This window comes from Accipiter gentilis, chromosome 3 (genome assembly GCF_929443795.1).
Source record: "Accipiter gentilis chromosome 3, bAccGen1.1, whole genome shotgun sequence".
NCBI lineage: Eukaryota > Metazoa > Chordata > Aves > Accipitriformes > Accipitridae > Astur > Astur gentilis.
Genome location: NC_064882.1, coordinates 13,364,975 through 13,653,332, shown reverse-complemented (window position 1 = coordinate 13,653,332; position 288,358 = coordinate 13,364,975). Strand labels below are relative to the sequence as shown.

Here is a 288,358-nt window from a genome sequence, read left to right as displayed (position 1 = left end):
AAAATCCACTATTTCATTTGGGATTTGAAGTTTTGGTAGGTTTTTTTTTTAGTTAGTCAGTTTTATTCATAGGGTTTCTTTGCTTGCCTCTCCTGTCTGAAGCACTAGGCTAGGCACTTGAATGAAAAGCTCCTTTGAATGCGGGTTAGCTAGACTGACTGAGAGCATGGGCTGCATTTTCACTGTCATTGGCTTCTCTAGAAGCAGTACATTGAGTAAAATACTCCTATATTCAGTGTCTTTTACTGCCTTCCCACAACTCTCTCCTCTGTGCCCTCAAAGGCGACTCGCATTCTCCCAGCAAGGTTCAGACTTGCTGTGCTGTACCCAGCAAAATAAAAGATATGATCCCAAAGATATGGAGCAAAAGGTATGACCTCAAAGATATGGAACAAAAGATATGACCCCCAAAGTCCCAGCAACCCACAGGGTCAGGGTCACTCATGTCAGGAGAGGGTAACTAAAGTGTAGCTTCCAGTATTTCCTTTCTTCCATGGAGCTAACCCATGTGCTGAGCCTCCTGGTTGATTCTGCACCAAAGTTATGCCTACAGCTGTTTCTCTTAAAACACCGAAGTTCAGTAACTTCATAACATAAGAGTAACATGAGAGTCAGCAGGTCTGGTGCATTAGTTTTAAAACACTCAGCCTGAGCGAATGCATAGCAATGAAAAGCAACCATATAGAAAGAGGAAAGGCTGTTCATTTTAGGTTTTATTTGCCAGATAATATGGATTACACATTTTTCAAGCGTGAATGGGACTATCTGCTTTTGCAAGGGCTCACTAATCACAAAATTAGTGATCTGTAAAGAATTTCCACTGTAAGCACACCTGAATGAGCTTTGGTCCTCCTTCGCTTTTCTTTCTTGCATCAAAGAGGAGTAAGCACTAGCCTAAAACAGACTTCTTCCTGAGGTTTCAGTTCTGTATGCCATTGACTACCACTGAACCTAAACAAAGGAGAAAACGAGGTGCCTCAGCACCTTCCAGGATGCAAGTATTGACTATTTTTTTCTCTTTGCATGAGACAGGTATTTATAGCTGTTGCTCAGCCTGTCTTTTATTCTGCTTTTGTTTGGAAACTGTGTGTTAGGGTTATACCTTGGCCTAATATGCAGATAGGAATGTTTGTAAATTGTTGCTAAAAGAAACGAACATAGTACAGTATAAAAGCTCTGCTGTTAAAATGATGGCACTCTACTTCCTGGCAAAATAGTGGCTGTATCATAAAGGCTGCATAATGATTTTCAGTTTGCCTTAAGAATGCAGAACGTGACAACATGATAAGAACTGAGAGAAACTGGAATTTTCATTATAGCTTACAACATTCTTTCCAAGTCCTAACTTAGCTACTGGAAATGTTTGCAAATTGCACTGCCTTTAAATGCTGCTATTTAAATCAATAACTTTAAAATTGCCAACTTCCACAGAAAATGAATAGCATGCAACTAAACCAAGTAAGTACATTTTTATAACTTAAAAAGAGGTATAAGCTTGGGTTAAGGCTTGCCACTTGAAATGCTAAAAAGAATACCAACAATAATCAAAAAATAAAGCACAAAAAAGGACAGAATTTCTAAAGAAAGCTTTTTCTTGTGCAGTTTTCCTTCCTAAATACTATATATGGCAATACTTTTAAGAAAACTGCTGTCTTGTCTGATAACCACTACATTTGTGTTTGTAGCGGGATTTTTGTATACATTATCAACCTACTTTGTATTTAAGAGAAGCCCTTTTGAACTGAATTCTACTTAATAATATCTGTCAAGAGGTTTTAGTTGTGGGGAGACTGTGTTGTGAATACATATGGATGAATCCTTCTAATAGCTATTTTGATTAAATAAAATTGACATTTAATTTCTAAAATCTCCCATTTATTTACAGATTTTGGTTTTTACACTCAGACGGATTGTTCTTCTATCTGTTTACAGGCACTAAAGCTATCAGTGTGGTGAAAACTGCTGTGTTGGAGCTTCACTGAACATGGTTTTTTCTATTTTCATTTCTGTCAGCTGCAATATGAAACCATGAATCTTCTTCAGCTCTAAAAAATGTACAAGTTTTCATTCAACACTCATTCATCCCAGCAAAACAATGTTTTTCGGTTTTAGACAATTAGATCATTGCAACTCAGTAATATTGTACACCTCAGGAGTGACTTGTTTTTCTAAATTGCATTTGTTTCACATATTTATGAAACATTTCTGAGACTTCTGTAGTTTCATTGAGAAAAAAAAATAAAAATGGCACTTCTTGTGGTTTATCTTGTTCAGGCCTCTAGAAATCCTTGCCACCTCTGCAGCATGCAGAACTTGGTTCCACACAAGTTCATCTTGGAAGTAGAAGCAATTGCAAGGAAGAGTTTCTATTTTTTAACTTTCATTGTTGAAGTTTTCCATATCATAGAAAGGGGTTCTAAATATAGCCAATGAAAAGAGAAATTTATCTTCTTGTTCATTTCTATGTAGCCACTTTCAGTGGCTCTCAAAATATGCATGATTCCCACACAAAATGCAAACTGTTAGGAGAGACCATTTTGTGATTGCTTAATCACATGAATTAGACAAACATTTAGCTTGTATTAATTCTTCAAACAAGTTGCCATTAAAATTAAAACAGCAGCCTTCATTTTTTCAGGATTTTAAGCCTCCTTGTAGATTACCATTTGAAAACTACTGCTTCCAAAGGCCAATTAAAACTGCATTATTTCTGCATTTCACAGCAAAGACTAAAGATAATACTACAGCTAATGTAAAACTGCCTCTTAAGATCTCAAAAGATCCTTTAAAAGCAAAGACTCAGTGCCTAAACACATCTTCTCAAAAACTCTTCTGCCTTCTGGCAAAGAAATTTATATCTGTAGCAGTAAGGAGAGAATTGCATACATTGTACACCAGGTGACTTTTTTGAATACTTTCTTGTAATTTCATTTAAAGTCACATATCATTTTATGTACAAATCTTGATTTGGTTTTTGACGAAAAATAAAATCGTACTGCAGGTTTTCCAAAAGCACAGATTTTTTTTTGCGTTAAAAAAGAATAGAATAGCCTTGAAATTCAAGATATGTGTTAGCTGCCTCTCTCTTCAGATTTCTATTCATAAAACTTAAACTAAATTGTCATCTACAACTGGAAAATATAAAGGTCTAAAACGTATCTCCCAGGTCAATATTTGTCAAGTAACTTTAATATAGAATAGTTTTCTTCAAAATGATACGAGATCCACCTAAGTGTTAGGTGCAGTTCTCATTAGGTTAAGCAGTTATGCTCTGCTGATTTATCAGCCAACATCAGACAAAGAAATGCTGACACTAACTTTCTATTTGGTTGTCTTTTACTTCCTACCTCCAGTAACCTATTACAAATTCACAATGAAACAAACTGGTGGTGACACGTGGCACGCATCGCTGTGTGATGATTCATGACAACTCAACGGAAACAATTCACAGGCATAGCTCCTGGAATGGTTATCAAAGCTCCTACTGCGGACGCTATGGAGTACATAACAACCTTAAGGCTGTACAGCCATTCGCTGCGCAATGCAACCTACTGCAAATCACCCACAGGTTTGCTTTGTCTCCCAGCCCCTCTTTTCTGCCTGTGGCTCGGCCTTCCTCTCTGCACTGCTTCCACTCCTGACTCCAACCCTGCTCCCACTTGTCATGGTTCTTGCTTCTGCCACACGCCCACTGGGAAAGCTGGGCAAACAACACATCCAAATGGATTTTTTACTGATACTGTCAGGAGCTCTTTCATCCCAAAGGCTTGGAGACTTTGACATTCTGTATCCAAAAACACTGCTCAGCCAAACAGGTAGTATTTGCATTTCTCTTCAAGTTGATTCACAGGGGCAACATGATGGGTGTGAAATTTCCCTCTAAGAAAAAGCAATTTTAACTTCTATTACTTTTGAGTGCTATCAGTCATTTAAGAGGCCAAGAGCAAAGAATGGCATTAGCTAAGCTTAAGACCAGAGAAGATGGCAGAAAATTTCTCTCTCAGATATAAATTCAGAGTTGTTCAATTATTACAAAAGGAGGCTTTTTTCTTATATCACTTTTTTCTGTTAGTAGGTTTCTTCCTTTAGTTTTATACTCAGCATAGATGATTCAGAATTTCTGGCATGTGGGAAGTAATCAGGGTCTTAGAAATGTGTATGAATCTATCTCCAGTGAGACACTGTTGAGTGTCTCAGATGTTACCAGTCAGTTTTGGAAGCTTGACTCGCAAATACCCTAATATTCTATCAGAACTAATAACAGTTTGAAACGGGTTATTTTGCAATATGTGAACTGCAAAGTAGGGTACTAGCCTCAAAGTCTTTCTTTCCTCTTATTTCATCTGTCCCAATTCTGCTCTTACTGCCTTTTTTTTTTTTTTTTAATTTGCAAAATACATTTTCTTTATGTTCAAATTATTTTTTATTTGTCTGTTCCAATTTTCACCTTCCCTCGTTTCCCTCTTCACCATATCCCTCTTACCAGATACCTTCAGCCGGCTAACAGATAACACCACTTCTCCCTTCAGCATCACCTCTGCTACACTAAGATTGAGACACTTTCAAAGAAAGTAATGATCTTTTTGATCATTCTTGAGATGCACCTCATAATTCTTAGTTTTTCCTCTGAAGATTTCCTAGAGTTTTGACCAAACATTTGAATAATATAGACAAATATTAAATAATCACGTTAAATAATAATTAATCCCTTAACCATAGGCCGTCTCAAAAGCCATTGAGGTTTTCTTTGTCACCTGGGGTTAGCTGGTCAAATAGAAGTAACTGATTTTTTTTCTTAGCCAAGTGTTTAGAGTAGCCGTTTCTATCTTTGCCCTCCTCAAGCTAGTTCCTCTCAAAAGCTGGCGTTCAAAGCAGTGACCTGTGGGTGGCAAATACAGAATATTCTTCTGCAGAAGACTGGCTGTTCAGTAAGGAAGGCTTCAACCACTTAGCTATCCAGGGCTGCCCTGCTTCCTAACAGATCATACTGCCGATCTCAAGAGGTCACTGTTTTTCACCACCACACAGAGATCTACTGTCAAACTGGTATTTGCCAGCTAAACAAATTACCAAAGAGATAACAATAGAAACCTTGTTCACAAAACAAGTGGGAGGTTACAATTTGGTATAATCTTATTCCCTGACTGTATTATGTCGCAGGCATGTCACCTCCATATGCCAAACTGACTGTCCTCTGTTCAGGAGAAAACAATGATTTCAGGTGCCTGCACAGGGGTCTCAGGTCCCTCATGAGTGAACTACTCACAGAAAGCTTCTGCATGTTATGAAAGACCAATGCGCATCATTCACCAACAAACATTTCCTCCGGATAAGTAAGATTGCAGATGATATTTAGACCAGCAGACTTAATGATGGGTTATTTGTAAAGCACATAAACTGACAAGGCACTAATCAGAAAGTTAGGAAACTGAGATTCATATCGCTGCCCAAACTCAGTCACCTCACATGACTTGGACATGTTGCAAAGTCTTTCATTTTATATCTGAAAGATATATAGAAAAAGTGATGTTTCTACTTCATGTGAGAATTCAACAGATGAAGACATTAAGCTACGTGATGTTCTCACATACTGCAGTGCTTTGTAAACATCATAGCTCTCCATTGCCTTTAAGAAAGCTTGTATGTGACTTATGTGTTTTTGGTAAAAATGACATTCAATTGGATTTTTGCTTTCCTGAAGCATCCTTAACAATAGGTAAATATTCTTAGTGTCAGTGGCACTTGACTACTGTTTAGCTGCTTTTCTTCATAAAGCAACATTTTGAAAAGGCCTGGTTTCTATGCAATATTTCATAAACGTACATTTTACTAAAATATGTACTTTGCCAAATACATAATTTGCTGTGATTGCCTGAAAGTGTCTTCCTTCCTGACAATTATTCATTTTACTATATTCCTGATAGTTCTTTATTGGCTTATTATTTTTAAATATTATAGGCTTATACCTTTCTGATTTTTTTCATGCTTTGCATTTTTGAGGCAACATTGGTACTTCTCTGCCTTGGTTTCGGCTAAGATAGAGTTAATTGTCTTCCTAGTAGCTGGTACAGTGCTATGCTTTGGGTTCAGTATGAGAAGAATCTTGATAACACACTGATGTTTTCAGTTATTACTAAGCACAGTTCAGTCTAAAGTCAAGGATTTTTCAGCTTCTGATGCCCAGCCAGCGAGAAGGCTGGAGAGGCACAAGAAGTTGGGAGGGGACACAGCCAGGGCAGCTGACCCAAAGTGGCCAACAGGGTATTCCATACCATATTACATCATGCCCAGTATATAAGCTGGGGGGAGTTGGCCTGGGAGGGTTCACTGCTCAGGAACTAACTGGGCATCAGTCAGCGAGTGATGAGCAATTGAATTGTGCATCACTTGTATATTCCAGTCCTTTCATTATTACTATTATTATTGTCGGTTTATTATTGTTATTATTATCATTATTAGTTTCTTCTTCTCTGTTCTATTAAACTGTTTTTATCTCAAACCACAAGTTTTACTTCTTTTTTTTCCGACTCTCTCCCCCATCCCACTGGGTGTTGGGGGAGTGAGTGAGAGGCTGTGTGGTGCTTAGTTGCTGGCTGAGGTTAAAGCACAACATTCTCTAAGCTCAGAATTATTAATTACATTAATTATAGGACACACCATTAGACACTATAATAAATTTAATATATAGTTCCAGAGACCAACTGAAAAGTGGTGCTCACAGAAGTGTAAAAACAACATCACAGATAGTCCCTGTTCTCAATAGCTTTCATCTGACTGGTAAGATAAACATGAAAAAAGGAAGTAAGTATGATACACAAATAGACCAGCCAACACACTATTAATTTCATCTTGGTTCATATGTATATGTGCGTTGTTTTGTAAGAACTGAGGTTTGCTTAAGAGAAAATAACTTAAGTAGAAAGAAATGTGAATGAAGGGCAGTGGACAGAGAAGGCAGAGAGAAGTCACAGGTGTAGGAGGGCAGCAGGGTAGGACAAATTAGCAGTCACTCTATGACCAGCCAAAATAACAAAAAGCCCAGCCAATACTGATTCTCAGTGATTTGATACATTTCCACACAGGCATAGTACTATTTCATTTGATGTAGGAAATCCTCCATTCAGTCAAACAAAATCCTTTATGTACATATGCACTTTCCTTCTTGGCTTGATAGATTACACAAAACCCCTACAAGCTGGTGACAGAATACTTAAACAGCAGCAGCCTGGGAGCAGGGGTGTTAAAACTCTTCTCTATTACAAACAACATCGTGCCAAGCAATGTCAAGGGGATGTAGAACCGTTTTGGGACCTTGTGTAGCCTCTCAAGAAGTCTGTGTTTCACTCCATCCTTGGGCCTGGATTCGGTGCTTCTGTTTCACCCCACTTTCGGGTTAGGGTTGAACTCTGAGACCCCTCTCCTAATGAGTCTAACTGTTTAGGTAACATAAAAAGATGTTGCCCTTGGTAGCAAACTGGAGAAGCATGGGAGAATCTGAGAGATTTGTTCCATCTGTCCCATTCCCCATCACAGCAGAGTAGGTTTACTGGCAGTGAGCCATTACCTGGCCTTTGCCAATCCCAGATAAAACTGTGACTTAAAGACAGATGCATTTCCCTCTCTCAAATCCTGTATCAGCCTTTGGCTGGGCCCAAGCAGCTGGCTTTCTGACTTTAATACTACTTAAAAGACATCTGTTTTCTAAGGCTTATCTAGTTCAGTAGCAGTTTTGTTGGCTTTTTATTGATAGCAAGTAAAGCTCCTTGGGACACGTTGCATGAATGGTGTTGCGGAATAGCAATTTGTATTTGCAACTGCTGTTTACCTATGTGCAGAGATCAATACCTGTTGTATTTTACCCTCTTAATTCACAAAATATGGGTTTAGAATGTAATCTTTTACTGTCTACTCCTCATAACAAATCAATGTTCCTACATAATATCAGTCTCCTTAATTCAGACTTAAAATCTTTGGCTTTGTAGGCTTTTTTCCTCCAGTCAAATAGATAAAATGCTGAAGTTGCTCTATTAGGAGGATGTAACATGGATTGGAACAGCAATCCAGGCTTTTCTTTTGATGGTTTAAATATCTTTTTCTGTAATAAGCAAATCAAACACCATATACTCAATGGCAAGCTGGATTTAAATTCTAAAGCGATGACCCTAACTGATCCAATGGAAAATTTCCAACTATATCCAACTTTCAGGGGAAAACTAAACCTATTATCAAGGCACTAGAAAGTTAAGGTTAAGGCCTTCTTTAAAGCCTAGTGACATCCTAATAACTTATCTGAGCTTCAGATCAGAACATTGTTATACTTTGAAGTGATATCAAATCATCTATGATTTATGTAATTTATTTTTTTTTAAAGACTATTATAACTTAACTTCTTGGCTATCATATTTATTCATGGTATTTCCTGATTAAGTGTGTACTGCAAATGGGTGTGGAAAAATAAAACTTTTAAGGAGGGTGAGATAAGAAGAGGTAATAACAAAGGCCACTTCAGGATGGCTTTGGAAAATGGGTGATAACTTACTGAAATCCCTGCTACTGTGCTTCAGTAGGACCCAGACCCACGTGGCAGGCCAGTGTATGCCACTCCATGCCCATAATGGTGTTTGACTCAAAAAAATGTGATAAGAAAGTGAATTTATTGGCCACAGTTCTCTGTAAAGATGTTTGACAGCATAAATCAGAGTAAGTGCCTCTTGTGCTTGGTAGGCAGCCCCTGAGGCCACCTTTCCCAGGCTGTAGCTGACTCTGGGGCTGACCATCAGGTAAACATTTTCCCTCACAACTACAGCAATTCACACCTGCTATTAATAAAAGACAGACACCACAGACAGAGTTTATTACTAATTTTCTCTCTGTTTCTCCTAACCTAGCCTATTTTTATGCAGCTGGGATAACACTGAGATCCTCCAGTATCTTCCACAGCAAATTTGTAACTCCTAAAGAACAGAGGCCACAAATACAAACATGGGTCTGTGTTCCTGAAGTTAAACCACCAAGAGTCTGCGTTGATAAATAATTCCACTGATAGCAGCAGATATCCAAGTTACTTTGCTTAGTCTCTTTTGGGCACTTTGGGTGTAATTCCTCTCACCTAACTTCAGGCATTTAAAAATTAGCTGGCTAGGTTCCTTCCTTATGGAAGTGAGTAGAGGAACTGCACTTTGGAGGCATGAGTCTCTCTCCAATGACTAAAAAGATGACACTGAGTTTGACTACATGGTCACTCAACCAAATAAAATTATTTGAGATTAATGTCACTACTAGTATTTACTACTAGATTCTGCTATAACTACTAGATCACAAATATAGAATATACATATAAAGCTTACCCACTTGATGGATGGATTCTCCATAGCTGATTTGTGAAAAAAATAATGGCCCTGCAGAAAGCCAGTAAAAAGACCTCCTTGATTAAGTCAGCTTTCTCCGAGGAATTTTCTTGTTATAAAATTTATTTGAGCAGCATGATGTGATGTCTTTCCCAGAACGGCTTCTTCGTATAGTTGACACGGGGAAGTTTATAATAGAGAAGAAAATATTTCAAGACAGGTCAAGAAAACTGCAAAAATATATGCCCTCTGTGCATGTGTATGTTGTTTGCTTGGAACGTTTTTGGTTTGGTGGGTTTTTTTCACGAACAGGCATGGCTTGTTGAAAATGGCTGCAATTTTCTGAGCTTCATGATCCGTAAAATAACTGTATATAATTACATGGCAGAAGCAAAGTAAGGTTTCAGTTGATTTAATTTATTTATGTCTCTCTTAATCCTATTTCATCCATTCAGTTTTATCACCTTCCTGTCTCTGCTGCTGTCTGTTATCACTCCAGCCCTGAACCTCCCACTGTCTGGCTATAACTGCCGTAACCTTTTTATTTCTGGCACTTAGCTGATCCTATCCTAAAAGCCTTTTATCCCCCACTGAATGTAATCTGAACACTTAACTTTTATATAACTGTTCCTTTACTCCATTCTCTCCTTTTACAAGGAAATTGAACCTCTTGTGTTTTCCTCTTCACTTTTACTATATGTTTCTTATTTTCTGTGGACTGAAAGAGGCCTCAAGGCAGACAATAATTAGGAATCATATGTACCATTTCCAGTGTTTGCTTTAGATGTAATATTTATCTTATAACCAATATATTGACATTTATTCTTTGTTTTTTATTCACAGGTTTTTCTATCATCTCATGGAAATAGCCGGCTTCGTGACAGAATAGTAACTTGTCTTGTCGCTATACTGCCACAGAGGATTCAATATCAAGACCTTCTGGGAAGGAGCTGTCAGAGCAGGCTGAATCTGATGTCATGTACACTTTGACAGGTCACAGATTACTTCATTTAACCTGATAGAATCATGCTGCTAGATAGCAAGTTCAAAATGAGACTATGCTACAGCCTCCTGAATAGTCATGCTATATGCACATTGTCACAAAACCTTTCTCCTTTTCACTTACAAATCTTAGAATGCCATGGAGAAAAAAAGCAAGCACAGATACTGAACTATGTATTGTTAGTATGGTTAGGAAAGAATGGGGAAATAGAGAGTTGGCCATCTGTCCCCTACAAAGAATCAACCGAGCACAAAATAACAAAGAAAGAGTTAATATTTCTTGGTTTGTTATCATTTGGGGAAAATGTGATTTCATTTTTACAGTTCTAGGATTAGAAATAAGTGTAATTTAAAAAAGAAGTGACTCATGATTTCACATTAAACTTCAGAACACCTTCAGAAAACACAAGGCATTTTCTATGCATTTATTACACTGTTCCTCACTGAAATTCTCCCTCAGGAGTGTTCATTTTTGGAGGGAACACAGTTAAAATGATATTTACATAAAGCAAACAGAACTTTTCAGAGTTAGTTGGCAGGAATTATCCAACCATCCTGATGTAACTTAAGATGTTTGGAAAGTACTGAAATAAGTAATTCTAGATGTCTCCTTGGAAAGATTCAGAATCAGAAAATTATACACCTGAAGTTTTTAACCGGTGAAGCAGCCTTCCCTCTGGTTTTAGGGAATTCTTTTAATCTGTCTTCCCTTCCTCAATCTCATTCATTTGGTTCTGTGAGTCTTTTAGGTGTATTAGTTACAACTTACTTTTCCTCTTCAAAGCACTATACATTCTTTCCCATTTCCCTGGGCTCATTCTGGTACATTCTGGAAATGGAAATGGAAAAAGAATCTTTCTAAGGCAAGGTGGCATCTGACAAAGGGCAGCCTACAATGGCAGGACCAGGACAACAACGTTATTCAGAATAGTCAATTAACTCTCAAATGGGATAATTGCTAGATGTAATAAACTTAATAATCTCAAAACACGGATATTGCAAAGTAGGTAAAGATTAAGCTAAAAGATCCTATGGTGACTGTACTGGTTTTGCTGGGATAGAGTTCATTTTCTTCATAGTAGCTATGGGGCTATGTTTTGGATTTGTGCTGAAAACGGTGTTGGTAACACAGGGCTGTTTTCATTACCGCTGAGCAGCGCTTACACAGAGCCAAGGCCTTTTCTGCTTCTCCCACCACCCCACCAGCGAGGAGGCTGGGGGGGGGCACAAGAAGTTGGGAGGGGACACAGCTGGGACAGCTGGCCCCAACTGACCAAAGGGATGTTCCAGACCATATGACGTCATGCTCAGCGTATAAAGCTGGGGGAAGGAGAAGGAAGGGGGGACGTTTGGAGTGATGGCGTTTGTCTTCCCAAGTCACCGTTAGGCATGATGGAGCCCTGCTTTCCTGGAGATGGCTGAACACCTGCCTGCCAATGGGAAGCGGTGAATGAATTCTTTGGTTTGCTTTGCTTGCGTGTGTGGCTTTTGCTTTACCTATTAAACTGTCTTTATCTCAGCCCCTGAATTTTCTGACTTTTACCCTTCTGGTTCTCTCCCCCACCCCACTGGGGGAGGGGGGAGTGAGTGAGTTGCTGGGTGGTGCTTAGTTGCCGCCTGGGGTTAAACCACAACAGTGACTACTGGAGAAAATAAAGGTCAACTAGGTTCAGATGGTTCACTTGATAAGAACCTCACAAACATGGGGGTGTTGCTTTCAGCTCCAAGTAAGAGCAGAATATAGATAATCTGCATAAATAAATTGAGCAATACATTGATACGTGCAGTACAGATTCAGATTCCTATGTTAGTTTATGTTTCTAAAGCATGGGAAGCAGTTACTCTGAGGAAACTCAGTCAGTGAATTATGTAAATTTAACTGTATGTAATAGATATGAAGAAAGCATATCACACAAGGTGTTATTCGCATGAAGTCTCGATACCATAATACTGACTTTAAGATGTGAAGAAGAGTGTCTCGGGACACTTAGTCAAATATTTACACATTTTATACCAATTACCCATACATTTTAGGCACACATTCAAACACTCAACTACTTGATCATTATAATTATTTTACATTCCATATCTCTGAAAGACGCCAGATTCCTAATTGGAAGGAAGAAAATTATCTTGAGGCATGCTCTAACAAAACAATGAAAAATAACCTAGGAACAATGCCTTTTTTGTGCTGCCTACAATATCTCCCTGCTGTGTATACAAAAGCACAATAAGCTTTTAATCTGAACCAGAAGAAAAAACTTCCTGATACCTGGATACCTTAAAAGCCAAAGAGAAAACTTGCTGTGTAAAGTGGCTTTATATATAACTGAATCCACTTCTGTGTTTACTCTTATTCTACAACATAAACCAACACTCTGTCCTTCTGTGCAGTAATCTCCCTGAAAACAAACCAGCAAGGGGTCAAAAGCAGCAAAGGTATGAGGCACCTAGACTGCAACGTAGCTTGGAAATCAAGTCCAAACAGCGCTCAAAAAATCCTTACTGCACTGCCATCCAAACTACCAAGCTGACTCACATTTTAAAACCAAATTCCAGAGATGCCTACAATTGACATAGCTGAGTAGTTCACAATGCTTGGCTCACACCTTGCTTACCCAGCTAGATTAGGATCCAAAATTATGTCATTTCCTACATATGTTCTCCACGGAACTTGACTTGAGAGACATCATCAGAGCATATTTAATACACATTCAGCTTTCAAGTTCATCATCTCAAATGCAGCTGCAAGTAACTACAATCTTTTAAAACATGACCGTTCTTCATCATGAAGAGCTATGAAATTCTAACACAGTCCCTTCCTTAGCCAGTCTCAAAGGTGTGGGGTATTTTTTTCCTTTTTCTTTATATGAATATGACTAGAAAAGGAATAGGAAATTATGTAAAAAAAACCACCTAAGATGGAGTAATTTAGTGCCTAGGATAGTTTCTGAAGAGGCCTTCCTCCTTGAGTAGATTTTAGAAATTTTCCAGTCCTTTAAACAGTCAGTCTTTGCAGCCCCCAGATCATTCACTTTCTCAGTCTAGTGTCCAGACTACTGGGTTGCAGCACCATGTTCCATCTCAGGCCCATAATGTCCAGAAATTTTTTTAATAAGTGGTGTAGTTTGAATTCTTTAAGGCAATAAGACAATATTAAACCAAGATTTCTTTATTTCTAGGCCAAATGCTCTGACCATAAAACTGAAGTTCTTCAAACAACTGTATTCCTTTAAGAGTCAGGCACTTGTCTTCAGGAGAGGCGTCAGGTAGCTTGACTCTGGGACAGGATTAATAACTCAGTCACCCACCCAGTTGTTTAACACTCAGCAGCTACACACACAGCATGTTATTCTAAATGTCAATCTTACTTTACCCATGAATTGCCTGGGAACTTAGGTTTCTAATACAGAATTCTTGCCTGGGAAGGAGGCCATAAAAGTAATAGCACCAAGAAGTGCATTTATTTGAATTGGTCTTTTAATATTCATGACTTTGATCTTCTACTGTTTGCAAAATAATTTGCAATTCGCTTTCTTTGCTAGTATTAATTTAGTGTTATTTTCTTAGTAACTAATTCGTTTTCTTGGTGCTGTTCTGAGAAAGTTACATGCCTGACTTCCTGCAGCAGTAGAAGATTGTATGGGTCATCCACATTGTACACAAGTATTTTCAGCATTATTATAATCTTAGCAAGGCATTTCTTTTTTAAAAGAGGTTGTATATTGTCCCAGTGGTCACCCTAGAAAAAAAGAAGCTGTCTTACTTATAGTCTTCATCTGGAAACTGGCACATTCATTGTTCATTTGAATATAATTTATGTGACTTGTGGAAGTGGATATGTGCTATGTTGATAGCTCTGCAAATACAATTCTCCAGTGCAAAACTGGGGAAAAAAAAAAAAACACTCTAGTATAAACTACCTACACTTAATGCAGCTGGCAGCTGAAATGGATACAGTGGTAATGAATTCAGTGGCTCGAGATCTTTCAAGCCTCTGCTGTGTTATCACCACAAACAGGGTACCACAATCAAGAGCATGCAAAACCTATTCCCTCTGGACACAAGCATAAGGACCCCAGCCTTGTTGCAAACTGCCTTTTCCTCATTGATCTGGAGTTTCTCAACTCCATATAATTCCATGTGCAACCGGATACAAAAAATAATATTTTTTATCATAGTAATGATTAATTTGTTTATAGTAATATTTTTATCACTGCTGAAGCAGAGTGGAAGAGTTTTCCTATGCAAAAAGCTATTTCAGGCCTATTTCGTATTAGGCCTATCGCAGTAATCCAAACACCACCTAATTAGATATTTTTCATTACTTCTGTTTCCTATTGTTCAAGTTACTAAGATATCCTTTGCCATCAGCAAAAACTTGAAATCTTACTGACTTAGTGGCACTACAACCATAGCAGTGGGAGAATTGTGCCTCTATAGTTACCCATGCAATGTTTATTTACTTTATGGGTAAAGGGTATTTTGTTACTCTTGTCAGCCTTTCCCACTGGTGAGAACTAGACTGTATTCCATCTTCCACATCATCCTGTACAGAATAGCTGTTACAAGTTTCCCAAATTTTTCATTGCAATGTTTCTGCAACCTTCTGTCTCCCACTTCTGAATGAAAAGGCGACAAATCAGAAGGTGTCCTCCTAAAAAAAATGTGCTTCAAACAGTTTAGGGAAGGTGGGAGGGGAGTTGAAATGCTGAAAGAAAGGGACTGGAGCAACTGAAGCTGCTTTTGCATAGGAGATTTGAGCATCACTTGTTCCACAGAGCTGCAGCTGAAGTTTAAGTCAGTCTACATCAAAGCCAAGTTGTAAGTCAATACAATAGAAAATCTGTATCTGATGTGTAACTGTCCCACTCTCAATTCTGCTGACATTTTGTATCCCAGAAACTTTTCTGTGAGCTTTATGTGAACATTTTGCAGGATTAAAGGCCTTCTTGTTTCACAGTTTCAAAAAGCTCCACCCAAATGCATTTGAAATTCTTCAGTGTGTGGGAAAACCCCCGCCACAGTCTTGATCACTCTGAGTGATTCCAGGTTCTTCAGGGACCTATGGTCCCCTGCCTCAGACCTTAATTCTCCAGCTCAGCAAGGGAGAATCTGTTGCAAGCTCCACAGTTGTTTTTTCTGCTAAGAATGTGCATGTCTCCCATCCTTTTCTCTTCAACTGAAGCCAATCCATTCTTCAGCGTATTCCCCTGTGAATGAGTCACATTAATGATTCCCAGTTGTCCCTGGTCCAGATGCACATGAAACATATAGCAAAAAAAAGCACCAGTAGCAAAACTTTGCTCAATTTATACCCTAACTTGCAAAGCAGGAGCAATGTAATTGAACCAATCACAAAGTGGAAGTTTCAGACAGAATCACCAAATTATTGTACTGTGTAACTATAACATTATTTCTGCTTTTATTAGTGCCTGAATTGCTGAATAAAAACATTTTGAATGCATCGGATGATGTTCCTGAGGTCATTACAAGTAAAAATCTCTTTTTTCTGTTATATAGAGTGTGGCTCTCTACTGTTCATTTTACACTTCTTATGTGAAATAAGCACAAATCATACAGTAGAAACAGAATGTAAATTAAAAGGAAACCAATTTCCTTTAGTTTTTCTTCATTAGCATTTCACTTACTAGTAAAGAAGTTATTTCCTTCTTCTCTGACTTGGATTGCTTTTCAGTTTCTTTTCACAGTTTCTTTCTAAATTTTGAAAGAACCAGTTCAGATATCCTCACAATAAGTAATATTTCTGGATTTGTTTCTGTCTACATCATATGCTAGAGATATGGGAGACATACGGGGAGCCAAGTTCCTCTGGTTTTGCTATGTGCCATTTCACAAGGAGGCATATTGCTTCTATCAAGAGGTGCTTTGTCAAAACATGTTTTAAAGGACTAAATTATCTTCTCATTGCTCAACAGGTATAACAGGATTCAAATTTCTTTCCAGAAGTAAAAGGTGTTCTCACATAATACTCCTTGTCAGGAGCAAGAATTGCTCAGTGGAATAAAAGCTTTAGAAAAAAAAGCTTATTAATTAACATTACCATCTCAGGAACATAATACTATCATACCATCACCAATTAGATTTTCAGCAAATTGAAACTGATAAAGTAAATAGACTGTATGACAGTGATTAGCAAAGCACTGAGCAGAATTTAGTTACCGAGTATTATATATGTGAATAATTGAAGGTAAAACCTCAAAGACTTTTAATCAGAAAAAAGATTATGTCAAAGGTAAGTATGAGTAACATCTCTTCAGTGTATTTTGAGCAAGTGTGGAAAGAAATAATAATATTCATATATAGTGAAACTGTTACTGACAACAGATTAATAGAATGTTGTCACTGTTGGTTTTTTTTCTTTAAATAATCTAAATATAAATGTAATGTAGTAAAAATAAATATTGTTCTTTTATTAAAAAGAGACTTTTCCTTCAGAAAGTACAGTTAAGTTCTGCTAGTAATAAAACAGAATATTGCAAGCTATTGCATCATTAATCCCCGTATAACCATTTAAAGATTGTAGTCGTAATTGCTTTAGTAATGTTTTCCCATATTGTCTTAATGATTTACAATAGTTCCATTTTCCTGGAAGCTCCAATCTACCACTCAGGTAAAGAGGACTGCAGTTTATACAAAGAATGCAAAGACTGAACCTTGGCAAAACCCTCACATTCACTGCGTACTGCATAAAATACTAATTGTGCTTTATACCAGAATACTCTTTTCTAAGTTGTGTTTAGCAGCGGGATCCCTGAGCTAACCTCAAGTGGTCCATTCCCAGTCCTCCCCGACAGGCACTTAACGGGCATTCTTTTCAGAGATGAGGACAGACTGAGCCCCCATTTTGCACAGTCTGGGAACTTCTGTGCTCAGGGAAGTATTAGGGCTTCCAACCAGATGTTTCTGTCGAGCAATAATCAGAAAGTAGGAGGAGAAAATCCACGGGGCAATGGTTCTGCTCATTCATGAAGTGTGAAGGACAATGCTTCTAAAAGGACTTTTTCTTTTCTCCCAGACACAACTGAACAAGCTGCTGGTGCTGAGCAATCTAACAGAGATGAACAGAAAAAAAATGAATGCAAATATCCTTTAAAGTCTCCGTCTCTGCATTAAAATCCTATTTACTTCTCAGTTGTTCTCATGTAATGTGCCATCTGCAGAAAAGTTTGCCACCATTTCTTTCCCACTTCATTTATTTAGAATTCCTCCTGAACTGTAAAAACATGATTTATGGAAAGGGGGAAAAGGATTCCTTTCTTATTTCATACTACTCTTAGAGCTCATGCACCACTGTCTTGAAAACAGATACAGTGTAAGCAGCTGAATAGTATACCAGAGGAGTTTCGGTTCCTGTGAAACTGAACGACATTTGACCTCAGAGTTAATTTTTCCATATTTCCACTAATGTTACAGATAGAAGATACAGATGCAATTAAACTGAGGCTTGTGGTCTACATCATCAGCCATTTCAAGTTTTGTAAATGGTTTTTACTCTGCTGCTTTTGGTTTGTATTTCTCAAAGTCTGTTTTAAGGACGGTTTGGGTTTTTTCTGGGAGAAAAAAGACAATAAGAAAAGAAACCATTATTAGTGTCCTGGAAACCTGTTATTATTCCTCTTACTCACTTAAAATTCAGTGTAAAATTTTCAGGACATGTTACATATAGAAAAAATATTTATATGCACTGATAATTTCTTAGAAATAGATTAGGGTTAAGAAATAAATGAATGTATGGCTAAGAATAATGGTAGTACTGTAGAAAATACTGAGCAAGGGATAAGCTGAATTAAAGTGCTACTAGACCACATGGAGCCTGCATTTTTTACCTCTACAAACAGTAATTTCAGTGTTCAAAGTGTTTTGAGCGCAAACACCACAAGCAGTAATATCTAGCTTAAATTTCTTCATGGCACAGCTGGTTTCAGTGACACCTTCATTCCTAAGTCTTAAGAATAAAACGACAGCTGTAGGCGCCTTGCAAAGAATGCATGCTCCTCTGCCTTGTCCTGCAAGTTGCTTGGGAGATCGCAAAGCTCTGGAACAGCAATGCCAGTTTAAAGGGAAGTTATGACATTGTGGAGCAAGCACTGTAGGCTGTTTACAGCCCAACATTCTTCCTGGGTTTTACGCTGGAAGCCAGTGTAAAACTGCCATTGACTTCGATAAAAGCCATAAAAGCTTGTCTGCTAAAGACTGAAGTACAGTGTACTTGTTTAACCAGTTCAAATGACTCTCCCAATTTCCTGGGAGCACCAGATAAGACAATATTTAAACATGTTAAGATGGAAGACCTGATTCTCCACTGCCTTCCACTTGCATATTCGTAAAAACTTGAGTGCTGCTTCTGTTTTGCCAAGTCCTTCGCTTCAACCGAGATTTTGTCCTCTTAATGTTTTCAGCCTGGTGAGGCAACTGGCTATCTGCCAAGGTTGCTTGGATCACCTCACCTCTGAAGTTCACAGATCAACAGATTTGGTGGGAATATTAGTGAAGTTGTTAGGCTCATTTGTTAAACTTCTTTTAAACAGATGTCTATTAATTAGTAGCTTATAATACTAAATTAACATTGTTTATGCAAATATGTTTTTTAAGTAATTGATCCAGAGTGTCTTCAGGAATACTGCATTGAGAATGATGGAAATAAAACTGTCCCAATTGTAGGTTAGTTTATAAACTTCCTTCAGGGAGTCTTATCTTTCGTGGAAACTTAGAGCAAGAAGCTGACTTCCAGTTTTTCTCACCATCAAAAAAGTTTCTTTTTATTTCCAAAACAAAGCAAAATTAAATTAGATGCTTACAGACCTATTCAATGACATTCCCCCTTTTCCAATTCAAAAGCAGATTTGAACTTGGAATTTATTTTGAATAGCTATGTCACATCATACTCAAGGCATTGGCATTTCCAGTGTAAAAAATCATTTGGCATTTCTGAGTCATAACTGTTGGCTATTTTTTCTGGATTCTCTCTCTTTTGATTACCTGGCACACCAACATAAAGAATAGATTTTAGACTGTGAGTGAGTATACTGATACCAGGCATTAAGGTCTTACTGATATTAGCTGGCCATATCCTGAATTACACTTCAAAGTTTAACTAGTTTTACTTGAGAGGACAAAGTAAAAACTTCATTACAGGTTACCATTATGAACTGTTCTATGTAAAGTTGACTCTTGACTGCTATTTGGAACAGCTAGCCATTATATCGCCTGCAAAAAGCCTGACTAGCTACGGGAGTTTGGTAACGTGTTGTGACCTCTCCTGGCAAAATCCCTTTTCTCGTGGCTATTTTCCAGCACAGTCACAATAGTTGTAATTTCCCAATGGAAAAGGTTTTTCAGGCTTTGAGGAAACAGTATACCAAGCTTGGGAATGGATAAATATTATTTTGCAAGTAAATCAGAACCTGTGATTGCAGTATTTCCCTTAAGCAAAGAGGAATACATTTTCTCAGGGTAAGAAATAGAGTTAACACTGTAAGTACATGACATTCACCTGTTTCATATTTATTTTTCTAAATCCATTAGTGGTGTATCTAATGAATATGAACATGAATATGATTTCATTGAAGAACAGAAATTTTAGTTTTGGCTTCAACAGGAAGATACGTGGATATACAGACAAGTTTCCATGGAAAAACAGGTACTTAATATCAGTTAAGATCTAAGGTAGGATGTTTATTGAACTTAAACTTGCTGTAAGCAATGAATATATGGAGGGTAAGTGTCACTAGGAAAACAATTAACTCTATCCCAGCTGAAACCAGGACAGTAAGTTATCATAATTCATGGGATGCACAATAGCATGTTAATTTGTGGAAACAGGTTCAGTGTGTGTCCTCTATGACACTTAGGCCATATTGTCTCATACCTCAGATCTTGTATCTATCCAGGATCAGGTTTATTTCAGGCACAGCCACCAGCCCTGCTGCCCTGCTGCTTGCAGGCCATCTAAACTGGCTGTGGCAGCTGTGGATTGTCTGTGTCATACTACTGTGCTCCGTCCTGTGCAGCATTCATTCTTAATAATGCCAGGGAGTCATACTCTCTTTTTGTCTGTATGTAATCTTTTTTTTTTCCCCCCAAGACTTTTTTTTCTCTTGATTCTTCTCAGGAGATCACCACTTTCTAGTTCCTACACTGCACTTGCAGATATTGGTCTTAACCTGTGGGGTTTTTTTAAATAAAATCAATAATTGCTTGCTCACAGAAGTGTTTAAATAAAAAAGGTTCCAATACTTGTAAACACTTCTAGTGCAAGCGTACATGAACCCCAAGATACATCTTCTGCATGTCCTAGGTTATATAATCACTAGATTAACAACTACTCCTCTTTCTCTCCACATACATAAACCCCTGTACACAATATTCTAATGACATTTTCTCTATTTTCAAACCTGTATGTATGTATGGCAGGTAGCCTTAAGAAACTCATACAAACTGTTGTCAGATCAAATCTAGGGACTGAATCAAAACTGTCAGAGCTCAATGGAGAAACTACTCTTGACCATTGAATTAACTCTGCGTTTTGTCCTAATGGGTTTGAACCACTTCTACTGGCAGTGTAGGGAAAGAAAGATTCAGTGGAAGAAGGAGAAAAGTTTTCGAATGTAACTAATAAATTTATATAGAATGCCAGTTTCCTTTGGGAATAACTGACTTCTTACCCTGTCCTGCTTTTGCTCATGTATGTCTTGGATTTCCCTAGATTAAGTTAGGTGAAGTTTGGGGGCTGTGGGTGGAGGTAGATCAAACCTGCACTAGCCAACAAGCTGTAGTAACATTACTCTAATGTAAGCCATAGCTGCGTTACCATCCCTGGACATCCTGCAAGTAACATATGCTCCATTCACAAGCCTTCCTCCTTCAAGTGTTTTTTGGGAGACCCAAAAGGTCCTTTTGTTTACAAACTAGCCACCTAAATATTCATATGACTTTAAAGTTGGTTGTTGGCTCAGAACAATAAGAGTTTTCTCACAGAAATCCCAGAGAGTAATGTTTCGATAAAAAAGGTAAATTGTACCACTATCACTTCAAAAAGAAAAATAGTTGACCCTAAATCTTACTGCTAGAAAGATAACTATGGAGCAAAATATTCATACCTCTTCACTGATTATTCAACATGCTGTTAAAATCTAGGTTCATATATAGCATAGGTGAGCTTGATAGCAAAAAGGCAATTTATATTGTTCTCATTAAAGGGGCTGTGTAAAATGGGCATCATGATTTTAATATTAATAAAAAATTGTTACCACTTCTTGTTCTTTAAAGAAAGTGACAACATTATTTTAACAACATTCCTGTAAACAAGAATGGGAAAAGGTGTCTCTAAGAAATAGTAATTCTGGTTATTCTCTTTTTTACTTGGCACACAATTTCTCAGGAAAGTTGTTTAATTCAGTGGAATTCTATTAATGTAAGAGTACTGTGGAGAAAGATGCACACAGTTTCTTTCTAGTAGTGCTTCAATTCTTCCCTTTCATTCTTTCAGATTTCACTACCGAAATTACATAATTAACAACTCTATTTTGACTAAATTATCATGTCACATAAAGATGGGGGTAATATACAGTTTATATTCACCTATTCATTTACCTTTTCATATCAACATGGAAAAAAGATCTTTGTTTCCGTCTCTTCTAAACACTTTTCTCTCCTTTATCCAAGGTAATATTACTTATATTAGCATATTTCCCACAACTGCTCTTCAGTCAAGATTCATGGGTTTTGTCTCTGCCTAACCAATTCAAGGACTTTTCATCATCAAGGAACATTCCTAGCTACTATATGGATAAACAGACACAAATACACAATTAAATGCCCTTTGAAGAAGCAAGAAGCAGGAAAAATGATCTTCTTAATAAATATTTAGCATGAAACTGCAAGACTATGGTTATGGAAAGTACATCGTAATAGAGCAGAAATGACAAAAAAAAAGGCTATCAGGTCTTCTGCTGGGTTTTTTTCCAACATTTCCTTGATTTGTATCGGGATATTCATAGAATCACAGAATCATAGAATCATTTAGGTTGGAAAAGACCTTTAAGATCATCGAGTCCAACAATCAACCATCCCCACTAAACCATGTTCTGAAGTGCCTTGTCTACCCATTTTTTGAATACCTCCAGGAATGGTGACTCAACCACTTCCCTGGGCAGCCTGTTCCAATGCCTGACAACCCTTTCAGTAAAGAAATTTTTCCTAATATCCAGTCTAAACCTCCCCTGCCGCAACTTGAGGCCATTTCCTCTCGTCCTATCTCCAGCCACCTGACAGAAGAGACCGACACCCACCTCGCTACCACCTCCTTTCAGGTAGCTGTAGAGAGCGATAAGGTCTCCCCTCAGTCTCCTCTTCTCCAGACTAAACAGACCCAGTTCCCTCAGCCGCTCCTCACAAGACTTGTGCTCCAGGGCCCCTCACCAGCTTCGTTGCCCTTATTAAGTCATTTCTAGCTAAATTCTAGGTAACCAAGCATGCTAATGCTTGGCTTTTAGGCATATTCTGCTTAATGGAGAATTACGTGTGTGTCCACGAACAGAGCTGCATGATCCACCAAAGAATGAGATCCACAGTTACGAGTATGTTGATCTGGGGAGCCACCCGTAACTGCTTGTAGAAAGTGTTGAGGAAAAAGGTTGGGTGAAAACCTTCCCCCTTTCATGGATATAGTTAGATCTGGAGAGGCACATCTCTCTCACATGCAATACCACTGGCGAAGTTGGAGCCTGTGCACTAAAAATGCTCTACCGTCACCATTGGGTTTAATGCTTTTTAAGTCAGTCTCATAAACTACCGCCACATAGTGACACCCACAAATAAATATGACTGGGATTTTCTTACTAGAAACAAATAATTTTTAAGTACAAATAGAGAGAGAGAGAGAGAGGCTATGGAACCAACCAGAAACCTCTTGTAATGCAAGCCAATATGTCATTGACATTTCAGCCAGAAGTTATTTCAGACAATAGAGATAGGCTTGGGTGCATCTATAACATCGCTAAGGAAACCTCAGTTGTGGCATAACAACACACTCTCACATTGCCTGAATGCTTGTTGTCCTGAACTAGTACTCATAGTCAGAGGTGGGTTCATAGGGCAGAAGTCCACTACCTCTCAGGTAAATCCAATTCTACATGGCATAGATAAATGCATCTTCATTTCACAGCAACACCATTTCCTGCAGAAAAGAGCATTTAGTCTATTTACAAAATCTGAGCAAGACCAGGGAGTGAATGCATGAGATGTATGTATATAAAACTGTCAGACTGCTACTATTGACACAGTTGGATCATCTGAATGGTAACTATTCTGAATCTTAATAAAACAGGGGAGGGAGGGTTAGAAGAGAGAGAGAGACATAAAGGAATTTCTTTTCTTCTTTTCCCTCTTCTTTTTTTTTTTTTTTTTTTTTTTTTTTTTTATGCATATGTTCTTTTTGTATGAAAGAGAAACAGAAAGAGAAGAATGTGTAAAAACAGATGTGGAACTACAAAGCCTCCCCACAGACTCCTTGAGAAGGAAGATGTACATAAAGAGCAGTCTGTGTGGCCACTAAAGTACAAACTGATTCAGAAAGAGGATATGAAAAAATGTTACAGTAAACACATAATTTATCACAAAAGTTAAGATGTATATAACTATCCCAGAGTAGCAGGGAATTAGTCTTTCTTGCATGATTAAATACACAGCTAGTGTTTGCAAATATGAGGAAATCACTGCACAGCTAATCTAGAGCATGCAAAGTTTATCAGGAAAAATAGTACATTTTTTAGACAAATCTGATATAGCTGTGGCAGGGGGAGACAAGGTGATAGGCTAACTCATAGCTTCAATCTGTAGCAGCTACAACTACACTATTATGACATTGTTGATATAAATATGATCCTCCTTTCATGTGAGAATCTCATTCAATCCTTTACCACAGAATGATGTGTAGTTCTTAATATTGTCCAAGGAAAATTCCAGTGGCAGCTCAGCCTCATCGCTGTAATAGCAGTAGCCTCTCTAAATGACAAAGGCAGTTTCCTACCATAGTTCTGAGTCACCTTAAGGAAAATGCCTCCCTATCTTTTCTATAAAATTTTCAAGGGTTATAGATCTTTTTCTGATGAATTTACGGTCTGAACTGTTATATATTTTTTACTGTAGTCCTATTCTCACTTTCACAATTGCAGTCCAAAAAAAAGCCCTAAATGTCCAACGCTTTTACCAATTTTGAATTTTCTAGTGATGCTTTGATTAGTTACTGTTTCTCATACAGTGCTCCTTCTGCAATTTCACATTCCTTTTTTTTATTATTTATTTTTCTTATAGTTTGTAACACTGAAGGCTTTTATTGGTGAGGGACACAAAATATACACATGTATTGTATGGTAAGTGGAAAGTGTGATTTATGTCTTTGTTTTGACTGTTCATTTATTAACCATGTACTATCTATCATTGATTTTAATACAGTGAAGTTTTTTTGTAAAGAAGTTGTGCTTTTCACTTCATCTTCTGTTGCTGTGATGTCCTCGGTCCCTATCAGCTTCCTCAGTTTCTATTCACCCCAGCCTGTTTCAGTAAATGGCCCCAAAAGTCTTGGTTATTTTCTGGATTTCATAGGCCAACATTTCAGACTTACCTCTTCTTGACAGTGTATATGGCTGAAAGCAACTTCCCACTCACTCATACCATCTACCGCTCATCCCGTTACACAGTTCCTAAGTGTCATTATTATAGAAGCATGTGTTCTGAAACACATTTCGTGTTAAATTGTTTCATGACTTCTTTCAAATATGCATACATTCAACACAACTAAAATGCTGAGTTGGGTGGTCCCTACTGCTTTGTGGTAGAGGCAAGAGCAAAACATCATGTGTGATTTCAACACCGTTAAGTTGTTTAGTGATAATCCAGAAGTGATGTGGCTGAATCAGCATTATCTCCACTGTAAGTGGTTTCTGGTGTTAACTCTTCTGTTGCCTATCACCATGTACAGATCATAGACAGAGCAATTCCCTATCCTGTCGTCTCTTTTAACTGGCAATGCCTACACAAGTCTGTAGAGGCATTATATCAAGAATGGCAGCAGCATCTGTCCCTCAGGGAATACTTGTCTTTGCTTTTCCTCTAGATTTCAATGATACATAATAAAAATACAACAGAAATGATTAAGTGTGATAGCATCTTTGACTCAGACAGTCTTTATTTTCCGGACTAATTATACTAGAGAACTTCACTCAGACTACTCAGACTGCTTTAAAACTTCTCCAGCTGGGCATGTTCCTCATATACAGCATCAGATGATATTACTGTCTCCAAATCAGTTGGTACTATCATTCAAATAGCAGCTTCCTGATTCAAACCTAAAACTATAGCCGTCTTCTCATTAATTATAGTAACAGTTTGGAGGAGATTGCTGTTGCACATTACAGCAGTACATATGAATTAAAACATCAACAAAACACAGTTGTGTTTAGAGTTTGGTAGTAACAGACGGGTGTTCATGTGCAGCTATTTCCTAACAAATGGCTGAACTCTTTTCTGTTTTACATAACAGAATTGCATACTATTTAAGCCAGAGCTAAACTTCTCCAGAATTCCACCCAAGTATCTGAACTATTTGCAGCAAAGACCCAAAGTTAATTTTCACTCACTTATTCCCATATAGCTCTGCTGAAGCTAATAGTGTTGCATAGGTCCGACCAGAATTTGGCTTCAGTTTTCTGAGCACATCTGTTCATTTCATGACAGCCATTTGTGGGTTATGTCAGTTAGAGCCAGATGCTGATCCCTTTCTCAAAGCAACTTATTTTTTGAGTGATCCCACTGGTCCAAGCACCTTGTTTTTACTAAAGAACAACCAACCTACATGTGACAGTGACATGCCATAGGAAAATGATCTGTTACATTCTCTTTATCTGTTCCTTCCCTTTAGCCATCAAACACCCCGTTAGGTACAAACAGTGTTACTTGGCACTGGACAGGTGCTATTGAATCCTGAAGGAATGTACGACACAGTTTACCTCTATGGTAGGATAAACCCTGTTTATATTGCTAGATGCTCCTAAGTTATATGCTGGCAAGGCAAGCTTCACCATCTGCCAGGGAAACCTGGCAGAAATGGACAAATAGAAGATATTCTTAATCAGTATACCCCTTTATTTCTTCTCTTCTCTTCCCTCCCTCCATAGACTCATAGCCACTAAGCCAGCACCATCCACCTGTGCCAGTGACTGCAGGATTTCTGGCTCGGGAGGGGACACAGATGCCTTGAACCACTAAGCAACTACCCCTTGCCTATTTTTTATATGCTGAGGGCTCCATGCCTACGCACCTGGTTTGGGATAACACATTTTCATTCAGCTGTTGATGACTCTGAATCCAGTTGAGAAAACAGCTCATTTGAATTCTGCAGAGCTTGTTTGCTTCTGCATCTAATTTATTACCTGATCACCTCTAATTAGACCAGTTGCAATGGAAGGGTTGTTTTGTTCTATGCGGTTAACAATTATTTCCTCCCAGTCAGGACACAGGACCTTTCCTCATGGGGTGATCTGCAAGAAAATATTGAAGGTTTAGGTTTGTTCGCACGTCAGAAGGAAAAGGTTAATGTAGAAAACTTAAGAAACAACATTCAGGCTTTCTGCCACAGGAGGTTTCACAGTAGTCAAAAGATTTTAGGTTTATATTATTTTTTCTGGAATTGTTAGCACTTTTTATTCCCAGCATTTATTTTCCAAAATACCTGGTTTGCTGTTGTGATAATGTACTTCTTTCTTCTTTTTTTTCTGATCTTCTCCTATAATCATAGCCAAATTTGCCTACAGATTCATGGGCTTTGGACCCCCAAGATTTCTCCGTGAGAAACTGTTATATTTTGCTTTACAACAAAATTATAGGGAAAAAGGTACTAACATTTTACTTAAGAAGAACTATATGTGACAGACAAATGCACAGTGTTTGGGGCATTATCATCATTTTCTTAAAGCTATATGTTGTTTTTACAGGGACTGTTGCTGTTGTCATGGGTGGAGACCAATACCACTGAGGAAAGAATGCTGCTAGTTTAGAAATTTTTGTTTGAAACCATAAACAGAAAAGTGCACACAAGCAGGAGGCAAGATGAAGCGCTCTTTTTGGTTAAAAATAAAATAAAAGAAGAGTAGTAGGTGGTTGAGTTCCACTAAGTAATAATAATAATAATTACATTTAAAACACCTCTGTAGGCTACCAGCTTTGAAGTGTGTGGAAAGAAAAGTAATGACTGATAAGTGTTTGCGAGTGTTCAATTTGTAATGGCCAGAAGAGATAACTCAGCTCAGTTTGATACTAATTAAGGACTTATTATCTCTCTTTCAGCTCTGCGTCCAGTTGTACACTAAAATTATACATTTTGACATAATTTTTTTGCTACTTGTATCTTTGAGCATAACAAGTGAATGTCACTGTACCTCAGTAATTCAGGTATCATTATACAATTAACTGAAGAGTTTGCTTGCATAATTGTAAATCAGCTGTGTGGTTTTGAGTTGCATGTTGCACTTCTAACTGATTTGTAATATAGCCAAGATGAGAGACGGTGTCTCAGTTCTCTGCTCTTCTCCTATTAGCTCTGAAACAAAATTAGACTTATTAGAAACAGTAGAATGTCATTAGACAGCTTAATTAATCAAATTTACTTAAAGTATCTGAAACATTATTCATCTAGCAGATGTATTATGTGGATTAAAATGAATCTAATATCATAACTTCCAGCTTGTACCTCATACCTTTCTGTTAGTCTGGCTCAGCTTTGAATTGAAAGATTTGATTTAAACACACAGATTGAACTCAAGTCAGGTACAACATTTTCTCTAAACCAGCTGTCTTCTCACTGTCTCTGAGCAAAAGGATTCTTTTTCTGGGCTTGCTACCATAAGACTTCTTTAACTGTGTTTCACCTACCCTTGGAAGTTTAGTCTGAGGTCCAACGACCCACCTATCGGGCCTCTTTCCATCCCTGTTTTATTCTTCAGGATATAGCAGGATTTAAAACCGAACTCCCAACTCATAAATATGCAGAGCTACATTGAAGTTAATGGAACAACATTGACTTGCAGCAGCTGATGGCCTGGTCCTCTGTAAATAGGAAAGTCATTTCTCAGCATTTGTGTCTTGTGTGCTGTGCCTGGCCTGTCTCATGTGGCATCGTGTCCCCACAATCAGATCAGGGGGGCCCAGGATCAGCTCTTAGCCTTGCCTCAGACATAAGCCAACACCTGAGAGAAGGATCAGCCACATTCACCTTGCTACCAAATAGTGAACCTCATTCTCAGATCTTAGCGACAAACCTTTCCTGCCAAGGGTAGTTGTATAACCTGACAATGTGCATAATATATGTGAGTTTGTTGCTCAAATCACAGAATGAATGTGAGTAGATCCAGCTGTTGGTTCGAGCTGCTGGTACCTTCACCTGTGAAAGCCCCTGTTCTGTACCCAGTGCACTAGCAATGTTAGAAGCTGTCTCAAATGCAAGGAAAAGTGAGAGGTGAAGCTTGAATGTTTAAGGATCAGCATCAAAAAACTCCCACAAAGAGGCCTGCCCACAGCAGCAAGCGATCCATACTTGGGCAATGGTGTTACACACTGCTAAGGCTTCAGGGTGAGATCGTCTTTTATTCCAACACATTTCCCTCACCGTTCCAGACTAAATGCCAAGTCTTGAGAGAAGAGCAGGCAGGTGACGACATCATGTGTAGGTGATTATACAACTAGTGTACTCAAACTTGTGTCTGCTCACAAGTTTTGCACAGTAGCTAGGTAACGTGCACTGCATATCACCTCCGCCTCTACCTTTCTTGAAAGAGAAGTATTCTTTATAAATTATACTAGCTGCCACATGCTTTTGGTTCACATTAACTGATTTGTGAACCAACCAAGCAAGACACAGAGCTAGACCAGCATCAGCAGGAAACTGCTACTTACATTGAGGTATGGAGGTATGGCGTTGTCATGCTTTTAAGTTCCAGTCTTGAATTAAAAGCAACAAGAATTAGCCACAATAAAAAAAAACCCCACAACTATATTTTTAGCATATTCATGTTTGGATGCCACGTAACCTTACTACTTGACAATATGCCAGTACTGTTTCTTATGTCAGAAAGTTGTATGAGATTTTTTTTGCTTCTTACCTTTGCTTCTACTTATTTTCTCTTCAGTACTACCCTCTCCTTTCACTGGAACTGTTCCTTTGTTTCTTTCTTTAATGGATGAGGACACAAACTGCCATGTGGTAATTCATGGAGGATACTCTCCAAGCTGCTGAATTGTATTTATATGGTGCCTCTTTTTTTCTCACAAGTTTCAAGAGACCCTCATGGAGCTTTGCACAGAGAAGTTAAAATATGAGTTTCTTCCTCCTCTTCTTTCAAATTCCTGTAGAATTAGTTACACTTGTCCCTGCTATAAACCCAGGAAGAGGATTTCTGATAGGGCTGGGAGTGCTAGACAATTCTCCTAAACATTGTCTGGTTCTATTTTCCCCTTTTGAAATCAAATTAATTAGTGGCAAAACACTATTTTTTCCTGTCTTTGCTTTATCTTTTCAGAATTTCCCATTTAGAGTTCTTGAATCCTAGATAATGAAGCAGTAAATTTCAGTTTTAGAAAATGCTGTTTCTTTGGGAGGGGAATAAGTTGTTCTTCCTTGAATCCACAATAACTTGTGGGTGGCCCTGGATTCTCTCCAAGATCTGCTGAAGATGAGATAAAACAGCCTGACCATTGCGAGAGGAAGAAAATGGGTGAGAGGGAAACAAAAAAATTTAGATTTTCAGACATAATTGCATGAGGAAACTAGAGCTAAACTTTGCCACTGATCTCTTTTGATTCAGTAGCCCAAGATAGCAGATGTTCCCAACTCAGTATTTCTTCTCTGCTATAAGTCCTTCTTTAAATAAAACCGTGAAAAAAATAAAACATTTTAGCTATTATTCAGCATTTTTAACTTTCTTCATACAAATAGCCAGACTTATTTAACATTAGTTACTGTAATTTTGCTCCCAGTATGGAACAAGCCTGGTTTTGACTGCAAACTTTTGGTGCCTCACATTTAGATATTACAAAATCGACGTAGCTTAAGTCAAGCTCTCTTTTTATTTATCCGTTCTGCTTTCCACAGTGTGCCCAAAGTCAATGGAGGAGAAAAATATCTAGATAAATAGCTCTCACTTTGATCCATGTGTACTTTTGATGTCCTTACAGACAGAGTGTTTTTAAAATTAAAAATTGAACTTTTTCTATGCTGGCAGAATATTATGCAACAAGACTCTAAATACATCTAAACACCACATCTGCTAAAAAGTGAAAGAAAAGAAAAGGTGAAATCTGGCGTCATCGATGCCAACCGAAATGTTACTATTAATTTTAATGAAGCCAGGGTTTCTTTCAAAGATTAAAACATCGGATATGTGTTTCATTTTGATGTCTCCCAAAATATACTTCAGAACCACATATTGCTACTGCTTCTCAAAATTTCAAACCAAATAAAATTGGGGTATGGATATGTTTGAACAGGTACCTCATAATATTCAGGTGCTACAACAGATCTATTCATTCAAGAGGTCCTACTCAGTATTTTGAATAATCTCTGCGGCAAAATTCCACATTATGGGACAATTTCTATAACAAGAACGTACATCTGATGTCCTGGGCATATGTAATTTTAGGTCACTCAGATTGTGTCACACAGTTTACTCTTTCTGCACTCATCACACCCTTCTGCAGGGAGACTTGTACGGTCGCCCACCTCCTTGCAAGCCTACAGCAACCAGGCTACACTTCTCAGAGCCTGCATGTCATTTTGAGAGAGGCCCTTAACATTTACTAACCCTCCTGTCACAGCAAGCTGGCTGCCTGATCTGACTTGTCAAGAGCTAAAATGAGCACTGGGGAAAGCGATGTGGGGGGAGAGAAGGAAAATTAAGACTTAAAGGCCAAGTGGAACTTCATAGAAAACATAACCGCAGAAAGAGCTGGAAATGTAAATTAGTTCACAGTTCCTTACAACAGAGCTAGTACAAGTGTGATAAAAAGAATAAGCTTAAGATTGCTCTTGCCACTGATGAATATACTACAGTAACTCATTACTAACCACTGGACTCCCAAGTCCTGCAGAAATGATGGGCTCACAGGCAAACCTGGAGCCTTTGAGGAAAGTTTAAAGATGTCTGAATTAGACAAAACGTGTTTAAAATCTCATGCGGGCAGACCTCACCCCACTGAACACCGTTAGAAACCTAGGCATAAATTATTTCAACAAATGTCAGCTGTTGGAGACCATAGGGGATTTTTTTTTTTGCAGTATTTTTATGAAATATTAAGTGTCACTTAGTGTAACTGTGTGATCTTGCTTGCTCAACTGACTTCAAGGGATTAAATTCTGTTCAGGGACACTCTCTGGGATTGAGGAAAAGGCAGCCAATGGACTAACGTGCGGCACACTACCATGTCTAGGTTGGAAGGGTGAACTATCTGGGCTCAATGACATTTGAATAAATTTAACTGTGCAGGTCTGTAGATAAATCAATCTTATTCTGCCTTGCGGGCTGGTAGCCGGCATGTGAGGAAGGAACTTAATTACCTGAATAGGCTGACTAGAGGAACATAAGACAATGGTATATGTAAGAGTTATAAAATAAAGTGTCTTTTACGCTATGGGTGTTTGAACAGAAAAATAAAGGGATAGTCAACGTGTAGATGAGATTCTCTGGTTCTATGATTTAGGGGAGAAATAGTGTACCAGGCACAAAAGACTCCTCGAGGACTTTGACTCATTTCCTAAAAGCTGACCAATTTCCTGACAGACAAAACCATACTTAATGATATGTTTATTATTTTGGCTACAACTATTTTCTGTGCTATTTAAAGTAAAGGGTAGTTGTGGTTAAAGTCTCTTAGAAAATCTGAATGTCTCCTTTCAACTAACAGAAGCCTTGGAGAGTGCATTGTAAAGCCAGCACACCTAAACACTCTGGGAGAGCATATTCCTGAACAGTGGTGAAGCCCAGCTACCATCAGTAGTCCTGGGAATCCGGTGAGAAGTGAAATGTTGCAGACAGGGAGCCTACGTCCTGAGAGTTACCGCCTGCTCAAGAGAGCCTTAACAGCACATGGGTATAATATTTAAGGATCTCATGAGCATCTAGCCAGTGCTGTGGCATGACTAAAAATGCCTTTATTGTTTTATTAACCACCCCTATCTTTAATTTAATTCTTCCCATAGGGGCAACTGCCCTTACAAAATGCATTTGTGTATGTTTTCAAGCTGGATGTTAAAATACTAAAAAATCCAGAAGAAGCATCCATTCCCAGCTTCTAATGCTTTTACCTACTTCAATTTTGTAAGCACGTAGGGAATCCCTATAAACAAAACTTTCCTCAAAAATACATATCGTAAAAAAATGCATTTAGCTGAGATAGGTCACAGAGGACGTTCACCGATTGTGAAGTTCGGGTGCATTTTTTTATTCATATTTAATATTTCCTAAAGCTTTATAAGAATCCAAACTGTATTTTACTTCATGCTGAGATGGTGGCCATATTAAGCTTTTTATTCGGATACACTGCTCTTGCTGACACGTGTTACTAACCTGTGTGCTGGTGATAGAACTCAAGGGTTGTTTGTAATAGGAACTTTACTCCTATTGCTCTCTTAACAGTGTTGTACACCATAGCTATACTTTACATCCAATTTAACACATAATACTGTTGTACTGACTATTACAATTAATACTGCACTTCATCTTCATGGCATACCCCAAACATATCATACAGTGCAACACATAACTGACAGGTATGTAACTACACTCTCACATAACTCCACTATTAACTAAACCCCCCGTATTTAGAGGAAAGGCTTTTGTATTTAGTAAAAAGTTATCAGAAAGCTATTGGGTTTTACCTATAAATTAACTCACATACTTTTTTATTGATTTTTGTATTCATGACTGTGGTCAAGTTTTACTATATGCAGGTCAGAAGGCAGTTTGGTAAATATAGAAATGGTACATTTTGTACTCTTCCACTGCAACTATGCAAAAATATTATCAGGCAATTAATTTTTTCATTAAGCAGGCCCTAAATATTCTTCCATTTTCCACTATCAAGATATTATAATCTTTAGCAAGAGAAAGTAATTTCTTACTGGTGGTGCTCGCCTGTTTATATTTACCTTTTCTTTAATATTTTATTTTTCATTTTAAAAAATCACTTTGACCCTATTAGAGAAACAAGGACCATCTACCTATTGTTGCGTGGCAGTAAACACACACATGAACTGAATCCAAAGGTGGTTAGTGAATGAAAGAGGAATCTGGTGCCTTACTGTATACTCGCCTTGTTCCTAAGGCTGTGAAAGTTCCTTGCATCTGTACCTGCACACACAAGTGCAGACAGACGTGCACACACACGTGCAGACAGACATGCACGCACACATGCAGACATGCATGCACTCAAACCCCCATGTACGTATGCACATATCTAAACTCTGCGGTGCCATTGCTAGGTCACCCCACAATAAGCACTAATCCTAAAGGTAAATTCCAAGCATTGGTTGGAAGCAAGGTGTGCTTTTATGCACCTTAACATCCCAGATGTTAAGGCATGAAGGGATTATGATGTGCTACAAGACTTGCCACTTGTGTTAGCACCAGGACACAGACCAGGTCCCTGATCCTCCAGAGCACAATGCATCTGTCCCACAAACAAATCTGTCCTTTACCGTAATGGCCACTACTCTCTGGTGAGGTTATGGAAAGGATGGGTTGCTGGGAAGATCAGGCCTATTCAGGCGTCTCCTACAGGGACCACAACCAGTTTCAGTGGAAAGAAGTAGTTTTCCAAAACACTTTGGCTATGTACCAAGGTAATGGCAAAATACCAGAAATTTAATTCTGCTCTGACCCTTCTATAGCACACTTCACGACTGGCTGGCTGCTTCTTAAGAAAGGATGCTATGCATTTATGTAGCAGATGTCAGAGGCAGTGTTATCGCTGACAAAATAGCATTGCTAGAAAGATGATGAAACCATAAGTGAGTAAAAGAAAGGACCTCTTAAGGGTTGCCTCTTTCCCCAATCCAAGATGGAGGATTTTCGAGGCACACTGAATTTTAATTTTGTCCTTTGAGAATGTTTGGCTCTCCCAGATAAAATAATTTGTAAATTAATTAAAAATGCAATGGAGGGAAAAAGTACCAAACAAACAAAACACCCACAAAGAACCTGCACTTGTACATTGTTAGTCATTAATCTTTATTATCTCCTAAGATGCATGCATTCTGCTCTGGCTCTACAACATGACTAAACCCAGATGGCCAGAGTCTTCCCTACCTGCAGACAATGTACAGTGAGTGTAAAATAGCCATCAGCCACTTAGTTGTTACCCTTTTTTTCCTGCTTTCTCTGTTAGCACTGCACCACAGATTTTGATTTAATTAATGAAGTAAAAAATGTTATCATTATAAAAGGAAGTGAGTGATCAAAAATGTCAACACTCATATTTACTCATGTATCTTTCTGTATAGATCAGTGAATGACATCCAGATTTTTTTTTAACAGGAGATAATCTCTTTTGCAACATAGTTTCTCCTTTATTGAAACATTATACTGTATCTTGTTTGTTCTGTGTTAATATGTATATCAGCAGCTTTCATTTTGTAAGTTATTCTTGCACAAAGAACTGTGTTCAGGTCTGTTCTGTATTTGCGAGCTAATTTACACAAGCGCCACAGAAAAGCTTCCATTTGCCCTGAATCTAATGCATTGGTCAGAGTACATACTTTGGGGGGGACGGGGGGGTAGCCATATTTCTTCCAAAACGCATACCTTAAAGTCATCATGATTCCTAATTAGATGAAATATAACAAGACATATAATTACTTTCTTTGCATCTGTTCATACATACAGATTTCCTCATCAGTAGAGATTCCATTACTTGGCCTTTAAATGTGGAAGTTTTTTAATTAGCAATGAAATGCTCTTTTTACTTCACTTACTTTTAGTTGCTTTTTTTATATATACCACTATGCCTTTAGTTTTTTCCTATCTATGTCCTTTCCCTTGATTTTTGAAGCCTGTCATTTTCTGTGGTGGTTTCTAGAGATAAATATTCCCTCGGAAAAAGATTGCAAACATCGAAGCACCATATAGAAAAATTCAAAAATTACAGGTATTTCTCTGTGTCTGAAGTGATCTGTTGGGTTTCCTGCTTATAATGAATAAGAAGAGCACGTGTTCGATTACTGCACTCAGTGTGAAATAGGGCATATCTCAGACCACATATTCTTTATATTTAACCAAAACCTGACATTTTAAAAAAGAGATGATTCCTTAAAGGTTTTGTGTAGTAGACATGAGTTTCTTCACATTATTCCCCATTACTGACTTTTTTTAACTTCCCTTGAAACACCAGACTTAAATAGGAAGCTTTCAATGAAGTTTGTGCATTTTATTGCTCTCACATTCACTTGTGTACAATCACATTAACAGCTGAAAGAAGCATGAAAATCAACGGCATCCATGACTTCTGTGCCAGTTGTGAGAGCATTCTAGCTCAAGCTACAAGACATTTTAAAAAGCAAACAGATGCCCTCTTTCCTTTTATTCCTTCAGTGTTCCTCACAGTGTCTTCTATTAGGGGAGGAAATTGATTTTCTAGTTTCTTAGCTATTCCAAAATTAAAAGAATAACACTGGCACAGAACAAATGCAGAATGTCAACATTTTAAATTGAAAATTCAAAAAATTTCTATGGCACAAGCAAAGGATTGCCTGTTTTGATATGAAAGTATGGGTTTAGATTAAAAATTAATTTAACAGAAAAACTACTTAAATGAAAATTCCAATTATATAAATTAAAAAATGCCAAAACTTAGTTTGTAAATATTTTAGTGTATATATATATATATAAAAAGTGATGCTTAAATCAAGTGCCTTAGGGTTGCCAAATATGTATTTATTTGGACTTTTTTGGTCTCGATTATGTGATCTAACATATTCAACAAAGGTGCTGTAGCCCATTTAGATATTTCGGTCCCTCAGCTGTTTTCTTGCAAAATAAAATGGGTTACAGTATTACAACTCAGCCCATTTCTCCATCTCAGATCTTAGTTGAAAGTGTAAGTGAAGGAGGTATTGCACTAAAACACCTAAGTGCTAATCGCTGCAAGGCACTTACTAACTCATTTGGAAATGGTGCAAAGATTTCTGAGCAGGAAGCACAAAGCTGAATTTTATTGCCACAGTGATGAGGGCTTGGCTACCACCGAGTCAATTCCGTGTTGGAAGAGCAGAAGGGAGAAGAAGCAGATGAGAGAAGAACCCAGTAAAAAATAGTAGAAGAACCCAGCTACTCACTGCAGCAGCTGATGTTGATGATTCCTTCTAGAAGCTATGGTTTCTGCCATCATCTCCTAAGTGCCCAACGCAGGGCACCATGCCGTGCCATCGCCTGCCTCAGGAGCAGCATCAGCAGCCAGACGGGCTTTCCAGGACACTGCTGTAGACCACAGTCATTTTGTCGCTGCCAGCCCTGTCCCTTCACAGAAAACCACATGCCTTGTTTTTAGAGTTGGCTCAGCATTCATTTCTACTCCCTCTGCTTAGGAAGTGGGAATGTGTCACTGCAGGGCACGTAGACAGATAGAAAACATTAATTTCTTAAAATACAGCAGCTGTTTGCTTCCAAGCATAGGGCTCAGTCACCTTATAAACTCAACACTGTTTATAATTTCATGACAAATGATGCCTGCCTGTTGCAGCCCATGTCTGCTGAAGCTGATGGTTCAGTTGCCAGGATTTCAGTTCTCCATTCCCCAGCAAATGTGTTTGGCTCCGTATTTCCACCTTCACTTTTCAGTGTACATTTATATTTGTTCCCACCTGTGATGGAACTAGATTTCATTGCAAAGGGCAACGGCTTCCATAAAGTGGAAATATTTCTCAACATGATTAATTATCTGCTCACTCACAGGCCTTTTCCAGATGGCCTCCAATCTGCAAGATCACGAACAACTTTGTCTTGCAACGTTAAGTGTACTATAGCTAAGCAGGCAGTCTTCTTTCCCTGGCAATATCAGACTCAGATGCCTACTTTTCTGGCACATTTCCTTAATTGTTACATATTGGTACCTGCTACCCTAATGATGTATGTCAGGCACATGAAGCTGCAAGCTTCAGGGTATTTATCGCAGCAATTCTGAAATATTTTCTCTTGCCAACCTCTTAGAATTAGATCATGACAATTGCATTTATGTAAAGAGTAAAGCACATCTTCAGTCTTTACCGTTTTATTACTAACCATTCTCTCTCTGTTTTCTTCCTGCTGCAGATATTGCATTGATGCAGCAGAGACTGTTACATTTTCCTGATGTAGGCACATTCTATTTTTTTATAGGTTCATATGTTCAGACCTATGGATATGGACATTGCTGTGACCCATATGAGTTGTGACCCTTAGTATATCACAGTGATGATGTCCTCTTTTTTCAAAGATGGGATAAAGGGCCAGAGTATATAATCTAAATACAGAGTCCCTAATCAGGGAGAAAATTGACATTCCCATCCGATGAGATCCTCTAACCCAAAAATGGTTGCCAAATACATCTGTCCCTGTAAATATTTTCTATTTCTAGCACTCTTTGAACACTTGGAGGTATCAGAAATAATAAAGGTATGTGTTGGGCACAGATCCACGGGAAGCACTTGAAACCAATTCCTGTTGTCTACCAGCAAAACAAAGGGTCTTTTATTAAGAAGTGTATCTTTGGAAACATTTATTATTCACTGTGCATTCTTAAATATTTAGTTACACATACCCAAAAATTATATAAAGAGTTTAAAACAAGCAGAAAAACAAAACACCTTTCTCCTACTACACACAAACCAGCTGCTTCTCCATCTGGTGCATTCTGTCCGCTTCTTCATAGCTCCAACCATATTTGCCTGAGAGCTGACTTTACTGAGAGTCCTGAATAGCTCTATTTCTTGCTGAGGACTTTATGTATGGAGTTATCCCTTTATCTGCCTATGCTATACAATTTCTCTTATAAAAGATGACTTTGAACATATATGTTTGTTAGCTTAAGAGTATATTACTCTACTTTTTCCTATATGCAACAAACTCCAGCACTGTGATAAAAAACCAAACATTTCCCCCCACCCAAAACTCCCATAGGCAATGGAAATTGGTTTTGTCATTTTTACATAGTTTTATATGTTTTATAACTCCATATAAAAATCTGATTTGATGTAAATTTTGGGCTTGTTATAAAAAAATGAATGGATCAACCTGAAAACTGCAAGAAATGGTTAAAAGGCTGCGCAGTATTAGAGGGGTTGAGACGGAGATCGTTAAGTGGTTTCAGAGCCATGTTCCTGTGGCGGACACCACAGAGAATGAGGCACCTTGGACCCTGATGACCCACAAAAGCAGGACCCTGCTTCAGCTCCCGCCCTCCAGCATTACAGCCACAACCAGATACGAAGCTTTAACAGCTGCGGACACCCACAAGCAAGGCTTGCAAGGAGGAACTACACCAGCAGCACACAGCGGATACCGCAAAAAGAAACGACGGGTGCTCGTAGCGGGTGACTCTCTGTTACGGGTCACTGAGGCGCCCATCTGCCAGACTGACAGCGAGTCATGAGGGGTGTGCTGCCTTCTGGGAGCAAAGGTCTGAGATGCTGCTGAGGGGGTGCCACAACTTGTCAAGAGCACAGGCTACTATCCATTGCTACTCCTTCACGTGGGCACGAATGACACTGCAAGCCGGAACCTGGGCAGAATCAAGGAAGACTACAAAGCCCTGGGGGTGCAAGTGAAAAGTATTGGTGCCCAAGTTATCTTTTCTTCTGTTTTACTGCTTAGAGGAAAGTGTGTGGCCAGAAATAGACATATAATGCAAATTAACTTCTGGCTTCATGGCTGGTGCCATCGTAAGGGTTTTGGCTTTTATGACAACAAGACATTCTTCGATGACAATAGCCTATTAGGGAGGGATGGGATCCACCTGTCTAGAAGTGGCAAGGGAATCTTTGACAGCAGGCTGGCCAGCTTGATGAGGTAAGCCCTAAACTGAAGGACTTGAGGTCTGGGGTCCAAAGCAGCAACACTCACGCCATTGCAACCAACTGGGGAATGAGCCAGGCCAACCAGAGCTGCGACAAATATTCCTTAGCTGCCTCCCAGGATGAGAACCAGAAGACCAACCACCTCAAGTGTATGTATACCAATGCACACAGCCTGGGGAACCAACAGGAGGTACTGGAGCTCCGTACCCAGTCAGAAAGTTACGATATCACAGGAATAACTGAAACATGGTGGGACAACTCACATGACTGGAGGATTGTGATGGAAGGCTATAGGCTGTTTTGTAAACAAGACAGGCAGGGAAGAAGAGGAGGAGTTGCCCTCTATGCTAAGGAGAACCTTGACTGTATAGAAGTCAGCTACAGTGATTGTGGAAGCCCTATCAAACGCCTCTGGGTCAGAATGAGAGGGGTTGTCTCCAAGGGGGATCTTAACAGTACGCCTCTGCTACCGACCTCTAAACCAAGAAGTAAGGCCAACAAAGCAATATATGGGTCACTTAAGCAAGTTGACTCTTGTGGGTGACTTCAACTACCCAGACATTGTTTGGAAGAACAATATAGCAGCTCACCTGTCATCCATCAAGTTCCTGGAATGAGTAGCAGACTGCTTCCTCATACAAATGTTAAATGTGCCAACCAAGAGTGAGGCACTGCTGGAATTGCTACTCACAAACCAAGAAAACCTGCTTTGTAATATCTTGCTTAATGACAGCTTTGGCTGCAGCGTTCACAATATTGAGGCATTGGGGATCCTGGTGAGCACACTGAAGTTTATACTAAGACAAAGGTTTTAGAAGAGCAAACTGCAGCTCACTCAGGATCAGTTGGGAGGGTGTGGTGGGTTAACCCTGGCTGGACGCCAGGTGCCCACCAAAGCCGTTCTATCACTCCCCCTCCTCAGCTGGACAGGGGAGAGAAAGTATAACAAAGGGATTGTGAGTTGAGATAAGGACAGGGAGAGATCACTCACCAATTACCGTCACAGGCAAAACAGGCTCAGCTTGGGGAAAATTAACTCAATTTATTACAAATTAACCAGAGTAGCACAGTGAGAAATAAAACCAAATCTCAGAACACCTTCCCTCCACCCCTTCCTTCTTCCCAGGCACAACTTCACTCCCAGATTCTCTACCTAGCCCCCTCCAGCAGTGCAGGGGGACAGGGAATAGAGGTTGCGGTCAGTTCATCACATGTTATCTCTGCCACTTCATCCTTTCTGGGGGCAGGACTCATCACACTCTTCCCCTGCTCCAGCATGGAGTCCCTCCCACGGGAGACGGTCCTCCATGAACTTCTCCAGTGTGGGTCCTTCCCATAGGCTGTAGTTCTTCACAAACTGGTCCAGTATGGTTCCCTTCCATGGGCTGCAGTCCTTCAGGCACAGACTGCTCCAGTATGAGTCCCCCGTGGGGTCACAAGTCCTGCCAGAAAACCTGCTCCACTGTGGGCTCCTCTCTCCATGGGGCCACAGGTCCTGCCAGGAGCCTGCTCCAACGCGGGGTTCCCACAGGGTCACAGCCTCCTTCGGGCATCCACCTGCTCCAGCGTGGGGTCCTCCACGGGCTGCAGGTGGAGAACTGCTCCACCGTGGACCTCCATGGGCTGCAGAGGGACAACCTGCCTCACCAGGGTCTTCCCCACGGGCTGCAGGGGAATCTCTGCTCCAGCACCTGGAGCATCTCCTCCCCCTCCTTCTTCACTGACCTGGGGGTCTGCAGGGCTGTTTCTCTCACATATTCTCACTCCTCTCTCTGGCTGCAGTTTCTATTCCGTGGCAACTTTTTCCCCCTTCTTAAATATGTTATCACAGAGGCGCTACCACTATCACTGATGGGCTTGGCCTTGGCCGGTGGTGGGTCCGTCTTAGAGCCGGCTGGTATTGGCTCTGTCGGACACAGGGGAAGCTTCTAGCAGCTTCTCACTGAAGCCACACCTATAATGCCCCTGCTACCAAAACCTTGCCACACAAACCCAATACAGAAGGATTCCATGGGAACCTTCCACGGAGGATAAAAGAGCTAGCGAGTGCTGGGAGTTTTTCAAAAACACTCTCCTGGAGGCACAAAAACAGTTCATCCCCTTTAAAAGGGAAGGGAAGTAGGTGGAGCAAGAGACCCCCTTGGCTTAACTGCGAGCTTCTCAGTCTGCTCAAAACCAAAAGAGAAGCTTAGCAGAGATGGAAAAGCAGACAAATACCTGCTGAGAACTACAAGGGCATTGCCAGAGCATGCAGAGATGCAGTTAGAAAAGCAAAAGCTCAGCTCATATTGAAATTGGCCAGAGATGTCAAAAACTACAAGAAAGGGTTCTTCAGGTACGTAAACAACAAACAGAAACAGAAGGAAAATATTGGCCCACTGTTAAACAGGAGAGGTGAATTAGTCACCAACAACACTGAAAAGGCAGAGGTTCTCAACACTTTCTTCACCTCTGTCTTTAACAGCACTGTTGGGCTCCAGGCCTTGGGAAGAAAAACCCAGGCTGATGTAAACACAGACCCACCGTCAGTGAAGGAAGCATTGGTATGTGAACTATTACAGTAGCTTGACCCCTACAAATCAATGGGCCCCTACAATATCCACATGAGGGTGTTAAGAAAACTGGCTGACATCGTTGCGAGGCCACTCTCCGTAATATTTGAAAAGTCATGAACATCAAGCAACATCCCAGAAGACTGGAAGAAGGCTAATGTTACCCCCCCACCACCTACAACAAGGGCTTAAAGGAGGATCCAGGAAATTACAGGCCCATCAGTCTTACTTCAGTCCCTGGGAAAGTTATGGAACGAATCCTCCTGGGGGCTATCACAAGTCAAATGAAGCACGTGTCTGGGAGACACCAGCATGGACTCACCAAGGGCAAATCGTGCTTGACAAACCTCATCATCTTCTATGACAAAGCAACCTGCTCAATTGATGTGGGGCGAGCGGTGGACATTGTCTACCTGGATTTCTCCAAGGCTTTCAGTACAGTTTCCCACAGCCTCCTCCTAGAGAAACTGATGGGTTACGGATTAGGCAAGGGGTCTTTGTGGTGGGTGGGGAACTGGCTGACACGCCGCACCCAGGGGATGCTGGTAAATAGCTCCTTTTCAAACTGGCAACCTGTCACAAGCTGCGTCCCCAGGGACAGATATTGGGCCCAAAGCTGTTTAATATCTTCATAAGGGATCTGGATGATGGGATCAAGCGTACCGTGATGAAGTTTGGCGATGATACCAAACTGAATAGGGAAGTGGACATTTCAGAAGGGAGAGCCACCCCACAGGAAGACCTGGGTAGGCTGGAAGAGTGGGCTGGCAAGAACCTTATGAAGTTCAACAAAGACAACTGTAAGGTCTTGCACCTGGGAAAACATAATCCAGGAGTGCAGCACAGGCTGGGATCAACCTGGCTGGGGAGCAGCTCTGTGGAAAGGGACCTGGGGGTCCTGGTGGGCAACAAGCTCCATATGAGTGAACAGTGTGCTGCTGCGGCCATGAAACCCAACAGGATGCAGGTTGCAGCAACAAGGGCAACACCAGCAGAGAGAAAGGAGTCATTAGCCCACTCTACTCAGCGCTGGTCAGGCCACATCTGGAATACTGTGTTCAGTTTTGGTCCCTGCTACACAAGAAGGATGTGGACAGGCTGGAGAGGGTCCAGAGAAGGGCCACAAAGATGATGAAAGGCCTGGGAAGCCTGCCGTATGAGGAAAGGCTGAGAGAACTGGGCTTGTTCAACCTTGAGAAAACAAGGCTTAGGGGAGACCTTACCACCATGTAGCAATATTTAAAGGATGGCAACAAAGAAGATGGAGACTTCCTTTTTACAAGGAGTCACATGGAAAAGACAAGCGGTAATGGGTACAAGTTACCCCTGGGGACATTCTGATTGGACACAAGAGGAAAATTTTTCAAAATGAGAACAATCAGCCATTGAAATAATCTCCCCAGGGAAGTGGTAGATTCCCCAACATTGGACACTTAAGATTCAGCTGGTTGGGGTGCTGGGCCACCTTGTTTAGACTGTGCTTTTGCCAAGAAAGGCTGGACCAGATGATCCTTGAGGTCCCTTCCAGCCTGGTAGTCTATGATTCTGTGAAATATTTGCAGTCTTCCAAAACATTTAATTGGATGTGTTGTTGCAGTGGATCTGGGAACAACAGTCTGGTTCCCTTGGATAACCATCCTCTTCTCTACAACATGTTCCTGTTTGCTATAATGCATTATTATTATTATGAATTCCCATGCCACATCACCACTTTTCATCAAAAAGGGCACACTTCTATCGAGGGATATATGGTCAACTCAACCTCACCATCAGTAAAAAGGTTCCACTGTAACATTTTTCTACTAAACACTTTAAAGAAGCCTAAGAAATGTCACCTCAACATGGATGAATATTTGGCATGATTTTCCAAAGGACTATACAAACTAAAATTAATCAGAACTGTGAACATTGAGTAGATTTGAAAATGCAAGTTTTTAAGTAAATACCTTTAGAAAAAATATGACTTACCATTTAACCACATCTCCACTGTAATATACGCTGAAATAACTAAAACCATCTTGCAGTGATTTCAGCAGTCTGAGCTCTAATTGTTGACTGTGGATGTGCATGTAGCCATGCATAAGCATATCTGCACATTTGAATTCTTGAGTTTTAAAAAATATGTTTAAACCCAAACCAGTCTTTATATCACTGATGATGCTGAGTTTATTTTTCCATACATGCTTGGATTGGATTTATTGAAAGAAGGCAGACAGGATGTACTGTGATAATGTTAAGTCTTCCCTTCATTTCTGCAGCTTAAGAGCTTCACAAAGAAATATACTAAATCCAACTAAGGCTGAAGTGAATCCTCAAAAGGAAAACTTGAAAGAGAAAACACTCAGAAACCTCAGCAGCTAATTGCTGTGCAGATTCCACACAAGAAATAAAATGACATACAGGAAGATAAATCAATGAGTCATCCTGTAAAAATATGTATTGGTAGATTTTCGGTGGCAAACGAAACCCTCAGAGAATGGTTGGGATTATTTTAAGAAAGCAAAGTTTAGCACTGAGCATATATGTAGTTTTGTGTTTATGAATCTTTATTATACATGCAGATATATAGGTATCTAATGAGGTCAAGATGAAGAATATATAGATACACTATGAAAGTGCATAAAGTCCCCAGTATATATTTATTGTTGGAATTTGCATATATTAATTTCATTTCCAATATTCTTCATGTTTTTAGTGCCCATTATCTAGCATTTCATTTTCTCACGTAAAGTGTTTGTTAGGAATGTATATATACTTGCCCATACCAACAAGTTGGGTCCAGTGTCCAAGAAAAGTACACAGGAGTTAACAGAAGTTAAAAAACTTACGGTTTGTGGCATTTTGTTATTTTTCAATAAGAAACAAACTTCACATGAATCCTCCCATAATCCCCTCTGGATAGCTAGTAAAATCAACAATTTAACATCACTTCTGTTAGCTGTTTCTCTAACATTCCTTCTTTGACTTTCCACACAAACTGGCTGTGGGCTCTTCAACAGTGAGGGAGACAAGAAAACTGTCTCCATGGTTGGCTTAAATTTTGAAAAAGCACTGCCATATGAGCAGGATCATAAGAGAGAAAACTAAGGCAAATAGGTGAAGAAGAATACAATATATATTTGCTTCCTAGGACCTTGCTAGCCATATTTATAACACTGTATCGCCAAATATTCTCAGAAAGTTAACACAGGAAATGTATCTCAAAAATCCACCCAGAAGTTATTTCCTTCTCACTTATCAATGTAAATGATTTTTGCATCCCAGCTGAATTCTTTCTAATTCCATTACCTTTGTCTTCTGCAACTAAGTTAAACTTATTCTGTATGCATAGTTTTTACATTCATACTTCCTTTTCAAAACCCACCCTATTCTCCAAGGCTTGTCACAATATTTTGAGAAATAAAGAAGCACAGAAGACTAAAATAAATATTTGCTTTTGAATATGGTATGATTCTAAAATTCTAGTACCTGAAGGACGATAACCTGGTGAATGGGAAATCTGTTCTAAAAAGATATATTTACTTTATAGTTAGTAAAAAGTATATGAGGAATGTGTAATGAGTAACTGTAAAAAAAAAAAAAAAAAAAATGGCTAGTATTTTGTTACTTTCAAGGATGAAAATCAATGGATAGGCAAAGGAAGGGATTCAGAGTTAAGAAAACTATAATCTTTAGATTACTTATTTAATTTTGTCTAAATTCTCAAAACGCAAAACTGTTCCAAGAGATGGCTAGCTTGTCAGTGGTCCAAAGGGAATTAAGGGGTTTAGTTGCTTTATGGGTTTACCCATATCAGAGATGCCATTTTTTTGGCAGTAACATAAAAACATCAAAATTCAAATGATAAGGATTCTTGGGATAATGGAGGGAAGCTTGAAAACCTGCTGTTTCTATCTTTACATCAGATTTCAGGCTGTGACTCCCTTCCAAACTAACAGTCCAATATTGAAGTTTTTATATTTTAATTAATAAATTTTGGTTTATAGTTAATATAATTAATATTAGACATCAATATCTAGTCATGTCCCTCTTTCTAACAAGGTTAAGTCTCTGCAACATGCAATATTAAAGTCTTTTCTTAAATTGAGCTCCAGAGTTTAGTCTTTAATAACATGAAATCAGAATAAGGCCCTCAAGATTTGTTTGTGTTCCCATTAAACTGAATGATAATATCGAGATGGGAGCAGAGTCAGAGTTCAAGGCATCTTTCTCACTGCTTAGGAACTTGCTTTCTCTACTTTGGTGCTGCTGATGTCCTCAAAATGACAGACTTGTAACGCAGTGTGCAAAGGTGCAGTCCTTTCACAGAAGAGCCACAGTGGGGAATGTTCACAGGTCATAGTCCTTGATTGCATGTACTATTCATCAAGGGCGAATATTGCAAATACTTACCCTGGAGGGCAGGGGAAAACAGAAGGTTAGTGTGTATCTTAAACAGCCCAAGAGGTGAGCAATAAAATCTAATAGAAGATAGCTGTTCTGTACCTGATCTTCTCTTAACTACAATTATTTGGAAATTTTTCACTGTCTTGAACAGCACCAGCACTGGGCCCTGCAGTCTCTAAATAAACCTGCTGTAAAATACTTTCTATAATCTCTTTACAACTAGAGGGATCATACAAACATCAGATCTGAACATTTCACCCAAGTCGTTTTGGTCTGCTCTGCTACTGCACTAAAAGAGAGAGATTATTTTTCTATTCAGTCAATCTAAAACTCTAAAACTTGACTTGCTCTAGGTCACAGTGTTTAAAGGTGGAAGAGTATCTCACCATACAAATACACTTGACATTTTTAGGATCACACCCCAATGGAAACTAGGTATCATGGATTCTTCTAAGAGTTTTACATACTTGAGTTCAAAATCATCAGAATTTTTTTTTTTTTATATAATTGAAATGTGCATATGTAAAGAAGATTCACAGAATTGGGAAAAAAAAAAAAAGTACATGTAAATGCATCCACTGAAAGATTCATTCCCCAGCATAATGCATGTTCTTCAAATTGAAGAACTGCAGATCCAAAGTAAAAATTAACATCTATGAGGGACTCCCTGTAAAATGGCTGCTCTGGGCATAAACCTGATCCAAAATACATTCCATAATCTAGCTTCCATTAGTGAAGATCATTAGCAGGTTTTGTAAACACTAGCTGTAAGCATATTTATGAGGTCCTTTATTCCCTTTTATTGCTAAAGAAAAAAAAAAAAAAAAAAAAGATTTCATTAATGTATTCCATCAGTGAACAATTTTTTTAACAGTATGAAACTTCTTTTCAAAAGAAAATGTAAATATTGCAAAAGCTTTCGTTAAGTTAGGCAATAACTCCCTTTTTACAATGTTTCTTTTACTTAAAGCCAGGACCAAAATGCTTGTGGTCTTTACAAGTGCTTTCAACATTTCGCACTTAGCAAAATGGGGTGAGAATGTAAACAACCATATCTAAATTAGTATCCTGAACTTACTAGTTTGTATATTTTGCAAGTTTGTTTGAATTTGTTGCTTTGAACTAGAATGCTGTGATTTATATTGAAGAAACCTCTCAAAAAATATTCTTTGTGAAGTGATTCCAATATAGGAAAAAATACCACCCTCCCTTTCACGCTTGTCTTAGATACATTACAATAATCTGTACCTTCTCTTCTTTTCCAACTGATCTATAACCTTGAGGGAATTGTATTTCTGAAAAGCTAAAAGAAACATCCATACATCACCCATAGATCACAAAGTTCACATTGAATGTATATCAAATGATTAATTTCTTGCACTAGAAAATAGCACAGCTTCCTTATCATCCTGTTCCACCTTCTCCATTCCTGTTTCTTCTCCCACTGAGATATCTGCACAAGGTTAAAGAGACAAGGTCAAAAAGAACTAATCGGTAGCCAATCCTTTACTAAACAGTTACAAAACAATTAGTCTTATCCCCAGTTAATTCTGTAACATGGCCGTGATCTGCAGCTAGTGCAAATCAGTGTCACTTCACTAGAATACAATTAGACCAACTTCACACCATCAGAGAATACACTTTAGGATTAGTTTAGCTAATGCCAGAGCCAACAAAAAGCAATCCTTGATTCTTAAATCTGAGGTCAACTTAGGCAAGCAGTAAGTTATTTCTTGCTTTTGTTTGTTTATCATTCAGAGTGTTGTTGTTGTTTTATCTTTTATTAAGAAAGGAAAGATAAGTACATTAAGGTGTATCTTTCAACTCTTAAAACATTTTATAGGTCTATGTAGACAACTGATGCTATCTTCAAAGGCAATAATAAGAAAATGTACCCTGTAAATTGTATTTTATCCTCATAGTTTAAGGATTTTAGTATTATTTGTAATAGCTGCAGGGATTCATAATGCAGGTATATGAAAATTAGAATTTCTCCATATTTTGCAAACTTTTTATTATGCATGCTATAGGCAAGCTAGGAAAGATAAGTATGCCAGTGATTAGGAAGGGATACATTATTGCTACATTATAATGCACAAACAGGTTTTATGTTCTTCTGCATAATATTAGAAGCTCAAATTTATTGAGTCACAGCATCTTATCATCACTCAGCTTTTAAATTAAGGCAGAAATCATTGATTTATATCAGGCATAAAGAAGTTCCCTTGTCACATTACTTACTGATACATGGGGTATAATTCTGATAAAGTATGAGAGTATGCAATTGGGTCATTAAGAATTATTTGCATGCATTTAAAAAAAAAAAGCAAAATATATTCATTTTTACTGTTAACCTCTTCAAAGTGACATCCTCTTATTATCTGCTATTATCTGCTAAAAAACCATAAACATTCGACAAATCTGCTTGAACAATTTTTCACTTTATAGAGTTTAAAGATAAAATGCAAATGCAATGTACCTAAAAGTTAGAACTACATCTATGATAAAGGGATGCAATCATATCTTGCATTGTTAAATATCACAGGGTGAAGGAGATTATGATAGAGACTACTTTGACAGGTAAAAATTTATTCAGTTGTCTAGCTATTAAAAACTAGACATCTTAACCTATTTTCTAAAATTAGTGAGCAAATGCCCAGGTAGTAAGTTAAACAAATGGGTGAAAGTCTGTGGTTAATTCATTTTCTTCTTTTTGAGGTTGCAGATTGCACATGTGGGCAGTCTTTATTTGTTCCGATGAAGAAAGGTTGCAGATCATGCTTACTGTGCATATATACATTCTTGCTTACATTTCATATTTACTGGGATCCTCATATTCATGAAGAATAGTGAACATTTCCAGTGGTCCTGTAGTAAATAGCATCTGCAGTAAAAAGCACCATAGTCTGGTCCCCTATTTATAATCCCCCTTCAAACCCCACCCCCCCCCAACCCAACAGCCAAAGCAAAATAATTGTTCAATGGAAGCTCTTCAGCTTCCATGTACATTTCTTAAAAAATTTTAATCAAGATTCCTGAAAGTGAAGTTAATCGCTAGCCATTTCTATTCCAGAATTTTATCGAACTAAATGCTCATTTCTGCAAACTATTATTGATTAGGGCTGTTGAATTTAAAAACTGATCATTATTGTATTTCTCTGGTTCATTGGGAAAATTATGCAGAAAGCACAGATTTGAAATGATGATAAATCAGAGACCGATGACAATATAGGAAACGTTCTATACTGTGATATTTTAGGATATACTTAGGCAGCCAATTTTGTAAATGACAGCCCACCAAGGCTAAGATATTTCCACATCATAAATAAAAGCCTCCTAGAAAAAACAAAGAGCCCACTAAATGCCTATACTCTAGTTTTTAAATAAAATAAAAAATAAAAAAAATTAAAAAGAATAATAAAAAAAAACACCAAAACCAAAGCGATTTAGTATATGATTTTGATATTACATTTCCAAACCTTTGATTTGAGGCTTACTGGTCTTGTTCCAAATAACCCAGCTACCATATAGTTGTAAATGTCATATGAAATGGACTCAAGTTAACTTCTAAGAGTGGCTGAAATATGCTCTCTGCTTGACAAAAAAGTACGTGTGAAAAGAAACATATGTTTTGAAGATTGTTTTCTCTTAATGATTTGATTTGACATTGTGCTAGGTGCTTGCTATTATTTCTTACCTCAGTTGTCCACAATTTTCAGAAAGGAATTATCATCTCTGTCAGTTAATGTAGTGTAGTTCCCTAAGCATGTATGTGGACAATTTAATGAATATTCTGATGCTCACTATATCCTAATGGTGAAACTGAACAGAACAGAGGATTAATTAGATCAAATTATGCAAATATTGTAAAGAAATTGCTTGACAGTTACAGTACTAAGCTCTTTAAGTTATATTTTGGTCTTGTAAAACATTGTTCATACTATTTCAATTCACGAAAATATTATCTACAATTTCATTAAAAAATATCCATGTGTCTGTTATTCAGGTTGAAAAATGGCTGAAGTCCCTTAAATAATAGAACAATTTGAACAGAAGAAGACGACAACATCAGAAATGCTCAATCTGTAACAATTTCATTTGCTCTTCTATTTTCAAAGTCAGACTGGTTAGTTTATTCTACATGGGGAACAGTATTTAGACCATCTCAGCTGTCTCTACATGGAAGATGACGTGAGATGATTATGTGAGCTTTTCAGCTTTCCAGCAGACTGGCAATAACAAATAGCAGCAACAGTGGTAACATCTTAAAATGGCATATCTATTTCTGTAATCAAAATCTGATCATTGCTCATTTCAAAAAAAGCCCTCTTTTCTTAGGATTTCTTAGAGATGAGGGCTGAAGGAGAGAGAGGCACTATGTTATACTGAGGGAGAGAGAGAAAGGCACTATTTTATACCTCAGATTCTGGGTATTTCAGGTAAAATTGTCTTTTATTCTTTTCTTTTTCTTTTTTTTTTTTTTTTGTGGAAGTTAATTGCCATGGTGTATGGTCTTGAGTTATAATTAAGTATATGGGAAATCTTTTACAGAGCATCTTTTTAAGACTAAAAGACATTTGTATGCCACAATTGCTGACACAAAGTCTGGCTGAGTTTTGCTGTCTTTCCTCCTATAATCTGGACATTTTTCAAAGGAGCTGATGAGAAATTATAAAACTCAAAAGCTGAGTCTAAATCAGAATTACTGGCAAATGACCTGTTCATGTTACCTGACATTAAGATGAACATATGCAAAAAGATGCTGAGAAAAAAAACTTTTTTTCACTACAAGGCTAACTCCACTCTTTGTTAATAGTCCTGGAATCTGCCTGCCTTAGCTAATATACAGTGTCTGGATAATTTATTACCCAGAGTATGGATTTTACTATTGGGCCTGGTTTTGCTTTTACTCCACCACATTCATTTGGAGACACTGGTGGAAATCAAACCCTTATCTTTATAGGTATGTTCCAATGCTTCTTTAATAACAGTGTTCATTATTTTCAAATAACGCACTTGCAAAATTACAGCAACAGATCTAATTTTACTTAACACATTTCTGCTATTCAGAGAGAAATGATAGAATAAATCATTATTAAAATACTTGATTTAAAGCAAGCACTTTATTCCACTGTTCTATGCACCTGTTTAGACTGGTATCTTTTCTAAGTTTTATTGGAAACTCTTTCTAACCAGTTTTAAGCCTGCACTGGCACATTCAGCTAGAGGACCTCACAGTGAGGAAAAAAACAAAATGCAGCCAATGCACAGATGCTTTAAATTCTGATGCAGTTCAAACACATCTATGTATGTATTTCCTGTTTCAAAATGTTTTTACCTGCACTAAGCTTGTTTTCTGCCAGTGTTAAAGAAATTAATAGGACTCAGAGAGTTAAGTAAAATTCATGCCTTGAAGCCCAATTTAATTTCCTAAATTACACAGAATACTACCCTACTATTTCAAGAAATATCAGATGGTGTGTATGTTTATGTGGAGCAGATGTGATAGGAGAATTATTTTACTCCATTCTCAACACAGGTTAGACAAACCAAATTGGAATAGATATTCTTCTTAAACTGAGTTCATGACAAGATTTGTCATGGACAGTTAGGAAAATCTGTAGGCAGTATGGCTCACAGAAAATAATTGCTGAGATTACTCTAGGTTTTATTTATTTTTTGCATAATTTAAATATAATTTAGTCTATGTTATATTCATATGTAATAACAAGAATCCGAGTTGTATGAGGGTTTACTCAACAAGTCATTTGTAGTTACTCTTCATGTGGTGTATTCATCTGTCTAGGTGAACTGCTCATTCAAGATTTGTATCTGATAAAATATAGATTGGTAGTAGACAACCGTACCATATCTTTCACATAAATTATGTGATTCATCCTTGGTAACAGTGTGATGATAGCCAAAACTGATGACACTCTGAGGAACTACCACAGTTTTTGTCTTGCACAAAAAGTGTAAGTGAATGTAACAGATTTTGATCTTTCTCCAATTATTTTTACAGGTGTAGCTGTATCACTGTAGGTGATACAGTGTGTATAGAAGAGGAATCAAGAGATAATTTTAGCTATCTTCAGTGCGTTAAAAGTAATTTTAAGAGGAGTCTTGGGTCAATAATAACATAAGATTTTGTATTTTGTCCTGATGACAGAAGTAGCTGTCTTGAAAAAATGGGAAACATATTAAAAACAAAACAAAACAAAACAAAAAACAAACCCACTGTTTGCTTTATTTTAATGCCTGCCTAGCAGGTTAGGACATAAAAAGCAAGCATGGCAATTTTTTTTTCTCCCTGCTAGATACAATTGCAGATTTACAGAACTTCATGCTTTCCTTTTAGAGCTAACATTTCAACTCTGTCAATACAAAGAATTCTGAAAGCAATGAAAGAATTAAAAAGAGAGAGAGAGAGAGAGAGAGAGAAAGGAAGGTTGGACAGCTGTTATTTTTGGTTAAGGATATTATAGTTTATAAAGAAAGCTCCCAGAGAAGAATGCAATGTTTATGTGTGCATTCCTTACAGATGATAGCCATTTAAGAGAGGCTTTGTGGTTAACCCCTGTCAATGGGAATGTATGGATTCTGGTAGGAAGGAGAATTATATACTACCACCATTTGTAGGAAAGTTTTGTTTTTAAGTTATTGACTACATGGTTATGAAAAAAAGATGTTTGAGGAAAGTATAGTAGAGGAAAGTAGTGAAGTGAGGATTTGTCCTTGCTCCTCCTGAAATCAGTAGGTGAAATAAGCCCCTCTGATTTAATGAAGGAAAATCTAGTTCAGGAAATTTTATGCCAAATGTAGAGACCATTTTCTAATTTTATATACAACTTACAGCATTTTTACATAACAGGAAGTTAAGGATATTTTTTTAAATAATGAAATTCCATTAATTTTAAAAGTTTTACAGCAACTTCTCTAGGTCAGAAAGATACTTTGGTAAATATCAGACATTTTGACTATTATAATTCTGCTGGGGTTTACTTTGTATCAACAGCTTAATAAATAATTCTGTAATAGAAGCCAAATTAGAAACATATAGTTATTTAAAACTGTAGAATAATCACCACTGTCTCAAGTAAATCATAATATTTCAGAGAAAACTGTTCTCCTCCTCTATGTGATGGATCAACTTCCTTAAGAAAAAAAAAAATAAAAAAAAATCATAAACACTGAATGAATGACAGAATCATGGAAAGAACCCCCTTCTGCGTTTTCATCAAGATTTTACTTTGCAGCAGTCATATAGCCTTTCTGCCACTTTAATTAGAATGAACAAATATGGAAAACTGTGTAATGTATTCTACATGTTATTGCATGCTGACACACCTCCCCCAGAAGTCTGACCACATATCTAATCTTGATTAGATGTTAATAAGCTTTAAAGAGAAAGAAGCTGATATATGAAGTTTAATCTCTCCTCATGTCTTGAGAAGGACAATCAGGGCTAAATTTCAAAAAGACATTTTAAAAAAAACATGTAATAAAGTGTGATGTGTTAGAAACAGTGTTTCTGTTAGAAACATTTTTGCAGACAAAATTAACAAGTATACAAATAAATGTATGTTCAAATCCAAGTATTTTGTAGGAACAAAGAAGTTGTCCAGTTTTAATTGCATTTGATATTGCAGAACAGCAGAAATCACACATGAACAGAATTTCTAAAAAGCACATTCCTAAGGCAAAACTGAGATTCTGCATTTTGAAATTACTAGAATATCTCTGAAGAATCACCTAAACTTTTAGATTCTCATTAAGTAGTGTACCTTCTGAAAAGTTCCTAAGTTAATTGTCCCATCCTCATTGAAATCAATAGCAATCAGTGCTGGCTCTGTACAAAAGACTCAATCTTATTTAGGCAATTTTTCATGGCAATTTTTCATTCTTATGCACTTGCTTGTCTATTGGAATCCAGAGCTCTGCGCTAAGTGGATAAGTCTCTCAAGAAATGCATGGCAGCTTGCCCAAAAAAGAGTACGCATCTCCAGAAATACAGCTGTGATTCCTGCTCAGGTCTTCCTAGGCCAAAGGCATTTAAGCTCCACAGGCATAGAAGTTTGAACATTAGTATTTGCCAAGCACCTGAGGTTCTGTTTCTCGGTACACAGAAGAGCTCCGTTCCTGATGCTTCACTGCTCCCCACTTAATAGACATTAAACCCAACAAGGATCCATCTTCTAGGCACCTTATATCTTCAGCTTCTCAGTCTATTTGGCATAATTCAACACTTCCTATCACTTGTATATGAAATCAGGATTCATAGAAAACTTCTCCCCCTTACCCCCCCCCCCCCCCCCCCAATAACACTGCTTTTGCTAGCACATGAGTCAAGGTGCTTATTTAATAGCTTGGAGTTCCTCACTCAAGGCCTTTCTCCCTGAAGATGAAACCCTAACTGTTCTGTAATAGTGCTCAAACCCCAAGCTATTTAAAGAGAAACTGAGGAAAAAAAATTTATCTTTTTGAAGCTGTTTCACCAGGCAAAAAACATTTAAATTCTCCATCATGACAGAGGGGGAGAGAGGGATTGCAACTATGATATTATAACATAGATCATTTGTGAGATTCAAATTTTCCTCCTCTATCAGTTTGGGGAGCCGTATTACATCTGATTCTCAGAAGGTCTGTGTTTATGCCTTGTCCTTTGGGCAGTAAACTCCATCTCAGCTGCCATTTCACTCTGTGAATATCAAATTGGGCAATACAGAAGTTCAACCTTTTCAGTGAAAATGGGTAAGATCACTTGAGACATTCAGAAAACCATGAATTCAGGAGTTCTGTAGATGGTACATTTCTTTTTCTTCAGTGGTGAAGTTAGACATTCACAAACCCACACCACCAATTACTCTTCTTTCCCTCATGATAATACCATAGTTTGTGGTCAGACACTATGAACTGAATGACTAAAATAAATTGGGATTGAAAACCAAAGAACCTTTGTTACAGAGCATCAAGCTGGCTTTTAACCAGCTTTTAATGACTTTTAATCACTGAGAAAAGGTCTACAACTGTAGATTATGTCTACACTTATCCATACCACGTTGCTCGGAGATACCTAGTTAGTGCCAACCACAGCAGCTCCAAAACTGGAAGCAGTGTAGCTACCCTACGTACTTAGGTGAAGAAAAGGAGAGAAAATACAACACTGCACTCTGTCAAGCTCCCTTTCTGACAACCTGGAGCAAAGCTACACATCTCCAGGTCCCTAGCTTGGAGATCCATAGCACCTGGCTACGTGCGGCACTGTTTGCATGAAGTTAACCGAGACATCTTTGATACAGCACAGCATGATGTGGCATAGAAATACCCTGCTGTAAATCAGCAGAAGGGGAAGTGGCCAGCTGCTGGGCATGTCACTGCTGGTGTTCTGGATCATGTTGCACAATACATCTTTTCACTGTCAAGGATTACAGTAAGCTAAACTGACTAAATATGCAATGGGTTTCAATACAGGTAGTATTAGGAGGTATCTCTACATACAGCGTTGTTAGTCACAGGCCCAGATCCTCAGCTGTTGCAAGTGGCTATCAGCATTAACTTGGAGCTACCTTGATTTACACTTGTAGTGTGTTTGTTTTGGTTTTGGTTGGGGGCGGAGGGGGGTGTCTGTCTTTCCTATTCCTTTTCCATAATCTATGTTTTTAATATCTTTAGTCTGCCCATCTGCCCAACCTTCTTTTTATCTGTTCACCTATGTTTGGGCATTACATGCTACTGCAGGTTGTGAGATAACTTAAAATTTAAACCTTGAAAGGTAATGATCCCATTTTGCAAGACTTTGTTTAGGCCTCATCTAAAATCAGCAAAAGCAGAATATGTTAGATTGGAAAAAAGCCTTAATGAGGAGAGACTTAGTAATATACAGCTATATGAAAGGTTGGTTGGGGAAGTGAAGATACAAACCGAGAATGAACTCGCTTTCATTGCTGTATTCAAATATAAACTGTATGCATAAGCTAAAATGATGAACACAGACATGAAAGGGGAAGAAAAGGGGAAAGGATTAAAGTTTGTTGAGACAGAAAGAGATGTCTGAAAACTTTGCATACGACACTTATTATTTGTATTCTAAACATGTAAAATCACTATATTGTAGCAATTCCTCCTTAAATTAAATAGGAAAATGCTGAGAGACGGGAAGGACAAGCCCAGTGCACAATATTCATCAGTTACAAATTCAGCACTCCATTACGTGGTGTTGCTGCTCGAAACAAAAGAAATGTTTCAAACCCTTTCCACACTTTCTGAAAGGCTTTTAACTATATTATCGCCATCAGACAAATCATGTCTTTTCTTGCTAACTGGAAGATGCAACTTTATAACTGTATTAAAAAAGCTACTGTGAAACAATGATCCAAAGTAGTGTCTGAAAGCATTTGTTAGGACATTCTTTCATTCTGTGGTAGTACATGCTCAGGGCACAGTTCTTGACAGGGACAAATGGAAGATTGCATTTTGATGGCCAAAGATACCTACAAAAACAAGAGAGAAAAATTTGCGATGTCTTTTTGTTCAGTATATCACAGTCCTTTGTAGTGGGAAAGAGCAGCTTTTAAAAGAGTAAGAGGCAGGAGAGGGTGCGTACTCGTACAACCTACCCTCTTAGAAAGGGGAGGGGAACTATAGCAGTGAGTTTGAAAACTTAAAATTTAGCTAGAAAAGGATGAAGAAAATAAATTCTCTGTGTTTTGCCCCAGAGAAAGCAGCAGATGAAAAAGGAGATATGTGTCATTTTACACCTGACTAGCCATTAACCAGCTCTTAGTCCCTACAATTTTATTTACAGGTTAATCAGACTTACAAGAAGTCCTGGACTTCTTGCTTTTTGCTAACTTCTTCTGTAATCTATGTTGCTACAAAGAACAGACTCAGATTCTTGGATTGCTTCTCTTATTTAACTATACTTGTATTCAATTTTTAGGGAAGTGCCTCTATGGAAATCAAAAGAACATGCCTTATACCTTTCCATCATAATGCACTTTATTTACTGTAAGGAATTTCACTAGTGTTCACTCTCTGAACATAAAGAAATATACAAAGATTTGTATATCTACATATCTCTTCACGTAAATATACATATACATGGAGATATATTTATACAGTAAAAGATACGCATAAAGCACGTCTGGCAATCAAATATCAACTAGAAGAGGAAGAGATACAACTAAATGTAACAAAGCAGGTCATTCACTGTAATTCTCATACTGAGCAATAGCATGCTTTGTTTAACAGCTGAGAAATGGTGGAACTATACTGGAAAACAAAGACTATAGATTGAGCTGGGTGTTTCAAAGAGGGACAAAGATCATGGGCTAGTGAATGAGCATTCGTCCAAGTTTTGAAGGACCTGACCCATGCAGCTTCCCACAGGTCTCAGCATTGGAAAACGTGCCCCTTCAGGATGGCTTTTTAAGCAGCTCAGATGCTGAAGAATATGAAATAGCATGATGAAGAGGTGCTTCTCCAATATTCTTACTGTTCTGTGTTTTTTCTCTTCTGATCTCCCAGCCATTTTTGGGCATGGGGAAGCAGGTTCCCATTCAGACACACTGCAGGGAGACATTGTCTCTGAGGTGCTGCTACCACACACTGATCCCTTGCTTACTCACTGCAATTTGAGGTAGATCACTGTGGCAAATGTGGGGCATCTTGAGTACAGATAAAAAGAATGGAAGACGGTCCCAGATGATACACGGAATTTATAAAATTTCCATTAAATAAAAAATTTTTTTAAAAATCCCTAATGGAAAGCCAGATTGTCACACAGAGTTTAAACATCTGAACCTGATGAAAAAAGTAGAGAAAGGTCATCTAAAATCAGCTGAAACTAGGAAAAAAAAAAAAAAAAAAAAAAAACCAACAAAAAAACACCAAAAACCAACCAAAAAAAACCACCAAAACAAACACAAACAAACAAATAAGCAAACAAAAAAATCCCTCATCCAACCTTCTGTAAACAAGATCAGAGCAAGAGACTGTAAACTGTTGGGTTTATATACCTGAGCTACAAAGCAAGGGCCAAATTATCGGTATGTCGCTCCACGTGGAAATTAATTTTATTCTCCAGTTCAGCACAATTAAATCTTTGCCTTTAAGAAATCAGTGGAAGGAATTGGGAGTTATTTGCCTTTTTTTCCCCTCAGTGACATCTTTTCAGTAGCAGACAGGAATTTTCCCTCTGTTTTCAGTTTGTATAACATCATACTGTGCTTAAATAACCTACAGGGTGAAATTCAACCTGATGTAGCTTCAGTTCCTTCAGGAAAATACAGCTATATTTTCCTTAGCAAGTTACTCTTCACAGGTGTGATATAACATCTGAAATACAGCATTTTAAGGATCAGAGGAAATGTCACCCATGGAACACAGTGATGCTGAGAAATACAGAAGCCACAGCTCCTCACAGAGGAACAAAGTTTAAATAAAGATACAACAAACCCAACAATGCTGGTTCACAGTAAACTGAGAAAAGTCAAGCAAACATGATTGGGTCACGCTTCACTTACAGTCCTACAAACTACATCCAGTAAACATCCTTCGAACAATAATAACTTTAATCTACTTTCCTAAATACTCAATGTATGTATTTTCTTTAGGCAGAGGCATAAAAACAGAGGGCATGCTTTTGCTCTTGAGCTGTTTTTTTTTTTCTTTTCTGTCTATCTATACAGCTTCTATACAGCTTGGAAGCTCAGTTTCAAAATAAAAATTCAATTAAGGAGGAGTGATTAGTCAAATTTCTAGAAGGATTATGCCACTCCACATAGGTCCTCAAATACAGGCATATAGGGCACTCCTAGAAAGTAAAGTTGGGAATAAAATTAAAAGATTAAAAATAACAGAAGGTAACTTTAGGGGCTTCTTATCTTAAAACCAACTGTGCAAGCAGTAACTAATTGCTACAAATGGTGTTTCTTTCACAGCAAAGGATGTATCAGATGAATGTATCATGGTTTTGCTTCTATGTTATCCAATAATCAACCCTAACTGCTGCAATTGTATCCCTTATTCATAGATACAGTGTATGGATCTATAGCCTGAAAACCCTCGACATAAGCAGTATGCTGTCTGCAAGTCTGCTTGGTCAGTCTCCTCATGTTATTCACAGTAGTCACTTAGGTCACACAGTGCTTTTTTTGTCATCTTGCTGGATGACTTGAATTTTTTTAAACAGGAGGATAATAAAAAATGATAAGCAAGAACTAAGAGAAAATGCTGTTGTATCTACTAGCTATTTTGAATGTGAAAATCAGATATGCTTGAATGAATTTTGAAGACGTAATGTTACATGGATTTCAATTACACCCTTTTACCTGAGGAGAATGAACATATTGTCTAGTCTTTGGAAAATATTTATTCTTCCTTAGGATTAACCTATAGATAGAAAGTCTACAGATATTACTATTTGTACAAGGGAAGCATGACTAACATTTGTTTTTCCCTTCAGAAATCCTATACTTGGTAGAATCATGTTCTCGAGATACTGTGAAGTCTGTGCTGCTCAGTGACACTCTTCACCCTTAAAGATCTTCCCTCTAATTAAACTTTATATTAACAACTGAATGCAGACAGGTTTTCCTGCTTTCAATTATACGAAGTTAGTAATTCAATGGCTGTATGCACATTAATTTACCTAGAACTTAATGGAATTTGCTTACCCAGTTTCAATTGATACTCACATTCGCAGAGCTATGCTGAAACTCCATTCGCATTCCATATATTCTTGCCTGGTGAAAAAATAGTTGCACATGCATGTGATTGCCTCTTTGGATCCCTTTCAAAGCCTTCTTTAGGAATCTGAATACGCCCTTCTGTGGGAAAAACTGCAGAAACAAAAAAAGGAATGAAAAACTCTTTAAGACTGTCCTTCCTCCCAGAAGCTTCTCAGAACTTGATTGGGGGCTTCAGATACAAGGGATCCTAAAAGAGCAGGAAGGATCAAAGCCCCCAGCATCAAAACATTTTGGTTTCACCTTTCACTGCACCTCCTACTTACAGCCATTGGTGTAGAAACAGTAAAGCACAGAAAGGGAGGAGATGCAGCTCTGGGAAAAACTTTTAAATGGGAATTCCACCGTGGAGGGAGGCTGGCAGAAAGGTTATCTAAGTCATACTATTTTTCTGCTTTGATCCCTGCTGGGAAAATACACACCTTTCACTTTCTCAATGCCTGCCATCCCAGAGAAATTGCAGAGTATCTGAAGCTACAAAAAATTTGTGTGAACTGTATGTACATGCACACAAACACACTCAAACATACTGAGAGCAAAAATCAGCAGACACTTACAGTGATTCATTCACTGTGAAATCATACTCTGCCAAATCAATGAGTTACTGTTGTGTAACCGAAGGTAAATTTCACTCATCATGGGCGATTCATATCTATTGTGTTTGGCAGGCTTTTGTCAAAGAGTAATTGAACAAAATGATTGTATATTATGCATGAATAGTATTGTAAACATCACAGACTATAATGTGAAAGATATCTTTAAAATTTAAGTTTTGAGCCACGGCATTTTGGGCACAGTGAAAGAAGTCAAAGCATTTGGTGGTTACATGAAAACTTTCATTAGAAAAGTGGGTTTATTTTATGCTTCCTTTTATACCTAGATCAAAGCAGCTTGTGATGTGCCTCATGATTCTAAATAATATTATGTCTGTCCCCAAGGTTTTCACATATCCCAAGGGAATTGGCAATATACATCAATTGCCATATAGGTATAAAGTATAATAAATGGATCTTGGTGTACCAGCTATTATAAATCATAGCTCCTCGTGTTTTACTGATTGGTATGAGAGCATCTGTATTGACTTACAAATGATGCTCAGGGAAGTGCATACATGTTCTACCTGCTTATGAGCTGAATTACTGAAAAGCCCTTGGAAGATGAGTGCTTTTCACACCCTACGTAGCATAAATAACTATGAAGAGGTCAGACGCAGCACGCTTTAACCTCTTTCCTGATGCTTGAACTGTAGGTGTCTGTGTTTTCTGCATTTGGAAGGAATGAAGAAAAAACAAACAATTGTTCATACATTATTATTAATCATTTACAGTGAAGTAACTATCCCACATTTGTATGAGCTAAATCTATCCAATGTGCAATTAATTAGATGTGAGGATCAAAGCTGCTTGTTCCTTTTGATGTATTATTTTTGTAATATATTTTTAAATGTTCTGTCTTTTCTTTTTATGCCAGCAAAGAATAATAGAATGGCATGTGACATGTGAACATAGATGTTCACACTGAGTTAATACAATACATGCAGAGGTTGAAGCTAAACAAGAAATTTTGCACTAATTTATTCCTTATGTAATTTACAGAAAATTATGCTAAAGAAGATCATTCAGAAGGACATACATTTATTCTTATGGACTTAGTTCATGGATTAGGATTGCGAAGGCCATTTAAAGGACAAAGGTGCTCAGCATGAGAATTAAATAAACAGTTGGATATTCATGTAATCTCTGGGTTGTTTTTTTTTTGCCAGGGAACTTAAAACATCACAGCCTCATTGCTATCCCATCTTTTTAATATCAAGGCAAGGGCACATTGGTCCAAGTGGTTCTCATTATATGCTTGGAATATGATTACAGAAAATGCCTTCATGGCAGCTCTTGCTTTGCAGGCCTGGGGATGTGTTTGGAAGGGCAGACAGTCCTGGGACTCTGATTTAAGAATAATCTCTTTCTACCTTAGTTACTAAAATAAGAATGTAAGAATGGTCATAATGGGTCCACCTAGCTCAATATCATGTGCTCTAACCATGGCCAACAGAGATGCCTAGGGAAGAATATTCACATGAGGTAACAGCTCGACCCAGAGAGTTGTGATCAGTGGCACAAAGTCCAACTGGAGGCGAGTCAGTGTATACCCCAGAGGTTGGTATACGTGGGACCAACGCTGTTTGACACGTTCATCAATGACCCGGACACTCCTCAGGTGAGGAGAGACTGAGAGCTGGGACTGTTCTGCCTGGAGAAGAGAAGGCTCAGGGGGATCTTATCCATGTGTATAGATATCGTATGGCAGGGGAAGAAGATGAGGGAGCCTGACACTTCTCAGTGGCACCCAGTGACAGGACCAGAGGAAATGGGCAGAAATTAAACCACCTGAAATACCCTCTGAGCATAAGAAACACTTTTTTTCCTGTGAGGATCGTCAAACACTGGCATAGGCTGCCCAGAGAGGTCATGGAGTCTCCATCCTTGTAGATATTCAAAACACAAGTGGACACAGTCCTGGGTGACCAGCTGTAGCTGACACTGCCTGAGCAGGGGGGTTAGACTGGATGATCTCAAGTCCCCTTCAACCACTCAGAGGCTCACAGGATTCTGTGACAATAGGAACACCTAGGGAAGAATGCTAATATAAGGTAAGCACATAGAGATATTTCTCCAGAACACTCATCCAACACTTTGCCTTGGGAATTTCTTTCAGCCAGAAGTGGTGTTTTGATATTTAACAGAACAGTCATAAATTTTGTAGTCTCCCATAAAATTGGTCTCTCTTTCTTTCTTCTACCACTTGACCAATGACTAAATAGTTAACGCTCTGGAAAGGCACTAAATTCAATCTGTTTGCAGACTCACGAGAACCGCGGAATTATTTCAAACTAATATTTTGAATATTATCCCTGCAATCTGTAAATGTGTTTAGGGCCTAATGTCATTTACAGATGTGGATAGATGAGTTCAGTGGCAACTCACCATTTGCATTAACTTTTTGAAAGAGGTAAGTGCTTAACTTATTATGGCACTTCTGAAAACACCTATAAGCATTTTCTGTCACACAAATTACCTTTGGACACCAATTCCTAATATCTTTAGGTAATAACATGCTAGAAGGTAACACTAGGAAATTGTGTTTGCTTGCTGAGGTAGCCCAGTTTAGCTGCTACCTTTGCATATTTCCTTTTTAAGTTACATCATAAGTGGTACTTGATATTGCCCTAAATTTGTGTTGATAACAGTTAATCTACTAAATCTCTTCAGGTTCTTTTATAGTACGGCTAAACTTTATCAACCTGCAAGCTTGCAATTTTTTTTATGCAAATGTTCTTATTTCAAGAAAATTTTCATGGAATCTAAAAAATTCCATAGGGATTAATACAGAATAAGTCCTGAGTGGCCATATCTTCAGATAAAGGTCCTCAGATGGCTAATGAAAGTTGCTTTTTGCTCTCTATTCTTTGCTTTTTTTGAATGATGTCACTCTTTAAGTCTTCAGCCCCTGAACCATAAACTGTCAGTATGTAATTACATTGCAATAGCACATTACCTTCCTAAATGATCCAAGGATTAAGAGTAAAAACTTGATTTGAAGCCATTCACCAGGTTCCCTCTTATATAGCAGCTTTAGGAGCAGATGCAGTCACCACAGTTTCTAGTGTTCAGGATCAGGTATAGCAGCAGCAGTAACAGCTAAAGAAAGTATAGCAACATGCAGTTGGTTCTGATGTTGTCTCATCTAAAATATTAATTATTGTTGTTCTGACTTTATTGACCTATTTTTGATGCCTTAATATTTCACAACTAATAATTTAAAATATGGCCCTTGGCTGCTTGAATATCAATAGTACTCTGTGAGATTTTGTCATCAAAGTAATTTAAAAATGGGACTTGGACATGTTAATAAAAGCTCTCCTTTGTGTTTCTCTTCCTCGGGTATGAAATGAATATACTAAAACTTTCTAACCACAAAGGGTTATTATAAAAAGAAAGACATTGGAGTTGTGAAGTAAACAATGGTTATATGATAATGTAAGATGGTAGTTACATAGACTCTTAGCACTGGATTTTGAGATAGATCAATGATATATGTCAGTTCCATGCTAAAGTGACTTATCTTACACTAGAAGGGTAGCTTTGCTACATTTTTTACTTCTCTTCTGCAAAGGAAGTTGTATTGGTTTTGTTTGGCAAGGTTTTGGTAGCGGGGGGGGGTTACAGGGGTGGCTTCTGTAAGAAACTGCTGGAAGCTTCCCCTGTGTTCAAGAGAGAGCGAGCCCATATTAGCCGGCTCTGAGACGGACCCGCCGCCGGCCAAGGCCGAGCCAATCAGTGATAGTGGTAACGCCTCTGTGATAACATTTTTAAGAAGGAAAAAGTTGGGACGGAGAGAAACTGCCGCCGGAGTGAGGAGTGAGAACATGTAAGAGAAACAAGCCTGCGGACACCAAGGTCAGTGAAGAAGGAGGGGGAGGAGATGCTCCAGGCGCCGGAGCGAAGATTCCCCTGCAGCCCGTGGTGAAGACCCTGGTGAGGCAGGCTGTCCCCCTGCAGTCCAGGGAGGTCCACGGTGGAGCAGATCTCCACCTGTAGCCCGTGGAGGACCCCACGCCGGAGCAGGTGGGTTCCCGAAGGAGGCTGTGACCCCGTGGGAACCCCGCGCTGGAGCAGGTTCCTGGCAGGACCTGCGGATCTGTGGAGAGAGGAGCCCACGGAGCAGGCTTTCTGGCAGGACTTGTGACCCCGTGGGGGACCCGCGCTGGAGCAGTGTGCTCCTGAAGGACTGCACACCGTGGAATGGACCCATGCTGGAGCAGTTCGTGAAGAACTGCAGCCCGTGGGAATGGCCCACGTTGGAGGAGTTCGTGGAGGACTGTCTCCCGTGGGTGGGACCCCACGCTGGAGCAGGGGAAGAGTGTGATCAGCCCTCGTCCTGAGGAGGTGAAGCGGCAGAAAATAACGTGTGATGACCATAAACCCCATCCCTGTCCCCCTGTGCCGCTGGGGGGGCTTGGTGGTGAAATCCGGGAGGGTAGTTGTGCCCGGGAAGAACGGAGGGGTGGTGGGAAGGTGTTCTGAGATTTCGTTTTACTTCTCATTACCTTGCTCTGGTTGATTTGTAATAAATTGAGCATGTTTTGCAAATTGAGTCTGTTTTGCCCGTGACGGTAATAGTGAATGATCTCTCCTGTCCTTATCTCGACCCGCGAGCCTTTTGTTATATTTTCTCTCCCCTGTCCAGCTGAGGATGGGGGAGTGATAGAATGGCTTTGGTGGGCACCTGGTGTTCAGCCAGGGTCAACCCATCACAGAAGTGAAGGTAAAATGCCAATAGCATCCAATGGTATGCTACAGAACCGCATTTATTTTATCTAATTAGCCAATGAATTTAAAAGTTCAGTTCTTAAATCTTGCTATTTACAGTTAGATGAAGAAAATACCCAAAATGTGAGCTTTCCTTGCCCAGGTAACCTTCTTGTATCCTATATGTTCCCCCAAAACATTCAGGAGTCTTGTAACATGCTCAGGGAGTCAATTCATATGGATTCTGAGAGCAACGAAGAAGTGTGTTTCATGGCCATGGATGTAGAAAAAACAATGCCATGAGAGAGAATGAAATAAACCAACTGGAACTGGGCTTCTCAAGAAATTGAGAGTCTTCTTGTTCATATTGGTCACATCCAAAAAAAATGTTTCATTAAAGCAGATAGAATAGTTCAATCCAGATGGGATTAAAAGAATCAAATGAAAACTGCTTACACAGAGTAAAATATCAACTCATTAAGCCAATAGAAGTACCCAGGCTGACCAGTTAATTGTTACCAATAATTAGTTTTCTTCTAGGGCCACTGAGTGTCACAGTAATGGCAATGAATCCTTGTCCTTGTTTCCTGCATGTCCCCTAGCATGAACAAAAACATCTGTGTTCTGAAACCAGTTGCAAAGCTTTTCTCACCAGCACTTTGCTATTTTCTTCCTCTCAGTTCATCTCTCATAAGTCATTTCTACACCCTGATAATAGAAACATGGAGGAAATCATGGAGGGATCCTTTTTTAGCACTTTAGGATAGAGGATCATTTGCAAATTCTAGTTAACATGTTGTTACTTTTACAAACATTCTCATATTGCCCTCTGGAAACACACAATGCAGCACAACAGATCAACAATTATTTCAAAGGACAGCCATCCCTTAACATTCTTCAAATAAGTAGCTTAAGGACATAAATTGTTCAATTATTAAAATATCTAGTAAGCATCTTGATTTATTTGGACTCACTGGCCCACAATGTCAGCCCCTCCCATAGTTAAAATCCTTATGAAGCAACCCCAAAAGTCTCCTTTGTTTACAGTAATCCTGACAACAGTTAGTTTACTGACAGTGATGCTTACTCCTCTCCAGCTGACAAGCAGTCTCACTGCTTCTGAGTACTTCCTGTCACCAGTTTTTATCTGTCTGTTTTGGTTGTACACACACACACTATGAAATCTTTGGAGCAGGAATTTTTTATTATGTACACAGAATCCAAGAGCAATCTTCCCTGAAAGCATTAGCAGAGAATGTAGGCTCTATTTATAGCAATACTTGATAATAGCAACAATAATACACTTTAAAGATTTATGGGTCTTTGTTGAGTAGAAGTCATGAAATGCTATTGAACAGAAGAGGCAATAGTAAGATATGTTGTGAGCTTGACCATGAAACCAAGTGCATTTAATTAAAAGGTGAAGAAAGCAAATTCTTAATTTTCTGTAGTTTCTGTGGAAAAAAAAAAAAAAATAAAAAAGAGAAAATCAAATCAAGCAAGGTTGTTGGTTTGTTTTTTTTTTTTTGGGGGGGGGGGGGGGGGAGGATAAAAAAAATCCTGACACCTCCATTGTAAGGGGGACCATACCTGTGTGTGTCTTTCTACTCTTGTGCCTGTTTCAGAATATATACTAACTAGTGAAAGGGTCATTATGGTATTAAGAAGCCAAACAAAATGTTTATTTAATAGCAGAATGAAATGCACACATAAATAAACTATGGAAGTCTCACTTAGGCTAGACCATATTACACAGAGCAGCTTGAAGAAATATTTCAAGATCTTAACCAAAGGAAAAAAGCAGTTCAAAAAAGATCAGTCATTGGTTAACTGTGTTCCTTTTTAATGACTGCCTAATTCACAACTGGGGTTTGTGAATTCACTGAAGTTTTCCTTGGGGTTGTGTGTGACATTTTTCCTGAATTTACTTTAATCAAAAATCAGTATGGATCTTTCTACAGTTTAAGATTATGGCAAACATTTTTTTGATCTTGAATTTTGCTTAGGGTCCAATTCTGCAACAGTTGCTTATACTGGATTTTGCTTAAGGAAGCAGTTTTGTTCAGTTGTAGTTGCAGAATTTCTCCTTATGATTAACCAGGTATCTTCTAAAAAGAATAATTATTGTCTGTAGTAATCTGTGAATAGTCTGAGAAACTCAAGTCCTTGATGCACAGAGCAAACATGGAGGTATGGAAGTACAGGCTTCACCGTATTGCTATCACCCACTTATCTGCATTTTCAGCAAGAATGTTAGTCCTATGACAAAGTCTCCAGCAGTATTCCTTTTTATCTTCTGAAACTTTAAGTGTGTACAGCATCTTTTTTTGCATCCCAAACACACATCTACACAGAAGTAGATGAATTCACAAACAAATTTCTTACAGCCAGTGATGAACTACCAGAAGGTAACTACATTCAGTCTCCACTGAAATGGGTCAGCTTCAAGTCAGTGACCTGGCAGTGAAAAATCCATTCTCAGTCCCCTGAGCATCCATCATCTCAGATAGCCTTTTTACCCTGTAATTATTTATTTCCACTAAACTCTAAAGTACCCTGTGATGCTTGGCAAGATACAGGCAATTTAACTTTCATATTTGATATTTCATCAAAATGCAGAAACCTCTTTCATGGTCAGAGCTTTTATTCTTCTGTGCAGTGATCTTTGCAATTAGAACACAATTGGAGAAAATACAAAAGAAGAAATACAGTCTGCTGTGTGTGAAGATACTCTGGAAAAATATTTTAATTAGAACTGAAGGCAGCAGTCAGTGTTGCCAAATATTAAAAAAAGGACAAAATCTTCATAACATGTTTTACAAATACAGCTAACATAACACAATCTAGTAGTGTTCTGTTATAGCCACTGCAATTTAATTACGTAGAATCTTTTTTCAATGAGCCTACCTGATCGAAAACACCCATTTTCATCAGAAAGAAGGCCAGAAGTAAACAAAATCATTTTAATAGGTACTTTTATTTACACAATTAGATAGTTGTACAGTCCTTGTCACCATAGAGACTAAGCACTTAGTTTAACAATATATTTGACTGTTTAAATCAAGCAAGATGAGAAGAATTGTATACAGCAACACAGTTTCACATAATATAGTTTCTGCCTGCCGCCCCCAGTAATGAAATAGGGAGATAGCCAGAATATTTCAAGTAGTTGAGTAAAAAACTTATCTCCTGCTAGCTCAAACATAGTTACTTACTGAACATACAAACATATTCTATTGCTATGAAAGTAGCAAGTCTTTTTCAGTCTGCATTTTACTTTTATTCTGCAAAGGATTATGAGAGAGTTACGACAGTGACTTCATGAGATACAATCACTCAATTGCTTTTGATTCCCTGACATACTTCAATCCTGACAGGAAAGTACAGATGATAAATTCTTGCATTTATTTTATCTCATTTTCTTTGGGTCATAAATTAAAAATGTTAGTGTAAAAATTTTTCTATCTCAACACATCCTTTCCTTAGAATTGTTAATAAAAAAGGGAGTGATGGGCTTTACAGCAGACAAATGGTTAAAACATAGTCTGGATTCACTCCATCTGTGGGAAGAAAGTTTCAAACCCAAGACCTTCTGAAACAGAAAGAACTCTTATTTATATTGAGGAAACACTAGATAAGATATTCTGCTGATCTTGGGTAGATATTCAGCAAAAGTTCAAATGAAGGCTCAATGGAGTGCCCCATTCCTGAACACTTATGGTGGTAACAGTAATAGGAGAGAAAACTGAGCAGGGAGAAAAGTCAATAACTTGAGAGCAGAGAAGGAGTTATCATCAAAGCCAGGCTTCCGTCGTGTACTCAGATCATGATTCCTATCACAGTCATGGGACGGTAAGTACACAGAAAAGATGTGAGACAGACAGCATTAGCAGAAATATCCTTAAAACCTGTTAAAAAGGGAAAGAGGGGAGGGGAGGGGAAAGGAAGAGAGAAAATATAAATAAAATGCCAAGCAAGGAAAAGCAGGTTTAGGTATGATTTTTCTTTAAAATTATTTCATTTGATACAATGCCTTGGAAATGCCAAATGTCAAATTTAAAGCAATCTTTTTCTTCATTGTTCTATTTTGCTAGACTGCTCTTGACTAACTGAAATACCTTTTCCTGTGGGTATTTATTAATCAGTTTGTGTTGGGTAAAATATATGTGGAAGCACTCTTTATTCCAGTTTCTGGGCAGCGCTGTGATTTATTCAGAATATTGGAATGGGCCTGGTAGGGTCTTTGACTCAATAGCCTTGAACAATGTATCTAAAGTTCCATCCATAGGTCTGAAAAATTCCACCTGCGCAAGATGTATATAGATGAATGAATCAGCACAAGCATTTATTACTGGCTACATCTGCTTTCAAGGTACAAATAGATCAAACCACATTGGCTAGTTGAAAAATCTGCATGAAACGTGCAAAAATTGCCTAGTACAATGGGAAGTTTGAACATCTTAACTGAATGTCACCTCTGCAGCCCACATAGTGCCTTTTCTGAAAGTGAAAATATTTCCTTCTTTCTCCCTCGTGCATCATCTATTGAACTCTACCCAGTCTACCTCACCAATCTACTTTCTATTGCTTCTTCCTGCTCCCTCTGTAAGAGCTTCTTGGCAGATACATCTTTCTGTTTAGTTTGAACTAAAGCAAGGGTAAGCTTTTCTGGACTTAAACTAGTTAGAAGTTGAGCCTAGGTGGCATACAAGTTTTACTATACAGTTTCAGCTTTTGAGACACTAGCTTTATAAAGATTGTCAATATAAAATAATAATACAGTAGAATTTTATTTTAAGGGTAATTCATGCCCAAAGGTATGGTCTATAACTTACTGTAGGTAAGCAATGATGTTGCAATTATAAACGGAAAAGGACACAATATATTTCTTGTGACTGACACATTTATTTATGCTTATGATGTGAAAATGGGATATATTGATATTGATTCTCACTTAGTTCCTATTTTGATATATACTTTTCTTTTACAGACATTGACCATTATGTGTTCCCATTTATATGAGGAAATTTTTCCACACATTCAGAGTGATACAATATTGGTCTGAGTGAACACTTCCACAGTGTTCATTATTTGGCTAATTTACATAGTAATAACCCTATCTGATGTGCCATAACAGTACTGAAGATGGTATAGAGTACTAGAGATAGTATGGAGACTAGAGCTTAAATATGACATAGCTTTGTTATGGAGGATGGAATGTTATATTGGTCTTAGATGTTCTGTGAGGCTTTTAATGATTTAGTTATTTAAGATACAGAACTCTGGAAAAAAAAAAAAAAAAGAGTAAAGAAGGCAGCAAACCATGTTCTCTATGTTTATAATGAAAGAGAAACAGAAGGTTTTTAAGTGCTGCAAGAGTAAGAGAAAAAAACAGCTTGTCAAATCCTATTCAGTAATACAGAACACATGGGAGAATGACAACGAGTAGATAAGTTTTATGCCAAACATATATATTAATCCTTTTATTCAGAAATTTTGTTTTGGTCACAATTCCTTTGCATATACCAGAAAAAAACCCTCCACAGTTCTATGACAAGGATTGTGATGGAAACCCAGATCAGGTAGAGTGGATAGACCAAGACCTTTCTCTTACACTGAGCTTCCAAAAGGGATAGTAAATGACTTTCAAATACAGGAAAAGTAGATTTTATTAATTTTTAAAGTAGAAGACCTGACTTCTTAAATGGGGGAAAAAAAATCACAGTGACTAGGTAAGACAGAAAACAAATAAAAAGAGTTTGTAAACAGTTCTTTCCCTGCCCACTGTGCCCTTGTAGGAGAGGTTCTTGTTTCACATGCTGGATTCATTTCAGCTACATGAGTAACAGTTTGAGAAGTAAAGAACTGTCCCCTAGTACTCACAAAGACAGTTTTCTTTCCACCTTCCCCAGCAGATAGCTACGTATCAGCTCTGTTCCTTCCAGCAAACTGTCCTTAAAGCAGAGACTCTCATTTCCTTGCTATGACATTGTGCTTGCACGAGACAGCTAAAAGGAAAGGGCACTTCTTGTCATGCTGAGCACCTTCTGTTTGTTACTCGGGTATTCAGCCACTTGCAAGATCCAATAGGCATTCATTGAACTCAAATTCTTTTCATTGATTTAAGTTGGATTTTGATTAGTAATACAGACAAGAACACCATGCCAGCAAATGAAGAAAGAGGTTTTTTCACATATGTACTCCTGGATCAGGCAACTCAGTTCACAGTAGATAAGACATCATGTAGGATGGGAATGTCTAGTCACAAGAGTCCTCTCTTCCATTGGATGAAATAATATTCCCAAATATATTGAACTGCAGAAGCTGGACACATGTACACAAAGCTTAATCAGAAATGAATGCTAATATTAGTAAAATGGGATAAAACCATCAGTAAAGACCAGGAATCTTCTTGATGAAATCTAAGGGCTCCGATTCCACAGTAAAAGAGGATGTAGTATTTTACACACACAGGAGACCAAACCTTTATGAGGTCTATGGCATACAGACAAGCACTGAGTTCTCAATTCTTTATATTTGAAAATCCTAAACTTAGCTCTAAGTCTAGATTAATTGCAGCAGAATGACTAGGTATAGTATTCTATACTATGGAATAAAACATTAGGCCTTAGTGACAATGGAAAACAGCATCCTTTCTAACTATCAGCTTTTCAGCATTCTGAAGTCACCTAGGTTTTTAACTATTTGGATTTGCAAATCCTAAACCAAACCATAACCTAAGATTAATTAAAGCTGGAGGAATAAGCGATAACTCTTAAAGAAACATGAAGCTTATGACATTGTAGATGCCGGCTCAATTAAAATTTCTTTGAGCCCTACAGTACACATAAGGCAATTGGGTTCTAGGCTTATATGCTATATATATATAAATGCTATAGATTTATAAACTCTAAGTCTAAAATTAGTCTTTATAAAAGGACCAATGACCACAATAAAAGGAGCATCATGACCTAGTCCCAGTAGAGACCTATGCCTTGCCTTCTTTATGACCTGAAGAATTCTGAAGACATTCAGAGGATTAAATTCCAACATTAATCATCCTAGACTAAATTAAAACTGGCCTACCAACCCATGAACACTAGGCAAATCCATGGCTTACGCAGAGACCAACCTTATTCCTGATGTTTATTAATACCACAGTCGCTGGGGCTCTTTACTTTTCTCTACAGTTCTTCAAACCCTAACTCTAGCTTTAGGGCCAGTTTTAGAACCAAAAGGACCAGTACCTTACTACAAAACAGAACATAGTACTTTAACACCAGCCTTTCTTTTACTTCATTCAGCCCTACCTGTCACCTGAGCTCTTAAAACTTTAATTTTGTGAACTCACACCAGCTCCAGGATTAATGGAACCTGGACAACTAATTCCAGCTACTCAAAACCAAGGAAGTTCAGTTCCCAATTTATCACTATCTCTTAGCACTGTGATATATTAACATCATCTGAACTCCAACTTTTTTAGTTTTGAAAGCCCTAAGCTTCAAATTGCTAAATTTACAGTTGAAGAACCAGCTCAAGAAAACAGGAGATTTAGGACCAAGTGGACAGCAGATTTCTTTTACCTCTTTTTGTCCTACAGAGTGCCAAAGTCACGTTGGCTATGCACTGGGGAGTCTGAAAATCCTGTTCCTAACTCCAGTGTTAAATCTATTTTTCACAAAATCAAAATACCAGCCTACATAGCTTAAAAAAAAAATTTAAAAAAATAAACACCATTATAGTCTAGCTCTTTTCTGATCTTTCCAAACACTTTAATTGTCCTTTAATTATTTAAATCTAAATTCAAGTGTTCGTCATGTTATAGGCATGAGACTGTGAACTGATGCCGTTCTGCCTTGAACTCTGTGGATTTGAACTCGATAGTGCAGTCCAAGTACCACTCGGCAGGAAGATAACTATACCTAACAGAGGAGCAGATTTATCCTACCTTGCTGAGCCAAACAAGACAAAAGTCCCTGCAGATCTCCATACCATCTTCATTCCACCCTAAGGAATATTGAAGATAAGCGGGATTTTTCACTTTTGTTTGGGATGCGCTAGCACAAACCATTACCCTAATTTCAGTCCAAACCTTTGATGAAGATACCAGTACTGTCCATAGTGGTGCAGCTGGTTCTGTTGTGGTTTGCCAGTATGGCATAGAGTAGGATAAATGCCATAAAAGCAAGCTTAACTTATGTGATTATTTTTTTTTAATTGTTTGTTATGCGGACTTAAAGTAGTCTATTTGGCTAGCCCTCAGCCTGAGATAGATCGGTGAAGAAAAGTGTGATGTGGAAAAGTGCCTTGTTTCTGAAGTGAAGCTAAAATGCTTCTCAAAAGTTGACATACACAGAGGTAATCTGTAAGATCAAAATGTTGTAAATATGAGGCTGCCTAGCTCACTCCTGTTTAGAGAATGTATTTCTCATTCCTGCTGCTTGAAAAAAATTTAAAAATCACTCTTTTCCAGATCAGCTATCTCTGCCAGTTTGAAGGCTCAGAAAATAACTATTCAAATATTTGGGTGTCTTCCCCCCATAAGTACCTGAAGAACTAGTTCTACCCATAAACATAAAATAATCTTTTAAGTACATTTTCATTTTTTTCCTTTGTGGCATTGCTCCAGCTTTTCTTTACTGTTGCATATGTGTGTATTTCACACATACCCACAAATAGCTGTAGCTGGTGGATTTAATGATTGAGTCGCCTCAGTAAACTCCTCTTTAGGTTCACAGTGCGCACAATGGATTGTCAAGTAGCTGAGACTGTTTAGCATTTCATTAAACTGATGCTGATATATGACTATTATTTTGACATTGCTGCCTTGAAAGTCTTGAAAAGCACTGTGAAAGGGTACCTAATCAAATAGTCAGTGATATTTTACACAGTGAAAATTCTCTAGGGCAAAAGAAAGTCAATAAAAATAATTAAACTACGAAAAGTTAAATATTCTTGCTCAAATTCTGTCAGATAAAGAGATGCATGCAAAGGCAATCCTAAAGATTTTCAGGGGTTTTGCAAAAGTTTGGTTTAGGTAGGAAAACGCCAGCAGTCTCTCAAATGTCTCTCTCAAACAAATTGCCCCGTTTTCCCCTGTAAAAAGGGGGGTTGGGGGTGGGGGTGGAATTGAACTGCTGTGGTTCAACCCAAGTTCGCAGACAGTAGGCAAGAATAGCCAGAGAGGCAGAATTCTTTTGTATTCCCCAGGTCTGCATTTACAAGAGAGGAAGCAAGATAGAGTGCTAAAGGAGTATACATCCTTGACTGCAGGCCAGGGAGAGGATGATTACCGAGTTTGGGGGACTTGTGTTGTTTTGTTTTGCTTTCCAAAGGCTACAACTAATTGAGATGCTGGGGATTTCTCCTAAGACATTGGGGCCAGATGAGGAAAAGGAGAATGGCCAGAGCAGAGCTTCTACTAATCAGCCTCCTTCTTTCTGTATAAATGCGACGCGGATAAGGGTACAGGTTTTGTGCTAGCTTTTTGTACTCTAGAGAGTTTTATTCTTACTGTAAAACCAATGTCAGATCAGTTCATATTTAACTGCCGGAGAACTCGCTTGAAACTGCGCCTGACCCCATTACCGAGAAGATGTATTTGCCCTCTGCCACAGAGGCTCAATGTTTATGGGCCCTTGATTGCCCCCGAGTCACAGGCTGCTATTGTGTTCAGAAGTGCTTTTTTGAAGCTGCACTTGGTGTAGCAATTGCAACTGTTTCACCCTCATAGAGACCAAGCCGTAATTATCCTTGCCTTTGCCATCTCTGAGCCAGTGCAATTCAAAGTGCCGATTTCGATCTTTAAAGCTTTATGCAGCTGAAGTCCCTACGATTTGAAATTAACTTCTCTTTTCCAAAATGGGAGCTGAGAGATCAGTCCAAAGTACTTGAGATATCATTCCCCATGTGCATACCTGGGGCTGGTAGCAGGAAAATTTCTCTGGAGGGCACTTGACTTTGGTATTTACTTCCGATCTATTGACTTATCCAGTTGATCTATCCGCTCCTGTTTGTTAAATATATAGCAAACAAGTTGAGATCTATGAGGCCAGGTTTTGAGGTAGATTAGTGAGAAGACTGTTAGTGCCACAATGCCTTAGAGGGAGATGATGATGAAGATGATTATGTGGAATATAATTTCTGATTGTCTTACTATTTTATGACACAAGTTCTCTTACATAATGGCTTGCTGGTAGCCTGATACCGGATTTCTATTTCAGGTTTTGGGAAATAATTCCAAAGTTGAAGGATCCATGTTTCTCTTAAAAGCAAACTGTCTAATGCAGAGAACTATTTTTTTTTTATTGAGAGCTGAGCTAAAACTTGTTTCATCTTAGGTAGTTTCATAAGGACAAGGATATGTTAATAGATCACAGGGAGCACCGAACATATTTTGCTACAATGGTTATAAGACTGGAAGTTTTTCAGAGAAGTGCATGGTGCCCTAGGCACTGAAGTGTGATTTCAAGTATTCTCTTTCGTACCTTTCCTATAGGTTAGCAAAATGTAAGAGAATATATTAATTTTTTTTAGGATAACATATCAAAAAATACCCTGGGAAGATTAATCTTTAAATGTGACAGTCAACAATGATTATAACAGCTTTATTGACACTATTTCCAAGAACAAAAATCAAAGGGCAGAGAAAACGTGAAATAAAAATGGAATACTCAGTAACTATCAGAATGACTTTGTCAATATTGTTAATGATGTTAGAATTCTGGTTTAGAAGGTAAAACTATGTATATCAAGAAGACTTATGAATACACTTGCCTGGCCATCTTGGCTCCAACACTTTATCTGAAGTGCTAAGCACCATTACCCACCAATGGAGAGTGACGGCATATCCCTTTCTTCTTCGTCTAAAGTACTTAGTGTCAGCATAGCATGTGTATAGCAGGAAATCCAAATCAGAAGCCCCTGGTTTTTTGGTTATCTTTACCAGCTAATTTTGAGAGATCCTCCTGTGCCACTTATGGGAAGTTACTGCAATTAACCACACCACCACTGCATTTCTCCAGGCATTGAGAACTAAAGGTTAGACAAAAGTTTAAGCAATCTGCTGCTCTGCCCTTTCGTTACTTAATTCAGCAATCAACCACAAATGGCCATGAATCTGAAAGCTAGCAGATTTTGTACTCCAAAATTATGAAATATTTGCAACTGTACTGAGTAGAAGTGTGGTTTACATTTGTTTCTAGCCCTCAACTACAATGCCTTTAAAGTGTTCCCCTTTTAGCTCTTTTCTGGAATGCTCTTTTAAATGCAGTTTACTTTATGAAGATCACTTTGAAGCAGTTTTCACAGAAGGAAAGATCATTTGGCCCAGTGGCACTTGGATAAGGACCTGGTATAATTCCATTTAGGGTCTTCAAAAAGTAACTCTGACATGCTAAGTAAATCAATCAGCTGTGGCTGTTGTGGAAATCTACAAGACCGGAGAATTTTGACATTAAACTTTCCAGACAGGTTCATTCAAAGTGATCATTCCCAGGCGGAATTGGCTTGTATGCACTATTTGGAAATGTACTTAGTATTTATATACTGCAGTTCGTATCTGCTCGTTTGTATCTGCTCTTCCTAACACAGAACGCTTCACGCTCACTTGGCTGATAGATTTTAGTGGTATATCTTATAGGAAATAATGATCCAATGTCTTCAGAAGCCAATTTGACTTTTGGAGGAAGGCCATGACTTTAAGGTCCTTCGGGATAAATGGTGTCATGAAAGAATATTTTACCTTCTGAGAATCTCAGAGTGCTTTACAAATTTAGTGTTACACCATTTCTCTCAGGTAAATAACTTTTAAGCATTTTCTGTAGTTTTCCCAAAATTTTATAAACCCCACTATTCAGGACCTACTCAGGCCCCTGCTTTCAGCTGATCCCTGCCACTTGGCAGCGACACCTCTCCTGGACTTTGTCAAGGAGGAGCAATTGGTTTGGGCTTACATTGAATGAGGGAGAACCACAGTATAAATATGCCTTGCTTGGTTATGATTTATTATTTTTGAGAAGGAGCTGCCATTTTGCTTTTTTTTTTTTTTTTTTTTTTTTGGGGGGGGGGGGGGGGAACACCCCTTTCCTGTGCCTTGAAAAATACAGCTCCCCTGAAGAAAAGAAAAAGGGAAGGAAGAAAAGGGAAAAAGAAGAGGAAGAAGAAAAAGGATAAGAAACGGGGGGGGCGGGAAGGAAATGAGGAAAAAAAAAGAAAAACAGAAAGAGGAGAGGGAAAGGGAGAGGCAGAGGGAGAGCTATTCCAGTCTTAGCGTGGCGGGGGGAGAGTGGGAGATCCCCGTGCTCAGCCCACCAGGAGTCACCGCTTATTTTAGCGGCCGTGCCCCGCCGAGGAGGAGCCCTGCGGCGGGGGAAGCGGCGTCCCGCCGAGCCCAGCGGCGCTGCGGCGGCGGAGCCGGCGGGACCCCTGGCCGGCGGCGGCCGCGGAGAGTCACGGCGGAGGGGGGCCGGGGGGTTGCAGGGCCCCTCGCCTCGCCTCGCCTCGCCGGCGGGCGGGCGGCCGCGGCCCAGGTGCGCGGCGGCGGCCCCGCGCGGAGCCGCGGTGCGCGGAGCGGTGCGCGCTGCCGCTGCTGCCGCCGCGCTCCGCTGCAGCGGCGGGGAGGGGGGGTGGTGCTGCCGAGAGCACGGTCCGAGGGGGACGGACGGAGCGCGAAAGAAGGCAGAGGGAGAGGGAGGGAGGGAAGGAGGGAGGGAGGGAGGCGGGGGGAAGGAGGGAAGGAAGGAGGGAGGGAGGGAGGGAATCGGCGATCCGGCGCAGCTTCCCCACTCTCACTCTCCGCTGCTGCAACTCCTCAACTCTGCCCGTTCTTTGCCTGGACATGTCTTAAGAAAGTTGGATCTCTCCCTCCCTTTCGCCTTATTTTTTTTTCCTTTTTCTTCCTTTCTTCTCCCCCTCCCCGTCTATTTTTCCTGCCCACCCTCGTTCAAGTGTAAAGCAGCGGATGGGTCGGAGCCGACATGCCGCGCTGTGGCGATGGGGCCGGGCGCCGCGCTTGCTGCGCGCCGGGGCCGCGCTGAGCGCCGGGGCCGCGGCGGAGTTCACGCTTTAGAGGTGCGTGGGCACCGGGGCACTGCTCGCTTCTTCCCAAAAGGACAGAACAGAAAGGGGGGGAGGAAGCGCGCGGAGATGGACCGAGCTGGAGCGGACTTTGGGAGAAGAGCGCCGAGTCCAGCTGGTCTGGTGAGTTCTTTGTTTAATGAGTTTATTATCAGCGGGGTGCCCGGAGAGGTGATTTCGCATGAGCGGTTTCGGTGCTCTAGTTCGTTGCCTTGCTGAAAATACTCAGCTCTTCGCATAAACCAGTAGTTTATAACTGTGTAGGATACGTGCGTTTCTGTCTCCCTCTCTCTCTCTCTCTGCACATCGACTTTATCCAAAAAGCTAGGCGTACCTGGCGCTGAGGGCACCCCTGGCTATGCCGCCACCTTCACGCACACAGCGGCACGCAGGTTTCCCGACCCGAGCGCCCGCAGCCAGAGCCGGGCTCGGCGCCGCGGGCTACCGGCTCCGCTCCGCCGAGACCGGGCTGGCTGCCGGCGCCCTGCCCGGCCGCCCGTGCGCTGTGGCGCGGCGCCCCCTGCCCGGCCGCCGCGGAACTGCGGCCCCGCCGCCGCCGCCGCCGCGGGGCGGCCGGTGCCGGGGCACCGGGGGGCTGCCGGGGCGGCCCCGGGCGCTGCGGGGGAGTTGCACGGCGGAGCCTCCCGGCTGCGGGCTGGCGAACCGGAAAGCCGGCGCTTGCGAAAGGGGGGGGTCGGTTCCTTCCGATCCGCAGCCGCGGGCGCCCGAGGCTGTGGTTCCCGAAGGGCCCCCCCGCGCAGCCGGCGTTATTTATTGACGGGGCTGATCGAAGACGTGGCGGGGCTGACGCGTCCCCGCCGGCTTCTTGCCGCCCGCAGCCCAGCTTCGCCGTGAGCCCGCTGGGTCGGGATCCCCCAGGCGAACGTTCGATCGTTATTAAGCGTGATCACTTATTAATGAGCGGGGAATCCTCCGAGGACTTATTTCGGAGTATTAATCTTTAACGTTGGGCTGGCTGACGGCCACCCCTTCAGCATGACTCCTGCAGGGCGCTTCCCCGCCCGAGGTAGCCCGTACCCCCTCCCCGGGCCCGGGGGGGGGGGGGGGGGGGGTGGTCGTCGTCGTCGCCGCCGCCGCCGCCGGGCTTCCCCGGCTCCGCAGACGCTCCCCCCGCCGCTGCTTTTCCCGGCGCCGGGGCACGGCGCTACTCCTTAAAACGGTGGCGGGGAGCCGCGGTAGCCGTCGCTCCTTTTCGGCCTTTGCCGGGAGACCTCCCTCCGCGCGGCCGTTAAGCCGCGGCTCGCCCAGCCCAGCCCGGAGCCCGGGGCCGGGAGGCGCGAGGCCAAGCCCGGCCGGCGCGGCCCGGGGGCGGCAGCCCGGCCGCCCGCGCCCCCTCCCGCTCGCCGCACGGGGGAAGGGCCAGCGGCCGCCCAGGCGCTGCGGTCGCCGCAGGGCGGTCCTCGCTGCCACCGGCGCGAGTGGGGACGGCGGGGCTTGTCCCGGGTACCCGCTGCTCCTCGGACGGCAAAGCCCCGCCATCGAGGACCGGCTGTTCCCGTGGGCTCTGACGGTCTCGTCTCCATCCCCGTTAAGACGTCCCCCGGCAGCAGCCTTCTGAAGTTTCCGAGTGGCCTTTCCGAGGGACGACTTAGCCACACGCGAAGCCGCCCGCGTCCCCGGACCGGCACCCCGCTCCCTGCCGCCCCGGCCGGGCTGGAGCGGGGTGAGCGCGGCGGAGGTGAGGGGGGTCCCCCCCGCCCCGGCCCCGCCGGCGTCCCCGTGAGCGCCAGACCACCGGGAGAAACGGCTTGGGCTCTGGCTCGCCCTCCCCCCGCTCCCCCTCTCGTCCTTCCCCGGCGGGGCTAGGCCCTGGGCGGGGAGGCGGGCCGGGGTGCGGAGGCTGCTGCTGCTGCCGCCGCCGCCGCTCCCGCGTCCCGCGGAGCGCCGCGAAAACGAGTTCCGGAGGGGCGGCCGTCCAGCGCCGCGGAGGAATACGGCAGCGGGGGGGGGGGGGGGGGGGGGCGGAGAGGCACCGGTGAGGCGCTTCGGAGAGGCGCGCTGGGGCCCCGGGAAGAAAGGGGGAGCGGCGCGGCGGGCACCGTGCGGGGCTGGTCCCGGCCCGTGCCCCCGCCCCGCAGGTAGCGAGCCGCGGAGAGGAGAGGCGAGGTGAAGTGCGGGGCGGCGCGGCGTGGCCGAGCCAGCCGGGCGAGTTGGGAGAAGTTTTGGTGGCGAGGGCGGGCGGGCAGCGGCGGCGCGGGGAGGGGGCGGCCGGGTGGCGCGGGCCCCCTCGGGAAGTTGCGGCCCTGAGGGGAGGCCGGGAGCGCGGCGAGGCCGCCGGGAGGGGGTGGGTGGGCGGGCGAGCGGCCGCCTTGTGCCGCGGGGGCCCGCGGGAAGGGGCTGCGGAGCGGCGCCGGCCCCGGCCCCCTCCCCCATATCCCCCGCCCGCGGGGCCGGGCCGGGCCGGGCCGGCCGCGGTGGCCGCCGTGCTTCGGCGGGCCCGGGCGCCCCGCTGCCTCTCCCCGCGGCCGGGCTCCCCTGAGAGCCGGCAGTTTAGCCGGCAGAAGTTAGTTCAGGCGGCAGGTTGCTCGTGAGTTGCGTCGAGGAAAAGGGGTGGCGGTGATATTTTGCCCTGGAGGCAAGGTGTCTTCGGCTGCTTCCGATGGGCCACTGCAAACTTAATTCCCTGGTAAGCCGGCAGGGGCGATTCGCGGCGAGGAAGTACCTTGGGGTGACTTTCTTCCTTTGTTTGCACTTCCAACCCCGCGTCCCTCGTTGCGATCCTCGCCGGATTCTTCCGAAAGATAAAGGGCAGCGCCCGCCAGGACGCGGCGTTTAGCAGCGGCTCTGGGAGATCCCGGCTGAGCGCATCAGCCAGCTTCTGCTGCCTTTTTTTAATTCCTCTTTACGGCCGTTGAAGCAAAACAAAGCTCTGTGTGAAAGGTGCGCTGTTTAATCTCTTGGTGTCGGTAAGTAAGGGTGTGCCTTACAGCTGGTAACATCCCCTCGTTGGAAGCTTTTTCGGTTTGGAAACGCACTAGTAAATTAAAAAACGCTCCCTTCTAACAGCAGGTTTTCTTACGGTTTCAACTACTTGCGTGCAAGTTGTTCCTAGGGAGTTACGTGGGAAATACTACCTGTATTCTTTTACCACCTCTGCTGTCTTTCTGCAAAAGGAAAGAATGCTGTGTAATAGATGTGTATTTCCAATTTAGTTGTCTAGCCGTGTGGAAATACTCTGCTGTTCAGTGAGTAAAATACCTTACTTTAACGCTGAAAACTCTTTCATTTTTAAGTTTCTGTTTTGTTCTCTGTGAAATCCTAAAATCTTAGTTTTGGGAGACTGGAAGGAGAGCTTTAGTAGTCATCCCAGTAGTAGGATAGTCTCCTGGTTTTTGCAACTTAGCATGCGAAAGAACTTTATATGGCGAGGTTATCGCTGGTATCTGTGCAAGTAAGCAAACATAAAATCCCTTCAAACCCTCAAAGCTTTACACTTTTTACATTTTTTTTTAAAGTTTAAAACTGAGTTTAAGCTCACTAAAACTATTTTTGTCATCACAAACTTTAAGGTGCCATGTTAAATTTCAATCAAAGTCTTTCATTCACGGAGATTGGAGGTCTGCTTTTTGTTGCACAACTGGTGAGTAGTAGGTAACTGCTGTACAGATAAATAGTCGAAATTCTCTATGTGAAACTTTGTTTCACTCTGGATTCAGAATCTTGTGCATGCTGTTTGAATACAGCTGCTGCATTTTTCTTCTAACGGCAAAGATCTCAAAAGCATAAATCAAAGTATCTCATGAGATTAACTCATAATGTGGAGAATACAAGTGTAAAACTTATTGAACTTTAGTCACAAGTTGAAACTGTTATGTTAATCTCTGCGACAATGTACATTTTTTGAATAACTTACCAGCTTTACTAAAGTAATGTTACCATACGCTTTCATCATGTGTTAATTTTCTGAATACCAAAACAGACCCACACCCTCCCTTTCAGAAAAGCAAAATACACTGCTAAGCTTTTTTTATTGGAAATGTAAGCATGTTGGAACAGCTAAATCTGATTATTTTTTTTTCCCAATCAGACTACATAAATAATTACTTTTAAACATTTGAAAGAGTAGGTGTGACTACAGTTAGTGCAGCCCCCAAAGCCACACCATCTCTCGTAGACTTCTACAATGGGAACATTGTCATGACAGTTTAGTTACTGCAGTAATAACTTTTCACAGTGCATTTGTGTCAAACAGCATCAGTTGCCTATGCTGATCAAAACTGACTGACGGAGACATTTTAGTGTTAATAACTTAATATTACAAATCAAAGAAGCTGGTGCACGTATGGGAGGGAAACCCCTGCTACATTTTTTAAAAGTTAGCGAGAGATTTCAGTAGACAAGAGGTTCTTTAGTGCTGTTTCTACAATACTTTTAGTCCTCAAAATGCTCTCTGATGTGTCCCTAGAGCGGTGTAACAGGCCATGCTCACAAAGTCTTGTTCTGCTAATGTAAATCATGTAGCTTACGTCTTACAGTAGGTCCTTCTGGACTTAACTGGCAGATCTTGCGTGTAGAAAAGGGATAGCAATGGGACTGAGACTTTTGCTACTTTGCCTGTGTGGCCTGATTTAGGTTCTTTTTCTACCTGTGACTTTTATTTGATTGCTGGGGGAGTAAATCTCTCAATGTATGCTCCCCATTGATACATTATGTAGAATATAAGCTTGTTTTGTCTGGGTTTTGTTGGCTTGCTTGGCATTGAGATTGTAACTTACTAAATTCTGTACTTTATGCTTAAAACTTTCAAATCTCAAGCTATAAACTTCGAAGTCTAGATACTGTAAATATACTGCTAAGAGAAACAGCCTTTTATATGACTGCTGACTTATCCAAATCATATTCATTTCTAAGTTATCACTTTGAGGTCTGCTAGCCCCAAAATTTTGCTTGTTCTTGTACCTTTAATGTGAAGATAGTTCATATTTCTAAGTTGTGTTAGTATTTTTTCCCATATACAAATTATGTTAATGGTGTTGATGCGTTAATAACTTTGTTAACATTGTAACTAATGTATCCCAATGCTGAATGGGCGTATAAATAAAAATTACCTGGATATGCCTATAAATAAAAAATATCTGAATAGTAATTTCCAAATAGGAAATCAAAGTTTGTTTGAAAGTAGCTTTTCAGTATAAATACGGTGTGCACTTCTTATAAACCTAGGGCTATGATGTTTTGTTAAGCAAACGGTTGCCTTCTGTGTTGAAAATGGATGCAGAAAATCCTAAACTGGTCATATTCCAAAGATAATAAAAAATTTAGGAGTTCAAAGTGTAGCCTTTGGCTAAAATGTTTCTGAAATTCAGTCATTCTGGCTCACTGTAATGAGCCATCTGAGTTTATATCTAACACATTATCACTTTATCTTAACATTTTCATACTTTCCCTTAGTAGTTATCTGTCTTTACAACTGGCATTGTTTAATACTTTAGATATTTATCAAGATTATATTATGTTGATTTTTGGATAATCCTGGATCAACATTTTTTAGCTTCCAGTAGCTCTGTAAATTATGACAAGATGGAAAAAGTGTCATGTAACAGAAATGACTAACTTGTTAACCATGTTAGATAAAAACAGTTCAGTTGAGAGATGCTCTTAAGCTCTGGATTGTGACTCAGCAAACCTTAGAAGTTGCTCCTGAGGAATGGATTCTCTTACTGCTAGTCGTGTCATCGTGTGTAATAGGCTGCCAGTTGCCAGTTCTGAGCAGACTCCACTTGAAGTTATTACAGAAAAGTAGCAAAAAGTGCTTAAGGTATTATGGCACAGAAAAATATTTACAGTAGTAGTAAAACCTATGTGTTTGTTTAACTTCGAATTTTAATGGAGAGTTTGGATATCTTAATGCAGTCTAATGCATCATAGTGTGGTGCATGTTATGTCTAACGTGCCTGAGATGTGAGGTGCAAATGATAAAAGATACAGAGAGGTACAATGTGTTATGTAATAAATACACCACTTCAGACAGCTTGTTCCAAATGTAAGTCTATAGGCAGTGAGTTACGGGATGCCATAGAATCAGAGGTGAAGCTGGGTTTTGGACTTCAGCGTAAACTTAAAAAAAAAATAAATCCTATTGTAACAGAGGGAGAAAAGAGGGAAAGATCTGCTCATTAAGTAGTTTTTGATAACAGACAGCTTTGAAAATTCCAGCAAGATGGAGTAAAAAAAAACTGTTTCTGTTGATTACTTAAAAATGATGTAATAATTTCTTAACATGTCTATTAGGACAGTCTGATGGCACCTTTAATTGCTTGGAGTTTTGGAAGTATTGATATCAGTTACTTATTGCAGAGTTTTGGCTGGGTTTTTTTGTTGTTTTTTTGTTGAAAATGTTCATTTACTTGGCAGTATGTTAGAGGAATGAAGCCCTGGAGACCCAAGTGACTGTTTATTCCCAGGACAAATCATAGCCTGGGAAGAAAAGTAGATAGGGGAGGAATAGTATTGTTAACTCATTGAAATGGTGGCTGTTCCAACCTCACACACATTTGCCCTCCCAAACTTTCCTTCATCCAGTGTTAAGACCTTGTAAGTAGTGGTTCCAGCTAGTGACTTTCTTTTAAAAGCTCATACACTTTTTATTGTTTGCTCATTCACTTTTTATTGTTTGCTATGGTTATAGCTTTAATCATGTAACTTAATTGATAATTTGGAAGACATGCACTTTTTTTTATTCTTCCAGAAGGATACTAGCTAAATTTTCATTACTCCTTTCCAGTATTTCCTATAGTTTGTGTGGATCTGAGTCTTAAATTCTCTCTTCTCAAAATTATTGACTTATTAACAGCTGTGACTGAATTAGTTTCTTCTGAGGTTTTGGAATGAACTGCTGATACAAGTAGATTAATTTGCTCTAATGCTTTCTGGTGGGCAGAGGCAGTCCATGGAATTTCAGCCAATGCAATCTTTCACATATCTACTTGAGCAGATAAGAATTAGGGGAGGGAGAAATAACTGTAAGAGAAAATGTAAGTGGAGGATGGAGACAACATAATGTGATACCTTTTGAGCTGAGGTGAACAGAAGTAGTGTGACGATAGGCACTGAGGAGAGGCTGACAGCCAAAGATAGAGTGAGGACAAACTGGGGCTAAAATGTGGAAGGAAAAGGTCAGGAACAATGAAGGAAGGGTACAGTTAGGAGTTAGTATGAGTTGCATAACAGACTGGCCAGGGAAGCTAAGGGAGAGGTAAGGGAAAAATATTTAGGATAAATAGGGCAAGGTGGAAGAAAGGAGTGCGTATTACTTAAAGTAATCAAGTCAAAGCTAGATTGCTTTCTACTTGCTGCAAAGAAATTGTTCCCCCGAGATTTTGTTGAAATCTTGGGCTTGTTGAGGAAGCATTCTGAAGCTTTGATTTGTTATCCTGTTGGGAGTAAAGACTGTTGCTATAAACCCAGATGAAGAAGGTGGTCCCAAAGGTCTTGTCTTGTTCCTGAGGTTTCTGTCTGTCTTCCTACTGCAGTCTTGCCTGGACTTAGGCATTGGAAATGATAGGCTGACTTCTTCAAAAGGGAAAGCCAGTGAGGGTGTGTCTCCATGTCTGTCTTGCTGTTCTAGGCTCTTTCGCTGTCATTTCTGGAGTGTGTTGGAGAAACATGTCTTAATAGTTCCTCCAGTTACTTTGATAGATTCCTGTTCTCATAGCTTTTGATACTAATTTGTTTCAGATCTGTTCCGAGAGGGGAATAAAGGAATAGGTCTCATTCTTTATTGATTTTACAACTTAGTGATGCCTGATAAAAATGTTTTTTGTGATATGCACTACTTGTATAAGGGTACTCGGAGCTGGAGAGAATACAATACATACAGAATTATTCTCTGTTTATAATTTTTATAATTCTCGAAACAGGTGCTTATAGGATACTTTGAAGGATTCATGGTAATTCCAGGCCAACTCTTGCAGTTTACTTCCACATCATTGGACATCAGCTATTTTACAATCTAAGTGAAATGAGGGAAGAGAATTTTCTATTGAAAGACAACGTCACGTATGAAGTACAGGACTGGAGTGAATGTTCACTACTCCAGATTAGTTCGGATCTAGTTTGCTCACTTATAGCAGACAGCGCTGGCATGTTTCGTCTAACATGGTGCTCCGTGGAGTTGTTCATTTGAAGTTAACTCTGTGTGTTCTCCTTGGGTCATGGTAGTAATTCCTGCACTTTTGGTCTTGTGGATTCTTGGTATTTTTTAGGAGGTTTAATTTTTATTTTATTTTTATTACTGTAAATCACGTTGAAACTTTCTGCAAAAAGGGTATAACCTAAATGTGTAACTTCTAGTTTTCTTTCAAGTGTGAATTCTAAGCTAAACATCAAGGTTATTTGACTAATATCTGAACAGTCGTAAGTCTTAACACTTCTCTCTCTTGTTTCAGGGTTTCTTTGCAATTGCTGCCATGGGAAGATACTTGACTATGCTGTTGCTGCTGATGCTGCTGGTGCAGCATTTTGGAAACTGTGAAGGAAATCAAAGGCCACATCATGCTCCACCAATGCAATTTACACAAGTACAGTATAATGCCACTGTGTATGAGAATTCTGCAGCCAAGACTTACGTTGGGCATCCAGTGAAAATGGGCATTTACATTACAAATCCTTTATGGGACCTAAGATACAAAATTATTTCTGGTGACAATGAGAACTTGTTCAAAGCTGAAGAATATGTTCTTGGAAACTTTTGCTTTTTGAGAATACGGACCAAGGGAGGAAACACAGCTATCCTTAACAGAGAGGTAAAAGACCATTATATGCTGACTGTTAAAGCAGTTGAAAAAAATACAAACGCCGAAACACGCACGAAGGTCAGGATACAGGTACTGGATACAAATGACTTGCGGCCTTTGTTCTCTCCAACATCTTACAGTGTTTCTTTGCCTGAAAACACAGCAATAAGGACCAGCATCGCAAGAGTCAGTGCAACAGATGCAGATATAGGCACAAATGGAGAGTTCTACTATAGCTTTAAAGAAAGAACAGATGTGTTTGCTATACACCCAACTAGTGGAGTGGTAGTTCTAACTGGTAGACTTGACTACTCAGATACTAAGCGTTATGAGATGGAAATTCTTGCAGTGGACCGTGGGCTGAAGCTGTATGGTAGCAGTGGCATAAGCAGTATGGCAAAACTAACTGTTCATGTAGAGCAAGCAAACGAGTATGCCCCCGTTATTACAGCTGTTACATTGACTCCATCAGAATCGGACAAAGATCCAACTTATGCAATTGTAACTGTAGAGGACAATGATCAGGGTTCAAATGGGGAAATAGCATCATTAAATATTGTTGCAGGTGATCCTCTTCAACAGTTCAAAACAGTGAGGTCTGTTCCAGGAGGTAAAGAATACAGAATAAAAGCCATTGCTCACGTCGATTGGGAGAGCCACCCTTTTGGATACAACCTTACCCTTCAAGCTAAAGATAAAGGAAATCCCCCACAGTTTTCTTCTGTAAAAGTTATTCATGTGACATCACCACAATTTAAGTCTGGTCCTGTCAGATTTGAAAAAGAGATATATAGAGCTGAAATAAGTGAATTTGCCCCTCCAAACACACCTGTGATAATGGTGAAAGCTCTGCCTAGTTACCCACATTTAAAATACGTATTTAAAAATACACCGGGCAAAGGAAAATTCAATGTAAACATTCACACTGGTCTTATTACCACTTTAGAACCCATAAAAGCACAATATGCATCCCATTTTGAACTTGAAGTTGTGACAAGTGACAGAAGAGCTTCTGCAAAAGTATTAATTAAGGTACTAGGCATGAACAGCAATCCTCCTGAATTTACCCAGACATCCTATAAAGCCTCCTTCGATGAGAATGTGCCAATAGGTACGAGTGTCATGAGAGTAAGTGCAAAAGACCCTGATGAAGGAGAGAATGGTTATGTGACCTATAGCATTGCAAACCTAAATCCTTTGCCATTTGTGATTAACCATTTCAGTGGGATTATTAGTACCTCAGAAGACTTGGATTATGAATTGATGCCAAGGGTTTACAATTTAAGGATTCGAGCTTCTGATTGGGGTATACCATATCGTCGAGAAGTTGAAGTTCCTGTTACTATTGTTTTAAATAACCTGAATGACAATATACCTCTCTTTGAGAAAATAAATTGTGAGGGAACAATCCCCAGGGATCTTGGTGTGGGAGAACAAATAACAACTGTATCTGCTATTGATGCTGATGAGCTCCAGTTGGTGAGATATCAAATTGAATCTGGAAATGAACTGGATTTATTTAGCCTAAATCCAAATTCTGGAGTACTTTCACTCAAACAGTCACTAGTAGATGGCCTAGGTGCTAAAATGTCTTTTCACAGTTTGAAAATTACAGCTACAGATGGAGAAAACTTTGCAAAGCCATTGTATATCAACATAACTGTAGCTACTAGCCGCAAACCGGTCAACTTGCGATGTGAAGAAACTGGCGTTGCCAAAATGCTTGCAGAGAAACTCTTACAAGCAAATAAATTGCACAGTCGTGGAGAAGTTGAGGATGTTTCCTTTGACACTCACTCTGTGAATATGCATGCACCTCAGTTTAGAAGTACTCTCCCCAGTAGCATTGAGATAAGAGAAGACCAACCTGTGGGCTCCAGCATAATACTTATGAATGCTACTGATGTTGATACTGGCTTCAATGGAAAGCTAGTGTATGTCATTTCTGGAGGTAATGAAGATAGTAGTTTCATTGTTGATATGGAAAGAGGAGTGCTGAAAATTTTATCTCCCCTTGACAGAGAAGTAAAAGATAAATATACTCTAAATATTACTGTCTATGATCTTGGAATACCGCAGAAGTCTGCCTGGCACCTTTTAGATATAAAAATTTTGGATGCTAATGACAACTCACCAGAGTTCCTGCAAGACAGCTATTTTGTTGAAGTGAGTGAAAACAAAGAGCCAAACAGTGAAATAATTCAAATTGAAGCTACTGATAAGGATTTGGGGGCTAATGGAGAAGTGAAATATTCTCTTCTTACAGATACAGACAAGTTTACTATTAATGCTGTGACAGGAGTTGTGAAAGTTGTAGGGGTTCTGGATCGTGAAGAACAGCATGTCTATTTCTTGAAAATAGAGGCTAGGGACCAACCTATTGAAGAACCTCAATTATATTCAACAGTTATTTTGAAAGTGTCTGTAGAAGATGTTAATGACAATCCTCCTAAGTTTATTCCTTCAAATTATCATGTGAAAATTCGAGAAGATCTTCCTGAGGGAACTATTATTACGTGGCTGGAAGCCTATGATCCTGATTTAGGCCAGTCAAGTCAAGTAAGATACAGTCTTTTGGACAATGGAGATGGCACCTTTGATGTTGACAAACTAAGTGGAGCATTACGTATTGTACAAAGGCTGGATTATGAAAAGAAACAACTTTATAACCTGACTGTGCGGGCCAAGGACAAAGGAAAGCCCATTTCATTGTCCTCTACGTGTTACGTTGAGGTTGAGGTAGTTGATGTGAATGAGAACTTGCACCCCCCACGGTTCTCTGTATTTGCAGATAAAGGCTTTATAAAAGAAGATGCCCCTGTTGGCTCCTCAGTAATGACAGTATCTGCTTACGATGAAGATGCGGGACGAGATGGGGAGATTAGATATTCCATCAGAGATGGATCTGGTATAGGAGTTTTTCGAATAGATGAAGAAAAAGGTAAGGTGGCTTTTGGTTATTTTTATATTCTAAATAAAATCATATGCCAGCAAAGAGACAAGATAAGCAGCATTGTCACAGTTGAGATAGATGTTCTTGTAAGGACAAAAAAATGTCACCAATAATGTGTATAGCACTGTCTAACACTTTAGGGAAATTATATGTATACATTTGATGAGTAATTTTCCTGTTGTCCTCATTGCTATCCAGCCTACCTGAAGCCATTCTTAGATCTTAAAATCTATGCCACTTGGCAAAAATAATACTATTGATATAAAATGAAGGTCTACCTCATGTGAACACTGTTGTCTTGCGGGCCATGGGACTGTGAAGCTAAGGCAGCAGACTGCTTTCTGCAGGGATTTTCATCGTTTTTAATCTTAAGTGACATCTCTGTTGCTTCATTTACGGGAGGTATGCCTTGGTGTGATATTGCCATACATGTTGGTTTTGGTAGTTTATAGGTGCCCATCTGTTAAGTTAGTAAGCAGTGCTGCCTTCATGGAAAGGCTTCTTTTTAAGAAAGCATAGATGCAGCCTTTAAAAAAACTAGTATAAATGGAGCAGACTGAACTGTTGACTTATTTCATTAATGATGCATAAATTGATGAGCAACTGTAAGAATTACTCCAGTGTCATGTATTCAGAAGAAACATAATTATGGTTTCAGTAAAATTCTAGAGCTGACTTCTAATATTTTGGTTGGACATCTGTGTAGCTACCCATTCATTTATGTCTCTGATAAAGATAGAGCATTGATATTGTGGTACTATCTAAGTGCCTTAAAATAAATTGAGGAATCTTGTGCAAAATTTGGCTACAGGTTACATGTAGGTAAATTATGACATATGTGATTGACATCTTAAAAAAAAAAAAAAAAAAAGACTAAAAAATGTCAATCATAATCTGATTCATCCAGTAGCCATTCTGTTTGTTCTATATGCTTGCCACAATTGTGAATGTGGGTAATATGGATTCACAAAGTCACTTTGCTCTTCAAGGTTTAGGTGACCAAGCTGTTACTGGCAATATTTTTTTTCTTCTATAGAAAGTCAGTTATTAAATTATGTAGTTTGTGGCTAAAGAACCAACTCTAGAGCTTGAAATACAGCATCGCTTCTTAGCTTTGCTGTTAACAAAGCGCAGAGTTAAGATTGTGGAACAGATTTTCTAAAAACGGAGAATTGAGTACTTTCCAAGACTTAGTAGTTTCACTTTTAGGCTTTTGCTATGTGTGCAGACTATTCGTTTGTGTATCATTATGCCTTTCTTTTGACACAAGTACATTTAAGTTTACTGTGCATTATAGTATCTTAGAAAAGCGTCTAGTTGTCCTACAGAATGAGTCTGAGTTTGCCAATTTGTTGTCCAAGTGATAGACAATAGTAATGAGAACTGAAGAGTCAAGAAATATTTTTATTTTTGTTACCAGTATCTACATGTGTGCCTATTTATGTGTATGTGGACAGGTATGTGTATTTTTGTGACACTACTACAGTGGTAGAACTAGTTGTCTGCATGTGTTGCCTCTTTACTGTTTTAGCACAAGGCTAGTTTGCTTTACAGAAGAATTGGTGTGAGTTTAAGTAAGTTCCTTTTAATCTGACAGGTTTACAAAGTTGGCAGAACTTGGGGCAAAACCAGCTTCTATTTAATAATCTTGTCCAGGACAGCAGCTCTGTATTTTCAAGGCATGGGAGAGGCATTTTCTATATTCCTGTCTGGTATCTAGTGTTTGCAGTTCTTCAGGGATGAAGGTAGAGGGGTTTAGTGGGGTGGGGGTGGTGGTGAATAGGGGTTGCTAGTTTCTAATCTTAGTGGACAAATTTCACTTGAGATGCTGGCGTGGGGAAGAATGTGTCTGTTTGTGTTTGGTAGGTGTTTTTTCTGTCAAATGTTGATCTAAAGGAACCGAGGAAAGAATATGGAGTATCTACAAGCTTGACAATGTAGCTTAAGTTTTGCCTTGACACTTTTGGGTGGGGGTTTTTTTGTGTGTGTGTGTTCGGTTTGGGGTTTTGGTTGTTTTTTGGTTGTTTTTTGTTGGTTTTTTTTTTGCTAAGACACCATCGGAATTGTTACAGAAGGCACTCTTTATACTGCAGTGTCTGAATATTTGTCATATTTTTCAAAATAGACTGGCCTTGATACAGGGAGCAGACTGATAATTAGCCAAGAAAGCACGTTAAAGAATTTGTGAAAGAGGAGATCTGGCAAGCAACTTGGAAACATTTTCAGTTTGCTAAAGGGCTCTTCTTTCTGACTTTACCCTTGAGCTACATGCTTCCTGCTATCTCTGAAAGCATCATACTGCACTTTCAGTTGAAAGATGGATAAACTGGATTTACGAAGTTATTTGGAGTCAACACTTAACTGTTCGATGACTAAGAGGAATCCTTTTGTGCCTTGCTTCTTAGGAATCAAGGACAACAGTCACTTTTGCAGAAAGACTAGATGATTCATGATGATAGAAGCATCAAATAGCTAGTTCCATGCATGGAATTTTTACTGGCTTTGAGGTTATCTTTTCCATGTTAATGAGGCTTTTTTTAATTTTACATTTTGAAAGGTAGGAAACTGTATTAGTGTTTGATATTTGTACTTGTAATTCTGGAATTTTCACAAGAAAGTTTAATATATCTTTGCCACTAAGTCTCGAGTACTTTTTTCTAAGACTTACCTTTGGTTTATGTTTTCATAGGTTCTGTTTTCTGCAGTCCGGTCCAAACCACTAGAAATAAATCTCTTAAGAGGGAGCCCTAATCCACCCATACTCCCAGACTCAGGAGTTGCTTTGATTACTTTGTTGCCTAATTGCTCTGGTGCTTTTCAGGAAGACACAGAAAAAGTACATTAGGGCTGAACTTGATAGTTAGTCACATTTTAGCTTTTGTGTAAGTATTCTTGTCATAGTTTAAGCCCAGCCAGCAGCTAGGCACCATGCAGCTGCTCGCTCACTTCTCCCCACCTCCCAGAAGCATGGGGAGAAGAATAAAAAAATAAAAAGTAAAACTTGTGGGTTGAGAGAAGAACGATTTAATAACTAAAATAAAATGTAATACTAATGATAATAACAAAATGTAATAATAATAATAACTGTAATGTAAAGGAATATAATCAAATAAAATTAAAAAAACCCCACAAAACAAACAAGAAAAGACAAGTGATGCACAACGCAGTTGCTCACCACCTGGTGACTAATGCCCAAATAGCAATCCGCCCCTCCCAGCCAACTCCCCCCAGTTTATATCCAGAGCAAGACGTTCTATGGTATGGAATATCCCTTTGGCTAGTTCAGGTCAGCTGTCTCAGCTCTGCTCCCTCCCAGCTTCTTGTACACCTGCTTGCTGGCAGAACATGGGAAACTGAAAAATCCTTAGGGTAAACGCTACTTAACATGCTGATGGTTTAGTTGTTGCTATCAACGTTATTCTCTCACTAAATCCAAAACACACTGTACCAGCTACTAGGAAGAAAATTAACTCTATTCCAGCTGAAACCAGGACAATTCTTTAGCCTGAAAAGGCAATAATGGTCAGTAAAGGAGGAGAGCAAGGTGACAGAAGTCTGTAAAATTGCAGTAGTTTCTGTGCCACCTTCCTCATATCACTGTCTGGTTTTTGCAATGCAAGAAATAGGGCGCACACAGTTAACAGGTAACTAACCTAAAAGGGAGTATTTTTCACATCAAGTGTAATAAAATCATGAAACTCATTTCCCCAGGAAGTTATAGAGATCGAAAGTATGACTAAAGAAAATAAATGGTACTAATGAGATTATTTTGAGGTTTGGCCTCATGCTATCTCCAGCTCATAAATTGTTAACTGGAAGCAAAGTGGGTAAGGGAAGGAGATCAGAGATCATTGCTCAATATATAATGATTCAGAAGTATAACAGTGCGTTGTGACTGTTACTGTACAGAGATAAAATTCAAATTCCATAATAAACAGAGACTCTGGGTATATTATAACAGTATGAAGGGAAAAACGTTAAAACAAGATTTCTCTGCAGTGAATTTATACAACAAAGCAGTTTGTATATCCTTTAGATATGTGTGTTCAGGAGAGGTCGGCATTCAAGATAGCTTTTTACGTGTGAGCTATTCAGTGTTGCCCACTGGGCTGGATGTGACACTGACGTGGGAGCACCAGCATGTGGTGAGCAAACTTCCACACTGATTGTCAGTCATAAAAATGAGAACTGTTACTGGTTTTGCAGTATCTGGCCTTCTCCAAAGAATTTTTGCCATGCAGACTGTTCCTTTCCTTGAGATATCAGGGCTTCTAGCTTATTACCAAGAGCTGGTTTTTATCTTGTTTCAAGGTTGTCGTCTTTTGGTTTTGATTTTCTTTCCAGTGCTCAAAATTTAGATAGCTGAGGGATCGAGCAGACTTGGAGGGAGTGTAGATGCCCTGCGTCATTTAGCCTAAGAAAGGTCTCATTGTGATGTTTATAGAAGGTGAGAGCCCATCCTGGAAGCTGATGTTCAGAAATGAAGGAAGTTTCAGAGAGTCAAGAATTCCATGGTGTCTGGTTGTGTCTAACCAGTTGTATGCTAGAGCAGCCTTGTACACCCAGATGCAGGGTGTTGCATGTAGGCCCTATGCAGTAAGATTTCCCCTGATGACAGTTTGTTTGAACTATTTTAATAAACCGTGATGAATTTTACAAACACATTGTTATCAGAGACTTCCCAGCTAGTTCAACTTGCAAGGCTACCAGCAGGCATTTTCTGAACTTCTGCAATGGAGGATATTTCCCAGCACATAACCGAGTTCCAGAACGGTGTTAAGGGTGATGTGGCAGTCTGAACTTCATGCATGATAACTTTATTACTCCGTGTTTATTCCAGTAATATAGTTATTTGTTACCAGGAATCTTGCTGTTCTTTCAGTAACCTGAGTTTAAGTTATTAGGCCATGAGTGTTAGAGAATAACAGTAATTCTGTTTTAAGAAAAACAACAAAGTTTAAGGTGATTAAACTTATTTGCTGACTTAAAAAGACCTAAGTATGACTGTGCTTTATTAGAACAAAGGTCTGTCTAGCCTGATATGCTGTCTCTAGTAGCGTAAGGAAGAATAAGACCAGGGCAGACACATGATACTTCTAATACTTTTCTAGTCTCTGGTTATTTTCCATTTGGGAAGTTTTTGAGTCAGATGTGGTTTATAACCTTTAGTGGATTTCTCTTTCTTGTGTAGTCATGCTTTGGAACCATGTTATTTTCAAGTGTAACCTTGTTACCATGATAAGGAAAGATGATTTGTTTTGGTAGAGAATGTTAAAGGAGCAAGTAAAAAAGAAAAAGTTAACAGGGGCATGTGGAAGAAAATTAATTTTATTGCACTATCTCTGTGTGCATAAAATACCATCAATAAAGCTTAATGGCTATGAGACGCTATTTTTAATATTACCAGAACCATTTCCAGCTGGGAAGGCAGTAATTCATTAAGGAGAATAAATAGGATTTTAACTATGTAAAGCAAAGTACTGAATTATAGTCTTAAAAGGTACAGAGCATTGCTAACACAGAGTAAGCATGTTAACATTTCTTTGTAGTGTTCTCGTAATTGCATTAATTAAAACGCAGGATATGATTAACATTTATACATAAGGGGTGGCTTCAGGTTCTGTTTCTTGATCTTTGGCTTCTGAGCTTTTCAGATCCTTCTACCTCTCACTGTTGTTGAGTTTTAATATGAAGATAGGCATTAGCAAAGATTAAATACTGTGATCATCAATGGAGCAGAACACAAGTACCTATTGGATAGCTATTAAACCAGCAGTGTTGTTTGGAACAGAAGCCAACTGGCCTGCATCTATCCTAACAATTCTTCATACCTTTAGGCAGGGTGGCTGCACCCAGATTGTCTGTGGGGAATGCTACCTGCTGCATTTTGACTACTAACTGTGCCCTGGTGCTCTTTGGAAGAGTGGTAGCTGGCAAAGGCCAAAGCAGTTTAGCAACGTATGGAATCAAGTTCCAATGCCTGGGGATGGTTTCTGTCTGTTTGTTGTACTAGTACAGCCATAAACCACTTGAGGGTAGGGGAGGCATTTTTAATCAAAACTGAGACTAGTATGATTTGGTTTTATGTTAATTTCAGTTAAGCAGCCTTACAAATATGGGACTTTCTTCACACTCTTGCAGTGAATGATTCACGTTGAAGTTGCACCTTCCATATACTTTAGTTTGTTCCCCCTTTTGTGTAAGTCATGAATATAACCACCAGGATATATAAGAACATAGTTTCCCACAGTTCAAATTAAAAAAAAACAACAACCAAAAACAAACAAGCAAAAAAGTTCCAACTATATTCCATTTTTCTACTATACATATTCCCAACATGCTGTTGTCAAAGCCATATGGTGACTGTGTGCTGAGTTTATTCTGAGTCCTTGCAGATCTGTCAGATAGGTTATAGGTCACTGAAATCTGTTAACAGAAAAAATGTTGGCAAATCTTTTTGTAAGAAAGCTGTTAAACATTAAATTAAAAATTGTAATTGATTAGGTGATATTCATAGTCAGGAAAGAATATTCCTGGTGGGTTTGATATGGTGGGCTATGAGGAGAAGATGCTCTAAGATTTAGTCCAAGTTTGCGACAATGACATTTCCTGCTTAGCTTCTGTCCACAGACACAGTCCTATTGGCACATAGGTTTTGCAATTAAAATTCCTTATGTAAGTATTTTGACCAGTTAAAAATGAGGAGTAAATGGGAAGCAGACCTTCTCCTGTGAAGATCTTCTCATAGTGTTTTCTTCTTGGGAAGCACAGTAGTTCTTCCCACTAGTGAAGAGAGAGCTGGATCAGGAGATGCTCTATTTCTGTGGAATACTAAGTGGCTTCAGCTTTTTGCACAAGAAATTTTTACCCTGGTTAGTTTGGGTACAGACGTGAGTGAAGCTCAGAGCACAGACTATTGTCCCAGGTATCTAATTAGCTCTCCAGACAATTTTTTTTCACCCTACACTGAATTCTGTACTGCCACATTACATTGTACTGAAGTTAATGATTTGCCCATACAGCTATAGCAGCTAACTTTCTTCAGTGGCTGATGTATAAATGTGCTAGAGTAAGAATTTCTAAGGTTATTCTGATGTGGTTTGTTAAAAACCCAAACAAACAAAAAAACCACCACCCCCCACCCCCCAAAAAAAACCCCAAACCCCAACAAAAAACCCCTTGTAGAACAATTACTAGGTTCTATAAACTCCAAGTTAAGTTCTTAAGCCTGTGAATGTTGATTTGGAAGGTTAATCTTTTAAATAAGGGGCTGCATCAGCACTTCAGTTAGCAGTTAAGAGGAGCTAAACCTGATTCTAATATGCACAATGGAGATTTGAATGAAATTCTAGTCAGCAGAGAGGAGTTTTTTCTTAATCAAAGGACTTAATGCAGATTATTCTTGGATTGAGGAATTGGCTGGTCAGTTGCCACACTGACATCTGGAACAGAATTCCAGGTCAAAACCTGGAATTCAAGCACAAACTGTTAAGCTCATTATTTCTTTGGAAAATAATACAAGGGCAAACATCATCTATTTGTTTGAATAGTGTATAATTAAAGCCCTTAAAGGAATTCAAGTAATGCTTTCTGAGTTTGAGAGGCATTTTTTTTTATGTGTATCAGGATAAAAGTGTATGTTGGGGTGTTGGGTTTTTTTGAGAAATGTTGGGAACGTATCTGTTCAAGAAATACTAGTTTGCTAAAATAATAATAAAAAATACAGCTGTTCTTATTCTGGAAACAAGTAGTTTAGGTTTGAGATGCAGAAATAATTATTCCCTTAGCTTTATCTGTGAGGAGAGTTTAGTAAACACAGTATTTAAAAAAAAAAAAAAAAAAAAAAAAAAAGAGGTGGCCAAGTGAAGATTAATTTGGTAGTTCAATGCTGTGGAAAAATATTTTAATGCTGATATACATGCAGTGTTATTTCCAGTGGCATATTTATTTTGTGCTGTGCCTGGGCATTCCCTCCCTTTGGTATTGAATTGGGAAAGATGAGCAGCATGAGAACTTGAATTGATGTGACTGGGAGACAAGATCTACCCATTTCAACTCTTCTACCAGCAGTCTTGTGAATCCTTTGCAGAAGAGTCCTTATCAAACTTCTCCAGAGCCACCAGAAGAAAGGTTTTGTTGTGACAATAAATAATGAAGGCACGTACATACCGTGCCCACCCAAACACAATAACCTGGGTTTTTTTAAAGCGTTTATCCCATGTTTTGAGGACTTCTCTTCCCTGCTGGAATTTTCAGTGATAGTAAAGCATGCAATACCTGGAGCAGAGCTGAAATCCTAGCTTAGTCTGCAAGATGGGAAAGACAGTTGTATCTGTGTGGGGCACTTAAATTGAGGAGACATATTTGTGGTTGTTGTTTACAGATATTTTAAAAAATTGTTGTGTAGACTATTTTTAAAATGGGGTATTATTTTGTTGTCTGCTTTCTAGTTAATGATAACCACTCGGTTTGAGTGTGTTCAGAAAATAAGAGTGAAGTTCACACAGAGGAAGATCTGTATGGTTTCATTCTGTTTCTTGCAGCATTTTTCTTCAGGGTGTTAAGTCAAACTCGGGCCATTATGCAAGAAAAAAATTAGTTCTGTTAAAAAAAATTAACTGTGTCTAAATTGAGTAATAATTTAAGTTTAAAAAACATTTGCTTAGAATTTCATGCAACTAAAATATATTTTCCACCAATTTGTTATGGTTTTAAAAATGATGCACTTGGCACTTAGATTCTCTTTTATGAGGCAGTACAAATAGCTGTAATAGCAGCTTACTACGAATAACTGTTATCTTCAGATGCCCTCTGGTATTAGGAGAAATTTGAAAACTTTTTTTTTTTTAAGAAGTATAGACCCAATTCAGCACAATTTGTGTCTGTTTAAAGAAATAAAGGTCAGAGCCAGAGACCTGCTATCAATTAAGACTGAGGACAAGACCTAAATTTGCTGCTATCCAAAAAATCAATCCAGAAAGCTCTTTTCCTAGGAGATGACTGACTTTCGGGGATGTGTTATTTTGCTTTATTGCTGGTACCAATAGCCTGGCTGACTGACATCTGAACTCAGTCATGTGTACGTAAGTGCTCAAGTTCGGAAGAGGCTACCTGGTTAACCTGTCAGGGACCATCTAGTCTTGACTAGGGCTTGCAGCTTTGCACTACTGTACTCAGGGTGTGATTACCTTCAGGCTGAGGTGTGGAACTGATGGTGCCGCTGGGCTAACCTGTGGGGTGATGCTGTTGCATTCACATTTCTTTTCAGGAGCATCAAAAGTTCTAGAGCTAAGCCTGGCATTTAGAGCTAATGTTGAGTTTGAGTTTGGCAGAGGTTAAGGAGGCCTGGGTTTGGACCAAGGTCCTGAGCTGCCTGGAGCTACCTGATTACCTTTCTTAGGCTAGAAGGAAACTATATAATTTGCATTTGTGATGGTGGTAAGTGCAAAGTGCTATTTGGTTGTTAATGTAGCTTTTCGAATGTGTCTTTGGAAAAAGCTGAATTAGTTTTAGACAAACAAATTCATCTTGTGTTCTGCTGTTGGCATGGGGATCTTCCAAAGTAGTTTGAGAGTTTTCTTAGGTATCCTGCTGAGTAAAACATCACCTTAGCTGCCAAATAGAGATCCCATACAAAAGCTGGGGCTTCCCTCCTCTTCTGCAGGGATGCTGAAAGTAAGGGATTGTTTTGCTGTGAAAGGCGTTGATTGGGTTACAACTTGGTCTGATGAAAACAGAGCTGCCTGGGGGCTGTGTCTCTGTAGGAGATGAACTGAGGCTGAGCCACATGGGGTCCCAAAGATTACCTTATAAACAGCAATCAATTCAGGCAGCAGAGTACATATTAAGGACCTATTAATTTGCCTCGGCCTCTCATTGACTTGAAAAGTGCTTGTGAGCAGAGGAATAATAAAAGGGATGGGTTGCCAAAAGCTATGGAAGGTGCATATTGCCTTATCGCTATTGGTACATCTGTTGAGTTGGGGATTTATTTCCTACTAAGCATCTGCTTAGCTTTTGAAGTACATATTAAGGTCAAAGGAGGGGAGTTTGAAATGATTGCGTAATGTTTGTTCTTTGAAGATTTTAAACTTTAATCATACAGCATTTGGACATATTTAACAAAGGACGAACCTACATGTGTGTTTGGCAAACTTCCACAACTTGCAACATGCAGTAGTTGCAGCTTTAGAACTTGGATTTTAAAAAGTTTTGGGCCTTGCTGAAACTATGGTTTGCAGGCCCATTTTGTAATCAGTGTATCAGTCTTATTGCATCTGTGACTTGATTACACTGGTCATCTGAATGTGACCAAAAATTAATTTTCAATTAATCAGTCTGCATGTGGCTCAACAAAAGAAAATCTCTAGCATTCCAGTGCCATCAAAGAGGGATTTTGGGGAAGACAGAAGTGTCCAAAGAATCTAGCAACAGGACTGCAATAGATAATTTCTTGATTCAGAAATGAGGTTTCCCCAAACTCCTTGTGTTCTATCCATGCTTCTAATAGCTGCTTCTATTTCATTTTAAATTGCTTGTGAACAAGGTTAAATCAATACACTCATGGTTCTTATAAAGAGTTGCAAAATTTTGATAGGCATTAGGGTTAAAGAGCAAGCTGCTGAGCTAGTGGATATAAATTGTCTTGACCTACCAGTAGTCGTGATCATTGATAGTTTTTCAGCTCAGAGTTCTGCATCTGTGCAGACTTGTCAGTGTGGCATTGCTGGTACCAGAACTGAATATCTGGCTATATGAGAGGGAAGGTTACACACAGAAAATTCAGTAGTTGTACTGTTCTATTCCCCAATCTGTTTCTTATGATAATCCTCACTGGCATGGATTGCTTCCAAAATCTGCATGTTTCTTAAATCAATCACTTTGGGTGCTTATACAAAAGGCCATTTTTATTTTGCTGATGCAAAAAGCCTGAAGCTGTCTTTATACACTAAAAAAAAAAAAAAAAAAATCCCGAGTTTTGGTTTTAAAGTTGCTGATCATAGTGTGTTTATTTGTATTTTGTACAGGACTTAAGGATTAAAAGATTATTATATTAAAAATTTCAAAATGTAAGAATTGTAGTGACAGAATAGCTTTCTGATTTTAGTGTTCCTGGTAAATGTAAATGAGCATTACAGAAATGCTCCAGTCATGTGGGTAAAGAATTGAAGATTTTGGTAACATAATGTGCTAAAAATGTATACAGACTTCTCCTGACATGTGTTGCCTGTAGTCCCGGCTTTATGCACAGAGAGAGTTTGGTAGTTCAGCTTGGAAGACTTGCAGTACAAAGAAGCTTATGATGGAATGTATGAATGGAATTATGTACGTGATCTTTAATGCTGGTACCTTGTCCCCTCCCTTTCTGCAAAGCTGTGAGGGTGACATGCATAGCTCTTTCATGGGGAATACATATCCATTCTACAGATTTTTATTATTTTTTTTACACACATCCCCCCCCCCCAACCCCTCAAAACAAACAAACAAAAAAATCAAAACCACTTTTTCCCATAGATTTACCATGACAGGGTATATCCTGTCTCTATGAAAATTAAAGATTTCTGTCTAATGATAAGGGTTTAATCTGCAACGAATCAGACATGTGGAAACTTCTGTCTGTGGAATTTTCTGTTTGATCTGAGAGGAATGCCCTTGCTGTGCCCTTCCTGTAATGAAAGCAAGGTAGAGTGAATCAAAGTGATTCTAGATAAGATTGGAATGTGTGCATTGGTTATGCCTCTATTATATTTGGTGTTGCAATTCTGGTCGTATGTATTATTTTACTACCCAAGAGATTAACAACATAGTTTGTCTTTTTAAAAGATACCTCTTTCTTTCTGTTTTAGTTAAAAGTGGTGGGTTTTTATTGATTAAATTCCTGAGTTAATTACTTAGGTTTGAACATGGAAAGGCTTGCTCACAAAACTAGATATTGTCAGCAAAATATTGAATATGCTATGATAATACAACAGGTTTTTTGTTTCTGTAAATAATTTTACACTATTCACTAAATCTTCTGTCTTAAAGATTTTTTTAGTGTACCGTTGTGAGGAATGGCTAACAGTTTCTCTCCCTGTCTTTATTACACAAAACAGTTAATGATTAACAAATGTCCAGCTGCCTGTGCAAGGAATGTTAATCACTTTGGGGAGGAAGGGAAAGATGACTATGTCTTTGCATAAGAAGTCTGGTATCATAGTTCACTTTTGAGGTAGTTTGAATATTGCAGTACCACTTTTAGCAGATTAATCAGAAATGGAAAAATTACCTATGCCTCTTTCTTTGATGTCAGGTTATACGTATGTGCTTCCATACCTGTGCTACTAACTAGTACAGTAATATTTTGGGTTGCCTGGTTTTGTCCAGACCATTTTAAAGTAAAAAGTATGTAAGAAGAGATGACAACTTGTTAAGAAGTGGATTACTTTGTGTGCAGATATAGAGAAAACATGGACACAAAAAAAAAAAAAAAAAAATCTAAGCAGTTCATAGTCCCCACTATTTCACACTATTCCCAATCAGCTTTGTGAATGGGGACTTGTGTGTTAAGTACAGAAGCCCAGAGATCAAGAACTGTGCTTGCAAGTATTTAAAAAAAAATAAAAAAATTTAAAAAAATCTTAGAACTTGGGCTTTTCAACTAGCTTTTTGCTTGCTTAAAAATGTTCATGCTGAACAGTGAAATTCTGTAGTGAAATTTTGGACTGACTTGAATCCTTCCAGATACAGATAAGGTAGGGGAGGAGACTGTGAGAAGTTTCAAAAACTGTTAGTGAAAGATGAGTTGTCACGTTGTCACTGACTCAAGTTTAATAAGAAGTTAAGGGAGCGATGATTACAGTGAGAACAAGATTACTGTAGATTATGTGGATTAAATTTGGAGTGAGTATTGATCCAGCATGTGATGATAGGAGGAAATGGAGTAACAAATATATGCCAGGCTCTGTCTGTAATTCCAAGGGTGATCCAAAAATCCTTTGGAAATTGAGTTGTTGAGTCTAATCAGACATTAGAATGGTCAGCATTTGAGAAGATATTGTTGAGAACAGTCATGCACAGACACGGAGATTTGAGGTCACCTGGTGCAACTCCATCTCTAGTCACTGCAGATTCTGTGGTTTCTTAAACAAGAAAAAAGTCTTCAGTGGTTCAGGAGCAAAATCCATTTTGTGCCTAAATGGTCTGCTAGTTACCTACAATATCATTGTGTTCTTTTATTCACACTGAGTGTACTAGTGTAAACAGAGTTCATCTACTTTTATCATGGCTCTACGACAATTAAACTTGTTTGGTGGAGAGTTACGTACATCACTCATTCTCTTTGGTATTGTTACCAAAGGTGCAGTTATCTTCAGCAAAAAAATGGTTCTGTGGGGAATAATGAAGAGCTTTCCAATGGAAATTCTAACAGAGAAACTCTGTGGTCTGTTTATCCAAATGCTTGCAGGTTCTACTATTAAGCAATAAATATAAAGTGAATTAAATTTATAGATTTATTTTTTTAAAAACTGTTAACTTGCATTGATTTCTGCTACCTTTAGTAATTTATTTTCTTCCTGAAAATGTTGATTAAACCCGTGCATGCAGTTATCCATTATTTATGTGAAAAAAACTGAACCCATCTCCCAACAAGCATCTAGGGCACTTACAAATAAATATGCTTGCCATCTGATAAGTAATTTCTAGTTTTCTAGATGCAAGTCTACTTTTTAGATGCTAAGTATTGATTCTTCAGTGTGCATGTAAGAACTTGCTTTCAAACTGAGGATTTCTCATTTACTTGATACAGTAATCTTAACCAAAGAGAATGAACTTTTTTAATCCCAAAGTTCTTTGCCTTCATGACTCCCTTGTCCTGAAGTTTTTACTCAGAAACAAACAAGTTCAGAAACATTTCTTTGTATAGCCTTTTGTTTATTTTGATTCATATGCAAAGGCAAATAATAAAAAGATTAGTATAACAAGTGCCAATCAGTGTGGAATCCCCTCTGGATACATGAGTAGAAATAAAGTCTGAGTAAATAAATGTGGGTTTTGTAGGTTAATAAATCTGACTTTGTCAGAACAAGGATGAAAATGTCTTTTGATGCCACTGGATTCTGGATACTTTATTCTCATAACTTCGTTGATTTGCTTTGTTCTCCTAGCACTTGCGTGCCCATAGGTACACAGCTCTTCTTTGTACACATAAATCTGCTTGGGAGCAGCGTTTCTGTTGACAGTAATTAAGTGCCTTGGTGTATATAGCTACCTGGTGCAGTAACATGAACAGCAGTAATAACCTGATTTCCAGTACTTCTCAACCTGCTACTTGCTTTTTGATAGGTGTCAGTATCTTTTCTTGCTCAGAGCTGGTCTGGGAACTGGCTTTGTTAACCAGCAGTTTCTGCAACTGAAAATAATCCGGATACTGAAAGCTTGAAGCAAAATTGCAGCAGTCCAAAACACAAATTAAAATAAATAACATGCACATGCCAAATGGCTATTTTTTGCATGTGGGCTAGTCGTGAGCCAGTGTTGCTGTGGAGCACAGCTGTAGCTGCTTCTTACTGAAGAGTAGGACTGCTCTGTTGAACTTGCTGGCCCTTCAAAGTCACTTTTGTGGAAGTAATATGAGGTAGGCTGCAATTGTTCAAATTCCCACCAAAAAGGGAATCTGAGAGAAATGCTATGTATGCAGGAAAAAAGATTCTTGGCATACATAGAACAATTCTCCTTATTTTAAATGATCATTAAACTTTGAGATTTACAGACAAAAAGCGAGAATACTTGTTGCAGTACTGTCCAGGTATTTTAATAGTTTGCAGAGGTCTAAACAGCTAGATCCTTCTGGATCAACAAACCAGTTTTGGTACAATTAAATGTGTTGCTCTTGTGTATAATTGGCTTCCCATGTGTCTCATTATTTTCCTTGTAGCCTCTTCTTCTGCCTAAGGGGGACCTAGGTTAATCTGTCAACTCCAGTTAGTTTTCAAATTCCTGGGGCCATTTGCAGAGGAATTTCCCCTTTAGAGGCTCCCCATTTCCCACTTGAATTATTAGGGTGGTAATATAACCACTCACATTGTCAACAATTCCTTAGTACCAGGAAAACTGACAGTGAAGTTAGAGGGTGAAGCTAGAGTTCTAAAGAGCATATACGTGATCATTGTGTGTGTATCTAAGCAAGTCTTACAAAGCTTTAACAAAGAACATAGAAATTCATCCTTTGCACTTCTTATGCATGTGCAAGTACATATGCATTCTAAAAATACAACTAAATACGTTTCCTTCTTTGTCTTTGATGTTCGTAAGTAAACAAACAGTAGACCTGTAGAACCCTTCACTTGCTTCTGAATTACCTACATTTCAATAGAAATTCCCTGTTGGTCATGAAACTGTAGTAAGAGAGTAGGATTTAAGGGTGACTGAGTAGTGTAACACTATTATCCCAAAGTATTTTTGCTTAAACAGAGCTTTATGATACTGTGTAATTTTATTGCTTGGGACATAGAAACCAGCTGTGTCTTTACCTGAAGACAAAAATCTGTCTTGAATAAGGGGATGCATGACTGGAGCAACGATTCAGATCCTGCAAACTTTGCTCATGTAACACAGTAAGAGTAGCTGCTTTTGCGGGTCTTGAGAGCCCACGTGCTTGGCCTAGAATCTGCTAGCAGTTTGTTCTTTTTTCACTAATATTTCAGCATACTTTCAAATCATGAATGACTGCTCGTGTTAACAGCAAAGCTTGCTTTACTTGCTCTCTCTTCACAGAGATGTAGATCGTACGTGGTTGTATTACAATAATTTTTCCTATTGGCACAGGAGTTAACATTTCATTTCCCTAATGTGTACTCATCAGGGGGTTTTTATGTCTCTCTATATCGAGCTTTAGCAACATGGTACTGTCCTCTGTATAGCAATTATATTGCCTGTCCAAAAGCTTGACATACAAGCAGCCTAGCTGACAGAAATAAGCTGGAGCTATTAAAATAACTGTAAATGAGGCTGACAATAGGAGCTGTCTGCCATTGTCCCAAAAGATTTTCTGAACTGGAAGTAATCAGTTGAGTTCTAAGGCAATCCCATCAGGGATCTTCTAATTGCGAAAATTCCCCCTCGCCACCCCCCAACTTCCTGAAAGTTCACAATCTTTGTAGACCTTAGCAGTTTTATTACTTTTAGCCCAGACTACCCAGTACTGAATCATAATTTCTGGGCATAATCTCTTATGTAGACAATTTTAAGAACATGTTTTCAGAACTTTTTTTCTTTTTATAGATGGTCTAAATACTGTGTTTTCCATTCATTTGACTTGCTTTTGTTACGCATGTGCAGAAAGCAACGTGGCAGGAACTAGAAGGCAAAATGTTACTGAGTCTATTTACAGTTCTTTCTTTTGCCCTGTGTTTTGTTCTACTTTACGCATTTAACCAAGACATGCAAAACCTGTTTTCTCAATGTTTTAAAATATAGTCTGTGTTTGGTGCAGAGCTTTAGCTAAGCATGTCTTTGCTTCTAGGTCTCCATACTATCTCTAGATGCTTATTTAAGTGATAGCTGCTCTTAACTGTTGAACATTCTTCATTTCTTCAAATCTCTACCCATCTTGTTTATAAGCTGCATGTAGCAGAGATCAATAGTGACCCTTTATCTCCCTCCACTCGAACACAGTTCAAATTACTGCCACCTGCTCATAGCACAGAAGTGATGCATAAACTGTTCTGTGTTTTAAGTTTTATGTCAAGGTCTGGGTGTGACCGTATGCTGGGGCTCTCTGGATGCCAAGTTTTTGCCCCCCCAAGAGTGTTTTACTATGAATGCATTGGTAATTTCTATGCATTTACAAAAGCGGGTCTGGCAGATTTGACTGGACACTGACAGCGTCCGATTGTGTCACCAGCTACTCTCTTTGTTGTTCCATTAGTGTCATATGCAGAAATTGTTTAATTTCAAATACAGTAGGTTATTTAATGCAATTTGGGAGTTTTTGAAAACTCATATTTATTTACGGTATTGGTACAAAACTGGATTTGGCTATGTATTTCATTACTTCTAGACACTTCAGTGACGTTAAATTTGAGATACAGAACAGGTAATCATTTTATTATGATTGTGGTTTTACTTTGTTCAGTTTGGTTTTGTTCAGCTAAAATCTCAAATCTGTTCTGATGGTGATGGTTCCTATACTCTGTTAAGGGTTCTGTGTACTCTAGAGACCACATATGCTCTGCAGTGATATTCTTGCCTTTCCACCTCCTCAAACTTGCAATAACTAGTCCCTGGAAACAGAGAAAGAAGAAGTGGACCTGACACATTTGAAGGTGTTGCAGGTGTACTGTGAAGTGGCATTTACCAATTAAAGAACTTGTGCAAATTCACTACAGTCCCATCAGCTTGCTGAAACTGCTAGTGATAAGTTATTCAAAATGTTCTATCTAAGCCTTGATTTGCTAGAAAATGAGCAATTTGTCCTTGAAACAGCAACAAGAGTTGCTTTCCATTTAACAATCCTGTCTAAGCATGATTTCTTAGCTGGTAGTACACAAGACACAACTTGAAATGTATACAGCTTTCTATTTCAAAGAGCTATAAATAAAATTTCATTCCATTTTGGGAGGAATCTGCCTTTATAAATGCTGATAAAAGACTTGTAATTCCAATATGTTACTTTTCAGCTTATTTTCAGTATTTTTTTCCTACCTTCTCCTGAGAGAAATTTTTCTGAGCGTTCTCTGAAGCAAAAATAGTAAAGTTTAAGTTTTTCATTGCCTTTCTTCAGTACTTACAGTGAATAAATGTTATATATATATATAAAAGTGAATTAAGACCACTGTATAGAAGCTTACTGAATATCTAAATAAATGTGTAAAATTGAAATATGTTACAAGTTGTAATTATTAGAAGGGATGTTTATATTGATGACAGATGTTAGATTATATTATCTAAGGGCTTCAGGGGTGCATGTGACAATCTTAACTCTATAGCCTGCAAGCATAATTTGTTGCAGAATTTTTTAAGAGTGGTTGTGTTTTTGTGGGGTAAGGTTTTCTTTGTTTTTGTTTTTGTTTTTTTAACATTAAATTACCGTTTATCAGGATGCATGTAAGAGGTAAAGCCACCAAATTATTTAAAAAACAAATCAGAATGTGTTAATTTAAGATTCAGCTTTACTTGGGCAAAATAGAAGAATCATTGACTGGTTGAAAGGAAACAATGAAACTATTTCAAACTAGATTGAATTATTAGTTATGCACATTCATATTCCTCAGACATGTTTGCAAACAAGTAATCTGAATTGAGTTATGCAAAATGCAATATTGATGGTTTGTTGCTAGGTTACAGTCTTTCTTGCTGTGCCTAATTAATGCTCCTGCAGAAGAGGAGAGAGAAGAGCAGTGAACACCTCTTGCTCATGTGTGATTCAAAGGCAAGCAATAGTTGCTAAAACTTTCTGCTCTCCTTCAGGGCTGCAACAGGATTATTTATATTCTGAAACAGTATAGTTTAGTCTGTGTGAATCATCAGATGCAAGAAGTCTGATGTGTGAGTAGCTTGCGTTGTCAGTGATAAGCTTTATATTGCTATGGAGTTGAAGTGCAAATCATATTTCTCTTGGTGGCTGTTGCACTTTGTTCCATGGAGGCGTAAAAATGTAATGCTTCCTGTTCGAAGTGCTTATGCGATACAAGTAAGGAAGGCCAGCACTTTTCCAGCTCAGTTTATTTATCAAAAATATTACCTCTTTTAAAAGAGAGATTATATATACTTTTTAAAAGTTCACACCGTCTGCTGCAGGTCTTTTTAGTATTTCAAGAGTGCAGTGCCTCTCTTGGCGTTCTGCCCTGTTTATAGAGTGGACAAGCTGACATTTCACTTCTGCAAAAGGAATATCATTCCATTCCTCCTTCAGTAGGAGACTGTTTCAAGGAGTAAGGAGTTCACAGGATGTAGATTTTGGTCTTTTCAACTGATATTTTAAGTGCTGAATAGTTCCTTGTCTCTGTGGCAGGACATACCTGAAATCTTCAGTGCTTAAAGATAGCTGGTTTGTGTAGAATAAAGACCAGTGTGATATTGTGCTGTCTTTGTTTGTTTTGGTTTTACCAGGTGGTTATTACTTGACTGATCAAATAACATTAAATTTTGTTGATATTAGCATTGGATGCTATTTTAGAAGAAACGTAGGCTTAAGGCTCAGTTGTCCCTTGCGCAGTGGTGCTTGGTAGAGGCCTGAATTACAGTAGCACAGCAGCCTCAGGGAAAGAAAGAATTTTTTTCTTGGGAGTTCAATAGGTTGCATGTTTCAAAACCTTTACTTTACAGAACTCTTTATGGCATGTTAGGATTGTGGCTGGAAGTGGCTGCTGCTTCAAGGCATTTCCCCATGTCAGACTGCAGTGGTGGCCAGAAGTTAGCAGAAGTTAAGAAGTTAACAGAAATACAGATAAATTGGCTAGAGGATTTTTTTTTTTTTAAATTGTTCTAAAAGTGGAAGGAATCTGAGCTATGTATGACACTGGTCACAATTAGTAATAGAATCAGAATTTATACTGAGTACTACAAATGGGTGTAGTACTTGTAAATAGTGCGCTCTGGTCTGCTGTAGTCTGCTTTATCTTTTGTGGGTGGGTGCCATAACTATTAATAATTTTTTTTTTTTTTTTTTTTTTAAAGTCACCTTGCTTTCTCTTACTATGTCTGACAGGGAGCATAAAGTGGAGAAAAAAAACCACAAAAACTCCATGCACAACACACAGGATTGCACTTGCCAACGGTCCTGATTTGACTGTGCCTCTAGAATTTACTCAAGGGGAAAAGGAGGACGGAAGAGAATGGATGTGTTCCTCTCTGAGGCCTCTGGGGACTGCTGAGAAGCAGACAAGCACTGCGTCTTCTCCTATGCCAGATGCTCTTTCCTGTTTGTTTGGTTGGTTGTTGGTTTTGGTTTGTGGTTGGTTTTTTTTTTTTTTATCCTGTCACCTCTGCTATAGCCTCTGTATTTATACGGCTCAGGAAAAAATGCTTATCATGTCATGGCAGGTAATAATCTAAGAAAGAGAGGTGTATTGTAGGAAAGGCAAAAGTAGAACATATAAGAGACGGATAAGAACAAGAAGTCTGCTGAGGAAGTCATCTGCATTCATCTATGTTCGATCTGGATAGTGTTGAAGAACTGCACTGTCATTAACTTGCACCAAAAGGCAAAGTATGGGTTAGAACAGATACTATTTTAAATAAGATCACCTGGGCAGAAATCAAAAGTTAAAGTGAAAAACACCAGCTTTGTAAAATATTTTTGGTTTTCTTGCCTATTCTGGTTGTGCAAGTGTGGAGATTTTATTAACAACCTAAAAACTGTCTGTTTTGAATTGCTTAACATTAGAAGCCGAAGTATGCTAGAACTATATTTAGTAACATTTTACTTTAAAAAAAAAAACCAACAAAACCCAACAACAACAAAACAAACCAACCAAACTACTGATCAACGAGGCTGATGTGATTCTTTCTTTGTTTTAACAACTAAGGAAAGTTCCACAAAATGTGAAGCAGAAATTTGGCGAGAAAAACTGTAAAGTTCTGGGAGTTGGGGTTCTCTGGACCTTTGTCCACATAAAAGGCTAATTTCATAAATATTAATAACTTTCTAGAAAATATATGCAGCCTATCTAGAGGTAGCAGAGATTCAAGTAGTAAACTGCAGTATGTGCTGAGCATTTCCCCCAGTATTATTTTTAATTCAAAAGATTGTGCAGACCTTAGTGATAGTTTATATTGCAGTCAGTGACTTACCATTTGTTTAGAATTCAAGATAAAATTGCAGTCTGTGTTAGTGTGTTGGTAAGACTAGTGCCATTGAGGGACAGCATGTCTCTGTTGGTAATGGGCTTAATCCATTCACATCTTAGATTTTGATTTGGATTGGTTGTTCATTGCAGGTCATATTTGATCAAAACCTTTGTTCATGCAGTTCTTAAAATACTTGCTTCTTTTCCCCTGGAGATGGCTTTTAAAGCAGCTAAAGAAACTTTGTGATTAGCCCAGCTTATTAGAATTTAGATTAATTAAGTTTGTAATCAGATTTCAAGCATCATGTTCCAGGCCAGGGATTTCTCTTAGTTTGTTTCAAACATCACTCCCTGGGCAAATTCTGCTAAACTGCATTTTCATGCTTTGCTGAGAAATGATTGCAGGTTTTGATTTCCATTACAGAATCATTAATATTGTTAATGAGAGTTCTCATGGATAAGCACACTTAAGGAGGATCATCCCTGGGAATTGGGAGTATTATAGTTTGAGCATTTGTTAATTAGATAGAATTGGCGTATGTAAGACTGTCAGATTTGAGGTGGATTTATGTGTTTATTTTTGTTTTAAGAGTGACTTTGGTTGTAGTGACTTGGGTTGTGGGATTTAAATTGGAAGTAATGTTGGTTTTTGTTGTGAGTGGGGTTAACGTTCTGCTTTTTCCTCGGTTGCTGTATTCATAAACTAGCCTGTTCCTCCATATTGAATTCTGTCCAGATTCTATTCTGTAGTATTCACTGAGGACTTTTGCCTTCTTTTAATGAAAATTATAGAAAAGTCCTGTTGCATCAAGTGGGTACATACCTAGTCTAAAACTTCAGACATGAAATATTGTAAAATCAGCTTTGATGTCCTCTTGCAGAGAACTAAAAAACATTTCATCAGCACTCTTTTTATTCCCCTCTGGTGGTTAGTGACTGAATATGAATTTCTTTTTATCCTGACCACTTGAAAGGCTTCAAGATTGCATATCCAGTCAAGTGAAAAATGTTTTTGGAATCCTCACTTCACCGTATTTTTGGAACAATAATATTTACAAGTCTTTGGAATTGCCATACATGCTAAAGATTCTTTAGTGGTGCTCTGTGGAAGATATCTCTACTTGTCGTGCTACATAAAAAGCAAATGGTTTGTAAAAGTTAAAATTACCAAATTGCCTCAGTGTAGAGAACGGATGGGAAATTCGCTGATCAAATATTTTTCTGTGAATGGGAGAGGAGTTAGAGCAGAGATGGAGCTTTTACAGCATTGAAGATATAATAGAAGCACTTAAGCTGTACTCCTTAAATGTCCTTTGCACCACTTGAAGAAAAAAGTGAAAATACTTTCTAGGAGCCAAAATACACTGTTGAAACTGGTGATACTGATCAACATCTTCGGGATGCTTAATGGTAGATCCATTAAGCCGATTGCGAGATCTAAACAAATTAACTCTTCACCTAGATTGTTTTATTACTTCTCTTTGATATGAGTTCCCATCATTTTTCTCTGTGATATCTTGAGAACCACTAGAACTAGAAGCCAGTGAATTTATGAACTCTGTGAGTGCTGGCTTTCAGACCCCATACAATATTGTGCAACCCTAATATGTAAAATAGATCACCAAAGTCAACATCTGCAAAAGCAGAAGGTTGGCACACTAACCAATGATACTTAAAGGACTGGTTCTAGACCTGTGGTTTGGTAGGAGAACTATCGTTATCTTTGTTTAAAAAAAAAAAAAGGCATCTTCGTTACAATCTTGTTTGGGCTTGTGTTTATTAGAAGGTATAGTAGACTACTGATACAAATGCATTTGTATTCATTATCGTTGCATAGAAAATAAAGATGAAGGTATTAATGTTCTCATAGCAAAATCAGGAAAGATTTCATGTTAAACTTGCAGAAACAGGAGCAATTTCAGCTAGAGTAATGAGAAAAGGACGGTGTTTTGTAATTACTGATATAAGGCCAGAATTGTACAGTAATGTTAAGGGGGGGGGGTTGGGGGGGGAGTACTCCATGTAGTTGTGTGCATTTAGGGTTGATTGTGTTTTGTGACACAAGTGCTGATGCAGAACCAGAAGAAATTCAGGTTTTGGTAACCAGAGTTTGCCCCAGCCCCAGGCATGTGTACTGGATCAGTATCTGTTCCATTTTATTGCTGGGTGGAAACATCAGGAAGAAAGCTGAGGCATATTAGTAGACCAGTTGTCCCTTCCCTCGCTGTGCCTGCAGCTTTGAGTGATGAAGGAGAACCAGGTGTGGTGGCCTCTCTTCTGCCTCCTTCAATGTGTGAGGGGTGAAGGGAAGTTTTTGCTCCCTATCCTCCTGTCTTTTGCGTGGCTTTTATACTGGAGGAGTTATTTTGAGTCTTCATTTTTAACATTGTCAAAGTAATCCACTTATGTGTGATGCCCGTCTCTAATAAGTTTTCCAACTTCCATACATACCTGTCTATTCCATCTATTTTAAACTGTTAAGTAGGGTACATGGAGTAGGGTTTTTTTAAAGTACCCTTTATGCCTCTAGGAAATGTTCATTCAGGAATTTGTCTGTTGATTAGTGTTAAACAGTTATGTAGACATCTTTTGCATATCTGACTGATCATAAAATTGTTTTCCTAGATGCTTTCTATTTCAGTTTGGAATTATAAACAGCACATAGAGGAAAAAATGTTTACCCAACAATTCAGGATCTGTTGGGTGAGAAACATGAAAAAAATGGAAAAGTAGTTTTAGTGATTGAGATTTCATGTTACTTTGACTAATGCATGCTTAGAGTGTGGCTGACCCTGTAGAAAATCAGACATCCTGAAAACCAGAGCTACCCTGTTGAGTAAACATCTGTGTTATGTGACATGTTCAGTGGTCAGATGATCAGACAGATTACGAGCCTTTCATTGAATATTTCTGCAAAAGTCGGTGTAAAATATACAGAAATAATGTCATATGTGCAGATCTAATTTGAAATTAAAAATTAACCAAAAAATAAAGTTGCCCAGGTATCCTGTATTGTGCTGTTAGTCACTATCCCTGAAATCTTTTTACATGGTTCTTCTTGAGATACTGTTACTGGCTTTTTGGTGTGGTACTTTTTTCTCCTTTGTCCCTTGTGAAGTATGTGAAGAGAATGGACATTTGAGAACTGATAGGCCACAGAAGCAAAATAGCTTCAGTCTTCTTTTTCCTTGAGGTAGGCTTTGATAACTAAGGTGGTAGAATTTGTAAATGCCAGGTGAGCAGATTGCAGGAGGAGAGCTCAATTACCACAAGGGTCTCTTTTTATGTTTCTTTAAAATCAGGCAAGGATATCTTAAAATTAATGTGCCACTTCTGCTGTAGCTATTGTTAAGAAAGCAGGACAGGTGTAAAATGATAACAGTTGCTCAATTCAACACATAAGCCTGCCCGCTGTGTTCTGCATGGATCGCAAGCAACAGAGTAGTATTGCTGGAAGCCTTGCTAAAAGGTAATTAATACAGTCTAGTCTTGTGTTTGGTAGGACATGAAGGTTTTACAAAATTTTCCAAGGCATATGTGGAGTCTACCCAGACTTAAGATGAAATGCTTGCATGCCACATCCAGCGTTTAGGTTTAAAAGAGAGGCCATAGTAATTAACATATTTACTCCAAAGCAGGTCTCCTGGCTGAAGTAGAGAAGTGCAAAAGGTGTAATGTGAGTGAGTTACAAAAATAGAATCCAGGTACCTGGGTGCTCAAGGCTGCATGCCCATTTTTAAGAGCAAATTTATGTACATTAACAATCAGAAACTATGCCGGTAACCACAGCACAAATCCAGTGACTACATAGGATTATTATTATTTTAATAATAAAACTGCTATCAAGCAAAATATAAATACTGAGGTGAAGAGACTGGAAATGTAAAATGCCAGTACCCTTAAAATTAGTTTTTGATGATGTTCCTCTGCAGGGTTGGGGGAGGGAAATTATAAAGCCACCAGTTTGCTTTTAAGAAAACTTTATAGACTATATGTAATGCATGTATTTGCAGTGCCCCTCCTTTTTATCCCATTTCTGAAGCCTTTGACAATATATAAAACCAATTTCCACACTGACATCTGGTGGTAGTTCTGAAATGCTGTGTTGTTTGAAATGTTATATATGGGTATTTTGCAGGTCTAAGCATTAGATGCTATCCCCTCCAGACCTTCTGAAGTGATCTTACTGACATCTTAAAATTTCAAATGATCGTCATCAGACCTTTATGCAGCTTCCCACAAGGCAAAGATAGTAATGGATAAATGAGTAATTCATCAATATTTAATCTCATTTTGCTCAGCTGGTGTAATGCATTAAAAAAAGTGTCTGGAGCATATGAAGGAAATGATACTTAGAGTTAATTCCTTTCCCGAAGAACTCCTGTAAAAGTACAGTGGCATAGTTTTATTGAGGTCCTGTTTTACTGATGGTATATATATGTTATGTGCAGTAGATGAGCTCAGAAGGACCGCATCACACATAGTCAGGATATGTGGCTGTATCCAGAGTCCAAAACCAGCTGTCATGGTGATAGTTTGACTCATCTCGGCTCCAATCCCGATTAGGCCTGGTGTGTGTCAGTATAACAAACAGTAAGTATGTTATGTATGACAAAGCCCTTCAAGATTTCCACAGAAATGGTTACAAGGGCTTGCTCTGTCCCTCACCCTGACACATATCAGGTTCATTTTAAGTTCTATTTAGAAAATATCTCAAATCAGATAACCTGTAAGAGCAACTGGATCAGGAAAAGGAAAGTGAAAAGTTTTATTGTGCCATGGCTCCATTAATCTGTTTAATATTCATCCCCCATCATATAGGTTACACCACATCACATAGCCTTTTGACACATGCAATAGTATGACTGTACCTGTAAGCTGCTTATAAAAAGTAGACCTCTGTTTCCTTCACAGTGGATAAAAACTTGAGGTTTTCATTCTCTATTTACTTCTGGCTCAGACAAGCTCCTGTAGACTCAGCAGACAGATTTTTATTAAGTTTGTGATTTGTGTAGCTGTTCCTTAAATGGTAATTCATTTTATGTGTGTAAAATTGAGCTAAGCGCTGCTTTCCATTGCCAGAGAGAGTAATGGCAGCCATTGGTTGGTCCTACTGCTGCAAAGATTAGCTTCAGGTGTAACTTTTGTTTTCTTTTCTGTGAAATGTCTGTGTGAACCCACTAAGCATGTTAAGAAAATCCAGTTAAATAATTCATTTGGGCACAAGATAAGAATGTTTCACATCTAAGTAGCTGCTCATTAATATGAAGAATGGTAAACAGTTCAAGAGTTTGGCATCTAAATCAGATAGTTTAATATGGTATAAAATTCACTATAATCAGAGAGGAGTAAAGGGGCTCATTCAAGTCCCAGAAGACTGTGAATTACTCATTATATTTAATCTTTTAGGCAAAATAGCTTTTATGAATAGTACTAATTGATCTGATAAATCTCAAAGGATGTTGGAAAGGAAATTAAGTAATATATTGTTTTAATATCTGTAATGCATAATTGCTGAAAACTGTTGTAGTAATTTTTTGTGGCTTCAGGTTAGCCTCAATATGTTTGTCTGTGTATATTAACAGAGATTGTAGAATCAATGTCAGTTATTTTGAACTTGTATTCATTTATATTTATTCATTCATTTAAGCTTGTTGCTTACTCTATTTTTACACACTTCTGCATATTTATTGAGCATTTTATATTTATCTTTCTTCCTATTAAACAGGTATTATTGAGACTGCAGATCGCCTGGATCGTGAGACTACTTCACATTACTGGTTAACTGTTTATGCAACAGACCAAGGTGTTGTGCCTTTATCATCTTTCATTGAAATCTACATAGAAGTTGGGGATGTTAATGATAATGCTCCTCAGACCACAGAACCAGTTTATTACCCAGAGGTCATGGAAAACTCACCTAAAGATGTATCCGTCATTCAAATTGAGGCATTTGATCCAGATTCTAGCTCAAGTGAAAAGTTAACCTACAAGATTACAAGTGGAAATCCACAGGGATTCTTTTCAATAAACCCCAAAACTGGTAAGTACAATACAGTGTTTTATTTTACATATGAATGAATCAACTTACCTGTATAAATACATAAACCAGGCAAAACCAAGATCTGTGGTTTAACATTGTAGCCATGCTTTCACAATAGTTCGAGTTAACCTGGTATCTTGAGCTGTGTCAATATTAGTAAGTTATACAAACAAGTAGAAGAGGATTTGAGAGTTAAGCAGTTGGTTCAAAGTACCTGACACCTGTATTGTGCACATTTTGAGAAGGTTTATTTTAGAGTAGCTCCACTCTACACTGCTCAACACCCATTTGTTTTTGTAGTGCAGTAAATATACAGTAAAAATACATATTTCTAGCTTAGTTTCATGCAAGCTGTTTTTAGCAGTCTCGGTCTTCCAATTTTGATGCATAAGGTTTTTTGTCAGGCTTTTTATTTTTGCGGGTCTAAGTAATGCAAGCCATTTATTAACTGCAGACTCATTTGTCCCACAGTCAAAAGGGACTATCTTTGTAAAGTAACTGTTGCTGTTGTAAGAAATATAAAATCTGGAAGATAATTTGCAGGTGTGGTTGTTACGTAATGAAAAGAAAGATTCTGAATTCAGTGGTTGGTTGGAAAGCTTCAGAAAAAACACACTGAGGTTTTAACAGGAAAGTACAAATACAAGAAACAAGTGACCTTTTAGTAACTGTGAATTACAAATACTGAACTGTGAGTAGGGCAGAGAGACAAGAAACAAATAAAATAATCTATTTTAACTGAAGCTACACAGCAATTTTGAAAACCATGTAAAAGCTGCCTGCCATCCCTTGCTTCTGAATGAATGTAGAGAAAATGGTACATATACTGAATTTTTTTTCCACAGATCTTTCCTAATGGTAAAGAAGGGTTTGGTTCTAATTAAATAATATTTTTCTGGTTGGGTACAGCTTAGCTTTTCATATGTTTCACATAGGTACTCTTTCACAGTACAAATTACAGGAGGTGCTTCTGATTCACTCAGCCAGAAATTTCTTCTCAGGAACCAGAGGTTTTTAGACTAGAGGTCCTGTAAAGGTGTAGATAGTGACTTTAATCTGTAACAAACCCAGTAAGGAGAAGGGAGCAATAGAAGCCTTATTCATTTAGCTCTTGCTCATTCATGGAGGGAATTTCAGGGATTTAAAGGAGCAAAAATTGGGTGGAAAGTATGTTTTGAAGGCCGGGTTGACATTATGGCCTTCATTCTGTTTCACAGTTGTTTCAGCTCAGGGTATGAAAGACTTGCATGCTGTATCAGCTGTAATTGCTTTATCAGCAAATCTCTGAGTGCAAGCACAGGTATGTTATTTGGGTTATTTCTGACAATAACTTCTTTGTCAGCATGTGCTGCATCTACTTGTGAAGACATTGCCAAGAGGGACATATGAAATAGCTACAGCAACAGATCTGTAGCATAGTTAAAACCTGTACCTAAATACTATATTTACAGAAGCATTGGTTTTAGAACAAAGGCAGCCTAAGATGTAAAACAAGAAAAATTCAACTGCAAAGTCCTATAAAGTGAATACAGAAACTCTCTCTGTGTGTGCTTTATTTTTATTTGTCTTTCTCTGCTTACACATAATAATAATAATAAAAAAATTTCCACTCTTATCTTCTTCCTTGGCCTTTCTGGTTTTGAAAAGTACTGTTTGCTTGCTACTTTGATATTTCTTCTCGTCTCCATCAGTGATGTTGATAAAAATGGGAGTAAAATTGCTTGTGAATTGAGTGGAAAGAACTGAGTCACTGCAGTGCTCAAATTGCAACTGAACATAAACTCTGCCTACATTCATTTAGTCTTTATAATTGGCCAACTATTTTGGTTGCTTTTTCCTTATTTTTTCTGTAGCTCATTTTCTCTTCCTCTTTCTTCCGGTTCTTTCCTGCTGTGCTCTGCCTTCTGTCATTATGCATCATTTTCCAAACTTTGTTTTAAAAACACTTGCATGCCTTCCTTACCTAAGTTTTGAGATGAAGAAACATCTTTATTCCTATTTAATGGATAAAAGAATCAGTGCAGCAGGAGATGGTGACTTGTCTTCAGACAGTTTGTAGTTTTCCATGTCAGTACCTTACTGCTGATCTCCTTTATGTTAGAAAGGGAGCTTGAGGGAGCTCAAGACACTATATGGTGAAGTGATAAGGAACACTTAATAGAAAGCTAATAAAGTTTTTCTGTCAAGAGAGTTTCTTACCTGCCTTTATTGCAGCATGCATACTGTAGAAGAAAGCAGTGTGGTGTGGAGTCCTTCTCAGCTATGCGTTAAAGGAGGGGGGGGGGGGAACAACAAAACCCCAAATGGAAATAATTAAATAATTGTATTTCAGAATACGAGCAGTGAGAGGAAAAGAATATCCCTCTGACTTACGTTCATCGGGAGAAAAAAATTTTTAAAATATAGTTAAAATCACAGGGATCATTGATGTCTATTACTGTTAAAATTGTAATGCTAGATAGACATAATAAATATAGAGAGAAGGGGAAGAGATGAGGTAGGCAGAGAAGAAGAGAAGGAAAACCTCTTTGGCTGTTTGCTGTCATGTTCACAGAGTGCACTCAAGTATAGTTCAATTGGTATTTAATAGCTAGCTCATGTATATTGTCTCACTATTAAACAGGACGCTAGATTTCATGTGATCTAATGGGCAGTCTTGGTTTTCCTGTACATGTTTGGTTTGAAATGTCAATCTGCACTAGGCACTAATGCAGTGATCAAGATGAGTTTTGACTGATGTTATCAGGTTTCCTAACTTCCCAAGTCTCTCTTCTGTTTATTAGAAATCAAATATGTTTAACCTGAATAGATCTTTCTTGGGGTGAAAGCGCTTTCACTAGGATTGGGATGTTAAGGAGTTGAAAAATCACTTTAAAAGACGCTACTCATTGTTGTAGTTATAACACAGTGTGCTTTATCTCCCTCAATTATTTAAAATAGGGCTCAGCTGAAGAATACTTTTGACAGAATTGGTGAGATCAAATCCTGTCGTCTTTGCTTGTGCAGGGTATGTTACCCTTGGACCTTCTGAGGCTATACCACTGTAAGGTATTTGTCAAAGGGAGAGAAACCTTCACAGGGCCCCAGGTTTCCCTTCCAGCCAAAGGGGAGGTAGGGCTGGAATATGAATCAAGTCTTTAACTGTATCCCACTGTGACATTGAAAGTGACAGAGTAAGAGTTGAGTGTGTGTTAGTTAGGTTTGTTACCAGGCCCAAAGGCAAATAGAGGACTATAATGTTGTTCAGTCCTGAGTCAAGGAAAGGCTAGTGTTGGGATTCTTAAAATATGTGGTGAGTGTTAAAATAGGTTTCAGCTGGTAGTATGTTATTGTCTCCTCTCCAGGTCAAGGATCCATCTTTTTTCTGTCTCTATAGAATTTAACACTGTAGTATTGTGGTCCATGATTAGAACTCCCACACATAATAGTAATACAGATTATAAATAGTAATAACCTACATGTAACCTATTCAAGTAAAATACTGCTTTCTGTTCTCCGGAAGTAGCTAATTAATTTCTAGAATTGTATAGGCTCCAGACGAAGATGTCTTGTGTCCTTGTGCAATAATCCTGAATTTTTAGATGGTGAAACTGACTGATGTGGACCTATGTAGGATATAGTTCATCCTTTCACAGAAAGAAGTGATTTCTTTTCATGATAAGAACTATTGATTGACTGATCTATTTTTCAAAAATGCTGTTAGCTGAAGTAGTTATGTGTGCTTCTCACAGTGATAAGTTTCTGAGTAACCCCTTCAGTAAATTTTGACTGGCACTTAAAAACATCTTTCTTATTTTAACTAACTGTAAAACAACTTAGTTAAAGAAAAATTGCTAAGTTTTTCTTTCCATGCAGAAATTGTTTCACATTTTGGAGCAGAATATATAACACTACATCACAGGACATTTTGTAATCTTTTCATTAAAGCAAATGAAATACCATTTTCTTTAGTTTTGGAGTTTCCATGTAATGAAAAAAACCTGCTGTACATATGAGCTGGCCAGGTGGAATAAAAATAGTTATCATAATGTTATTTGCAGGAAAGAATTAGAGCAAAGACTAATTGCACAACTTCCATGCTCAACCTGAATAGAACTGTAGGCAAATATGTAAGTTATGGTAACTACTTCATATCTGCTTAACTTCTTGCAAAATAGCTTGTAATTAAATACAAAAGTAATTGACAAAATGGTAGAGTTCCAAGGCATTTTAATATGTTTAGATGGAAGGAGTTGGAGTTGGCAGAATTTGATAGCTATTCAGAACACCCATCCTGGGATTCTATGGTTAATCTCACCATTTACTCCTAGTGCTACTGCACTGAGGATCAGAAAAGATTGGTGCTTTTAGCAACACTTATGTAAAGCAAAGGATTATGTAACAGTAAACAAGTTCTGGGTTTCATGCTTTGGAGCTCACAATATACAGTGTTTTCTCTGGTATGTATGATAGAAAGTAAATTGGCAATATTTCACTGTTTCTTGTGGGTGTGGTTTATTCGCATGTGAATTTTTCAGGTATTTTTCTTTTTACGTTTCATAATTACCTTGTAACAAGGTCAAAGACATTGAAACTTAATTATCAAGATACTTGTAGTTGCTAGTTTCCATATTTCATTGGATGCATTTGGATATGTTTTGTCTGAGAAAGCAATGAGGTGGACCAAAAATGGATGCTTTAGGGAGTGAGTAATGAGCTATTTCATTTAAAAGTCAGTGAATGTTGTATTGTTAGAATTAAATTACTGAATATTTTTATTTTTATGTGAACACAATCATATTGAGTGGGCAAATTCGTATTTGTTTCCATCTTTGATTCTTTCATATTATAATAATTTGCTTTATTGCTTTTGAGGAGGAATGTTGGAAGCATGACAGTTAATAGCAGGATTGCAGTAAGTCTTAAAGAAAGTGGACCAGGTACTTAGTATGGCATCTACTAAAAATATCTGGTAATACCATTGTATGTAAGTGTACGTTTATGAGCTGTTTATGAATTATGATTATATAATTTCTCATCTATATTGGATTAATTATTTAGAAATGGATCTGTTAGTGTCAATTCAAAAGAGAGTTATTGTATTTATTTTACTAAGAGCTTTCAATCAAAACACGTAATTTCTTCCTGACTGAGACAGGAGAATAAGACATGCATAAAATACAAGCTTTTTGTTACACCCAGTAAAAATTGTAATGGTAGTATGCAAACTAGCTCCCCAATTTAAAATGTATACTTACAGTTCCCCAGAGTGACATTGTCAATGAAATTCTTTTTCTATCATTGTTTCCTATGTTTTGCAGATTTCTTCTATTTTTATTCTTTAAATTGCAGGATTGCAAACTTCATCTGAAATCAGAAGAAAGGTATTCACCTTTTAACAGATGAACAGTAATGGCTCAACGAGTCATATGTAAAACATGGAATTTAAGAGCTAAGGAGAATATCCTAAACTGCTGCAGAACTAGAGCCATTAGATTGAACTCTCCCTAAACAAAAGGAGTTCACTGAATTCCCCTAGGCTCTGTATCAGTTTCCATATGGATGGAATAGTTTTGCCATGCCACCATTTTAAAATATGGTTGCTACTCAATGATACAGGCTTTGGATAATTAATATCTCAAGGACTGCTGAGCTAAGGTGCATCAAAGAAGCTTATACTACCTTGTAAGTGGCAGTATGCACGTTAGAATGGCAAAAATTGCATTTGCATAGTGAAAGGAGTTGCAGTTATCCTTGGTATTACTGAGGAAGAAACTGGAATCTTAACCAGTATCTATATAGGGTGAGGGAAGACCCTTGTACTTTTTTTTTTTAATTACCTCGCCCATGTATTCAGGCAAGAAGTAATTTCTGATCTTTTTGCCAAATTAGTATGTTTATTTTTCACTCCCCCAGGACTTCTGTTATATTTATTATACCAACGAGATTTGGCGTGGGGAAAGAATCAGGCTTGGGTAGCAAATAACAATTTCTCCAGAAGTCATGCCTTACTTCAGAAATTGAAAACAGTAATAGCAAATGAGGCAGGGATTTACTTGATGTTGCTGCATACAACAATTTTGAGTCAGAGTTGCAGAAATGCTGATTGCAAAAATATAGCTTTCTACGCCTTTAATGCAACTCAATATGAAAATAATGCATACTTCCAAAAACTAGACTTGGGTTCATAACCTGGACAGCAGAATGACAAAATTAATTTTGAGTGTTAATTTCCTCGTACTTCAGGTTTGCAGGTATAAAATAGGAATAATTGCACTACCTAATTGCTTGGGAGTATTGTGCAGATATATTCATTCATATTTATGAAGCATTTGGGTATTATCATGAAAATGCCACGGACATTCCTTTGAGGAAATTAGTAATCCTGTGGTGTAGGAGTTAGGCCATTTAGATAAGGCCTTTCTTACATAGGGAATTCCAGCAGAAGCATTGAGTAATTACCCATTTCAGAACATACTGTATCCTGTGCTCCCAGTGAGGCCTGAGTCTATGCATCTTAATGCACACATGCAAGATAGTCAAGTTAAGATGATGTGGCAGTCTTGACTGGAATTTCCTAGTTTGAGTGACTGAATCTCAAGATAAGTGTTTGTCTAGGATTTAATATTATTTGATGTAACTTTTGCTCTTATTTTGGTTTTTTCCTATGCTTTTTTCTTTTTACTATCTTGAGTTTTTGAAAGAACATACACTAAACTGATCCTGTGGCAATTTAGGATTGTGGCAGGTTTTGTTTCATAAATTACACCACACCTCAAAACAAGCATTAGAGTTAACATCAACCTTCAAATTAAGTGCTGATTTAAAGACATTTATCTATGCAATCTCAAAATAGAATGCTATTTTAATATAAAAAGGTTGTTCTATCCAATAGTGGGATTTAAATTTTGGTAAGACTGAGTCTGTCTCTCTCACTGTTTGTTAGTCTCTAGTAATCATTAAAGCTTTGTGAAGTTATAAAATGCTAATAGCTCATGGGCAAATCATCCTTCTCACGTGATTTTATCATTTTACACCGTTTGTAACCTTTAAAGCAGTATCTTTGTGTGTGTGTGTCTGATTTGGAGACTGACTGAAGTGAAAAAGGAAATGGGTACAGCTGCAAACAACTTCCATGGGTTTCCGATAACACTGGAGAATTACTTAGTGAGGAAGTGAAGGGCCAGTGACCGCACAGTAGTATTTGCTTCATTTTAACAAAGGAAATCTTTGTTGTTTAACTACTTGTGGGTTTTAATCCCAATTGACCTAATATTTTAGAACTTGAATAAAATCAGTATTGCTACATTGCACACTAATGTGATTTAAAGTTAAATAAAGATCCAAACACTGAAATTGTTCTGTTACTTCTGTAGCTGACAAACAATGCAAGGCTCAATTATTGTTCATTCATGTTACACAGCTCAAAGCATATGTAGCAGCCTCCATGTACCCAACTGTTTACCTGTCACATGCAGAGAAAATAAAATAAAGTATTTGATTACACTGTCTCTAGAACAGACCTTTTTTTTTCCTTTACATTCACTGAAAATGTAACCAGAATTAACCCAAATGTTTGTTAAACTCCTGCAACCAGAAAGGTTACATGAGTAGACAAAGGTTTGTATAGACATACATTTGGAAAGAGAGTTTAATTTTGCAAAAAGCTAGTTTTATTTTCCTTTTTAAATATTGTTTAAAGCACTTGAAGTGCCATTAGACTTGTGGTTTTCAACCTGGTCTCTTCTGGAACTGGTGAAAACAAGTTCATATCTCTGAAATTTCTAATAACATCTTTACATCCATTCACTCTACGATATTTAGGGATTTACCACTTGAAAAGATAGACAATTTGCTATAATATAGGCAGCTATTTTAAAAATTATTTGCAAGCATTCATGTAGAGATCACTTCTTTTAAATTTTAGGTGGTGGTGTTGGGGCTTCATTTATTTATTTGTTTATTTTATTCTCTTACATCTCTTTGGAAAAAGAGAAATGGTAGGAGCTGGGAAAATAAATGGGAAGCACAGCAGTCCTTCCCTTCTCCTTTTTCTGTTCCTGGAACTACATAAAAACTTCAGGTCATGATCTATGTTGTAAAGCAGGAGTTTAAAAGAAAGTGAGGTTTTCTTTCAGTTTTCCCATATTCTGATGCAGAAATGGTGATGGAGACAGAATCTTTCTATATCATATGTTCTTTTGAGCTGGAATATATAATGGCAAAATTATAATTCTAGCCAGGGCCAAGATGGTGATCAGGTACTGTTATGAGCCACTTGCATAGTATCACCTTCACACAGGCTTTCAAAGATACCAGTCTTCCCTTGATAGGCTCTCTGAGTAGTGTAAATTAATGGAGTTTGTGTATATAACACTTCTGTAACATTCGTATGGATTAATTTCCTGTTAAGAGAAGATTACTCAGAATTAGTGCCCTGATTCATATCCAGCTTGGCTTGATTTTTGAGTGATGAAAGTAAAAGATAGGTCCCAGCAAAAATAAGGTTCTACATGAAGTAATACTATTTTTCTATCTGAAAAATTCACAGTGGAGTCACAATCAAAGGCTAACTAAGAGTCAGCTATAAAATTCTTCTTCAGCTTTTCTGAGAGCTGAGACAAGACCTTTAGCAGCAGTTTATACGAGCATGTATGTCATGAGTGTTGCATAGAGGTCTTTACAATGGTTCAGTTACAAAAGCAGTTCCCTTTAAATCAGTAGATAAAAGACTGCAGTGCATTCCAGACTTGTTCTGGTAGTATTCTGTCTTGTAAGTGTAGGAAATATCATGCAATTAAAGCAAAAGAAATTAAAAAAAAAAAAAAAAAAAAAAGCCAGTAGCATTGTATAAATCTCCAAATTCTCACTTAGAAACTAATATTTTAGGGTTTAGATGTATAGGTAGTTAAGGGGCCTCAAAAGAAAACTTGTAATGTTTTGGAAATATCCTCATATTCTTAGTGTCACTTGAACATGTTTCTCAGTACAACTGTACTTTTGTAAATACATGTGTCATCCATAAACCATTCTTAACATCAAAGGAGAGAAGATAGTAAGGACAATTGTATCTAACAGAGTTGTTAAACTGTTGCCTCAACTATCCTTTCATATGAAGGATTTAATTAAGTATCCAAAGAAAATTCCAAGAAGGTTATTTGTAGGCTTAAGGCTGCCTAGAACCCTGAGATATGTCAAAGTGCTGATCTGTACCTCATTTATCCATATACAGAGAACACTGGAATAAGGTAGTTCTTAAGGAAAAAGAAAAAAAGAAAAAAAAAAAAGGAATTGTTTTTATTCATAGTGTTATATCATACAGTGGGTTTTTTTCTGGCATGCTACTCTTAGCTCCTGCCTCAGTGTCTTCAAGATACAAACTTGCACATCCAGTATCAATGCTGTGATAAATGTTGAAAAAGTCTATGCCAAATGACATTTTTTAATTCATCTTTTTCAAGTCTTTAAAAAACTTTATGTATTTCAATAACAGAAATATAGTTCTGTTTGTTGGCTTTTTAAGGAGACATGTTCCTGAACTTGTCTACATTTTCAAATTTAGGATACTGTATTTTCAAATTGGGTGGCCAGTTCTGAAGTTGACAAAGCACGACCAAACATCTCTTGCAACTGATGAGCTTTCTTAAGGAAATCTTCGTTGTTTGAATTAATAAAAAACAAATAGTGAAATAAATAAATCATATAGACGCAAACAAAAATAATCCAGTGTTGAACATTTAGAAGGTGAATTTCCCCCTTCTATAAGGCATATCTTCAAAATTTGGAGGGAATGGATTTTGTCCATAACAGTCAGTTAGCTACTTTTATATCCATATCTACCAATCAGTTAATTAAATATTATTTTTCACATTTTTATATTCTAAAATGTAATATTACTTACATAAAACGTGACTTTCTCAGATGAGTTTGTCTTTGATTAATTAATAATTTTATCTAGATTCAAATGAACAATTTTAATATTAAGCTGTATTTTGTGTGGCTGCTTACTCCCCTATTTTGGTGGCATCAATTACTAGTATGGTGTTGTAATGAAATTATGAGCTGCATCTAAGAATGAAAGACTTCTGCTTTGTGCTGGCCATATTTTATGACCTGTACATATTTAGTTCCATTCAGTGGTCTCATTTCTCTTTGTGTAGATGGAGTCTTAGATGTGCTAAGATAACTGAGATCAAAACCCTCCCTTTACGGTTTTGTTTCCAAGGTGGTTATAATAAGAGAGACCACATTTAAAACTAGTACCTCTGCTAAGTGTTCTGGCATCCTGTAGAGTTATTTGGAAACTGTTTTCCCAGAAGATACTTCCCTATTATAATATGCTAAATGCTAAGGAACTTTAACTAGACATTTTAATTTCTTATTTCACTTAGAACATATCACTGTAATTCATCAAAAATTTTTAAACAGCTGTTCTCATACTTTGCCAAAAAAAAATTCAAGTAGGATGAGACTTTCTACTCTTTCTCCATAATACATTTTCCTGTTTGTAGAATTTTATTAAATTCCAAAAAGAGTTCAGTAATTTCTCATATTACTTACAGTTGTTCTCAACCAATGTTGTCATTAGTTATATGCTGTAATTGCAACCAAAACATTGTTTTGTGACTAAAAAACAATCTTAGTAAAAACAATTGAATTGCATAAGGGCAATTTTGACATCAAGACAATAGCCAGCATGGAAACCTGCTCTGATATTTCTCTTTGAAATCATGTATTCTTAACTCAACTGTGATAACTTTTTAAATCTCTGTTTAAAAGTTCAGGTTGTCTGTATAGCGAGGTATAGTTGCAATGCATGCAGACTTTGACTTCATGGTTGTTGCTATTTAACTGTAACTACAAATCTGTTTGTTGATGAATACTTTCAGTTAACTCAATGCAAAAAAGTTCAAAATTGTACTTTGTTTAGCTACCTTGCATTTCAGAGACAATAGTTACCAACTGTAAATAGCTTTGCCAGCAGACTAAGTTCTAAAAACTCTATATGTTATTTCTTTGTGAATTTGTCAGTCTTCCTTAATCCACATGTGTGTTGCAGTAGTTTTATGGGAGATTAATTGTGAAGTTGTAAAACTTGTGGCAGAGGAAGTGACCTCAAAACTATCCTCAATCCTTTAATAATTGGTCTTAAATACTTCTCTCAACTGATCATGATTTTTTAAAACATACTTAACAACTCAGTGCTGGCTACTATAAGCTGAAAAATGGATTTCCTTTGTTCAGGGGAAAAAAAAAAAAAAGCCAAGTTTGGAAAGGAGCATGAGGTTTCTTTCTTTGTTCAAGCACTATAAATGCAGTAAGATTATGTCAGGTTTGAAAAGATCTTTCAAGATGATGTGAGATTTTCTGGCAATAATTCTATACTTAATTATTGACCAGGGTTTGTCTCAAAATGAGATAATAAAGGTGAGCAATGAAGATCAGGTTACTTAGAGTTAATTACTGAAGGCATGTGAGCTTTGAATTGGTGTGGCCTTAGTATACCAGATGGTGCTGAAGGCAAGAGTATTTTTGCAAGGTAAGCAAAGAGATAACAAAAATTTGTAGTGTTCTGTTGATAGTAAGATCAAAGTTCATTCTACAGGAAATTTATCATAATTTACTAGTTTCCTTTCAATAATCATACTTGGGTTTTGTGGTTATATTTTCCATTAAAAATTATTTCAGCTATTTTTTTACAATTTAAGTACCTTTGTTTTGTGATTTCATATTATACTCCTTATGACTTAAAGTTCTGGTTTTTATCTTCTTATGTATGAGAGAAATAAACTACCAAAAGAATACTATTGACACTGAATCTGGACACATCCTAAATGCTTTCAAGCACTTAGAATGCAGCATCTTAGACTTAGGTTTCTTTTTCTAGTATAGCTATTTGAGGGTGTGTCATTATTTTTATATTTCTTTTCATTGTTTCCCAAATAGTTTTACTAGTTAAAAGAATTACTGCAGAAACAGTTATATTCCTGTCAGTAAATCCAGACTGAAAGTAGTGTACTCCGTGACTAATTAGAGTATACAAAACTACATGGTTTACTTTTGTAGGATACATTTGAGCAGTTTTCTATAATTATATGATCACTAAACACAGATTTTATATTTCACTTGAAATCTAGTTGAAATTGAAGCTCTACCATGTTTATTGAATTGGATGACTTAATTGTTTATGTAAAGTGTTTTTTCTGCCTTATACTGTATGTTAATAATATTTGGTGGGTTGCTTGTCTTTGCTCCCTACTTGCAATCACTAAAATGATTAATGAGTACTCTGATCAGCAAATTCCAGGTCTTTCTATCTGGATGCTGTTAAAATAGTTCAGGGAAGTGACTCAAATTCAGATGTGTACCTTGCACTTATACTTTGTGGTAGTAGGACTGAGTACTTAAATAGCCTGGTTACTGAATAACGTGGTGACTGGTGTTATGAAATATCAGCCATAGGATTAAGTAACTCACTTTTTGACCCTATATACAAAGCTTATAGTCTGTCTTGGCAACAAGTAACAAACTCATAAACACCGATATTACTGTACTTCAATAAACGTCTAATGTGCTGACACAAGCATGCCCCTATGGACTAGGCTGGTTATCCCTTATTTGATGCAGTCCTGACTTGGTTAAGACCGAGCTCTCAATTACTACTTTACTTTTCATAGACTACCATTCAAAGGGCAAGACATTTATTCAGCTGGGGTAAATACGCCAAAAATGTTTTTTGTGGATGAAATCCAGAGCGTATTCATCAGCATCTGAAATGGGAATAAGGAAGTGCCTAAATAAAAAGAAAAGGTGGTCTGAAGAGCAAATAGTGTGTGTAGTTCTGTAAAGCATTTTAGACCTTTCAGTCTGGAGTTTGCCTAGGTGCCTGTACACTGTGGGAATGTCCTTCCTGCTGGCTTTTGCCTGAACTGCTGCAGGTGGGAATTGAAGGGGAAAGGCACAGAAGCTGTGAAAGGCTGCACTAGTTGAGTGCAATCATGCTATACTTAACAGAAAGCGAACACTGATTACAGCACAGTGTACTGCGGTAGGTCGTCTTTTAATTTTTCTAAAACTGCTTATTACAGGATAGTGTAAATCATTTCTGTAAAATACCCTGATCAGAAGGTTCATACATGAAGTGGAAAACTACTCCTTTAGCCCCCAATGTGGTTTTAAACTGCCTAGACAGAACTGATCTTTGCTCTACCTAAACAAAAAGGTAAGATTCAAGAGGCCAGAGAGAATAAGCAAGCAACAACATAACTCTGTAGCTAATGGATAGAGTACTCGGCAAAGAGAGTGGAAAGAGAAACCTGAGCGCTCGATTTCTCTTTAAAAGTGGTATCATTTTTACAGTCTTTATTGAAAGAACAGAAATGATTGCTTTTAAATGATTTACTTGAGCAGACATTTAATGGCTTGCATTTGCAGCCATTTAGTGTGCTTGTAAATTATATTGCTAGTTTCTTTTGGGACTATACATTTACAATTATATTTTCAGCACTCGGAAATTACTGGTGACAATTCTGTTGCTGGTTTTATTGAGAGCTATTAAGGTGCTTAGGTCAAGGAGGAGTTTAGGAATGAAAAGCAAGTCGAATTGCTAAGGAACTATCTTTAGGACTATGTAAACTAAAGCTGTTCAGTTCCTTTATGACATGCTTTCTCCAGTATGATTGCTGGTTAGGGCTATGATCTTGTTTGGTTTTTAACTCAGCAGCCTGCCTTCATGGTGACATATTACAATGGCACACTGTGTAGCTTATAATCATCATCTATACATGACTGGTAAGACATGGGGTTTATATTTTGTCAGCTGCAAAGTTGAAATCTGTTCTTAAATCCCTCCGCTATTATTTTTCATTGACCTGTTTTTATTAACCTATTCATTTACTTTGGTTGTGAAGTCTTTCCTTGGCTTACATAGAAGACAAGATTTGACTATAGTCTTGCCAAAAAGCTTATCTGAATGTCTTTTATAAAGGAAATGTGGGCCTTTTCTGATGGTCACTGTAAAGTAAGTTAAGTGTAAATCATAGTTAACTTCAAATCACTTGAAAGACAAAAGACTGAAAAAAATAGTCGTCTTTCTGTGGCAGTGATGAAACTATCATGGATTATTGTGCTTATCAGTTATTTTGTCCATATTTCAGAAAGTGTTGAGATACTGGAAGCAGTTTAAAACAATGTCATAAGAGATCTTCCTGACAGTGAAACTTGACACTTACTGTATTATCAGAGATGTCTAAGACATGACTTGATCACACTAAGTACTTTCATGAGGAGAAAACTGCTGATTCCAGTGGACTTCTTAGTCTATCAGACAAAAGAAAGATACATTCCTCTGTCTAGAAGGGAAAGCTGCCTTGAATTGGATATAGTACACCATTTCTTAAATGACAATGATTAGTAGGAAATCCTGCCTTGAGGTGTGACAGCATCTTTATCACTTGAAGAGACATAATTGGTCTTCGATTTACAGAATGTATGCTGTAATTTGTCCAGGATTGTGTTGTGCAGTAGTCAAACTAGATTGTCATTACAGCCACATATGAATTTAAAATCCATACTTCCTTCAACTCTTACACTGATTTATATATTAAGACTTGTAAAGAAAAGACTAAGATAATTGTTTTTAACATTCATTAGTTATTTGTTATTTTTGAGGTTGAAGTGGGGGGACAAGAGCTTGCTTAATAATACAATATAAGTAAACTGATCTAAAGCTTTAAACTGGTTGAGTTGCACTAATGCAGTCCAGAGAAGCCGTTTCTGCTGATTGGTTATGGTTTGTGTTGTTCAACACAGAAGACAAAAATCTCATCAACAAAATGTGACCTCCCCTGTATTTAATTCCAATGTCTTGTATCCGTTGAAGTTGGTGATAAAAATATTGTAACTGCTTCCCATATTTCCTTAAACCTTCAGTGCCAATGCATTCAAAGATCAGAGAAACTGCGTGTCTTTTCATACACTACAATTCAAGTAGTGTTATACTACATTCAAATCAAGCCTATCAATTCAAACTCATTGGAGGCAGCTTAGTAGACTTGGCATGTGCTTTAGTCTTTTGGATCATGGTGGGTTAGCCCTGGCTGACAGCCAAACTCCCATCCAGCTCCAGAACCATCATCTCAAGCTGAATGTGCAGTTGGAAAGTCTGTGTATATTTGTCACAGCACAAATGCATGCATTTGTAGGTACGCCTGTAGTAGGGATTGCATGATGTATACACAGGAAGACAAAAATTTTGAGCCTTCCTCCTCCCTTGCAAGGACTGCTTTTTCTGATGCTACTTCTTTCATCACTGAGATCATCCATGCCATAATATAGCTAATGCCATGGAATTAATATTAACATTCTTAACACGGTGCCCGCTTAATGTTCTGTGTTTTTTAAAGAGATTGTCATTTCAGTATTGAATGGAAGTTGTTGATGTGCTATTTTTTAGATACAGGGGTAACGTGATGTAACTGGGCACTGAGTTGAAAGCTTATATGGGATAAAATAAATCCCTGCTAATATCAGCTCCCTTGTGCTTTTTTCTGTTCCAAATATAGCAGATTTATTTATATTTACATAATTGAATGCTGTAGTTACATTTTTGTCTGGTTTAATACTGTTCAAAATAGAAATCTGAAGTAAATTTTATTTGAATACAGTTGTAACTATTTTGATTTTTCAGTAGAGCTCAAATAGACAGCAAATATCCCCAGAATGTAAACTCAAAAGAGGAAGGAAGGGAGAATACAATTGTATTTGTTACCTGATGTGGGTTTTTTGTTTTGTTAAGGATATTTACAGTTAGTTTCAGTTCGTTATAGTACCTCTTCAGCTAGTGAGGCATAACAGCTGTGGTTTATTCAAAATCTCTCTGAATTATTAAGCTGCTGTTATGAAAATGTTTCTGATGAGGTGAGTTTTGAAACATTACTGAGTAGAAAAATTGCACCAATTTGCTGGAGATACCATTTGCTCATCATTATCTTACAAATGTTTGTTATAAACTTGCATTTTCCCAAGGATGATTGACCCGTCTTGCCATAGTGTGCATTGATTTCCAGGTGGAATAATAGTCAGTGATGTGAATTATTGGAGCTCCTGGAGCTCATTGTTCCTGTTGGTTTGGGGTGGGTGGGGAGAGTGGTAAGAGGAGGCAGAAGGAAAACGGGAAAATATGACTGCAAAACCATGCTCTGTGATTCAGTTTTGCTTTGAAGATGAATGCTTTATCACCGTGATCTGTTTCTCACACATGGTGTCATTGCTGTCATTCAGCAGCAAATGGATTCTCCCCACCTCATAATAAGGATTTCAAAACTGATTATGTTACAGGCTTCTTCAGAGTTAATTGAAATAGTCTTTTATTTGTCACTTTCCTGGGGTTGTGGTATATGCAAAGGTGTGGCTATTCATTTATTTGTGTAGAGGAAGGGGCACAGCAAGATCTCCAAACTATTACAGAAAAGAGAGGGACCTCAATCTAAAAAGTTTTGAGAACTTTTGTTTTCAGTAGAAGGAGCAGAGTGGCGGCTCTTGTTGCGGGGAACTGACTTATATTAGGTCCAGAGATTCTCCCCAACCTTCTTAATGGGCGGTCACAAAGGCCACACTGCATGGGAACACTCAACCTTACTATCACAGCCTTAATTCAGAAAAGCTCTTCGACAATTGATGAAATCTGTTGGTGCAGCATTAAGCGTTTTATGATATAGAAAAGCTTGGAAAAAATGGAAAAACTTAGTGCTTGCTGTAATCAAACCTTTTACAGTCTTAAGCTGTAGTGAAACACTTCACTGAAGCTAGATTTTCACTTAGGAAAGAGGCTAGCAGTAAAGAGTTAAATGAAAAGAATGTCATGCATGTCTATGTGATTCTAAATCCAGAAGTGTTACATTTCCTTTGTTGGCGTTAGTTTCTGCTGAATATAGGGGTTATATATGGTGAAGACTAAACCCTTCTGTTATTGGTCTGAAGTGTTTTAACAGAAGTGTGGCATGCTTGGTTGAAAAGACTGTAAGTTTTAACAGATCAAAGCATATATATTTTGTTCTTACTGGTTATTTTTTGCTTACCTGTTTTTGAGTTGTTTTGACCAGCTTCATTAACAGAAATTATATCTGAAATTGGACTTTCTTTAACAAACTGTAGTATGTAGAGTAGTGGTACATGGTAGAATTCCGACTGGAGTGCTTGCAGCAAAAGTGTTTGGGTTTTTCCCCCCTGCCCCCCACTCCCCAAGGTATTAGTTGGCATTTATTAGTGGTGGCTTGTCTTAATGGCTCTTGCTGGGGAAAAAGTGGATAGGAAACTGTTGCGAGGTGCCATCTTTCTGCTCTCATGTGTTAACAATTGTCTTCTTGCTGCTGCTGTGAGAAATGGAATCTAATATTATCAAAGGGTGTAGACTGAATATTGAATATTCAGAGAAATGCAAGCATAACGAGATATTTCTGCTGGAATTACTTTATTCTTCCTGTGCTTTTTGAGATCCTCGCCATCCTCAACCCTGCTATTCAACAGCCAAGTCTTCAGTGGCTATGCTGAAATTTACTCTTTTCCCTTGCAATTGTGGTGAGTCTCAGGGGATTAATGCTTCATGGGAGGGCTTGTGCTGGCTTTCTCCAGAGGTACGCAATAGAAAGAGGTATTTGGGAGAGCTTGTGTTTCTTGAAGTCACCTAGAAGTCCCTTTGCTCAAGGAAAGCAGATGGGGCATCAGTTCTGCCATTTGTTCACTACCAATTAACAGTTCTGTGCTGTTCCCCATAGAGCCTCTGAAAAGAAAAGGTGTGGCTTCACCAGCCTCAGCCAGGAAATTAGGAGAAACCTTTGTTTAGAATATGTGACAATAAATATTGTCAGTTGTCATTGTTCACAGCTCTGTAATCTCTATGGGAAGATATTACCTCAAGGAGGTTAATACAAAGTTGTCACATCCTTTTTTTTTTTTTTCCTCTCTTTTTTTTTTGGTTTTCCTCTTCCTAAATTCACACTACTAATGCAACATTTTTTCCTTGGTTGTTTTTTTTTTGTTTGTTTGTTTTTAAATTTTCTTTCCCACTTTCTTTGTAATTAAGGGCAATTACAATTACAATAATATCAAAAGATGTATCCTAAAAATAACATACATGTATTCTATGTATTGTAAAAGCATAAAAAGATAAAGTGGGAGAAGATGATAGATCTTCATGCCTAGAATACCAAATATATAATGGATTTGATACAATGGCAAATCAAATTGCTGGAAAAACAAAGGCAGTTTTGACCATAATTGAAACAGCCATTTTTTTTGTACTATCTGGTTTTTTGAAGAATAGTTGTTTGAACATTTGACAGCTGTAATATTGCCTCATATAGGTTTTGTTCATATTATTTAGTACAGGCTGTCTATTTTCTTGGTATATGTAGACTACAGCTGTATTTTGACAGGAGCATTGAGTAGCTATGCACTGGAGGTATACAGTTCTGTTTCTATTGGCCTTTCTCTTTTAAGAGAAATTGAAATCTTTATTGCTCTTCTTACTTACACGCTCAATTTTTTATCAGCTGTGAGACAGAATTGAAGGGGTTTTTTTTATTGTAGCAGATCAACCTTGAAAAGTTTTATAAAGCGATTTAAATTTTGCTTGCAAGAGGTCTTATAAAAAGCTTACGCTATAGTTAGAAAAAGGAACCTGAAGTATGTGGCCTGTGTTTTGATCTCTATTTTGTCCTTAATTGGGTAATTGCTTCCCTGTTTTTCAATTTTACAATTAAGGATCAAGATGGCAGTGCTTTACTGTCACTGTAAGAAGCTGGGATAGTTGAATAAAAGGTCTCATGACATTGCAGCATCTTCTGTATCTAGCATATGCTGGATTCCTGCTGCAGAGAATATGGGATGCTTTGGCCAGTAGTGGCTTAAGTTGGGCGAATCCAAATCTTGGTGTTTGCTCCATGAAAGCCAAGTTGGGTCTGGCAGGATTTCCTAGCACAGACTCAGTGCCATGTGAACACAGTGATGGTGTTTGTGGGGCCAACTTGTACCTGCAAACAGGTTAATGGCTTTTGTGCAGCAAAGAAACAAAGTTCTCTTGTGTCTGCATCCGTGGAACAGTTAACCCACACCATAGCAAGCCATTCAACTATAATTGAGTTGACTGAGTTTACTTTTCATGAAACTCAATAGTTAAAAATTTGAACTTACTGTTAGGGAGAATTAATTCAAGTAAGATCCTTTTGTATTTACATTTCACTGTCTTTTTGTCACCTCTTACTCTTTGACTTTCTTCATTTAAAGCAAAACTCATCATGCCTTCCTAATCTTGCATCAAAGGTATATCAAACTCTCACAACAAAATCTAACATCATGCATCAAAAACTTGGGCTCATTCTCTGCTACTGCCAAAAGCAACTGTTTGACTCTGTCATTGCCAAATCAAGCCAACACACACAAATTGCTCTCATTTCCACCATTAATGCATCTCTTCAGGTCATCCTTTTTCTGTTTTTATTACTAAAAATCAAATAGATGTTTCTGCTGAAGAAATTGGTAGTTATTCAAATAATTTGTGTAAGCACCCTTTGAATAATAAGGCGTATGAACACCTGAAAACAAGACTTCACGTGAGAGAATTACATATGTTAACTGCTGTCAGAAGCGTGACGTGGACAGATGTATTGGAAAATTGAACTGTGTCTGTCTTAAGGGCTACAACAGCCTAGCTTTCAGATCACAAAGAATATTTTAATGGTCTGTAAGGATTGGAAACCCCTCAACCCTTCCCTTAATGGAAGCATAAATGCAGCAAAAACAGAAGAGACCACGTAAGAAGAAATTGATATTGGGTACATCGGTAACTACTGATTTAACCTAACCTTCATTCAGATTATTTTCTTGAAGGATCTGGTTAATTATTCTTTCATTTTTACAGGTCTAATTACAACCACATCTAGAAAACTGGATCGAGAGCAGCAGGGAGAACACATACTGGAGGTAAATAATTTCTTTCGTTCTCTGAAAAACAGTGACTGCAAGTTCATTGCTCTTTTACAGAGTTAAGTTTACCATACTTGATTACCACATGAAGAATTTTGAGAACTGGATTTCAGAAGTAATTTGTTTCTATGTTCATTATATTGCAGTGAAGAAGCCTACCTATCTTATAAAAACTGTGTGTTGGGACTTAGTTGTAAGAAAAGAGTTAAGATACAGATAAAGGCAATTTTTTGTTTTTTTATATCTGTAAACCAAGATTTTCTTTCAAATGGTACAAAGGTATGGTTCCTAAAAGCAGGAGTGTGATTTTTTTATCTTCCTGTGTAATTATTGGAATAGCTATTTCAGCCTGCCTTTTACTGAATATAGACCTCTGAAAAAGAAGTGCAGAATCTTTTTTTAACATTGATAATACAGATTGTGAGTAGACCTTTTTTCTGCATATTTATCAATTATGTAAGTAGATGAGTTGCAAAACATGCATCATGGAGTTGGAGTCCAAGAGCATGAAATTTGTGACATAATTCTTTTATTTAGCTACATTTAATTGATTGCCTGGAACTTATGTAATAGCTATTCTCATTCTCTGTTAAACAACATGAAAGAATAACACACAAACAACTGAGTCTTCCAGTTTCACAATGTTGTCATGCAGCGTGACAGCATTGTACTTCACCTGCAATGAAGACTTAATATGCACAGTGATACTAAGATTTATCTGGAACCTTATTGTGCCTCTCCTCCTGGATGATAGATAAAAGTCTGTGAGTTGGTGAAACTAACATTAAAGCTAGAGAAGCAAGTCTGGACTTTCTCAAAACTTGTGAAATCTTTAGAAAGATTTTCTAATAGGAATGCAAGGACTGCATAGACTTGGAGGTGAATATATTCCTTGATAGCACAAACTATCCTTTTGCAGATAGACTCCAGTGTACATGACGTCTTCCTGGCCCTTTTCTATCCCTTTAGTGCATTGCAAGCTGGATTAATGCAGCTGTTGGACCAAATTTTTATCATTATTTTCATTTCTGTGTCGGCTTTGGAAAGAACTCTTTGCACCTAAGTAGCAATAGGGTAGAATTTCCTCTGCACTGTGTTTCTAGTAGTAGCAAAGTTAATTGTGGCAAATCTGATTTAGTACTAAACATGTTATTTCTGTAAATTGTAAAGTCATTGTATTTTTCTCTTTTTAAATTAACTCCTTAAATCTGCTGGTGTCAGTTTCCCAAAGCACTTCATGTCTGTTAGATCTTATTTCTTGACCACTGCTATGTATATTGGTTGAAAAATTGGTATCTCATGCCTTTTCATCCTATGCATATTGTGCTGGCTTTTGTATTAGATTTATACAGTAAATAAAATGAGCTGTGAATCGTTCTCTGACCCTGAAGTCACCTGGCACAGTAGGGCTTTGATTGCTTATACCTTATTCCTGGAACAGGATGGCCGTGTCCAAGCTGCCTGTTGAGAGTGGTGTCTGAATTGTGTGAATTCTCAGGCTACAGCGAGGCAATCTGTGGGAGTGTGCTACTTGTTCCAGGCCAAACTTGTGCCAGAGATCACACTAGCAGTGTAATATTATGGGCATTTGTCTGCTAGCAGTCGTGCCTGCTAATTTAACCTTAAGTTATAACAAGATAACATGTACAGAACTCAGAAAGTTTTGTTTGGTTGGTTGGTTTTTAAAGCTACAGTATCACACAATGGTACATAAATCCTCCTGGTTTCAGCATTCTCTATAAAGATAGCAGATTAAACTGATTGCTCTTTAGCATGGAATATTGGTTATTGCCTGCTGGTATCATTATAATTCTTCAGTCTTCCTTCATTTTGAATCCCAGCTGGTAGTTGAAGTTTTAAATAAAAGTCTGTGAAGTATCCAACGGAAGAACTCTTAACTACAGAATGATACTGACAGACAGCACAGCCCAAAGTAGCAGTTTTCCCATTTGTTAGTTTTATGTTTACAACTTTGAAAATAGGTTGGAAAGAAACCCAGAAATGCACAGAATGGTGGGCAATATTATGAGCCAAGTGCTGAGCATCTGGCTAATTAATTGAGCATTGAAATGTTGACCAGATGGGTTGGTGGGTTTATTCCTTGTTTGCTATTAAATTTGATCCTTGATTGCACTCCCGCTTACATAATAGTAATTAATATGCCCTATTCTTTTATTCCCAACTTGTAGCTATTTTCTAAGTGCCAGTTGGCACTTTTTAAATCCAATTATTTTATGTTAGCTTCATGTTATCCTCTCATCTCTTAGTATTCTGTTTGTTATCTCAGTAATGCCTTCAAAACTGATGTTGCATTCAAATCAAACTAGTTTTTCCTCAAATTTGCCATCTTTATTTCTGCTTGACTCAAGGCAATGCTCATTTTATGCTAATGGACGAGTTATTCCATACATCTTGGAATTTTTTCTTTTTGGATGTGTTTTGGTTTTCAGGGGGGGGTTGCAAACTGGAAGGTATGTGATGGGGTTCCATTACATGTACTAAAGGGAACAGATATTCATGTATGTGGAAATCCTACCACCTGTTAGAGATGAGCATGAATATTTGCATTTCATGTTGCATTTCATGTGTTTTGTTGTGGTTAATCACTTTACTCACACTTTTTCATTTACTTCATGCTTGAAAGTTATACCATGTTTCATTTGTATTTCCTTTTTTTTTCCTAAAATAGATGAGAAAGGGCAAAAAAAAGACTATCTGATCATGTCCTCATTCATGTCAATGTAAATTCATTTTTTCAACAGGGATTCAATTCTAGCCTGCCATTAGTACTCATTTCATTATTTTGTATCCATGTTATCCTTGAATCCTTATGTGTTTCTATAGTCAGATTTCCCAGGGCATCCTAAGAACCAGTGAAGGAATTCACTACCCACATTCTTGAATAAAAACACTTGTTCTCCCCAAATTGGGGTGGGCTTATTGAAACTGGAATATCCTATATCAGTGGTGCATGGGGGGTTTTGTTTGGGTTAAGGGGGGTTGTTTTTGTTTCACACCCTCCACAGCACTGATCTTAGAATCATAGAATAATTTAGGTTGGAAAAAACCTTTAAGATCATCGAGTCCAACTGTGTATCTTCCCTATGTTTTCCTAGTGCTACTGTAGTGACTGACTTCTATGCAGCGCTTACTCCCAGCAAAGACTTGTATCTTTCATGCAAACTCAAAACCAAACTGAAACTGGAGTGGGTAACATATTTCCTGTAGAATTTGTTAGAAACACTGGGTGTTTGATTTTTTAAAATTTTATTTTATTTTGTGTTCCTCTACAGCTTTGACAAGCATCCAGTAGAATTAGATGAGCACATCTCAGTTTATCCATTTCCTCTAATTACAGCAGAGCTGGCATAGGTGACCTTCAGACATCCCTGTGTGTTTCTATGTAATAATAAGGAGGGTAAATTAAGTCAAAGAATACAGTTTTAAAGGGGGAGGGGGGGAGGAGTGAGAAAAAGAAAATGCAGAGGACACCATAGAAAGGCTGAGGAAGAGTGCTGCACCAGGTGACAAAACTGTTCTCAAAATGAGAGACACAAGGATTAAAATTTTACAGTTAAAACCAAAAACAACCCAACAGCAAAGAGAAAGTAAGGAAAAGAACACGAAACATTGACAAAGAAAAAAAAATGTGTTTACCCATCCTTACTCCTTGTATCTTTAAAGCCAATTTTTTTGAAAACATCCCCTTCAGAAACAGATTTAGCTAAACTGCTAGAGGTCAGGTAATACTGTTATCAGTGAAGAATATAAATTTGGTTTGAATACTTTATGTAATAGCAGCTAAACTCTCCCTTGAAAATGCCTGGTGTCTGAGCCCATAAGTTTTTATGTGTATGGCAGGGCGCAGCCAGAAGATGATGGGCCTGATTCTGTAACTCTTCTACTGACCAACCTCTTGCAGGAAGCAGGAACAAAAATCCCCTATCTTTTTCTTCTTTGAAATAAATGCTAAAGTAATTTACATATGCTCATATTTAACCACTTATTAACCAATAAGGGATTAAATAGGTAAGAGTTAAGGTAATAAGGTAAAATTCCTATAAATTAACTAAGTTTTTGCATCAGTTTGATCCTTTTCAAGGATCCTTTTCCTTTTAACATGACTCTTACTTTTATTATATTTTTGTTCACTACCCATGCCAATAACATCAGATCCGTCCCAGAATTAATACTGTAGATGATTTTATACTCATTTCCTGGCTTTTTGGTAGAAATTTTGCCTATTGCTGGAAGAGCAGACTTGGTTTAATTTCCCATTTCCTTTAGTCCGTGGAAATAGATTGTTGTGTGTCTTCCTTAAAAGGCAATTTTTTAAGCGTCTTTCAAAAAAGATAGTGATTTTATGTCTCAAAATATAGGGGATTTTTACTGCATAGGCCTGTCAAATTCTGAAACTTATGTTCTTATGAACTGCATCTTTTGAGGTATAAAACCAAATTATTAAATTGAAAAGTTGCAAGGAAACACTAGGCTGAAAGTATATTAAGATATTATTACAGTGAAGCTCTGATAAGAGATACTATACTTGTGTGCTGTTCCTGTACTTAAGTTAATATTTCAGTTACAATGCTGCAAAATAGTGAAATAGGTGTAATATATATCTATCGACTCCTACGTGCCATACATCAAGCATAAAAATATTAAGATAGTAGCCAAATAAACTTATGTAGTGCCTTTTGTAAATATTCACCAAATAGTTTTACACAATGGTCTTTAAGTAACTGAAGTTAGGGAATTACTTTACAGTTGTCATAGGCAGTTGGAGGAATATCTGATTTAAAAAGAGCGTTGTTGGAAGGACCATGTTTGAATTGAGCACTAACCATATCCTTTTTAATAAAAACAGGTAACGGTAACAGACAACGGTATTCCTGCAAAATCAACAGTTGCACGGGTGATTGTGAAGGTCTTAGATGAGAATGACAATAAGCCTCAGTTCTTGCAAAAGTTCTACAAAATCCGGCTTCCAGAGCGTGGTAAGCCAGAACGAGAGAGAACTGCTAGGAGAGAGCCAATCTATCGAGTTATTGCTGCAGATAAAGATGAAGGTCCCAATGCAGAGATCTCTTACAGCATTGAAGATGGTGATGAACATGGCAAATTCTTTATTGAACCGAAAACTGGAGTGGTTTCATCAAAGAAATTTTCTGCAGCAAGGGACTATGATATCCTTTCAGTGAGTCAAAATCTTGTATATCATGAATACGTGAAGTTTTCTTTTATCTGTATTCTCATCACTTCTTATTCAGTAGCTGGCAGATGAGTGACTGCAGTATCCGAAGGAAGAAAGCTTCAGCAAATCCAGAAGTATTGTTTTGTGGGGTGGTTAGTTTGTTTGTTTTTAAAAGATGATTTCAGATGTTTGTGTTGAGAAAGTGAATCAAGAAACTTGTTCTTTTCCAGAACTTGACAGATAATGAACATGATGAGGGAACATAAACAATCAGTTTGACTCTTTTTCAGGAAGAAAGCAAAATAAAAGTGAATTTATGGTAACAGTTTTTGTGCTACTATCAGGTGCTGCATGCTTTTTCTCCATTTGCTGCCCAGATAATGAAGGGCAAGTGGCACTCTGAGAGGCACTTAACCTTTTTGGATATATCTCACACAAGCAAACGTGCTTGGAGCTTATTACTGCTTTTCCATTTATGTGACATCATGATTTATGTGATCCTGTAGCCTAAAAGATGTGTCTGTTTCACAGATTAAAGCTGTAGATAATGGTCGTCCACAAAAATCATCAACTACACGGCTTCACATAGAATGGATTCCAAAGCCCATTCCACCCACAGAGCCCATTTATTTTGAGGAAACATTTTTTTCTTTTACGGTGATGGAAAGTGACCCAGTTGCTCACATGATTGGCGTAATAGCTGTTGAACCTCTTGGAACACCACTTTGGTTTGACATAACGGGTAAGGATGCCTTAAGGGCTTTAATTATTAGAAACAAATGCACGGAGTCTGAGATACTGGAAGGCTCATTGCAGCTTCATTTCTTAATCACTCTTCTAAATAATGCAAGGGTTTGGCATTCTTTAGCTGTAGATGCATATTTTTTCCTTACTTCAGTAGAAATTAAAATGACTTAAATTTTTATCAATGCCACCATATATATCAAAGATTAAAATTACATTGCAAAATATCTGCTGTGTTCCAGTTTTGGAAATGACTTATGAATATTCTGTCAGTGAAATTAAAACTAATCAAATCAATCTCATAGACTGTCGAATGGGGAAAGAAATCAAATGCCAGTTTTGTGCAAATCGGGATAGCACACCCAAAGAGAGATTACACTGTTCACATTGGTTTCTTGTCCTCTGGGTTGCTTCTCAGTTTGCTGTCCCTTGATTCAGTACTAAAAGGAAAGCTTGCAATGTTCCTCACCACAGCAAACTTCTTCCTGTACTTATTCTTACTACTATATCATACCTTAGCCTCTACCATTGAAAGGGGAATCCTACTCAGTAATATGACTATATGTTGATGCTGTGGTGACAAAATGAATAGTTCTTTTTAATTTTAGGCTTACTCACTAGACCTATGAGCACCAGGAATACACAGTGTTCACTGTATAGCTGATACTAAAACACATTCTGTCATGTGTTACGTGCTTTAGAATCGAGGAGAACAGCAGAGCCTTGTTTCAGGAGAGGTATCTTGTAGTTAACTGTTTCTGGGCTTAAGATAACCCTATCAGATTGGGATTTTTCCACCACATTCACAAGAGAGAAGGATCTTTTTCACCTTGGTTAGTACTGAAAATTTTAGCCACGATTATGGTGGTAAGTTGTTGGGGAGAGCATTTTTTTTATTATTTCTTAAAAATTTAGTTACTTTAAAGGTCTGTTTTGCTGGTATGTATTTCCTATGGGATGCTGAGAACAGCAACAGTTAAAAACAAAGTTTGTAAAACTGATACATTTAGCAGGAATATGTAAGCGCCAAATACTTGAGGGTGTTCTCCGAAAACTTTCAAGCACCTGAGAACAGACACAACTCTTCCCTAAATGCACATTTCGTGTGTGAACAACTTGTGATGATATTGATAAACATTGCTAAGGTATTAAATATTTACATGGAATTTTTTTTAATGGTTCTTTCTAATATATTCTGGAAAAAACATTAGTTTCTGTCCAAATAGATCACAGTTGAAAAAAAGCTTTTGCTTTTAGACAAACCGAGGGATAAGAGATCTGTACAACTATGTAGAGGGAGTAAAGTGTTCAATATGCCTTCTTGCATTCTCATAGGGGCAAAACTCTCTGCATTAGAGGTATTTTGGAACAGTTGCTGCTCCTTTTACTATTCTCCCAAACATACACACACAGATAGACATGGGAGTAGAAAGCAGAAAAATATTAAGATGACTTAAGTGAGCAGGAGAGAGGAGAAGGTTCCGTGTACTCCAATTCAAACTGGGTTATCCAGTCAACAGCAAACAGAAACATCTGTAGACCAGAAGGAGTCTATTAAAGGAAAAGTTAAGAAAGAGATATTGTCAGAAAAAGGTGAGTGGTTCGTGGAGATGAAAGAGAGTAGATAGAAGAGTCCTCAGACGTCAGAGTACAGCAATGGTGTTTCCTGGGGTCTTTTATTAGCAAAATTTGTTAATTAGATTGGGGGTGTGCTTTTCTATTGTTCTTTTCCGTTTGCTTCAACTGCTGTGCACTCTGAACAGTGTGTACATCTGAATAGAATTCTGATGATAGTATTATAATTTGCTCCTTCTAAGCATGCAGCACAGTTTGGACACTTACAGAATTTTTATTGTATGCTTAACACAGAAAATAGATGATATTTTCCTGCTATTTTTAGAAAGACATGTACAGAAAACTCCAAGGGGAAAGAGCAGAACTTGTCCATGCACTGTAAAATAAATTAATTTATTTTGACTGTTTTCTTAGTAACAGTGTTTTGGAAAATTTGATATGTGATCATGTTGTGAAGTTATCAGCTACTTTTACAGGTGGTCACTTTACTGCCCTCTTTTACTGTATCTAATAGCATGAATTAATTTGATTGACAGCTTTCCTTTGTGTTCTGTGCTTGCTTTCCATGCTTCTTTCTTTTTGGCTGAGCCAGGAGACAAGCTTGCTAGTGAAGTATTTTACATCTTTCAGATGGCTTGTGACCTGAACTGTACAGCAGAAGGTATCTGCTGAGATCACATAATTTATTACCAGATTATGAGATCTGAAATGAAAGCGTACATTTATAAAATATTTATTTTATTAACCCTTCGGAAATCAAAGTGCTCACAGTTGCATTTGTGACAGGTTCGTTTTTGTTTTGTTTTGTCATCATTACATTTATACAGCATCAATTCAGAGCATCCAGTTTTGGCTTTGGCCAAAACTGTTGCTGTTGCACTTTTAGTGTACCAGATGCAGAAGTTTGGGTTGAGTTCTGCTTCAGCGGATTACCAGATATCATACTACTACAAAAATTAGGCAAGGCCTTTGTGATGTCCTTGATAAGGAAGAAGAAAAAGTTGGTTAGAGAGTTTGTCCTTGTATCAGGGAAACGGAAAGAACAGATTCGTACCCATTCACCCTATTCTTCCCTTAAAATGGAGATTACTTCATTGAGACATCTGAGAAAATGATATCTCATGCCAGTCATAAAAGAAAAGCTAGAGACTCACTTTTTGAATCTGACATCTTGCACAAAGCCCATTTAAAACATCTAATGTACACCTGTTAAATTTTTTTAAAAAAGCTGCTGCATTTCATGGTGTCCATTCATGTGGTTCAGAAACTGCTGCTGGGCCAGTAAGAGGAGTTGGCTTTCAGTGAAACTGAAAAATTACATTATCTTTGTCATTATCAAATATCTTAAGAATCCAGTGAAGCAGAATCAACCCCATCGTTCCAAAACTGATATGTCTGTCATGCAATGGAACCATCTAAAGGTGAAATCCTTTTAACATGTGAATGGGGGCCCATTTCAGTATTTATTGTTCTTTCTTGGATTAAGTATAAATTTGCAACCTTTGGAACTTCACCCTCTCACATCTAGCCTTGGCTTTTCATAAAAGGCATTTAGTGATTTACAAACACAGCATGTAAAAACTTAAAAAAAAAAATAAAAGGCACTCAGATGATATCTGAATGCTATCCTTGTAAAATATAATTAGAAAAACACATGCATATAATTAGGAGAAATTGGTTTGCCATATCTTAACACTGGCTTGACCAAAATAAAAATTGATTCCTCCATTTTAGGCAGTTTATTGAGAGGTCTAAAGCAATTCTAGTTAAATGGTAGTATTTATCATTGCTAACAATATTTGGACTTAATGGACACTGTTCTCATGACAGTCTGCTCGGTGTGGCATGATGATGATCAATTAAATGTTTAAACGACTAAGTGTAGCTATTGATCTACACGTTATTTAACTATATTTCAAAGGGTAATTTGAAAGTTTCACAAGGGAAGTTAAGATAATTTGCTTCAGGAAAGGAGCTTGGCCATACTTAAACATTGAGCATTTAAACATTTAGCACTCATCTGAGTCCAGCTTATCTCAGTAGGAGTTAGATAGTGAGTTCTTTAGATACTCATCATTGAGATAACAATCCTTTGGAGGTACTGTAGCTTTTTCAACCTTATCTGTAGTCATGTATGAGTATAGTAATTTGTACTCTTTGACTATGTGTCTGATTTGGGATTTTCATTTATTTTGATACAAAGTATGTTCTTCACTAATTAGCCTGACAGTCTGCACAAAATAATCACAGTTTACCTAGTAATTCTCAGTTTCCTGCTATTTGGAATCTTCAAATTCTGGGTTTTTTTTAAAAAAAAGTAGAGAATCTTGCTAAGAATCTACCTGCTAACTTTCCATGAGCCAGACAAATCAGCTTTGTCCAAAACTGATCATTTTTAAATATCTGTAAGTAGCAGCATATCACATTACCAGAAAAAACAAACAAACAAAGGGTTTAAAATAAGTGTGTATATATAAGTATATGTGTATGTAGTTCCACCTCCATTAAGCATCTGAAGATAGAACACGATCATACATCAAAACAATGAAACAGTGCTGTGTTTTATGAACTTCTCCCTCTCCCAATTTCCTGAACAAGGTGGCAACTATGACAGTCGATTTGATGTGGACAAGGGCACTGGAACTATCATTGTCGCTAGACCTCTTGATGCAGAACAGAAATCAAATTACAACTTGACAGTAGAGGCAACAGATGGAACCAGATCTATCAGCACACAGGTAATAGACTTTCTAATAAAGCGCTATGGAAGAAGGAATTTGTAGCTGGGGGGTGGGAAGGGTGTTGCATTTTCTCCTTGCCATTTTTTTTTATCCTGGACAACGAATATGGTTTATATAAATAAGGGACTCTGTCTAAAATAGAAGTGGATTCTGATATTTGTAGAGTCATGTTGTTTGGTGGTCCAGGTGGAAGGCTGTGTGTTACTATGCTGTAGTCTGAATCAGCAGCTTTTAAGCTATATCATGTTCCTACATTAGCTGAGTAAATGAAAACAGAAACTAAGCCTTTCCATGCATGATGTACTCACAAGAAAAGGATCAATACTTACTATCTGAATTACCCCTCTTTATCCAGCTCCCCCAAATCACCAAATAATATGATTACTTCACTTGAAATTTAAAAGACTATTGTAAGGTTGTTTGGTATCATCCCCCCCACCAAGATCTGTGAATGACAAATTGTACAATATCGAAGTACAGTTTTATGAAACTGAGCTGCTCCTTCTGCGTGGTGTACGTACAGAAAAAAGGTTTAGTTCGTAGCATCTCTGTGTATCTTCCCGAGTACTTTCTTTTAGCTTCAGTGGAGGTAGAGATTGCCAAACACTCTCCAAAAAGCAGCTATCTCAGACAAACCAAATTTTTTCAATTTAGCTCTTTTCTAAGGCTCCATGGTGGTGGCAGTTCTTTGCACTTGGACTAATAAGTTCACTTTTAGGCAGAAGCCTTTTGTGACACTGCTGGAAGTAACTCAATAGTCAAGTAGGTTATGAATATATACCCCTCCTGTTATCGCCATCTAGTTTATTTCCCCAGCCCAGAACCTGAATATATTTGGAAGTAGGGTTTCGCTGAGGTTGGTGTGAATGGAGCCATGAGCATAGAGGAGCTAGGCTTTTCTTCCAAATAGAAAGGAAAGATGTATTTACTGATTTAAGACTGTTGAATTGGGACACTGATGTGTCTGTGTTATCTATGTCTGTCATTGACCTACCCCTGAGGAGCTCAAAGAGCAATAAGTGAGTTGCTGCTGTCTTTTCTGTACATGGAAAATCTGTGTTATGAACGCAATTTCTTGATGTTCAACTTCTGTGCAGTATGTATGTTTTTATGTTGTCTTTTCTAATGACTTATATGTTGTCTTTCTCCTTTTGGTCAGAGGGAAAGATGTTTCTTGTCAATATTTAGGATTTAAAACAGAATCTTTATGGAGCTGAATGCATGTCTGGAGGCTTGATAGGTCAAATAGACTAAATTGGATAGTAGAAGATTGCAAGGTTAGCAATTTCCTTTTCCTTTAATGGTGACAATTGTGGTGATATTCTAGGCCATGAATCTCCAAACACAACAACATGTCCCCCAGTAAGAACTTGTCACTATCATAGCCATGGTACCATTGCTTTTGGTGCTGATAACCACCATAAAAGGTCTGGACAATCCTGCTGTAAATTTATTGCCTAGTTGTAGTAAAAATATTGAGCAGATTCATTTCTGCCGATTACAGAATGCTGGATATAAGGCATGAATTAGTTTGGAAAAAAAATTAGAAGAAACTCACATCCAGCTAAAAGAGAATTCCTTTTGCCAGGAAAGTCAGAAAGACAGCAAGAGGCTTTCCACACAGAATTGCCCTCCCTCCCAAGAATGCAGTCAAAAATGCCACCAGGCAGAGTGTGTTGGGGTAGCCTGGGAACTAGTAAAGGCTGAGTATGTGGTCCTGATGAGTGCAGATATTCAATCCAGTGCTGCTGCTTATATAGCTGAATTTATGCAGACATCACATGGGTTGTCACATTTGAACCATAATCTGCTTTGTCTTCTGAAACAACCAAGAATTGGAAAGTCACAAAAATACTTTAACCCTCACCCCTTCTTTTCTTCTGGGTTATGTGATTCATTAGTTCTTTTGGAAGTGTACAGTGTAGCTTTTGTCCAATTTCTTTAAATGAATTTGTTATTTTAGTATTTTGTAAAGCTGAGTGAACATTATAAACATTTACCACAGCAGTGTTCTGCAGAAGAATTGGGGTAGTAATCTCAAATTTATTGTCTCTTATTTCTGTGATTTGCTTTTTGTATGATTTTCTTTTGCGTCTTTCCTTTCCTCTTAGCTAGAGTTTTGGCAGGAGCAGAGGGCTGTGGTTTCTGTTACAAGCGAGCACAAAGACTTCCTTTGCATTGTCTTCCTTTTTCCCCTGCTTGTGGGAAAGCACAAGTTATGCTGTTGCAGTTTGAGTCCCGCCTTACTGTGGTATATAGATTGAGGAGCATGGATTAGTTCAAACTGCAACTGTGGGTGCATGAACAGACTCCTGATTTTAACTGATTCTCTTACATCCTCTGTAACTCCTGGCCCACCCAAATGGACTAATCTGTTAAGCCCTCAGGACTATCATTAAGAAGATGCATTTCAGATGAGACTTAACTTCAGGGGAATTAAAAATGTTGATATGAAATCAAAGTTGAAGGTGTGATTTATGGCTGCCAGTCTGTAAATTCCCTCACTCACTGCTGAAATAATGATGATTAAAGTTTGAGTGTTGATGTGGTGTTGGATTCTTCTAAGAGCTGATAAACAGTTAAAATGGAGTGACAGGCAAGAGAAATTCTGAATACTGAGTGCATACATTAGGAACAACAATATGCCATACGCAGCTTTCAGCTTACAAAGTAATTGCTGTAAACATTGGAAATACAGTAAACAATTTAACAGACCTTGATTAACAGCAGATTAAGTAATTTTACATTTAATTTGAAAAAGGAAATTACATTTTCAGGACATTGGGGAGGGGGATAAGAAATGAAATTCTTATTGTGTAAAAGCAGTGTATTGAATCTGACTTTAAACTAGAAGGCATTTGCTGGCCTCAGGCCATTAACATCTGTAGAGCATTTGCCTCTTTCAGGACTTCAGTTAAATAGCTTTTTGAAAAATACAGCAGCAGTAGGCGTGGAGGCTATTAGAATTTTGCATGCATCTAAATGCCAAATGCATGATGCAAACAAGGACAAACAAATTCCAGGCCTACAGTAGTGGTGTTTGACAGATGATGTTAGAGATGACTAGTGTCACAGTAGGAAAGAATATCATTAAAAAAAAAACCAAATCAATGTACTTATGGTTTAGTTTTATAATGTTTTGGCCTGAAATAGAAAAGGTTATTCACAGGCTGTAAGTATCAATATATGAACTACTGAGTTGCTTTTTTGGGGAAAACAAACAGAAAGAAAAGAAAAAAAAAATCCCTTTTCTAGCTCTAGCCACTTCCAGTCATTGCTATGTCTATCAATTTTTTTGCACTGGAAGTAATACTTAAGATGGTTTAAAGCTAATTGCAGCATTTTACCTATTGATGTGCTGTTGCAGAATATTTAATGTTGTTTTATGCAAAATTTGTATGGATATTATGCTTTGGGAAGGAAGGATAGAGTATTCTTCATTGATTAAATGTGTATTTTTCCTTGAGATCACCACACTGCTCCACAGAGACATTTTAGAACTGGAATGCAGTTATATTATCTCTGGATAGTACAACTTTTTGTTTACAAAAATGATTCTGAACACATCAATGTAACCATAATGTAATTATGAATGGAGAGAGGAGTAGATCTGAAACTCCACGTAGAATCAGCAAATGAAAGATTGGATTAAAGCAATCCAATATTAAATATTATGCACTGAGCATGTTTTGTCAATGGCACGTATCTTCTTTATAACTTACTAGTAATCAGTGTATTCCTGTGCAAATTTAGGTTTCACCTGTCACATAACTAATAGATTTCAAGTCCTTCCCCTAAATAATCCTAGGCTGCTTTGTTCTCTGTCTGTGTAACCAAGTTGCATCGCTCTCAGTGAGATCTGTGAGTAGAGGGCATTTGTGCAACACAGCCCTTGCACGGCCTTGCAAAATGAGTCAAGATTCTTTAGTATCAGACTGTTTTGTTTCAGAGATCACATTATGGTCGGTTAATGTCAAACTTTTCTGTAGTGTGCCTCTAAATATGCAACTTCTTTCTTAAGAGATAATATTAGTTTATTTCATTTAAATTTAATCTTAATAATTTAATTGATAAATGCTCAGTAGCTGTTTTTATCGAATTACACGTTACTTTAGAATACAACAAGCTCTTCGTGTATTTTGTCTCAGGCGCACAAACCCATATTTTTCTGTGTGGGTCTTTAAAATTGCACTCAAAATTATTACTTCAGGTGCCTTTCATTTAATTTGAAGGCCTTAACACTTTACATGAAAATTTGGTCCATTTCCATTTAAAAGGAAATTGCACCGCTAGCACCTGTCACTTAGCATCAGTAAGAATCCCTGTCTTAAAAGTAGGGCTTCCTTAGTGCATTTATTTAATAGTTTAGATTGTAAGGAGCCCCGGGATTTCATCTAGTTAAAACTCCTGCTCAATGCAGATCAAACTGCAAAGTTGGATCAAGTTGTTCAGGGGCTTGTCAGGTTCTAAGTGCCTCAGATGACAGGGCATGACACCTCTTCCTTGGACATATTTTTATGCTAGTGATTAACAGCCCTCCTTGAAAATAATTTTTTCTTATGTCTAATTGTAGTTTCCCTTATTGGAGCTTGTGAGTGTCGCCTCTTGTCCTTTTACTGTGGCATCTCTGAGAAGAGTCTGGCTCTCCTGCAGTCCTCCCTTCACACAGTGCATTGAGAGCTTATAGCTCCCCATTGATTTTAATGGCCTTTCACTGGGTTCGAGATACTCTCTCAGACTGCAGGGCCCAAAACTGTAGTGGATCTACAGTCCTACCGGTGAGTGTCAAATAGAGGGGAGTAATTCCTTTTGCCCTGTCTGCGGCTCCCCTTATTAGAGCAGCTCAGCCAAGTTACCAAAAGTGTGCCCATCAATTCACATTATGCTTGTCCAACAGAATCTGTGGAGGGGCGTAAATTTAACAACATCGGTGAGTGAGAAATGAATCCCAAAGTATGTAGTTAAAACACCTTTCAGTTGAGTCTAAGATAAACTTTGGATTTTAGGTACATTTAAAATGATTGCACTAATAGATCAAATTGTGTATTTGTAGTTGTGTTTACCAGTGTGGAGAAAAACTGCATGCCTGAGCAAGTAACTTGACAAGTAATGGAATACCTGAGCAAGGCACTCATAGTGGCTGAGTCATTATGCTTATTCCTTAGCAATATTTTTGTTAATAATTCATATTTAATAGTGCTGTACACTTTGAGGAGCTATTTCCTTATCTGCTTAGCCTCCAACAGTACCTTTTTGGAGGATGTCTCCTTATGTGTTTAGGGGTAAGGTCATTCTAACTGCTTCAGTAGCTAATACCAGAGGAAGCTGATGGTAAGTCCTTCTGATGGTATGATCAACAGATCACTTCTCAGTTAAGCTGGTTCATTGGACTATGTGGTTTAGGCTTGCAGGTACCAATGTCGGTTTCACAGTCACTACGTTCCTGGCATTTAACTTAGTACTTTGCACAGTTTTTTGTGGTGTTCCATTCTAGAAATGCTGTTTTACTGTATTCATTTGGTGTAGTACCAGCAGCACAGGTAGCTACGTCTTCTGCTCTGAAGATTCATCTAACACGGTTGCTCTGGAGTTGCATTCCCTCTCGCCTCCGGTTTTGACTTAAGCTTTTGTATTTTCCTCATTTGAGGGGGGGAAATAGGCATGCACTTAAATAGGCGTTTTGATTAAATTCATCAAATTTGACACTTTATCTTTTCACTTACTGCTGTTCTGAGTGATCTAATAATCTCTTGAGGGTGGGAATGGAATAAAAAAAATTGTTGATGTGTTCGTTTTGAAAGCATAGTGTCCATTAATTGTTGTAGTTGTGTATTGTCTTTTAACCTTTTATTCATACAAAAATATTTGTATAGTTTGATTTGCATTGAGGGTTGGGGTTTTCTGCCTTTTTTTTTTTTTTAATTTGCTGGCCATCTTCATTTGGTTTCATTTTTAATTTTCCTGACCACCAGTGTTCAGTGAGCAGGTGTTGTTACTAAAATGCTGTGTAAGTGACTGTGTTGGACCCTTCCATATTTCTTCTTCTAAGATGCCTTAAAATGTATTTTATTTATCCAGAATTTAAAAAGAAACCAACAACAGTGCTTGTGTTGCTTTATTACATCGTCTCTAATCATGACAATCTAAAAAAATCACATATTTAAGTCATATTCTATTCATTCTTGCTGTTCATTTTCCAGTTGAATTTGTTAGTGAATATATTTAAAAACTCAACCTAATACGTATCCTGGGTCACTTACCATGAATTTTTCTTCCCACTGAAAATCAATATTTATTCCAACCCATTGTTTCCTTTCTTTAATCAGTTTTTAAACCATGACAAAACCAAACTCCTTAGTTTCCATAGCAATATCTTGCAAGGGATTTTATCAATGTGCCAAACGATTAGTTTATTTCCTATTTCTTCCATTTTCTGAGAACTCTAATAAATTGTGGGAGGCGGCATTTTCCTCTGCAGTGATAGTTTGTATATATCCTAACAGATTGTTTAAAACACTGAAAAAACTACCTATGTTTATGAATATTTCCCTAGGTGTACTATACATTGGACTATAGCTCAGTGACCTGCAATGCCTAGGACTACATCTGCTAAAAAAGTTGGAGGCTTGTGTGTGTGGCTGTGGACGCTACTGTGTACACACATACACACGCATGCCCCGCTCCCCGCCCTGACTGGTGGTCTGGAGGTGGAGCTCAGCAGTATTAACAGGGTGTGTTACATTAGGAGGATTAGCATCTTTCCCCTGACCCCCTCTGCAGTCTGGCAGAACCTGCAGGTGGCTGCCATCTTCTCTTGGTGACTTGTTTCCATTGAGCGGCTTATTGCAGCACCACTGCTTTGCCAGTGTCTCATTTTTATTTTGTTTTGTGCAGGGTCATACTCCCTATTGTTCTTCGTGGAAAAGACTGAGGGAAAATTGTAATATGGGATGGGCTTTCCTCCTCCTTAATTGTGCTTTATATTTCCTGGTAGTCTTGCTTACTGTTTCACAGTTCCAAATAAACTTAAAACCCTTTTTATGCCTTACCTGGCTTTTTATTCTGTATCTGGCTTCTAACTCCTGAGATTCCACATTTGCTAACTTCAACTCTGTTCCTATATTCCCTCTTATGTGCATGTCTGTTCTTTTTTATTATCCGAGTGAAATTCTCAGTGAAAATAGTCTTTCTGGTGACAGTTATTTCAGCTACCAGAGTGGGCAATATCCCAGTTTTTGGGACAACATTCCTATGTTATAATACAAAGTTATCCCAAGAGTTCCACACCCACTTCTTTGTGATCCCGGATTCTCACTTCCATTAATCCGTGGTTGGTGCAGGACTTCATTACATAGATGCAGAAGTCTTTCTGTTGTTACTTAGAATAAACCCCTTCTAACAGTCTCCTAAACTCTTGGTAGCATTTGTAGAGTATATCCAAGGACTGCCTATGTCTGTCTGCAAGTTATTTAAATGTTTTCAGCCTTTTTTCAAAATTACCATTAGAAAGAACTTGTTCTATTGGAGCTTAGGGAGTAGTTGCAACCTGGGATAATATACCTGTATCTGAAATAAATATTTTAGGAATTAGTATGACTCCTGTTGATACACTTAATACCTGTTTTTCCTTGGTACAAGTTTTAACATAAGGTGCTAGTTTTGCAAGGTTGAAGTTGAGGAACTTTTCTCTTCCTGTAGTGAGATGTATGGCATTTCCTTATTATTTGGCACCATCAGGTTTCAACTCATCTAGTGTCTACTCTATGCGGTTTGGTACCCTATCTAAATCGTATCTCTAGACTCCACCAGTTATCAATGGAAAGCAATAAGTATCTTCAAAGAACAATTTAACCCAGTTATGATATCATAAGTACTTATTTTAAACACCTATTGATGGCACTTAACTAATTTATACAGAGCAGCTAACCTTTGGGTGGCTAAAAGCACGGCTATATGTGCAGCACAAAGAACTTGAATTTAGCCATGTGTTATTAGAGCTTTGCTGTCCACCTGCCAACTCCTCTGCATTACTGTTACTTGTCTGATGTTACCACTACTGAAGGAACAGGATGGTGGCTGAGTGTCTTAGCCTTTTTATACAAGAGTTTGATGCTGTTGAAGGCAAGTGAGTGTGCAGGGATCTTCCGTTGTTCCAGTGAACATTACTGTTATTCAGACATAGAGAGCATTGCCTACATAGCATTTAGGTGAACCCAGCTGAACTTCTGTAGGACAATGCAATTTGAAGCATCAAAGTTAATATAACTGTAACTACAGAGAAACTGTGTTGGTGACCAGTTACCTGTGCTGAGATTGTGCTACATTGCTGAAGAAGAGCAAACAATACCTGTGGGTCTCTGAAATAATATACATTTGTGGGAATTCCACTACTTTTCCATTCTTGCCTAGGCTTGGAAGTGTAAGGAGTTGAAAGAGGATTGTTCCCATGTGAGGGCACGGAGGAGTACAGTGCATCTGCTTTCTTGGAAAACATTGCTTAAAATTCCAGATTTGTACAAATACGGTTTTTACTCATCCTGGGATCCATATTGATTTTTTTCTTTTTTTAATTCCAAAATTACTAAGGAATTCTTCTTCATCTTGCTTTAGACAGGTATCATTCCCTTTAAGTTATCTTGCCTAAGGCATTTCTGATCATATACGTTTCTGGTTTGACTTTGGGGAAGGTGAGGCAGATTTGGGTTTAGTGAGATTCTTCTTCCCTACACCTCTTAGATCTCTCCCCCTCCCTAAAAAAAAAATATGTCTTGGGGTGGAATTAATTCAGTATTATTGTCTGATTTTTAATGAAGTATCCTCTTCTCACCTCTGCTTCCCAAATACCGTCAACACTTTTCCCTTTCCATTATATCATTTCAGGTCTACATCAAAGTTATAGACACAAATAATCACAGGCCTCAGTTTTCTGCTTCAAAATATGAAGTTGTTATACCTGAAGACACCATACCAGAGACAGAAATTCTGCAAGTCAGTGCCACAGACAGAGATGAGAAGAATAAACTGATTTATACTATGCAGGGCAGCACTGATCCTATCAGTCTTAAAAAATTTCGTCTGGACCCTGGAACTGGCTCTCTTTATACTTCAGAAAAACTGGATCATGAGACCATGAACCAGCATATTCTCACAGTAATGGTAAATAAACACAAAATTTATTCTGTAGTCAAAAACAAAGAGATCTTTTTTGATGTCTTTTTAATTTGTCCCCTTAATTCAAACATTTATTTATATGCTTAATTTGTGCACAGTCTTTGTCTCTGTGGCTGGTACAGATTGAACCTTGAATTATTACTAATATTTGATGAACTACTGAAATAACAGAGCTAATTACTAGTAATATGCTTACTGTTTCAGGTTCGAGATCAAGATGTTCCTGTAAAGCGCAACTACGCTAGAATCATCATTAATGTTAGTGACACAAATGATCATGCTCCATGGTTCACCAGCTCTTCCTATGAAGGACGGGTGTATGAGTCAGCAGCTGTTGGATCAGCAGTACTCCAGGTTACAGCATTAGATAAGGACAAAGGAAAAAATGCAGAAATCGTGTACTCTATTGAATCAGGTATATTGACTTAATTGCATCGTCAGTTAATTTTGAAACAATGTTTGCTGATACTTTGTTTCAGCTGTAGACATGTAAACAAATAGCTATAAAAAAGAGGGCTGTACAGGTGTATGTGGCATATTCTGTGAGATGTATTTAAGATACAGCGTCAGGGCATTTAAAAGAAAACTACAATGACAAATAGTCATCTCCCTCCCTTAGCTATTTGTGTTAACCTTTAGATACATTTGGAACATTTTAGTAGTACTAGAAGAAAAAGCTACCTTTAAACCCTTAATGGGGGGTGTGTCCTTTAGAAATTACAGAAGCATTAAATTGACATCTTAAAAAAAAAAAAGCATTCTTTTTTGGTAATGTAAGTGGTATTTGGTGGCATAGGCAGAGCAAGGATTTGAAGAAAAGAGTAAGAGCTTGAGACAAGTGCTTTCGTGTTTAGCACAATGTGAAAGAAAGGAGCTCAAAAATAACTTATAAATATCCATATACTTAACCACTAAATAGTCCTAGTTTTTAAGTTAAACTTTCTGATAGATGTAGCAAGGAAGGGGTTGCTTTGCATGTTTCCCTCTGGCTGATTTTAGATAGTGGGACTGCTATTCTAGCTCAAAAAAATATATAAGAAAGTCTTTAATAGCTGACCAATTTGGCATTAAGGCTCCTTTCAGGCCAGGGAAGAACATTGGGTGCTGCTGCTTATTTTTAATGTCAGAGTATCTTTCTGAGCTTGCCTAAGACAATGCAATTCAAATGTTTGCAGTTTTGAATAATACGAAAACAGGATGACATTGACTGAGTTCACTTACGGGATGGAAGTGAATTTTGGTTCAATCCATTAAATCTAGATAGAACCCTGCCATTACCAAGGTCCTGAACTATTTAGGCACTAAATAAAAAAAAAGAAGTTATTTAAATATCATCACCTATGTGAAGTACTACTTTCAAGGTAGAAAGTAATTTAAAATAAAAATCCCAGTAGCAATCATAAGAAGCTGTATATTAAAGAGAACAGTAGGTAAAAAGTTATTCAGTTACTGTTGCATACAAGGTGACATATCTCAAATAAAAAAAAAAAAATTGCACAAGTTGCTTTGTAAAACATAAGAATTATTTACTGTAAATACTTTCATTTTCTTCCCCCAAAGTGTTGTTGTGATACGAAAACATAACGCTGTATTTAAAAAAAGCTTTGATTATGATACTCTGAAGAGTAAGAACGTATTTAAGTGTCTCATAAGTTGCTTAAAATATGTTTGTTTTCTTCTATTTGTAGAGAGATGACCTTTTTACTAAGCAGGACGCTAATGTCCTGAAACTTTTTTCTTGCCTTTTCTGTTTCAGTAGTGCTTGATTTACGAATACCAAACCATGGCAAGAAAAAAAAAAAAAAGTGTGTGCATGCTGTCTAGAATGAAGTTACACCCTGTTCTCTTCCTTTCTTCTAGCTTTTTGTAGGAGTAAATGTAAGACTTCCTTAGGTCTGTTTTACAGGGTTGTGATCTATTGGGAGGTTAAAGCATTATAATTGATGTTCTAAGCATATGGAAGGAACATTCCTTAAATGTTTGTAATGGCTGCTTAGATTTGTAATGGGATATTCTAAGAATGCCACTGTGTTTAGAGCCTCCACTAAAAAAAACCCAAACAAAAAAAAAAAACCTTTTGCCTACTTGTGTGCATAACTCAGAAGTTCTTAATGAATTTTTTCCATGCTGAGAACATTGCTTTAGTAATGTAATTTTTTAAGGAAGTAAAATGTTAAATCTTGACATATTTAGCACATGAGCTGAATACTGTATGCAATGTAGTTCATCTATATATTTGAAAATATAAAGATGACAAGGGTTTATCAAATGACAGCTGGTAATCCTCAGCAGGTAGTATTTTTTTCCTAATACTATCACAAGGAATAACTTGCATATGTATTAACAGGAAGTTAGGACAGAGATCACTATTGGTCCAATTCAGAAAGATTAATTTTGACGCAGTGATTTAAACAATACTTGCCTGAGTAATTAAGATTAACAAGTGTGAATTAGTTAAAACAGTTCTTTTTTTTCAAAGCAGTCGCCTTACTTTAGATCATAAAATATAACTTGTATTCCACTAATGTTAACTTCTGAATATAATTTTCTTTCAGCTTCAGTACATACTTAAATTGGCTTAAACATGAACTCAATGACAAAGATAATTTGAAGAAAATACATAATTTATAATGTTGAAACTTACAAAATAATTGTTATCTTTTTAAGGTTTTTTTTTTAATGGAAAATGAAACAAATTTTTTGCATTTGTTTTCAAGGCTTGGATGGCTTTGCTAACTATGTTTTATGCAATGTTTCCACAAGTAAACTTAGAATTAGTACTAACTCTTATTACAGAAAACTTTCCGGAGGGGCTAATCGTTGTTAAACAAAACTAAGAAACTTTAATATTCTCTGTGTTCTCGCTATGTGATCTCTTTTAGTATATAGCTAAATAAGCAATCATTCTTTAAGTTATTTATACCTCTTTCTTAGTTGCTTACTTTTCTTTTTCTTCACAGGGAATATTGGAAATTCCTTCTTTATAGATCCCATTTTGGGTATGATTAAAGTTGCAAAGGAATTAGATCGTAGTAACCAGGAAGAATACAACCTGATGGTAAAGGCTACAGACAAAGGGGATCCTCCAATGTGTGAAGTCACCTCTGTTCATATATTTGTTACAGTTTCTGATAACGCCTCACCAAAATTCACAGCCAGAGAATATTCTACAGAAATCAGTGAAAGTGCCAGCATTGGCAGTTTTGTTGGAATGGTTACAGCATACAGTCAGTCTTCTGTAGTTTATGAAATAAAAGATGGTAATATAGATGATGCCTTTGCTATCAACCCGAACTCAGGTGTCATTGTTTCTCAGAAGTTACTTGATTTTGAAACTTTGCCTATTTACACTCTAACTGTGCAAGGAACAAACATGGCTGGCTTGTCCACTAATGCAACCGTTTTGGTACATCTTCGGGATGAGAATGACAATACACCAATTTTTATGCAGGCTGAATATACAGGACTCATCAGTGAATCAGCTTCAATTAACAGTGTGGTTCTGACTGACAAGAATATCCCATTAGTAATTCGAGCTACAGATGCTGATAAAGAATCTAATGCTTTGCTTGTTTATCAAATTGTTGAACCATCTGTCCGCAAGTATTTTGCCATTGATTCTAGCACTGGTGCCATTCGGACAGTAATGAGTCTGGACTATGAAGAGACAAACATTTTCCACTTTTCAGTGCAAGTACATGATATGGGGATACCACGTTTATATGCAGAATATGCAGCTAATGTTACTATTTATGTAATTGACATCAATGATTGCCCTCCTGTGTTTTCAAGAGAGTTGTATGAGACATCCATTTTGGTTCCAACCTATAAAGGTGTGAAAGTCATCAGTGTAAATGCCACTGATGCTGATTCAGGCATTTTTTCACAATTAATTTATTCCATTATTGAAGGCAACATTGGAGAAAAGTTTTCAATAAACCATAAGACTGGAGATATAACAGTACAAAATACAACTCAGTTAAGAAGCAGATACGAATTAACAGTGAGAGCATCTGATGGCAGATTTGCAAGCACTGCATCTGTAAAAATTAATGTGAAAGAAAGCAAAGCAAGCCAGCTGAAGTTCACACAGAGTTCTTACTCTGCAACAGTGCAGGAGAATTCCACAGAGGCAAAAACAATAGCTGTTATTACTGCTATAGGGAATCAAATAAATGAGCCTTTGTTTTACCATATTCTAAATCCAGACAGCAGATTTAAAATAAGCCCAACTTCAGGAGTCCTTTCAACAACAGGAATACCATTTGATCGTGAACAGCAAGAATCTTTTGATGTGGTCATAGAAGTGACAGAGGAATATAAACCATCAGTTGTTGCACACGTTGTAGTTAAAGTCACAGTGGAAGATGTAAATGATAATGCTCCATTTTTTGTCAATCTTCCATATTATGCTGTTGTTAAAGTAGACTCTGAAGTAGGCCATGTTATTCGACATGTCACTGCAGTAGATAAAGATACAGGCAGGAATGGAGAGGTGCATTACTATCTCAAAGAACATCATGAACACTTCCAGATTGATCCCACTGGTGAAATCTCACTGAAGAAGAAGTTTGAACCAGACACACTAAATAAAGAGTATCTGGTCACAGTAGTGGCAAAAGATGGAGGAGACCCTGCTTTTTCTGCTGAAGTTGTAGTCCCGATTACAGTTATGAGTAAAGCTATGCCAGTTTTCGAAAAGCCCTTCTACAGTGCAGAGATACCAGAAAACATTCAGCTCCATAGTCCTGTGGTACATGTACAAGCAAACAGCCCAGAAGGACTTAAGGTGTTCTACAGCATCACAGATGGAGATCCTTTCAATCAGTTCACTATCAACTTCAACACTGGAGTTATAAATGTTGTTGCCCCTCTTGACTTTGAGTCTCATCCAGCCTACAAACTGAGTATTCGAGCAACAGACTCCTTAACTGGGGCGCATGCTGATGTGTTCGTAGACATAATAGTGGAAGACATCAATGATAATCCTCCTGTGTTTACGGAGCAGTCTTACGCTGCAACGCTTTCTGAGGCATCTGTTGTTGGAACATCTGTTGTACAAGTGAGCGCTACGGACGCCGATTCTGGAACAAACAGAGGGATTTCCTATCACTTGGTTGAGGATAATAGTGACAGTCATAACTACTTCCACATAGATAGCAGCACTGGACTCATTCTTACAGCAAGAACTTTGGACTATGAACAAATTAGACAACACAAGTTACTAATAAGGGCCATAGACGGTGGCATGCTGCCCTTAAGCAGTGATACTATTGTAACTGTTGATGTAACCGATCTCAATGATAACCCGCCCCTTTTTAACCAATTGCTTTATGAAGCTAAAATTAGTGAACTGGCTCCCCGAGGACATTTTGTGACTTGTGTGCAAGCCTCAGATGCAGATAGTTCGGATGTTGACAAGCTGGAGTACTCCATTCTGACAGGCAATGACCAAAATAATTTTGTAATTAATAGTAAAACTGGCATTATCACCATCTCAAACCTACGCAGACAGACGCTAAAGTCACATTATAATCTTAACGTGTCTGTTTCCGATGGGGTCTTCAGAAGCTCAGCCCAAGTCCACATAGCTGTAACCAGTGCCAATATGCACAGTCCTCTTTTCAGTCAGAATGAATATGAGGTTGAACTTGCTGAAAATGCTCCGTTACATACTTTGGTGACTGAAGTTAAAGCAACAGATGAAGATTCTGGTACATATGGCCACATCACTTACCACATTGTGAATGACTTTGCCAAAGACAGATTTTATACAAATGAGAGAGGGCAGATATTTACCTCCGAAAAGCTTGACCGTGAAACACAAGCAGAAAAAGTAATTGCCATTAGTATAATGGCCAAAGATTCAGGAGGAAAAGTTGCTTTCTGTACTGTTAATGTAATACTTACAGATGACAATGATAACGCTCCTCAATTCCGAGCAACAGAGTACGAAGTAAACATTGGATCTGATGTTCCACGGGGTACTTCTGTCGTTAAAGTGTGGGCATCTGATGCTGATGAGGGTACAAATGCAGACATCACATATGCTATTGAAGCAGAGTCTGAAAATGTTAAAGAGAATTTAGAAATTGATTCATTGTCTGGTGTAATTACTACAAAAGAAAGCTTAATCGGTTTAGAAAATGAATTTCTGACCTTCTTTGTTAGAGCAGTTGATGGTGGAACCCCCCAAAAAGAGTCAGTTGTTCCTGTCTATGCTAGAATACTCCCACCAGAAGTGCCTCTTCCAAAATTTTCAGAGCCGTTTTATTCTTATACAGTTTCTGAGGACATTCCAATTGGGACTGAGATAGACGTTATTAAAGCAGAGCATAATCAGACTTTAGTATATAGTCTGATTAAAGGGCACACTCCTGAAAGCAACAGAGATGACTTTTTTGTGATTGACCGACAGACTGGAGAGTTGAAACTTGAGAAGAATCTTGATCATGAAACAACTAAATGGTACCAGTTCTCAGTTCGAGCACAGTATGCAAATGAAGATTATAATGTTGTTTCCTCAGTGGAGGTAAGCATTCAGGTAAAAGATGCAAATGATAACAAACCAGTTTTGGAGTCCAATCCATATGAAGCATTCATTGTAGAAAACATGCCAGCTGGAACAAGAGTTATCCAGGTTAAAGGAACTGACTTAGATTCAGGACTCAATGGGCAGGTTACTTACAGCCTGGATCCTTCTCAAGAACTAGACATTGTAGAGTCTTTTGCCATAAACATGGAAACTGGTTGGATTACCACTCTCAAAGAACTCGATCATGAGAAACGAGACAAATACAAAATCACAGTGGTTGCGTCTGATCGGGGTGAAAAAATTCAGCTGTCTTCTATGGCTGTGGTTGAAGTTACTGTTACAGATGTGAATGACAATCCTCCACGCTTTACTGCAGAGATATATAAAGGAACAGTCAGTGAGGATGACCCTCCTGGTGGGGTAATTGCCATCTTGAGTACAACTGATGCTGATACAGAAGAAGCCAATAGACAAGTCTTTTATTACATTACAGGTAAATATATTTGAGTAATGTCAGACTAATCATTGGAGTGGTCCTGCAGTGATGTGAGATATAACTTAATCTTTCAGATTATTGAAAAATATTTGAAACCATATCGCTGCAAAGAAAGAATGTGTGCATCTTAATAAGGGTATTAAAAACTTAAGGGGAAAAAAAAGTTTTAGAAAACAGGTCTTTGGTTTTCTGTTTCATGTGTGCCTTGCTTAAAATGCTTTCTTACATTTGTTGTTTACTTTGATATCGAATTTTATTTTAAAAATATATTTGCACTTAAATTAGTGATATAGTTAAAGAACAAACAACAGAAATTTCACAAAATAATAGACTATTAATTTCCAGTGGAGTATTATTTCATTAGTTTTGTTATTTAGCATATGTCTTGATATGATGTTATCTATAATGCTACATGAATTTCTGCATTGATTTTTATAGATTCTGTGGGCTGCAGTTAAATTTGTTGTATGAGCATCTACTGATTACTTATATCTGGAAAATGAAGCTATTTCACTATAAAGCCACAGAGAGTGTCTGTTTATTTGCATTTACATTTTTTTCTCTTTAGCTATAATTTCATGTTGATAAAGTAATAATAGTAATCTTTCTCTGGTCTTTAATTAAATGTTTCTTTTTGTATTTCAGGAGGTGATCCCTTGGGACAGTTTGCTATTGAAAATATACAGAATGAATGGAAGGTCTATGTCAAGAAGCCTCTGGACAGGGAAGAAAAGGATAATTACCTTCTAAATATTACAGCTACTGATGGGACCTTTGCAACTAAAGCTGTGGTGGAGGTTAAAGTCCTTGATGCTAATGATAATAGCCCTGTCTGCGAAAAGGTAGGCACAACCTTGTATCTTCCGTGTCCTGCTGCTTCCATACATAAAATCTAAATTTTCTCTGAAATTGCTTCTCAGGAGACTGACAAATAGGCATTCCTTTTATGTTGGTAACAGAAATTTGGACTGTTAAGATAGAATGCTGTCAAAGAAAAGTTATTTCATGGACAGGTTTCTTAAATAAAAATCCAAAGACAATTCATTGATGTAATTTTAACACTCAATGGGTATTTGAAGAATATAAGGAGAATTGCAGTACATTTCTCCTGTGTTAATGCATACTTTTCCAAAAGGAATTCTTTTAAGCTGCAGCCATGATAGTTTATGTGCTCTATTTTCTGAAGGAAGCAAAGTCTCAAAGGCGGCTGTATACCATCACTTAGTTGATGTATTTGTGCATTTCCTGTGATAAGAGTTGAAAAGACTGGAATATTATCCTGCAGTTGCACTCAGCAGCACCAAAAATCTGTAATCCATAAATGTTTTCTAGTTACAAAGCTATCTACCTTACCAGATCTGATAGTCTGCAAAAATGGGCATGAAAAATAAAGAATGGAAAAAAACCAGAAAGGTGGACCCTGCAAGATGTATAATTGCCTTACAAGAAAGCCCTTGGTTTTCATAGTCAGCTTTCCCCCCCCCCCGACCCTTAACTTTTGCACATTTGGACTTTTCATAGCCATCTTGTTGAACACAGATTTGATGTTACCAGGTGGAAGTCTTTTCTTGTTCTGGGAAAGATCAAGCATACAGTGAGCACTTGATTCTTATTCTTAGTCAATGTTTATGTTGGTTATTTCTATATAAATGACTGCAGTTATATACAGACCGGTTAGTCGGTGGTTTTAGCTTTTTACCTTTGTTAATATTGGTGTTATAAGGCTCAGTCCTTCAAATTTAATGCACATCCCTGACATGGATGAGCTGTAAGAATGCTTAGTGCCTTTAAATTCTAGGTGGGTTTTTTCTTAGTTTTTATTTAAACTGGAACCTTTTATTTCATGACATTACAAAAAAGGCAGGTACCACTTTCTTCTAGATTGAGTCAGACCTAGAAAAGATGATTTGCCAAAAGAGGAAAAAATGAAATTATGAAAAACATATAACTCCTATTTTGAAAATGTATTTAATTATCAGTTAATTAGTTACAAGTGTTTAGAGTTCTTAGCTATGCAGTGATACTCAAGAGTCTTTATGGTTGCTGTATTAATTACCTTTCTGAATAATCTAATAAATTAATTAGAAAATCATAAGTTCTCTTCATTATCAGGTATTTCATCCTCTGGTTCATTTCATATGTCACCAAGCATTCAAACAGGATATTATCTCCTCTGTCATTCCTTCTTTCCCTCCCCTTTCCAAGCTCTACTTATTTCATATGTTTAATCTTTCAGTGTGACTTTAAAATTTTGCAGGCTTTATACACTGATTCTGTTCCTGAGGATGCCCTTCCTGGCAAACTGATAATGCAGGTATCTGCTACAGATGCAGATATTCGTTCCAATGCAGAAATTACTTATACACTGCATGGCACAGGAGCAGAAAAATTCAGACTCACTCCAGACACAGGTAATAATACTTTATACACTATACAAAATCCCAATCATCACCTTATTTTATAAAATGTTTTACTGTTACATTAAGACATACATAAATGTCAGTACTTTAAGATGGAACTTTCAGTTCCATTAAGGGTTAGTTTATTATATAACTGTTTAAAATGTGAGTTTCTACTACACAAATACTAATAATATATCGAATAGAAGTCAGGGAAAAGGCAAGTATTTTAATATATTAGGAACAAAAGAGTAAATAGAGTAATTGCCCCGAAGCCAGAAACTTCCACACTGAAGTGATTGGAGTAAAAGTATGCTATAAATTTTGTACTTTTTATATTGATTATAGTAGCAGCAATAATGGTTCATAACTAAAAATATCTTCATTCAGATTCTCTTTGCCATCATTTGGTTTGGCATATTAAATGGGATGAGGTTAGATGGAACAACAAATTTTCTTTCCGTAGTAAATGCCAAAAGTGCCTCCAGTTTTATAGGAAGCATTATATAAATGAGATTAACTTGTAATTTGCCTGACTTTAGTTTTCTTGTCATTCATGTCTTCTGGATTGTAATATAGGTCAAAGCTAATGCCAAAATCCTGTGCTCTTCAGGCTGCGGTAGACAAGCAGTAGGAAGGGAGTAGTAAACAATGTAGAAGAATTTAAATAAGATAAATACAAAGATGTAGTGGAAGTACGGAGAAGGAGATTAGAATACTTCAGTGGCAAAATAAATGAGAAGATCTTACTTCATGGGGTTGTTTTTTTTTACTTTGAATGTCACCTGTGTGCTGTGTTAGCATGTTGTTACATAAAGTCAGAATTGGTGGGGCTAGAATATTCATAAACAATATTTCAGAATACTTTTTTGAATTTGTTAAAAGGACACAATGGCTACACATTGTGGCTGTCATCATGTTTTCTGTCACACTGGAAAGAAAGTATGTTAGACTTCTAGAGGTTTGTCTGCAGTAGCAAGTTATATTTGATAGTGTGAACAGTTCTGTTTATTCACAGAATGTTAGAGGAGGAGAGTCAGCTCAATAGCTGTGGAAGGAACAAAACTAAATGGCCCAGAAAAAACATATGTGGATTTTACCTTCCATTTTGTTAAAGACAAAGCTCTAATATTTTAATTTTCTTTACACAAAAATACATGGATTTGTGCATGTATATATGTTCTCTCTTTCTGCACCTTCAGGTAGTTTTACTTAAGCTAATTTCTGTTTCAGAGGCATTTGAAAAAAAGGCAGAGGATTTTAGTATTTAATATTTTAAAGCTGAAAAGGCAGGCCACTGATGTGCTTTGCCCAAAGTGGAGCTCATTAGTGCAGTACAGCTGTTGACTTAGCCACTGATGAAATTACCGTCAAAAAGAAAATTGTTGTTTAGTTTTTCTGAGTACAAAGATTTTAGAGGAAGACATGTTAGGGACACTTAAGTCTTGCAATTCGCGTCAACTGATGTATGTTATTCTGTTATAGGTGAACTGAAAACATTAATGCCACTTGATCGTGAGCAGCAAGCAGTCTATTATCTTCTAGTGAAAGCCACAGATGAAGGAGGAAGATTCTGCCAAGCTAATATTATTCTGACTCTGGAAGACGTGAATGATAATGCCCCAGAGTTTACAGCTGATCCTTACTCCATTACAGTATTTGAAAACACAGAGCCTAGAACCCTTTTGACAAGAGTGCAGGCAACAGATGCAGATGCAGGTATGCATTCTTTGACCGATACTTTTGTCATGTTCTCAAAGTTACAGTAATGTTTATTTAGTCTTAACCTGAGAGGTGTTAAGTCTTTCAGTAGAACTGACAGATGTTCAATACCGCTCAGGATTAGACTCTTGAAAGATACATTTAGGTCTACTAAATCATACAACACCTGACTTCTATGTGCGAGTAGCTTGGAAGACATTCCTTTTGTGTCTCTGCAAAAAAGAAGAGGGGGGAGCAAGACAAAATGTAGGATATTTTTAGTGTGATAAGCTATTAATGTTATGATGCCTTAGGTCCATCTTTTTACTCCTGGTATAAGTAAAAGGGATATCAAGCCATGTATGTTCATGTAAACGTGCATTCATAGATTTTTGAATGTGTGCTTCTTAGGCTAGCCATCCATGATCATACCATAAAGAGAACCCTGGTCATTTGTAGCTTTCTGTATATGCTGCCCATTAAGATTTTTGCTGTCTCTCTATCTTCAGAGTTTAGTTACAAGCATTGAAGTGAACATGAACTGAAAATTACACTAGAAAGAGTTTGTTCTTAGGCTTTGTTGTAAGGAATATAACAGCATCAAGTCTTTAAAAAAGGTGTATGATTTCCATATATCATCAGTTTATTAATCAAACAATTAATAGTTGCGTCAGTCTTCTGAAACAACCAAGCCACTTTGTGCTATGATAAAGCTAAGTTGCTGAATTGGAAGGTAAGAGAGAGATGTTTTCACACTTCACTAGTCTTTGAGGCTCAGGAGGAGCAAAATACTTGGCCCAAAAACCTATGGTTTTTTTTGTTTGTTTTATACAGAAAGGTTACCAGAAATTATGTTCCTGATAATTTGAGGATATGGTTCTTAAATAATCTTACTGGTATTGAGTCTAGGTATTTGATGCAGCCTAACTCTCCCATATCCTCCCATGTTATTTATAAGCCTGCTAAGCAGATGCTATTGTTCTGAAGTTATAATTAGATTTATATTACTAATCGTTTCATATTAGCTAGTACTGTGACTGAAGCAGAACCATGCTTCATGTTTTTTGTGTGGCAGAAAATTGGTGCAATGAAGTGTTAGCTTAATTTTTTAAAGCAGATTACATCTTTTTGGAAATCATTCTGCCCTTCACAAGAGCCACTAACTCTTGCTGAAATGTAGTTTAACATGAATGAAAATATTTAGAATGCATGTTTTATTTCTGTAGCTATCAGATCTGTTATTATGTTGGTGTATTTTAATGGCTGCTTCACACTCTGCAATTGTTTTCAAAATGCAGGGATGAACCGTAAAATCCATTATTCACTGGTGAACTCTGCAGAGGGCCAGTTCTCTATTGATGAATTCTCTGGAATCATTCGTCTGGAGAAGCCTTTGGATCGGGAATTACAAGCTGTGTACACTCTAACTTTGAAGGCTACAGATGAAGGTTTACCTAGAAGACTGTCTTCAACAAGCAGTCTTATAGTTTCTGTTTTGGATATAAATGATAATCCACCTGTATTTGAGCATAGGGAGTATAGTGCAAGTGTATCAGAGGACATTTTGGTTGGAACTGAAGTTCTCCAGATCTATGCTGCAAGCAGGGACATTGAAGCCAATGCTGAAATCACATACTCAATAGTCAGTGGGAATGAACATGGAAAATTCAGCATCGATTCAACGACAGGTAAGATTACAACTGTGAAAATACTTGAGGCTAACGAAGCACAGTGCCATACTGTGTGCTACAGTAATTGAACCAAATAGGTTATGCATAATCTGTGTGCATCATTCTGGCTGTAAAGCCAGTGCTACTGTCTGTTCACCTATTTTGCCAGCATGCTTACTAGAAGAGTGCAGTAGAATGTAGAAGAGGAGCTTTATTTGTTGCTATTTATTGTTACTTGGGTTAGATTCATTAAGCTGGCCAGAGTAAGGGTTTCCTAGCTGGAATATTCCCTGCTCTGGGGGCAGAGGAGGTGGAAAGTCAGAGATCTGTAATTATAGAAACATAATAGTCTTTTCAAAAAAGCTATATAATCAGAATGAGTGGCCAGACTTGGTAAAAGAAAGATCAAAAATTAAATTGATTGAGAAAACTAGTCATTGGTCCCCAAAGATAGTAATCCTAGGAGAACCAGTTTGATATGGCATTAAAGAGAGGTTGGAATATTCTGTTCAATCATTTATCCAGTGTGACAGTGGAGATTTAAGGCTTGCATGTTAGTCGGATTTACTTTCAGGAAGCATTTAGGTTCTCTGGAGAATTTTCCCTATTATTGACAATTCTTTGTTAAAAATCAATGTACACCTCAATGGTAGTTTTGTTTTCTTATATAGTTCTTTTTCTAGAGCTAATTTATGGTAAAGTTTTATTTTTTTTAAATAAGACTTCTACCCAAAAGTTAATAGTAATTATACAAGTGTAATTGAAATTGTAATTCTTCCAGCTGCTTTTTCCAGTGTGCGTGCTGGTACTGTGGTATAGAAGTACCTTGCCAGTTTAACTTCTTCACATATTTGAAAGGTGGAAAAAGGTTCCAGGAAAATGCTCTTCCAGCAGCAGATCAGCATCTATGTTAAGGACTGCACTAACTTAACTAGTCAGTTAAAAATTCACACTTTAACTCAGAATACCTATCAATTAAAAGTCATGGTCAGACACTTCTCTTACTATCTCTGCATACTCCATGCCTGACATTAGTGCTGGTTACAAGGAAAGTGAAGTTAGAGGTAATTTCATATTTCTGCTTACTTTTAATGGAAAGTTAAGAAAAGGACATTTTCTAAGCACATTTTTTTAATTTTTCTTCACTTTTTCATTACAAAATGTGAGCCAGGTGATTTTAAAGTGTGAGTCTTGTGGTAATGGCAGAAACTTCTCATCTTTTTACTTTTCTGTGTAAAGCCTGATCATTTCACTGTGTGGCTCCAGCTTTACAGTGAAAAATCAAGCCCTGAAGAAGCTGAGTATTTGTCAGATCAAAATCAAAAGTTGCAATATATAATACTACAGTAATAGCAGAGTTTGAGTGAGGTTTGTTTTGTGTGTTTTTTCTTCCCTAGGAGCCATTTTTATCATTGAGAGCTTGGATTATGAAAGTTCTCATGAGTACTACTTGACAGTGGAAGCCACAGATGGAGGCACACCTTCATTAAGTGATGTTGTAACAGTGAATATTAATGTAACAGATATCAATGACAATACTCCAGTTTTTAGCCAAGACACTTACACTGCAGTAATCAGTGAAGATGCTATACTTGAACAGTCAGTCATTACAGTATGTATTGCTGTTTTTTTTTCCTTTGAAATACTCTGTCATGACAATCATGCTTTCAGTCTTGAAGGAATAAATACTGATTTGAAGATGGACATAAATTAATAGATAAGTTTGCCACTGAGTGAATTGAAAATTTATTTTGAAAAAGTTTCAGAACCAGAGACGTGAGATGCTATGGGAAAGCAGGTGATGTTTTGTGATATATTTATGTTCTCCTCATGAGAACATGACTTAATTTTCAGAAGAAATTCAGGAAATTAAGTGATGTTGGTATGTTCTATTCAGATGGCTTTTCTCCTCAGAACTATGAAATGTGGTAGACCAAAACAGCTGTGCTCATCTTCAGGATGAGTTTATCTGAAAGGTGATAGAGTCTATTTCAACCTGTTTTAAATAAGACTGCAATGTCCCTTAGGTTATGGCAGATGATGCCGATGGACCTTCAAACAACCGTGTTCACTACGCAATTATAGATGGCAATCAGGGAAATCCTTTTACAATTGACCCTACTAGGGGTGAAATAAAAGTGACTAAACTTCTAGACAGAGAAAAGGTAAGGTTTTGACACTCTTTGAGCTGTTGGGATAAATTTAGCTATACATAATTGATGACCACCATTTTTTAAATTATATTTGTAAATTACCATTTAATGTTTCAAAATTTGTAGCGTTCGCTACATATCAAGGTGCCGTGATTAGATCACTGGTCGGCCCGGACCAGGGAAAGAGATAACACACGCAGTGTGAGCGCCAACTTCCGCCTTTTATTGCGCAGTTGATTCCTTTTATATTAACAAGGGTAGGCGGGGTTACAGATACGTCATAGGGTTGCGACTAACACTCCGTCTTTCCGTAACATCGCGAGATCTTCCGGACGCCGAACCCTACAAAAATTAATATAGCCATTGTAAAGTGAAAGCGTCTATTCATGTCAGTGCTTTTGGGGAGCGGGGAGGAAGAGAAAGGATTAAATATATGAAGGCAAGCTTTACTGGGGGTTTGCACTGAAATATTTCTTCCTTAAAAGCTGAATTTGTTACTCTTTGCTTCTTAGTGGATGTGTGAAATTTTTTTATTATTTCTTAGATTTCAGGATATACCTTGACAGTTCAAGCTTCAGATAATGGAAACCCACCTAGACTTAACACAACCACAGTTAATATTGATGTTTCTGATGTAAATGACAATCCTCCACTATTCTCAAAAGGAAACTATAGTGTTATCATCCAGGTAAATACAGATAGTGAAGTAGTCAAATCAATAATATTATTGGAGTGGTAATTTGTGACTTGAAAAATTCTGCAAGATACAATAAACCTAATGCTTCAATTCAATTTTTCTCTATTTTTTAATTCTTTAAGGTTGTCAGTGAGACTGATTACCTGAATAAGTGTTAAGGGTTACAAAATTAATATTGTACAGTCTATTTAGAAACTTATGTTGCAAGTTGAGCATGTTCTTTTTTCAGGTACTTCATGTGTGTACATGTATATGTATATTATACATTGCATTTATGTTTATAACATTCTTAGCATTATACAGGTAGGTTAAAATACATAATAATTTTCCTATTTCTTTTTAATCTCAGAGTTACTGCTTAGAAAAAGATACTTTAGGTACCTGTTACTGTGAAGCAGGTGTTGTGTGCCGTGACACATAGGTCAAGACTTAATTCCTGTTGGCCTCCTCTGGGATCAGAAGCAGTTAAAACAGGAGTAGTATTTCATATTGCTACATTTGACTAATTTTGCACTTTAGGATGGTAGTGGTGGGCCAGATTCTCAAATGGCTGGCATGTACTTGCCTGATTCAGAAAACTCTCTACTAAAGCAAAGATACAGAGGCAGTGTCTGTACTACTTCTCTTCTTGAATCCAACAGAGAATAAATGGAAGGGAACAAAGGAATTGCATTAAGACCTTTATAGTAGTAAAGTAAGTGAGCTCAGTCCCTTGGGTCCTTTTGCTGTTGCTGGTGCCTGGCCTTGTACAATAGATAAGTGGAGATCAAGCAATGTTATCTGGTGCACTGTGCCATCCTAACATACCACTTCTGTTTGAGACTGTGTACGTGATTTGTAAAGGTAGCTTTCCAAAAGAAGACAAAATGATTCATCTCTACCCAACATATACAGAGTATGGAAGTAAGATGTCCTGGATCTTATGCTTTTTTACAAAAACAGCAGCCTTGCATGTTTGTGTGCTGTCAAACGTATTTTGCTTTCCCCAGTTACAATCTTCCTTGAAATGAATGTTAATTAATGTATCCCCTAAAACTGTAGACTATATAAGCAATGTCTGTAATGTTTCCCTTAATTAAAAAGGAAGACCTTGTGTTTTGTAGTTCATTCTTATCAGCCTGTCCCAGTGTGAGGATAGCAGAGAAAAAGCTGGAGGAGTTACCCAAGAATGCTGGTGTGCATTTCTTGATGTATTTGAGTTGGACATATTTGGACACAGTTGGAAATGTGCTTAGCTATTATGAAAATCAAATTACTTTATATGTCCAAATGTAAATATTTGTATTTTAAAATGATGGTCCTTGTCTGTTTTGCTGAAGGGGAAAAAAAAAAGCTTCAGCTGCAATATCTGATAATTAACTTGACTTGCTGTTTCAAGAACAAAAAGTATGCTTGTTATTAGGAGGTTTTGCAGCTGTGAAAGGCATAGCATTTTGTTACTGTAGTACTTCACAATAAGGCTTCTACTTTTTTTTGCATTTAAAATAGGTACATATATATAAAAAATCTGGTCAATACAGTATAGCATAAGTATTCTGGGAGAAGTGTTACAAGTGTTATATAAGGTTGTGTGTGTGTGTATAAAATACGTGATAAACCAAAGTGGGTGAAGTGTCTCTGAAACCTCAGGCATCCACATGATGCAAACCTGAAGGGATTTTATGATGAAATTTTACAACCTGGATTTCATATTTTAACCAGACTGCGGCTGTAGCAGCCACAACTGTAGTCAGAACGCTTATTAGGGACACAAGGGATCAGATGGAGGAGTGTGTTTTTTCTAGTCTTCCCAACAAAGGCATTGGATTATTCTTAACAGGTGTTTTAGCTAAATTTTAAATCCTTGATGACTTGGTAATTAATCTACAGTAACCTTAATTCAGACCAAAACTGGAAAATGTAAAGTGTCAAGGCTGAGCTACTTTTAAAAATATAAGACAAAGTTTAAACATGTACTGCCTTTCTCCTTCTACTGTTTTTGTCATTATTCTCAGAGGGTAGTATCTTTTCTTAAACAATATTGTCATTCTGATTTCTCTTACACTGATTAACTGGTTTGACAGTAATTTGATTTCATTTATTTATTTATTTATTTGTTTGTTGTTGTGAAAAAGAAATCAATGTCAGGCTATATCCTCTATTATAATAAAACCAATGTAATTGTATTATGCATTTGTAGGAAAATAAGCCTATTGGATTTAGTGTGCTACAGCTAGTGGTGACAGACAAGGACTCTTCTCACAATGGCCCTCCTTTTCTCTTCACCATCCTGAGTGGAAATGAAGAGAACACTTTTCAGATTAACCAGCAGGGAGTCCTGACAACAACTGCTGCACTGAATCGCAAAGTGAGGGAGCACTATTTACTTCATGTTAAGGTAGGATGCGCTACCTCTAGCTGGTTTGCATTATTAGTATAAGTATTTAGTTAACTTTCCCCACTCATGGCCAGTCCACCTGCCTACCCCTTGTCTTTCTGTTACAAGATCCTGAAATGCTAAGTAGTCATTTGAGGCACGTCCCTTGAGGTGACGTCTTCAGAGACAAAGTCTGTTGGTTTAAATGGAAATCTACACAGGTGTAACAGTAAGATTAATTAAAATCACAGTAAGGGTAAGGTGTAAGTGAAATGTTAACTGGGTTGAGTGGTCTTGATAAGCCCTTTGCCTTTCATGTGGGATGCTGGAAAAGCCATCAGGGGACAGGTCCCTTGAGCCACCTGCTATTGGCTGCAGACTTCCTCTTGCCACTGTTGCTTTGACCCTTGACGCTGTGAGCTGGACTGCACTGATACGATGGAAACAGGGATATTGAAAGTTCCACATCATGGCAGTACTGAAGTATTTTTCTATAGTGCCACATTCTTTTTGCAGTGGCAATTGAAAACATCTTTTTTTAAGTTTGGAAAACCAAGGCAGTGGATCTTTGTCCATAGCATTGAAACTTGCAGCGTAGTACTTGGAGAAGTCAGAATCTTGCAGTGGAAAACACGGCATAAAATTCAAAAATGACCATGAAATGCTATAATATATGCCAACGTTTGCCATTGTTGTGCAAAAGACCAGACAATGTCCAAAAATCCAGGTTACATTAACATAGCTAAGTTCTCTAAAATACTTTTTTGTAACCTTTTGTAAGAAAACTTCAAACCGATTTTTTTTTTTAAATCTTATCCAGTCCTTTTAAATTCAGTTATAAATTAAGCAGCTGTGAACAGGGGACTTAAAATTGGTAGGCTAAAAATAGCTGGCCTTAATTCTTAAAACTTCATTTCCAGATTTGTGTTTCAAGAAAAATTCTTACCTTTACATGAGGAATTTCTTTCAATCTCCAAGTTATTCTCATATATAATATTGCAGACAATTTCTGAGTAAACATGGACTTGCAGAGTTTTAGAGCAGTAGTGTCTGCATCAGTGTATACTGAATTCTGTCCACATTGGGATAATAACCGTGATGTATTTACACAAAGTCTATCTCTTTTCTTTGGGGAAGGAAAAAATATTCCTGCAGGTACTTTTGTTTTCTGGTTGAGTCACTAAAACATGTTATCAGGAGCCATCAGTATAAGAACCAGCATAGATAAAGGGTCCATTTAAATGTAGTTTAGTTTAGGGTTTAAGAACTGAGATTAAAAAGGGGGGCAGGGAGGTATATCATTCATCTGTTAGCCATTTTTTTTCTTAATAGTTATCTGCTAATTAGTGGTGGGACAGATTAGCCTTCAAGGTACCTGAGCGATGGCTCTGTTTGCCTTCCTAGGCTGCATGAGTCAGAAACAGCAGTAGAGGTGGGCTTTGCCACACACTTGCCTAATAGGTTTTCCAAGTTCTATACCGATTCCCCAAAGTCATCTTTTTGTTTAGGGAAGAAGAACCAGCAATGTTTTTCCTGCATATGCAATCAGTGTAATACAAGATTCATATGTTTTATTTTATATTTGCTCTAAGCAGTAACTAATTTCTATTTATTTTGCTTCTAAAACCTATTCCTATGAATGCATGCACAGGCAGTTATGTCTGTTCTGTGTAGATTGTTAGACTGTCTTCATCACATTTCATGAGTTAGCATCACATTTCATGATTTAGCTCCACCTTTGGCCCTTCCTAATGTGCCTGCCTTTTCTTAAGTATGAGGCGCCTATCTAACACCTTCCTCTGGGTGAAATCATGCAATTCTTTCATTTCCAAGCCACTTCCTAGACTGTAGGATGCTTGTAAACAGCCTGTCAGTACTTCAGCTATCTTCTCGTTAGCACAGCACTTGCAAAGTGCCTTTTTTCTAGGGAATGAATAAGGGCTATTTTAATGGCATCCAGTAGCTAAACAAGTGTCTTAAAACAAATGTACTCATTTAGAACAAAGGCTTCTCAGAGACTGTAAATCATTAGACTATACTAATGTGCATTTTTTGTGTGCTGTACTATCCAATCTCAGTATTTTGGACCTGTCTAATCCCTTGATTGAAAAGTTCGCTGTCTGAATTCTGGAAATATGTCACTGTCTTTTAATTGCCATTTGTCATCTTATACTATGATAGCTTTTTTAAATAGACACAGTGCTATAATTTGCTATTATCTTCTCCTTAGTGAGTCACTATACATTAGTATGAAGGCATCTAAGACTAAAACTAGCGTTTCCATATCACAAGACTTCAGTTCCAGTGGTGCACACAAAAATAGATACATGACTTTTGTGGAAAAATATTCTTCCCCTGTACATTTAAAAGAAAGATATTTTTTTTTTCAAAGGCTGTAGGAAGGCATCTTCTCAAGTTTACCCTATCTTTAATTTCTGTACTTCCATCTTATAGCTCACAACTTAATGGCTGTATATGATCTCTTGATACTCATTTTCATTTTTTAACTGACCTTCGCTGGTGTGCTTTTCAGTATTGACAGCTTTCACCTTAGTTGCTTTCTGAATGGATTGCTGAGGCAGAGGTCGTCTTATGTTACAAGTATACTTTAATTGGAAAAAAAAACCACACCACAACAAACAAAAAAAAATCCCTACCAAAACTCACAAGCAACCTCTCGCATACACCCCCCACATACCCACTACCACCAAAAAACTTTACTTAACATGAGCCTTTCTTTTACTTTACCTTTATGATTTTAATAGAAATAAGGATATTTTTTTTCCCTACAGCCACCTACATGTGCATGCCACTCACATTTGCTTTCCCTCTCTCCAAAGGAAATAGATTATCCATTAACAAATGTCTCACAGCATTAGTGTGTGAAATCTTCAGCTATGAGTCATACAGTCCTTTGTGCCACACTCTGAAGTCTTTAGTTTAAAACCACAGCAGATTTTTAAAATATCTGCACTATTGAAAAAATCATTTCTCCTGGGGCTCTTCTTTCCTACTTGCTGTTCATTTGTTATAATTTTGCTTGCCTATTTGTTTTAAGCCCTTGTTTCCTTTGGGCATTTCTCCTGTAGCTAAACTGCCTGCCTTGTCTTGTTTCCAGGCAGAAAACTAGGCAAAACAGAACTTTGCCAACTTGAGCTCTCTCTCTCTCTTTCTCTCGTTATTTATGTTTGGGTAACTAGAGGGCAAATTTCTAGCCATGCCTTTCTTTTGGAGTTAACAGATGAAGACATGTAGTTCTGAGACATGCATTACCTTTTAAAAATGCTACAATTATGTGCACATCCACAGATAATCTTGTGCCTGGAGTTTTTCCTCTTTTGCTTAAATTTGTATGAAAAATCAAAAGTGGCTTATCTGCATAGATCGTCAAAGTGTAGCAACTACCTGTAGTCATTGTTAAATTATTGTAAAATCTTTTGAACAATGCAGGGTATCTTCTACCTTCCGAGCCATGTGCATCGCCTCTGTCCTTTCACATCCCTCTAATTGTTCTTTGCCCATTCCTTCACTCTCACTTTCAGTAACTGGGAAAGAGCTCTGCGAAAAAGGTAGATGGGGAAAAGAGAACTGAGAAATAGAAAGGAAGTGAACCCAAGGGAATGCTCTTTTCTCATTTTTCTACTCTCTTTTTTTGTCCCCTCTTCATACAACAGCAGCATATGCTTTTGTCAAAAAGGGGTGGATGACAGGGAATGTGATGTTTAAAAAGGCTTTAAAATTGAATTAGCCTGATTCTGTTAATTACTTTAATTGTCTGAAGCAAATAGCACTACAGGTGGGGTTTTTTTCCTCTCCGTGATCACAAATCATGAAAGACAACATAATTAATTGTACCTTTCTACATGTATTGTTTTTCTTTTGAAGTACTGTTTGGCATACTGCATTCAGATTGTCTTTGACCACCTCCTAATAACTGTGGTGAAGCACGTTGTAAATTCCTAGTGCATGACTCATTTGTAATGTGTTTCCATGCTTGAAATAAAAAAGCTTCAGACACCATCTGCTGTCTGAAATGAGCTACTGTACATTTCCTCTGTATTTGCTACAAATGTTAGTAGCTTCTTGGCATTTCCAGGTATTAAGAGCACTGTAGACTTTTAATCTTGGAAGAAGTGAAAACATGTTTGTGTGTGCCTGCATATATAAGCTTTTTAAATTTTCAATATTAACTTTTGTGTCAGGACCCGTGTTACAAAGGTTACATAAAGCATTTTCCTGTAGGAACTTTTTTTTTTTTTTGGTAGAAAAATACAATCCATGGTATACAGTACAAATATCTATAGTAGAATTTGAGATAAAGCAAAAACCTAACTCTATCCTCGTCTTCCTTTAGGTGGCAGATAATGGAAAACCACCATTGTCATCTTTGACTTACATTGATATTAGAGTTATTGAGGAGAGCATTTATTCTCCAGCAATTCTGCCTCTAGAAATCTTTATCACAGCCTTTGGGGAAGAATATTCAGGTGGTGTCATTGGGAAAATTCATGCAACTGATCAAGATGTTTATGACACTTTGACATACAGTCTGGACCCCAAAATGGAATCTTTGTTCTCTGTTTCCAGTACTGGTGGCAAACTAATAGCACATAAAAGGTTAGACATAGGACAGTACCTCCTAAATGTCACTGTTACAGATGGAAAATTTACAACTTCAGCTGATATTACTGTACACATCAGACAAATCACACAAGATTTACTAAATCACAGCATTGCAATACGCTTTGCAAACCTCGCCCCTGAAGAATTCATCGGTGATTACTGGCGCAATTTCCAGAGAGCATTAAGAAACATCTTGGGCGTAAGGAGAAATGACATCCAGATTGTTAGTTTGCAGCCTTCTGATCCTCCTTCAAATCTTGATGTCCTCCTGAATATTGAAAAGTCTGGTAGCTATCAGCACCCAATGAGAATTTTGCTCCACAAGATAAACTCTTCTGTGCCTGACCTAGAGGAGATTTTAGGTGTCCGGATAATTGATGTTTTCCATAAGCTTTGCGCAGGCCTAGATTGTCCTTTGAAATTTTGTGAAGAAAAGGTAACAGTGGATGAGAACATCATGTCAACCCACAGCACAGCCAGGTTGAGTTTTGTCACTCCCCGTCATCACAGAACAGCAGTTTGTCTTTGTAAAGGTAAGAAAAGCAGTAAGGAAAAATGTATCCTTGAAAAGATAGTTCTGGTTTTGAATAGCCATAATCCACAGGGCAAAATTTATATTACAGGACAAGATTAAGAATATCCTGTCACCCACACTGCAACATTTGCCTAATTTTACTCAGAGTAGGGGGTAATTCTTTCTTGCCTCATTACAGCATTTTAAGAGTTTACATAATATAAGCTTATGGGAGGGGTTTTTTTCTTATAGTTACACCTTCATTTTCCATTTTATGAAAGAAGTTCCTTTTTTTGTTGCCTATTCTAAATTGCCAGCCATTTTCAGTCTTGTATACACAAAGGTAAGTTCTTGCAAAGTACCTGAATACTTCCTGGTTTCTAGTTAGAGAAGTAGCCCACACAGCTTCCAAACTGGGCTGGGAATGACAGGGTGAACTGGGAAAGGAATATCATTTAAGATACATATAAGTGTACAGATTTATAACAGAAATTTGTCTTTAGCTCTGAGGAGAATAGCATTGCTTTTTAAAATCATTGCTTTTTAAAATCATGACTTAACGTTGCTGGGTGAATTTGCACATCATAAGTAAATATTTAAAGTCCATTCCTTTTCTGTCCCAAATACAGACACACTCTTCTGCTGTCCCCAACCCACTCTGTCCATGTTTAATATCTACATGTTGTTTTTTGTGGTGTATGATAGTAATGGTAAACCTCTAAAACACAACACCAGTTTCCAAATTTTATCCATTGAATTGTTTCAGTAATCAAGATAACTATGAACATCAGCCACTGTATATGCCATTTGTCTAGTCTGTGATTGTGCCAGTCATATCCCACAACTGTTACTTCACTTCCTTGTCTGATAGGAATGTCATTTGGGTTGCTTTCAGCTACTGTACTTAAGTGTCCCTTTTCACAAAATACCATTACCACCAACAGGAGAGAAATAATGTATTTCATTTTACAGAAGGGAAATGCCCCCAGGTGAATAGCGTGTGTGAAGGAAACCCATGCCCTGAAGGTACTGAATGTTTAGGAGATCCAAAGGAAGGAAAATACACCTGTGTTTGCCAAGACAGCAAAGCTGGACAGTGTCCTGGTAAGAAATTAACTCTCAAAATCTCTACGTAAAACCATATTACTTTCAAATATAAATCTGATTCCAATCCTGTGTTAACACATTTTATGTTTTTCTGTATTCCTAAGCATCAGCTGGCTCTGCTGTGACGTTTACTGGGAGCAGCTATGTGAAATACCGTCTCATGGAAAATGAGAACAAAGAGGAAATGAAGCTGACAATGAGACTTAGAACTTACTCTGCTCATGCAGTTGTTATGTATGCTCGAGGAACAGACTACAGTATCTTAGAGGTATATTAAAATCTCCTAGTGCATATCTCTTCCTCTTCTTGCCATCTTCTTACTATTTTTGTGCTAAATTAAAAGATTGAATCATAACTTCTCTGTAGAATTGTTATAATTGAGAATTGCCTTCAAGGTAAAGCGTGTTACACAACCAGGTGACAAACTTGTACAGATTTTTTTAATATGTAAAAGGAATTAGTTTTCTTTAATGTTTTAAAAATAAAACAAACAAAAAAACCCCCCTGAATTACCTATTTTAAATAACAAATTTAAATTTATTTGCTTATAGTACTCATTAAGTCCATACAGAAAGCACATTAAGTCCATACACTTAAAGCACAAGATGAAAGGTCGTCTTGAAGTATTGTAATCTTTTGATGATCTGTGACTTCTTTACTAGTGGAAAAAATGTACAAAGTATACATTTTAATTAAAAGAACTGTATAGAATGAATCACAATCACTGTGACTGTTTGGAATACAATGTTATTAAACTGCCTTTTATGAACACCACCATCATCCTGTCTCTCCAGAAAACATAAACTTATAGGCATCAATATTTTATACTCTTTAAGTGTGCAGACTGTTTGTTGATGTTGTGGCTTTCCCCTGTAGATTCACCATGGAAGGCTGCAATATAAATTTGATTGTGGCAGTGGACCTGGGATTGTCTCTGTTCAGAGCATTCAGATTAACGATGGCCAGTGGCATTCAGTATCTCTTGAAGTGGATGGAAATTACGCACGACTTGTTCTGGATAGGGTGCATACTGCATCTGGTACTGCTCCTGGTACACTTAGGACACTAAACCTAGATAATCATGTGTTTTTTGGTGGTCACATTCGGCAGCAAGGTACAAGACACGGTAGAAGTCCTCAGGTTAGCAATGGTTTCAGAGGATGTATGGATTCTGTTGTACTTAATGGACAAGAGCTGCCCCTAAACAGTAAGCCACGAAATTATGCACACATGGAAGAATCTGTAGATGTGACTCCTGGATGCTTACTGACTACCACAGAAGGTTGTTCAAGCAGCCCATGTCAGAATGGAGGCATCTGCAATGCACTGTCAAATGGAGGTAAGCTGTGCAATCTTCTGCTATTAGTTTTCAGAACTGCTTTTCCACTGCCCTGCCTTGAAGGACAAAACTTTCTCTGGGAAAGCAAGAATTACAGTTGTAGAAGGCTGGTTGTTGAGCAGTGGGAAGGCTGTGTCTGCCTGTGTTCTAGACGCAATTCCTTGGGGTATGAAGTAGACAAAGTCCATCAGACAAAGTGGGGATTTAATCTTCAGTGTGAACACCTGAGGTCCATCCTCTTAACTGCCTACTTTAGTCTTCCTTTAAAAATTCTGAAATCATTGTGACAAGCTTGAGCTTTGTGAGAGAATTGGAAGTTATCCTTCATTCATATTCAAGAAAAACCTTACTGTTAGACTTTCCTTCATCTTTCAATAAAAATATGTGTTTCTTCCCATCCTCTCTCTCTTCAAACAGGTAGGTGGGTAGGGAGGATTTTATCTTAAATCCAGTAAAGCCATATGTGTCTTTCAAAAAGACTGTATTTGATTTCAGGTTACTATTGCAAGTGTGCACCTTTGTTTATGGGAACTCACTGCGATGTAAGTGTCAACCCATGTGCTTCCAACCCCTGCCTTTATGGTGGTACTTGCATCCCAGTCAGCGATGATTTTATCTGCCAGTGCCGAGGACAATATACAGGCCAAAGGTATGTTTGTATGGTTTGTTGTACCAATGAAACCCTTAGAGAATAGGCTCTGTTTTCTTTTTTTATCTGTTTCCTACTTGAAGCTCAGCCTTTGAAACCCACTGGAGTTAGTTGAAGTTAATGCCAGCCCCTATGTTACAGCCCTGAATCCCACACTATATACTCACTTGCAGTAAGGTAATGGTTCGTTCATGCTCCCCGCCTTTTTTTCTTTGTTTGGCCTTTGCAGGTGCCAGCTGGGTCCGTATTGCAAAGACAATCCTTGTAAAAACAGTGGCAAGTGTATTGACAGTTTGGATGGACCTGTTTGTGAGTGTGAAGCAGGCTTTCGTGGAGAAAGGTAGGTAGTGTTCCACATATATTGAATTTTTAACAGTATTACTTAACAGTTCAAACTGGTTGAAATCTGGACTGTTGATAAAACAACAAATTGTCTGGTAGTGTACAGTACTGTATATTAAATATATCTAGAATTGTTGAGAACAAGGAGACTACAACAAAGACTACTGATGTAAACTAACCATCGTTGCTCTGTTCTGTTTCTGCTAGGTGCCTGACTGATGTCGACGAATGCATAGAAAACCCATGTCTTAATGGTGCCCTCTGTGAGAATACTTACGGTTCATATCACTGCAATTGTAGCCGAGGATTTGGAGGAAAACACTGCACAGACATTGTTCTTAACAAATACGTTTCAACATCTTGGAACATTAGCTTAGCCGAAGTGATTGGGATTATTGTTTTCATTGCAGGAATATTCTTGCTAGTTGTGATTTTTGTTGTTTGCCGCAAAGTGATTAGTAGAAAGAAGAAGCACCAGCCAGAACCTGAAGACAAGCAACTTGGAGCTACAACAGCTTTCTTGCAAAGACCTTATTTTGATGCAAAATTGAATAAGAACATTTACTCTGACATCCCACCACAGGTTCCTGTTCGTCCCATTTCGTACACTCCAAGCATTCCAAGCGACTCCAGGAATAATCTTGACAGGAATTCTTTTGAGGGGTCCGCTATCCCAGAGCACCCAGAGTTTAGTACTTTTAACCCAGATTCTGTACACGGTCACCGCAAAGCTGTAGCTGTTTGCAGTGTAGCACCAAATTTGCCACCTCCACCTCCCTCCAACTCTCCTTCAGACAGCGATTCAATACAGAAACCCAGCTGGGATTTTGACTATGACAGTAAGAAATGTTCTTGTTTTATTACTTTTCTGTTAAAGGTGTATGCTGGTACAATTTTAATGTGAGTGCAAAGTCTGTGTCTATGCCTGTTAGAATACAAAAGGCATTATGACTTTACTGGGTTTTGAGCCTGATTGGGCTTCATACTCTATTAAGTTTTGTAAAAAAATGTGTAGATCTCAGCCTTAAATTTTATTGACTCTTTAATCTAAAATCTGTTGTCTCACTTGAAACTTATTCTTTCAGCTAAAGTAGTAGATCTTGACCCTTGCCTTTCAAAAAAGCCTCTGGATGAAAAGAACTCCCATCCTTACAGTGCTAGAGAAAGCATGTCTGAGGTCCAGTCTCTCAGCTCCTTCCAGTCTGAATCGTGTGATGACAATGGTACGTAAAATACAATCATTCTGTGCTGCCACTTACATTCATTTGTTCTGTCTTTGCATCTGTATCTCTTAGTATCAGTAGGACTTACATATATGGAATATATATTAAATAATAGCTTATTTAATATATATTTGTATTTACTTATGTTAATACCCAGATATGTTAATTTTTTTAAAGTATTCTGCCTATCTTACACTTCGTGTTAATTACCTTAAAATTACATATAATCATTGTGCTGTTAGAATATTAATGGTGAAAATGCAGCACAAGGTGTTCAGAGCCTTGCGTTTAAGAGGTGTTAAAAGCGTGTTCAAATTTGAGAAACTCTTCTAGGTAATCATTAGTTACTGCCTTATACAAAACTACAGTGAATTTGAAAAATGGCCTCTGCACAAATATAACTTTCACTTTGACGTTCAGCTCTGAGTAAAAAGCTTTCTGGTGTTACAGTTTCATTTGTTTCCTTCTCTTTTTCTTGCTGCGACCTCAGCTCCCATATGGATCAGATCAGTTCTGAGTGAGAGCAGAGTTTAAGGGACTGCTTGTAAGTTTGACTACTTTAGTAATGAAGGAAGCTGCACAAAAAGGAATTTTGTTACAGTAGAACACTATATTTGGCTTTCACCATGATTAAAATGAATTCATTAAAAAATTTCATACATTGAAAAAAGCCAATATAAAAATACAAATATTTTGATAACTCCAGTCCATCAAAATATAATCAGCATGTGTATTTGTGGGTTTTATTATTATTAATTGGAAGGCTTTTACTTTTCCATTGTGATAACAGATGCTTTTACAGTTGGTATGAATGCATCTACGTATTGAGAAACATTTCAGACTGATTGGACAAAGCCACAGTTGTCTCATAACTTAATTCATTAAGATAAGGTGTTTTGACACTTTATTCCAATTTCTGCTTTTGTCTTTGTATGGTAAAAAATTTGAAATTCCTTTAGCTTAGGAATAAAGAACATTCTGCTTCTGGAAGAAGTAGAGTGATTTGTTCTTAATAGCATGAAAAGAAACATCTGTGTTAATGATTGGTGAAAGTAAAATGGTATGCATACAGTACTCATCATTTTATCAGTAGACCTGACACCAACTTTCAACTTTTTTCCTGTGGTATTAAGTGTTGTGTGGTACATGTTGTTCTCCCCTCCTCTCCATCCCATATATTTCATATATTCTTACTCACGTTTCTTGTCATGTATTGATTACTCATTAATACATCATTTTAAGAGAAACAGCTGTAGCACCCTAAATATTGCTCCTTCCTTCCTTTTTGGTAGATACTGAATTTATTAGTTTGAAATCTAATTCCTGAGCCATACAAACAAATTTCATGTGCTTACCTCATCCTACCCTGCAAGAGTAAATCATTCTCCCTTCCAAGTATCTTGGGAAAGGAAAGACATAAAAAATACATTCATTTTGGCTGTTTTTAAATAAGAATGTTACAACGTGAATTCGGTAATCCTACTGTGATACCACTGTTCACATACAACTTAAGTAGGTCAGCAACAGAAGATTTCAGTATTTATTTTTCATATTCTAGCATTTTAGTTCATTGCAGTGAAAATTTCTTTCCCTGGTCTACCATTGGGGGGTGGGGGAAACGTAGTTTGCAGTCTAAAAGGGGAAGCCTAATGCAATACTCCTTAATTCACCCAACACACGCCTTTAGAAAAGCCTAGTTTATTGCTATCTAGATGAAGTATTATGCAAATGGTATGTTTAGGCAACATTTCAGAAATTCTAACACAACTAAAGCAACTTTGTGCTTGTGCAGAATTTGCTTCAGGAGTACTTACAAGTACTTTTCCATGTTCATCAAGGATAAAATTCAGGTTTAGGGATGTATTTTATGTATTATATTCAACTGCTTTCTAGATAGAGAGTAAATGTATATGTACACCAATAAACTTGCTCTATGAAATAGTAATGAACTGCAATGTTAAAGTGTTGTTTTTGTATATCTGTATGCTGTTTAAAGTGATACTAACTATAGGTTTGTTTTAATTTGCTCCTTTTATACCCCTTACAAGCTTCCATAGTGACTGTAATACACCTTGTCAATGCTGTTGTTGACTCGGTGGAAAAAGAAGGTATATACATGTTTTCATACTTATTTACTGCTTTGGCAGAATAATGCACGTTTGTCTTCTAGTAACGTAGCCCTAGTAGATGGGAGTTATATTATTTACTTAGACTTTCTGATAAGTTTTAGCAAAGAATATATTTATATTGTATATCTGTTCATATTTTCATGTGTATGCTGTAGCTACCCTGTGGACAGGTTTCAAAGTATGATTTCTTGGAAGAAAAAGTCTTGGCATGAAAAGCTCTTGGTGCTCACTCTCTTCTGAAAATACTTACACTAAAGCTCCCAGCAGAATTGAGACAGCATCAAAGGCAATTACATACACTGCTGTAGATGAAAAAGCAGCAGCCCCTGCTTCCTTTTCTTCCCCCACCCACATCTGTTGGCACCTTGTCCAGCTGAGCAGAATGGGAGTTTGATAGTAGTACTCACTTCCTTGGTCTTCAGATCAATCTGTCTCTAGCAGAAAAAACTGATTTCTAGTATGCGGTTGAGGAATATAGGCATAAACATCCCTATTAGTTTAAGTAGTTACTTATTACCCAGCCTTACATCAGTATCTAAAAGGTATGTCTGGGTGTATATATGTATACATGCATATATTTGTGTGTGTGTGTGTAGTAGACATTTTCAATGGAATTTTATTCCTTTCTTGCTGACATGTAAGAACTGACCACTCTGGAAAACACACTCTTTACAAAATAATAGTAGTAATAAAGGTGCTAGTGAGTCTATACATAAACGCTAACTATTGTTTTAATTGACCTAAAAAAAATCTTTAAAGTTCCAGTAATATGCAAATAATTCACTCCATGACCATCAGTCTGCAGAGGTTACTTCTGAAATAACATCCACAGTGTTTTCTTAATACAGACTAGGAAACCCTACTTTTTTATTAAGTCCTACTTAAAATGAAGCCATTTTAAGAACATAAAATTAATTATAGTAGCTAAAGCTTCTCCTTCGTTTGTTATTAGAAGTACATCCTGTCTAATGTATGCAGACTCCCAAAACAGCAGACAAGTGCAAAGACTTCTAATTACATGCAAGTATTAAATTAATATGTACCTATAGACCATAGTCCTCAGTGCTAAAAAACTGTAATGCACAGTAGTTATGAAAGGAAGAATTACAAGACTAGAAAAGGCAAAATCTATTGGGGAAATATTTAATAACTAAGTTACTCAGATTTTCTGAGATTTTAATTGGTAGAAACTAAAAAGGATGGATGTAGTTCTCAAGTCAAAGTTGGAAGTATTGCTTGGTGGTTTAGTATCACTAAGATAAATACAAATGTTTTATGCATTGCAGAATATTTGTAGAGAGATTAAAGATGTCCTGCTCAGCTACTTCTTAATACTTGGAAGTTTCTACTCTTAATAAGTATTCCTTCTTTCAAAGCATCTCAGGTAAAGAGTTCTGCTTTTGAACACCCTCAGGAGGGTGCCAGTTCGAGCAGCAGAGATCCTTGCTCAAGCTTTCAGCAAGGTCAAAGGACACATGGTCTTTTCCTTTAGTCTCCCCAAGTGGTTTTGTCCAACAGGTATCCTGGAAGCATGAACTATAGCTAGTCTCATGCTAGGACCATTGTAGGCCTGTGTTCTGCTCCTCAAGGAAAGGCGTAGTTCTGTGCAAATCAACAATGCTGAGTGCAAGAGGAAATATAGCTCCAGTCTAGCAGATTGCCACCTAGGAAGATGGGCACATCAGGTTCTAGTCTGTGTTTCTGTATTTGATGTTAAAGGGTCTTTGCCTCAGAAGAAGAAGACAGGACCGAGATCTCCCCACTCCTTGGTAAAAGTGCTCTAAACCATAAGGCCACAGTCTGCCTCTTGGCGTTAGGTTTTGCATCCAGTTTCCCTAGAAAAATGAATGTAGTCTTCTGAGTAGACTAGTGGTCAGAACCTTCTCTTGGAGATGAGGCCAGAGATGTTTGAAGAGTCTCAGATCTTGGACTGATACCTCCTTTAGTGTGGACGGTCTTTTTCTTGTCTGGGCTAGGCAAGCTTAAACAAAAGAAACCCCCCCCCAAAAAAGAACCCCTGCCAAGAGTGAACCTCTGTCCCTCCAGTCCCAAGAATGGCTAAAAATATCAATTCTTAGGAGAAGATTCTGGTATTAAGATAGGCATTGCCCATCCTTACAGACCTGAATAGGGAATATAGATTCCTGAAGAGAGAAACTTTTAAAATTTGTCAGATAACGCAGGACAGTTCTCTGCTGAGCATGAGTTGTTGGGATTGCTGTGCAAAGGGAGGTAGGTCTCCTAGTGCACAGTGTAGGGAAGCGAGATACTAAAGGGAGAGTTCCCATCTTTGAATGAGATACTTAAAAGTATAAGTCCTAATAGATGCAGCCCTGTATTGAAAAACAAGGGGGAATATAAGGAAAGAAAAAAATCAGACCAAGTCTGCTAAAAAGGGTAAAAAGAAGTCCTAAATCTACTGCTAGGAGGATTTCAGCAAACTACAGATTGCATATTTTGCCACTACAGAGCAGTGTCCCAAGTGGGCTGTACATTAACTCAGTAGCTATTCTACAGTTCAAGTCTAAGAAAGAAGGAGCTCAGGAGAAAAAAAAAATACCAACTTTAGTACCGCTAAGTAAACTGGACAAAAGCAGCATGAACGTCATAGTGACAGTCATTCTTTGTCTTCACATTGGTTCTACTATTTGATTCCTAACTACAGATGTTTTTTTTCCTTTTTCTTCTCATTCTGCCACCTAAAGAATCTTTTGCTGTTCCTGACCTCAGCAATTCAAGAGGTGACTTCTGCATGCAGTTCATTGATGTTCACCAAAATATTTCTGTTAATACTTGGTTTTAACACAGACTTACTATCAGTTGCTTGCTGTGCATTTGTCTGCAGTGATTACTTTTTACTAGATTTATACCTTATTACAATTCTTTATTATTTTCCTTTTTGGTATTCAGATGAGAAAATTATTTTTTAATGAGATTAGGCTTACATCTACTTTCCAGCAGATGAATACAAACTTATTCAAGGGGAATTTGCAAGAGAGAATCAAGTTTGGTCATTTATGCATGATTAAGCTTGATTTTCCTGGTTTGTTCTTTTTGAATGTACAATGTCTTTACTAATAGTCAAAGATTTTTGTCAGAGGTGTGGCAGTTACTGTAGAGGTAACAGCATTTGGTGAAATTAACTTGTACAATTCAGTTAAGGGGTAAAGTTGCTTTAAATGGTCTGGATACTTTACCAATTAGAAATTACTTCTTTTATGTAAGAAAAGCAGGGTTTATATATGCTAAATCTATTCTTAAGAAAAACAGGCAGCTGTTGTCACCCTAATTTGTAATTACTCAACAACTGACTAAGAATTTAGCTGCACCAGGGAGGCTGTTGGTTCTTTTCGCTATCCAGTGAACAATTCTATACCATTGTGTATTGTGATAGCACATTCCATAGGTGACCTACAGCTCTTCCCATGTTAGGTGAGATGTCTGAGAAAGTTCAAGTGTGAATGATGCAGTATCTAATGCATGGCATAATGTAAAGCTGTATTGTGTTGAATGTCTTTTGTGGAACTGGGGCAAACTGCTCTCTAATTAACAAGTAATGTCCTAATCACAGTGACTGCATCATCTTAATACATGTGTTGACTTCTAGTTCAGACTGACTTGAAGACAAGATACTAATACTACTTTTTTTTTAAATTAACTTTTCAGGTTATCACTGGGATACATCAGACTGGATGCCAAGCGTTCAGTTGCCAGGTATCCAAGAGTATCCAAATTACGAAGTGGTCGAGGAGTCAGCTCCCCTCTACACGGATCCAAATGCCATCGATACAGACTATTACCCTGGTGGTTATGACATAGAAAGTGATTTTCCACCTCCACCTGATGACTTCCCTGCACCTGATGAGCTTCCACCATTACCACCAGAATACAGCGACCAGTTTGAGTCAATACAGCCACCCAGAGACATGCCAGCCGTAGGTAGCTTGGGTTCTTCTACAAGAAGCAGGCAGAGATTTAACCTTAATCAGTACCTTCCCCATCACTATCCCGCAGACATGTCAGAACCTCAGACCACAACCAGTGGTGTCAACAGCAGTTACAGAGAACCTTATGCTCCTTACACATTAGGGTACAATAGAGACTTTGAAGCACCCACTGTAGACAATATGTCCATGTCTGTGTATGCTTCCACAGCTTCATGCTCTGATGTGTCAGCATGCTGTGAAATGGAGTCTGAAGTCATGATGAGTGACTATGAGAGTGGAGATGATGGTCATTTTGAAGATGTGAAAATTCCTCCACTTGATTCCCAGCAACATACAGAAGTCTGACACACTCAACAAAAGTGCCTGGACTCTTAAACTTTATCAATCCTAGAACAACTTTCAAGAGCTTTTTTATTTTTTTCTCTTTCCCAGCCACAGTGAATGCTTTTGTTTCAGTGAGCTAAACTGGCATGGCAGCATTGGATCATGCAGTTCTTTTCACTAAATCAGCCTCTTTTTCCATTTCCTGACCTACTGTAATTGGACAGTTCCAAGACTTCCATTGGCTGTGCCATTTCGGAACATCTTTTGTACTTACATTGTCTATGTTAAAAAAATCACATACCACTTCTCCATGTTAGCATGATGCATATATTTATATAGTTCTAATGCAATTAATTTTCTCCTATTTTTTGTAAATTTTATGTACAGTTTTGATTTTAATAGTTTTAACTAGATTTTGTAGATATTTTGTGAATTTGTTTTCCACTGAAACTAGTGGTGTTAGTGTGCCATTAAAAACTAGCACCCTGACTTCTTATAATCAGGGCATCGCTCTATGTATTCCCTCAAAAACTATGGTTTGACATTTCATTATAAAAAAGTCAACATATTCACACAATTCCCGTTGTACATAGGTCTGATATTTTTCTGGGTCAGCTACATGAAAATGTCTTAAATGGGTTGCTGTATTTTAGAACTGTAAACATTTTTTCCCTTCTTGGAAAGTGTGTTGGGGACCCTCTACATACCAGTTTAGAACCAAAACCACCATGACACAGTTTTTATAGTGTCTGTATATTTGTGATCCAATGGTCTTGTAAAGGTTTTTACTGAAAGTTACCATTAGCCAGTCTTTCTTACTGACAATAAATTATTAATAAAACACTTTAGCTTTGCTCTGTGTATCTCTATTATATAATATACAATTGACAAAGCATTCAGTGCAGCATTTTTAAGTCTGTATATGTTTTGTACTGTATTAAGTTACTTGCTCCAAGCAACACATTTTCCTCTCCTCAGAAATCAAACTGCAGCTATGTTAGAGATGCTCACTAGATGGCAGTGTGTGTCTACTTAATGGTGTTTAAAAAGTAATTGGGCCAGTATGAATAAAGATTGATGGGTATCAACCTTAAGTAGCCTTCTCGGTAGTTTGCATTTTTCTTTAAACATATAATATCAGCTATGTAAATTACTGAGTATTTTTTTCTGAAGTCCCAAAAATATATACAGAAAAAAGCAGCTCTTTAAACAGTTTCTTCCTTTCTTAATCACCTGAATAGTTATTTTCATGAATAGCTGTCCCTTGATTGTGCACTTGCATGCTGAAGTTTGTGACAAATACATGGGAGGTTTTATGCACTTATATTTCAATGGCAGTTTCTTGCTTTAGGTTCACACTAGAACTTTACCTTGAAGAAGTCAAGACAGGATACAGTTTGCCCACATACTGTCCAGCTGCTTTTCTGACTAGAAGAGAACAAAGCCTCTAACAAAGTTCTCTAGCATAAATTTGACTGGATGGTAAGCTAAAGGAATAAGATAATTGTCTTCTACCTCCTTGCATGGTTCTTAAGTTCAGAAGAGATTTCCTAGCATATTAGTGAATTTTTAATACAGCCTGGAATCCTTTCAGCTCCACCTCCTTTTTTTTTTTTTCCTGCTGTCTCATAAAATTGTGTAGCCTGGAAAGGTAAAATATTAGATTCCCTTGGGCATGAGAGCTAAGCCTAGGCCTTCCACCAGCTGGGATAACAGAGTGCTGGGTTGTATTTGGAGTGCTATTTATGCACAAAATGGAACAACTCCTAGCCTAGCAGCTGTACAACGGAAATGGATAGATTACAGGACAGAGCCAATAGCCAGGCACAGGCATTCCTCAGTGTTAACCTGCCCATATGCCAGTAAGAATCTCACAACATACAGAAAAAGGCTAAAATCAATGGATTTAAAACCATGTTCTGGCTGTTCAGTGCAATATTCACCCTGATAACAAAGAGCTTTTCTTACATTGGGCCCAGTGTTAGCATTTTCTTCTTTAAGACTTACAGAACTGTGAGTAAAGGGTATCATGCACTTGACAGTAGTTAGGATCACTGCTTAAGGTCCATCTTGACTTAAAAAGCACAAGAACTGTGCTGCTAGGCAACATGCAACACCCAGATCCTACTTCACAGCAGAAGACAAGAGGGCATCATAGCAGTCAGGGAAATAACAGTTTCAACTCCACAACAGCTTTGCAGTTGGCAAGTAAAGCAAGACCATGTTAAACAAATGCTCCCTGTGTAGAAGTACCAGGAGCTATTGTCACCTAATTCAAGTCCAGTAAGTGCAACTAAACCTGTTTTCCCACACAGAGCTACAACAATACACAAGACCACGCTGGTGACATTTTTAACACAAAACGCTGATGCCGCAGAGCGTTGCTGTTTGACTCAATAGTAGTCCAAGACATTCAAAAGCATTGTCCAGATGATTTATTTTATGAGCCAAACATTTTAAAATAGGAAATTTCAGTAGTCAAACATTCAATTCCTCATAGTTAATACATTTTAACTAACTCCTTATGCGGATTTTTAAGTGGCTAAAGATAAAGACAAATTTCACCTCTTAGCTATTGAATAGTAGGCATATCTCTGTTAAAAGGTCTTAAAGCAATACCCGGAATCACAGAACAGTTGAGGTTGGAAGGGATCTCTCTGTTCTCTCCAAGGATGGAGACTAAAGCCTCTCTGGGCAACCTATTCCAGTGTGCAGACTCACAGTAAGAGTTTTACGTTCAGATGTAGTTTCATGTGTTTCAATTTGTGCCCATTGCTTCTTGTCCTGCTATAGGGCACCACTGAGAGAGCCTGTCTCTGTCTTCTTTACATCATCACATCAAGTATTCATAAACATTAAGTTCCCCACTGAGCCTTTTCATTTCCAGACTGAACAGTCTCAGTTCTCTCAGCCTCTCATATGAAAGAGGCTCCAGTCCCTTAATCATCTTACTGGCCCTTTGCTGGGCTCTAGTAAACTTCCCATCTTTCTTGTACAGGAGAATGTGAAAGTGATTTTTTTTTCTACTTTAAAATACTTATGAGCTAGTAGAAGTTAAAGTCTTACTGAGCAGATTTGAGTCAAACTCATTGCTGTTCTACATAACAAAATCTACATTTTATCTGGAGTTTATGAAATGTCATTTTGCCTTGGAGCAGAGAACAAACGACAGTTCTACCTGATTAACAGTATTTGAGGTAGAAATAACAACAATCCTGTAAGGCTTCCTTGAGTCAATATTTAACACTCACACCTGGTCTGAGGACTCCAGGATAGAGGCACACACTTAAAAGAGGGAACATGACTAGAGAATACCATGTTTTGGCCCCTCCTCCAAGGATATTTACTCAGATTGTTTTTCCAACGTTCCCTGCTCTACCTCTACCCCTTGCCTCCATGAAACAAGTACCATCCCAAGCACCCAAGTCTAAGGAGAGTTCCTGCGCTGCCCAAGGGATACAAACCTGAATCCACTCAAGCCAAAGAAGGTATTAAATCAGTCTCTTAACTGCAAGACACAAGATCCACCCTTTTACTGGGGTAGAGGGGGAGAATGAATGCACCACCTCCACCTTAAATCTATCCGTAAAGCCCTTGAAGGCAGTTGCAGGGATTAGCCCATGCTCCATCAGGGGTCACAGCTGACACCTGTCTGCAGAGACCAGTGCTGAAGAGATGCAGTTCAAGGTGCCCAGGATGACTCCTGATTTTCATATTCGCAGCATCTGTCCAGGTCACAGCTCCGCACACAGAACAGTAGTTGCTGACTGCCACACCAAGGTACCCAAAGATTCCACACAAGGAGTCTACGCACTTCACAGCAAACATCTGCACACACTCCACACACAAAAGTCAGACAGCCAAGAGGTGAGTGCCTCAGTTTTTCATAGCTCTTGCCAATTTTTAGCATTAAATGGCTTTCAAGCCCACACAAGCCTTCATAAAAATATTTAAAAAGATGAAGTCCCCATTAAGCCAAGCACACTGAAGCAGACATAAATTGTGGCAGCATTACTCATTCTTCCACAGCTAGCAGGGGGAAGAAATCAGAGAAGCACAGCACAACATCCAGTAGAGCTGCAAAGCAGGAAAATGAGCTCTTTGATCTTAGAGATAAGAGTTTAAGGGAAAGATTATTAGCATTATTTTCCCCTCATGTAAGGTAAATAAATTTCTGAATCGCTGATAATCAAAATCTTATTGATTACCAATGCCTAACATCCGTTGCTAAATCTGATCCACAGAAGTATTTCAATCATAACACAAATTTAAAACTTCACAGACAAAAAAGTTACATATTTGCAGCAGTCCCACAGGAGTCAAGGCTATCAGTAAGAACATGGCGTGACCATTATAACAAGAGCAAACAATTTCATTTTGAGTTATCAAACCTGAGCCATATGCCTTTCTAAACCTTTTGCTGCAGATGATCATGTCTCAGTTTCTTATTTTCTTATGTTTGGAGTAGAAACCTTCAGTGTGAGGAAAAGCACCGAGAAGCCCAATTATGTGAATGAGTCATACTATCATTAATCCCCAGGGTACCAATTGAAAAACATGCTAAGCAGGATGAATTGCTTTCAGAGTTTGCATTTCACTTTGAAGGAATACATAGGGAGAGAATGTGCTGCTGCATCACAAAGTTTCTGGTTTCTAATTTCGTATCTTTTTTCTAGAGAACTTGAAGCACTGACAGTTATTTATAGAATAAAAGTTCAAATGCCCCCTGTTTAAACAATTCATACTTTACGATGGCCATACAGATAATAGGAACTTCTTCGAGTTTCACTGGGGGGGGGGGGGGGGGGGGGGGGGAAGACCTCAACTCTTCGGAAAAGGCTAAAAATATAATTAGCCTGATAACTGGAGCTTGATTGTATGCAGTGAGCTTTTTTTGTTTTAAAGCCACTGTTCTGTCTCACTGAAATTTCACAGAACTTGCCTCAATGAAGCTGTTCAGAAACACCTAGAACACAGGAGAACAAAGCTTACTTTGCCCGAGTTAGATTAGACACTTAAAGTGTTTAAACCCACATCTGTCACTGATCACCCACCTCAAGAGCTCCTGCTGAGGAAGCCAGAAAGGCATCTAAGCATCTAACCTGGGCAATAGGAAAAGTTAAAGAAAGAAGATGCACCTTGTCTCCCAAGAAAACAGAAGCAACAAAACGAGGGGGGGTGGGGGGGAAGACAGAGACACACCAACCAAAAATAAAAACCACCACACAAACCCACAACCACAAAAACAACTTGTAAGCTCAGAGCCAGGCATGCACAGAAGCAAAATTTTGAAAATCAGAGGAAATCTACTGCAAGTAGAGAGCAGCTGAGGCAGACAGAGGTTTTGCTTTAAGTCTAAGAAAGTATATCCTAATAACAGTTTCCAAGTCTTTTAGTAGGCCATGTCGTTAAGTATTTTGGACACTTAAAGCCTAGAGGCTTCCTCTGATTTTGTGTGGGCTAATTCTTGCTGAGTGTACAAGCTGTGTCCCTCAAGTTAAATCTTACTTTAGAGATAGCAACCCTTTTGGGACTGCTCTCAATAGCCTTCCTAAGAAAAAGAATTTCCTCTTAACAGGGCTACTAGAATCCACATGTATTGCTGTATTGGTGCCATGACTTCCCTGTTGGCCACCCTAAAAACCCCTCAAACAGTATTTTAGCGGTGTGAGCAAGTGAGGCAGACTCAAGATTAAGCCTTCTCGGTCTCATGGGGACAGCAGTTCATTTCCCCTCCACTTCCTCAGTTCTAGTTAAGGTTAATAAATCCTGTTGCCAATGCCTACAGCCACTTCGCAGATCAGCAAAAGTCCCTCCCCTCTTAACCCTGCAGCACAAGTACACAGGAGGGAGGGCTGAATTTATATTCCCAGAAGGCAATGGTATTCACACTTACTGTTGAAGCGGAGAAAAGGTCTTGCATTAAGGAGCTGACATTCCATTCAGACTGTACCTTGATTCACATATTACTGAATCACCCCTCAAACAAGGAAAATGTACAGTTATGCTGTAGTTTAAATGCCAGAGATTATTTCCCCATATCTGGAGTGAAACATGTTATTTTAAGCACCCCTGATCTTTAGGCGTTTTGTTGGTTTTTTTTTGTTGTTGTTTTTTTTTTTTTACTTTCAGCTATAACTAGTCAATTTCCTTGGGAAAAGGCAGAAATATCTTCCTCCATATTCATATTTGATTTAACCACTCTGCCAGAAACTTGTTTAAGTCAATCTATTTTAGGACCCTATACAGAAAAGAATGGTCTTCAATTGAAAAAAACCACCACCAAACAAAAAACCCACAAGTGTCCAGCTTGGCTGATCTCTCACAACAGGGTTAGTCTTAAGGGCAGCTTGTAACAAACACGTTTTTTACTAACTCCATAGAGAGAGAGAAAAGGATGCTCTAAGTACAGAGGGTATATTGAACGGTTCAGTCCATGTCCAGGGACTGGTGTACAAGGGTGGAAATATCCAATTTCTATACTGTGCTTAAGTAGGCCTTCCCATTAAGAATAGCTAGACACATCAACATCCATTAATAGCCAAACGCTTACAGATTCTCAAAGAAGATGAGAAAATTTAAGAAGGAATCCTCTCGTGAACAGAGCTTTTCAGAGTAATTCACAATTAATATCTTAGTTGCTCCATGTTTCCAATGTATTGGTCATTTAGCACAAGGTTAACGCTATAGTACCTTGCCTCAAGATAGGCAGCGTACCTTAACCTCTCCGATTCCTGTTTGTGTTGGTATTTCACGCACATGTACATCTTTCAGCCTCAGTCCTGTCAGTGACTCCTTCACTGCACAAAACATACCATGAGCCCCTGAGAGCAAAAGCAGCTCTTGAACTTGTCCTCTGTGGTACACAGTACCTGATGACTAATAATACTGTTGAAGACACGGTATTTAACAAAGGAGTTTAATTTTAAAACCTTATAGGAGCATCAAAAGCCAAAACTTCTTACTGCCATGATCAAAAACATCCAAACACCACAAAAGTGAGCAAGCTTTTTAAAGAGAGCTAAGAGAGGCAGCTAAAAGGCAATTCTTAGCATGGAGCACAGACTGTACAAAGATGTCATATTGGCAAGCTTGTACCATTTATATCAACAAGAGTTGAAAGATAAAAGGGAGACTCGCATGGTACAACAGTAAAGCAAGGAAGATGCTGAACTTGTTGAAGGAAGTTGAAGTTGTACAAAAGTGAGGAAAATAAGAAGAAACAAACTCTGACAAGTGCAGTGCAGAGGGAGATTATCCAGAAATGTTTGAGGAAAATTTGCAGACATCAAAAATTAAAGTTTTAAAATAAACACATTAATAGCAGACAGTTCTTCCAGAAAATCTATAAATATAAAACTAGTGAAAGATCAAGCTGTAACAGGAACCTCGGAGAATTCAAGACTAGCAGATGTTTTCCCCACTGCATCTATGTCCACTGTGGGGAAAAGTTGAGATGTTTCCCTGCTTTCCAGCATCTTAACGTGAAAATTCACACAATAAAAGGATATTAATGCATGAGAATAACCAGTGTCAAAGACAATATGGCACAAGCACTCAGAGGCCCACGTTATCTAGGACACAGCCAACTAAAACTGCCTCAGGACCACAAGACTGGCCACTGACAGACAAGGTACTGAACAGGATGAACCAAGTACCAGCTTCCCACGGACGCAGCATTTAAGAAAGAATGCACCTACTGATAGCAGAAGCAGCAGCAAAGGGGTAAATTGAGATTGTCAAACCAGACAATCTGGACTGCTGCTCGTAAACTGAGAACTGAATCGAATCACCTTTGGGCATTTATGGGTTCTCCATACAATCCTTTCATGTCTTCTTTGTTCCTACACATAAGAGACAAAAGAGCACCTGCCAACATGACCGTTATCAGAAATGTTTGTCCAAACAGCTCAGTCTTATCTAACGAAAAAGCAGATCTCACATGGGGCCTGTGACATTAGGAGCGCAGTCAACATCAGGGGACAAAAGCTGCACATTTCTGCTTTCATTCCGATAGTTATGGAACAGGGACAGAAATTCAGGTTCAGATAAAAATATTAGGTTAGAATCACTTCCCAAAGATAACAGATGAGTATTTCCCGAAAGACAGATTTACACAGCAGCCAGCTCTGACTTTGAAAGTGAAATGGAAACAAAAAAACCCCAGAGTCCTTTATGTAAAGCAGTTTTTACCAAAGTTTCCCACAAAAAGGACAACTGTTTTAGCAGTTTGGAGCACTGAATAAAGGTGTTGAGGAGTTGTACTAGTGCCTCTCCTCTTTTTTGTGAATTATTTCAGTTCTGTTCCTTCACCGTTTTGTTAAATAAAAGAAACACAATGCTTTCCTTTCAAGGTGAACTAAAGGTTCGCTCGACCCAAGGGTGTTCTGGGGTTGCTTTTTTCAGTGTTCATTTCAGTAAGATATAGGAGCTTTCATACAGCTGTACTGAATGAAGTTTTCAGTTTGGTGCCTGAACCAGTGAGAAGTTATTTTTACTGCCCTGTTTCTTAAATTGCTTTTCATCTCTGTTACTATACACCAATACTGTCAGCTATGTCCTACAATGAAGTTCGTTCTGCACTTTTCTAAGGCAACACTGAAGAAATGTCATTTCCTGCACTAGAAACAAAGCTTTGCAGAAATCACTGCTACAGGAATACTCTTACATAGTTTTGTCAGTATGTTCATTTGCAGTTTCAAATCTATAAAGTCATGGGCAACAGAGTATTAGTTGTAATTTAAAACCTCTGTTACTACTTCAGATGTTGCTCTAATCATCCTTTCTATCCCTTCTTCAACTAACTCTAACTATAAATCATTACAAAAGCCAATAAAACAGGTAAAGGTGATATCAGACTCTACAGCCTGAAGTTGGTAATGCAGCATCTCAAAGTATATAGACTATTAGAATGCATAAAATAAAACTGAGTTACAGTCGTTTTCCCTTTCAGGGAACAACATAGGTTAGAGGAAGAATTTGCTTTCTCCCAATATTCCTTCTAAGCACCCGATTACTATACAGTAGAAATTAATCCAACTCAGTGAAGTATCTTTTCATTAGGATTTACAAAGCCAAACGTACATTCTATTCAACAAATAATAAATATTATGTTAGACACACTTGTGACTCGGTGAGACTTTATCCACAAGTGTTTTCATATTTCAGGTCCACATTTATTCAAAGGAAATATGTGGCAAATCCAGATCAGCACTCAACAGCAACACAGGGCAATGCAACCGTACTGACACCACAGGTTTGGAAAACACTGGCAGCCGTAACACCGGCACTCAAGCCCAAAGACCTTCCTGCCTTCTCACGTTCCAGTTCTTTCATGACCTATTGCTGGTGCTTCCTCCTGAGAATTTCAGGAGCACCTTGTACAGCTCAAAACACACAAGCGCACCCGCAGCGCGTGGAGAAATATTTATTATGCCCGGCAAGACGGAACGTTTCTCCAACGTCATCTTCCTTTGGCAAGCGAGACCTCACCGCTACAAAGCGCCCCTCCTTCAAAGTGCACTACTTGACCCGTAAAACCGACGACAACCAAAAAAATACCCAACAGGAACCTCGGGGATTTTTCAGGCGCTCAGTTCCAGTTGCAACACCTACGGCGCACACTCCTGGAGGGGCCGGCGCCCCCAAAAGCGGCACTCGCTGCCGGCCAGTCGCCTCCTTCCCAACCATTTCTGAGACGAGCCAATACCTCCGCTCACATTTCTCCCCCCTAAAAGTCCAGATCCGTCTCTCATTTCGGTGCTGCACCGCCCTAACCCTCTACCTGTAGGCCCTGTTCCAGAGCCCGTCCCGGCAGGACCTCGGCATGTGGGGGCGAAGCCGGTGGCCTGGCCCTGCAGCCGGACAGATTTCGGAGATTCCCCCCGTCTTTATCTCCATCTGCTGCTCACTCCGACTAACGCTCTGCCCCCGAGGCAGCTGCAGAGCCCGGGGGGGGGGGGGGGGGGGGGGGGGCCAGCAGGGCCATCTCCCGGCCTTGCCACCTCCCTCCCTTCCCCGGCAGCCCGTTTAACCAGCGCTGCCCGCACGGAAAGCCCGGACGCCGAAAGCCCTTCTTGCGATCGCAAGGGGCCGCTGTTAACCGGCAGAATGCGGGCGAGAGGGTTTGGAAAGGTTTGGAAAGCAGGGCGTGCGGCGACGTCCGAGCAAAATTCACGGTATCGGAGCAATGAAACGGAGCTTTCGGGCAGGCAGAAGCGGCTCCCGAGTTGTAAGACACAGAGGTTTCTTCCAGGTGAGAGATGGTGTCGGGGGTTTTTTTGGTACAGGATTTGGATTACTGCTGCTGTTGTCAGGGAACGAGAAACAGCGTACCACCGCTATGCTGCTTATTAGGAAGCCACAGAATTAAAAGTAACACTTGAACTGACCTTTAGATAGTGCGGATGGCACGCCAGCCTGAATTAGCGAAACTGGACATTATACAGCAAGATTGGCATGGTTGCCTGGTATACAAATTGGCAAGGAAAACTCTTCCCTGGAGGAAACAAACACAGAAAGACATAAAACGAAAGTAACGCGCGCGCGAGCTGCAGTCACAGCCAAAACACAAGATCTGACGCCGAGTGACACCGGACAGACGAAAGACACCCAAGGCACCGCTGCGTTTCAGACCTTAGGATGACATCAGACCACACCGCTGAGAGCTCATCAGCCAGCACTGCATATATCTGGTCTGACACACCTAGAGCAATACCACCTTTATGGTTATCTATATTATCAAAGCACCACGACAGTAAGGGAACTGCAGTCTGAAGCCGATTCGTAAATATTCCCCGAGGCATCTAAAAGGTATTTAGTCCTAGCTAGAATTAAAATATAAATGTATTTCAAAAGGACTGCAATTTCTCCTTCATCTTGTGATCACACCACCAGACTGGTTCCTTGTGCTTAAAGCATCCATTGAAAGGTGTCTCTACTATTCTGTTTTACTATCGACTCTCAAGCTGAAGGAGCTGCACCCAGCCTTGTGGTCTACATGTCTGGTTGTGCTCAGTGTTGCTTGGGTAGGAGAAATACCCAACACGCTAATAGAGTTACAGAATATTGTCCTGTTTGAACTTCAGTGCACGTTGCTGTTAACATACCAATAAAATGTTGGTGCAGCTGCACAGAGGGGTCCCTCCTCCCATTTTAGAGAATCGGGGGCATCAGTAAGGATGAAACAGTGGCCACTTACCCCTTTGAGGGAAAACAAGGTTTTAAACAGGAAAGCAAATTAATAAAGGCTTGTCATAAAATTGCCACACACAAACCGGTTGGAGGTGGGCATTAGAAGGAAGAGTAGCCAGTCCAGATTCTACTTCATTAAACAGTATCAAAAAACATTATGATGTATCTTTTCCAGGACAGTAATAAGACCAACAGAAGCAAGTCACAGTGAGACCTGGACTGACATCCCTTCCTTCTTCATGCTTACACACATCTCCTTCTCCACCTCCTTTTCAGAAAACTGAATTAGAAAATACAGAGATTTTACCCCTCAGTCAGTCCGGAACTCTCATGCTGCCATGTAGCTGCTGGCTCATCTCCCTTCTTCAGGTCAGTCCCCAAACCACTCAGCTCCTTGCAGGGTTCCCACTTCCCACACAACTCTGGCAAGACAAGCAGCCCTTTTGCAGCTCACCTCTGCTGGAGGAGCTACCCCCAGCAGACCTTCTCCCCTCTGCCTGTTTCCAAATGAATGCTGCCAACCTTCCCCACACCTGTGTCTCATGGCCTTAATCCTACCCAACCCTCAGCTGCAGCCCAGGGCACTGAGGTCACCCACTCTTATTAACCCCCTCGTACCAGCATGCAGTCTCTCATACGAGGCTTCACAGAAGTAAGTTTTCAGCAGGGACCTGAAGAAAGTTCACATGACAACATGGATGGGGGGGGCAGGGAAAAGGCAATCAGCATCTCGGGGTTTTGCAGCTTCAATTACAAAGGCTTAAAAGGGAAGAGGTAACAAGCCTTTTACTATGAGGATTGCGCACAAGCAGCTGACAAGCCCAGAAGCAACTGTAAGCTGAAAGTGTAGCCCTCTGCTTTATTAGTCATCTAAACAGACAGAAGTTGATGTCAGAATGGGACAGATTAATTCCCTTCCAAACACATGTGCTGCAGTTTGCCTAAAGCTCCTATGCATTTCCTTTAACCACGATCTCACTGTTTGAATTCCCGCCTTAGCTAGTCTCCAGGTTGAAAACATTCTTCTTGCCACTGTGTATTTGACTCGATCTTAAAGGTCTTTTCCAACCTTAAGGATTCTATGATTCTATCATAGACAAGGCACTTCAGGACATGGTTTATTGGCCATGGTGGCATTGGGTTGATGGTTGGACTCAATCTTAAAGGTCTTTTTGAACCTAAACAATTCTATAAGTCTGTGATTTGCAGTCTTCACAGAACAATAAGCAGCACCATATTATCCTTGAAGATTCATCCTTCCCTCCCTCCAGTAGAGCCCCTTGTTAGGCTCATCTAGCTTGTTAAAGAAATTCTCTTCCTATACCTACTTCAGATTAATTTAGGTCAACAATAACAACATTTTTCAATGTACACATTTGTTTACTTGGAGTTCCCCTTCTTAAATTGTTCACTTTTGTCCTTGTTTACACATCACCATATATACTGACTTTTAGAATCAGGTTGAAAGTTCACTATTTTCCAGTTCTCTCAGCCAGCAAATAAGTCTCGGAAATCTTAGCATCAACTCTCTTGTGACTGATTCAGCTTCTAAAACATACAGTTCATTGGTTTTAACAACACATTTTCTTTCACACCAGATATGTTGTACAGTTCCACATGACACCAAATGCAGAAGAGTTTTCTTCAAAGAGCAATCTAGTAGTTGTAAACAACATAGTATTTGTATAGTATGTGCTCTGAAGTGGTTGCTTCATTTAAAAGACAAAATATTACATGAGGTATTTCTGGGTTTTTTTTTTTTTCTCTCCACATAAGTATATATTTTTTGTGTATGATGCCATTTCTTTGGTCTGTAATAGCTTCTTTGTCCATTTTGGTTTTTAAACATGCTGCATTGCTCAGTGAGAGGTGAATGGCATCTCGGGGTTTTATTGGCTCTTTGCTGGAATTGCTAATACTCTCATCAAGTACCATCATGAAGGATATCTCTTTACTGTATTGTAATAACATCCTTAGGGGTGCACAGAGAATACATATTTAGAGAGAGAAAATTACCTTGAAAAGAAAATACAAAGATGGAGGTAGAAGAAAGGTTACGGTAATAAGAGGAGGTCCACTAAGAAGAAAGTCAAATCAATAAAGACAGAAAAATGGGGCAACATTTCTAGAGGACCAACCCCTCATAGCATGTAGTTGCAAGGGACAACTACATCAAGTAGGGAAGAACATCCTTTTCTTAAACTTTTGGCTATTATGTAACTTCTTTACAGTTAAACTGTGCCCAACAGGCTTTGTCTGTAAGAAAGGATAAAGAGCTATGCTACGAGAGCATCTTGAGACAGTCTTGCAAGATACATGGATGCTACATTTTCAGGGACACCTTAAAGACACTAAGAAAATCCCATAACTGACAAAAACAACCAGAAGACAAATACAGCTCTGGACACAGCCAGAAGGTACAATCAAGAACACATGGGACCTCCCGCCACCAGACATCCTCAGAGCACTACGCTAGAGTACCACACTCAGACCCAGCCACCACAAACTGACTCCGCTGCCCTTCCCCTCACCTCCTACTGCTAAATCCAACTCCCCGCCTCTCCACTACCTTGTGCTTGTACAGCCTTCGGCATTGCAACAAACGAAACCAAGGAGTTCATGTGAGACAGCAGCTGAACTTACCAACAAGAAGTATTCCATTTCCCAAGCCAGTTTGCTACTTACCTGCAGAGTGGCAGAAAGGGCTGAATGAACAATAGCGTTTGGAGGGCAAAAAAGTGAATTCCCATTTTTCTTTATGAAGAACATCATTATCTTTGTGGCACTCTCTAAACATGTGAGGCATTGCTATCATCCTGTGACCCACAAAGACTTTGTAAGTGTTTTCCTACCTTTCACAGGTATCCGATCAGAAAAGATACACTTTTCTCCACCCTACATCTACCTTATTTCAAGCACTCCTTCCTCCTTCTAACTTGTAATTAATGAGAGGTCTTTGTCACATTCTTCTACTGTGGAAGCAGATACCCTCTTCGTCCTTGAACGTAACATCTGCAAATCATCAATTGCTCCACCATAGTCAAATCCAACTTTACCTGCACTCTTTTTGCAAGCTAATAGCTGCCTGTCCTGTGACATGAGGATCCATTAATGCAGAAACTTAACTACCGTAAGACATTCGGGCACTCTAGACAAATAGCCTGGATGCCTCCCACAGGCTTTATTCCTTCCAGCACACAGGCATGTCCATCCACACCTTTTCCTTCCTCACCAGGCTCCTTCCACTACTACTGCTGCCTGCTTAGCCCATCTTTTTAGCCATGCAGATCCTCCACCTGGGCAGCAGCTACAATAACAACATCAACCCTACAGGATTCAGGTGTGTGTTTGCTGCATTTGACACTTCTCACAGAGGAGCACCTGACCTGGATACCCTTCCCTCCTAAGTCTCACTACCACTCTGCTACCTGGACATTAACACCTCTATTGTGAATTCGCACTGGCTTATGTCTGCTTTGCAGACAGCTACGAATTCTGGAATGTATCAAAAGGAATGCTGTGTTTTACAAGATAAATTAAATGGTACAATGTTTTATAAATATTTATGATGGGGTTTTTTGAGAGCTAATCATTATGTGGCAAGTGTGTTCACCAGAGGACAAAACCTTATTTCCTTGATAACAGGATTGAAAAAAAATAAGGTGATACAAGTTATTTGTCTTTATGAACTCTTATAACTACAAGCTGCCATTCATAAATGTTAAGACTGCATTTCTTCTGCAAGCACACTGAAAATAAAAGTGTACTGGTCTAGTCCATTTAATAATATACATATGACCTCAGAGTATTCATGTTAACAGGTAGCCTATAACAGCATACACCACATTACACAAAAAGCAATTTAAGAGAAGCATACAAACAACCTTTCCATCAGAAATGGTGTTTCTTCTAGTACATGTCACAATAATGTTAAGGCTTAGTTTAAAAAATTTTTGTAGGCATTCTGTTGTGCATATTGATCTAAGCTTTAAGGTTCATCTGGTAGATTTTAAAGTTTCCTCCAGAGCCCTGGAGGAAAATACAAGGCTGATAACATACAGGGTAATAACAGATGGAAAATGCCTGTCTTATCGATTAAATACATATTTATGCTAGGCTCATCTCACCAATTTTGCTGTTTACTTGAGTTTAAGCACGTAAGTCTTTTTCCTTGATTCATCCACTTATTCCCACCCTCACAAGCCCCTAGGACTTAAGAAATGTCCGAATACAATAGCTGTCCAGCGTTAGATGCATAAATGTCTCTGGCATTTAAACTGTTTCTCACACAGCATAGGATTTTCTTTTCCAATTCAGCTACCCGCCTCTTTGTTTTTCAGTTCCCGGGGTGCAAGAGGGGCTTTAGAAGAGAGGATTGCAAGATGTATGGTCCCAGTGTGTCCATATGCCATACACCTAAGTTCCATTTGAAAAATCCTTCATTCTAGTCAAAACCAGGGCATAACTAGACTACTGAGGAAGGGCCATAACAAGGCTCTCACACCGGTAACAAGAACATTTTATTGCTATTAAAGCCATGAATCTTCACAAAGAAGATTAACTATTAACTGTGCCATTACTTCATTTACTATTAGCAAAAGCGACAGGATAGGTGTTAGGAATAATACGATAGAAAAGGCAGAGAGATGACAGAGGATACGACGCCTATCCAGCGCTTATCCCTCCTCTTCTACCTCACTGCACTACTTCCCTTACAATATTGACATCAGTACAACTGACCTCCTGATGGAGGTGTGCCAGGGTCTCCAAGACCTCTTTCGCCCAAGCAAATCCTACCCCTTGCAGCGTGACAGGAATCGCACCTTTCTGAGAGAAGATCTGCCTCCTTTCCCTCTAGACTAGGTCTTCCCAGCAGCAGTGTCCACAGAACAGTCACCTTAAAGTCCAGTCACCTAAGTCATCTTACTCTGGGGGTTTTTTTGTACCAGCTTTTATTGAGCATAGCTTTATACAGGTATGTGAAGCGGCTTGTTCAAACACAGCAGGAACATATACCACAGCTGGCAAGTCTGAAGATGTAATAATCGGAAATGAGTAAAAGAGAAAAAGAAGAAAGAGCTGGACCTTCTCCATCCAGCAACAAAAGTTTTTATGTTATCGAGTCTTTTCCATACTCATTTGAAAAGAGTATTTATCTCTCAAAAGAAAATTACCATATGTCAAAGTGATTTCAAATGGAAACAAAAGACATAGCATAAAGAGACAGAACACATGCGAGAAGAATGCTTTTCCAGGTTTTTCATCCTGCCACTCCAGACAGACTCCAGACAAGCAGAAAGGATCTTAAAAGGAGAACTTGCCTCACTTGGGCTACTTCTGTCCATCAACTCCATACAGCAAAATGAGAAGACTCAAGCACAGGAACAGGCCTTCCCCAGAAGTACAACAAGCAAAGCATCTGAAAACATAGGTTCTCTGCTTTCACCCAAGATTTCACTTTTCTCTTAAGAGCAAAACATGCACTGCTCACAAAATCTTGACACTGAATCCGGACGTCCTTACCTAGAATGGGGACACTAAGTTCTGCTTCAGTGTGGGCTCTGAGCCACCCACCATAGCGAGGATATGGTTGTGGAGTTGAGGGTCTCACAGAGCCCCCAGGTAATCCCACAACTCCCCTGTGCAGCCCCATAAACAAAATTTTCCCCATTACCAGGGGGAGGCACCAGGCTTTACACTGACCTGGCAGTGCAGGGTCTCAGGGCTGTCTGTGCCTTGACCCAAGCTGGTTGTATCTTGGTTTAACAGGTGTGCCATGGTCAGCAACTGCTGCCTGACCCGTTTTGGCTTGAGAACCAGAAATACCCTGTATGGTGAAGGCCCGACAGCCCCAGCAGGCTCCAAGACCCAGAAGGAAGCAATTCCTCACATCCCATGGCAAACTTTTCCTCGAGACAATGAACTTGAGACAAAGATGGTTTGCTTTGACATCACTGACCTCTCTACTTCAGAGCTGCTGGTGCCACAGAGGGTCATCGGAAGGATGAACACACCACCAGAGAAAAAGGAGCTGATATAATAATGTTATGCTAGAAAACCTACTAATTAGTGAGATCTCTGACTTAACGTAATCAGACTTCACCATTATTCTGGTAACACTATTATTACTGGATTAATAATATCCTTGTTGTATTTTGACTAGATTGTTAAGATTTTGATCTGGAGAACAATAAACTCTTCGCTCCATGTATGTGCAATTTTCCCTTTTCCCCCATAATAAGATTTAGAGTCTAATATCCAAAATGTGTTTTCAAATCTCATTTACTATTCTCTATTCGCTATATTACACTCAGTATACTGTACTCGCTTCTCATCTCCAATGTCACACTCAAAGTAGATGCTGTGCATGTTGTGTTGGATCAAAAGGACAGTTCTGAAGCCATGGCTGCCCTTGGAGGATTATACAGGGGGAAGAAAAACCCACGAGTCACCCTGGAAAAGTATCTTCATAACAATGTTTTCAAGAAGCTGGGAAAGGAAGAAAAGGAAGCGTGAACAGTTTCAAGGTTTGGAAGTAAAGAGCAATATAGCAGTAAATAAAAAAAAGTGGGTAAATTCACCTGTTGTAGAGGAGAAATGGGTAAATCCTGAATAAGGGGATGTATTTAAGAAAAAAGGAAAAGTAAATATATCCACTTTTTAAAACCAAATTAAATCACCATGAGAACATCAATGACAAGAAGCAGATGAGGACAGGAAAAAGTAGGAAAAAAGTCAGAAATCAAACAAAGTACATATAGTAGAAGACCAGAAGAATAGGTTCAGAAGTCACTGGCAGGAAAAAAAAAAAGCAGCATATACACAATGGAATGAAATGTACTCTTAGGAAAGACAGCACAGGAAAAATAGCAGTAGGTGCTACCCTTTGCTTTGAAAAGCTAGTCCCTAGCTACTATTGTTTAATCCATTTATAGTGCATTTCTAGAGTAAGAAGCTCAGCCTGCACAATCTCTCCTCTTGTCAACTCCTTTCCCACAATAACTCCTCTTACCCAGGTCTCCCACAAACACCAGGCTCCACACCCTGCTCTGCATAAACCTGGGGTTCCCATTGGCTTGCTAGTCTACATATACATCCAAAACTCAGTAGCACACTATATTCTTTTTGCTTAAATTCAGAGTGGAATTTGGAGAAAACATATACAAAACAATAAAAATCCCTTCCTCCCCCAGCCTTCTGTAATACCCACTGCAGACAGTATGGTATGCATTCCTTATTTTTTTCAACAGACTGGAAATACATATTATCATCGTCATTATAAGTTTTGATTCCGCTACACTGAAGTTCACCTTGCGCTTCAGTGACAACATTTTCTGGGCTGCTTCCTCCAACTTGTCTCTGAAATAAGCCAATTGTGCAACTAAAGCACACAATGCATGCTCATTAAAGGCAATGACACATATACACCCGACATAGTCATGCAAATACAGGTTAATCTGAACAAAGTCACACAGAGACAAGACATTAAACAGCTGGTGACTCAGTGAGAAAAACTGACTTTCTCAAGTGTGGAATTTCATCAACAAGCATTAGAACATGCCTAAAAATACTGGAAAAAATATGCTCATGACATCCCTAGGCAGTCCTCTAAATCTAGGTTGTCTCTCCTATGCACAGAGAAAAATAAGGCACAGAAAATCTCTAGACTCATCAGTAGTGGGTATGTCTATGAGGAAGATACAGAAATTTTGCCCTGACTGTTCTCACCACAGTTTTCCATTTGCTCTTTCTGCGCTGCACAGTAGGAGCGCACCTTACATTTAGTGACTGCCACTGCTGCAAAAACCATGTGAGGGAAAAAGGTGGTGGAGGAAAAAGTCTCTGATCCCTCCCTTAAGAGCCACCCATGGTGTAGCCCCAGTTCTGTGCTGTAGTGATTGATTCCATTAGATTTATTGGCATTTTGTGTGCAGACTTCACTAGATTGGAAACAGATGTTTCCAATCCACTTCTACCACCCACAGTTTTACCTATAAAAAGCACGACAATGGGAGAGACACATCTGAAAATGATTCTAGTAATCACTGAAAGGGTGACAGCAAAATTTGGAAAGGGATTTTCATTTGAACAAATCACATTATAGATTATGAAAACCACCAAAATAAGAATAAACACCGTGACAACTGTACGTAATTTTCTGCTGCTCTCAATATACCTGTAATCATGCAAAAGGCACACACCAACTAAATAAGGGTATCCATAACTTTGCCAAGGCTTTTATGAGTCACTCATTCAAATTACAATTCTACTTCCACTGTTTCTTTGTTTTCCTTCTTAAAAATTTCTAAATAACACAAGATCTGGCAGTCCCTACACTAAGGTAGCTCAGTGCTACATAGCAAACTTTCTTAGTGATTCCTGAGGCATTAGTAGCACTGACAAGAAGATTACTAACAGTGCATAAGACAAACGCACAGTGAACTAAGCCTGACACTTGTTTTATTTGGACACCACAGAGCTATACCAAATTAAGGTATTTTAATAAATAATACAAAAATCTCAGCCCCTAAGCGAACGTTGTTGTATCTTAGCAAGAATATACACGGAAAAAATGGGTACCTTCAATTGGTAATAACTTATTTCAGCAGGGCAGTCAATATGAGAAAAATGAGCATCTTTTTACTAACAATGGATCTTGTCTCTTTACTGACAGTTACTCTTCTCTATACTGACAGTTACAGGTAATTATAACAGATTACCTTTTTTGTTCATTTTCTTATCTGGGATACTTTGTGACAGCCAAACAAAACTCGTTGTAAAGCGCATGCTGATCCCAAGTAATACCACTGAGACCAGGGCCTGAATGACCAAGTCTGAAAAGAATCAAAGCAAGAAATACGAACAAATAACCTGTCTTGTACGCTAGGAGAGCAGGTTCTTCATAAATAATGAATCTGTATGTCAGGCACAACAACAGATATATTTCTCTATGGTAGGTCAACCTGTCAATCCATTTTCTCATACAGAAAAACACCCACAGTAGCTGAAACCTGCCAGACAAAAATAGGAGGACTGCTTTCAGAAGCACTGAAAGAAGTTGGAGATTATATACAAATACACACAGAAATATCACGAAAGACTTTAAAATTGAGATTCAAACAAAATAACCATTATCAAACTGCTGCCAGAAAAAAAGCCCACACCAAAATAAAAACATACAAATCCCCAAGCCTTGTACTGACAAGTTATGCAACATTTATTTTATTTAGTTTTCCTTTATTCAGCAACCAGCTTTTTACCTTCTGTATTTCAGGTAATTTCCTCAAGATATGGCATCAAAAAAGGTAATCTAATTGACCAAAACTAGCTAATAATACTAAGCAAATTTTTGCCAAAAAAGGTAATATGTGCTCAAATTATTCCACGCCATTTGAAAAGTGAAAAAACTTTGCGTTTTGCTTTCAGATGACTTCTCCTATAAAATCATAAAAGTTCTTTAGTTATAATGAAATAGCTGCAAATTCAATTGTCTCAAAACATTTTATTATGTCTGACTTCTTCATTAGTCAGATAGTTGTTCACCAAAGATTATTTTAAGTGGATTCAGTCTGCAAATAGATTGCTAGGTCACTAGATATATAGAAGAAAATCTCTCTACAGACCAATTAAAAATAGTAATAACTACTATCACACATGCTAGCTGTAACCTCAAGTTACACTCAAAGATGAAAGGGCAAGCCATTTTCCACCTCCATTACTTTCTTATTGTGTCAGCTGAATTTGCTACAAAATGCTAATAAAAGGGGTGGGTTTTTTCTTTGAAGATTGCTTTGATCCATTAACTAGACGAAAAGCATTAATTTATTTCATGTAAAACACTGAATAGTGAATACTTACCAAATAACTCAGGTGGAATAAACATAAGGAAAATAAGTCCTTTTAGGGGATGACATATTTTTATCACGTCACAGCTACCAGAGTTTAGAATAAGCTTCAGTGTTTAGTACCACTGAAGTGTTATTATGTATTTACCCCTTTATGATTGATGCTACAATATTAAAACATAATAATCATATAATAATATGATATTATATAATAATAACATAATAATAATAATTCATACATAATGAAACTTCAGAAATCTTTCTTGTTAACAGCCCCATTGTTTCCTCATCTCTTGCACAAATAATAAATATAACTTCCAATCACTGGTATTTACCTCTTGCAATGTAGTGCTACAGACCAGCTCCTCACACATAAATAAGGGGATATCACAGGAATCAGAGTCAAAATGTTGGCCACCCATTTTCACACATGACATTGCAAACTTGTTCAAGAAATAGATCCAAAGGATGTGTGCACCTAAGAAATCATCATGATATAATATAGCTAAAATCTGTTACGAAATTCTAAAGCAAAAGAGCTTCTCTGAAACGGATCACAGCATCAACTTCAGGTAAATTCCATAAAGTCAATGCACATAGCTCACAATACCACAGCCACAGCATTTATTCAATATCCCAGACAATATAAAAAGTATATGACAACTATATATGATGTTTTACTATCTTTAGATATGAAAATAAGCCTAAAAGCAATACATCCCTTCATAAAGGAGATCAAAATTATATGGAAAGTTGTAGAGAATGGTAGAAATTTTCAACTTTAGAGAATAACATACCTTCAGCAGACCTTGAAGCAAATCACTGCTGAAATTAATCAGTCATGTCAACAAAGTAACTAGATATAATCAACATAATTGAAATTGATGGTACTAAAAATTACTGGCTAACATATGACTTTGGCTAGGACAGATGACTTCTGAACACTATCTCTGCATTTTCATATTTAGGTTATTACTGCAGAATTTTTCATAGCTGAAGTCCCAGAAGGTAAAAATTTAGATAGGATGAAACTGACAACATAAAGCTGATCAAACACTTCATCCAGTATACGTTGCCCATACAAACTACTGTAACAATCTTGAGCCTCCAAATCACACCAACTTCCTTGAAAAGATGACAAATATTAAGTACAATAAGCCTTTGATTAGCTTTGTCAGCTAAAGAGAGATACATTACAATTGAACATAACCTAATAAAGCCACTAACACACACTACACAAGAAACCAGGATACAGCTCACACCTTTGTTATAGATGTTAGGAGCCTGCATACGGCTGCAAAACTCAGCTGTGGCCAATTTACCCTAATGAGCAAACCAGGTGGGCCTCCTTAACTTCAGCCAAGAGGCTGATTGTAAAATATCTTAACAAAATGGGGTAGAAAGAATGACAGGCTTTTGAAGACGGGAAGCCTTAAGATGATCTGTCATCAATCAGTTCAAACTGCTCGCTGGGTAATCACGTTAGTGATACTGATCAATTAGTGAGGAAATCCTCTGTCAGATTCACTCATTTTCAACTCATGGCACCAGAAGTAGAATAAACATTAGAAAGTAGTGGAAGAAAGTATGATCAAAAGCCCCAACAAAACTGAATTTTTTGAGGAAGGTGAAGACCGACCACTAGAGAAGAAGACATTTATTTGCAGATCCTTGTTGCTACATCAACTGGAGCTGCTAAGGATTGACTAAGATTCTGCATCTGTAGCAAAGTCTTATAGGGCAGAAAACAGAGGGTGTTATGGACTCATCTGCCAAAGTGGACTTGACCAGAAGTTTGCTCTAGAAGTTCGGCTTCTAGGGGATCGACTCATTTTCTGGGTATGAGAAATCCAGACAAATTTGCTGACAAACGTCTGCTTACATAAGATCAATGTGCAGGACTTTCCCTTCACGTGATTACATCATCACTGTACCACAGGTTTCACTCCTACCATCGTCGTCTTAAGTAATTTGAATGTATTGGTTTTGCTTGCTCTTCTAAGAATACTGAAGGGGATCAAAACATGTCAGCGATGAAGAAGGGTGTTCATATGGCCCTACATATCAGGTTGAGTTCTCTCATTAGACAAAATGGCAGCAGTACAAATTCCTTTTAGAAATACGAGAACCCAGAGGTCATAATCTTCTCAGACTGTGTAGCTTAGCAGGCTTTCCTGATGCTTCTGTGGTTTGATAATATTAAAACCCAATACAATTCATATATCAGGAACTAGACATAAAGTGTATCATAACGTGATTCTTCTGATGTCAGTAGATATCATCAATACTGATCATATTCTCCTTAAGGACTTGAACCTTCAAAGCTGCTTATGATTGGCCTGCTAATTATTTAATAAACATACAAATGAATTATTTAAAAGAATGACCATGTCCAGCTCAGTTTTCTTAAAATCACTCATTCCAATGAAAAAAATTTAAGCATGCAAAGCTCATCTACTGTCAGCCTCAAAGAGCCAAATAATTCTAGGTTCAAACTAGGTTGCTCTGCCTGCAGCCTCTTTGATATTGATAAATTCAAACCCATACCAAGCAGCAATTTGAGATGTACTGAATCAATAGTTTGTCAAAACAACGTGTTAGTAGTCACAGTCACTCAGCCCATTTGAGAAACGGCTCTTAGGAACATCCAACAACGTAGGATATGTAGGACTGATTTGCGTAGACCAAAAGAAAAGGGTGAGTGTGGAAAGCAATTGCCCACCCCTTTGTGAAATTGCCCTGAACAAGGCCTGTAGCACCTGCTAAGCAACTCAGATACTTCAAGAGCTTGTGTTCTGGCTGCCAGCACAGGCTTTAGCCTGTGTTAGTACATCTTTACACTGCTATAAGCAATGCTAATTGCACAAAGCCTGCACACCTTCATTTGCTGATTAGCTATTCTCAGCACAATGTTTTAAAGCCTGTCTTTAATATTTTCCAGATGCATGTTTTTTCTCTTGTTTTTCCTTTGCTCAGTCTTCATCAGTAATCCAAAATTAAAATAGTTCATAACCTTTTACTGCTAGACAGGTGCACAGTATTAAGTGTAGTATTAAAAAAAAAAAAAAAAAAAAAAAAAAATAGCTTGAGAAATTATGCAAAGACTCTTGAGACCAAACAGAGATGGGAGAGGAAAATACACACAGCAATTGAGTTTCCATCAGTACCAGCTGTGATCACTTATGACTGTTCTTGTTGTAAACTAAAACCACTTCTCTCATCATCTATACAAGTAGTTTGTCTTTATTTTGATTTGTTTAGGTTTTTATTTGTTTGATATTTTTTTTCTTTTTTAAAATTCATGCTTCAGGTCCTCAGAGAAAGCATGGCCTTTCTCTGCAAGGAGTAAGGTCAAGTTAGGATTGAGTGAGGGGGAAAAAGTGCCTCATGGGATATAGATGCAATAGTGAAGTTATCTTACTTTTCACCTAGTGTAGGCAAAATTCTGAAATTTTTACTAGTCATTACTGAGGCTAAAATTTTACTGAATCAAAGCTTTATTGTGCTTTTTAGCTTGGGCACTTTTTTGGGGGGATGGGGTGATGGTGTTTTATTTGTTGTTGGTATGTGGGTTTTTTTAAATAAGGTTAAGGAATGGCCAAAAACTCAACTAAATGTCCTGATTTGACCTTGTTTGTGTCACAGTCAAACACACATTAGTAATTGGTTATATTTAAGAATTGCCTAGAGGATCTGGTCAGATAGAATTCCAGTTTAACTACAATTCAAACATTTAATAAGAGACTGTGCCTATCCTAAGAAGTTGACAGTTAAAATAGATAAGATTTAGAAATGTAAGAGAGAATGTATAATTATCTCCATTTTACAGATGGAGAACTAAGGTCTGCAGAGACTAAATGACTTGTCCTGGGCAATGGAGAGTGTCTTAGGCTAAAACAAGACCCGAGCTAAGGGGTTTTTTTGTATCCCGATACGATGCTGTAATTAAAAAGCTGATCTTCCAGGTAATTTTTAAGCTTTATTTCCTTACGAAATAAGGTTTATGCACTATGCATGACATCTCTCTCAGATATTACCTCCCTTACCTAATTTACCAATTTCAATTAAAATGGCACTTTCTATGAGTTTTAAGCAACACAGAAACTAGAAAGACATCAGCAGAGGTAAAGACACACAACTCACTGTAATATACCTCGTTTTCCTACAGTTGTATGCGTCGCTTCCAGTTAGCTACAAGTCCAGTGCTTTTTACTTGCCTGGAGTGTCATGGGGCACAAAAGGAAGATGGGAACAGCTTACAGGAAAGTAAAACAAATCTTGGAAAGTTAAATCAGTTGGTTTCACTGCTCATGTAATAGCTTGATTTTTCAATACTCCCTCTGAATAGTGTCTGCATTTGAATTCAAACAAACCCAAAGGATATATTAGGAAAATCTTCACAGCTATAGGGATAATTGAATATTATAATCAATGTCCTGTGGACACTATGAGGCATCTATCCCCGGATGGAAGAATAAGTTAGAAAACAAGTCAGGAATCAATTTGGTTGACTCTGTCACAGGATAATGGAATACATCAGATAATTTCTTAGCATTTCTCCTGAGCCTATTATCCATGATGAAAAAAGAACTCTTCTGGCCCAAAGTTAGGTGCTTTATGCACAGGTTAGTTGCTGAAAAAAAATCACAACTTTGATGGAGTTGTTTTCTCTGAATTTTTACTGTATTGTTTTTACTCGAGGGTGCATCTGTGACTTCACAGGCAATAACAAGGGACTTCTTACATACCTGTCAAGTGGGCCTCTACTTCTAAAAGAATTTCCACCTAATACATCTCTCTCGCCTCTGGAACTTCCACCTGGGCAAAATGTTCTTTATTTATCCTGTCCTTTTGCTTCTATTACTACCTTTTTTTTTTTTTTTTTTTTTTTTTAAATTCTAACTGTAGCATAGCTTTTCTTCTTATACTTAGACATTTCTAAGTGTATGTCTGTACCTTGAACTAATTTTCTCAATCCTTCCCATAAGAAGCCTGTTTATTCTCCTCAATGACATAGTGCCTAGCCAGAATCTACTGTGATACCGCATAATTTACATGCCAGTTGTCCATTATCCATATTGCATTCTGTCTGTTATCACTCCTTCTTACAATGGTATCAAACCAAGATTCCTACTCCCAAGAAACTAAGGCTATTTTAATTGAAAACATTAATTGAAAAGTAATTTTAATACTCATTTGTAGTAATTGTAATCGGCAAAAGCTGAAAACAATTACATACAATAGGACCCCAAATAAGCAAAAATTAGCAAAGCTTAATTTAAAAAAAAAAAAAAGCAGAAGTGCTGCCATAGAAAATGGGCTTACTACAAGTTAACCAAATCAATCAAACTACGATTAATCAAATGCTGAGTCATGAAAGAGTATTAGGTTTGAGGAAGCATATCAAGTTCTAAACAAAACGTAGGCCTTAATTCTTCAATTTGGGTTTAATTATTCCTAACATCTCCATATTACCACTCTTAATGACTTTAATTTTCCACTGTTGTTGTTCCATCTCCTCACTAATGCAAGTGATAAAGATCTGTAACTTTCGTGTTACATACGCAGATAAGATCATTTGCTCTCCACTATTTGTGGCACAATGTGCCCACTGTGTAGCATGTAGTAGATTATCCATTTTCTGAAGGCTTGTTTTTCTGAAGTCAGTGGCTTCTACAGGAACACAATCAACTTTGAAATTTAGAAGAAAATCCAGATTTGCTGGTTTGCACATCATTCAATCTAAAAAAAAAAAAATTCTAAAAAAAGTCACTAGCCATATGGAATGGAAATCAGTGCGAAACTTGTATTTAATGCCCAAAGGATCCTCAGGAAAACAGAATGATTTCTGCTTCGCTCAGTTCAGTAGGCATTCTCTTACAGTTCCTCCGGTTTTTAATGGAGCGCGTCAGGGATTAGAAAGAATGTCTTTCTGGATTTGTCTTTCTGAACCTTTTTTCTGGTTATAATAGCTTCCAAACATAATTCTCTCTCTCTTGCTATAGATGTAGAAAGAAAAAGCTATCTTTCTAAATGTGAGAAAACAGGAAGGGAAAACCTACAAAAATGGACTGGCATTACAGAGAAAATGAAGAAGATTGCCTTAAAGTTCATCAAATCTCAACAGTTTGTATTTAAAGTATGTTAGAGCAAGCAAAGTGTAATGAGTCCGGTAACAGGAGTACAGTAGTGCAAACTTCAGAATCTTAGTTTCAAAGCCCAAACTTATTATTCACATATCCTGAACATTCGACAGAGACAAAAGAAGTGGGTTGTGAAGTAAATTGCCCAAAGATTATGTGAGATTTTAATCTAAATATTTCTTCTGTGTGATAGTAGTATACAGCGAAGAAGCTGCATGAGTGGGGTGCAATGCTATATTTGAGAAAACCTCATATCCTGCTGAAACAAAACAAAAGGTTTAATATGTGCTGTGAAAGCCAAAAATGGTTAAGAAAATATCCATTAACAGTTGTCTATGTGTATCACTAAATTTAAGTAATTCCTTAAGTTTTTTTATAACTTTGACTTGAGGTTTTCCACAGAGGGTGAAGGAACTGTTCACGCATGTTTTCAAGAGCTCTGAAACAATTTTATAGCTGTAAAAAGAATCATTCCACCACGTCAGATTATTAAGTATTGTATCACACATTGAGTAACAAATACTATAAATTGTTATGTTAAATAAAGCAGTTTATAAGAACTTAGCCTGAAAGCCTTGTGCGTATAAGTAATTATACTCATGTGAATAGTCTCTAGCATTTTCATGATTAGAGACTAACTGGGTACGTTCTTTTTTTTAATAAACTAGTAAGAATAAATACACTTTATGGCAACTATTACAATTCTCAAGGGGCAAAGATTTTCAGATTACTTTTGACACTTTCATTACCATGCATGTTGCCTTTGCAGGCAGTTTTGATTTGCATATTGTCACTTTCTTATTTTTGTTTTAGAATGCAAAACAGTTTCAGTAAAACCAGAAATATTTTTACAAGGATTAATCATGGATTAATGATGTCAAACTTCTAAGCTAATACATTTAAATGGTATCCCCTTACTGACCGTGTGTGCCGCGAGTGGTGTTTATTGACTGATTAATCACCAGATTTATTTTTTTCTGTTTTACTGTCTTCTCATTTTTCTTTGTCATTTCTGCACAGACGTTAGAGGCTGTTTGTTGGAAAAGGGCAGTAATTACCATGAGACAGCATGCTCTGAAGAAGTAGAGATCACAGGTTAATAAATACCTCTGTCTTATCGTCCCAGGCTGAGGATTTAAGTTTGGAAGTGAAATGAAAAACTGCAAGTGCAGAAATTACATTGCAGGGTGAGACTGGTTCAAAACTGAAGAGAACTGTGGCTAGGCACGAGGATTGGGGCAAAGTTGGGCAAACAAACTGGATTTCTCAGCAAGAAAATGGGGATGTGTGGAGGGAGACAACATAAACACTAAATAAAGCTGCAAGATGTTACCTGTTAGATAAGCACACACCCACACACATATCTTGCCGTGAGGATGCATAAACCCGCGGATTCAATGAATACAATCAACCTGAAGAGGATGCATGAGGAATCACAAGATGCAGTTCGTGTTACCTGGAACAGGCTGGGCCAAGCGTGACAGAGTTGATGTAGTGCTGACCATGACTTTGGGAAGTTCTTATGGCCTCCCGTCACCACTCCAGCTTTTTTTCTGAACACACACGGGAAATGAGACAGTCTTTTCTTATGTGACCAGAAAAATATTAACTACCTCAACATAGCCATCATCACACTGGGTATCCTGATTGGAAGTTTCAGAAAAGATGTCAAGCTCTTGCTGTGAAGGGAGAATTGCCCTCTCATGCATCATTGTCTCTGAAGTATGCATTCAGGTACAATAGTAATAGAAGACAGGATTTCTATCCCGTGGGCGCATTGCATCTTTTCCACTTACAGGAAACATTTCTCAGATCTGTTAGTTTGCTTGAAAAAGAAAAGTGGGTTTTGATTACTGAACGATATTAAATGTGCCAAATCCTTTCTCAGGGACCTCCGATGTGTTACGTGTTTAGTCATCTGAGGAAAACATCGTATTTGTTGACTTTGAGATCCCTGAGAAGATTGAGAAACCTTTGCTGACCTTGCGGTTTATTCTGTTGCTAGGTTTTATATTGACACATGACTCTTAATGACCTGAGGAGTTACTAATAAGGATGAAGTCTGGTGCATCATATTGAGGAGGGAATTAACAGGTTACAGGAGAAATTGTTACCAACTCCATTTTTTGTTTATTAGTGAAACAGAAAGAGTAGGAAATACAAATAACTTAGATAAAGTGTGATATAACCTGTTGAAGGCAGTAAGAAAAAATAATATAGAGAGAAGCTGAGCAAACATTCAGCAGTACACAATTGCCAGCTCAAACAAAATTACTCATTTGGCCTTTCTAGCCTCCATTTCTTCATATACATTCTTTCCTTACAAACTGCTCATAGTGGCATATCACCTGGATGATTTAGTGGAAGTTTTGTCATTTTCATGGACAAAGGGGGAAAGGTATATCAACGTCATGAGCCTTATTCTCATCTACAAACTATATCTGAGCCTACTGTGGGTTTATTGGGGGGAGGGGAGGCAAACAGAAACAAACAAAACCCGAACCAAGAAGTTGTTATTTGTAGACTCAAGACTGAAAAGGTTTTTGGAAACACCGCAGACAGAGGAGACTGTTTAAAGATTTCTTCCTTGCCTTACTGATAATACTCTAAATGAAGAAAATGGCTCAGCCCATATTTGTTGAATAAAATTTAAAAGTAACTATGTTACTGATTCCTTTTTTGTGAGCTTTTGTATTATCAAAATCACTCAATACTTGGTACAGCCTCTGATGATTTCAAATCAGATTAAGTCGTGGTGTTTTTCAATCAATTCTAATTGCACGTTTCCACATTTCTTAAAGGGCACATTGCCAAGCACTCCCTAGCATTACATCATGGAATTGTGTCATCGCTATTTCAGTCAAGTTATATTCTGCTGATTTCAGTAGCGTATTAACAGCCTAAAACTAGAATATTGACTACACACAATAATCGGATGTTTTTCCACTGTAAGCATTTTAACCTATTCCATTCCCCCACACTCAGCACCCTACCCTACCCCACCCCTGGGTCATTCTCATCCAGCTTCATGACAAAGGCTCTCAATCTTAATTCTTCCCATTCATTTCACTCATTTCCATGTTAACTTTCTCTACACATTCTTCGAGCTTGTATGTCTTTTTCTGCCTTTCTACACTTGGTAAGGACCATACTGGCTGGATTCTAATACACGAAGCTTTACTGCAGTCAATTCTTTTTGTAGTGCCTTTCCAGTTCAGTGATTTCAATTCAAAACATGTCCCCTGTCTTCCCCATATTTAAACAAAAGGCAAGCCAAAGAAAACATTCACTTGGACTGAGAAAATAGTCATAGAAGACAATACAAGGGAATATTGAAAGGTGTTAAAATTGGTGCTAAGAAGGAAAAAATAAATCACACAACAGCAGAATATTCAAAGGTGAGCATAAAAAAATATACAATCAGAAAGAGAATTTTCTTTCTGTTTTAAACCATTTTGCATGGTCTGTTAAAGGAATATGCTGATCCCTCATTGTCATAGGAAGTATGACTCCTGTACAGAAAAAACCAAATTTAAGTATTAAGTAGGCAGCCTGCATTTGGTCAGCACAGTGAGAACACTAGAGAAATGGGTGGACTGGAAGCAGCACAAAATTCAGAGTTTGCTAAATAACAAAGCGCTGTAATAGCATATGTAAACAGGCAGCAGCCTTGCAAGAAGTTGACAATCTGAACGTGCAGGTGTGTTCCGGCTTTTGGCAGAACTTTAATTTAATTGCAGGAGTATTTCAACTTCTACAGTTAATGCAAGTAAATGGTATGTACCAGGCAGTGTCTGGAACTGTGCCCAGAAGGCAGGGCAGCAGAGTGACACATTATCATGACACTATAAAATGCCAGCACCATGGAAATACTTATTTTTAACATTTTAAATGCAGACTTGGAGGACACAGAAGGCAGTCGCAAATAATAGAACATTTCTGTCCCCTCAGTGCACAAGTATGCAGTAATGCAGATTGCCTTGTCTAGCAGCAGCTTTGCTTGTTAATCACTGGACTGCTAACGTTTTGGGACAATCTACATCAATCAGCTCTCAAAAGCAGTTGTTAGGGACCAATATCCTGAAGAATCACAGGACAAAGAAATGGACAGGGCAAGGAAACAGGTCATGTAGTAAGAGGTGCAGTTTGAGGTAAGCAACCTCATGCTATACTTGCATGTAACAAGTTAGGCCCCTTAGCGTGATCTACCACTAGAAGCACTGATTTAATACAGCGATGAAGCCACTGATGACAAAGCTGAGTATTAACTCACTTATCTCAGCAGCTTTGGTGTCAGACTGCAGACTTCAGAAAGTATCAGTTTCCAGCCAGGATTTATAGCCCTGAACCTTAACCACGCCCATTCCCCCAGGTTCAAAGTTAGCTCCTAATTAAACTTTAAAATCAAAATTAAGAGGTAGCATGCTTAAAACAGTGAGCTACAATATGCAACATTGCACATTCCTACCCTAAACCACAGATGAGCCAAGATTAAATCTCTTTTCTGCTTGCTAAGTTTCAAAGATAATTTTCTAATCATCCTGGAGAATGCTTTAACAATTAGATAATATACTATTCTACAGTGAGAAGCTACCATTGCCTCCTTTTCAGGCAATTTCATATTGCAGGAGGAGAGAGTATTAATACAGAGAAGAGTCCTAGGACATAGTTCCATTTCTACAGAGCATTTCTCCCTGTCCTAGCCATGGATGGCATCTCACCTTAGACACCCCGAAACGAGAAGCAGCTCATGCTGCACAAGAACTGTTGTAACAGCTCTCTCTGAAAACAAAAAGTGTGCCCTAAGACAGTGCTGAATAAAAAACTAAAGGGCTGGTGTATTTCCCATCAATCTCTTACATCACCTGCCCAAAAAAGGTACTCGTAGACAGGACGCAATTTCCACAGCTATTTTAGGACTTACAACATGTAGGTAGAAGATGCCACAGATTGTAAGTGAGAAAAAACCACTGAAATAAAAGACTTGTCACACAGATGCAGCAGGGAAAGAGAGCTGCAGATCACAAAATAGAACATGATGAACTTTCAGCACTCAAAATCATTCCTCTAAAAGACAGAAGTAACAACAGCCAAGTTCATTTGCAGTGCAGCATTACAACCAATTGTCAGATGTAATGAAGAGCAGGTATCTCCCACCACGGGATGAGATGGAACATACTTATTGCCACACCAGTTTTACTGTTGATGAAGTGGAATTGTCCCTCGTGTTTACCCATAGGCATATCAGCAAGAGCTGTGTACTGAGCATCAGCTGTCAAGCCAAGTTTGTGGGAAGAACTAAAGGACTGTGGTGGGTTGACCATGGCTGGATGCCAGGTGCCCACCAAAGCCATTCTATCACTCCCCTCCTCAACTGGACAGGGGAGAGAAAATATAGCAAAAGGCTCATGGGTAGAGATAAGGACAGGGAGAGACCGTTCCCAATTACTGTCACAGGCAAACCAGACTCGACTTGGGGAAAATTAACTCAATTTAATACCAATCAAATCAGAGTAGGATAATGAGAAATAAAAAAAACAAATCTTAAAACACCTTCCCCCCACCCCTCACTTCTTCCCAGGCTTAACTTCATGCCCAATTTCTCTACCCCTTCCCCCCCCCAGCAGCGCAGGGGGATGGGGAATGGGGGTTATGATCAGTTCATCACACGTTATCTCTGCCACTCCTTCCTCCTCAGGGGCAGGACTCCTCACTCTTCCTCTGCTCCAGCGTGGGTCCCTTCCACGGGCTGCAGTCCTATAGGCACAGACTGCTCCAGTGTGGGTCCCCCGCGGGGTCACAAGTCCTGCCAGAAAACCTGCTCCAACGTGGGCTCCTCTCTCCACAGGGCCACAGGTCCTGCCAGGAGCCTGCTCCAGCATGGGCTTCCCATGGGTCACAGCCTCCTTCAGGCATCCACTTGCTCCAGTGCGGGGTCCTCCCCGGGCTGCAGGTGGAGATCTGCTCCGCCACGGACCTCCCTGGGCTGCAGGGGGACAGCCTGCCTCACCAGGGTCTTCACCACGGGCTGCAGGGGAACCTCTGCTCCAGTGCCTGGAGCATCTCCTCCCCCTCCTGCTCCACTGACCTTGGTGTCCACAGGCCTGGTTTTGCTCACATATTCTCACTCCTCTCTCTGGCTGAAGTAGCCATTGTGCAGTTTTTTCCCCTTCTTAAATGTGTTATCCCAGAGGCACTACCACTGTCGCTGATGGGCTCGGCCTTTGCCAGCGGCGGGTCCATCTTGGAGCCGGCTGGCACTAGCTCTGTCGGACATTGGGGAAGCTTCTAGCGGCTTCTCACAGAAGCCACCCTTGTAGCCCCCCTGCTACCAAAACCTTGCCATGCAAACCCAATGCAAAGACAGTGCCAGTGCTCGGGGAGAGCAGCCCAAGAGGCTGGCAAATGTAATGGTGAAAGCGCTCAGAGCATCACAGTGAAGAGGAGCTATGAGTTTCTTTTCTTCCTAGAATGCCCAAGAACCATCAGCATTGTAACTGTTCTTCAGGATAACGGGGGAACTCTGAAGGTTTCAAAATAATAAGCTTTACTGCAAAGAACAGCACCAGACAGAATCCGTGCCCAAGAATTTAATGCTGAGCATTCAAATGTACAGCTGCTCCTACTCTCCCCTACTGCCTACCACAGAAACACACTTCCACTTTGTTTACCTCATCCCTTTCTCCCTCAACTCTAAGATAGTCTCTACATTTCACAACTGAAACACCTGTTGGGACTGAGCAGAACAGAGCCTGCATTTCTTTATTTCCTGCAGCTCCTGGGCTTCTCTGAAGAAGAGAAAGGCACCAGAACATAAAGGGTATCAGACGCTGCTGCTACACTGCCACAGGCACCACAGCTTACCTACTTTCTTGTCCCAGTGCAGCCCTCCAAGGGCTTCCTCCCAGATTTGTGTCCAAGTCAGCCCCTGCCCAGGTATGCTATCTGGATCATCAGCCTCCCCGGCTGTCCCCTCTGAAACCAGGACATATATGAAAAACATGCAGTACCCCGATGAAGACTTCTTCAGATGGAGACAACTGTTACGCCTTTTGCCCTCCCACTCCATTCTCTGCCAGGCACCTGTACCAGCACTCTCAGTGCTTGGTCCTGTTACTGGCCACCATGTATTCCAGCCCCGCCTGCCAGGCAGCCTCCATTCTCTTAATCAGAGAACCAGCTGAACTGCTAATTTCTCCTCGTGCTTTCTACATTTCCACCTATCTTTTCAAATGGACGGTGTGGATCCATTAACTCCCCACACTTCATCTGGTGTCCCCTTGCTGGGTACCAGTTAAGAGCTTCTCCACAAGAGAAGGCAAGCCAGGAGCCAAGGCTGACAACAGCCCTAGAGAGGGCAAAGAGATGAGGCAGGCCCAGCACCCATCCGCAGAGCCCATGATAGGACCAACAGGAGACAGGACCAAAATCAAGACTACAACACGAATCCAAGGTCAGTCAGGAAGCAAAGCCAGAGATAGGACAGGGGCAACAGGCACATTCCCAACACAACTCAAGCAAAGATAGATCAGGGCTCTTCTAAGACAGACCAGACAAGTTCTGTGTTTCTTCAGGTAATAAAGTAAATTCACCAAAAGCCAGTTCGGATCTCTGCTAACTTTGCCGATTACAGTGAAGTCAATCCTGATTTAAACGATTATAATAGGGGGTGACTGGCCCTGATGATTTGCTTGTTCTCATGCCTTCATCACTTCTATGCCGCTTTCACGTAAAGCATAATTTAACTTAATGCACTCTTTATAAATGCGTATGTAGAAAAAAAGCGTAGAAAATGTGAGGAAAGAGAGACCAGCCCCAGCCAATGTAACAGACAGTACCAGACAAACTGCCTGTAAGACTGTCTGACTCTGAATGCTGAGCGTTGTGAACTAGCCTGATCATGCCAGAGCTGCTCCTCTGCAGTTTTCACAGCCTGCTTATTTGGGTGGCATATTAATGTTTCTAACTCTCCAAAATGTGAGTAAACATCTGTAAAACCTTAAAGAGCAGCATGTTTTCTAGGACGAGTTGTGTCTGTCGAGGCGAGAGAAGGCCAGCCCAGGGGGAATGGGAAGGCAGTCCTGGCTGGAGCCTGACCTACGTGCTGATGCTCAGTTCCCACTCTCCAGGAAGCAAAGTCGGCCCACTGAGCAACAACACGAGGCTTCTCAAGGTATCTTGGCCCTTGTTAGCGCTTGGGTCTCCCTCAGCTCTTACAGGGCTTTCTGATAGGACCTCTCCGGTTCCTTTCTCAGGGAGCATTCCCTTCCCCAAGCGTTGCTCTCACCAGCACAAGCAGCCCTTGTGCCCAGCGTACGCTCTTGTCACAAGACTAAAGTGAGACCGAGTGACGCCTCCATTCGCCTGCGGGTCTAAATTGCACACATGTGGCTGAACATCCCCGCAATGAGACAAACTAACATCCCAGCAACGAGACAAATGCCAGCAGTCCCCTCATGGACCAGATTCCCTTTCTTTGAAGCAAAATCCTGGGCTGATACTCATCACTACGCTACCTTCTGGTTAAAAATATTTGACCTTGCGAAACTTCACGACTGTCTCTGGGCAGCCCTTCCCTGCCCAGTGAAACACCCGATGAGGTCTACTGAGGACCAGGCAGTTCTGCCTCTCTCCACGTGTGCCTGCCCTTGACCTGATGGCCCCCGATACTGGGTGTCGTATGTGTCGTCCCCCCCCCCCCCAAGTTTTATTCTTCTTCCACAGCTCGACAACCTGTTTGTAACGTACCTACAAGGACACACAGGCTCGTTTTCCCCTCTCTGCAACATCACCTTTGGGGGGTGGCGTGGGGGACACGGGGGACGGGACAGGCTGTGCTCACCAGCGCCGCGCTGGTCGGTGCGGGGGGGGGGGGGGGCGACGACGGGACACACGAGGAACCTACTGCAACCTCCCCTCTAGTGCGGGCTTTGCTCTCCTCGGGGAAGAGGAGAGGTTTCCCCGACACCCACCGCTTTTACAGCCCGGCGCAGCCGTGCGGGATGGGGCTGCGGGGCAGGACGGGGCGGGGGGCGAAGCCCCCCGCCCCGTCCTGCCCCGCAGCCCCATCCCGCACGGCTGCGCCGGAGGTGGCGGCGGGCCCGAAAAAGGGGATTCAGCGCTGGGGGTGGGGGGGTGGCCTAAAAAGCGGCCATCCGCAGCGCCTCGGGGGACCAGCACTGGCTGCCGCTTTGGCCGGGGTCCCCGCACGGCCGCTGGTTTTGTTGTCACACCCGCCGCCGTTACGTAACGTGGCCACCGTTGCTCGTAACGGTGTTTGCCCCCCCCGTGGTTTCGGGTACCCCCCCCCCCCCAAGCCGCGCAGTACCCCGATAAGGGTTGCGGGTGGGATGGCGGGGGTCGCCCGTGGGCGCCAGCGCCGCTCACAGCCCCGTGCTTAGCGTGGTACTTGCCCTCCGTAGCCTGTGACACGGGAGAGGAATTCCTATGCCCAGTTCGCTCCGGTATTTTAAACAGCTTTATACCGGTCGAGCGAGAAGACTCGGTGCCGTTGTAACAGTCAGAAGAAAGTGCCTTTTTAATTTTTTTTTTTTTTTTACCGCAACACCCACCGTACGAGGGGGTACCCCGCTCACTCAACCGGTTGGGCAATGGCTCCCTGTTCCCTCCGCGCTGCTTTTTGGGGAACGGCGCAGCCGGACCCCGCCGGGCTCGTAGCCGCGCCGTGCGGCTCGCCCGCGCCGCCGAGGGGGCGGGGGAAGGAAAGGGAGGGGGGCGTGGGGGGGGGGGGGAAGGGCTGGCTGCAGGGGCGCTGTGTCTCCCCCCGTGCAACGGCGGCACGTGGTGCTCCCGGGACGCGGGTCCTCAGACGCCCCCTCCCTTCCCCCGCCCGCAGCGAGCGCGGCTTCGCGAGGAGCTTTTTATAGCAGCACCGACCCGCTCCCCGATGGGGGGGGGGGGGGGGGGGTGGGTTCTCGCCGCGCTCACGTTACCGTGCGAGTGCGATGTTAAATAAAGCCGGGGGAGGAGGGGAAGGGAGTTCAGCGCGCGCCTAACCAAGAGACGGCGTTAACCGGAGGAGCTAAAAATAGCCCCGAGCGCTGCAAAGCGCATAAACCGCAAGGCGGCCAAACCCATCGATCCGCCGCTGAATGGAGCGGCCGGGCGGATGAATGGAGCGGCCGGCCGGGCGGATGAATGGGGGAAAGCCGGAGCGCGGGAGTGAATGGGGGCCGCCGCCGCGCCGGGCGGGCGGGCGCCGCGGGGGGGAGCTGTGGCGCTGCGCCGCCGCCGCCGCCGCCGCCGCCGCCGCCGCGCGGCAGCTGGAACCCCCCCGGCCGCGCACGTGCCGGCGCGGGGGTGGCTCGGTGTCACCTGGCGGCAGCGGTGGCGGCGGCGGCGGCGGCGGCGGGCGGGGCGGGGCGGGAGGCGCGGGGGAGGCTATAAAAGCGTCCCGCCGCGGCACATGCACACTTGGGGGAAACTTCCTAGCCGGAGCGGCAATGGGAGGGGCGCCCGGTCCCGTCAGCCCCTCTCCGCCCTAAGGGCGGGCAGCCCCGCGGCGGAGGGCGGCCGCGACCCCCGCCCCGACCTGCCCCGGGCGGGAGGCAGCGCTGGCGGGCGCGCCCGCTCCGCCGGCACCCGGCTCCGCACCGGGAGGAGGAGGAGGAGGAGGAGGAGGCGGCGGCGGCGGCGGCAGGATGAGAGTGAACGGGAGCGAGCTGAACAGCTCCGTCCTCCCGCGGGACCCGCCGGCCGAGGTGGCCCCGCGCCGCCCGCCCTGGGTGACCTCCACCTTGGCCGCCATCCTCATCTTCACCATCGCGGTGGACCTGCTGGGCAACCTGCTGGTCATCCTCTCCGTCTACCGCAACAAGAAACTGCGGAACGCGGGTAAGGGGCGGCGGGGAGGCCCGGGGGGGGGTCGTTCAGGGAGGGGGGGCTGCGGGGCGCAGCGCCGGGGTCTCTCCGTCTGTCGGTAAAACTTTGCCCGGGCGCGCAACTCCAGGGCCGGGCGCTCCTTGCCTTCGTCCCCAGGCAGCGGTTATAGGCTGTGACACATGCTGAGGGCTTCGTCTTCCCTACCGAGTCCGCGATCGAGCGGGTAAGGGTATTTTTAGCGCCCGCCACCGAATCGTGGTGGTGCTATTTTTAGCTCTCGACAGTTCCCACCTAGCAAAAAAGAAAAAGGCAAGGAAGCCTCACTTAAGAGCGGAATTCAGACGTGGTACTGGGGATGCTGCTGTGGCATACGGTGTGTGCCCGCGCATGCTGGATGCTGGTCTTCTGATTGATTTTTGCCGAGTTACAGAAATGTCTCCCGTAATAAATACTACGGTTGGAGCTTCAAAGCGAGCAAATACTAAGTTATAGACGTTGCAGGATTCAGAAAAAAAAAACCAAAAACAACACAACAAACCACCAATAAAACAAACCAAGACAGTCGTTTCATTTTCTTTGTTCACTTCCTACTTGCTATCTAGGTCTTTGGGGAATGGGAAACATCTGACAGAAAACAGATTTAGGCACGTTCTTAACAACAACAAAAAAATCTCGAATTTTGACAGGCTAGAATCTGTGATGGTCGATTGAGTAAATCCCTCTTAGTTCATGGATTATTGGTCAGACGGGCAGGAACTTCTTCACATTCATTCTGCTTTATCATGTCAGACCAGCTGCTGCGCACGTGTACCAAATCTGTGCACTCAAAACCCTATGCAGCTTTCATTGAAAAAAATACAGGAGCATGTGAAGAGAGCTGCGTTGTTAATGAAAGCAGAATTTCACTCCGTGATGAGCGAGATGCTGCTTTCATTTTTTTCACAACTGGCTGCCAGGTTCTTTATTATAACTCCACTAAGTTCATTAGCTAGGGGTTTAAAATTCATCCGAGGGGGAACTTGAGCCCAGGCTTTGCTGTAAGCTAGCCTAATGAAGGTAGCTAATACTGGACTCTGGCAAACAGTGGCACGCTTAGCTTTTTAAGGTTAAGTCAGGTAATTCAAATGGGTTGCACGTTTCAGTTTTATTCAGCCGTAGCGGAATGCCAACACACAGGATCAAAATGAAGACTAACAGATTATTTTTTTTTTCCCTCCCTCTGGTTGCCACTGATGTAAATTCTAAAGGCTATGTTCTCTTCTCGCTTTCATTGACAGAAATTTAATTCACTGGAGCTGGCAGGGTTACACACTGCAATACTATATATTAGGAGAATCAGTTACTCCAGAAGTCCAGACTACCCCTCTTCCCTGGGAGATTTTCAGGTGGGGGGAGAAGGGGTCCAGATAGGCTTATTACTGGGGTTGCTCCAGGGGAAAGGGTTAGATTCTCCTCCCCCTTAATTACTAAATACATACTTCAGTGCTTCTGCGGGGAGTCTGCAATACAGACATGTCTGGTAATAAGTCTGAAATAAATGTGGTGCCTGTTTTCTGGAAACGTAACTGAATCCTTGGGCTCTATGCGTGCGCATATTCTCTGCTGTAGATCTCACGTAATCCCTCTTGAATCCCAACATGTGCTCACTTGCTCACTCTTACTGCATTTCTTGTTCTTGCCTTTTCTGTCATAGCGGCTGTTAAGAACTGCAGCAAACTGCTGGCAACAGTTATCTCCTACAGCTAGGAGAACAGAGCATTCTTCTGAACATAAATTATTTTAGACTGGAACATGAACTAGATACTGGTTTACCCTCTGAAATTAAGGATTAATTGAAACAAGTAGGTGCTTTGTACAAGATGGGAAATAATAGTTTTTGGTCTGTTTTAGGAAAAAAACAAATAAGTTTTTCAAAATTTTAAAGTCTTTTTTTTTTCAAAGTAAATGTTTTTTTTTAGTACATGGATAAAAGGAAACTTTGGAAAGAACATAATTAAGATTCAAAAAAGGTGTGCAAAGTGTTTTTGATTAATCCTGCAAAAAACCTATGCCTGGGCATAACTTTACTTATGTGAGCACCACTATTAAACTTGGCATTGAATTAAGAAAGGGTTACTCAGGTGACTAAATTTATGATGAGGCATAAGTATTTAGAATACCCTGGCCTAATACTTGTGAGTATGAAGAAGAAAGTTTCCTGAGTCTTGTTTACACTAATTCAGATTAATCAGGAAGAGATTACATTGAAAATGATCTGATTTATACATACAACTAATTTGCAACTTGCTAATTATAAAGACAGTTACAACTTTTTACAGATCTGTAATAAGAAAGAAACTTCTGATTTTACAACAACCTATATTTATTAATAAGTCTTTTGCTGGCACATATATTGAGGAAAAAGGACACAGGATGAAAATTCTACTGGAAAAAAGGTCAGGGAGGAACAGAAGATGCCTCCTGAAGAAAATGTATCTGATTGAAGACTTTCTTCCCTCTTTGCAAGAGAGGACTAACAGAGATAAGGAGTATTTAACACTTTACCAAAAAGGTGGATTTGGTGGGGGAAAACGTCTTGCCTCTCTGTCCCACTCTCTATTATATAAATATTTTTGGAAGATAACTACAAATTGAACCTATGGATTTATGATTAAAAAAGTGCATTGGGAAATAGTAGGAAGGCCTAGAAAAACCTTCTCAACAAGTGGTGTAACCTTCCTGACAGTGAGAAGGTTAGTAAAAGACACTGATCAAAGCAGAGAAGTCAGTATCTCAAAGAAGTTTGTCTCAGCAAGCGAGGAGTGTCTGATACTACAGACTCCTTCATAGTCACAAGCATGGCTTCAGTAGATGCTCTTCTAGACACAGAAGCTGATGATGCAACTGGTAGGATCCTCTTTTATTTAATGTACTTGACTTGTAATAAGTTTCATAGTTCTGGTCTGTTCTTTTTTTTTTTTTTTTTTTTTAAATGGTGGCTTTGTAATCTAACAGGTGCCTGACACCAATTCAGTCCTGATGGGGACAGCTGTGATTTAATGCTAGCCTATGTAAAGACTGAATTTGGTTTATGATGTCTGTGATCTTTTAACTTTGAAACAAAGTTCAAGGGAAACATTCAAGGCATAAGGATTTCAGTGGCCATATCTTGATAGCACATTCATGCAGCTTGAACTTTAAATGGATGTGCTTTCTTTAATAATTAATTTTAAAAAGAATAATAGCTCATTTTGAAAAGAAGTTTAGTGTAAATCATCCTAATGTGTCTTGTTTTCCATGGCTAATATTCGTAGATCAGAAATAAGGTCATTCAACTGTTCCACCCTGAAAAGGTGAAATAACTAGCCTTAGGGAAGCCGAATTAAAGAACTACTAGAACTTTGCAACCAGTGGAGTTTTTACTTGATCAATATTGGATTAGAGCAACTCCGAAAACTGAAGAGACCATTACAAGTGATTTATGTAATATTACACACAAATTCGGTGATTGCTAGTATCCTTATGCCTTTGTTGTTGCCCGTGCCAAGAAAAACAATGCATCAAGAACAAGGTGAGAGAGCAGTTCTAAGTCTTTGACTACGGAGATTAGTTTACCACTTGTTACATTAAAATGTCAGTTGATGTGCACCTGTATTCTGGTGACAGGGGCATTTGGGTACTCAGTGGTTGCAGGACTGGACCATTCTTAAGGTTAATGAAGAAAGCTCTCTTTTACACCTCTTGCTCTTCTTTCTCTTCCTTTTGCAACTGTTCTCTTAGCCTGGTGGGTTGCTTTTTCCTGGGTGCTTTGTGTGTTGAGGTCCAAAGGTGCCCTGGCTACCCCTCAAACCGATCCCTGTGTTGGAGGGGAACCTCCAGCAGGCAAGAAGAGAGCCCCAGCAGTCTCGCCCTCACTCTTGGGTGCCTGTCCTGTCTGCTAACACCTGACACGAGCTGGGGTAACACAGGGACTGGTGCCAGGCTGGTAACTAGCACCTACCACATCAGCGCAGAAAGCTACGTTCACCCCCTTCTTGCCCACCTCTGTTCTGTTAGATGCATTTGGGGTTTTGTACTTTTTCCCCGGTTTCCCATGTCCTTGGCCCAAATCTTTTGTTGCTAAAACTCTTGGTTTTGTTACTAGTGAAGAAGGCAGAAAGTAAGTTTGATACTGCAGAGGCCCTAGAGCAGCAAGATAGTTGCTTCAGTAGGACTGCACACATGCTTAAACTTAAGTATGCGTGTTAACTACTTTTCTGAATGAGATGGCAATGAAAAAGGGGAAAAAAGACAATGTTTGTATGCTAAATCTGCCTCAGCTGTATTGGGTCCAAACACTTCTGTAAAGACAGCTCTGTGAGTGCTCAAAAGAATAAAACTCAAGAGTAATCTCTGACCAAAATCTGTAAGATCAGTGAAGTTACTTATGGAAGAAGTGGAAGAAGTAGGGAACACAGCTACTTATGATTTTCTCTTTTTTTTTTTTAAATCCAATTTTTGTTGAATAGTACAGCCATTGCAGAATTGGGGCATGAGATCTATCAATAAGAATTTTGTTTTGGAGGCTTTTTAAACTGGCCCTGGGTTTTGGTTTGAGCAGTATAAGAATCTAGTTGGGGAGTGTTCCTCTCTTAGTGCATTTTCTAGAATATAAATTTTAAATATAAGAATGGAACTATCTTTTGATAATCAGGTTGGAGATCTAATCAGCCTTTTCAGAATATGATTGTTCTTGATGATGTTTTGTTTTTTAGTTTTAAAATGGTAATGTTAAATGCTCTATTAAAGATTGTTTTATCTAATAAATGAAACTCCTGTTGTGAATTCAGACTAATGGAATCATTGTTTCTGTCACAGGTGGTCCTTGGACTTCTTTTTGTGCCCCGAGAGACAATGGGTAGCCCGACAAATATTTGACTCGAGGGAGATAACTTGTAGAAGATCAAGTTGTAGCACAAATTCAGGGTTCTGATGAAAACTGGGATGTTGATGGCAATGAACATTATTTCAGACATGAATAACTTCCAGTATTAAAAATGGTAAGCCGTTTGGGAGAAGGGAAACTACCTAGTGGAGATGCTGACCTTTGCCAATTGTTGAACAGAACTGAGCATAAAAATACAGTTTAAATAAAGCTGTTCTTCAGACTGGTTTTGATTGAATATTTTACTGAATCAAAGGTTTACTTCAGAAACCTGTTTAAATGGCACTGTGCTGTCAGTGACTAAAGGTAGAGATGAGTATTTCAAATAATTAATACTCTATTCTTACTAATATGTCTGTCACACTCAGCTATGTGTTCTCTCTGCAAGATTCTGCATTCTGAAGTTTATAGAGGCACTGCTTTTTCTAGTTTGCTGCTGCCAGCAGACAAGGGTACTGATATGCTATGCTACTTGCTGTCTCTGGTCTCTCTCTTCTCATGAAGTTTTTTTCATCTTTAACCTTTTCCTTAGCAATTTCTGATCTGCTTCTATTCTTCTCTCTTTTCTATTTCTTTTTCACTATCCACTTTTCTGTCTTGTTATAACATAGATACTTCATGTCTTTCTAGCATAAGACTTCATCAGCAAGTCTAGTTTTAGTGACAGAAAATGCTACCAACAATAGGCATCCAGTGCTGATATGACAATGTCCTCTCTGTTTATACAAAGAGGCTTGCTTTCCTAGGGCAATAAAAATGTTGCAGTGTCAATTCAATGCTATGCATCACAGTTTAATTTTGCGACCTCAAGAACCTTGTCACCCTTGCTGTTGGCAGTTTTTCTTCTACTCACGTCCGTGAGCTGCCCCAAATTCCACGTTTTCCGCTCCTGAGAAACAATTACCAACCTCTGTTTCAGGAGGACAAGTTTTACTAAGAATTTTTCAAGATAACAGAACACAATGTTTTAATGTTTGCTTATTTAATAAACAAATAAACTTGTATTTACATGTGTAGTTAAGTAATGCTTGGAACTGTAATACCAATGCTGCTACTGAAGAAGTGTTCTTTCAAAATCTAGCCCTCCTGAAGTCAAAAAGATGGGCGGTATTACCGTTCAGTGGGATAATCAAGGTTCCTACCTTACATGACAGAATAAAGGTCTGATTATCTTCTTTCTTAGTTTTAAGAATATATAAAATATTAAAAAAAAAAAAACACCCTTTACCAATATCCTTAAATTCAGATAAGTGTGCTGCAAACTTCTTAATCTTTTCTTTTTCAAGTAGAGCAGAAACTAAGGTATAATCAGTAAGTCTATTTACAGCTTTTAGATAGTGACTTCTGTAGCTTAAATAGTTTTGTGCTAATAACTGACTAGTAAGTTTACAAAGTTTTGTGCCCTGTAGTTTTGTTTGTTTTTTTTTTTTAAATGAAGTTTGTTATCTATAGAGAAGGCAAACTTATACCTCTTCCTTGAAGGAACACCTTGCACCAGAAGTAAAAGATTTGCAGCTCATTCTTTTGATTTTATAAATGATCTAATACAGTACCAGGTCATATAGTTAGATATGCTTTTTGAAGAATAGTTATTACCTTACTGATGAGCATAAAAATGCAGCTCTTGATCATCTCAGAGCCCTATACTTGAGTTAGGGACTTGAATTAGGTTGTCTTGGTTTTGGGGAGGGGGGTGTCAGTTGGGTTTTCTTGATCATGGAGGACTCATTTTTTTTCCATTGCTAGAGCTCTAAGAAAAAGCCCTTCAACACTTCACTCAGACTCTCTAATCTCCCCTAACGCCGAAGGTCCCTTGCTCTCTACAACAAAGAGAGAATAGGAGCAGCTGATTTCAAACCCTGCTGTGTGTGACCAAGCACTGGAATTCTCTATTCAAATACAGACTTTACCTACCTTTATTGTGTAAGTCAGACAGGATATGTAATTTTTCCATTTAGGCCTACAGAAACTCCATTCTACGTGATGTGTACGTGTGATTCTACATGTGATGCTGAAATATAAGGTCTATTTATATTCTATCACCTTCACTGTTCGTTTGGAGTGCAGATGCAAGATTAGCAAAACTAACTGCTCTTCAGGGAGAGGTTACCAAGCAGAGGTACTCTGTGCTGACAGAGGTCAGCTGCTCCCTTGGTGCCTGATATTGCGTGAAGTCAATCAGTAATACGGCTTTTGTTAGTCGGCCATTTCAGCCACACCCAAGTATTAGCCTAGCATGGTTATAGTACAACTGTCAGTACTCTGTTATTTAACCAGACAAGATGGTTAACTCTGTAGCTGTTGGCCAAAGTGATGAATGGGCATGAGTACAGGGATTGGCCTTGATCAGTCACACCATAGAGAAGTTTCAGCAGGTACCTATCTTCTTGTGTGTTTTGAGGAAGAATCATGAATGTTCTTTTCCCTGGTAGTAGCTATGGATTTCATTTGATGTTCCTGTTTTCCAGACTGAGCGATGAGCAGTTTTCTATTTCTCCTTAGTCTTACTTGATTTTTAAGGACACATTCATCTCCCTGTCTGTGTTTTGGAGAAAAGAAGTGGTTTCATTTTCAGAGGTCAAAGAGTATTCTTAGCCCAATACAGTTAGGGTATGGACATTTTTGTGTTAGAGATATTGAAAGGAAGGTACCTCTTTCTGTGAATTTTCCTCATTAACAGCCACTACTTGCCCCTTCAGTCAAACGTCGTGAAGTCACTCATAAAATGAAGAATTGCAATGCTTTTTTATCCTCCTTCAGCCCTCTTGGGATATTTTCTTTTTCCCTTAAGTAACAGCATCCACAGACTTATTTGAGACTGGATATTGTTGAAAATATGGGACTTACTTATTATGAAGAATCAAAGTTTGCATAAATGCGAAAGAATCAGTTACTTCAGTTGCATTTTTATTTCATTTTGGATGAAGAATTAATGGCCTATAAATAAAAAAAAAAACCCACCTGTTTTTATTAATAGTTTATGTGTATTTTGCATTAATATGTTCTGTCTTAATTATAGTACATTAAAGGTATGTCTCCAGATTATCTCTGGCTGTGTAATTCTGGGGTCTGCCTTCTGTAATTTGGGTATTGTAATGTACTGTAATGCCTGCACCTAACATGCAGGTTCACATAATTGCAATTTATTTCACAAAACCTAGGTTCCTCCCCACATTTCCATTATGCCATATTACATCTCTGAACCTTCCCTGAATCTCTGTTACTGAATTAGTTCTCGCTTAGAACAAAGGACTGAAAAAAACCTCCTCGATCATCAAATCCAATTTCCAGGTATAGTAGGTGTTCGTACAAATCCTTTCAGAATCACCTTTCACCTTAAGTTATAACTTTTTCTCCTTATTCCAACTCAAGAAGGGTATTATCACTGCCTAAATGTATTTTCTGTCAGTTGATATGCTTTTGCTATGGTACCAATGTTACTTAACATTACTTAACATATCTATTCTTGTAATGAGTGGGAATTAAAACATGACCTCTTGGCTCTCATTTTGCTAGTCCAAACAAGTTGGATATCAAATTCTATTAGTCTATTTACAAAATAATCTTCCCCCTTGTGCGAGAGAGCACTGCCCCCAGGAGCATGCATCATCTCTGGAAATACCTTCCCTAAAAGTGAAGTCCTGGTTTTACTGAAATCAACAGCAAACCTCTTACCAAGGTCAGTCCCTGTCTCCTTTCACTTTTCTGGCTGCGCTGCTTGCCCATGAGTAAGAAGGCTGCTGTACTGCTAACAGCCTTAAACCAAAAGTGTGGTAAGAACAGGATTTTGGTTGGATCGCTGATATCCTTGCAATAAAGCTGATTGCAGGTCACGGTCATAAGTGCCTGATCTGTATATCCTGAGGTGGGTGCATCACGGGAAGCCACTTAAAATTTCAGGTATGGTAGGTATGCAAACTATTAAGTCTGAGAATTGATGCTTCAAGAACACCCCTGGGAATAAAAAAAACACAAGAGACCATCTACTGCTGCAATGCTGTCCTTTCTGGGGTTTTGGGTTTTTTTTCTGTTTAACAAATGGAAATTAGGTTACTTGGGTCAAGGACAGTTTGCTTGCACTAGAGTTGTCTAGTCAGATCACATCAGTTTATCCTTGATATTATCTTTGTCCTCTTCTGCTTTCTAGGAACTTGTTATTTAATATGTTAATTAAGCAGAATAAGTTTCAGAATTGGGGGTTTGCTGCTATAGCCTCATTGTACAGATTGGTGGTTCTGTTGCAAAATACAACATCATCATATATATGTATGATGTTCCTTTGGAAATTTCTCTTACCAATCTGACTATCTCCTACCACTATCTTTTTAGCTCTCCTTTTGATTTTTTTTTCTTGTCTAAAGAACTGTACTGTTGAGAATCTCTGCAGCGCCTCATAAACCTGTCTTATTCTCTCTTCCCGATGATGTAACACATTTCAACACCTGTTGCTAAGGCTTTTCTTAGAATTGGCTGTGGCTTGTTTTGGGGATATACAGAAACACATTTATATTAAAACATATGTAAATCCTACTTGTTTTTACCACATTGCAGAAGGTACTCATACCAAAGGTTGTTTCATTTTGGGGTATACTTTGGTTTTATGAATTTACAGATACAGATGTGTCTAGAAACATTTCCTCTAATTATTTGGGTATTTTTGTAGAAAGTACCTTTTCATTTTCCTTTTTTTTTTTTTTTTTTTTTTTTCCTAATGCAGCATCCACTGGCACATTGTAACTCATATTTTAGTATATTGCTTGTGAATATACACATTCTCTCTAGACATAAGAATCTCTCATATGTAGGAAAACAATATTCAGCATGTCTGACAGGAAGGAAGGACGGTAATGTTTCCTTAACTTTCCTCCACCTAGACACAGGTGGTGGGTTTACTTCATGGTATAAATTAGAACAGTTTCAGTGTTTCTGTAATTCATGCTTACTGAGACAGCTCCCACAGGGAGTGTCATGTCAACATAGCTTTCATTGGCCAAGCTCATTCTAACTATTCTGTGTGTAAGTGTCCAGGACTACAGAGTTAACACAGTAATCCTCATAAGGCTGGGTAAAACAGCTTCTCATCTCCTCTGTATACTGGTAAGTACGGAGAAGAGCGCAGAACCAAGTTTGTGTCTTAGCATATATTAAATACCTAATGTAGAGCTTAAAATGCTGTCAGATTTTCTCGCACTTTCTTGCAGCAAAGGTTTTTGAACACTGCTTTTAGGAAATAATTGGGCATTTCTTTTGCAGCTTCTCTTACAAATTTGTATACATCCTAATCCTGTTTTTTGCAGCTCTTCTCCTATTGCCTATTCAGTGTATCCCACTACTGGGAGTCTCTGCAGTGGCTGATAAGATTGTCAACTACGAATATTTTTTTGGTTGCTGGAAACCTGCCTTGATTTTCATAGTTTTTATGGCATAATACTTGTCTTGTTCATAGATGCTCTCCTCCAACAATATCTTGTATCTAGGTAACATACCCACTTTTGTTTAATTATTTTTGGATGTTCCTAGGAATTTGTCATGCTTCTGTTCATCATACATTCGCACTTTTTCTTTGGATGATCCATAGCCACTGGGTATTATGCTGAAGATGGCATGAAGATGACCACTCCTGTATTGAAGAATAACTTTACACTATCCTTGTTAAATTGTTTGCTGCTGCAGTTGGTTTTTTGGGTTTTTTTTCTTTCTTTCTTCTCCCTGCATTTTTCCTTTGAGGGTAGATCTGTCAGGTTTTGTCTGAAAGGCTCTTGTTTTAGAGTTGTTACTGACTTGGGTCTCTCCTTTATGGGATCCATTACATATTCTGTGAAAACTGTTTTTTATACTCTCTGTAATAATAGAACACTGAGTTGCTGCACTGTTCTTACGGGCATTATGAATACTAGCATTTTAAAAGGAGGTTGAGTGCTACTTTTGCAGTTATTCCTGGTAAGAAATTCTAATGCATACTGAGTGACAATCTAAGGGAGATGATACAGTTGTACAAAGCTTGCACTTGCACCTTGTTAATACTGCTTGCAGCAATCATTATCTAAAAAGTGCCCTAAAGATGCGGCTGAATCTGACAAACACATAAATGCAGAAGTATGAATGGAAAAAAAAGAGAAGCAAATAATCTAAGCTGAAGCAACCTAGTGGACATAGGATTTGCAGTCTGCTTGTTGTCGGTGCTTGTTTTGTACTGGGGTATCCCAGTTGTCACAACAGGGATGCATCCCTTCATTGTAAGCTTTTCTAGCAGGTCTTCTTTTTTACTTTTCTCAAGCTATTGCAGTGACAGGGCTTTGCTGCCAGAATGCTTACTGGAGTCTAGCTGCCTGAGCACATCTTTCTTGTGCAGAGGTAACTTCATAGACTACCACCAAAGCAGTGAATTGATTTCTAAGATCTTCTGCTTATATTCAGATATTCATATTATATCCTGTCCCCATATTTACTCAGAAAACCTTCTTGATCAGATTCAAATTTCACAGAGATTTCACCTGTTTCTGTCTTTTGAATTGCTGACCATTCCTTGTGATGGCTGGACAGAATGTTTGCTTACTCAGAAACATGAAACTTGCTTGTCTTGCAAATAAATCTTCAAATCATGAATTTGCTTGTGTCTTTTTTTGGTCTACTCTCTTATACAGGTATTCCAGGGTGGCAGCTCCAGTATATGTTTAATTTAAGCTGAAACCCATTCTGAAGACATATTTATTAACATTTTAAGAGTTTATTTTGTAGGAGCATTTCTGCATATTCATGTGATAAGTACAAATGTAGTATGTGACCAACTACTTTTTCTAGAAACACTAAAAAATGGACATTTTTAGTACTTTGGAATGTTACTGGAAATAAAGAACTGTCTAATGGTCATCTGTAAATTAAAATACTATTATGCCTTCTATATTCAGAAACTCTGAGCCTCTACTGAGGTAAGAAAAGAGTTGGATGAGCTGACAAGTTAGCAGTGTGGTATAACTGGAAAAGTTAGATTAATGTCAGCTATAGTAGGGCACTAATTAGGCAGTAATCCTAAAACCAACCTTCCTCTCACAGGTGTCAAGTATGGAGTTAGTTATTAGAAGTCAGCTGCTACTCTCTTTGCACGTGTACCTACGTGGTTACTTAGGGCTGGAGTCTGTCTGTCCTACTGGAGACCGTTCTCAGGATTAAAAGCCCCACACCCCACCCAGTGATTATAGCTGCAGTAATTACAGTACTCCTGGTGGACAGAAAGGGCCCCACCGCAAACTTGCAGTCATTCAAGGTGATTTTAGTCCACAGGGTGTCATTCAGCTAGCAGCCTCGAAATGGTGCTGTTCTCTCTTACGCTTTCCTGCTTCCTTTTATTTCACTTGCTCCTGGAAAAGAAATTGGACCCTTCAGAGGACAGAACATTTTGAGTTGACATTTTTTTGCAGTTAGTGTCATTTGATAAGTATCCTGATTTTGATAAGTACCCTGACTTCTTTGCCCTGAAATTAGCTATTCAACTTAGTTTTTAGCTCCGACCTGGAATTCTCCTCAGCCACCATGCAGAACAGTACAGCTACTTCAAGGATACCTTTGCACCATGCATGAGAGATGGACACGCATGGTACTATACCCCATCGTAATCCTTGTCACACTGAGGCTTTCCAGAAGGACCTGCTCTTTTGTTCAGGACACCTTGATTCCACCAGGCTTCTGGCTGTTTAGATTGCAGTATTAAGGGAATGCATTTGCTTCAGTTCTCCTACCTGTTCATTATCTGACAAGGGTAATGAAACATTTTGTTGCTCATAACTAAAACAAAACTGCGTGTTATCCAGCACGCTCTAAAGTACTGAATAATAAATGCAAGCGGGCATAGTTAATTTTGTCATTTTCTCTTGCCCTTTATTTTTCTGGAGTTTTACAGCAGCTTTAGGTTGTTTTTCCAGCTCTTCAACAACAAATGGCACCAAGCTCTCCAATGTTGTTATTTGTGCTCTTTCAGAAGATCAGACTTAAGAAATCATCTACTGAAGTTCTAATGAAAGGGCATCAGTTGCCCTTTTTCTTATTGTCTTCCAGAACCATCTTCCCAGTCCTCTCTGGACTTCATTGACTCTATATCCATACTCGGAAGTTCAGAAGTGACTTTTTTCTTTCAGTCTGTGTCAATATATTGAATACTAAATTTCTGAGCACTTGTGTATATGTGACCTCTATTTCTCGTTCTCCTTGAGGCTTTTGCTTTTAGTACTGTTATCCTCTTTTTTTGTCCTTCTATTTGTCATGACTTTCCTTCCATATTTGTTCCTGGCCAAAGCTCATAATACATTACATTTCATTAGATCCCCTCATAGATCTTGCTTTATGTCATGATTTTCAAGCTGTCAGTGTAGAAAATAGCTAAATCCTTTGGCTTCTATTGCTTTCTGCAGTCCCTAGGCAATTTTTTCTACATGTATTTTCTACGTCAAACCCTACATCATTTTAAACTGTGACTACACTTAGGAAACAATGACTTCAAAAATTACACTTTAGCGCTTCATATTTATTCTGCCTCTACATCAAGTCCCTTCAGTTTACAAATCATTGTGAAATACCAGGAATGTTCAGCTATAAATGTAAGTCTTTCCTACATAGGTAGATAGACTTGATAGCATTCCAGTTAATAACTATTACTAATAGTTTCTGAAAGAAGTGCAGCAATCACATAACTTCAGCCAAAACAATTTCGAAAGATAAGACTTTTATAGTAAGTAGAGAAAAAAATAAATTTGAACCATCTGAAATATAGTATTACTCCGCAGGTGTCTTAGAAAGATTTACTGACAAGTGTTCTTCACTTCTTGCTGTTTCAAGTTCTTGTTTGGATTATGGCCACTGGGAAAAAAGTCTGCTTGGAGTTAAGCTGTTTAAACCAGTACCTATGCTTTGCTAATTAACCAGACAGATTACTTACTTTAATGACTCAGCACTGCCTTCAAAATTTCATTGTGTACTGGCACTGTTCTGAAAGGAGGGGATGTGGAAAAAGGGATTAACATGAGTCTTGAAATTGGTCTCAATTAAGTGGAGCAAATGGTGGAATATTTTGAACCTGAAACTCGTAGGTACCTGAGATTCCCATTTGCTAGTTTCGTGAATCCAGAAAAAAAATTACTGCAAGTTTCCTCTGTCACCAATGACTTTTACTTATATAGCTAACTATTATGTGGGTCTAAACTGTTTTCTTCAATACACTGTAAAGCCCTTTGAGCAGTGATAGTGTATTCATTACGCAAACTATTGACACCAAAAAATAGGAAACAAGTATGAATGAAATAAGAAGAGTAAGGCCTTTCTAAGTATGGAACAAAAAATTCCGACCACATGAGATTTTTCAAAATTCTAGTATTAGATAAGTAGTGACTCTTTTAAGGACCTGTGTTTTTCCTGAAGCCTATTTGGACACGAGGCCTTTGGTTTTGGAACTGAAGATGCCACAGATGCCAAAGGATCTTCTAGATACTCAGTTTTCAGAGCTTGTGAAGTCCTGTAAGAATCTGTAATACTTTGTAAGTGAGACTTGGACAGTGTAAAAAATTAGTCCAGGACAAGAAAGATATTAGATCACATGCTGATTTAAGATACAGATGGAGTAGGCAGTTATGTATGGGAATGCCATAGGCAGAGTTAATTATATATTTGAAGAAGAAAAAGGACTAGGGTGACCTCTTCGATTCCCTTCTATACAAACTCAAATGGGAATATGACTTTAGGATAAATTTTTTTCAACTGAAGTCATGCTCAGCATAACCTTGGAAGTATTTTCCAAGAAAATTAAATATCATCTGAAATTGACTGCAGTCTGGTTTTTTTTGACCCATATTGTTTATGTATTTGTTGAGACATATGCAATGATAAGTAATTTCTTCTCAGCTGAGAATCTATTTCTTTCTTATGTTACAGCTGTCTGTCTCCTCTTACACTTACTGTTGTAGTATTGTAAAAACCCAGTTCCATTTTGGACTTCACTGTTTGAATGGTACTGGCTCGTGTAGCTTCCCAGTTCTGCTCTTGAATTTACTTGTTCCAATACTTTGTTATGTTCCCATGAACATTTCCCAGCTTCATTCTGGAGCAGTTTTTTGTCTCAGCAGGGCAGTCAGTGATTCTTTATCTGAAATAACTGCAGGAAGTATAATCTTCCACAGCACCTCTGTGCCATATGGAAACCTTGTACAAGCCTGTGACTGTAGCTTTTCTGTCAATTGGCTTGGTTTTCCATGGAGAAAACATATAGTTAATGCATTTGATTTCTTTCACTATGTCATCAATGTTATATCTGATCCAACTTGCTATTTTCTGTCACTGCTTTCTTCAGTGCCTCCTCATACTCTCTTTGAGTTTGTGTCATTTCCTTAGCTATTGCACGGATGCCTGTAATGTCCCTGAATTAGTCTCTTGGCTCTTTTGTCAAAGTATTCCACTATTCCACCATTGACTTTATTCCCAAAAGAATATGAAAAAATGTGTAATACTGTGTATCTAGTGTGCCCAGTTTAGCTGATGCTTTATCTTTTTTTGTCAATATTCATTTTCCTTATCCAGAATAGTTAATTTGTTTTCACCACCTGTTTGATTATTTGATCTGAAATGTTTGTGGTTAAGTGCATAGCCTCTTCTTACTTCTTAATAGCTATGTTAGGAACTTCAAGATCAATAGAAATTGCAGTTGGAAGGGTGCCTTAGGGCTGTGCTATTAGCCTTTCTCATGACAAATTCACACTACTTATGGTTCTTCCCTTTCTAGGTGTATTTCTGAGTCTATTGATCAAAATCCATTTTTCTGAAACTTGTGTATTTTAAAGGAGTATATGAATCATTACAAATGTACGATGCTCAGGAATGCCCCTAGTCCCTCAAAGAAATCCAGGCACTGCACAATTAGATTTATTTCAGTGATGGTCACATTTGTTCAGAGCATGCCTAATTTAGCATATTTAGGCTTAGAAAAAAGGAAGCTTTTCAGCTTCAGTGGCATTGTAGAACTTTTCAAGAAAAAGTATTAAGAACTGTCCTTATTCTGGACTGTTGCTTCCACTAAGGTCATCTCACCTCAGGCTTTTTGGATTCCTTCACATCTTACAAGCACAACCTCAGACTACCTTATCTGAGGGAGACCTACTATCTCTATAAAGTGAGTACCTATAATAATGCAATAGATTGGCTTCAGTCTCTTTAAAAAGCTTGAGAGATATATTCTCTAAATACAGTGAAAGATACTAAGTTTCTCTGAATTCCAAGCTTTAGATGTGATTTATTCTTTAGAGCTGAGGCAGAAATTTGTGAATTTATCTTTTGGGTAAGTCATCTATTCTGAACATAGCAGATTGTGATTTTGTTTTCCACATCTGTGACATATTACTTCAAAACTTGTGTCTGTATATAGACTCAGTTGTGCAGAGTGTTGTATATATTGCATATATGTAATTACATATATTAATTTCTGACTTTCAATTTGGCACTCTCCCTGCTCTTTTGTGAGTGGTCTATGAGTCTGTCAGTATGCAATTCAGACTTGATCTTCCCATACATTTTTAAAACAATTTTGGTGCAGCTTGTGAAATTCTGAAAATGTACCGTGCATGTTGCAAGAACAATAACTTTAAAACACTTGAGTTTTTCTCCAAATATCCTTCCTTATAAATGCCTTTTGTTCACAAAAGTGTTTTATTCAGAGAATATATGTTCAATACAGCGTCAAAAAATTACCTTGGAATGAACTGTGTAATTAAATGTTCCTTCATAATCATGTACTGAGACAATTTCCTACATAAGCTTGGACAGACATTTTTGGATGAGGTGATACAATGAGGATAAACATAGAAGATGTTGGGTTTATTTTTTCTGGAATTGTTCCAAAACATGCCATTTTGGGACACATCAGTGAGACCGTAAAGCCAGTGGAGTTCACAAGACTGTGATTCACCTGATCTGCTGAGTTCCACTACAGCATAGTCTTTTCAGTGTAACTAACTATAACCATTTGTTACTGGATTACAGGTATTTGGATACTACCAGGTAGATTAAGTGGCCTCCCTTCAGAAAGTGTTTATTTCCAGCCTTTCCATACAATGCATGTAAAACTCTTATCTCCATTTACCTCTTTTTTGATCTGGGTACATCATGAAGATCATTGAATTAAACATAGGAGTTGGTCACTAGTAGTACAAAGTTCAAAAGCTCATGTGAATTCTTTAAGCTTTCTGTCAGCCCCTTTAGCCATGCTGTTTAATTGACTTTTCTGCCTCATATTGCCTTGCTTCAGTGAAAATACAGCTTTTGGATATTTCCACTCTTTACGTCTCAAATGACAGTTCAAATAATGTCTAATATGCCCCAGAATGCATCTTCTCTCATGTCTTGCACCAGCGCCTAAAGTTCATGATTCTCACAGAGCTGGCCCTAAAATCTCCGTCTTACCAGGTGAAATAAGTATTGTCATCTCTCCCACCACATTTCCATAGTTTTCCATACTGTTGAAAGCAGAAACTTCACAGAAGATACTGGACTCTGCTGAAAGCAGGAGATGGGCTTGACTTGCATTTTTCTCCTTGCTAAGAATGCTCACATCAAAGAAGTTAACATTGTTTTAAAGTGTACATATGTGAAATCAGTGATCAGCCCCTCGCTTTGGCCAAAAAACACTTTGCTGTCCTTGCTAGGAAATTCTACAGTGCTACTTATTTACAGGCAGCTTTGTCTGTATCCTCCAAAGACCAGCAAGTCTGATGACCATGTTCAGAAGACCGCAGGTTATCTGGGAATAGATTTACAGTAAGAAATTAATGTCTCCTTTAGCTTGTGAATTTTTAAACTTCTAATAAAATTGTTTATGTCCTTGTAAACAAGTTGAAATACCAGTCGATGGTGACTATGCGTGTGTGAAAATTCTACTGACAGCTATAGAGTAGTCATAAAATATAGGCATGGCATAGCTTTAAAATCACTACAACAAAAGCTAGTAATGCTTGCTACTACAGTTATGGTCTTTGCCACATAAATTGCGGACATCAAAACTTTCTAGAAAGTTTCCATCCTGATGACACTTGTGTTTATCACATCGATGTTAATTTTAAGAGACAATGAGTGACTTTGACTTAAAAGTATTATCATCATAGTATTAACACACTTTTTACATTAAAATATTAGTCTAGGAGTAGCAGCCAAATATTCTGTCTCATAAAAGCAACGGCAAAGCAGACAGACTCCTGGAAAAATCTTGTCCCTGAAGAAACTAAATAGCAAAGCTGAGAGCACATCGAGTAAACCACAAATCAAGCTGCTAGCGTGATTCAGAGATTTGTTAATACAGTTGTAAACAGAGATTTTCTAAAAAGCATTGGAGTGGTCCCTCTGTTGATATGTAATGGTTTAAATATTGAAACTATCATGACCGGTATAAGGGGAAAGCATGAATTTGGAAACAGTCTCTTGTTTTCATTTCCATGAGCCTTATGTACTAATTTGAATAAGTATTTGCTAAACCATAGGAAAAAGATGAGAGAGACTGTTTATTGTTTATGACAACAGAAATGAAATTTCATAGCAATAGGAATAATATTGACCAGTTCCATGCATAGCTATACTGCCCCTGTTATGGATTGAGCTTCTATGTAGTAAACATTGCAAAAGCACCAAAATAGAGGTCCCTATTAAAAGGGTTGCAATCAAGTAATGAGGAATTAGGTTTGTGCAATTATTTATTATTTGAGGACTGATCACAGCAGTATTCTGGAATTCTCTGCTGATCATTCATTCCAGATGTGTGTCACTGCTATAACATGTATTACAGTTGGGTAAGAGATGTGGCAGACTGAAAGGTGTATATATGTATACTATGCATATCATATACTATGGGAAATATATATCCCTGTTACATGGCATCTTTTATATTGCCCGGAGCAGTACCCCTTAGAATAATAATTTCATTTTTGATTAACACCTTTGGCTGCAGATGTATAGATTTGCTGCCCTCTCAGTATGTGAGAATACATCTACTGCTCTATTTGTCTTCAAACCTAATTTAAAATGGACTGAATATCTCAAACTGTTCTTTTCACTTCAGTGTCATATTTCATCTATCGATGAAAATCCAGAGCCATCTGCCCCACTGAATTCACCTATGCTGACTTTTTACATTGAATTGAGAGTTTCACAGTAGATTTTAATAGCAGTGGCATTGCATACATTTTGTTGTGTGAAAGTGGGGTGTCTGTGCCACAAAAAAGTTTGGTAGTTTCCTCCTTAATCTGCTTTAAATCAAACAAACAGATCCTTAACTGATGTTAACGGTCTCAGCTCCTACAGCTGTGACAGTCAGCTGCAGCTGATGTTACACACACCCCTGTAATGATCTTTGCTATTTAAATTCAGTTTCGAGCCATAAGAGGCTATGGTGTTTTCTTACTCAATAGGACATCTGCCTACTCAAGCCAAAACAGAATTTGATTGGCTGCTACCAGGTAGATTAAATGGCCTCCCTTCAAAAAGTCTTTATTTCCATATAATATCATTTAAATCTCCTTATCTGTTTTCAGTGTGCTTTACATCATTGTAGAGGCTTCAGAGGGGACACTGGGACTGGCCAAGCAGTCCTCTAGACACCTTTGTTTACAGCTGCAAGCTGTGGAGGGTGGATGAGAACCACCCATAGTAAGATATGCACGTGAAAAACTGCTTGAGGTAAAAGATGGAGTTGCGTACCAGAAACTGGAGCTTGCAATATGCGTTACCTGTGTGCATGCTCTTCATCACCTTTTACTCTCCCCATTCTGTTATCAAAGGACTCTGCAGTTCAGAAGAACTGAGAGGTGGAAAGCAAGTACCAGCTTCTCTACCCCACCTGTGGAGTAGAGAGAACAGCAGGACGGTTGAGCTCTACAGGAGTGTTCGTGAGAGAAACTTTCCAGCTGAAGGGTGTATGGTGCATGTGCCTCCCGTACTGTTACGGGCACGCATAGAGTTCTGAAGATCTGTGATTATGAGTGTCTTTTTATCTCCCTGAGATGGAGGGGGGTTTTGTGTTGTGGGAACCACTGACTGGGGAACAGTCCATTCTGCCCACTTCAGGAAAACCTGGGTAGGTTAGCAAGGCTTTACAGTTTGCTGAGGACCTTTTTGGAAACTTGGTTCCTGCTGTCTTTCAAAGATAGTCACCTCACAGGGGACTCTGGTGAAGTTTCTTTTTCTTTTTTTTTCACATGACCTTTTTTGTACAAGTGAAGAAGGGGGAAGATGGTCACTGCTGGGTTTTGTTGTTGTTGTTGTTTCTTCAGACAGTGTTCTTTTTCTGTGCAGTTCCATTTCAACACAAACATTTTAAGGACGTGAATGCCCCAGTCAAACAATGCTTATCCCTGAAGCTGACTGATGTTTAAATGCTTTGCAGGTCTGGGGCTCAGCTGTGTATGTCACTATTGGAATGCCTCGAACTAAAAGCCATTATAAAGATATTTTTTTTCTTCCCTCTTGTTTTATCCTTGTCTAAACTGAACTTAGGATTCAAATGTTTTTGAGAGCAGAAAACATTCAGGACATAGAAAATGCTGCCACTGAATCTGCAACAAGTCCCAAGAATACTTCAGCTACTTCACATAGTTCTGTCTTCATCTTATTGTAACACCTCCACAAAAGCAGAGCATGATTGATGTATTAAACATCTAGGGGGGGGAAAAAAATTATCTTCAGTGCCAGTTATACTTGAGAAGAAGAGAGGAATATATTTTATTTTCTATCCAGATGCTCAAGGCACTTTCTGCTCAAATGACTTGACTCTTCTGATAAACAAAGTATTCAAAATGAAGTTCCTAAGACATGTTTTTAGCAATGGCAACTGGAAGGTTTCTTATGTCACTGTATCTACATGCCTAGTATGTCCATGTTCCAGTCACTCAAATCCATGGATTTATCTAAAATCAAAATCAGTTCCAACACACTGCATTCCCCTTTGGCTTATCCTTAGCTGCTTGAGTTGCCACAAAAGTCATATTAATAGAATCAGCTGCTTTTCATCAAAATAAAGTTTTTGATGCTGTTCTTTGAGTACTGACAGGCTAAAGCTGTCCACATCAATTGCAATCCAAAGTTCAGAAGGAGATTTCAGTGCTGAATTTTCTGGGGTTTCTTTGTCTTTGTTGTTTTAAATTTCCAGGTGATTTTATTCCACAATTTTAGTATCCCTTTTACCCCATCTTTGAATGATTTTCATATGAGGGCTCTTACTGATGTTATTAAGCAGCCAGGGGTTTTCTGGTTTCTAAAGGCAAGTGGATGGTTTGCAAAAGACTAATTTGATCGTTTCCAGCAAGCAAATGACTTCACTGTTTTGTGCCAGTGATTCCTTTCACTAATCATGTCTTTTAAGCTAAATGGCAGTTTTTGAAGATTTTTTCCTCCCAAAATTTCCAGGAGCTTGACTGTCATAAGAAAACATCATGTCTCCTCAGAAGAGAGTTGAGGTTACTACCTGTTGGACTGTCAAGCTGAATCTGCCTGATATGTATGCTTTGCCAATGATATCATTAACACTTGCACGAAGCAGAAAGTCTTTTTAGACTCCATCTATATTGTACTTATCCAGAATGGAAAAATGTCTCACATCAGTATTTTCACAGTTTGGAAACTATATAGTCACAGTGATTGCTGTCTGATTTCTACCTGGCAGATTGCAGTGGCTGAAGAATGATCTATGACATTATCGAGGTACTTGACATCTGAATGGGACACATAAGCATGACCTTAAACCAAAAAATTTAAGGTGCTTGGGTACTTAAAATATATATTGACATTTTTTTCGTGTTGGAAATTTTGATCTGTTCCACTGTATCTCCCTTCAACGTTAGTCCTTTGTGCACTTCGAATGAAACATTAGTAGCTCTCAGAATAGTAGAAATGTCAAATTCTATACGGATGAGAGCAAATAGCTGTTGTAGGAATTTCAAGGGGTCATCCAGTCTGCCTTTTATCCTACCTAACACAGGATCAACTCTACTAAAGTGACTCTGAAAAAGTGTGTCCTAGGTCAATTCATTATTGTATTTCAGAATCTGCTTGCTTATTTCTGTGCAGTAACGTTGTGGAGTAAAGACTGACTTTGCATCTGTGCATATAGTAACTACTTTCTCATTGTCTTTGGGAAGTGGTGTTTCTCTTTCTGCTTCTAATGGCATATGGAATTGATGAAGAGAGCTCAGAAGTATTATCATCAATCTCTGAGGGGCCTGTCTTTGTCACATGTCTGTGTCACATACAAAGATTAAAAATATATAATCATTTTGCAATAACACATAATGATTTTTCCAATATGAGAAATAGCCTCTTGCCCTTTATCCCTCACCTAAGACTTTAGAAAGAAAATTCTCAAAATAGTTTGACCAATTAGAATCCTACTTTGGATCATGTGAATCATCTTATTGAGGTTTATGACAAAAAATTTCTACATATATGTTTACAGTTTTGGAAAGCAAAATCTTTAATTTCAAATTATATTATATTTTTATGCTTCAAGATAGATTAGCATTTCATAAAAGAAAAAAATGACTGTTTAATATTATTGCCTCTTTTTTTGAGAAGAATAAGGGGTTTTTATCTATAGTTTGAGAGCGGTAACGTATGGCTTAACCTTGAGTGTTAACAGTGAGGGTTCCATACTTGTCCATTGAAAATAATCTTTGTCTTCTTTGTTGAAGTTTTGGGGATTTTTTTCCCCTGAAAGTTGTTTCCAGTACCCTACTGATGTTAATGATCCATAACTCTATCAGAATTTTCAGAACCTCATTATGAAAGCTCGTTAAGTTTGATATCTTGCCAAATTCACATTCAGATTCTTTTTCTTTTTTTTTCTGGTTTAGGTTCGTGAATTTTTTTTAGTCTTTGTAATGATGACCAAGAAAAGCACCTTGATATTGGTCTATTGATACTTGAGTAGTGATAATAGGATCCAGCCTTGGTTGATTATATAAGTCACTGTCTAGAACAGTTCAGTGTGCTTTTTGCAGATGACGTTTAAAAAAATAACAGAATAAAGAAAAGAAAAGAAGTATGTTTTTAATTGCTTTTCATTCTGTTGATGATAGACAGTGTAAATGTTGTTTCTTCTATTGCTGGTTTCTGAGAGATTTAACTAATCTGTTTTGTGCATAAGCTAAACAAATGAATCTCTCTAGAAGCAAACTTTTCTACCTTACAAGCCCTACATATTTTTTACTCATTATAGGCCTGACTAAAGTCATCCAGCCTGTTCACATATGTCTTGCCACCTTTCTTACATAAAGTCTTCGTTTCATCAGCCATGATTTTAAAGACACAAAATGACACTTCTTCTGGAAGAAAAACTGTATAACAGTTCTTTGGCAGGTAACTCTCACTATTATTTATACTTGCTTCATCTCCTGAAATCTGATTTCAGGTACTCTGTTTTGAAAAAGTTTTCCAGCAAATTATGCAACTTTCTATATCTAATTGAATCTGAAATTATTTCAAAGACAGTATTAAGATGATGAAGTAAATATTGTGTGACCCTTCATATTTGGAAAGGAGGAGTGAATGGCGATATTGGAACAATCATGAATTACACAGCAAGTCATGATACCAGTGTAAAACTTCCGATGCTTGAATTGGACTAACACAGCAATCTTTAGTAAAGAAACTGAACCCCTGCAGTTCAACCCCTAAATCAAATAAATCATTCCTTTTGATCCAGTTTTGTTGGGGTGTTTTCCTAAAGTCTTAACCTTAATCAGCTTCTGCTTTACAGTCAGTGGACAGCTCAGCCCATTATCTTTGCACCATTCAACCTGTCAGAATTCATTAGCTTGCCATCTACAGAGAACTCCCTCTGCAACCAATTGCATGTTAATTCATCTCCAGCAAACTCTGAGGGATTTTGTTAAAGAGCCATTTTAGGCAAAGTATTTGATTTATACTTCCTTTGGCACTATTTAGCCAAAGGTTCAACAAACGTCAGGTTTTTACAGTTCACCCAAGCTTGGTAAGATTTTTTGCTTCTCGAGATTTTGAAAGTAATCCATCAGCAGTGATTTTGGCAGTGGGTAAATACCACAGTAAAAATCTTGTGGGTTATTGCATCAAACTATTTAGAACTTTTTTCCCTGTAGGGAAATTATCTTCATTAAAAGACACTAAAAATAATAAGTTGCAGCATCTGTCAATTTGCAAGTTCCATAAGAGACATTAATTACTTGATATACACAAAGCATATTCTTCTGCTACAGGGCATTGAAACTTTCTTCTCTTGGAATAAAATTTCTTCATTTTTGTTAAGCCTGATATACTTTTGTAAGATGATGAACAACATTAGTCTTTGTAATTAGGATGACCAACATACTCTTTAACGGAAAACTAGCTATTTGATTTCATTCTTACACTGGAATGCTAAACACTTTAAACAGTAATGGACTTCAGCATTGTATTTAAGTTTATTTATAAAATGTCTTTAAAAATTGTACACCTTTTCTTGTTGCTTTCATAGGAGAGTCATAATAAAACAATCTGTCATATGTAGGAGTTCTTTCTCCCGGATGTATCTTCCTCCACAAATATTTTTTAGTCCAGAAAATACTTAAGCAATTCCCTGAACAGGGAAAATATGGTGTTGTATCAAAGGACTAGGCACCAAAAAATCTACAGATCTGTGGCAGCTACATATTTCTGAAATTTGAGTAATATGTCTGGGAGATCAAACAGCAGTGTAGAAATCTTATCTTAAGACTCTGTTTACTGGATTTGTTTGTTCATCTGTTTATTATTAATTTCAAACTCTTCTATCTCTGTTTCTTAAACAAGAATGGGTAGTATTTTGCATTCTTATTTTCTTGTATCTATGATTTATATCATAGTTGTCTCTTTTTTGGAGTGTCATTCAAGGCTTCTGCTGTAAAGTACCAACCAAAGTACCTCAGTTAGGAGCCTCTATAAAATCAATGGAAACACCTCAAGAAAGCTCGTCAGCTGAGAGAATTCTCCACTGTGTTTTTGCACAAAGTCTCAGAGGTTCATAAGAGTGCCATACAGATGGTTGATAATAACGAGCACTATTATGGCTTTTCTGAGAGCCACCTTTCTCTCAAACAAACATCTGGCTGCTATTTGCTCCATTCCACTAGTAACTATTTCTAGTTTTTAGTTTTGTTACTGGGATAACTTCTTATTCTTATAAACATATGGCATGCCTGAGTCACTGGGAGGAAAAGGAAGGACTAGTAATTGTAACAGAGAAGGAGCAAAGTGAGAGGTTTCATTGAAAAGGTATGAAGTTTCATTTTTCCCACTAAATATACAGCAATATGGGACAGCATTATGAAGACAGCAGAAGCCAGAACAATGAATGTTAGACATACAAGTTGGAGCAGAGGTACAGAGGGACAAAGGAGAGAAAGATATGACTTGTTTCTTTTTTTTTTTTAATTGATTAGAAAATAAAATAATTGAAGCTGGCACTCTTATTTTTCATCTCTGGAATCTTGTGTGCAAACTTTAGAGTCTAGGTTAAAGACTTTTCAGAGCTTTTTCCTTTATAAAGAAAAGTTTCTGATTGCAAAATATATACATTTAAATAAATCATTGGTTTTGACAATGTTCCTCTCAAATAGTATGAAATAAATGTTACTACTCTAATAGTATGAACACTTTTTTTTTCTCCTTAGTGATGATCAATTATATTTTTTACTGATCTTTTCCTCTGCTTAAAAGCAGAAAAGTAAAAGTAGAGGAGTAATAAGAAAAAAACATGTTTCTTGATAATCTAGCTTAGAGAAGCAGGTTGACAAGAGCCTTGAAGTTCATCAAGGAGAAGCGCAAAGTCCTGCACATCATTTTAGCTGACTATTGCATAGCCAAAAAAGATCCCTCTATTACCTTATGCCCTTCATCAGCCTGAGAATGGGAAGAGGGAAGAAATGGTGTATGTGTACTCATGTTCTATGAGCAAATGAACACGAATGTTTTTCCTTTTGCCTTTACTGAGAAAGGTCAACTGGAGAGTAGGCTGGGTATGCAAGAGTAAGCTTGCTGTCTTTGATAGTCAGCACATCTTTAGCCAAAAAAAAAAAAAAAAAAAGACATTTCATTAAAAAAAAACCCCCACAAAACCAAACTCCCTAAAACCCAACAGGAGAAACAATATTCAAAAGTTGCTGATAACACCAGTTTGGAAAAGTTACAGAAATTTAGTTATCTGAGGTAAGATTTGTGCAAAGGGATAATAAATTTCACTAAAATAATAGCTGGAGAAAACAGACAGACTTCCAAGTGTAGACTCCTCTCATGAGATCTGACCAGCAGCAGCAAAATCCAGGCTAAGTCCCATTTACATACGAAGACTTTTAGTTTCATGTAATTATACAATAGATTGTAAATTCTGTGGGAATGTATGCTCCATGCAGAAGATTAGAAACATTCCGTTGTTTAGTCTGATTTCTTTTTAATAATATTTACCACTTACTAGGTGTATTCATAGAACAGACTCTTGGGCCTATGAGAAAATCTGGTCACTATAGTGACATTCAAAGCAGCACTTAATGGTTCTGACCTCTATTCTCCAAAGCGCCCTACACAGACAGGAAAATGCCATGCAAAACATCTAATGTAAGTTCCTAGATTACATGCTTGCTTTTCTCTACTGACTCTATAGGACTCAGGTATGACAGGTACAGATAGCAGTCACTTTGAATTGCTCTTCTTGATTTCTTGAATTTAGCTGCTCTGGTAAGTCCCAGTATCAATCTATGGCTCCACTGTATTAAATTTATAAAGCCTATAGAGGCAAGCTCAGATGGGGCAGAGCAGTCTCTGACTGCAAGTTAACAGATGTTGGCTATTCCCAGAAACCATTGCCTTGTAGTGCAGATGATAATAATACATCTGAAGGTGTAGAACTTTTCCAAAATTTAAATATCCACATTTTCAATGTATGTTCCAATCTATATTTGCTATAATTATTTCTAACTCAGTAGCATGATATTACTTTAACTCATCTGAAACTTCTGAAGACATGTCTTTTTCCTAGTTTCTCATTTTAATAAGGAATTTAAAGCCCATTGACATCAACAATAAAACTGTCCTTGATTTCACTATGAGGATTGGATCTGATTTTAATTCTTCACCAGGGAATAATTTCAAAATAACCCATTTGGACTAACTAAGACTTTAATATGCTCATGAGTTTAAAAAAATCTTTATAAATTAACTAAAATATCGTAATTATTCAAAAATGCATTCAACTAGTTGTAATTTCCACTACCAGACACTAGAGGGGAAAAATGTTCCGTGTTTTTAGACCATTAAGATGCAAACCAAACTGTAATGTATTACGTTTTATGCATCATTTCTCAGAATAAGAATGCAGTGGCTCATAATAACATTTGTTAAAGATTTTCTAGCTGTAGCAGGAAGTGATTAATTATACTGTAGTAATGTTGTTATTGAGCCATTGAATTAGCACTCCGATCTGAGAAAACACAGGATTCATAACAGTATTCTTTACTAAGCAGTCAGCTGGTATTAAGATGTGGTACAGTCTGATTTTTTAATCCTTACAGAAGGTGAAAATCCATTAAAATACAGTAACAATTTTGTCCAGATAATGGTAGCTGATTCATTTCATTCCTGTCTACAGATGAAATTCTCATGAACATTTTACAGGCACATCTTCACAGAAACTGCAGTTCATCTTTGCTAGGAAACATACCTTAAATTTTCATAAGCACAAAGAATTCTTTTATGTTTGTGATTGTCTTTCTCCAAGCAAGTCCCCCAGCTTTTTTCTTGAACTCCATACTCTCTGTGTTCTGCTTTTCCACAAAAAACCCCAAACAGACCCCCCAAAACCCCAAGGAAATTGGGCATACTTAGACCTTTGCAGAATCCAAATATTTTGTATATATATTCAAATACATTTTATTTTGAAATAATCTGGAGATTTTAGAATATTCAGTGATGTTTTCTCCCAGACAGGCATACAAAGCAGAAGTGTGTAACAGTCACGGGTTACAGGGAGCACAACAGATGTGTGCAAGAGTATTCCTCAAACTAAGCCAAAAAACATCCTAACCCAGATGTTGGAATGTCTCCAATACTAAAAGGCATATGGTGTTATGGGACAGTGTTAAAAACATTGGGATGTTATCTGCTGTCTTTCTGTATGTACTCTAAGTTAAAGTTCAGTTATCTTGAGAGTTTTCAGACCCATAATTTTTTAATCATAGTTGCTAGTAATTTCTTTGCTCATTCCTTATAATTGCTACAGTTTTATAAACTGTCCTTATGGTTGTTTCTATTACAACTGCTTAATACAACTTGCTGTTTGTACTGCTGAAAAATGTGATTGAGATTCTCAAAGAAGCCCCAAAAAACTAGATTTCTGGTTCCCACTGAACTTGAGTGAGACCTGTGCATCCACATCCCTGAGGCCCATTTTAGAACCTCAGTCCAAGGTTCTCCTGTGAAGACATCTGCTACCTTATTACTTTGATTTCTTTGCTTAGATTGACCAAATCCCGGTGTGTTAGTTCTAGGAAAAGGTATAGCAATACTCTATGTAGGGCAGAGATGCATGTTAATCTGTTTTTCATATTGATAGGTGCAAGAAACAGAGTAAAAGGGAGGAAAGATAAACAGAAGTGTCAGCCAGGAGAATTACTCAATGTAATTGGTGGTTACCCCTTGTCTGATTGCTCCAGTACAGTGAGAGATCATGCTGTGTTAATTCTACTAGGTGACAAAAGATGAATTGACAAGTGGAGAACAAGATGAACTTTTGTTTGATACTCGTTTGTTAGCTGAGAAGACAAGAATGCAACTACACTCGGGGGCTGGGGGGGGAGAAAAAGATGATCGTAACAAGCAAAAGATTGGCACCTTTCCCCAAAATGATTTGGGGTTTTTTGTTTTTTTTTTTTAAGAAGAAATGGCAAGATCTTCAGAAGTCCCCAAATTCTTGATGAGGTTGTATTCTAAAGTGTAAATATATCTGAATGTGAAGGAAAAGAGCTCTACAAGCAGATCAGTTGGTTTTGTCATCTGGAAGGAGATAATTTTATATAGAGACAGTCAAATACAGAGTTTAGACAGGATTCTATACAGCTACTTTAAATATTTCGAAAGAGTTATTATTTTTATTTAACCTTTTACAAATGTAATTTTATAGAGAGTTTTCTGACAATTCTTTTGGCAATAAAATTCCAGTGCCTCTCACAAAGTAAGGGCTTCATTATTAATCAAAATAAGTAACTAATTAGACAAACCAAGGCACCACATATGTAAAAGTAATATATCTGTAATGGAATGATATATAAAAAGGAGCATTTCATATGTTTTGGACAGCTTCATACATAATGTATAGCAAACATGACTACTTAGCAAGGATGAAATGTTCCAATGATTGCCAGAAACGAGTAGTTCGGTTATCTGAACACATACCCATGCAATTGCTGATGCAGTTATGAAATGTCATCTTCAGTTTTAAACGTGCATAAATCACTCCAGTTAATATTAATGAGACTGATGTATGCTCAACAAGGGAAAAATATATCCCTAATGAATGAGACCTGTCACTGAAATTCTGAATATGTTAAGCAGCTTAATTTTGTACTATTCTATCACATTGTTTTCTAACATTATTATTTAACAACTTTGGCTATACTATGACTTATGATCAAATAAATATACCTAAAAAAATTAACAGAGTTGAATTTGGTTTGTAATAGTCAGGCTTCTGCCATAAACTTGATGTGGACTTGAACTTCTCTGTTATTCATAGAAGTATCTATCACAGATACCTGCACTTTATTTCTTGTGCTATATTTATACCAGAGACAATTTGTCATCATGTACCTCTGTATAATACTATATATGTGTATGTAAGCATGATTATCTATATGTGTATAATTAAAGACTTAGATTTTTCTCCTGCAGTTGCACAGTTATACATAGAAGTTGTAAAATCATTAACCTAGAAGGGAACAAAGAGAGGTCCCTATGGAAAAGACTGTATATATCCAGAAAAACCTTCATTTTGTACTGTGACTTCTGATTTTTTGTGTCCTCTTATTTCCTAGAGAGTTTGTCAATTGCAAATACAGTGTTTTCCCAGTGTTGAAATCATAACCAATAAAGCTTTTGTTACTGACCTCTAAGCTATGTCAATTCTTAATCTCTACAAACATTTGTATGTAAACTAGAAGAAACAGGAAAATATATTTTGTTAATCTACTAACAAAGATTAAGTGCAATTCAAGCTGGATTAACCTGCATTCCACAAAATTGAACTCTCCTATACTCAGGTTTAGGCCTTCTGTTTCATAGTACTACAGATGATCCTTAATAGTACAAAATGTTACTGAGAGAATTAGTAGTACAGTAGCTGAGAATCAGTACGGAAGCATAAATGAAAGATGTGGCATAGTCTTAGTTTCTTAATGTTGCTACTACAGTGCTCCTTTCTTTTCTGATGCAGCAATGTGACATACATACTAAATATATAGAAATATCGATTTCTCTTTGTCTATTTTAAATACTTTCTACAAAGAATTACTTCTACAAAGAAGGCTGTTTCTTGGTATTTTGGGAAAGATTTTTTTGAATCTAGTCCATCTATTTTTCCAAGAACGTCTCACCTTTCAGTAGATATGGCACAAACCCACTTATTGCCAAGATCCTAGACGTTCATGGTTATCTTTTCAGTATTTTGGGGGCTTACTTCTTTAAGCCATCTCAGACAAGGCATGACACTAATTTTCTGACAATTAAGAACATAAAAAAGGAAGATTCTGTTCCTTTCTATAAATTATTTATTTTTCTTCTCCCTGTCTGTTCCATAGCTTTTTTGGACATTCATCTTACTTTCTTAAGATACTTACAAATGAGGTACTTAAACCTAGGTGCCAGCTGAGGTGCCATACGGTATTTGAGACAGATGTCTGCACAGGGCTGGGACATATCAACAGAACCTGCAGGGCCACCATCTCCTGAGGCAGCAGCAAGAGGCTAGTTAGGGCACTCTAGGGCCTCACAAACGACACAAGATCTCTGTGTTTAAGGAACTGAAGGCCACATCCTATCAGTTTTCTAAGTGTTCATCATCAAGGAGACAAGGCTTTTTTGTTAAGTAACAGAAATTCACAGAATCACAGAATCATTTAAGTTGGAAGGGACCCTTGAGATCATGTAGTCTGACATCCTGCTTAAGCAGGGTCAGCTAAAGTAGGTTGCCTAGGACAGTGTCCAGTCAGGTTTTGAATATCTCCACAACCTCTCTGCCAGTGATTGAGCACCCTTACAGTAAGAAAGTGTTTTCTTAGGTTCAGAGGGAATTTCATGTATTTAAATATGTGCCTACTGCCTCTTGTCCTATCATGTGGCACCACTGAGAAGAGTCTGGCTCTCTCATCTTCATTCCCTCCCATCAGGTGTTTATACACATTGATAATTTCCTCCTTGAGCCTTCTCTTCTCCAGGCTGAACAGTCCCTCTGCTCTGAGGGATCTGAAGGCTGGTTTTACGGGTGAACACTGAAGCAAAGAAGGCACTGAGCACTTCAGCCTTCAGCATTTCATTTGCCACCAGTTCCCCTGCCCCATTCAGCAGCAGGCCCATGTTTTCCCTAGTCTTCCTTTCACTGTTTATGTACCTGTAGAATCCTTTCTTGTTGTCCTTCACATTCCTTGCCAGATTGAACTCCAGTTGGCTTTTCTCACCCTATCCCTACGTGACCGGACAGCAACTGCTCCTAGGTGACCTGCCCCTGCTTCCACTTCTTGTATAATTCTTTTTTATGTCTGAGTTCAGTTAGTTGCTCCTTGCTTATCCATGCAGGTTTCTGCCACCATTGCTTGATTTCCTAATTGTTGGGATAGACCTTTCTTGAGCTTAAAGGGGATGATTCTTGAGTATCAGCCAACTCTTCTGGAACACTCTTCTCTCCAGGGCCGTATCCTCTGAAAAGGCTGAAATCTAGGGCTGTGGTCCTGCTTTTTGCCCAATTCCTTCTGTTAGGATCCTGAACTCCACCACCTCATGATCACTGCAGCCAAGGCTGCCTCTGACTTTCAAGTTTCTGACAAGTTCTTCCTTGTTCATAAGTATCAAGTCCAGTATAGCATCTTTCTTTGTTGGGTCCTCAATTGCCTGTGCCAGGAAGTTGTCTTCAGTGCACTCAAAAAACCTAGATTGCTTGAGCCCTGCTGTATTGTCCTTCTGGCAGATATCAGGGTGGTTGAAGGCTTCCATGAGGACCAGGACCAGGGCTTCTTCCAGTTGTTTGAAGGCCTCATCTAGTTGGAAGAAAACCTCATCTACTTCCTGATCAGGAGGTCTGTAGCAGATAGTGACTACAACAGCAGACCGTGTTGGTCTGCCCACTAATCTTCACCCATAAGCTCTCAACTGACTCCTGACCCATAATATTTAGAACCCAAGTTTGATCCTTCTGATAGCAAATGTATTTGTCAATAAATTTTACCTCATCTTCTTTTTCATCATAGTCTGTACAGCAAAAGACTACCAATAGGTATAAAATATGAAAATTTCCAGAAATTTTCTACTTTGCTTTCTTCATGTAGATGGGAAAATATTTTTTCATCTACTCTTTCTTGTACTGTCATTTTGGTTCTAACACAACTTCAGGATAGTGTCTAATATAACAGCCAGGACAGTTTAACACAAGCTAGTGGTAGAGTAAAATAGTAGTTGGTAGGCAATATTTGTAAAGCCACTTCAAGCTGCTAGATGGCCAATTCCAGTCAAAACTGATGGACAACGTCAGTTGAAACACTAAATGCAGCTTTCAAAATCTGAACGAAAATTATAAAAAAGGGCTGTGATTTAATCTTCTGCAACTTCTTATCACTGTTGCCTCTACTGTCAAATCATTACTAAACCCACTCTACAAATGTTATATGTTGGTTGTGTAGTGAGCCTACACAATTAGTTCTGTATGTACAAAATTAAAGCCTACACTATTCATCATATTCCCATCATAGCTGGATGTTCCTTTCTGAGGTCTTATCATATGTTAGGGCCATTTCAAATGCAGCTAAACTGCCTGCAGACTCTGTTTAAGCCAGTTCCTCAAAGGATAGTAAGAATCATAGTGATATCTGTGCCCTGGCTAGCAAATAGGTTGGAGAGTACTTTTTTTATAGAAGATGTATAGCCTTCTTTCCATTGCAGCTCACAGTGCAGGAAGCATGTCTGCTTGCTCTTTAGAACAGCACACTGAGCACTGTCAAATATTACACACAGCTATCATAATACCTTAGTTTAAACAGTAATGGTAAAGATTCAGCGCTACCATACACAGGGTCATTGCTTGTATAGCTATTTGGTCAGTTTTAAAATACTATTAAAGAGTTTTCCATAGTAATTTATTAAAAAAACCCGAAGTTCTTTGTAGATAAAATTTGAAAGGGAAGACCAGTGACTACTTGATCAACTGGTATCCAGTATATAATTTCTCTTATAAAAAATCTAAAACATCCAGTTGCTTCTGCATATTCACAAGTCATCTGTCCTGACTGTAGTCTTCTGAAGATAGAATGCATTTAAACTAAATTTGTAAGCATTATGAGAGAGCTGCGCTGTGTTCAAGTCATTAAGTTACTACTTTATTAAAATATTTTTGTGGACTCATTCATGGATGCACATTTAAAATGCTAAATTTACAGAATACTGGCTCAGAAAAGATTCATTACTTCAACTTGGACACCCATCTGTTTTTCCAACAACTCTTTTTTTTTTATAGATGTCATCACTACTTTATACTTAACTTTTCTCTGAGCATTGAATTTTGAGAGCATGCTGGTTATTAGTCTCACTTGAAATGAGTGAAGCTTGGCAGGTATGTGAATACTATGTGTAATTTATTGCGTGAGAAAAGAAGTGCCTAGAATAAAGCCTTCCCATATATTTTAATCCACACTTGAAAGCTATCTAGAATTTTTTTAAAACATGTTAAAAATTTAAATTTAAACTTCATGAAGTAACAGAAATCTTTATGGCAAAATTATTCACTGAATTAATGGCATTCTTGCATTAAACAAAACACATTTCTAATGATGGCTCTGGCTGGCTCATTGCAGTTTTTCACAAGTAGTATGCTCCTAGCTCTCAAAAAATCAGTGGGCAGAATTTTGCTGTCAAATATGCAAATTCAGGCTGATTTGATCATTTTGTCTCAGAAAAACTTAAAACTAACTGATGATCCCAAAGAGTTAGTCTCCCTTGGATATGACTAATTCCAGAGACATATTTTGCATATAGATATGATCTGGACCTGAACCAAAGTCTTTATCTGTACACTTTCTAGCTTAATAGAGAAGGAAAGGGTTTAGAAGCTTAAGTAAAATTCCTCCAACCTTGATCCTTGTCTATATCAAATTTTTAGGCATATTGTGGCTAACAGACATGCTTTGAGGACCCTGAACAACTTACCTCTACTGTGTATCTCTTCCCTCCACACAGATCTTACACTGAGTCATTCTGATTTAGCTAAGTACAATGACTGTTTATTATTTTCAGTGTATAACTCTTTGTTCCAGTTCACAGTCATCTACCAAGAAAAGTATTATGGATTAGAAATAATGGATAAGAAAATAAAGATTTTTCCTAAATTATAATATAAGCTATCTCTCTCTTTTCAAAATTATTTTAATTTAAATATACAGAGTAAGAGCTGAGCCAAAACAAAATGTTGCTAATGAACAGGATTCCAACTGTTGAAATAATTACAATATCCTCTGAAATACTATAGTATTTTTATATGCATAGCAAATAAATAAAAATTATTATCTGACAGACCTGGAGCTCAAACAACTGGCCAGAAATTTCATATATGTTGAAATGCTACAGTTCCCAATAGCATGGGATTTGTGAATACAAGATATAAATAGGCTTCTAAAAGCTCAATGTTTCATAATTTGAACATCTGTTCAGGTTATAGAACAGAAAGTTGTTCCTATGGTGAAACACTATAACCTCTGAAGTTATACGTATTATGGTAGGTAGCATATATTATTATGAATTGAGAATTACACATGCTTCATGTTTGAGTTCTTTTTTGTTTGTGCATATTGTTCCTAAATGGCCAAGGACCAAGAAGTGTGGATATCTTGTATCATGATGGATGAGGTGATTTAAAGAACATTCTCACCCAGTGTCTGCACATACAAAGAACAATACAGCTGAGAAACAGGCTATAGAACCAGTGGATTATTTATATTCTCTTGACTTTCTGAACATGCAACATGCACTCATCCAAAAATGCTCCTGCAAACTGTTTGATATTTAAACTGATTTGGTTTATTAAATAAAAATTAAAAGTTAAACTTGTCAAGGATGTGATCATTATTATTGGTAAGAGTTTCTATTTTCACCCAGGCATTATGCTGAAATAATAGGATAGATTTCAATATAATAAAATTATAGCACATCTGTCTGGTTTTCGGAAAGTCTATTGGAGAATAGTAATGATTGATTTTAGGCCTTGGTAAGGACACATTGTCAAATGTATGTGACTTTAAATTTGAGAAACGGCAAAATGGCTTTATTCTCAGTGCCTGTAAACCTGTATGGTTTCCTCAAAGTTACTGTGGTTATGTTGATTAACTCAAGAAAACCCAGTTGGGCCTGGAAGTTTTCCTCCAGTACAATCGTAAGAGAATATACAGAAATGGCATGTAACAGAATTGGATATGTTTGTCTTGTGTGTACCAGAAGGTGAACACATACCCAATAGCAATACTTTTCCTGTAATGATCATCACAGTTACAATTCCTCACTAACATGGAGCCCTTTCTAGAGATGGTAGAATGAATGCATATTAGCACAAACACTGGCTCTTACACTTTTTATTTTCTTTTATGGCTGGTCTGTGCCATAAGAATAGAGGGCTGTAACTGGAAGATTCACCCTGGCTAGTGAATCTACTATGTTACTTGTATTCATTCTTAAACACAACTGAGAGCAAGTAAGTCAATTCTATTCACAGAACAGTTAACTTTTGTCATGGTTCAACCCCAGCCAGCAACTAAGCACCACGCAGCCGCTCACTCACTCCCCCCCATCCAGTGGGATGGGGGAGGAAATCGGGAAAAGAAGTAAAACTCCTGGGTTGAGATAAGAACGGTTTAATACAACACAAAAGAAGAAACTAATAATGATAACACTACTAAAATGACAACAGTAATGATAAAAGGATTGGAATGTACAAATGATGCGCAGGGCAATTGCTCACCACCCGCTGACCGACACCCAGCCAGTCCCCGAGTGGTGATTCTCCCCCCACACTCTCCCCAGTTCCTATACTAGATGGGACGTCCCATGGTATGGAATACACCGTTGGCCAGTTTGGGTCAGCTGCCCTGGCTGTGTCCTGTGCCAACTTCTTGTGCCCTGGCTGGGCATGAGAAGCTGAAAAATCCTTGACTTTAGACTAAACATTACTCAGCAACAACTGAAAACATCAGTGTGTTATCAACATTCTTCTCATACTGAACTCAAAACATAGCACTGTACCAGCTACTAGGAAGACAATTAACTTTATCCCAGCTGAAACCAGGACAAGAGATGTCACACTTGACAGATTTGTTAACTTCAGTGACTGCACCAACAATAAATGACATAGAAAGTATTTGCCAGTTAGAATAAAAAATTACCTGAAAGATTGGAAGTAGGTTTAATGGTAAACTTTTGCTGGAGAAAACATATGGACTTTTTCACTCTTTCAAATATTTAACAGTTATAATGATTTTTATAGTAATTCTAGTACAACCTCCATGAGACATTGCCATGTGTTTACAATGTTAAGATCGCCAGTATAGGGTATTTATATTACAGTTTCTGAAGGTTTCCAGCAGCTATGTAAGAAATACAATCAAATTCACTATAGCTTGACACGTGCTATTGGCAAAGGCACCCATTTTTTCCTAACTGCATGACATAAAATCTTCAGGACAAAAAGCTGTCCATCACTCAGTTGATGGACACTGTGATAGCCTTTCACATATCTACTAGCCTAGGGAATATGAGACATCTTTCTTCAGAGGCTGTCGGTCGGTCACCATATACCATCCACCAGCAATTTATCAGTAAGAGAAAGAAAGGAAGCAAAAGAGTTGGTCCTAGTGTGATTAAGGTATCTCCAAATGCCTCCTCATTCCTTTTGGTTTTGGAGCATCTGTTCCCTGGAAGCAGAGCTCATCTTCTAGAGCTAACATGTTTTCCACTACTTGTGCCTCAAACTGGGGGAAGAAGAAGGGGAGAAGAAATCAGAGAACAGAGAAGGAAACAGAAGAATGAAAAGAAGCCAACATCATTTTGGAAAAAATCCATTAATTTACTGTCCGTGGAAGTGACACATCTTCAGTATCTTCTGCTGGCTCAGGTCAGGCTGGACATAACCATGCTGCAGCTCTGTTAAGATTACTGGAAGCCCAGAATTTGTTACAGCTCTGTTCTTGTGAATGCCACCATTCTTTTGAAAATAGAAGCTTTGCTTTTCTGACCTTTGAGCAAAATCTACAAGAAACAAAGCTGGCTGTACTAAATGTTACGTTTTTTAAACTAAGCTCTCAATCCAGTCTAGTAATCATGAGATTTTTTAAAAAATAATCCCTTTGCTCAGAAAATGAACTCTGAAAACTAGGTGAAGTTCCACAGCAAGCAGTGGCCTTACAGTACAGCAAGGCAAAGCACCATCCATCAGCAAACAGTATATAGTGTCTAACAGACACTTAAAATAAGCACTTAAGCAGCAATTTTTCTGAAACATATCTTCCAGAGTGAGGGATAGCTCTCCATCATCCACTTCTCTGGTATTCTGTGTGAGTTTTTTCCACATAGAATTTCAGTTTATTTCTGCATACAAAGTTCTGCTTAGAAAGGGAAATATTTCTGCTTTCTGTAAAAAGCACTTTTTTATTTTCTTTAACCTTTGCCAGGAAAACTAAAGAGTTGAGATATATATGGTTTTTTATCCTTGAATTTGCTTCAAAGGTTTGTTCAGAACTTTATATGAGTGGATCTATTGGGGTGCTTTTATTCACTCTTAAACACACTTGAGTGCAAATAAATAAATTCCATTTGCAGAATAGTTAACTTTACAAGGAAGCAGGTTATGCCTGATTTGTTAAATTTGGAGACTGCATCATAATGAATTAGTAGGTTGAAACTTAAAAAGATGCTATGTTGAAATGTGAAAAATAGATCTATTCAAGTCCCATTAAAGTCTTTTTGTAATCATGCTATTTTTTCTGAATTTCATTTAATGATTCTGAAGCAGTTGACTACAGGAACATTTTAAATAGCCAACAGCTAATATTGTAATTCTATTGCTTCTCAGAATTTTCTTCCAGAAAAGCATTGCTTCAAAATCACTGCACTCTAGTTACTTTTTCTTGGGACAAAGTAAGTAAAATAATAAAATGCAGCAATTACTGCTAATGGAAATTTTCAGGTGTCTTCCTTGAAGGGCTTGATTGTGTGCAATAATAATGAGTGTGAGAAATATAAAATACAAGATGTATTCATGGTGGTTTGAGAATTTCTTTAGACTTCTGTCATTGGCTTTTGGGGGGATTGGGATTGCCTCTCTCTTTTATGAAGATTAATAGTCTCAGTGAGCAAGGTGCTGTAGGGAACACTAAAAGATCACTGTATAGTAACCGGTGTTCTCAGTGAATCTTTTAATGTATGAATGATAGGTTTATCACATTAAAAAATCCTAATGCACTCATTTAATACTATAAACCATAGTCCAAATACTCAATTATTTGTACAACTAACTGAAGTTGCTTTGAGCTTGATTTGTAATTTGAACTCACGGATAGCATGATTTTAAAATCTTAAATCTTGGACTAACTGTAACCAAATTTACATTAAAATTTAAATTTTCATTATGAAATAGAGGCAGCAGTGATTTCTAATAATCTTCCCTATTTATAATCTTCCCTATTTATGAAACCACAAATGCATGGCAATCCATGCTTCTTTTCCTTAATATGGCTAAGATTATTTACAGCCTTGTATGGCCCACATTTGTTCAATAGTCATCATTACTTGTCTACATACGGATATAGCTATTCAGCTGTATCAATTATTGTTTGTAAATTCATTAGAAAGCACACCAATACAAGTAATACATATGGATCAAAATCTTACAAACTGTATGTACATATTCACAGAAAACAATGTCAGCATGTTAAACGCAATAAACTACCACGCTGAGCTTTAGCTCCTGTATGCGTTTGTGATAGGGAGATGAAGAAAGAACTGCTCCATTTCCCTCCTGCCCCAGGGAACTCCGTTTTATTATTGCTCACTCAGATATAGGTAGAACAGGGAGGAGAGCTTCATTGTCACAAAAAATGTTAATTTCTGTATGTTAAATGTTAGTTCTCTATATGAGGACAACAATGGAAATATAGTAATAAATCAAAAAAGTGATTTTTCTTAACTGTATACTGTTAGGTACAACAGAATATGTAACACTGAGAATACAGATGTCCACAGAGTGATTATAAATACATAATACATAGATATTGGAAAAGAGGAATATAGGAAAAAGTTCAAAAAAGGAGGAATACAAATGCTAGGCAATAGGACAAAAAGGAATTATAAAGTTGCACAATGAGGCAGGGGCAAAATCCAATCCTAAGTCTGCCATTTAGTGCTGGTCCCACTTGTAATTGTAAATAACTGATCAGCTACATTTCCTTCTAGAGATGTAGAAAGGGGTAGATTCTCTGACTTGTATCAAAGAAAAATATGTTTAGAGCACTTTGTCAGATTTATGTGAAGGTGCTCACATTTTTCTACCTTTTATTTCTTCTTTTTGTCTAATACAAAGAAAACTAAGAGCTTTGTATGGAACATGGAGCTACAGTGTTAGTTCCATGAAAATTTATGCATTAGAACAGATTAAAGAAACCAAGCCAACCACTGCAAATTGGCACAAAATACTGGACTCTGGTGTCTTTTGTCTGTGGAACAATCAAATTCTCTCTTTGGTAGAGGGAAATAGTAGGAAGCTAACATCTGATTCCTGTCTTCACATTAACTGCTTGATTAATAAGACCTGAACTTCAGTTAGGCCTGCCTAAAGATACTGAACAATTAACATCCCAACCGCTTTCTTAGTTCTTTTCCAAATAGGTCTTGGAGCAAAAGAGTAGTGTGTCCTATAGGATAGGATTTACTAAAAGGGAACAGTAACTAAAGAACAATGCCATATTATTTTCCCCTTTAATGTCTGTAATTTAAATTTAATGTATTTATTCCAGAAGAACATATTCCTTAGTGGCAAAATATTTTCTCCCTAGACTAGAACTCTCATTCTCTTCCAATGTTTTTTTCATTTGTCTCCGTATCCGGTCATATGAAGGAGTTTTGCCGTGTTGTCACTTTTAGCATCTATTTTATCACCTGTTCTTCCCAGTTGAGGGACTTGTTCAGCAGTGTGGAACAAGTTCTTATTCTGAGCAATGCTTGCTTGTCAGTGTTATTGTCTCCAAGCTGGCCTGATGTTCAGACAATTAATCATCAGAAGAAAGGTTTGGCGACCAATCTAAGGTAGATACTTTGTCAGCACTGCTGAACCTGCTCCTGCTATGTACATCTACTGACTTTTATATATCTACTGAAAATCTCATATAACTAAGTTTCTTCTTTTCCTGGAAGAAAAAGGTTGAATATGTATGTTCATTTGTTTGACTTGGTAGTGTGGCATAGGTTTTTAATTCCATGCAGACTTAAAAGAGACATTTTCGGGAACTGTCTTGAAGATGAGAAGTTTAATTACTGTTCTTCTCTCCCTTAAGTCTTACTAAAGGTATGTGTTTCGGGTTTTCTCACTGTGTGCTACATTCTGTTAGTAAAGGCATATCTGGGTGAGGTTGATGACTCCCTCCCTCATAAGCAGCTGAGCAGGGTCAATAAAAGCAAGCACTGGCCAAGAGGAAGACCAGGCATGGGAAGGCGTCAAGAAGAAGAGAGCTTGCAGCTCCAGCAGGGACTGAGATGGCTGAGAAGAACAGAAACAGATCAGGCCTAAGAAATGGGGAGAAGAGGACCACAGGAGATCATCAAAGTGCTTGAACTGACTGAAATCAGTCCTGGAAGAAAGGATCTGTCTTGAAAGGAAAAAAAAGGCAGGGAGAGACTGGTTTATTTTTATTCTTCTCTATCTTAAATGGTTTTCTTCGTTGAGCTCACTGTAAAGAGAAGGTTAATTGATCTATTTTAAAGCTCTGACCAGCTCAACAACCTGCCACACCAAATTTACAGGAAGCTTGACATTGTTAATAAAATATACCTAAAAATATCATAAAGAACTGACACTGTCCTATCCAGATTTTGGAGTGTATAAAAAAAAAAAAAAAAAAATCCCCTTGGACTTTCCTAAAATATGAATTCAAGTCTATCAGGAAATTAATATGATAACAGCAAGTACTACTATCACCCATCAGTGGTTACAGCTGACACACACAATTTCAATAGAAGAGTTTGAAGGAGTTTTTTTATGTGTTACCAAAACAGTTCGGCATCATGGACTGACTAGTTTTTCTTCACACAAATGAAGGCTGTTAGTCTAGGTTTACATGTTTTTGAAAGAGCGAAGAATTTTCAGATCTTTTGGGGAAACCCTTCTGCTGTTACTTTACAAAATACATTAATCTGGTAAAGTAGACATTTTTGTGCTTTTACATGGGAACAGCTAAAGTAGCTCTCTGAAGAGCTCAAGCTGTCTTTCACTTTCAAAACTGTGGAAGGAATCTTTTCACCTACAAAGCTAAATACAGATATTTCTGAAACTAACTTAAGAAAATCTAGGAGGCTTTAGCTAAGGTGTGGAATACAGGCTTTCCCCCCTTTTTTTAGCATTCAGTCACCTGTAGAACATTTTACAAGGATAATGCTTAAAAAAATGAGGTGATTATGCCCTAATAGACCAAAGTAAAGAAAAACAAAGGGACCATTCAGTGCTGTCTGAAGCTAAGGCTGCCTTACCAATTGCTCACCACTCTATCCTTTTCGTAATAAACTTTATGTCAGGTTTTGCAACACAATATAAATACACTGTATCTTTGACATACACTGATTGGTGCAGAACCTCTTCTTTCTGGCATCCTTTCAGCATAGGGATTTTTTTTTTAATATTCATTGAGACAATTATCCCACATTTCTTTGCGTGCCTTCTTTATCTTTAGTTTTCTAAGTAGAAGTGTTGACTTCTGTTTTGTTAAATTTTGTTAAATAATGAAGTATGTTGGCACACTAAAAACCTGTACCTAAAAAAAGATGAAGAACTCAGGAGTAAGGTTCAGAAGGAGAACAGGCAAAGTTTTTACTGAATATTTAAAAGGATACTATCTTTAGCTGTCTATATTTAGCTTTTCAGCTTTCTGAAAAGCTTTTTTGGTAAGAATCTCCTAACATTTAAACAAAGATAGAAAGGAGTATAAGATAAAAAATAGGCATTAAAAAAGCAAAGGAGCTCCAACAGCCAAGATATCATATACATAATACTATGACACTAACATTATATTGGTGGTATAGTTTTCCAAATCTATTTTATTTTCACATAGAGAAAGAGTTCACATTTTTTATATTGGAGGTGTTGAACTTGATTTTGCAAATTGTGTTTGGATTCTCAGGGTGAGCGTTTAGGATATTTATGAGTAAAAAAAAAATCAATGGGTACAAATACTTCAGATGAGATATCATAACACAACTTCTAAATGCTACCATACTGAAATTACCATAATACAAAATCCAATAATTTTGACAGCAAGTATTGGTTTCAGCAATTAATTTCATTGTATTGGACAGATTAAGTAACAACCCTGACTGATAATTTCTGAAGACATATGTAGGTACTGAAAGTCAACAGCGTTTTTATATTTCTTTCCTATTAGCTAGTGCCATAGCCTTCATTGTACTTCAACTACATTCATTGCTAAACAGACAGTTTAGACTTAAACAATAGAGAAATAAATGCTTTCTGAAAAATTCCACACCACTCTTCATGAAAGAAAAACCCAGAGAACAGGCAAGTAACTAAAACAAGGTGGAGAGGAATAATAGTTCAATAATAAAATTATGAGATATATTCAATACACAGAGCCACTTACTGACTCACTTACACTACTTCAACTTGTCTGAAGTCAGTAGAGTTAGCTAAATCATTATTTTAGCCAATTGCTTCTATTCAAAAGCCTGCTTCTAAGAATGCAATGGTTTGGCAAATTTATCAGCATGCTAAATCACATATCCATGTAAGTGAGCTCTTAGTAAAGAACTTCATTTACACAAATCCAAACCCCATTTCATTTCTAATAAGCATTAAATTTAAAAGTCATGTATTTGCTAATTAACTAACCAAGAGGATATTGAAAAATTTTGGAGTTGTATGTCAATATTTACTAAAGAGAAGGAAAATCCTTTAAGAGGTTGACCTCACTTACGTAAGCCCATCAGGGTACATTGTGGAAATACCTGAAGTGTCCTATGATGTCAAAGGACAATCATACCCGACTATTTCTCTTACTAGTTTCTCTCAAATAATTATTGCTTGGAAACTTTATTCTGTGCTGTGTGAAAAATCCCATCATGCAGGGGAAAAAAAAAGGCAACAAACAATAAATTAATTCCCCTCCTGACTGTAACTTCTAGAGCCTGGTCAAACTAGAGCCAACATTTGTGGAAATTTTATCATTCAGACTGATGGCAAAAAACCAGATTATTTAGTTAAGATTAAAGTGTGGATATATTCACTAACTACAAGTATAACAGTATATCCAAGCCAAGAGTCCTGTTTCCATATTCTGTCATAAGCAGTTAACTATCGGTTGACCCATAGATTACAATGCCTAAATGGGGGATATTCCAAACATTTTGTAGTATGAAAAACTGAGGTAGGATTATAGTTCCTTTTCTAAATATTATATTTAAAATTATTTAAACAATTTTAATGTTTTTAAACATCATCATGAATCCTGTTGCAGAATAACTAGCTGATGTACATGTGCATCAGTACTTATATCATTGTATCCTGTAAAGGTATAGGTATGAATTTAGGATAGCTTCATTATTTGCCTGCAGTGAAGTCGCAGTGTATATTTTAGGCTTCCCAGAAGAAATTCTGAGAAAAACCCCTCATGCCTTTATTTGTCTGAAGAATTTAAGGAATAATGACTTAAGAATACTTTTTAAAGTTCTATAAATGCTTTATAGTCAGTCTGTCCCTGTTATTTCATCTGTTCTGCCAGCTGCTTTTGTAATGAAGAAACTAAATTGTACAAAGATAAGAATCCTGAGAAGCCTTAAAATAAATGAAAATATTTTTATGGTCATTTAAATATCATAAATGTTAAAGTTTATCTTAAGATCTCTATAGACTATTGCTACTAGCAATGGGGATAGCATTAGAAAACTGAGAAACTGTTTTCTCCAAATCCATTTTAGTTCTTAGAGCACTAGAAATTAGATCTTTAGGAGGAAAAAAAAAAAAAGTTCAGGTGTAGAGGAATTATATATTTCCCCAAACTTTTTGATACAAATTAAAATACAGATTTTACTTAAGGTAGTGCAATATCTTCATTCCTTCTCCTTTAACATAAAATTTCAGCTGTAGCCTGAGGTTTTATCAGCAAGCTGTTTTAAAATGCACATCTAATATAAGCAAACAAACATTGTGTCTGAGTCAATTATTCTATACAGGTGCTAAAACGTGATAATTAACTACCTGTATGAGTCAGGGAAATAATAAATAAACTTCCTGCTTCCTTGTTTTCTTATAAATCTATCCTGTGTCATATATCTAAATCCATGCTATTTTAAATAATACAAAGGGGGAAAATAAACTAATGCTTCTAAGCTTTTGACACACTTGCATTGTCAAGGCTATCATTTTAATTGCTTGCTGCAGCAATCCTGAATAGATTTCTCACACCGACATGCTCTAAAAAAGTTGTCTGAAACCTAAATTGCTGCTTTGTCATATTCTGAATTTGCTTGACACTCAGTGTAACCAGTTTAGGTTTAATTTGTATTTCTTACCATGTTTTCACACCAGCGTGGCAGGTGCAGAACTCTGCAGTTGGTGTGGGTGCTCACCAAATTACAAAGGCGCGTGCTAAGAAAGCGGTTCTCCTGGCAGGCTGTGGATATACACAGGCACAGGAGGATAGTGCAGGTGTTCCAGTGTTGGACTAGAACAGTCTATTCTGGTCCAATAGCTGGAGTAAATTTCTCAGCGTTTATAAAACTTTTTACAGAGGAAAGGAACTACAGATCATGGGGTCTCCACTCTCTTAATCCAGAGTTCTTGTTTTCCCATTTCCTTTTTATAAAGAGGAATAGATAAAAATTAGAGAAGACAGGTATTAAGATCCTTGGCATTGCTGCCGTGTGTATACAAGTTCCACTTCTTTGTCCTTTTAGTTTCCAGTGATAAATGCATTTCTGACTCTATAGACGAGCAAGATCTCTTGATACCATCAGTTACGTTCATCAACAAAACCCACTAATACTTCAATTAAAATGGCACTTATTCTAGTGAATTCCCCATGATACTTGATACCATTTCACTTGTCCCCCTGTGGTCTGGGACCATTCGACTTCTGGATCGTTGCTGTAGCACAATAGAGAAAATGAAGAAATGAAAGGGAGGCAGGAAGAACTGGAGGCAGCTGGGTCTTTGATAATGACACAATGGAGTACCCCCTAAAAATCATCAAACTGCTGAGGTGCGAGTGTAATATGATAATCTTCTCTGTCTTCTCACCTTTTTTAAGGAACTTGGGACAAAGAAACAGGAAAGGAGGGGAAAGAAGGGAGGAAAAAGGCTTCTGTCAGAAATGTAAAAGATCGGGGTTGTAAGGTGGTAAGGAGAGAGAAGATGTGGTGATGGAATAAATGAGAGAAGGAAGACAAGGAATAGAGAAATAAAGAATGGACAGAGGAAGGGCGAGTAAATACACGTGTTTAACTATATATAAGTGATATTTTCTATAGTGCTATTTTCCGGTTTCCTGGCAGATGTCCTACCATTGCTGATTTTAGGAGAAAGAACTGGGAAGACTGTTTTAAGAACTCATTTCATTAGCTTTGCTGTCCACTGTGGACTCTGTAGTTAAATGTGGGATTGGCTGAATGACCACCTATACTGTTATTAGTCATAACAGAAAGAAAAGTCATTATTTTGTACTCCTGAGAGTTTGTTTAACTTCTTTTTCTTCCCATGAATAATTCTATGGACAAATTCAGCCACAAAATCCTGTTACATAAAACTGACTTTCAAAGAGATTCAGGAAAGGGATTTCATGTTTGCAATATTATATACAGTATGCTGTCAGTTATGTGGCTGAACCTTCACTCTCCTGTTTTCTCCTACTTGTTTTCTCAAAATACATATTAGAACTTGGAAGGGAATAGGCTGTATCTTCCCATTTTCTAGCACCAGTGCTAACTGATATATGAGATTTTGTACAAATACCCAACATGATTATATTTCATAAGCATCTATCTCTGCCTTTTCCTGCTTTTTCCCTTTCGTTTGTTTTACTCTCTGAACTGTATTATTAGTTTTATTTATCTGAGCTGTGATATTACTGTGATAGTACCATTTTTGTCCGTCCATTTTTTTCCAGTCTCTAATGCAAATACAGTTGAAGGGGGGAAAAAGTACTCTTACGCTGATTCTCCTGCGATGCAGTTCAGTAGCGTGATCCTCTGACATCAGCAGTATTGTTATTCTAATTGGTTTCATACAGCTTGCTGAACTGTGATGACAACCTTAGTGTTCTGTAACATCTAGGCAATACCTTGTTGCAAAACGGGCTGTTCCACAGGATTTTTTCCCCTCCCAAATGAATCATAGAAATTAGAGATAGAAAAGATCAAATCAGAAGTGATAATATAATTCCCTTCTGTAAAAGTGGATAAGTTACTCAGGCAAATCTATTTGGTCTCTGAAATATTGTCATCATGGTAGAAGGGGCTGATGTTCAGAGGGAATGTATGTCCTGACCTTGAAAACACACCAGCCCAGTGAACTGTAGAAAGAACAGTTGAGGCAGATACCAGACCCAAAACTAGGGTCACAGAACTCGAGACATCCACCACTACATCTGCCTGCTCTGGTTTCTAACTTCCACCTGCAAGACAGCAGGGTTTGTTGATTCACTTCAATGTCATTACAAACCTTCTTGATATTTTATGTTATGACTTAATTCACCCTTGGCTGGGTGGACAAAAAGAAACTAAGTTAAGAATGATTTAAACAGAGTTCCACATGACCGGATTAGTTGTCATGGCTTCACATTTTGGTGAAAAACCTCCATAGAACTGAAAAAACACATATTTAAAAACTGAATGGGGCACAGAACTACAGCAATATTCATTCTGAGTATCAGGAAATACGTATATGGGACTTCAAACTTTTGTCAAACAGCAATTAAAATGTTTATTTTATCAACATCTGCAGATTTGTCAATGAAGCATTTAAAAAACTGAATTGTTCAGTTTCAGGACTACTTATTTAACAAGAGTCACTTTCATCTATTATTTCTATATTATAAAACTACAAAACTGTATGACAGTGCCAGTTTAATACAATCTTGTTACCAAAATAAATACATATTATCTAGATATTACTCTGATAAAATTTTAGAGGTTTCCATAAAAGAACAGAAGTCTTGTTCAATTTGCTGCTCCTTCTAAAGCAAAATATCTTGGACATGAACCTACTATGTAGAGTCTCAAAGCAAAATATTTCATGGCACTGCATAATGTAACAGAAAGAGTGTGTCTTGAGGTTCACTGGTGGCTCTGACTGCTATTATTTAAAGTCCTTTTTAAAACTGCACTTCTTAAAAATCCTTAAAAAAGACCCAAACCCATGCCACTTCTAGATTTTTAACTTTAGATCCACAAAAGGTCTTTAGTCAAATCCTGCTTACTCCTGCATCAGGTGCCTTGATGTACAATGGTAGTCTAGGCCTTTTCTTCACTGCTGTTTTTCCCGGGTGCTTTACATTTCATGTCATACAAATTCATCCAGTGGATAGCACTGCCCTTCTTGGCGTACCTAGAAATACCTCAGTCTTGCCAGTATTGAGATATTCAATATCCCATGCACTACTAAATCTACTGCCTAGTACAAACTAAGTACTCCTATCATGTGAGAGGTCCAATACAAGAGACATTTCAAAGCAGCCCTGACATGTCATACAAAACTGCCAGGGGCAAGGTACATCCCCACGCCTGTAGCACTCATCCAGCATATGGATTCGATTCCTTTCTTTGCCTGACAGTAAAACTCACATCACTTTCCTCTCATGACTGAACCACCAAGAATAGCGCTGCCAAATATTTTTAGACTTTAAGGAGAGCAGTAGCTGTCTCGCTCGCATGTGTGCCATGGGACTGCAGAAAAAGATGATAGGTGCTAAAGTAACAGCAAACTGTATGCCATTTGGCATATCTGCAAAACTACTTAATCACATCTAAATACCATTTGGCTACAGTCAACTTGGACCTGACACCAAAATCCTCCATTGCTTTATTCTGAGTATTATATAATTCCTCACTGCCATTTTCTGCCAATTACTCTTTCATGCATCTAATTTTCTTGGCCAGAAGATGGCATAGGCATTTCAAATTAAATTGTTGCTGCAGCTTCACTGGAAGTTTCTGTATGATAATTAGTATAATCTAAATACAGTATAACATTTTCTTTTCAGGTTGCATCAGTATGATCTTTCATTTATGCTGTGCTGATTAAGTCATTTTTTCCTCAACTTGCAGCACACTGGAATAAAGTATTACAGTATGGATTATTCTGATAACATGGTCTTTAACAAATCTCTTCTTCCATATCTCTCCAATATACTGTTATGTAGTTCTCCAGCTGTCCAGACCCGTAAGATTCAGCACCCTGAATTTCTATCAACTGCAGTTAAAAGTTGAGGTTACTTAGGTCATTGCAGTATCTGAACTTGTCTGTGACACTCAGAATCTCTACATTAGTAAGATTATAAATGAGTTCAAACTGTAAATATTTAATACTCTCTCCTCAGTGCTAACAAGCTACCTGCCTGACATCATTACAGCTGTAGGCAATTACTGTGTCTGTAATTACACAGCTGGTTTCATTACTGTCCCAACTAGATGACAGAGGGTCTGAAAATCTCTTCTATTATGTTACAGAAGTAGACATTTGAATGAGGCTTTAAGAAAATTGCTAAATAATACAAGGAGGGGGGGGGGGTTCAGCTTAAAAGGGAAGAGAAAGGTTTTCCTACATTTCCTTAAAGCTAAAAGGTTTATCGTGGGCTTTAAGCCATCCAAATTTCCCTGCATCACCACCTGCAGCATCAGGGTTAATTTGCTAATGTGAAGCAAAACCCACAGGCCCATCACGCTATTCAAATTTAATGTGCACGTGGACTTTTTGATTCAGGCCAGGTTTATAAATAGTGCCTTTAGTTTAAAAATAGACTTTTCAGATCTAGGGGAGTTGATATTATGATCTGTAAAGTGAATGAAGCTCCCAGGAGTAACTGGAGCTTATGCAATATTTATTCCTACATTTTTGCTCAGCTGCTTTCTGCTATTTTGATGCTGAGCTGCAAGGACTGTTAGTTTCTTAAGCCTTTCAGATCTTTCTGCAATGAAGCTGGGACTGTATGCATGCTTGCTTGTCTAGGTAACCTTACTTGGCTTTGGGATTTTGCCTAAAAAACAGTGGTCGTTGACCCTACTTACAGGTATTTTCATTTAATAATTTTTATTGCACAGGACCTTTGTGGAATCCCAAACTGTGCTGCCAGGTACAGCAATTTTCCAATATTAAATTGATCCCAGAAAGATTATGGACAGGTCTTTTTCTTGAAATGTTATGACTGGTTAAGATCCCATGGAGAAGGGTTACTGAGCCTGTAGAGCTAAGCTTTGTCTCCAGATATATGAACAAGGTTATTTTATTAAATTTGCATTAGGCACTCACAAAAACAGCTTTCACTCCTTGATTTTGTAGTTTTTTGTGATGTTTTACAAGTGAAATACTGGTGCTAATGCAACAACATTCAGTGCAAAAATGTTCATGGAATATGAAACAAATCTGGTGTTAATATTTGTCATTGAGACACCATTTTGTGCATGGAAACAGCCATGAGAGAAGCAGAGGTCTAACAAAATGCCTTTCTAAGGAAGTTCAGCTCTTAGTGGCAAAATGAAGCATATCGTATTGAATATTATGCTTAGCATTCTAATTTTGTTTGCTTTATAAACTAGCCCATTGCCTTATTTCATGTGATGTCTTGTATTCTAGAATCAGAGACTTATTCACTCCTACCATTCAGCTGTGAAGGGGAGTTACTAGTTTTCTAAACCAGGTGTTTTGCCAGCTATCTATCAATGCTGCCACTTTTGCTAGATGTAAATGTGTCAGTATGACGCTGTGCTCAGTTATAACTATGAGGTACTACATTTAAATTTCCTACTGCTGCAGGTATTCAGCGGTGTGCACCTAGTCTTAGTCTTGTTTTCAGCCAGCAGCATAAAACCGCAGATTAACATTCTGAGCAAGGGCTGGATTAATGAGAAACATTTCAAAATGCCAAAAAAAAAAAATCTGTAACCTATCCTTGAAGAAAATCAGTAGAAGTATTAGAGTGATCAAAAATAAGTGCTTTAAAATGTAAATAAAAATTTTGGTGCCATTAAATATATAAAAACTGTGGACATAAGCATCTTGGCAATATGGGTTTTGAATACATCACAACTTCTAGAAAATGTGATCTAAATTTATAGTAAAGCATCCTGTTAATTAAGCCTAGTTATGAAACAATCAGAAATTACTGTTAGCATATCTGACAGGTAATAAAAAACCAGTAGATAAGAATGGCATGGACCTGGAAGTGAGAAATTAAGTTTGATCTTGTAACTGGTCCAACCCTGTAAATGTTTACACTATCCTCTTTCCTTAAAAATATACTTAAGTAAACGTTAGAGGTCTGAGTTGATGGCCACTGAAACAACAGCTTCATATGTGAGTTCAATGATAGCTGCATGTACTGTTTAGACTTACCTAAAAGCAAAAGCATCTCCAGTTAGCATAAAAGCTTTAAATCCCTCTTAGCTAAATTTGGTGCAACCTGAAGCGCTAATGCATAAACAGGAAACGTAATGTTATATACTTTAAAATCTAGCAACATGATGAAAACACGATGGTGTCTGGAAAGCATTTGTTGTAAGAAGCCAATACATTATCTACACAGGAAATAATTTGAAATAGGTGCATAAAAATAGTAACATAGCAACCAGTATTAAAAGCTGCAGAAATATCTTGGAATAGAAGGAGGAAAAATAGTAGCCTTACCAATGTTGCCAGCAAAATTACATCTCTAAAATTCATTCAGATTTCCTTAGTACCAAAAAGTTAGCTGGAGTCCCTAATACTTTAAAACACTGTTATTTTGTTCCATAGATAAGCTGTTTCCCTTTTTTACAATATATTTTTTTGCCCAGGCTAAAAGTTTTACAAGAGTTAAAATACTTCAAAGTCTCAGCACTTGAGGAGAGAGCTCTGTAGACCACATCTCTCTCAGTTCTCCTAAAATTGCAGAAAGAATTAGTCCTTTTTGATCTGCTGGCGAAGTGCTCAGCCCTCCAGTCAAAGTCTATGGGAAGCATTCAGCACCACTTAGACTAAGTAACTGTAATTTTTTTCCATTGATATTCTGCACTCATTTAAGTTGCTAGAAATTTCTGGAAACTTTCTAATTCCCAATAATTTCAGGACATACTTAGCACTAAATCTAGGGAATGACAACCCACATGGTAATTTGTATGTTATGCAGATACAAGTTGCTACTGATACATCTATATCATGTAGTTCTTAGATACTCTATATATTCATTTTGACATCATGACAATTAATCCCATGCGCATTGTTTTTTTATAATCTGTCAGGGTCACAGATTTTACACTCAGTTTATGTTGTATTTTGTTCTTGGAAAATTCAAATTTTCTAGGAGAGCACTTGTTTGTTTTCTGTTGCTTTGACGCAGTTTTTTATTCAGCAGGTAGGTCTGAGGTTGCTATGTGTTTGCTGAGTAGAAAGGTATCTTTTTCCATAAGGGTGGTGAAAATATTTAATGGAACATTGCTTTAGACAGCATCTAAAAGCATAGCCTGCTAAAGCTGGTTACCTTAAGAAAGAAGATTATCTTTCTTCCCACATACCTCCGTAGCACAACATCTGCTTAAATTTATTAAAGCTTATTTGACTTATGTCAAAGTCAAGAAATTCAACCTCTACCTTCTTGGTTCAGCCAACTGGTATTAATGCACAGTAATGCATTCTTTCGTTACATAAATCACATTTTTTCACAGCAATGTGATCTCACTCTCTAAAGAGAATGAATACTTTTTGTTCAAGGAAGAGTTATAAGATTTTGATTTTGTGGCTTTTTTAAAGGGTTCGATATGGAGCTTCAGTCTTTGTTTACAGCATTCTCTTCAAACCCAACTCTGAAGATAAAAATTAATTTTTTCCTGTATCTTTTTTTAAGGTACGCACCTCTATAATACCAAATGTTCCACAAACATAAGAGTTTAATTTCACAATATACCATTAAATATATGGGAATTTCATAAAATAGTAATAATTTCCTCTAATGGTGGGTGCCTAAATCTAAGGTCATATTTTTAAATTTTATATTATATAACATATGAAAGCTCAACATCATTTCAGATCCGCCTTCAGAGTCTGAAACAATGAACCTCAAAATATACAACAAACATACTAATCCCAAATACATTTTTACTTGGATTTTCTATTCTATCTTAATGGCAAAGTTTCTGTCCTCACAAGGAAACTGTATCTGAACTCAAGTTTGAAGATAACCCTTCCTGAAAGGCAGGTTAACAGTCCTCTCTGCAAGCAGGTAGCTGGTTTCCAGGCAGTTTCTAGCCCAATGCTTTGGTCATCCAGCTGACATGCTAACTGTGAGCTGCCAGTCTAGGACTTGGTTTCCAAGCTCATGATTTTTTTAAAAAGACAAGCTCCCACCCAGGATATCCTGCTAGCCTCCAATTTCCTTACGAAACAGCTTGTAGTTCCAAGACTTTCAGTTTGTCACTCTATAGCAGCCTACTGAGAAGATAAGCTGGGACAACCATGGTGCATCAGTTTATGGAAGCCCGAAATTTGGCTGATTCAGAGATAGAGCTCCTACTCTTCCCAGACTCAGTTGTCTCCAAAGCACAACGCTGCTAAAACTATTCAGAGAAAATATACCACCTGTCTTCTTTCAACAAAGGGAACACCCATCCACACTTTTAACTTTGTTCTTATAGCTGAATCTTTTGGCTCAAGTGGGTAAATAATGGTAATATTAGCAATATTAATGGACAGCACCAGAAGTTTCAGTGGGTGGCAGAGAGGGAAGCTTGGGATGGGCAGTCTCCAGCTAAGCAGAAAATTTATAACCAAATATAAATAGGATTATTTTAAGTATTATGTTTAAATAAGTGTCCTGATTCTTTGTCCCATCTGGAGTTTATATGGTGCCGTTTCATCAAGCCTGCAATATTCTGGGCAGGGGAAAAAGAAATCTGCCAACAGCAACTTTTCATTCACTTTCCACTTCTTGAGTGATAAAATAAACACAGAAGCCTGAGTTTCATATAGTCTCTTTATCCATTCTTGTGTAGCTTGCCACTATGTCAAGGGTAAATTCTGAAAGCAATGTTTTTTTTTTCCCTGGTCTTCTTTTGCTTAAAGGAGCTCTGCTATTTGTGCTGAAATGATCTGGAATTCTGCCAAAGCCTTCAGGATAAGCATATTTCCGTCTGGCAGTGAATTCCCAGGCAAAAGAAGAAAACACTACAGACACTATCAAGTGAAAGTTATTTATAAATCCAGATACAAAATCTATGAAAACTAATGTAGCAATCTTTTAACTGAGGCCATTTCTCCCAGCTGCTATTAGTATAAATATCAAATGTGGTACTTTGTGCATGTATCAAAATTTAAACAAAAGAGAATAAGTAGCATCCTGAGCCAGATAATTTCTGTGTTTTTTCTGTAGACGTTTGCAGATTTAATATTTTTACCTGGCCATTTAAAGCATAAGATTAATGAGAGAATATGCAATTTAACATGTTTGAGATAATATATTAATAAAATATTTTTGAGAATTATAACAGCTAAAATACCCTATTGGTTCATAAATACTTTTTCTTTTAACCTATTTTTATCTATTTGTATTTTATCTGCTCAAAATAAATGCATAAAACAGTCCACCAAACCCACTTTGGATTAATAATGAAATTCTACGTCATCTAAAACTAGCAGTATATTTTCTTATAGGTTGCAATAGAAACTCCTATTTCAACTTCAGTGTCTAATCTCAGAATTCCAAAATATAATCTCAAACACACACACACCTATGTATACATGCATACACGTGCATTCAGAAACCTACACACATGTATATATACACATTTATAGCTTTCTGTAGATATGGACGTGAATAACTAGACCAATACATGTAGTAGTTATTTTTAAAAAATTAATAAAAGCTATATCAATGTATCTTGTGACCTTCTTCTTAGAAACTGGAATGGTTGAGAGGCATTCAGATGAGTTATCATTTAAGCAACTAAAGAAAGAATATATAATTATGCTCAAAAAATTAATTCAAAACATCTAGTTATGATGGGTTCCATTGTCTTTGAAGAACAGAGAGGGGTTCTATCAAGAATTAACACAGTCTAAAATAATCTCCCTTTATTTTAATTAAAAGATGAACCAAGAGAGTAGATCATTGCTTAATTTTCCAGTTTGGAGGCAGAAAAGAATTTGGCATCAATAGTGACTGGGAACTGTCTAGGTCACTGCCCGGCATCACGTCTTTTACTGAAGAGTATGTCTCTCATACTTAGGAAAGACAGCTAAGCCTGTGTTCAGCTAGACTCTGAGAAGTTTAGTTAAGTTCTTGTCGTGGTTTAACCCCAGCCAGCAACTAAGCTAAGTAGCATGCAGCAGCCCACTCACTTCCCCCCCAACCCAGTGGGAGAGAATCAGAAAAAAAGTAAAACTTGTGGGTTGAGATAAGAATGGTTTAATAGAACAGAAAGGAAGAAACTAATAATGATAATAACAATAATAAAATGATAATGATAATAATAAAGGAATTGGAATATACAAAACAAGTGATGCACAATGTGATTGCTCACCACCCACCAACTGACACCCAGTTAGTCCCTGAGCAGCGATCCCTCCCAGCCCCACTCCCCCCAGTTTATATACTGGGCATGACATCTCATGGTATGGAATACCCCTTTGGCCACTTTGGGTCAGCTGTCCTGGCTGTGTCCCCTCCCAACTTCTCCTGCCCCTCCAGCCTTCTTGCTGGCTGAGCATGAGAAGCTGAAAAATCCTTGACTTTAGACTAAACACTACTTAGCAACAACTGAAAACATCAGTGTGTTATCAACATTCTTCTCATACTGAACCCAAAGGGTAACACCATACAAGCTACTAGAAAGAAAATTAACTCTGTCCCAGCCAACACCAGGACAGTGCTAGCCAGTAGATTCAAAAGGGTCACTTTAAAAGTCATGTTACAGTCATGAAAGCTGGAAGTAGACATGGGGGAAAAAAAAAAAAGATTTTCATTTCAGGAATGGAAAATTTCACGGGTAATGTAAGGAGAAGAAATTAAATGAAATATGGAAGGTAAATGTGAGTTCTGATATGTATTAGTAATCGTATTATTTCTGCTGATTTTTCAAGAGACCATCTATTTAAAACCAAAGCGAAGTTTAAAGTTATGAATTCTGAGTCTGTGTGATTGGAAGAATCCAAATAAATGAGATGATAAAAATATTAGGTCATGGTAATTAAACTCAAAGACAGTTTTCTTTTAAAAGGTGCATCTTTAAGTTAAGCTGCTTCCTTTTTAGATTAAAAATGAGTGTCTTATTTCTGATATACGACAATGGAGTTTGATCTAGAAAGTAGAAACTAATTACATTTAAAGTGTTCCACTAAGGCTGCTCATTAATTTATTGAGAGCAGAAGTGACAGAAAAGAGCAAAAGAAAAACTAATACTTGCCTTTTTATATTTATTTTACAGGAAATGTGTTTGTTGTAAGCCTGGCAGTTGCAGACTTGGTTGTAGCAATCTACCCATATCCACTGGTCCTCACATCTGTATTTCACAACGGATGGAACCTGGGATACCTTCACTGCCAGATTAGTGGCTTCTTGATGGGCCTGAGTGTCATTGGATCTATCTTCAATATTACAGGCATCGCTATCAATCGGTACTGCTATATCTGTCACAGTCTCAAATATGACAAGCTGTACAGCGACAAGAATTCATTGTGCTATGTTGTTCTTATTTGGGTCCTAACATTTGTTGCTATTGTGCCCAACCTGTTTGTGGGTTCACTGCAATATGACCCCAGGATTTACTCATGTACATTTGCACAATCTGTGAGCTCAGCGTATACAATAGCAGTTGTGTTTTTCCATTTCCTGCTTCCCATAGCCATAGTTACTTTCTGTTACTTGAGAATATGGATCCTCGTTATTCAGGTAAGGCGAAGGGTTAAACCAGATAACAACCCCAGGCTAAAACCACATGACTTCAGAAACTTTGTAACCATGTTTGTGGTATTTGTGCTGTTTGCAGTCTGCTGGGCTCCTTTGAACTTTATAGGCCTTGCTGTGGCTGTCAACCCAAAAACTGTAATCCCTAGGATTCCAGAGTGGTTGTTTGTATCCAGTTATTACATGGCATATTTCAACAGCTGCCTTAATGCTATCATATATGGACTCCTGAACCAGAACTTCAGAAGAGAATACAAGAGAATTATTGTCACTTTTTGTACAGCAAAAGTTTTTTTCCAGGATAGTTCTAACGATGTGGGAGACAGGATGAAAAGTAAACCTTCTCCGTTAATTACAAACAACAATCAAGTGAAAGTGGACTCTGTCTGAAAATGGGAACCTTATTGTCGCTTAACAGCATCCACATAAAGTATCTGTTTTATTAGACCTACTGTTAAATATTAAGGTGAAATATCTCTTCTACACTGAAAGCATTTGATCAAATTCCTTGCATGGTATTTGGGAACTGAAGTTACAGAGCCTTGACATACAGATCCTATCATACAAGGGTATAGCTGTCTTATAGCAACACAGTGAGGGAATTACAAAATTATGCATGGATACTTTTTTTTTTTTTTCCGTTAAATGGAGATAAACAACTAGAAGGAGGTTGAAATGAAAGTATCCACATTGCCTGTCTCAATAAAAGAAATCAAAAAACTATTCCTACCAATTTCTGCCTGCTTCTTCTGGCCAGGTTATGCTCCTGATTCTCAAACCTCTGAGAACTTCTTTTAAAAGATTAAATCAGACCTTTATGCAAGATATTAGGAAATGTGAGGTGAGAAATCAAAGTAATTGAAAATTCATTAGGGTTGCTTTGCTCCTAACATGGACACGATTATTCATATTTTGGAGATTAAACCTTGCCAGCCCTCCTAGGAATGGCATTCTCAAATGAGTTCTCAATTTTAAAATAGCTTTTAGGAGGAGAAATATACGTGACTGATTATCTTCAAAGGTACAAGGGCAGGAGGATAAGCAGCAAGGAAAGAAAAGAGCCATGATTCATCAGCTCAAGCCATTTGGGCATGAAAATGTGTAGGAGGGTTGGGAAGAGAAATATAAACCATCATTCTTTCTGATGAGACAGTAATTCACAAAATCACGAAGTGCCCCAGAGGAGTTTCTGGGGAAACACCTCCTAGAAACACAATCGAGGAACGACCGTTATTTCTCACTTGTAGTTCTAAACTTCTGTGAGGAGAAGATCAATGCATTTAAGAGGAACTGTGGGTGAGGATGACAGTTTTGTCTGGTTAGTGGAATCTTGACCTCATGAAAGCCTGCAAAATGAGAAATATTTACAGGATGAGCATTTAACATCTTTCTCAACTTGATCTCCTAAGAATAGCCTGAGACTTAGGTTATTTTGTAATCTGCCACAGATAAGCTTTTTGAAATAATAATTAGGTGTTTACCACAATGATGAATGTAGTGGAATAAGCTAGAACAATTAGGCACCTTTAAATAAGGGAAAAGAGAAGATCCTACTTATGTCCCAGGTACAAGGAGGAACATGTAACTCTCAGGACAGGACCTGTTATGTGGACCTTCCACAGACAGCAGGCACCTCTTCAGTGAGGGGAAGTATACTGTGAAGTGAGGAAGGATAGCTAGACAGGCTGTCTCCTGCAACAATGAATCTCTGTTTATAATGAAGTCCTCCAGTGGAGAAAAGCAATTCACAACAATAGGATTCACCCTCAAATTGACCTTAAAAAGAAGGAGCATTTTGTTCTGGAAAGGTGCTCCAACTGTCGTAGCTTTTAATGCTCAAGTGTTCATACCTACACTGATGTTCAAATACACTTGAGCTTTTCCAAGCCAATTCTAATCATTTCAACTGGACTAAGAGTTTCTGAATAGCCATCAGACTTCTGTTAATCTATATTAAAACATGGACTTTACCTAAACAGTTCCTTTAAATTATTACTTGCTGTACTGGAGATTTTCTTGAGCCTATATGTCTTAGAAACCAACAGTCACTCGATGTCATATAATTCCTTAGACTGCATACAAATCTAAGAGCATTTCATCTTTGTTGGATCATACATCAATGTACCCTTGACTTAATAATAAACTAAAAGGGAGTAGATTCATATTTACTTGAAACCCCCACTGACACTTTGTCAACTGACCAGTTTCTTTTACCTTAAAAATAGGTGCCTCATGTCAAGTTGACAACAGAACTAATGAACAACATTGTAAAACCCTGGAGATGAACTAGCAAGTCAATGCATTGCCGAGGTGCTTGACTCACCTTTGTTTACATTTGCCAGTCAGAACCACTGTGTAAATAACCAGCTCTCTTCTATTGTGGTATCATCATATGATGCAATATGCTACAACATGGCTACAGCATAAAGTATATCACGGCTTTCTTCACTATGGTTTCATCCTTGGAGGATGCGTAGCTCTGTAATTTTATTGCTTTGTGTGTAGTGATTTCAGAATAGCAAGGGAGGCACCTTATAAGAAAAGAAGTTTTTCATGTAAGAAAAAACACTATTTAAAATCTTACAAAACTTGCCTTATTTAAAACATATTTTCAATGAAAATAATGTCTTATGATGCATCTAATAAAGTAGCGTAAAGATAGTGTAAGTAGCTTAATCATTAGTAAATTTAGAATTCTCAAAGATCTTTCACTTGCCATTTCCAAGAGAAAATGTACATTTATCATGTCTACATATTTATGAGCTGGTTCAAGATACTGTATCTAATATTGTGGGTTATCTGAGGAACTAAAGTCCCCTGTAATTCACAAGTGCTAAAATATATTTTTGATGATAATGAAAATGGTTTGCTATATGCAATAAAACATATTATACCAAAGGTATATATTTTATTGAATAGGCCTGTAATAAAAATGGAGAGCATTTTTCAGATCTGATATTTTGAAATATTTGTATTAAATCTAAATCACAGAAGTGTGGATGTTGGTGATGTTATGAGCTGCTAAATATAGCAATAATTTTAAGAAATTAATCTCTTGTTCTTCTTTGGGGGAAGGGAAGAGTGTTAGTCTTTAGAATTTAGTTTAAATTAATATGGATGAAAAATTT

At 38.3% G+C, this 288,358-nt stretch overlaps 3 protein-coding genes across 9 annotated transcripts; all 3 read left to right on the top strand.

The window, feature by feature from the left end:
• The first annotated feature begins 78,428 nt into the window (after positions 1 to 78,428).
• On the top strand, positions 78,429 to 191,742 carry FAT1 (FAT atypical cadherin 1). Of its 7 annotated transcripts, none has more exons than XM_049797576.1 (30): positions 78,429 to 78,657; positions 86,943 to 90,231; positions 116,743 to 117,057; positions 136,955 to 137,016; positions 141,887 to 142,216; positions 142,745 to 142,955; positions 145,125 to 145,193; positions 147,131 to 147,270; positions 156,154 to 156,429; positions 156,649 to 156,859; positions 159,405 to 163,472; positions 164,121 to 164,317; positions 165,733 to 165,886; positions 167,360 to 167,593; positions 168,874 to 169,263; positions 170,643 to 170,857; positions 171,273 to 171,410; positions 171,943 to 172,086; positions 174,275 to 174,472; positions 178,806 to 179,607; positions 180,561 to 180,692; positions 180,800 to 180,963; positions 181,572 to 182,034; positions 182,530 to 182,683; positions 182,913 to 183,023; positions 183,233 to 183,864; positions 184,111 to 184,248; positions 186,297 to 186,356; positions 189,083 to 189,118; positions 190,044 to 191,742. In XM_049797576.1, exons 1-30 carry the CDS (start codon positions 78,451 to 78,453, stop codon positions 190,667 to 190,669), a joined length of 14,166 nt encoding a protein of 4,721 aa, XP_049653533.1. In that variant the 5' UTR covers positions 78,429 to 78,450; the 3' UTR covers positions 190,670 to 191,742. The 7 variants fall into 7 exon arrangements, 6 of the variants coding, with proteins under 6 accessions (XP_049653533.1, XP_049653494.1, XP_049653499.1 ...); XM_049797579.1 differs by lacking the exon at positions 78,429 to 78,657 and adding an exon at positions 81,129 to 81,181; XR_007505573.1 differs by lacking the exons at positions 145,125 to 145,193; positions 190,044 to 191,742 and adding an exon at positions 184,739 to 184,792 and having other exon boundaries at positions 189,083 to 189,120.
• Positions 191,743 to 228,466: 36,724 nt separating this feature from the next.
• Positions 228,467 to 233,614, top strand: LOC126037357 (melatonin receptor type 1A-like). Its single transcript, XM_049797670.1, has 2 exons — positions 228,467 to 228,683; positions 233,508 to 233,614. Exons 1-2 carry the CDS (start codon positions 228,491 to 228,493, stop codon positions 233,549 to 233,551), a joined length of 237 nt encoding a protein of 78 aa, XP_049653627.1. The 5' UTR covers positions 228,467 to 228,490; the 3' UTR covers positions 233,552 to 233,614.
• Positions 233,579 to 285,825, top strand: LOC126037351 (melatonin receptor type 1A). Its single transcript, XM_049797658.1, has 2 exons — positions 233,579 to 233,689; positions 284,752 to 285,825. Exon 2 carries the CDS (start codon positions 284,886 to 284,888, stop codon positions 285,618 to 285,620), a length of 735 nt encoding a protein of 244 aa, XP_049653615.1. The 5' UTR covers positions 233,579 to 233,689; positions 284,752 to 284,885; the 3' UTR covers positions 285,621 to 285,825.
• Positions 285,826 to 288,358: the final 2,533 nt, after the last annotated feature.

Bases quoted from the DNA above. Each gene is read 5' to 3' on its own strand.
- FAT1 (XM_049797576.1), top strand. From the start codon at position 78,451: ATGGGGCCGGGCGCCGCGCTTGCTGCGCGCCGGGGCCGCGCTGAGCGC. The intron at 167,594-168,873 runs GTATGCATTCTT...TTCAAAATGCAG, and splicing joins GGCAACAGATGCAGATGCAG to GGATGAACCGTAAAATCCAT. The intron at 172,087-174,274 runs GTAAATACAGAT...ATGCATTTGTAG, and splicing joins ACTATAGTGTTATCATCCAG to GAAAATAAGCCTATTGGATT.
- LOC126037357 (XM_049797670.1), top strand. From the start codon at position 228,491: ATGAGAGTGAACGGGAGCGAGCTGAACAGCTCCGTCCTCCCGCGGGAC. The intron at 228,684-233,507 runs GTAAGGGGCGGC...TTTCTGTCACAG, and splicing joins CAAGAAACTGCGGAACGCGG to GTGGTCCTTGGACTTCTTTT.
- LOC126037351 (XM_049797658.1), top strand. From the start codon at position 284,886: ATGGGCCTGAGTGTCATTGGATCTATCTTCAATATTACAGGCATCGCT.